The 288358-nt window shown below is 47.0% G+C and overlaps 1 protein-coding gene and 2 long non-coding RNA genes across 9 annotated transcripts; 2 read left to right on the top strand and 1 right to left on the bottom strand.

Moving 5' to 3' along the window:
- The first annotated feature begins 52276 nt into the window (after window positions 1-52276).
- LOC112544769 (transcriptional activator MN1) lies at window positions 52277-271750 on the top strand. Of its 7 annotated transcripts, XM_075898905.1 has the most exons (4): window positions 52277-56301; window positions 69769-69924; window positions 72798-72876; window positions 99116-99251. In XM_075898905.1, the coding sequence occupies exons 1-2, from the start codon at window positions 52998-53000 to the stop codon at window positions 69810-69812; spliced, it is 3348 nt and encodes a 1115-aa protein (XP_075755020.1). In that variant the 5' UTR covers window positions 52277-52997; the 3' UTR covers window positions 69813-69924; window positions 72798-72876; window positions 99116-99251. The 7 variants fall into 7 exon arrangements, with proteins under 7 accessions (XP_075755020.1, XP_075755018.1, XP_075755016.1 ...); XM_075898903.1 differs by lacking the exons at window positions 69769-69924; window positions 72798-72876; window positions 99116-99251 and adding exons at window positions 186268-186382; window positions 187017-187358; XM_075898901.1 differs by lacking the exons at window positions 69769-69924; window positions 72798-72876 and adding an exon at window positions 187017-187358 and having other exon boundaries at window positions 99116-118000.
- Window positions 227342-233273, bottom strand: LOC112544770 (uncharacterized). Its single transcript, XR_003088097.2, has 3 exons — window positions 233197-233273; window positions 232543-232663; window positions 227342-227445 (listed from the first exon to the last, which is right to left on the bottom strand). It is a non-coding gene; the product is annotated as an uncharacterized LOC112544770 (long non-coding RNA).
- Window positions 231847-236676, top strand: LOC142818530 (uncharacterized). Its single transcript, XR_012896038.1, has 2 exons — window positions 231847-233543; window positions 236548-236676. It is a non-coding gene; the product is annotated as an uncharacterized LOC142818530 (long non-coding RNA).
- Window positions 271751-288358: the final 16608 nt, after the last annotated feature.

Below are 288358 nucleotides of genomic sequence, written 5' to 3'. Positions count from 1 at the left end.
GCAGAGAGGGGCAGGCCCAGCCCTCACAGTGTCATGGTCAGGTGCAGCCTCACTGCCGAGTTCCTGTACTGGGGTAAGCTGGGGGCTCAGGGGATCTCCCCACCTCAATGCAGCCAGTGGCCTGTGCTCCCCTCTGCTAGAAATGTGAAGATGAGGGGTTTTCTCAATGGCCTTCCTGTCACAGACATCCAGTGTGACATTGGATCCATCATTTAAAGCTTGGTCTTGCACGATCTCAAAATAAAAAAGGAGTCATATAAAAAATGGAAACTAGGACAAATAACAAAGGATGAATATAGGCAAGCAACACGGGAATGCAGGGGCAAGATTAGAAAGGCAAAGGCACAAAATGAGATCAAACTAGCTACAGGCATAAAGGGAAACAAGAAGACGTTTTATAAATACATTAAAAACAAGAGGAAGACCAAGGACAGGGTAGGCCCACTGCTTAGTGAGGAGGGAGAAGCAGTAACAGGGAACTTGGAAATGGCAGAGATGCTCAATGACTTCTTTGTTTCGGTCTTTACCGAGAAGTCTGGAGGTGTGCCTAACATAGTGAATACAAGCAGAGAGAGGGTAAGTTTAGAAGATAGGATACACAAAGAACAAGTTAAAAATCACTTAGGAAAGTTAGATGTCAGCAAGTCACCAGGTCTTGATGAAATGCATCCCAGGATACTCAAGGAGCTGATAGAGGAGGTATCTGAGCCTTTAGCTATGATCTTTGAAAAATCATGGCAGACAGGGGAGATTCCAGAAGACTGAAAAAGGGCAAATATTGTGCCCATCTATAAAAAGGGGAATAAGAACAACCCAGGAAACTACAGACCGGTCAGTTTAACGTCTGTCCCAGGGAAGATAATGGAGCAGGTAATTAAGGAAATCATATGCAAACACTTGGAAGGTAATAAAGTGATAGGGAATAGCCAGCATGGGTTTGTGAAGAACAAGTCATGCCAAACTAATCTGATAGCTTTCTTTGATAAGATAACGAGCCTTGTGGATAAGGGAGAAGCGGTGGATGTCATATACCTAGACTTTAGTAAGGCATTTGATACGGTCTCGCATGATATTCTTATTGATAAACTAGGCAAATATAACTTAGATAGGGCCACGATAAGGTGGGTGCATAATTGGCTGGATAACCGTAGTCAGAGAGTTGTTGTTAACGGTTCTAAATCCTGCTGGAAAGGGATAACAAGTGGAGTTTCTCAAGGGTCTGTTTTGGGACCCGTACTGTTCAATCTCTTCATCAATGATGTAGATATTGGGATAGAGAGTACGCTTATTAAGTTTGCAGATGATACCAAACTGGGTGGGGTTGCAACTTCTTTGGAGGATAGGGACATAATTCAAAATGACCTTAGCAAGTTAGAGAAATGGTCAGAGGTAAACAGGATGAGGTTTAATAAAGAGAAATGCAAAGTGCTCCACTTAGGAAGGAACAATCAGTTCCATACATACAAGATGGGAAGCGACTGTCTAGGAAGGAGCATGGCGGAAAGGGATCTAGGGGTTATAGTGGACCACAAGTTGAATATGAGTCAACAGTGTGATGCTGTTGCAAAAAAAGCAAATATGATTCTAGGTTGTATCAACAGGTGTGTTGTAAGCAAAACTCATGAAGTCATTCTGCCGCTCTACTGTGCACTAGTTAGGCCTCAGCTGGAGTACTGTGTCCAGTTCTGGGCGCCACATTTCAAGAAAGATGTGGAGAAATTGGAAAGGGTACAGAGAAGAGCGACAAGAATGATTAAAGGTTTAGAGAACATGACCTATGAAGCCAGGCTTCATGAACTGGGCTTGTTTAGTTTGGAAAAAAGAAGATTAAGGGGGGACATGATAGCGGTTTTCAAATATCTAAAAGGGTGTCACAAGGAGGAAGGCGAAAATTTGTTCCTCTTGGTTTCTGAGGACAGGACAAGGAGTAATGGGCTTAAAGTGCAGCAGGGGAGGTTTAGATTGGACATTAGGAAAAAATTCCTAACTGTCAGGGTGGTCAAATATTGGAATAAATTGCCAAGGGAGGTGGTGGAATCTCCCTCTCTGGAGATATTTAAGAACAGGTTAGATAGACATCTGTCAGGGATGGTGTAGACGGAGCTTGGTCCTGCCTTGAGGGTGGGGGGCTGGACTCGATGACCTCTCGAGGTCCCTTCCAGTCCTATTATTCTGATTCTATGATTCAAGGGGAATTTTCTGACTGGTTTAAAAGAAATAATAGGTAAGGAACTGAATTCTTCTGTGCCTCAGTTTCTCTGCCCAAAAAGGGGATAATAATCAGATAGAAAGTGCTGAGAAGTGCAAATTTGTGAAGTGTTTTTTACAGTTTTGAAATCTTTCCACATTATTCATGCAGTAACCACTGCTCCTGGATTGCAGGAGAACTTCAATTTGGGATTTTATGGGATGACTCTTCCTCCCATTGTGATGCTGGAGCAATTTGCCCAAATGTAGTGTTGTTAATTAGGTATCTTCTGCGTGTCTGGCACATGGCACAAAACATGCTCCATTTTGTTGAGAGAGAAATTGCAGAAAAATGGTGTTTTTTTTCCAAAAATAATTTGCTTGGGTTCAGAGATCTGGCTGGACAGGGACAAGCACAGTGAGCAGGGACACAGGATGGGAAGGGAAGAGAAGAGGGAGGCAGTGGGAAGGGGTGGGGCCAGGCCTTGGAAGCTACTGCCTCCCCAAGTGAAAGTAAGTTACACCCATGGAGTAAGTTGTAAGATGCAGAGCAGCTTAGAATCAGTGGCTACTGACCAGGCACGGTGTCTTGAGTTGCAGTCCCTCAACTACCCAATAACTGACTCATTGGAGAGGGTCTGTGGACGCATTGGAGAGGGTCCAGCGGAGGGCAACCAAAATGATTCGGGGGCTGGAGCACATGACCAATGAGGAGAGGCTGAGGGATTTGGGTCTATTTAGTCTGCAGAAGCAAAGAGTGAGGGGGGATTTGATAGCAGCCTTCGACTTCCTGAAGGGAGGTTCCAAAGAGGATGGAGAGAGGCTGTTCTCAGTAGTGATAGAGGGCAGAACAAGAAGCAGTGGTCTCAGGTTGTGGTGGGGGAGGTCCAGGTTGGATATTAGGAAAAACTATTTCCCTAGGAGGATGGTGAAGCACTGGAATGGGTTACCTAGGGAAGTAGTGGAGTCTCCATCCCTAGAGGTGTTTAAGTCTCAGCTTGACAAAGCCCTGGCTAGGTTGATTTAGTTGGGATTGGTCCTGCCTTGACCTTCTGAGGTCTCTTCCAGCTGTATGGTTCTATGATTCTATGACTCTTTTTCCAATTTCTGATTGCTTGCCCTCTGTTTACTTTCCTCTCTGTTCCATTTTCAGTGCTGCTTTATGGTATCATTGTGCACCCTGCATTTGTACCATACCTTGCCATAGTCTGCTGCTGAATTGATATTTTATGTAGTCCCATTGTTTCTAATAATGGGAGGGGCACTGTCAGTAAAATCACCAGCTTTGGCACCAGATCCTCTCAACCTTATCTGAGACAGACTGAACTGCATCACAAATAAGTTGTGCCCTTTCTTGAGAGGTGCCACTCGAGAGCTGCAGATGGGCCACAGTCTGAAGGAGAGACAGACTAATGCTTGTATAGCCAGAAGAGCAGTTGTCTGTGCCTCAGTTTACCTGCATATTGGGCAGGGGCTGTTTGTGGCAAAGCTGAGGGTAGATGTCTTATAAGAAATTCGGCATGTTTTCAAAACAAAGCATTGTTCCAGCGAGGTGGAGAGAAAGAAACAGTGTTTGCTTGTAAAACGGGAGGTGACTTTCAACTTGAGAGCCAACAGTGTCCTGACAATGAAATCAAAGGGGGACTGACGCGACGTCAGAGGCTGCCCTCATCTCCCAGCCCCACCAAACTAACTGTTTTCATAGCCCAGCTGAAGCAAGAAAAGTTTAGATGCTGGCTGACTTTATTCCACTTGCAGCAGTTTGACTGGCAGCAGCAATGAAGTTTATGTAGCATGAACTTGCAAAATACAGTGCAAGCTGGGTGTAAATGAGACCATCCTTTCTCCATCCAATGGGGCTTGTGCTTGCAGCTAAGGCACTATTCCAAAGGCTGAAGAAGGCAGGCCCCGGAGGGCTACTTAACTTTTCCCTATTGCTGTGGGTGCTGGGTCTGGAAATCGTGGCCAGTGTTCTCTGCCAAGTTCTGTGCCTTGAGATAAGAAATGTGATGGCCGAGAGGCACCTCACTCACCTGCGGTTAGTGGGAGAGATTTTGTCTGTGCCTGCACAGGGTCACCTCATGCTACAATCGCAGGCAGGGCAAGCAATCAGATTCCAGCCAACTGCAGATTAGCAATCGGTGCACTCTGACCTTGCAGCCCTCTGAATATGCCCCCATAGTGTCCTGCGGTGAAGCCACGGGGAATCTGCACCATTGTTCCCACACCTTACCAGTTACCCTGGGGACCAAAGCTCTGCTTAGCACACAGCACTTAGATTTGTTTATAAAGAAACAAGTGCATTTGTATAACATAGAACAGATTCAAATAATAGCAATGGAAATACTGGAAAAGAAGAGCCTGAAAAGTTAGTTTAGGCATCAGGCCTCTAATACAAGAGCTTATATTTCAGGTTCTTTTCCTACTAAAGTGGGTTCCTCTTAATGCACTGGTGTGAATCTTATTCCTTGTGAAGAGATTTATGCAGAATATCTGTTGCAAACTGTAACTTGAAAAGTTCATTTTGGTAAATGCAGAATTGGTTTCTTTTTTTACTACACTCCCTGTTTAGTTTCCAGATGGCAACTCTACATGAAGTAACGGGAGTGCAACATAGTTCTGTTTTAATGAAAATGTAAACTTAATATTTATTCACTCTGGTAGACTGCTGTGAATGATATTTTAGCAGCAACCTTTTCAGTGTATCACTTGGCTGTACAAATTTGTTTCTAAAAAGAACAGAGTAGAATTTTTTAGTTGCATGTTCTCCTATTTCTTCTGTTTTGACATAAACACTTAAAAAAACTTTTCAGAAAAGTTTGTGGATTTTTTACCTTGACATCTTTAATTAAAAAAAAAAAAAAATCTAGGTCCCCTTTCTGGTTTGTCGGGGGTAGCCCCTGACAGGTGTTTGCTCTGTAAATCTTGCATTACACTGGGGAACCTGGATACAAATTTCCCAGGATTGTTAACTTTGGTTTAGCTTCCTCTGGAGGAGCAACACAGAGACCTATAGTACAGACACTCAAGTTAGCAGCAGCCGTAGCAGATTTTGCAGCACGAGGGATAGGGCTCTTGATTCTAGTGATGTCGCCATTTCTCCAGTCACCACGGTCAGAACATTTCTCTCATAATGATCCTGTGGGAGCAGCAGCTTGCCTGGTTTACAAGATAGCTTTTCCCTTTGTGTCCTCGGACGCATGTCCAAAGTGGCCACAAGCAGTGTGCATGCTGTTCTGAAGGGACTAGAGGGAAGCCCAGGTTCCTGAGGGAAAGATCCCCGGCCATGCCTCAGGGACCTGCACAGCACGTGTTGGGGAGCTGCAGAGCACTATCAGGTCACTGGGGTTGGCTTCTTCCATGACCCCTCTTCTTTCCAGAGGCTAAACTGCACTGAAACTGTGTCAATAATTTCCCACTATCACTATTCCCGTGTGGGAACTACTATAGGTGCCATGGGGCCAGGATCAGTGGCCAGCAGAAGTGAGAGTCCCAGTTAGGGGGCAGGCGGGTACCTGCTGCTGAGGCATTCATTGAAGCTGGGGTGGAGAGGCAGTGTCAGTCCCTGTTGCGGTGGTGGGGCAGCAGGCACAAGCCCTGGACACAGCACAGCCATCAGTCTGCCCCTCCCTATGAGACCCCCAGCCCAGGGTGGCGAATTGGGCAGGTTGGGATCCGGGGGCTGCTGCTGCAGGAGATGAACCAATTAGCTGTGGATTTTGGGGAGAGACCAATCAGAAAGTGGACCAATCCGGGCTCTTTCTGAACTACAGCTTCTACTCTGCTAAAACCCCAGACATTGCCTGTCGTTTGCAAAATCCCCTGGGATGGAGGCAGCGACTCAGGCTCTATCCAGGAAAATCTGGGCCTACAGAAACCCTGTCCAAGGAACAATGCTGGTAGCTGTTCAGGAATCTCTGAGAGAGCTGTTAATACCCACCAGAGTCACACAGTGCAGTATTGTACTGAGTTCTTTATAAAAAATAAAATAAAAAAGATGATGGTTTGAATATGAAATACCTAAAGGCTGTTCCAGTATGCAAATAGTTACAATTCTTGATCAAAGGACTGAATGTTCTGTCTCCTTGAGCAGGAGTCAGACCAGCCCTCGCCAGCCCTCAGTGTAAACAGGTGCACAGAAGGAAACTGGCCGAGATCTTATTTTTAACATGAGCTTGCAAAGCAGCCAGATGTAAGCTACTTTTTTTCTTTTCTGTTCTCAACCCTGTCACTGGACATGTGACCCCAGAGGCTGGGACCCTGTGTGGGAGGGACTGGGGTGTGAAGTGCAGGTTGCTAAAATCAAAACAAGTAAGGGAACCACTTAACACATCATAAACCACTGGGGAAAACAACTCTCAACAAGATAATGTTCACAAGCTGTGTGAGCACACAGTTATTAGGTCCAGCAGTGATGCTGTCCAAATGCTGCTGTCAGTAATGCTCCAGAATGAATCAGCTACCGCTCCGCATGGGAGAGCCAAAGGCTAATGAGATCTTCTCTGGCAATTGCAGGCGTTATTACTGGTCTACTGTTTCTTTCACCATCAAAGTTCCACAACCTTTGCAATAAGACCACAGGAAATATTAGCCAACCTCCTGTCTGTGATTTAATACGTCCATTTACTGATGCCTTTAATTAAAACTCTAATTTTATTTAGCATCATCAGTGAGGAGATTTATGTTACAACTCATTTCATGAAGTGAGCTGGAGTTTATAGTAACTGCCTTAATATTAGGAAGTGCTTGTCTTAACAGCCGCTGCCCCAAGACAATTGCTCTTGCTCTTTGTATTGGAACATAGCTCCAATGCTGTCTCTGGCTCACAGAGGAGAGGCCAGTGTTGGGAGGTCTCAAGCAGGGGAGAAAACGTGAGTTGCTAGTAGCATGATAGATGGCAAGCTCCCAGTAATGCAGTATTCTTCTCTCCACTCCACGCTGGGTGAGCTGCTGCCTTCTGTCATACAGTTGTGATGACCTTTGTTTTTAAAATCACAGGTGAACTAGGAACATTACAGCAGCTAACATGCTAAGCACAATGAGAGCATGTGTGTGTGGTGGGAGGGGAGGGGGGGAGACTCAAACCTACTACCACTGGGCTCCCTGGTGCATGCCCTATCTCATGGGCCACTCTAGAACCCACCCCAACTACCTGCCTACCTACCTACCTACCTATCAACCTTCCTTCCAGACATCCCTTATCCTGTCCTGAAGCATTTTGGATTAGTCCCGTGATGCAGCCAAACATAGGACCATGTGCCACTGCTTGCCCAAGGCAGAGGATTTTCAGGCACTGCAAGGCTCGTCTACACCAACCCTGGTGCAGCTCCATCAACTGTAGCCGCAAGGGGGGCATCTGACATTTTGCAGCCAGGCCCCACACAGGCACCCTGGAGCACTGAGCGGGTCCCTGCTGTCCCAGGAGTTACTCCCACGGGTGTGTGCTGTGGAGTCTCTGGGCAAAATAAGTGAATGACAAAGAATGTGTTCAGACGAGGGAATGGCTTACAACGGGGGTGGGGAAAGATTTTTGGGTCGGGAGCCTCACACAAGTGAGAAGCATAAAACAAAAAAACCCCTCACTGGCATGGCCCGTGACTGAAAAGGAGAAAGACGCTCCCCACGTTCCCTCGCACACCAGAGCCTGAGGGGCGCAGCGTAGTAGATTTTGTGTGCTACAGCCCCGCGATAAGAGTAGTGGGGGATTGGCGCACCAGTGCAGTGGGCTCCCCAATGCTGGGAGGGGGGGCATTAGCCTCAGGAGCCACATTCGGCCTGAGGTCCCCCACCCTTGGCTTACAATATTGAAGACCTAGCTAGCCATAAAGTAGGTAGCATGTGCCACTGATGTTACCTGACCTCTGCATAATCCTGCTGCCCTGGAGTGCTGATGATACCCTAGGCCCAGTATGTGCTCCCACACACAATGGTGGCAAGGAGCAACAGAGAGCACCTGACAGGCCAATGGCCTGTGTGAGCTGAGCATGCACAGCAGAAATGAACATTTGTCAGCATGAGACGGCAGCTTGTTGCAGGCCAAAGAACTGCTGCTCTCCTGCTATGTAGAAGGCCTGGCTGCAGGAGACATGGCCTGGGAAGGTTCGCTTGTGCAGCTGTGGGAATGCGGGTGAGCAGGCTGGTGCACAGCATGGAGGGAAGTGACAAAGGGGGAGGGGTTCTGTTCTGCCTGACTTAGTGCTTCCTATTTTGAAAAGATTTTCCTGTTTCACAAGCTGGTGCACCTGCCCACATGCTGGAGAGGAGCAGCCGAGACCGGCCAAGCCACAGCAAAGGAAGCAGGGGGGTTACAGTGCCCCAGACATCCACCAGGGCAGCACGTCCACAGAAGATTCCTCCGTAAAGCAGAGGCTGCTGACTTTGCAGGCAACTTCACAATTTCCGCAGCACAACCGGCCATGTCAGTCCCAAAAGCACTGCCAGCCTGTGTTGGTGTCAGAGACTTGCTATCCCCATTACACCACACTCCCTCATGCTGGAGGAGAACCCTCGTGGAGCTGGTTCATCAGTGAAGGCAATCAGCACTGGTGTGCACAACTCACTCACTGGTACCCCCTATCCTGGTACCTGTCCCTGCCTGGTCTGGGCTGGTACTAGCGCATCGAAGCTGCATTTGGTAGCAGCTAGGAAACCTGCTACCCTACTCTGGCACCAGGACTGTTCCACAGATCCAGATCACAGTCTTGCTTCTGCCCCACTGATGCCCCCTCAGGGTTGTGGGTTGCCCAGTACCGGGGGGAGGGATAGCTCAGTGGTTTGAGCATTGGCTTGCTAAACCCAGGGTTGTGAGTCCAATGCTTGAGGGGACCATGTAGGGATCTGGGGCAAATCTGTCAGGGATGGAACTTGGCTCTGCCATGAGGGCAAGGGACTAGACAACCTCTCAAGGTCTCTTCCAGCTCTCTGAGATGGTATATCTCCATATATTAGGATTCTAGCTCTTCCTCACAGCCCTGTACCCCATGCTTGGCCTAGTTCCAAAAGCGCAGCTGCTGGGGCCAGACATGTCTGGGGTTTGCTGCCCCTGACACCCACCTCCTGCAGTGGGCTGTTGGATGCCTTGCAGGATACCTCTGGATCTACCTCAGTTCTTCCTCTCACTCACACATGGGTCTTCTATGAGGGAGCCTTCTCCTGCTGGTGCCTATCAACCTTTGGAGCCTCACGTCTAGGATTTAGCCTGGAAGCCACAACCCATCCTTGTAACTCAAGAGCAGCTCAGGGATATTTCTCTCTCGCCAGCTCCTCCCCCATGCTGGAAAGCAGGCTTGGAACTCTACAGGAGAAGAACAGCTCTTGGCTATGCAAACACAGCTAGTAGAAGGGAATATTCCCATTAACAGTCTCCATCCATTGTATTGGGGTGCAGACATGGCCAGTCACTGAGACGATTACGCAGCCCAAACAATCTGGCAAAATCTTCCCTTCCTTCCTCTGGTTGCTGAGAGACTGGGACAGGAACTATCAGGGGCTGAGAAGTTTTATTTGGAAATGTGGCTAGTTCATGGGAGCTACCATGAGTGGGAAGAGCAGACAGGGAAGAGCTAAAGCCACCAAGAGGCTTTACCTTCTTGGTAGAAACCTTTATTCTGCAGCAGTTCTGCATGGCCAGTCCTGGATCCAGTCACTGACCCATTGGCTCCTACTCGACGTTACCCCTGGCAGTGAAGGCTGCCTTCTCCCACTACTGGACATGGCTCTCAACAAGCCTCAGGTGCAGCTGAGCTCACACCTCCAAGTTCCTTTTTGAAAGTGGTTTCCAATGTCTGCCTGAATCATTTGGCCTGCCAGCATTCTTCCTGAAATTGCATTTACATGGGCGTGAGTGAAAACTCTACCCCTCAACATAGGTTAGACATTACTTTGCTAGGCCTAAGGCCTTTCGATTTTTGTCCCAGCTCTTTACCTTGAACACAACATGCCATTTAGTCACTACTCAGCCTCTCAATTTATCATGATCTGCCTGACACTGCCCAAAGGGGCAGCACTGCTTGGCAGACTCATGACATGCTCCCCCAGCGTGCAGTTGACTTCAGCAGCATTTGTGACACATGTCACTGTCATGGACACCTGCAGATCAGTTATAAGAGCCTCCATCCATGCTTTCCCCAGACATTCCTCTCTGTGCAAGCTGGCAAGGATGCACAGGTAGGCAAGGCAATCCCAACAGTCCCTCTTCCCATGAGAAAATGCTAGCTTGCTGAAGGCAGAATTCTAACCCGGCCAACAAGGGCTGAGTGAAGTTGGTTTCTTAGCTTCTTCGACTTTCTCAGCATAGCCCAGAAGTTTTCAAGGGGATACTACAAGTTGTCTTTTTAAAGATGTCAATATTCCCATTAAATACATTCCAGGTTTTCTGGATTTTCTGGAACTAGTTGCTTATTTTAGGGTGGTGTATAGAATTCCAGTTTGCTGCTCGTTTCATGACACAATGAGGAAGTTTAGTAGAGGCATGAATGGAGTTATTTTCTGTAAACTGAGAGGCCATTTGTGCTCTCCAGCTTGGTGGAGATTCTGTTATGTTGAAAGAATCAGAATCTTGGTGGAGAATCTATGTTGAGAGAGATTCTGCCAATCACCCCATGAGTCAGTTTTGCCAGCAAGAACCAAATTTAGGCAGTTTACATCAGGTAGGGGCAAAATATTTTGTTTTAAGTTTCTTTAGAAGCTGTGGAAATAGATTTTAATGTTCTGTAACAGGGTGAAAATCTACAAAGCAAAATCTTTCCTTCCCAGCACCTGAAACATTCTACTGGAATTAGAATTCTAGCTCCTTTCCAGGAAGCCTGAATTTTTTAGAGTATTTAAGTGACATTTGCTGACAGGAAACAGGGAATTGCACTGTTCATGAGAAGCAAAAATGTGGTTTCACAATTGTGAGGCTTGCACAATTATGTACAACCTGATTCTGTACAACAAGGTCACATTGTCATAACCGCTTCCACCTGGATTGTTCAGTACTTGTAATGAACTGCGCGTGACCAAGAATTCTAAAAGAAATGACTTGGTGAACAACAGATTGAGAACAATGTTAAATTGGCAAACAGAAGTGAAAATCTACTGACGAGTTAGCTGTGGTTATTTGCAAACCCTGTTCCTGAAGTTGTAGCTAAAACTGGTGTAAAATGTTCCCTTGTTGTGTGCAGTTTCTGCTTTCTAGGTTGCTGGTAGATTGGCAGGCTTTAACAACTAGACTGCCCATTAAAGAGGAGAATTAATATTGTTCTCGTCACTTGAAACCTTTGTGGTTGTAGCAGCTGAACTTTTGACTCTCCCCTCCCCCCCCCCACAGGCTGGCATGACACCACATATGTGTCAGGAAGTATACAGTGCACTGGATAGTCAGATAACGGTTTGGGGGGCCCTGATGATGTACATGAGTTTCTTTCTTTTTGCATCACATCCCTTTAAATCCCCAAACTATTGAACAGTGCTGCCTTATGGCTTGATTCTTATTTTTAACCATGCTTGACAGACGCATTTTAACATCTTGACCTCTGCTAAAAGAGTTGGAGTAAATAAGGATTTCACTTTAAATATTGAAAAATTATGGTTATATTTGTGTCAAGAAAGGATAAAATAACATTGTAACCCTATGAGCTTCCTAGCTGTGATTTGCAGTGGGCAGTTTAGGCCCAGACGGTATCCATTCCAGATACCTAGGAAACCTGATTGGCGCTACTTGTGATAGCTGGGGAATGTGGAGAGAGTTGTTTGTAAAAGGAGTTGAGATGCTTGACTGACAGATGCTGGGCTGACTCCCTGTAAGCAGGCACTCTGCATTAAGTCAGTCACCCTGGCAATCACATGGTCTTGTGCGTCGTCCGCGAGTCTGTTTCATACCACACTGCCGGTTTTTCAGCCTGGCTCTGTCCCCATGCCATCAGTGCAGTGAGCACCATGACTCATGCAGATCATGGAAGATGCTGAGGAGAATGACTGACAGTGGAGAGTGCACAGCTGTCAGTCAAACACATGCCCAGTAAGAGTACACAGCCCTTCCACTGAGAGCAGTAAAAAAGGCAAAACAGCCAAGACCCTTAACTCCATGTTCTCCATCAACTCACTTACCCCTTTTGCCATCACTTTGCATCTACTACTGTCTGTTCCACAATGCCTGTCTGCCCTTTGACCCTGCTCTGTGGTGCTGTCTCTGAGCACAGTCCAGGTATCACACTAACTTCCTCCTCGACAAACAGATTTCTGTCCTCTTGTAACAAAGTGCTTTGCTTCCCTTCTCTCCGCTGCCCTGGTGCCGGTTTTCTGTCTGAAACCCTCCCTTGCATCCCTCCTCACTCTCTGCTCCCCTTCAGCCAAAGCAATAGGAGGAGACTCCCCAGGTGGGCGCATGTGGATCGGAAAGAACCGTTTTCTTGCTAGACGCAAGCCTGCAAGGACAGGCTGCAGCCATTGCCGCCGTGGGTGTCCTTTCGGCAGCATCTGGCACCGAACACAGTGAACACCGCCAGAGGTCTCTCTTGCCGTCTCGTCTGATAACATTCCTGCCCATGCGCTTACCGGCAAAGGGCATGGCCATGTCCCTTTGGTTTGTACCGTGCCAAGGGCCAGTTTGGTGTCAAAGGTGCCATGGCTGGTCCCACCGCACTGCTCAGCCAGGCCTTGCAGTTCATGTGAGGCAGGAGCTTTGTTTCCCTCCAAATCGTTGGCACCTTCCTGGCAGTCAGCACAGCCTGCCACTGGGATCCCCTTCACCACACGCTGAGGTAAATGGGAAGCAGAGAGGCTGGGCAGAGGCACGCGTCAAGGTGTTTCACCCTATTGTAACCTGCCTCTCTTTCCTGCCCAGGGCATTGCCCCAGCAGTCAAGGGTTACAACCATCGCAGGTGGCCACAGCTCCCAGCAGTGCTGCATCGCCTTTTCAGCCACGGCAGGGCTCTGGCAGCGCACAAGGGCGGGGGCCTTCAGCACAGGCACCCAAGGGCATCTCTCCTGAGCAGGGAGAACATCTCTGCAAAGGGCTGTAGCCCTACCCCAGTCACAGAGAATATTCTCACCCGCCTAAGCGATGTGGGCCCTGCCCTGGCCCTGCCGAGCCCTCCTCAACTCGCTCACCTCTCAGGTGACTGTGCCTGTCTACATCTGGGCAGAGGGGAACTACCCTGTCTCTAGGCTAGAAGCCAGGATGGGAGGGGGGAGCAAAGGGGCAAATGCCTCGGGACCCGACGATTCAAAGGGCCCTGGGCTTTGGCCGCTGCTTCCGTGGCAGCAGCGCTGGCAGGAGCTCCAGGCGTTGCTCTGCGGGTGGCTCTTAGAACCGGCTGTCCTGGCTCTGCCCCTTCCACCCGTGGACCTGCCCCTTCCGGGAACATGGAGCAGGCCCCCCCGCCTTGCCAGGAGCCCAGCGAGTCTGTCGGCCCGCTGGGTGGCATATGTTGCAGTGACAAACAGGCTGTGCCCACGCTGCTGTGTGGCACTAGATGCGTCAGCGAAAAGCGCTGGCGGCAGGGACACAATGGAGCAGCGTCAGCAGCTCCCCTCTGCCAGAGCCTTTCACTGCAGCTGGGAAAGGCTTTTTCCAGACACTTTCCCTGCAGTCCCCCACTGCTGGAGCCTTTAGTCCAGGAATGGGATCCTTTCTTGGGTTGGGGGGCTGCTGACTCCTGAAAAATCAGTCGCAGGCTGCACACAAGTGAGAACAAAAAACAAAAAAAAATCCACTGATGTGATCCCTAACTGAAGAGAAAGACACTCCCCACACTTCTCTTGCCTACCAAAGCTGGGGGGAGAGCAGGCTAGTAGATTTTGTGCTCTTCCAGCCTCTTGGTGGGGGAGCGGGCTCCCCAATGCTGGTGGGGAGCCCTGACTCTCAGGGTCTTCATCCAGGCAAGCCGGGGGACATATCTGGCCCTTGGGCCTGAGATTCCCCACCCCTGCTTTAGATGGAGCCTTTCCCCACTGCCAGAGACTTTCCCTGCATTGCCAGACATGGAAGCCCCAAGCCGGCAGGGGGCAGAGTGAAGGCAGCTGGCTTCAGCAGTGTGGCTGAGAATGCTCAGTGTATATACACACACACACACACACACACACACACACACACACACACACAGTCTCTCCATTTGGCATGTTGTTACTTGCCTAAGACATGGCTCACTGGCTGCATTGCTATTTATACTGCGCTAGGGGCTATGCGGGTAGGCACACTGCACGCCACAGAAACTCCTACATCCAACCTTACTCTGGTGCAGGTGCTGCCGAGTCATGGAGCTGTGGTCTGTGGGGCCTGCCTGGTGCATTCTGTGGGACCCACTTCAGTGGAAGCGGGACTAAGCCTTGTGTGTGCCACATGTAGAGCATAATGTTCTTGTTTTACAAGTGAGGTCTCCTATAGCCACAGTAACATCGGCTTGTCCTTTCTTCTGCTTCTAGTTCAGGAAATAAAAACAAGCCTGCTGGCAGAACAGCACCTCTGTGCCTCCTGCAGCATAGCTGGCTTTTTTTTATTTGTGGGATGCTTGACACACTCATCAATGGAGTGGAGGAACCTGTGGCTGATTTGTGGTTGCAGTAGTTGACATTTCTATGTATCACTAAATCATAATTGCTAGGCCAGGAGTAATTGAGCATTAAAAATAAAATAGCCACGTTGGTTACTTCCATAAACATCTTTATTTGCATGGCTGATGGCCTCTGTGGAGACGGATGGGATATGAATGCTGGGTCCCAGGGATACATTAAAAGGTCAGATAATGCGAACATTGTTTTCCAGGCAATTGCTTACTGGTGTTCAAGGATTTAATAGCTAGACTTTAATCGCCAGTCCCAGGTCTTTGGTATGCAAATATTAGTATCTTGCATGGAAATGCTGAGGTTAAACTATTTCCTTCCTACCGCGTCTGCAAAGCTCCCCAAAGCAGGGCAGATGACCTTTTCAAGGAATGGCATAGAAAAATTGCATCCATATTACTGGCTAGCAGTGACATTGAAGAACTGGAAACCCTGGATGCCTCCTATTTAAAACTATGTTCCTCAGTGTTTTGATGCATAACCTACTTGTTTTACTGTATAAGCTATTTACAAATAACCCCCCTAACAGAACTTTTGGTTTTAATTTACAATGTGTGAGATCTTGGGAAAAAGTCTCAGAGGTGTAGCTGTGTTAGTCTGTAACTTTGAAAAGGAGTAGTCCTTAGCACCTGAGGGTGTGTCTACACAGCAAAATTATTTCAGAATAACCACTGTTATTCTGAAATAACTATGCAAGCTTCTACACCACAATTCCATTATTCAAAATATTATATATATATATATATATGAAAAAAAATCTTGGATTCTATTGTTTCCATGCCAGCTCACCTGTTGGGATGGGTTTTACCCATGAAATCTCATGAGCCTACGTATATTTTGGTTAGTCTCTAAGGTGCCAGAAGACCACTTGCTGAACTCTTGGGAAATAACTTTCCTTTCCTTAAAAGACTGGTGGGCAGAGTAATATCTTTCATTGGCCCATCTCCTATTGGTGGAAAAGACAAGCTTTTGAATTTCACAGAATTCTAATTCAGGTCTGGCAAAGGGAGCCAGAGTGTCCCACTTAATAGGTGGCAGGAATTGGAATGAAGTGGGCAATTGCTATCTCTGTTGTGCAGGTTCCTTCCCGGAATGAAGTGAAGCAAGGCTGCAAACTTGCTCCAGTGCAGTTCAACTTGCTCTTTCAGTGTGTGCTCAGCCATGCCACCAGGGAATTGGATTGGGGGTAAACATCTGCTACTGACTCAGTGGCTCCCTCTTTGATCTTGAAAGACTCAAGTGCTAAGACTAAGCCGTTGGCGAGGCTTCTGAGAAAAGCACTTTTTGCAAGTAACTATGCCTCAATGGCCTACCATGCACATGATAACCTTCTGTCTTGGGAAGACAGAGATCTTGTTCCAACCAGCACCTTGTGCCAAATGCCCCAAGGCCAGCCATCTCCATCCAAGGCACACAGCTGAAAAATGTGGATCATTTCAAGCATTTGGGCAGCACCATCTCGGGTGACTGTTCTCTTGATAAGGAAATTTCCTCCAAAATCAGTAAGGCCAGCTGAGTCACTGGCCAACTCTGAACAAAATTCCTAAACCAACCCAACACTAGTCTCTCCCCCAAATTAAGAGGCACAGTGCAGTGGTTCTAGCATCTCTCCTGTGTGTTCTGAAGCATGGACTTTTGGTGGATGGCACATTAAATGGCTTGCACTGGCAGGACAAGGCGACCAGTATTAAGGTCCTTGAGAGAGCACTTTCAAATTTCAACTGAGGAAATGCTACAGAGAGCACAGTTTATGTGGACCAGACCTGCCGCTGGAATGGAAAATCACCGTGTCCTCAGATACTGCTTGAGGTGACAAGTTGGGGAAAGAGTCTTCCATATAGACACTTCAAAGTCAGTCTGAAAAGCAGATTCCAGTGTGCTGCCATCAATCTCAAGGCACTCATGCAAAGGGCTGGGAGCAGGACCCCCTGGCAGCCCGACAAGAACAGCATGTCACATGTTTTAGCAGGGTCAAGCACATGAAAGGTCCCACAGAGATGCATCATCCAACGACCTAGATGCAGACTTCCCCTGCCTCCCAGCTCTGTGCCCAGGTCTAGGCATAGGGGTTCATTCCACAGATGTCCATGTGTAGCCAAAGATGAGAATTGAAATAATGTTGTTGCCCTCATCAGGGACTGACAGCCAACAACACCTGGGTTTCCTTGGAGGAGGGGGAGGAGGATTGAGTTGGTGTGGTATGGTTGTGCAGCACTGGCTTCTGACACTGAGCTTGGAGAGGTTTGGGGTAGGTGTGACGGCCAGGAGGTTCAGGGAAGGTTTCTTTCAGGACTTGTTCTTTGTCAAGTAAGGCTTGCAACTGTTTGACAATATTCCATATGGTTCCAGTGCGGGGCAACAGCTGGGGGTGGGGAGTTGTTTTTCTATATTGAAGCAGGTTCTCTTGGGGGTATTTGGGTGTCCTGTGATGTGATCTTCTTTTCTATGGGAGTGTCCTCATTTGGTGAAGGCAGCTAAGGTGTGCACCCCACACTTTCTCCTTGGCGCTTGTTCTGCAGTATCCCTGTGTGAATAACAAATTTCTTGGTGTGTTTGAGGTGCTTACTGGATCTGTGACAGGCTGGCCATCTATGGGCTTCTTGCCCTTTGTTCTCTATAGGGTCCTGTTGCTGATAGGAAGTTGATGCTGATGCAGGAGCATTTTAAAGAGTTTAAGGGCTGGGGGTTGGGAAGGGTGATGGTGGTTGAATCTGTGGTGAAAAAGCTATAAGGTAGGATATGTCATCTGTCCAGGGAATAAAAATGCCAATTTATCTCAGGTTATTATTGGCTTCATGGTGAATTTCTCCAGAAATTCTTCCTCATGGTGGCCCGTGAAGAGGCTGGCATACTGGGGAGCCAATCAGGTACTCAGGGTGCTTCCCATGGTTTGGACAACGCAGTGTTGAATGTAAAATGTTTGTTGTGTTTGGTGATGTGTTTTGGGTCTGATACCTGAAGGATGTCCATTGACCTATGAGTATTTGAGCCAGGCAGCGATACTGTTGTTGTAAAGGATATTGGTGTATTGGGAGATAACATCCCTGGAGGCTGTTAATTTTGGGGAATTTTCTGGTGGGGGAATCAGTTGTGTGGTGGACAAAGCTGGTGGTCTTGTCTATCTGATATCCTGGGATCAACATGGCTACAACAACAGTTGGAAATATTAGTTTCCTTAACAGTTTCTGTGTTTTCTAGCTAGCAAATATTACTTGTGAAGCAAAAGCTCAATGGTTTAGCTTTTGTTTGCTTCCCGGGCATACACTCATATCTTTGATGATAGTATGAAAACCTGGAAATATGTTGTTAGTTAATTTGCTGTCCTGTCCCCCTTCCTGCTGGAATAATTTGCTATAGTCAAACAAAAGAACTGCAGGATTTGCATGACCAATGGCTGTTGGTTGGTTGTGTGTGCGTGTGAAGGAAGGTGTTTGTGCAAATATAAAAAATAGACAATTGAAACATTCTGTTTTAACTATTTTAAATCAAGCATCAGTCCTCAACTACAGTAGTCCCATAAAGATGGCAAGAAAATGATCAAATATTTATAGGATGCAATCTACCCATATTTCAATATGAGGACTGTAGCACATGTAAAATACACACACCAGATGCATTCCAAAATAACAGAAGATTAACACTCAACTAGTGCACAGAACAGGAAAAGCTAAATATATGGTTCTCATCACAACAATTACTTCATCACAACTTTTCGCATTAGATCATTGGTAAATTGCCAAATTGCCTTGAATAGCTATAGCCTACTCAAATTGGAATGAAACGTCTCTCAGCTCACTGCTTGTGTTTAAAATAAACCGAAATAGGACTAAGGAGGTAAAGGAGAACCTGCCTGGTGGATGTGAACAAAATATATTTTGTTAACCAAAGAGTTGGATGCATAGAACTGGCAGCGCATCTCATCCACTGCTTGGTCATTCGCTAAACAGATTTACATAAATGCACATGCTATTCACAGACCTCAGATATCCGTGTTTGTGGAGGACTGCACAACCCATCTACCTAGCGACAGTAAAACTGTGCTTTTGTACTGGAATGCTGATATGTATGAAGTGGGTTGGGGAGGTCTAAATCTCATGCTTAAAAACAGCTGTGTAAGTCTATGATTATGGAGTCTAAGATTAAACCAGACCTGACTTTATATGAACTCTTTATTTAACATCCTCAGGCCAGTGCATTTTTTGCTGCTGTTTTCCTTGCCTCTCTGCAGCACTGTAAGGCTACAAATCAGGTCACGGCTTTGTTGTATGTGCACTTATTCAGGGGTGGCCTCTGTTCCAGAGAGCTGATAATCTAGCTAGACAAGGCAGGGATGGGAGCATTAGACCTATTTTACACTTGAGAGACTGAATTCTAGGGATTAAGGCCCAGATCCTCACCTTGAAATGAATGGGAGTTTGGTCCCTGAATACTGTTAAGTCTCTGGGTGCAGGTGGCTTGTCCCAGGTTACATGGGAGTCTGTGGCAGACTCAGGTCTGGGTTCAAGCCTTAAGGTCATTGTTTCATTGGATGACCATTCATGCTCAATATAGAAATGGGAGTCATGAAAACACCAATGGAAGATTTACTGCCAGGGTCAGTACCTGCAAACTGCACTGGTGGGTGCATTTGAAATGCCATAAGAATGATCTGATCTTATGTTTTGTACAGTGCCCATTACCAAAGCAGTTGGAGAGCAGTGCAGAAACATTCAGGTGTAACTCATGCCTGCTGGGTGTGGCACCTAGACCCCAACTACAGACTGAATCTGCTGCAGCCTCAGCAAAGAGCCCCAGGGCTTTAGCTCATGCAGAGAGCCTTCTGCACTAAATTGCTGAGGTCCCAGCTTCAATCCTGCCTGCCAAGGACTGGGGTCTAGTGGCATAACCTGGGCAGAACCAGCATGAAAAAGACAAAGTCTAAGTGACACAGCCATTCAGATGGAATATTGGGCCCTTGCACCTATGAGCCTCCATGTAAAAGCATATTCCAAAACCATGAACCAAACAAAGTTCATAGAGGAGAGTGGAAGCCCTCAGCATGTACCTGAGAAACATGACTTGCCTGTTAAGTGTCCCATACCAGGTAGGCCCAAATATCACGATTAAATGTGACAGGGCGTGTGAAGCAGGAAGTTCCTGCAACTGACTGTGCGGCTGCCTAATGTATTTCAAGGAGGTGGGGGAAGGGGAATATTTGCATTGTGCCTGCTGTCAAAGTAACACAAGTTACAGAAAGATAATTGCTTCTGGGGATGCTAAAAATGTAGGTGAGAAAAAACCTGTCATGATTTATCTTTAATGTTTCTGATTGTGAGTAGTGATAACCAGGAGATGGGACTGAATTCAAAGTGTACAATATTCCACCTGAAAATGCTCTAGCTTGTTATTAAAATCAGCTACAGTGTTCTTAGGAACATCTTGCAGAGTTACCACACAAAGTAGAAGTGGATGTCCAAATGGGTCATATATGTGGGAGCAAAGTGGTTCCAACACACAAATGTAATAAGCAACAATTACTACATTTCATGGCTAGTAATATCTTACATTTTAATTAGTGAAAGTGACTCTTCTGCCTTAGGTATTTCTTTTATATTATTTTTTCCCCACTGCTACTTGTATATTCTTTCTGCAGATGAACTTTGGCTGCTACTATTCTGGTGACCAGCAGGGGTCACTCAATACTGAACATTGGTGGAATATCTGAATTTGTTTGGGAATGAAGGTATAGTACTTATCTCACAGTGTGGTGGGATTTTTTTTAGTTGAGCACAGAAAGGAAAACCGGTCTTTTTCCTTGCTTAAGTAACCGTAGCTTATGTGGGCTCCAAACATTTAATAAAAGGATTTCTGAATGGGAGGAGGAAAGGATTTGAATGCATTAACCATCTCTGAAATAATATGTACCAGTTTACTAGAAAGATTATTTGGCACAGAAACACAGCACTGTCAGAATGTTCTGTTCCTATTAATATTAAGCTGAATTACGTTGAAAGTGAAAATAAAAATGCTATAGATTCGCTGACACTTTGGTTTGCGACTTGACTTCCACAGTTCTGATTCTGGGTGTTTTTTCATTCTAGCTATTTTAAAATCTGCACTGGTCATTTTGAGCCTTTGGCCTATGTCACTGTTTAATCTGCTATATAGCTGAGAGGGTTTATGTGACTCTGTCCGTCTGCGAGTCTGTTCAAGAACTCTTCTTAAAAGATAAGAGCTAGGACCACTAATTTGGAATGCAGCTTCCTCTTGTCCTAACTGAAAGCAAGGTCGGGGTTTGCTTGTGCCAGGACAATGGGATGTGCCTGGATTGTGATTTTCTCTTCAAACAGAAAGGGAGAGCTGTGACAGCAGGGACAGCTATACTCCAGAAGGAATGCTTGCTTGCTTGCTTCCCCAACACCCTGACAGCTGCAAAGAGCCAGGGAGCAGCTGCTGGCTGGGCAGCAAAGCCTCCCATACCCTGGCCAGCCCAGGAGAGAGGCCCGACAGTCCTAGACAGCCACGGAGCAACCTCCAGACAGGCAGCACAGCCCTTGCTGTGGTGGCCTGGCCCAAGACAGCAGTCACTGGCTGGACAGCCCTGGCTGCAGGGAGCAGCCACCACAACTGCTGCCCAAACTCCTTCATCCTCACCTTCTTCCTGAGCCCCTCCTTACCAGCCAACCCTGATTCCTCCAGCTCTTGCCCCCAGCCCCTTGCCCTGAAGGACCTGAGCAATGCCAGGTAAATCTTCTAGTATTTTTATAAATCCCCAAATACAAGAATGCAAAAATTCGGTAGATGGAATTCAGGTGGATTTGAACTTGAATGTTTGAAAACAAGTAGTCCTGTGGCACCTTAGAGACTAATGATAGCTAGCTAGCTAGACTGATTTATTTCATGGGCAAAACCCACTTCTTCAGATGAGCTGGAAGCTGGAGAGTGGGTTGTGCCCATGAAAGCTCATGATATGATCTATATATTTTTGTTAATCTCTAAAGTGCAACAGGATTACATGTTTTTAAAGATACAGACTAACACGGCTACCCCTCTGAGACTGAATGTTCGAGTTAGACATACCTTTCTCCTAGCTAAGTGATTTAACAACTTTTCAGAAATATAAAAAATATTGTGTAACTGCAAAGCAATATCCCATTGGGACTTTATTCCAGCAGGTATAGAGTCATACCTGGGCTTTGAAAAAAACTCTGGGTTCAACCCATCTATGCCCAGCACCACGAATAGCTCTGACCCCCCTGTAGTATGAGTTCTCTGTTTCAATTGATTCTAGAGTTGAAAGTGGACTTCTAGCTCAAGCCATGGGCACATTTGACAATCTCTGTAAAATTAGGCAAAGAATAAAAATTCTGTACAGTGCTCATCGCCATGTTATCCAAGTGCTGTTCTGGGATGCAGTGCTTATTTAACTTAAACCATTACACATTAGGCCTAAGCCATTTTTATCCTTAGGAAAGGCAAAATCATTAGCTCCCTTCTTGCTTACTGCTCCTTCACAAACATTTACACTGAGCACAAGCATTGCTCATCCCATCCCCTTTCTCCTTAAATCTGTACATCCTAGCCAGCATGATGAGCATGTTTAGAGCCAAGAGCAGGAATCTGGTACCTCTCTGGAAACCTGCTTCACCAAGTGTGCCCCAAACCAGAGAAGGAAGCAAGTGTGCAAGTCTCCATTTCCTCTCATGTAGGCCAGGGATGCTGTCCAGATACTGATGGGTGAGTGAGGAGGAGTGAGCGAGCAAGTTATAACACCAGCAAATGCTTTGTGCCTGCAGAGCAGTGCAGATGACTTTCTAGATCAGTTGAAAAAAACAAATTCCAGGTCCCAGCAAACTCTTCTATAGTGCATCAGAAAGCCATTTGTCAAATCTTTCCATCTGCTGGGGGTGGGTGGGTGGGAATGTGCTTCATAAAATCTTAGAACTGGCAAGGACCTCAAGAGATCATCAAGTTCAGTCCCCTGCCCTCACGGCAGGACCAAGCACCATATATAGACCAGGGCTACTCAACTTTGGCAGCCCCAGGGGCCACAATGATACTCACAACACATGCCAAGGGCCACAACTTAAGTGTGGTTGCATATACATGCAAATATATGCAAATAGCTTCTTTCACATGGAGGGATGTGAATACAAAGATTAAGGCAAGACTACACAACATGCAGGCCCCATGTAAGTCAGTTCTGCTGATAGTAATAAGATGCAATATTTACTCGATTTCCACCTGTAAGACAGCACTTTTCACGAGCAACGACAGTCCAGGAATTTAACTAATAAAATGCATATCAACAGAAGACCATTCTATTGACTACTTTTTTGTTTTGGCTTGACAACAGTCCATGAATTTAACCACTAAAACACGTATCAACCCAAACTGCATTGCAAACTCAAACTGTACTGTAGCCGCAAACAAACCATCTACAGGCTGCATGTGGCCCGTGGGCCATATGTTGAGTAGCTGTGATCTAGACAATCCTCGACAGGCATCTGTCTAACCTGTTCTTAAATATCTCCAGTGTTGCCTGTTCCTGGTGGTTTGTCTGAGTGGATCTGGTTTGAGGGACACACACACTAACACACAATGCAGAGCACACCAAGGAGCCTCAGGCTTACCCTCCCACAGTTGTGTAAAAAGTCACAAGGCTTCCCCTATGCAAAAAAAACTCACACTGGGCAAAGAACAGTGTGAACAGGAGGGCTACATCTACACTGGCACCCTTTTCCGGAAATGCTTAAAACAGAACAGTTTTCCGTTATAAGTATTTCCGGAAAAAGTGTGTCTACATTGGCAGGATGCTTTTCCAGAAAAGCACTTTTTCCGGAAAAGTTCCATGGCCAATATAGACACGCTTTTCCAGAAAAAAGCCCCGATCGTCATTTTCACAATTGGGGCTTTTTTTTCCCCCCCCCAGAAAAGACTACTGTGCTGTCTACACTGGCCCTTTTCTGGAACAGTTTTTCCGGAAAAGGATTTTTGCCCGAACGGGAGCAGCATAGTTTTTCTGGAAAAACACTGACAATTTTACAGTAGCTCGCCATTGCTTTTCCGGAAAAGCAAGCGGCCAGTGTAGACAGCTTGCAGCTTATTCCGGAAAAGCGGCTGCTTTTCCGGAATAAGTGGCCCAGTGTAGACACAGCCGAGGGGGTTACACTTTTTTTGTAAGAGCATCACATTGTTGACTCATATTTAATTTGTAGACCACTCTGACCCCTAGATTTCTTTCTGCAGTACTCCTTTCTAGACATTCTGTGTGTGTGAAATAGATTGTTCCTTGCTAGGTGGAATACTTTGCATTTGACTTAATTAATTTCATCTTGCTTACCTCAGACCATTTCTCCAGTTTGTTTAGATCATTTTGAATTATGACCCTATCCTCCAAAGCACTTGCAACCCCTCCCAGCTTGGTATAATCTGCAAACTTTATACTATACTCTCTTTACCCTCATCTAAATCACTGATGAAGATATTGAACAGAACTGGTCCCAAAACAGACCCCTGTGGAACCCCCCTTGTTATGCCATTCCAGCATGATTGTGAACCATTCATTAATAACTGCTCTAATACTCCTGTCATCTGAAGAAGTGGGTTGTGTTCACAAAAGCTCACGATACAATCTACATGTTTTGTTAGTCTTTAAGGTGCTACTAGATTATTTGTTGCTTTTTAAGTTTTCTCTGAGAACAGTTATCCAGCCAGTTATGCACCCACCTTACAGTAGCCCCATCTAAGTAGTATTTCCCAGTTTATTGTAAGACCATATAAAATGCTTTACTAAAGTCTAAGTATACCACATCCATCGCTTCTCCTTTATCCACAAGACTTGTTATCCTATCCAAGAAAGCTATCATATTGGTTTGACATGATTTGTTCTTTACAAATCCAAGCTGGCTGTTACCTATCACCTTATTATCTTCCAGGTGTTTGCAGAGATGGATTCCTTAATTTCTTACCCCATTATCTGCCCTGGCTCAGAAGTTAAACTGACTGGTCTGTAGTTTCCTGGGTTGCTCTTATTTCCCTTCTTATAGATGGGCATTAGATTTGCCCTTTTCCAGTCTTCTGGAATCTCTTCCAGTTTCTATGACTTTTGAAAGATGATGCTAAAGGCTCAGATACCTCCTCTATCAGCTCCTTGAGTATTCTAGGAGGCATTCCATCAGGTCCTGGTGACTTGAAGACATCTAACTTTTCCAAGAAATTTTCAACTTGTTCTTTTTTTATTTTAACTTCTAAACCTACCCCATTTCCACTAGCATTCACTGTTAGGTGTTCCTTCATCATCCATCTTCTTAATGAAAACTGAAACAAAGAAGTAATTAAGCACCCCTGCCACTTCCAAGTTTCCTGTTGTTTCTCCCTTTTCATTGAGCAATGGACCTACTCTGTCCTTGGTCTTCCTCTTGCTTCTAATATACAGGCAGTCCCCGGGTTACGTACAAGATAGGGACTGTAGGTTTGTTCTTAAGTTGAATTCGTATGTAAGTCGGAACTGGTACATATTGTAGGGGAAACTCTAGCCAAACATTTCTCCAGAGCTCAGTTTTATTTTCCCTCACCTCACTTCCCTCAGTCCTTTATTCTCAAGCTGAGGTGTCTGCTGAGAAAAGCCGCTCCGCGTCTCCCTGGTCTGCTGGGGGGAAGCAGCTAGTGCGGGGTTGCCTCACCCCGTTTGTAAGTAGGGATCCGATGTAAGTCGGATCCATGTAACCCGGGGACTGCCTGTATTTGTGGAATGTTTTCTTGTTACCTTTTATGTCTCTAACTGGATTGAGCTTGTTTTGTGCTTTTGCCTTTCTAATCTTGCGCCTGCATACTTGTGTTGTTTGCTTATATTAATCCTTATTTTCCACTTTGTATATGACTCCTTTTTGATTTTTAGATCATGTAAGATCTCCTGGCTAAGCCAAGGTGGTCTCTTACCATACTTCCTATCTTTTTTATGCACTGGAATAGTTTGCTTTTGGGCCATTAATAATGTCCCTTTGAAAACTGCCAACTCTTATCACATTTTTCTTCTTAGTTTTGCTTCCCACTTGACTTTACCTACCGGCTCTCTGAGGGTACGGCTAGACTACATGCCTCTGCTGACACAGGCCTGTAAAATAGGCTACCTGACATAGTCAATGAAGTGGGGATTTAAATATCCCTGGCTTCATTAAAATAAAAATGTCCATTGCACTGTGCCAGCTCAGCTGATCATTGGCACAGCGCGAGTCAAGATATGGATCAGTCGACAGGGGAAGCCTTTGTCGACCGCTTCCTTATGCCTCGTGAAATGAGGTTTACAGGAGCGGTCGACAAAGGCATTCCATGTCGACTGAGCCGTGTCTTGACTCGCGCACTGTGCTGACGATCAGCTGAGCTGGCACAGTGCGGTGGCCATTTTTATTTTAATGAAGCCAAGGATATTTAAATCCCTGCTTCATTGACTATGTCAGGTAGCCCATTTTACATGCCTCTGTCGGCAGAGGCATGTAGTCTAGACGTACCCTGAGTTTACTAAAATCTGCCTTCCTGAAATCCATTGTCTCTATTTTGCTGTTCTCCCTTCTACCCTTCCTTAGTACAGCCGCTCCCTGAGTTACAACCACCTCCACCTACAACCATCCGCACTTACGACCAAAGTGGTCGTAAATGCAGATCCAAGTTACAAACGGTGATCCGCGCTTACGAACAGCACGGTCGCCATATAACTCTATGGGATCCGAGTTACGAACACTTTGAGTTACGGGCCAAGTGTTGGTCCGTAACTTGTTTGTAATTCGGGGAGCGGCTGTATCATAAACTCATGATCACTTCCAGCCAAGCTGCGTTCTGCTTTCAGATTCTCAACCAGTTCCTCCTTATTTGTTAATATCAAATCTAGAACAGCTTCCCCCCCAGGAGCTTTCTCAACCTTCTGAAATAAAAAATTATCTCTAATGCAGCCTAAGAACTTATTGGATAGTCTGTGCCCTGCTGTGATAGTTTCCCAACACATGTCTGGATAGTTGAAGTCCCCCATCACCACCAAATCTTGGGCTTTGGATGATTTTGTTAGTTGTTTTAAAAAAGCCTCATCCACCTCTTCTGTCTGGGTAGGTGGCCTGTAGTAGCCTCCTACCACGACATCACTCTTGTTTTTTACCCTTTTAACTCAGAGACCCTCAACATGTCCGTCTCCTATGTCCATCTCCAACTCAGTCCAAGTGTGTACATTTTAATGTAAATCAACATCTCCTCCTTTTTTCCCCTGCCTACCCTGAGCAAGGTGTCCCCTTCTATACCAATATTCCAATCGTGTGTATTATCCCTCCAAGTCTCTGTGATGCCAACAATGTCATAGTTCTGTTTATTTATTAGCACTTCCAGTTCTTCCTGCTTATTCCCCAGACTCCTTGCATTTATACACTGGCACCTAAGATACTCATTTGATTTTGGCCCCAGTTCTGCCTTGTCCCTCCTTTATCTCTGCTATTATAGCCCATGCTCCCTCCTATTTCTGACCCATCTCCCAGGTCTCGATGTTCTTCACTTACCTGTGGGCTTTGGTCACCTACCCCCATCAAACCCAGTTTAAAGCTTCCTTACTAGGTTAGTCAGTTTGTGTCCAAATACTCTCTTCCCGACTCCGTTTCTGATGACTCAAGGCCTTGATCATTCCTTTCTTTATTCCCTTCTTGCTTAAGACATACTCTGCATCTGGGAAATCCTCAGTGCATTGCTCTAAAATCAAAGTTTGACATTTGCAATGTTTGTACTGGCCAGTTTGTCAGGGGGTGCTTGGAGTCCTGCCTCCCATGACTCCCATTTGAGGCCTGGCTACCTTAATTCACCACCAGTTGTAGCAAGTGCAGAAGCCTCCTGTAGACAGGCTGCTGAGTTATAGACCTCAGATCTTCCAAAGAAGATGCTTCAAAGCTGAAATTTGAAAGACTAGGCTAGAGTTGTGGCTTGTGTGCATTTAAATATTAATTTGTATAAGCTCTGTATCTTCTGCTTCGTAATGCATTTTTTTGCATACAGAATCCAATGTTTGCTTCTGCATTTGTCCTGTTACTTTATTTTCTGGTTCTTGTATTCTGTTCTTCTGTCTGGTTGTTCAATTGGTTTCCAGATATTTTGTCTTGATCTTTTTCTAAAGACAAAGCAGAACACACACCAGCAGGGCTGTGGAGTAACACCATCACCTCTCACATTGTTTATAGGAAAGTTTCTTACCTCGTACAGTAACTGAAACTCTTCCAGATGTGAGGGTCCCATGTCTGTTCCACTTGAGGGAGTACACGTGTGCCACAAACATGAGACCAGAACACTTTTTGCTAGCAGCATAGTTTGGTCCATGCTTATGCCTTTCCTGGTGTGCTCCAAACTAAGAGCATGAAGGGCAGCGCAGATTGAATGAGGTTCCATCTCTACCACAAGTAATCTCAAGGGAAGGAGGACAGGGAGTGGAGTACATACACCAGGGCCACACATTGGCTACCCTAAGTAGCCTTTTTTCGAAAAAACTTTACCTGCGTCTAGACTACAGCCGCGTTCTTTTGCAATTAAATTTCATGAGGAAGAACGCCTTTTTCGATGGCGATCCGGAAAATAAGTGTGTGTGGACGTGGGGAGCCCCTTTTTTCGAAAATAAGGGGAAGCACTCTTGTCCAGTCTGGCTTGGGGGACCCTGTGGCAGAAGTGCCAGAGCAGGACCTACAGCAGTCCAGGGAGTCTGGAGACGGGGAGAGGGTGCCGGAGGAGGAGGACAGCACAAGGGAAACCTGTAATGTTCACCATGGCCATCATGCAGCTGGCTGTGCATGTGCCAACATGTTCAGCGGTAGAGTATGACACATGGGGGTGCGCCACATGGTGGCATAAACCAAATCATGTCTGGAACACACCCAGGTGGGTTGTCAGTGTGAGGTCCCATTGGCACTTCGGGATCCCTGTGATGCTCAAGCTGATGCCCAGGTCACACATGGTGTTACCTTCAGAATGTCTGAGTCCCCTGTCTGAAGGAGAAGGCATGCCCTTTTGGACAGCTGTTGCACACATGACTGATTGTGTCTTCCTCTTTTCCTCCACAGCCGGACCAGCCGTGCAAGAGGGTCGCAGCACCCCAGCCCCACCTCCATCCCAGGGACATGGAAGCTGCAGACACAGGCGTATCTATGCAGACATCCTGAGACAGCATGTGGTGGCCGTGCAGGAGCTCAACGCCATCCTGACAGAGGGCGGAGGCAGAGGCTTGGTGGCATGACCGGCTGATGGAGGAGCTTGTCCAGCAGCGCACATCCCTGTGTGCCACTCTCAGGGAGGTCTGTGGATTGACTGCTCCCGTGCCTGGTCCTGCTCCTCCAGCACCCCATGACCCTGCCCCACCAAACCCCCCTTCCACAGCACCATCCACTTCCCCCCTTGAACCTCACTCTCCCCCAGCCCCCCTCAGTCCCCCAGCCCCTCTCTCCCCCTGGCCCTCCTCTCCCCCAGGCCTCCCAGATCCAAGTGCACCTACCCTCTGTCGTCCAGCCAACAGACAGTCTCCCCACCCGATCCTGAGGCCATCGTGGACCCCAAACATGACGCACCAGCAGGAGACTGTGAGCAGGCAAGCACTATCCAACCTGATCCCCTTCCCTCCTCCAGGTTTCAAGCACCCCCATCACCCCAGTTAAATACCAAACATTGTGTTTAAGAAAATGTTTATTGTACATAGTTTGTCATTAAAGTATAATTTCTCCAGCAAAAATAAACAAAAGCTTTTTTTTATGTTTGCAAGTTATACCTTCTTTCAGTTATTGATATTTATAACAATAAAACAGAAGTTATTCTTTTGAGACAAACCCTGGTGTTTATTATTTCTACAAACAGGGTCAGGATATGGGTTGAGGAGGGAAGCTTGTATTGGGCCAGGGCCAAGCTCCCAGACAGGAGCCCCTCAGGAGAGTCAGTGGCCTACAATAGAGAATTGCTCCCGGATGCGAACAGCAGACCGGTGAGCCTGGCGGATGGCAGCTGTCCGGGGCTGGGCAAAGAGCCTCTCCTGACCATCAGCACCTGTACCCCACCCTGGTAGGAAGGCCTCCCCTTTCCTCTCCACCAGGTAATGGACAACGCAACACACGGCCACCACCTCAGGGATGTTGCGTTCCCCCATGTCTAGCCATGTGAGCAAGCACCGGAATCTCCCTTTTAAACGTCCGAATGCACATTCCACCTGGTTGCGAGCCCGGTTAAGGTGAGCATTAAACTGCTCCTTGCTTGCAACCAGGTGGCCGGTGTAGGGCTTCATCAGCCACGGCATCAGGGGGTAGGCGGCATCAGCCACTATGCACACCGGCATGTGCACATCCCCAACTGCAAAGTCACAATGTGAGAAAAATATTCCTGCCTGAAGCCTCCAGTAGAGGTACAAGTTCCTGAAGATGCGGGCATCATAGGCCTGCCCTGACCACCCAACACAAATGTCAATAAACTGGCCACAATGGTCGACCAGGGCCTGGAGGACCATTGAAAAGTAGCTCTTTCTGTTAATGAATTGGGCTGCTCGATGGGGCGGTGCACGGATTGGAATGTGTGTCCCATCGAGCGCTCCTCCACAATTTGGAACCCAAGGGCAGCAAAGCCGGCCACGACACTGTCCAGGTCTGCTAGATGGACAAGCCTGTTCAGCCGCTCAGAATTGATGGCCCTCACCATCTGCAGAAAGATACAGACAACACAATTTTAGAAGGGGTGCCTTATCTCTTAGGAGGAGAACCTACCACCCACCTTCCCCCTCAAACAACCCGGGAATCCCCTTCTCAGAACTCCCCCCCCACCCCGGCAGCTCAGGGTGAGTGGAGGAGCTTCCTCCCACTCCCACTCCATCTTGCCCTTTTCTGACAGTCTCCCTCCCCCCCCCAACTGTGATTGTTCCCCGACAATGATTTGCCTCCATCAGGATGGACCCAACAGTAGACCTGCCCACTCCAAACTGGTGTCCCACGGAGTGGTAGCTGTTGGAGGTGGCCAGCTTCCAGAGGGCAATGGCGACCCTCTTTTCCACGGGGATAGCGGGCCGCAGGTGGGTGTCCTGCTGTTGCAGAGCCGGAGCGAGTCAGGTACACAGCTCCTGGAAAGTGGCCTTCCGCATCCAGAAGTTATGGAGCCACTCCTGGTCATCCCAGAGCTCCATAATGAGCCAGTCCCACCAGTCAGAGCTGGTGTCAAGCCTTCAAAAACGCCTGTCCACAAAGAAGTTTGGAGGCAAGGGCAGTGGGGCTACATGACGGGTGAACCCTTCGTACGTCTGGTCTGGGTCCAGATGGGGAAGTATCCTCATGACTGTGTCATGCAGATGCAGCAACACTTGCAGTACAATGGCGTGGGGCCATCGCCTGCCCAGGTGCAGCTCTGGCTCCATGCCAAAAAAAGGGGTCTAAATCAGAAAAACCTCCAAACAAAAAACCTGCTGGGGTGTCCCAGAAAGCTGGGCACTCCAAACAAGCACTGAAATACCTTGCTTACCTCCTAGAGGGACAGCAAAGGCAGCTGCAGGAGCAGAGCAACAGGTGTTCAGGGGCGTCCCTTTAACCACGCGTCTCTGCAAGGGCAGGCAGCAGCACCCGGAAGGAAATGCTGCCCCCATGCCCTGGCAGAAGCGGTTCCGGGTGGCTTTTTCTTTCGAAAGAGCGTCCAGCAGTCAGGACTCTCTTTTTCGAGAAAGCGGATCAATTTTCTGATCTGCATATTGTAGTCTAGAAGCTTTTTTTTGAAAGACACTTTTTTGAAAGTTTTTTTTCGAAAAAGCGTCTTTCGAAAGAGCCACGCAGTCTAGACATACCCATTGTGAAGAATGCCAGTTACTGTGCAAGGCAAGTAAACGTCCTTTCTTGTTGCGTGATGTGTGTTCCATTGGGGGTGACTCAATTGAGGAGGACCCAGGCTGGACCTCAGATTGGGGAATTGCTCTGCTGAAGGATGGATCCGCTGTAGACATTTGTACCAGTGCTCAATGGCTGCTCCACAAATGTGCCGAGAGGGACCCCTGGAAGTGATGTACCACTGTGGTTCTGACTGAGCAAGCTGTCCTGCCTGGGATGGGGGGGGAGGAGTCACAGGGTGCAGCCAGAAATCCCAGAGGCCTGCTGTAATGGTGAGGCCTCCTCCCCCAGGAGCCTCCAGTGTGCAAGATGGAAAGAAAGATCCCTGCTGCTGCAAACCAGTCCCTGTGGTTTAACAAGAGGGCTACAGGGGCCAGGGTGATCATTCTGAAACTGACTTCCAGCTGCCTGTGGTCTAGTCTGGGTGTCCCAGATGGCTCCTAATGCGTCTCTAAAATTAACAGTACCCTAGAGTACAGTTCCCTGGGGACAGGTGCAGCTGTGGGCAACTGCAGCCAAAGCTGCAGAGAGGCTCCCTCTCAGACCACAGGCACTGGAGCAGACATCTGTTTGTGCTTCCCTTTACAGCACTGGTTTGAAGCACAAGGAGGGGAAGGGTGCAGGCTTGGACCAATGGACACTGCTTTCCAGTGCCAGGCATGCCATCGAGTGGAACAGACATAGTGGCCATCGCACAGAGAGCTAACCCCTTTCTGTGTAGCTGAGAGCAGCAGTGGTATTTTCAATCCCAGTAAGCAGCATGGAAATAAATGAGTAGTCGAGTATACGATTAACCAATAAGCCTAAGATTATCAATTAATCTTCTCAACTACTTGTATTTCCACCACTCCTTGCTGCCTCTGTATCAGAAGCAGCAAAGGGAGGGTGGTGGAAGAAGAAGCTGGTACTGGGGGGAGCCAGATTAAAAACTGGTTCCCCCAGCACAAGCTTCATGGTGCTGCACCCCACTGCTGCTGCCTCAATCAGAAGAGTCAGGGGAGCCCACTAATATTTCTTCTTCTAGCAATGGGCTGTCTATCTCACACACGTCTTACAACATACTACATTCAGGCTTTGTCTACACTGCAGGGATTTTGTGCAAGAAGCTTTTTGCAGAAGAAATCTTTCGCAAACATTTCGTGTGCAAAAACACATCCACACCTTAAAAGAGCATTGCAAAAGCGCTGTGCTTTTGCGCAAGAGAGTGTCCGAACTGCATGGATGCTCTTGTACAAGAAAGCTCTGATGGCCATCCACAGACTGGCCATCAGAGCACCTGTTCTTTTTCTGATAGGCTCTTTTTTGCGCAAAAACCCCTCCAGAGCATCCACACCTGCCTTTCAGTGCAAGAGCTGTAGCGCAAAAAGGAGTTATGCCTCATGTGGAGAGGAATAACTCTACCAGCAAAAGCCCTCTGTCCTGTCAATTTACTGTATTTTGTGTCAAGTATTCTGACGAAGTGGGTCTTTGCCCACGAAAGCTTATGCTCCTACACTTCAGTTAGTCTATAAGGTGCCACAGGACTCCTCGTCGCTTTTGTATTTTGTGTGTGTGTGTGCAAAAACATGCTTGAGGTATGGATGCTCCGCCATTTTTGCGCAAAAACCTTGTAGTGTAGACATAGCCACAATGTAGTCCAATAAAAGTGATGTGAATGTGATTAAAAGATTTCTGGAAAACCCAGCAGTCACAGACTAAATTCTTTTTAAAAAAAATCTTGAGCTGTTACAGAGCCGGGGAGAGCCCCCTCAAAAGCCTGAAAAGAAAATGGCTATAATTAAAATCTGAAAGCCACAAAAAGTAAATGAAGAGGCAGATTCTCTGTAAATGATGATCTTGAAGTGATCTGGGCTGCAAGATTTCATTTCAAATGAATTCATTAACTAATATTTGAATCATGTAACAGTTTGAACTCTAGTGCACTGGTAATATCTTTAGGGATTTTTTTTCTGTAACAAAGTTGTCTTTGTTCCTAGCCTCTGCTTGGGCTGTGCTTTGGATATGAGCTAGAAACCTGATAGCCTGATATTGCTAGAAGTCCATGAGTACAATGTGAGTCCTCTACAACTGGGATTAAAGCAGGCCTTTTGTACCAAGCTGGGATAGGCTCATGTGACTTTGGAAAAGGAATGGTAAGGGATTTTAACCCTTGGTAGGTGTGGCAAGGAGCCAAACAGGTTTGCTTCTGAAAATCAGAAACACTTAGTGTCCTTCTCCGAGCGGTGGCAAATGTTGTAATAGTTTCTCTAGTACATACAGCCCCCATGGCATCATTTTGTAAAACAGAAGCATGAATGGATAACTCCTGTAAAATGAAAGAGTAGGGTCTAGCCCATGCTTGGAATGAAAGAGAGGGCCTGGCGAAAGAGCAGGCTTCATGGGGTTCACTGGGCAAGGGGTAGGCCAAGGCTGCTCTGCAGCGGCTCACACTGAAGATGGAATTTACATGTTCAAAAATTAAATCAGCAAAGATTTACAGACTATCCTCCATTTGCCTTTTCTGCCCCTCTCCCATGTCTCCATCTGCCCCATACAAACGACTTAACACAGGTATTTCAATTTACTTTCCTTGTTTTTAAAACGGCTTGGATTAGGGAAAATCATTTGCATTCCATAGTGTGACTCCTCAAGAGTCTCCCAATGCCGACTGGCAAAGGGGGTGTTATAGGCACCTCTGTCCAAGCTGAGCGTTCTGGTGCATTAAAGAATATGAGATCTAACTTACAAACAGCTACACTGGGTCTGACCAAAGGTCCATCCAGCCCAGTGTCCTGTTTCTCAACACTGGCCAATGCCAGGTTCCCCATAGGCAGTGAACAGAACAGGGAATCATCATGTGATCCCTCCCTTATCACCTATCCCCAGCATCTAACAAACAGAAGCTAGGGACACCATCCCTACCCATTCTGGCTAATAGCCATCGATGGACCTAACCTCCTTGAATTTATCTAGTTCTTTTTTGAACCCTGTTGAAGTCCTGGTTTTCACTACATCCTCTGGCAAGGAGTTCCACAGGCTGACTGTGCATTGCATGAAGAAATACTTCCCTTTTGTTTGTTTTAAACCTGCTACCTATTAATTTCATTTGGTGACTCCTAATTCTTGTGTTATGGCAGAGGTGGGCAATACTTTTTGATAGGGGGCCACTCCAAGAATTTGGTAAGTAGTTGAGAGCCTCACTTTTTCCCTATTTTAATGAAGGAGGTGAAGGGGTCTAGGATAGAGACTAGGTGCAGAAGGGAAGTTGGAGCGAGGGATTGGGGTGTGGGATCTGGGAGGGAGTTTGGGTGAAGGAGAGGATTGTAACTCAGGACAGAAAACTAGGGTACAGGAGTGGGTGCAGGGTCTGGGAGGGGAGTGTGACCTGGGGTAAGAGTGCAGGGGTTTAAGTTGTGACCTGAAACAGGTGATTGGGGTGCAGGGTCTGGGAGGGATATGAGTGGAGAAGAGGACTCTGGCCTGGGGGAGGAGTGTACAAGGAGCGAGTGCAGTGTCTGGGAAGGTGTTGTAACCTTGGGCAGGCGTGCAGGAGGGGGTGCAGGGATTCGGGCTGTGACCAGGGATAGTGGATTGGGGCACAAGCTCTGGGAGGGGGCTGTGGCCTGTGGAGAGGCATACGTGGGGATGCAGTGTCTGGAAAGAGGTATGGGGGATGGAGCAGGGGTGCAGAAGGTTTGGGTTACATGGGGTAGGAGTACAGGAAGGGCGCAGAGGGTTGGGGGAGGGAGGGTTTGTAGTGCCAGAGGCAGGCTCTGGCTGGGAGACCTTACTGGGTGGCTCCCAGCCAGCAGCCCAGCAGGTTCCTTAACCATAGTTGTGCTCACAGCAGTTACAGGGGCCATGTTTACTTCTGCAAACACTGTGAGCCCGGGGGATGAGGGGCATGTCACATGCTGCCTGTTCTGCTATTGGCTGGAAACTGGCCAGTGGGTGCTGCTGAGGGTGGGACCAGTGTGAGAAGCCTCTGCCCCCTCCCCCAGGTTCTCAGCATTTGCAGAAGCCCGTGGCCCTGCAGTAGCAGCTGGCCTCACTGGGTGCTGAGTGGGGGTGGGGCAGACAGGGACTTGGCTGAGATTCTCACAAGCTGGATTGTGTATCTTGGTGGGATGGATCCAGCTAGCAGATTATATTTTGCCCTGCCCTGTGTTATGGGAACAAGTAAATAACTTTTCCTTATTCACTTTCTCCACACCAGTAATTTTCTATAGACGTCTATCATTTCTCCCCTTAGTCTCCTCTTTTCTAAGCTGAAAAGTCCCAGGTTTTTTTTTAAATTTCTCTTCATTTAGTGCAGCTGTTCCAAACCCCTAATCATTTGTGTTGCCCTTTTCTGGACTTTTGCTTTGTAGATTTCCATGGGAAACTTATAATTGTTCTTGTGAAAACTGTTCTAATAGCAACTTTCCTTGTGTATGTCAGGACCCTCAACTGGCCAAATGTACATTATAGTATCACAAAAGGTACAGATTTGTATTAAGGTTTGTGTAAAGTCTTTGCAAGTCCCTTCTGGGAATGGTCAGTACTTTTCAGTTATGTAACTTTATTGTGCAGCCATTTATTTGTGTGTGTGATGAGGAATATTTCCAAGCCAAGTTTGAAAGTTCGGCTGTCTGTGTGTTCATGTGGGAATATAGCAACTTACTTTGTTTTAAATGAGAACATTTTTAACCTTGCAGAACTCAAATGAATGACTAACAGGAGTTTGCACCATCTCTGAAAAAATCATATTTGACTAACCACAGAATAATTCAGTCTCTATGGCTAAGTTTTCAGAAAATTAGTACAAAATAAGGGTTTAAAACCAAAACCTGTTTCAGTATGAGCTATAAAGCAGTTACTCCTCCCCACCACTGGAGCACAGAATGACAACAATTCAAAAGGGTTCTTGAGACTGGGTGAAACTTGAGGGGAAAGAGGAACGCTATTGAGGGAGATCCAAAGCCAAGGCTTTGAACATCTTTGCAGAGTCAAAAGTCCCAGTGCACTTTTGTAAGAGTCATGGGCCAAGGTGTCCTGAGCAAATTTCAATGTGCCTAACTTATGACTTGTAGCTGTTGAGAAGAAATCCCTCTACAGTTTTAACCAGTGAACTTGTTAGTGTTTGTCATGCCCTGTCCTACAGGAGGCTCCAGTTCCTTAGGCTACGTCTAGACTGCTTTCTCCTTCCGGAAGAAGATATGCAAATTTGGAGCTAATTTGCGTATCTTCTTTTGATCACATTATCAGAAGAGGTTTTGTCGAAAAAGAAAGCAGTTTAGATGTGGTTCTTCCAGAAACACCCCTCCCCCCATACACACCTTTTTCAAAAGAACCATTCTTCCTAAAATATGAGGTGTGCAGTAGACAGATAACCCTCTCCAGAAAAGAAGGGGGAGGTTGTGTTTCTTTTGCAATGCAGCTCTAACTAAAAGTACAGAGTATTGCTGGGAAAAATCAGAGTTTCAGTGGTTACCATTTATGGAACCGTGCTCTGACTATAAAGCTCATCACTTGGGCCAGGAAACACTAATTAAAGGGTGTGTCTAGACTACGGGGCTGTGTCCACACTGGCATGAATTTCCGGAAATGCTTAAAACGGAATACTATTCCGTTTTCAGTTTTTCCGGAAAAGGAGCGTCTACATTGGCAGGCTGCTTTTCCGGAAAAGCCCTTTTTCCGGAAAAGCGTCTGTGGCCAATGTAGACGCGCTTTTCCAGAAAAGAGCCCTGATCGCCATTTTCGCGATCGGAACTTTTTTCAGGAAAAGACTAGTGGGCTGTCTACACTGGCCCTTTTCCAGAACAGTGTTCCGGAATAAGGAGTTATGCCCGAGCGGGAGCAGAATAGTTTTTCCGGAATAGCGGCTGATTTTGTACAGTAGAGCATCATTGCTTTTCCGGAAATTCAAGGGCCAGTGTAGACAGCTCGCAGCTTATTCCGGAAAAGTGGCTGATTTTCCGGAATAAGTGGCCCAGTGTAGACACAGCCCAGGGTTTTGTCGACAAAAGTGGATTTTTGTCGTCAAAATTATGCCTGCGTCTACACTGCTGCTGACATAACTGTCAACAGAACTCGGCAGTTTTGTCGATGGTGGTAAACCTCATTCTACGAGCCCAATGTAAAAGGCTTTTTGCTTTTGATTAGGTATGACTTAAGAAAAGCCTTATCTTTAGTGGGCTGGACAGTCAGTATGACCCTCTGGTTTTCTTCTGCCTGGAAGGACAGCCATATCATGAGGTTTTGACACCATGTTGAGATGTACTCATTACAGACATCAATGCTGCAGGTGTGGTTTGGCCAATCACTGGAACAGAGGCTGGTGGTGGTGTTTTGTAAATACTAATAGATGGATTGGGACTGGTCAGTGGTAAACAACTATTTGATCTTAAGTTACCTTGCAAGACCAGTCAATTAAACACTCTTCACTGTCATGCCATTTAGACTAGTAAGTTTGCTCCTTGCCATATTTTATGTAGTCAATTCTGTAGTACAGTGATTCTCAAACTGTGTCTGAACCCCAGGAGCCCTTCCTGGGACTTAGTTCTACAGATCTAAACACTTGAGATTGGTGGCAGGAGATATGGATGCTGGGGGAAAAGGTGGATCCATTTGTGGACTAACAAATGAAGAAATTGGATAACCCTGGCTATGGGGTGTGCACACTGGCTCTCTCACATGGTGCTTGTCTACCAACCTTTCCAGACACCTGGATGGACTCTGAGTAACCCTTACTAGTATTGGAAAACTGTCCTGTTCCTTGGTTAGCAGTCCATCCAACTTGTCAAAAGGAAGCCTCCTGCTGGTTACCCTGCGAGGCACTTTTCATCAGGAAGTAAGGTTCCATAAATCATGTGGTCCAGGATTCTACTTACCAACTTATCTGCGGCTGACAATTCCTTCCCCTCTGGAAAAGAGCGATTATGTTAAAACGAAGTGAGAAGCTGATAGAGGCTGTTGTATTCTTGCTATGTAAGTGTAGCTGACTACTAATGTGAACGTGAGTGGGGTGTGTGCATGGAGTGGAAAAAGACAAATATTGATTCTGCTGTAATGCATTTGAGACTATTTTCCTAATAATTAAAGGAATGTCCAGTTGCTGGATTCTATTCTTCCAATATAATTCTCCCCGTCATGAAATATGGCTTTCATGGCCACTTGGTGAATGAGTGTGAGTTGCGATTCCTTCCAGAAATATGAGACTCTTTCTTCTGAGCAGATGTGTTTCTCTCTGAAACAACTGGTTCCTAATTACCCTTCCTTGGACACAAGCTTGCATATTTTATTTCAAGAGAACCCTAGAAACATAAGCTGACTGTGATTTCACAGGGCAGGAAGTCAGCTACTGCGGGAGGCTGTTCTAGATTTGATTTTAACAAATAGGGATGAACTGGTTGAGAATCTGAAAGTGGAAGGCAGCTTGGGTGAAAATGATCATGAAATGATAGAGTTTATGATTCTAAGGAATGGAAGAAGGGATAACAGCAAAATAAAGACAATGAATTTCCAGAAGACAGACTTTAGTAGATTCAAGGATGTGGTAAAGAAGGCCCCATGAGAAGCAAGACTAAGAGGAAAAACAACTGAAGACAGCTGGCAGTTTTTCAAAGGGACATTATTAAGGGTGCAAAGCACACTATTCCACTGCCTAGGAAAAATCAGAAGAATTGCAAGAGACCACCTTGGCTTACTTGGGAGATCTTTTTTATTTTTAGATTATTCAAAAAGTCATAGAAAAAGAAGATACTAAAGTGTGAAGGATGATTACAAACAAATAACACAAGTATGTAGGGGCAAAATTAGAAAGCAAAATGCACAGAATGAGCTCAAACTAGCTAGAAAACAACAGGTAACAAGAAAACATTCAACAAATATTAGAAGCAAGAGGAAGATCATAAACCAGACAATTTCAAAGAATCATAGAATTATAGATCTATACCTATGGACCGGTTTTGTTCAACATCTTTATTAATGACCTGGACGAGGGGATGGATTGCACCCTCCGCAAGTTCGTAGATGACACTAAACTAGAGGGAGAGGTAGATAGGCTGGATTTGTGTATGTTTAGCTTTTCTAAATAGTTCCTAACTTGTTCTTTCCCCACCAAGGGCTGTCCACCTCCTTCCCATACTGTGTTGCCTAGTGCATTTGTCTGGGAACTGACCTTGTCCATGAAGTCTGCTGTCCAGACCTGCTGTGACGTAATTGAGAGGCTGTTTACTCTAGTGGCCCTCGGCCCATTCTGGTTGGGCATTCACTGGTTGCTGTGTGGACTGTGGATGACCCCTACTGGCCTGCGTCTGTAAGCACTGCCCAGCGGGGGGTGGCACTGAGGAACCTCAGGTCACATAGACAATGACCCAACCGGTTCTCACCTGAGGAAGGAAGGAGTCTGACCAAAGGAAGGGTGTGGTTTGGAGAAGAGTCAGTCTTGGCTGGGAAAACATGAAGAGAAGAGACTAAGCTGAGTACTGAGGGTTTGGGACCTGTGGACCCCACCCCAAGGGTTCTGAGGCAGCCTGGCCCCTCACTTAGATGCCTGCATGCAACCCGGGCTGTGCTGTACCTTGCAGAAACAATAAATGCTCTCTATGCTACTGGCTGACAGAGTCTCATCTTGCTGCAGGCAGGGTGCAGGGTTGGGGGTTACTTGATGCGCCGCCACACCTGCAATCTTGAGAAGTGTGCTGCTTACCGGGAGCTCGCATTGAGGATGTGACCAAGAGTCTTCCGAAAGGGATTAAACTTCGGATCACTACTCCTTCCTGCTTCTCCATGTAGGAACTAACGATACGGTCAAGAATGACCTTGAGCGGGTCACAGTAGATTACGTAGCGCTGGGAAGAAGGATCAAGGAATTTGAAGCACAAGGGTGTTCTCGTCCATCCTTCCAGTTGAAGGAAAAGGTCCGGGTAGGGATCGTTGAACTGAGGAAGTAAATGTGTGGTTGCGCAGGTGGTGTCGGAGAGAGGGCTCTTCTTCGACCATGGGACTCTGTTCCAGGCACAAGGATTATTAGGAAGAGATGGGATCCACCTGAACAAGAGGGGAAAGAGCATCTTTGCGGGCAGGCTTGCAAACCTGGTGAGGAGGGCTTTAAACTAGATTTGTTGGGGGATGGTGACAAAGCCCTGAGGTAAGTGAAGAAGTCCAGCACTGGGAAGAATCACAAGGAGGAACGAGCAACAAAGGAGGACCCTAGATTCGGATGGAGAAGGTAGGGCGATCAACTGGTTATCTATGGTGTTTGTACACAAATGCGAGAAGCCTGGGAAACAAACAGGAATAATTAGAAGCCCAGGCCCAGTCGAAGAACTATGATTTGATTGGAATAACGGAGACTTGATGGGATGACTCGCATGACTGGAACACTGTCATGGAAGGGAATAAACTGTTCAGGAAGAACAGGCGGGGGAGAAAGGGAGGAGAAGTTGCATTGTATGTAAGAGAGCAATATGATTGCTCAGAGCTCCAGTATTTAGAGGGAGAAAAGCCTGTTGAGAGAGTCTATGGGTTAAGTTTAGAGGTGGAAGCAACAGGGGTGATGTTGTGGTTGGGGTCTGCTATAGACCGTCGGATCAGGTATATGAGGTAGACGAGACTTTCTTTGGACAACTGAGAGAACCTTCTAGATTACAGGCCCTGGTTCTCATGGACAACTTTAATCACCCTGACATCGGTTGGGAGACCAATACGGCAGTACACAGACAATCCAGGAAGTTGTTGGAGAATGTTGGGGATAACTTCTTGGTACAAGTGCTGAAGGATCCGACCAGGGGCCGTGCGCAGCTTAACCTTCTGCTCACAAACAGGGAGGAACTAATAGGGGAAGTAGAGGTGGGTGACAACCAGGGAAGCAGTGATAATGAGATGGTAGATTTCAGGATCCTGACCAAAGGAAGAAAGGAGAGTAGCAAAATACACACCCCGGACTTCAGAAGAACAGACTTTGACTCCCTCAGAGACCTGATGGGTAGGATCCCCTGGGATGCTTACATGAAGGGGAAAGGAGTCCAGGACAGCTGGCAGTATTTTTAAGAAGCCTTATTGACGGCACAGGAAGAAACCATCCCGATGCGTAGCAAGACAAGCAAATATGGTAGACGACCAGATTGGCTTACTGGGGGCATTCTTGGTGAGCTTAAACACAAAAAGGAAGCTTACAAGAAGTGGAAACTTGGACAGATGACGAGGCAGGAGTATAAATAAATATATTGCTCGAAAATGCAGGGGAGTTATCAGGAAGATGAAAGTGCAATTGGAATTGCAGCTAGCAAGGGATATGAAGGATAACAAAAAAGGTTTCTACAGGCATGTTAGCAATAAGAGGGTGATCAGAGAGGATATGGGACCCTTACTGGATGAGGGAGATAACTAGGGTGTGTCTAAACTACATGGCTCCATCAGTGGAGCCATGTAGATTAGGCTGATCGGCAAAGGGAAATGAAGCCGCGATTTAAATAATCGCGGCTTCATTTAAATTTAAATGGCTGCAGCGCTGAGCTGACAAACAGCTGATCAACTGTTTGTTGGCTCAGTGTGCTAGTCTGGACGCTCCCGCGCCGACCTGAAAGCCCTTTATCGACCTCCCCGTTATGCCTCGTAGGATGAGGTTTACCGGGAAGGTCAATAAAGGGCTTTCATGTCGGCACGGGAGCGTTCAGACTAGCGCGCTGAGCTGACAAACAGCTGATCAGCTGTTTGTCGGCTCAGCGCGGCAGCCATTTAAATTTAAATGAAGCTGCGATTATTTAAATTGCGGCTTCATTTCCTTTCCCGAACAAACAAATCTACATGGCTCCATTGATGGAGCCATGTAGTTTAGACATACCCCTAGTGACAGATGATGTGGGAAAAGCTGAAGTACTCAATGCTTTCTTTTCTTTTCTTTTCTTTTCTTTTCTTTCTTTCTTTCTTTCTTTCTTTCTTTCTTTCTTTCTTTCTTTCTTTCTTTCTTTCTTTCTTTCTTTCTTTCTTTCTTTCTTTCTTTCTTTCTTTCTTTCTTTCTTTCTTTCTTTCTCAAAAAAGTACAGGCAGTCCCCGGGTTACGTACAAGATAGGGACTGTAGGTTTGTTCTTAAGTTGAATTCGTATGTAAGTCGGAACTGGTACATATTGTAGGGGAAACTCTAGCCAAACATTTCTCCAGGGCTCAGTTTTATTCTCCCACACCTCACTTCCCTCAGTCCTTTATTCTCAAGCTGAGGTGTCTGCTGAGAAAAGCCGCTCCGCGTCTCCCTGGTCTGCTGGGGGGGGGGGGGCGCTAGCTTCGCGTCTCCCTAGTCTGCTGGGGGGGGGGGGGGCGCTAGCTTCACGTCTCCCTGGTCTGCTGGGGGGAAGCAGCTAGTGCAGGGTTGCCTCACCCCGTTTGTAAGTAGGGATCCGATGTAAGTTGGATCCATGTAACCCGGGGACTGCCTGTATATTAGAATTGGAAAAGGTGCAGAAGAAGGTTAATAAAAATGACTGTGGGTACAGAACTACTTCCAGGGAAGGAGAGGTTAAAAAGACTGGGATGGTTTAGCTTATAAGAGAGATGAATAAAGGAGGAGGAGTAGGAGAGTGGTCTATAAGATCATGATTGGTGTGGAGAAAGTGAATAGGAAAGTGTTACTTGCCCCTTCATATGCCACAAGAATTAAGGACCACCTAATGAAATGAATAGGGAACAGATTTAAAACAAAGGGAAGTACTTCACACAGCCTGTGGAACTTGTCAGCAGGGGATGATGTGAAAGTTGAACTTATAGTTGAGTTAAAAAACAGACGTATCCAGTGCTTTTTTTGTATTAAAAAAAAAAGGGTGCCAGTACTCCAGGAGAAAACTTGTTGAGCTCTGATTGGAGGTGCTGGTACTGCGTCTGGAAATGCCGGTACTGAGTACTGGGCAGTACCATCACAAAAAAAGCACTGGAAGTATCCTAGATCAACTTATCTAACAATGACTATTAGCCAAGACTACGAGGGTGCAATCCCACATTCAGGTGTCTCTAGACCTCTGCCTGCCAGAAGCTGGGACTGGAGGACAAGAGACAGATCACTCAAATGTGCCTTACTCTTTTAATTCTTTCTGCAGCATCTGGCACTGGCCACTGTTGGAGAAAGTGGACTAGACCAACCTCTGGTTTGAGCCAGTTTGCCTGTTCTTATATTCTTAAGGGAGTCTTTCCTGAATATTTTTGTTCAACATTTTTGCTTCAGCTTATGTTTCAGAAATGCCTAAATCCTGCTGAAACTTCAGGCACAAGTGCAAAAACAGATTCCTGCAGATCTGAAACAAAACTTTGATGTTTGCCAAGTCCATACCATGTACTAGGTAACAGCTTTTATAAAAGTCATTCATCAGTTAGAAGAAGCCACTGTTCTTAGCTATAAAGGCATATTGTACAAATCATTAAAGATAATAAAAAGCATAATTTAAGTGGTGATTGACCAACCTCTGTGTAATTTCTGAATGAACCAGATTTTCCATACCTGGATCCCCAAAAAGAACCCTTAACCTCCCTCTCATCTAGCGTGTAACAGCTTCCCTATCCATTAGAGAGACCACTGGGGGTAAGGGAATATCTTTGATGCCCCTACTCCCCGTGTCTATGAGAGCGACAAGCTTTGAAAACTAGGCAGAATTCTTCACACATACAGAATGGGAAGCGACTGTCTAGGAACGAGGAGTGCAGAAAGAGATCGAGGGGTTACAGTGGACCAGAAGCTAAATATGAGTCAACAGTGTGACACTGTTGCAAAAAAAGCCACCATGATTCTGAGCTGCATTAACAGGAGTGTAGTTAGCAAGACACAATAAGTCATTCTGCTCTGCTTTGCACTGATTAGCCTCAGTTGGAGTATTATGTCCTGTTCTGGGTACAAGAAAGATGTAGAGAAACTGGAGAGAGTCCAGAGAAGAGCAACAAAAATGATGAAAGGCCTAGAAAACATGACCTGTGAGGGAAGACTGAAAGAACTGGGCTTGTTTAGTTTGGAAAGGAGAAGACTGAGAGGGACACGATTGCAGTTTTCAGGTATCTAAAAGGGTGTTACAAGGAGGAGGGAGGATAATTGTTCTCCTTGGCCTCTGAGGACAGGACTAGAAGCAATGGGCTTAAACTGCAGCAAGGGAGGCTTACGTTGGACATTAGGAAAATGTTCCTAACTGTCAGGGTAGTCAAACACTAGAATAAACTGCCCAGGGAGGTTGTGGAAACTCCTCTTCTGGAAATATTTAAGAGCAGGCTGGATAGACATTTATCAGGGATGATCTAGATCAGGGCTATTCATCTTTGGAAGCCCCGGAGGCCACAATGACCCTCACAGCACATGCGGAGAACCGCAACTTAAGTGTGGTTGCATATACATGCAAATCTACATGCAAATAGCTTCTTTCACACTTATCTCCATGTCCATTTATCTCTGCAAAAGCAAATTCCATCTCCCAAACGGGGTTGAAAACCCTGTGTTTATCCAACAAGCAACTCTTCTTTGTTGCCATTTCTAGTGCTTCTTATTTAAAAGAAAATTGTAAAACAGTGTTTTGGGTGTTTAGCTTGAAGCTTCAGGTTGTGCGTTTCTTGGCGTGATTTTACTGTAAAAAGAAAAGTTTCCAAGCTAGAGAGTTCTAACCTGTGGCAGGTGGGGAGCTGGGTGAATCAGGCCAGACATGAGAGGCAAAAAAGGACACCTTTCAGGCACTTCCCACAATGCCCTGCTGTTCTCAGCACCTCCTCCCTGAGGGATAGAAATGCCAACACCCTATACCCATCTGTTCCAGCCAGCCCATCCATTTGCATCTTTCAATGCTCACCCCGTCTGGGAGACGCCTCGCTGTTGTGGAGCATGTGCTTAGTGGAGGCCATGTTCAAAGGATCCACCTGCAGGTTGCATGCTGAGTCCCTTGTAAACCCAGACCGTACTGCGGGCTGCAAACAAACGGGCCGCAAGCGGCGTGTTGAGTAGCCATGGTCTAGATGGTGCTGGTTCCTGCCCTGAAGGCAGGAGACTGGACATGATGACCTCTTGAGGTGCCTTCCAGTTCTAGGTTTCAGGCTAGTGTTTATTAGTGTTAATTCTGCTGCCAAACTGCAGAAGAAAGGTGTACACTTGCTACGTGCAAGCACCCCTGCGATCCAGCCTCACGGCGGAGGGAAAGCTCTTGTGCCATTTCAGCAGTCTGGTTGTCCTCCTGGGAGCTCCTGCTTTGAGCATTACTGGAGCACTGGTGGTGGGTTATTTGCTGGCTGCTTTGCTTACCCCGGAAGCTCTCTTCTTCAAGGGACGAGAGGTCCCTTGCTGCTGAGCCTGGTGGCCTGCACGCATAACCCTCTAGCTGTCCCTGTCAGGTTCCCAGGGCTGGTTCTCAGCAGGGGTGTCTCTGGCTGGGCCCCCTGGCTTCTTGTTACCTGTGCTCTTAGGAGCAGTTAGTTCTGCTGCCCCTTCTGGACTCTCATTGACCTGCAGGCTGGGAGCAGGGGAGTGGGAGCCTTTCTGTGGAGAGACCTTACTGTGCTCTCCTGGGCACAGTAGCCCCTCACACTCTCCATGGGCCTTTAACACGTGGTCACTTCCCTTCCGCGGTGCAATGTTTCAGACCCAGCTTGGCGGGCAGCCAGCCCAGGTTCTGCTCCCCTCCTGCTGGGTGACTGCTGACAAGCAGGTTTTACCCAGGAAAGCTTCTGCCCTAATAAATTGGTTAATCTCTAAGACTATGTCTACACAGCCAGTTTTTGTGGCAGAAAATATGCTAATGAGGGACTCATTTGCATGAGTTGTGATCTCATTTGCATACTTTCTGCTGATCCGTTTTTGCACTAGGGGTTTTTGTACAAAAACAAGCAGTGTGAACGTTTCCTTTTTGTGCAAAAACCCCTTTTTGCCCAAGATCGGTATACCTGCTTTTTTGAGGCATAAGGATCTTGAGCAAAAGGGGTTTTTGTGCAAAAAAAGAAACGTTCACATGGCTTGTTTTTGTGCAAAAAACCCTAGTGCAAAAACTGATTGGCAGAAAATATGCAAATGAGATCATGACTCGTGCAAATGAGTCCCTCATTAGCATATTTTCTGCCTCAAAAACTGGCAGTGTAGTAGGGCAGCTACAGACGAGCAGGTCACCCTTCTGCAAATGTTCACACACTTTTGGCCTGCAGCTGCATGCCCCTTCGCATTCACACCAGACCTGGCTCAGCTTTGCACCCTGCTGCAGTGATGGGAGCAGCTCCCCTGGCAGAAAGGCACTGAAGCCACTGAGCCATATGCCGCTATCACACCCGCCCAGGCACACGGGCTGCCCCTGGAGTATGGGCTGTTGGTGAAGCTTCCACTTGGGGAGGCAGTAGCTTCCCAGCCTAGGCCCCACCCTTCCCAGTATAGGCACCACCCTTTTCCCAGCCTAGGCCCCGCTCTTCCCCATCCTACACCCTCCCCTCATCCTAGCCTAGGCCCCGCCTCCTTCCAAGCAAATTATTTTTCAAAAAAGAAAACAGTTTTCTGCAATTTCTTTCTCAACAAATTGGACCATGTTTTGTACCATGTGCCAGAGATGCACAAGGTACCTAATTAACAGCACTACATTTGGGCAAATTGCTTCAACTTCACACAATGGGAGGAGGAGTCATCCCATAAAATCCCAAACTTAAATTCTCCTGTAATCCAGGAGCAGTGAGTACTTCATGAATAAATCAGAAAGATTTTGAAATAGTAAAAAACACTTTGCCAAATTGCCCTTCTCAGCACTTTCCAACTGATGACCTCAAAACACCAAACTAAAACCAATGAATTTACACAAACTTTCCTGAGGCAGGCAAGTATTATTAGTGTCCCTTTTTTCTGATGGAGAAACTGAGGCACGGGATAATTAAGTTCCTTATCCACTGTTGTTTTTTTAAATCAGTAGAAAAATTGCCCTTGAAACCAAGCTTTAAATGATGGGTCCAATGTCACACTGGACATCTGTGACAGGAAGGCCATTGAGAAAACCCCTCATCTTCACATTTCTAGTGGAGGGGAGCACAGGCCACTGGCTGCATTGAGGTGGGGAGATCCCAGCTTACCCCAGTACAGGAACTCGGCAGTGAGGCTGCACCTGACTCTGACACTGTGAGGGCTGGGCCTGCCCCTCTCTGCCAGTTGTGGCTGGGCAGCCTCAGTCCAGCAGGAACCAAGTGTGGAGGGGTGAGTGTGGGGGATCCGGGGTGGGGGATCCGGGTGTGGGTGGCTCAGTGGGAGATCTGGATGCAGAAGGGCTCGGTGGGGGGTTCTGGTGCAGGGGCAGTAGGACTCTGGCTGAGCTCAGTGGAGGAACTGAGGGGAGGTGGGGGCTGGGGTGGGATCCAGGTGCTGGGGAAGTGGAACTTCATAGGATAGGGGGTCCAAGTGCAGCTTGCTGGGGGGTCAGTGGGTTGGGAGATTGTTGGAAGAGTCCAGGTTTAGGTGAGCCTGGCTTGTCAGGGTGAGGATTCCATAGGCCTGTGTTATTAACCAGGGAGCCCCAGCTAAGGGGACACTGCATGGCAGACTCCTGGCCCTCCCCGCCCCCGATTCTTCATCCCTGTTTCTTCTCCACCCCTCTCTTCATCCCCCTCACTCCCCATTTCTTCCCTACTGCTGCTTCCCCCTCCCTCCTCATGCCCCCATTCCCTGACTCCACATTCCTTCCCCATGCCCTCCTCCCCCCACCTCCTCTCCCTGCACCTGTGAAGCTGGGTTGCCCTTCAGCTTACAGGGAACAGTGCTTGTGACTGTAATTGGAGCCTTGTGTCTGTGCCATGCAGGGTGAGGAGGGGGGGGGGCGGCTCTGCTGAGGAGCGCCTGCTGCTCTGGCTTCTCTGCCACCCTGGAATCTGTCTGAGCCACACTAACCACCCCACAGCTACCCCACCTGGAATATGGAGGAGGCAACACAGCCCAGTTTTGGGTAGGCCGTGCCTTTCTTTGCGGGGGACAGGCTGTAACAGCTCCCCCTTTGCAGAGGCGGTTCCAGGTGCCACCAGGGGCTGGAGCAAGTTGTCAGCGCCAGCCAAGGCCTGAAAGCCTGGTCAGCACGTGCACTAGCTGGGAATAGCGCCTCCGCGGCCCCCTTGCCCTGCGCTAGCTCGGTCTTAGGGGAGTGAACTGCACCCACTCCTCCAGACTCTTCACCATCACCCCGGGCCCGCTTTCCCTGCACCGCGGCCAGGCTCCGCGCCCTGGGTGCACTGCGGTCCCGCTCGGCAAAGCTACAGCGTGTGGCCGGGGCTGCACGAAGCCGCCCCTCTGAAGGACCGGAGAGACCCGCCTGGGTCGGGCTTTGCCCGGAGGCGCTGCTCGGCCGGGCGATTCCGGCTCGCAGCTTGCGGCTGCCACAGGCCCGGCTCTGCTCCCGCGCCGTCTGGCCGGAGGGGCACAGCGGGCACGCTGCAAAGGCTGCAGCCGCTGAGACCAGGGGCACAAGCCCGCAGCTCGGCCCGGGCGCTAGCAGGCAGGAAGGCGACCAGGACTCCGTGCCCGTCGCTCTTCGCCCCTTCGGGCCTGGCAAAGCACGTGGGCGAGCGGGCACTGAAAACTCCCTTGGCCGCACTGACCCCACCGGAACACGGTGCCGCCGGGCGCGGCTCCCCCCGGGCTCTGCGTCGGGGCGCTGGTGTGCGCGGAGACCAGCCCCACGGGGGCAGAACGGCCACTTAACAGCGGCAACCACTCGGGATGCCAGAGTCGCTCCCTCGCACGGCCGGGAGGAGGCTGCGCGTGTATCTTGTGGAACTCTCTTGGAGGGGCCGCGTTGGACACCCCTGCAGCCGATTGGATTGCGCACCGCGGAGGCAGAAATAGCGCATTTCTGCAAGTTCGTTACCATCTAGGAAGAAAACGCCATCCGGCGAGGGTTGCAAATCATGAGCGATCCGAGTTTCATTCATAGCCTCGCTCCTGTAGGATGTGTTTCTTTGCTCCCACACTCGGGCTGGGATTTGTATGCCTCTGTACACTAGGGGGCAATGTGTCTGTTTGAAAGAAACCAGCCCAGCACAGGCGGATAACAGAAAACCCCGCCACTCGCTCCCCGAGACATGCAGAGTCGCATCCAGACAGCAACAGAGAGATCCACAGTCCCTCTTTCACACACAGGCCTGCAGCCACAGCTTAGCCTGAGCTGCCTTTGAATACAAGACTGGTACTTGGATGCGGGTGCCCTATAATTAGGGTTGGAAAGGAGAAGGAGGGGTTGCGGAAAGTTAAAAACCACGACCACGCGCCTTTCCATGAAAGAGCTGCGTTCGATTGGGCCTCAGCCCTGTCCCGGGAAAGGGGATGCTAAGAAAGGGCGTTTCTGAAAAACACCGAAAGGTGCGCGCTGGTGCGGGTTATGGGGCAGCTACTGGCTAAGGTCCTGCGCTCGGATATTCCTACGTACGCCACGAGGTTGTGCGGAATAAGACTAGAATCTTTGTATTAAAATAGAAAGACTTTCAGACTTTATTAAAATAGAACGGGTTTGTCTAAAATGCTGCTATTCTTCCTGTAGAGTTTTAAACTGGGCTAGATTGTATAGCCCGCTGGTCTGGGGAGCGGGCATTTTCTTTTATCACGATTTCCCCTAGAATCGGTAAGATTTCCTTTTATTCCTTTGTATCGCTGTCAGTCTGTACTTATTTTATTTTCTGCCCAGCGCCTGGTATAAACTGTGCACCCCGGGCCTTCCGCGTCTCTCCATCCCCCCTGTCACTTTGCTAAGTAATAATTTCCATGTCCAATTCCATTTCTTTTCTAGTTCTGAAATCTCTAAGCCATCAGCAAGGAGGATAGTTCACATGAAAACTAATTACACAAAATCAATATTTAATCACAGCCCAGCATCCTGATCCTGCAGAAAAATCCTTTTAAAACTCTACTGCCATATACAAATACTTCTTCATGGCCGCTTATTTATAGATCTCATTTTTTTGGTAGTAGTAATTTTCATTTTTATTTTTTAAAATCTATTGACATCTGCGAGATGCGAACACCTGAATTGCCTTGTAGTTGTCGTTTATTTTTAAATCCTCGATTTAAAAAAAAAAAGCATTTTCCTCTACAAAGGCCTGCCTGCGTGCCCCGGTTTGCCAACGGATTTCCACAAACACGGCAGAAGTTTCTCCCAACATTTTAGAGCCGTTGGATTCAGTCTAGTTTAGCTCTAAGGGACAGGTTGTGATGGGGGCGAACCGGATCACTTCTACCAGCCAGTTCATAGGCTTGGCTATTTGGGTCCAGTCTAAATGGAAAGAAACGTGGTTTGAGAACAATTTCTGTATAACATCTATTTATTGCGCTTTTTAGAAAACATTGCAATACACGGAACTACGCCCATCGAAAATATGTGTGAGCACAGTTTATAAATATTTTATTTATATTTGAATAAGTTAGCGGCATTGCACACGCGTTTTTTAACGTTACCCTCTTGCCAAAATCTCCTTTGAGTGCTTGGTTTCAAAGCTGTCCACCTTTTTACAAACTTCTAAACGCTGGCTGGGTTTTAGCCCCAGTGGAGAGCGGAGAGAGCTAAACATTTTAACTAAGATTATTGGGATAAATATTTCATAAAGAGCAGAGCAGATATTAAATTACACTTATTGATTTTGGTATCCGAACCCGAGTCCGCTCCTTAGGCCCTCTAGACTAATTGATCTCTTAAGGAGGCTTGGCTGTCTGGCCATCCCTTTGAATGATAATAATAATAAAAACACTATCAACCTTACAACAGAAATCTTGCTTAGATACACGAGCACGTCGCGCAACGCTGGAAGCCACTGTGGGAATCAAGACGCGACTAGAACACCGAGCTGGGCTTTGCCGTGTGGTTCTAATGCTCAGGACGGATTTCTGTGGCCCCCCAGCCCGGGTCCCCGAGAACAGCAGCGATCAATAATCCTCCCCTCATCCCACACACGCACTCGCTTGTCCTAGTTCATTGCAAAGTGTGAAAAATAAAAGTGGCGAGAAGGGCAGCAGACGCCTTTAGTCCGACTCAGGGCAGGTACCCGGCGCCCCGCAGCAGCCGGGTGGAGGGATGAGACGGGAAATGGGAACAATTATTGAGGCGCGTAGCGGGAGTTCAGCCTCGCCCGGAAAACTTATCATTCACTGAAACACCGAGCACGGCCCCCTGCCAGATATGCTCGTCCCCTCCCCGCGCCAAAGTCGGGCGAGGTCTGTGCCAGCAGAGCACTGACTCCCGCGCACCGTCGCGCTGGGCAGCATCGTTACATGCCACAGCGCTGCGCAAACCGTGCGCTCCGCGTGCACAGTGCCTAACACAGCCCGCTCCTCACAGCGGCAGCCGGGACCTGGTCTCACTACAGGCAGTGGGAGACTCCAGCCCGGCCCGTAGTGCTTTTCCTACGGCGGTACTGTAGAGAGCAGAGCAGCCCAGACTGGCCGCGTTTACAAGGGAATCGCCAATCCCCTGTGCGCTGCCCGTTGCGCCAAGCGGAGAGCCCTGCGCCCCCCCCCCCCCCCCCCCGCCCGGTGGCCAGTCCGTCCCGGTCCTACTCCGCGCAGCCAGCGCGAATGGCCGAGTGCTAACAAAAGAGCCTCTTTCGGGCCGACATTAGTTGCGTTGGCGGGAGGTGAAACAGATGGGCAGAGCCAGGGCCGGGCAGGACGGTGCTGGGCACCCTAGCGCAGAGAGCCCGGATCCAGGGGTTGCAGAGCCAGAGAGGGAAAGGAGCCACCTTAAGTGGGAGCCCCGCCCCGAGCCCGGAGCATGCGTCCCGCTCATTGGTGCAGCCCTAATGGCTGAAATTGATTGCTGAAATGCAAAACTTGTTGCTGTTTCTCCAGCCCTGGGTGAGAGAAGGAGCGGGAGAGCGGGCAGCGGAGACCCTGCAGCGCCCCGAGCCGGGCACCCTGCACCGGCCACACAGGGAAGCGGGGACCCAGCACCGCTCCGAGCCCGGGCCTCCCGTGCGCCTGGCACGCAGAGCCAGCCGGGACTCGCGCCGGGCTGGCCGCTGCCCAAGGCGAGCGGAGAAGCAGAGGCTGAGCCGCGCTCCCGGCGCCCCTGCAGCCCAGCGATGAGGAGCAGGGCTCCCGGAGACAGGCGCCGATGAGCTGCGGAGTCGAGCCCAGCCGGAGGTCGGCCAGAGCCGGCCGCCGCGCCAGGTGTGAGAGAGCGGGACGCGCCCAGGTGTAAGTGCCGTGGCCGCTCGCAGGGCCCGAAGGCTCGGACTCGGGGAGGTTTCATTGTTGTGAACTTTGCTTGCCGCCCGGGGCTGCCGCTGCCCATGCGACCGCCCCGCCCCACGCCAGGCCACCTGCCCCGCAAGATGTGAGCGCGGGGACAGCTCCCTAGGGATCCCGGCTCGCCTCGCCGCTGCCTGCTGAAGGGACGCTGCCCACCGGCTTTGACTGTGGGGCTGTCGCTGGCTGCGCTTCCGAGAGCGCTCCTGGGAGAGCCGGCCCGAGTCGCGCACCGGGGCGCGGGGGTGCCATGTCCCACTGACCCCCGGAAGTATGTTTGGGCTGGAGCAGTTTGAGCCGCAGATCAGCAGCAGAAACGCCGGGCAAGGAGAGAGAAACTTTGGCCAGGCCGGTCTGAGCATGAGTTCCCACTTCAAAGCGCCAGCCTTCCACTCCGGCGGCCCCGCGGACCCGGCCATCAGCGCCCTGGGCGAGCCTCCCCTCCTGGGCATGAACATGAACCTGGCTGGGGAAGCATACGGCTTCCATGCCCGGGGACACTCGGATCTGCACGCCGGGGGGATGCAGGCTCAGCCGGTTCACAGCTTTTTCAGCAACCAGCAGCCTCACCACAGTCACCCCAACACCCATCACCCGCACCAGCATCACCCCCACTTCAGCGGCAACTTTGGGTCTGATCCCAGCGCCTCCTGCTTGCATGGAGGCCGGCTGATGAGCTACAACAATAATCTAGGCAGCCAGCAAGCGTTTGGCGACGGATACGAACATATGGCCGAGAACCAAGGAGGTGAAGGTTTTGGACAGCAGAGATCAGGTAACATGCCCGATTTCCAGCACCATAACTCCGGCGGCTCCAACCACGCCGTGCCAGCGCCCTGCCTCCCCCTGGACCAGTCTCCCAACCGGGCTGCCTCCTTCCATGGGCTTCCAGCCTCTAGCTCCTCGGATTCCCATAGCCTGGAGCAGAGGAGGCTTCCCACCCAGGGAGGCGTCGATTCTTTGGAATACAATTACCCCAGCGATGGCCCTTCAGGACACTTTGATCTGCCAGTGTTTTCTCCTTCCGAGTCAGACGGGCAGCTTCCTCACTATGGGGCTGGCAGACAGGCTCCTGGGGGCGGCACTTTCCCTGGCACATCTGTTTTGCCCAGAGCACCAGGCATGGTGGGGATGTCCAAAGTTCACCCGCAGCAGCAACATGGTGTGTTCTTTGAAAGGTTTGGAGGTGCTCGTAAGATGTCTGTGGGCATGGAGCCTGGTGTTAATGCCAGACATCCTTTAATGCAACAGCAGCAACAGACAGGTTTATTGGCCAGACAAAACTCTTGTCCGCCAGCAATTCCTAGGCAACAGCAAACAGACGCCAATACTCCCAACCCCAACTTGCAGGACAATGGGCCAATAATGCAGAACCAGCATGCACAGTTTGAATACCCTATTCACAGACTGGAGAATAGGAATATGCATCCATACACCGACCCCGTGTTTAATATGCAGCCCCCTCCGCCACAACAGCCACCAAATCAAAGACTGCAACACTTCGATGCCCCTTACATGAGCGTGGCCAAGCGGCCTCGGTTCGACTTCCCCAGTAACCCGGCCGTGGAGAGGTGCACGTCTTGGAATAGCAGTCTGCACCCCGCGGGCATGGACAGCCACCTCTCACCTTCCGCTTACCCCGGCCTGTCCAGCGAGTTCACGCCCCCGGGGCCCGAGAGCTTCGCGGCGGGCCCCCCGCTCCAGCACGCGGGGCCCGACCCGCAGGCCCTGCAGCAGCAGCAGCGGCAGAACGCGGCCCTGATGATCAAGCACATGGCCTCGCGCACCCAGCAGCAGCAGCAGCAGAGACTGAGGCCCGGCCTGCAGCCGCTGCACCACGGGGACGGGCTGGTGCACGCGGGCCCCGTCGGGACCCTGCCGCAGGCCGCCTTCGAGCGCGAGAGCGGGGCCCGCGGGCCCGGCTTCGAGCCGCAGCCCCCGCCCTTGGCCCAGGACAGCGGCTGGTTCCCCGGCCCACCCGCGCCGGGGGAGCTGCTGCCGCGCCGCCTGGCCGGGCCGGGCCTGCCCGCCGAGCCCGGCCCGCACGACATGGGCCTGCCGCAGCCCGGCTCGGGCCTGCTCTTCCGGCCGGGCGTGGGCGCGCTGGGGCTGGCGGCGGACGCCCACGGGCCGGCCCTGCACTCCCCGGGCGTGCACGGCCCCTTCGGCGCCGGCTTGGCCCCGCTGCAGTCCCCCGGCGCGCCCGCCGAGCGCCGCCCGCCGGCCGACTTCGCCGCGCCCCAGGCGGGCTTCGCCTTCGGCGCCTCCGGCCGGCCGGGCCCGGCGCCCGGCGCCAGCGGCTCGCCCGGCGCCTTCCCGCCCGCGCCCGAGTTCCCGCCCGCGCCGCGCGCCGCGGCCAGCAAGCTGGGCGCCCTGTCGCTGGGCTCCTTCGCCAAGCCCGCCAAGGAGAGCGGGTTCGGGCAGAGCTGCCTGGCCGCGCTCTCCACCGCCTGCCAGAACATGATCGCCAGCCTGGGCGCGCCCAACCTGCACGTCACCTTCGCCAAGAAGAGCCCGCCCGAGGGCAAGCGCAAGCTGGGCCCGCCCGAGCCCGACGGCCCCGCGCCCGGCCCGGACTTCTTCCCCGCCAAGGCGCCGCCCGGCCCGGGCCCGACCGAGACCAGCCTGTCGCCCGGCTTCGCGCCCGAGGCCGCGCCGGGCGGCGAGAGCAAGGCGGCGGCGGGCGGCGGCCGGGGGCGGGGCCGGCGGAAGCGGGACAGCGGGCACGTCAGCCCGGGCGGCTTCTTCGACAAGTTCCCGCCGGCCGAGAGCGGCGGCGCGGCCAGCCCGGGCCCGCCCGGCGCCGGCGGGAGCGCCCCGCACGACAAGCCGCTGACCTCGCCCTCCTGGGCCAAGGGCGGCGAGCTGCTGCTGGCCGAGCAGCCCGACCTCCTGGCCTCGCTGGACAGCGGCATCCAGAGCGCCGGCAAGTCGGACGGCGGCTCCCCGCGCGGGGACTTCCCCGACGAGCCCAGCCCCGCCTACGGCCACGAGGACGAGGTGTCCTCCAGCTCCGACAGCGGCCTGGCCAAGCCCACGCGCAGCCCGCTGCTCGGCGGCTCCCCCAAGCTGCCGCCGCGGGCCGAGCACTCGCTGTTGGGCGGGCCGAAGCCGCTGGGCCTGGGCCTGCTGGGCGCCTCGGCCCCGGCCCCGGACAGCTACGGGCCCCTGGGGGGCGGCGGGGGTGGGGGCGGCGGCGCCCACCCGGGCACGCCGGGCCTGGAGCAGGGGCGCACCCCCACCAGCACCTCCGCCCAGGACGAGATCCACCCGCTGGAGATCTTGCAGGCGCAGATCCAGCTCCAGCGGCAGCAGTTCAGCATCTCCGAGGACCAGCCCCTGGGCCTGAAGAGCAAAAAGGCCGAGTGCCCCAGCCAGAACGGGGACGCCGACTTGAACAGCTGTTGCTCGGAAACCGGCAAGGGGGCCATGAGCACGATAGACTTGGACTCGCTGATGGCAGAGCATAACTCCACCTGGTACATGCCCAGCGAGAAGGCCTTGATGGAGGGGCAGGAGGAGGACAAACCTCTGGCACCGTGGGAGAAGTCAAAGCCCCAGAATCCCAGCAAAGAAGGTATTTCTTTCTGACCCCTTTCTTAGCATGAATTTTGGGCTGGAGGCCCGGGTTGTTCTCTTAAATCCTGGAGGAGACCTTCCTCTCAGTCCTGGCATAGGCCATTCTGGTTAGTGTCATGGAAGGGGAACAAGGGGTGCTTGGGGATTCCTCTCTTCTCCGCAGAATTCCTTAGGGGGGAGTGTTTAAGGTTGAGTCAGATGAGCCATCTGCCCTGTTCTGCAGTTTTTCAACCATCCAGAGCCCGGGGACACTCTAATTAAAACAAACAGGCTTTATGCACCCATCCTTTCTGGAAGCACGATTGAATATGTAAATGTAATTACCTAATCGGGGTTGGTAAAGAGGTGTTAGGATTGTCACCTCTCTGTGTCTACAACCCCCTATGTAAACGCATCTCTCTTTTGCATAGGGACCGAGTTATTACTCGGAAATGAAGTAGTTTGTTTGGATTGTTGCTTTCCAAGACAAGGTTGGGCATCTCTTCATGCACAAAGGAACAATTGTTCCTCTGTGAACTCTAGAGGAAAATATATTTGGTCTGTAGTTTAACAGGGGAGTTACTGGTAGGTTAGGTAGGCCATCAGTGATTTAGGGAACCTTTGCAGACTTGGGTGAAAGGAATGTACACTTCACATTGGGAACAAAACACGGCCCTTCCCCTATAAACCTACACACTTAGCACTTCATTGGCTAGATGATGAACAGTGGCTATTGGCTTCTTAAAATAAATAGAACTTTTACTGTAGATGAAGCAGATAATGGGTTTCTTTACAGCTTTTAGGATGATGGTTTTAAAGTTGTAGTTTGTGCACATAACATGTTAATTTTAATTCCAGTTAGGCAGTATTCTAAACTCTGTAATTTCTTTGTTAATGAATGAATTCGACTAACTTTTTCATACTGGAAAAACTTAAAACACAACAAACAGTCTTGTAGCACCTTAGAAACTAGCAAAACATGTAGATGGTGTCGTGAACTTTCGTGGGCATAACCCACTTCTTCAGATAAATGTATGAATAACTCCATTCATCTGAAAAAGTGGGTTGTGCCCACGAAAGCTCATGGCACCATCTACATGTTTTGTTAGTCCGTAACTGGAAAAACTTAACACACAATGAACAGCCTTGTAGCACCTTACAGACTAACTCGCTTAACCCTCTGAAGCTTTATTTTCATACGGTTAAGTAAGCAGGGAAAGTTTAAATTGGGCTCTCTGAGTTCAATTTACAGAAATATATTGACAGAAGAGAGCTTCCTCCTATGGCAATATTTACTTTAGTATATAATATCTACATCTTTTCTGTATTATACAGGTTTATCTTTTAAATATGTGATGCTGAACTAAGAAGTTTCTACCATGGTTAACTTAAAGAAAACATAAAATCAGACTCCGTGTCAATATAAAACATGTTTCATTGACAGATGTTTAATGTTAACCATTTAGCTTTCATTCTTGGTTTTCTATATTATTTAGAGGGCAATATTATTCTAAAATGAAAAAAACATGGGTGGAAAACAGTTATAAAAGGTCCTTAACAAAGATGACTTTAGATTTAATAATTTCCATTGTAGGAAAGCCATTTTTTTCTAAGGTCCTTGATTTAAGCCGTATGCATACACTGTTCCTCCACTATATGTAAAATTGTCCATATGCACATCTGGGTGTATTTTACATCATCCACACCTATCATGTTTTATGTTGATTCATTTTGCTAACCATAGGCTGGGTCAGACCTATTTTCACTCTTTCCTCATAAGAGCTGTTTTTGTAGTAACCCTTTATAATCTTTGGCGTTTAAGTAAAGATAGGTGTTACGAAAAGGGCTCTTGGATGCTTTGAAAACTCCATAACTTTCTACTTCCAGTTCTGGTGGGCTTTCTAGCTTTCGTTTTCTGATGCATGAATGCTAGCCCCCACTGTTTGTCTCTTTGTTCATGTTTAATGCCCAGCACTGGAGACTCTCATTTGAAGCTGGAGTGCTTAGCATGCACAGCAGACTCTAGGAAGCCCATCAGCATTCTCCATGCCTCTCCCAGGCAAGGACATAAATTGGTTTGTTTGGGGCCCTTCTTTCCATTTTTAAATGGAGTTGCACATAGCATCCTTCCTGGCCCCTTCTCTTTTATTGTTTCTTGTACACAACATCTAGGTCTGACTGGATCAATAGCTAGTTAGCACAAATCACAGTTCCTGTCAGTTCTACCTTGTCAGACATACACACGGGCATGCACACTCTAATTAAAAGCAGATTGGGAAAAATGAAACTAAATTTTTTAGATTTTAATTTATTGGACTAAAAAACATAAGCGAAACATTTTTTGGACGTGTTTGTTGCAGCTTGGCTTAATACTGTAAGCCTTTTTATGTATATGTGGTGGTAGGCTTTTTTGTTTGTTTTAAACAGCTCCCCTGCATACAGTCTCATGTTTTAAAAATGGTCTAATTTAATAGCCAGCAGTACTTCTAAGGAAATAATTCGTCCTTCTCATATAACAATAATCATAAATAATATTACGAGATCAGCTCATCACTCTTGTGCTTGCTTTCCTGGAAGGAAAACTAGGTAACTTGTATTGCTATATAAGGATAAATTTTAGTACTACTTAACATAAAATAAGATATTGATCTAACTCTAGGACACTGGATAGACACATTCATTTTGCTTTCTACTTTTACCCCTTGGAAGATTTAAATGGACCAGCTCTTCAAATGAGACAAGAGCTATAGATAAGTAGAGAATTCACTTTAATTGTTCTTTGAAATGGTAGGAGACAAAACAGATGAATTCTTTTCTCTGTCACAAAATAAGAAGTATTGCATTTTTAACTAAATCATATCCTGACGTTTTTGAAGTTGTGTTTTAAGAAAGGGGATTTATTTATCATGTGACTGAAGTTCAACCCATTTTTAGTCAGCTGGAATTTGCCTAAAACAATGTAGATTTCTAAGTGTTTCCAGTTGTGCATATACAGAGAATGTTTGTAGATTTCAAACATAGCTATTTTAGATTCAAGCTCTTAGTAGTGTTTAATAAAGAATGTTGTGAAAGTTTATAAGTTTATTAATGCCTTTAATTTTTCTGTAGTGTTAATATACTCTTATTTCTGAAGGATAGCTGAACCTCTTTAACAAATTTGATTTTTTTTAAATTATATTCAACTGGGGTCAGAAAGAAGCTCCTTCTGTTTTACACATAACTATTGTGATCTGCATTGATTGATCTTTTGAAGGTTATCAGTAGGATGAATGGTGAAGTTCTAACTCACCAAGAGCATTCCATGTTCTTGAGGCCATTACCCAAAGTGTGTGTGGTTTTGTGTTTTTAAGATTAGTTAGTTCTACTGTGATTGCAGGAGGTTTGTTAACTGAAGTATTTTCTGTCTGGGGCAACTTTTTATTCAGTTAATACCCACATTAATGGAGAAACAACTTGTCTGAATAATTGTTGTAATGATTGTACAGACTCTTTGCTGATGCGCTGAAGTTTTTTTGGTAGTATTAGAATGAGTGTTTATCACTTCTGTCAGTGTTTGTATGAGTAGTGAATTTAAGGATATATGGCAATAGAATAATACATGGGTGTAAACACATATATAGCCTGTTTGACATTTTGTGTTTATAGATTTGGAAGTTTCATCCTATTAAGTTATTATCTTTATTAAAAGTATCCTCTTTAGTTAGGAGTATTCCCAGTATTATGTTCTTTGTACTAAAGTAACCTTTAAGAGGTAATTTTTTTCAAAACAGCTTGATAGAAATTTATATCTTTTCTGTGCTAGCCACCAACAAGCTAGTACCGAGGAACATTAAAATTGTGTCTCTAGAAATACTGATGACTCTTAAAACCTTTGAGTACTGTAATTAGGAAGAGCTAGAGCAGGGTCACTTGTAAAATCCAGGATGAATTGAGTGCATTTTTTTAACCTAATTTGACTAATCTAAGAAAACTCTGATTAATGTTAATAGTTAGGTTCTTGGTTTTTGTTCCTCCCCACCCTCACCATTGAAATTTCTAGGGTCCATATTGACACCTTCACTTGACGTTTGCATCACAAGAATATGTAATCTAAAACCACACCGCTGTTAATCAGGGAAAATTAAAATAGATGTGGTTACCCTTTGTGGCTCTAACATTGGTGGTTGCCCGTTTTCATTTCCAAGTCCAATTTAGTACATTTAATTTCTGATCTTTGGTTCTTTAATATTTCATAGCAGTAAAAAACTTGGCTTTAGAACAAGCGAAGAGACACAAAATGCTAACAAAGTAAACTATTTAAAGCTGCACAATATTAACAAAAGACTTAGATTCTTTCTAGATATGGCTTTAGTCTTTGTCCGATTTTCTTTTAGCTCCCAATATGTTCTTTAGTGGTTTTTATTTTAATAAACTGCTGAATTATTTGAGAGGTTTTACCAAGGGAATTGAGGTTTACTAAGATGGAATTTGTCAAATTTCCTGTCAGGGGTTTCAAATGTTGAAATACCATTAAAAGCAATATATGATTTGAAATTGACTTATACTGTAATAAGGACTATAGGAAATGAATTAAGAGTGACTAAACTTAGACTTTACAGCAGTGAAACTGTGATTACTGCTGCTGTTTGTTTGCTTGATAAGGGTATTTAAACTTCCACAAGGAATTTTAAGTTACCAGAAATGCAATTACTCTTGCCAGGAAGTTATGTGATATACTCTGCAGATATGAAATACACTGCATCTTTAATAAATGATCTGGGTTAGCGGGCTGATTTATAGGGAGAGAATACTCCCAGTGCAGATTGCAACGAAGATTTCATTGTGCATTTAGATTTGGATTTAATATGATTTCTCAAACTCTCCTGATTTTGTAAAAATTTAGTAAAGTTGCTTCTGACTGATTTAGCTTCATTTGAATGACAATAGTATCATTTCATTCATTCTGACCAACCATTAGCTTTGCAGTATCCTTTTATAGGAAAAAAAAGTTTGTGTTCAGAAATATTTGCTTCTATTCTATATGTGGTTAGTGATTAAAATATTTGCAGCTTTATATGCCAAATATCAGAAAAAAGACTGAGAATAAAGGCAAAATTGTTAGTATCAGCAGCTATAACTTCTAAAATATGTCATTCAGGAAGTATGTTGATATATTAGCTTTTCAGTAAGAGGTGTTGTTGTTTATTTATTTAGTCTTGCATTTCTTTTTCTTTATACTGAAAAATCTAGAGTAAGAGATGATTGGTTTGAATTCAGATCTGGTTTGTAGTAGTTGTGGTTGGAGAATTCAAGTAACAGATTCTATTATTTTGTAATGACGTATTTGGTTGTGGGATTGACTGTAATAGGAATATTGTTCAAACAGTGGTGAGTGTGTGTGTGTGAGAGAGAGAGAGAGAGAGAGGGAGAGAGACTCGATCAATATATTTAGAATACTCTTAACCTCTTCAAATCGTCATATACCGTGTTAAAGGGACTGAATGAAACTAGATGTATAGGTCAAAGCAGAGATTTAGACTGATCTGTGATTCTATTTCATTATGTCCCTTTTTAATTTTGTATGTCTCTTTCTAACAAATGATGTATTAATATTTGAACAATTTATTATTAAATAGTAATTCCATTTTTTGTAAGACTAAGATATTTGTGTCACATTGTTACTTCTACACAACAAATTGTTTTTTATAAAGCATTGAACAAAGGAGTGATTAAAAATAAAGAGATTTCAGATTGGTGTAACAATTAAATCCTAGCTCTGCAGTCTTCTGAGCTAGTGGAAAGGTTTTGATATAGCAAAATGCTTTTTATATCTGCATATAAAATTGTAGTGCTAGACAAATGACTGTACATTTTTAAATATTTTATATAGATATATGTGTACATATATAATTTATAAGTGTGTGTGTGCGTGCGCGTGTGTGTGTGTGTGTGAGAAATATGTATGTATATAAAGTGTGTGTTAAATACCTTACTCAGAACCTGATTATATCTAAGTGTGATTTTCTGCATTTCCTGTAGGCTGGCTTTTTTGTCTTTTTAAAGAGAAGTTTTGTGGTGTTCAGTATTTCCTTTTTTTAATGAAAAATATATCTGAAACCTCTGGAGCAATTGTTACTTGATTGTAACATATTTAGAATATCTAGAGTTAGAGGTTAATTCTTGGGCAGTGGAATTGTCACCTGTCTTGTAACTACTGTAAAATATATTCTCTTTTCTATATTTTCAGGTTGGAATGCTTGTATGCATAATGACACGGATTATCTATGTCAATTTTGGAATACCAATCTCTTGTGCGCCACTAATGCAACCAGTAGCAATCATTCCATCAGTTTGTTCTGGCTTTTCCCCTTTTTAAAGGATGCCTTCTTATTTTAAAGAAATAAAATACATTGTCTGAGATTCTTATGTTTTTGAAGTAATACTAATTGAAATTCACTTACTTCAGGGACAGTTTAAAAGATACCTTTGATTAGGGAGGTACTTAGAACATGATGGCTTGGTAGCCCCCGTATTCTTAGTCCGTATTTTATATTACACTTTTAAATTTTGGTATCAGTGTTACTTCTGAGAAGATATCCTCTGCAGTGCTAATGAAGGTGCTATCACTTTATCTAAGAAATATGAATTCCAAGGTGATTCTTCTTGCCATTGTCCTGTAGTTCAATTATTAGTTTTGATTTTAAATGGACATTAAACAGATTTTTCCACAGTATCTTTTAGTTGGATCACACACATGGACCATAGTGATAATACTAATAACTTAGAGACAAACATTAATGTATTTTATAGTTGAGGCGGTTAAGCTATTTTTTCCTGTTTGAAATGTTTTCTTTCCTTTTGTGGAAGGACAACACAAAGAGAAGTTTCTTGCCATGTGAAGGATGTTTAAGGATTATATGTGAGAGTTGTGAAGTTAAATACCTTTTAAATGTAAGGCTGTGAATTTAACAGCTGGAGATCTAATCCATTAATTTTAACAAGGAGACTTTCTTAATACTTCAAAGAGAACATCTTAAATGATACTGGATTGCACCAAACAAGTGAATCCACAAAACATCCAGTCTTTGTTACACTCTTCTGCTTTCACACGATGAAAGGCCACATAGCCGAGAACGCATGAATGTTTTCCTAAATTTGGGTAATCAGTTGTGAGACGTTTTTAACTGCACTTCATCAGTGTTACACTCAATATATATTTAGAAAAGAAAGCAGTTTTAGTGTTTTCCTGACACTTAATTTCATTTATTTATAACAGGGGACCTAGAATTTGTGTTGTGTTCAATAGCTACAGATAATGAATTTGTACCTCTTCAGGAGACCCTGTTTAGGTGTACTGTGTTGCTCTTTTAGATCTGAGAGGTGCTAATCCAATAGTTATAATTTCCAATGAAAGTATTCAATTAACTATATTAGATGGTAACAGATTTAGTAGAAGTGGATCTTATTTAAAACTATTTCTTTCTCAGAAGTGCACACATGCATCAGCTATTAGTTACCAAAGAGAGATGTTTCTTGACTCTGTGTTTTTAACTTTTACTAAAAACATCATTAATGTATGCTAATAACATGTTTTCAAATTTGTCTTTTCTGTATAGTATTTTTACAAAAAATGCAGTGCATGAAGTTGCAGTCTTTAGATTTCTGTTAGGTTTTGAGGTTTGTCTGAAGAAGCCTTTTCTGGCTTCGTATGTAGAAATCTGGTCATATTTAAGTGCTCCAATGATAGATTTTGCATTAAAGTAAATATAGTTTATTTGAGATTAAATGTAAAAATAACAAATGTACAAGCCCTAAAGAATTCAACTCGTGCTTCACTGCAGAATGTTTTATTAGGCATTTCACTTACCATCTACTCCCTCTAAGCTAGTTTACTTGAACTTTTGTGCATTTGATTTATTTTATCTAGCTGCGTACGGTGTTTCGAGTACCTGAAAAGTTAGATAATGTGCCACTGAGATACAAGCTTATTTTTCCTCCTTATTTGGATACTGCTTGGTAGGCCTTTGATCATGCTCTCAGGAAAGAATTTCATCATTCACGTTATGAAATGGCATTTTATATGGTAAAATGTGTTTAAAAATCAAGGCCAGTAGTCACAAAATATTTAAGAGAATTTGTGTCGCTAATGAAAAGATTATCCGAATGGTGAGGAAGGCCTGATAACTGAAAAGGCGGCATGTTTCTTGACAAAAAATGAAACAACTTTTTGGTTTAGAAGCTAGACTCTTTAATTCATGGATGAGGCAAATGTCCCCTCCCCCCCCACCAATGTAATTGGGAAGATTTAATACCTTTTACAATTTTATATTTTCTCTTGCAGTCAGTTCATTGGTGAAAGTGCAACACATGAAAGTTGGTCCATTAACACATGTAAATGAGAAGCGAACTAAGCATTATGATTATTTGGTTAGAATCTTAGGGTTTTGCATTTTTCCTCCTGAAAAGCTTTCGCATTTTTACGTAATCTCCTATTCAGTGACCTTTTGGTGCCTTTTGCTCTAATGTGTTGAGAAATGACAGAAAGGGAAAAGGGTGAGAGTAATTAAAGGACATTTTAAAACGTAAAATGAAAATGCACTGTAATCACTTAACTGTTTCTGGAGAGATTGTGCTCTGCTGTGCACTGTTACAGATGCAGCTTTTGATTGTCTGGAAGGCTACACCAGCTAGAGTGAAATGAAAATATATATGTGAGTAGTCAGTCTCTTGGCTAGATGGCACAGCTGGTCAATTCATTGCCATTTGGCTGTTGGTGATTTGAGTTTACATTTGCTTTTGATCACAACTGAATCAATTTTTAAAATATTTCAATTGTAGTTGTGTTTAAAGTAATTCTATAGCACTTTATATTGACATGGGCGCTTGATAATGCTCTTTACAAATGTATAAGCTCTCCCTAACTCTGATCTGCAGCCCACCTAAGAGAAGATAGATCCAATGGTCAGTCCTCAGTGCAATGCAGCCATGTAACAAAATGACCACACAACTTGTTACAGTCGGCAGTCTTTATTTTGGATAAGCAGAGGGCTGGAAGAGCTGGGCATACTTGCAGGATAGGATTGAAGTGCGATGGCAAATCTGTGGATGGCATCCAGGATGGAATTAGGAGAAGATGGTGGTGTACATGCAAACTGAAGTGGTAGAGTTTCATCTTTGTGAACTTGCTGCAGTCTCACACTATTTCTGGTTCAGATCCATTAGGCAGAGTCTTGGACTTTCATGATTACAAAATATACTTTAAACGTCACTACAGTCAGAGAGAGGGGCTCTGAAAAGGTTGAAGATTGTCTCTTACCTGTAAATCTAACTTTTCTGCAAATTACATTTACTTTTATTTGTATTTGGTAGGGAAAATGGTATTCATAGTGCTCCCCCTCCCACCCTCCGGAAAGGACTCTCTCAACTTCCACTGAAAAAGGGATAGTTCCCAGTAGTTTGGGAATAGAGTACCATACATTCATTTGTCAAATCTCAGTAACAGATAAAGAAACTGAAATGATGTGAAAACATATTTGCATGAGGTTTCCCTCACACACCTCAGCTCTTAGGGCACTGAGTGTGGGAGCTGTGATTTTTTTTTTTTTGCGTGTTCACCTTGAGGTGACTTTTAAATAGCAACTACAGTATATGTTTAAACCTTTTGCATAGTTTTATTAATGTAGTATATTTGTATATAATGTAGTATATCTGCATAGTTTTATTAATGTAATATATTAGGCTGAAGTGTTGAGCACAGTATAAAGGTGTAAAGTAGCTGGGTAACTTAACATATTGTATAAATAAGTAACTTTGGTTTGAATTATGTCTACTTAATTTTTTTTTTTTTGGATCCAGTATGACTTTTTAAAAAACGATTTCTCAATGTATCTGAAAAATAGGAACTTTAACCCAATTACACTTTTAAAAGCCGGACTGATTCAAGTGATCCTTTTGTATTGTGGAATAGTATAAAACATCTGCAATGATCTTCAATTATCAGTATAAACTAGACAATCCTTAGAAGCTTGTAAAATAGTAAAACATTGAAAGAGTGTGGTGGCTGGTATCTTCACATAGCACCAATTTAATTGTTGCAGGCTACAGAGCTGCCAAACATTTTTAACTTGGACAAAACATGATGAGTCTCTTGTATTCCTATTTTAAAAGCAAAATCAAAGCAAATGTTCTGGAGAGCAAAATAGTTTCAATCAGTTTGACTTCAGTGCTGTAATGCCTCTACTCACCCCTAAATATAGACCTGTGATGCTCTTTTTAGAATCACTGGAGCAGCCAGTGCACCATCTTTCTCTGCTCTTCTAATATACTTCTTTAGCTTTAGCAGAAGAGGAAAAATAAGGACCACTTCAAATACAATTAAGACTGGGCTCACTGTTTTGAGATAGTAAAGCTTACAGAAGAACATGGAGAAGCAAATTTTTTTGATTACAGTCGAGAGAGTTTCATAGCATCTATTTTTAGTTAATTCTGGTGGTTTACAAAATGGCTACGAGTTTACCTGCATCTGTGACTTGACTGGGAGATGGAGGCAGTGAACATGTAAAAAAAATATAAAACTGAACTCTAAAGAAACCCCCATATCCTTGGTTTTAATAACAGTTTTAACTGTTGCGTGCACGTAACAGATAAAGAAAAGAGTCTAGTGGACATATTCTGATACACTTCATTGGTTTTGCTTGCTTAGACTGAGATACAGCCAAGAAAGGACACATGCATGTTTTCAGAAATGAAGAGTGTAGTTTTCTGCTCTGACTTCCACTGGATCTATTGGAGGAAAGATTTGCTGTAGTTCTAGTTCTGATTTCTTTGCTATTGGCAAATGAAAATATAGTTTACCCTCACCTGATTGCCCAAATAATGTTGTGAATCTTTGTGTCTAGCTGCTAACAGATCTGTTGCCTTTATCATTTGTTTGTGTTTTCTGGAGAAAGCAATTACTGTTCAAATAATTGCCCAAATCCTCTTACATTTGGGTAATTTAATTTAAACCTCTTTATACAAATGATTTTCAGTTTCACCTATTTTCCATCACAGAAAGGGCTGGTTAAAAATCTGTTCCTTGAATCAGATATGAACTTCAAGAGCTGGAGTATCTGCAGTGGGTGAGATGGTGATACAATGGCATTTTTTATGCCTACCTATTAAGCATAATGGAGGTTTGGTTGCTGACTCTTAATTCGGAATGGTTTTTATCTAAACTCTTAAAACAGACATAGTTTTCTATAATTACTATATTTTCAGATAGGTAAAAGGGATAAAACTGTTACCTGTCCAGTAGTCTCAACCATAATTACTGCATTTCTGAACTACTTCTTCTTGAGAGAGATTTTATTGCTAGCATGATTGTCAAAAATAAGTAGGTTAAAAGAACATGCAGAAAAAAGTCAGAGATGAGGAATATCAAATGAATGCTGCTTAAAAAATGGTTTGTCTTAGCCTCAAGTTTTGGTGATTATTACTTTACCTCAAAGATATATATATCAGATGTTTTGGGTTATTTTTGACACACTGGATTGTTTTTTTGTAGCTCAAATTTAGGATACTGAAATAATATTTAGAACTGAAGATATGTTGTCAGTTTCATGTTGATATCTAATCCCTTTGCTCAGGCAAAACTTAATTAAACAGTCCCCTTCAGTTCAGGTTTCTGTTTTTACTTTTTGATGGAGCATGTTTCTGCTGCTTGTTGTATGCAGATAAGGCCACAACATTAGAACAATGCATCATTTTTTTGAAATTGTTTAAATTACATTCATTTTCACATTGAAAAAAACTAGTTTTAATGGGAAAGGAGCAATAGTTTATTGTAATTAAAATAGTTTTTCATAGCCTACATTTACCACTATGTACAAAGAGAAAGCAAACTTTGGATTCCTAACCCACCATAGCAAGAAAAAAAGCTGTATAATTTTCAACGTGATAGTGCCATTTGATTGTGGTTTTGATCATATTGGGCTCATATAGTCAGTCTCGCAATAGCTGTTTCTATTTCAGGTCTCAAGACCCCCCCAGAAAAACATTGCTTAAAAATCTGTAAAGTTGGTGTTTGCTGTATTTTTCCTTTTCCTTTCCTACCACATTGCAAAATGCACTTTATTTCCCTCCCCCCTTTTGTGTGAAGCTTTTCTTGGAATAGATGTTAAGGGGTTATTTTTCTTACATGGTTTTCGATGACTGCTCTTGCTTTCAGTAGCGATCTGGCCCAAATACTAATGGTGAGGAGTGCCCATTACTGAGCTGTAAAAGAATGGGTTATGCAGAAAAACCATTTAGATAAAAATTCAATTTTCCCTTCCATGTACAGTGTTAAGAATTAATAGTACATTCTTCTTAAACGGGCACTTTTCATATTATATTTTTACCTTAATGAAATTCTTTCCCAAACAGGAGTGGTTCATCTAAAAGTTTAGAAGAAATTTATCTCTTTATCCCTTTAGAACCAGTGCTCCAGTGTTTTTCTCTCGAGTTACAGCTTGCTGAAAAGGCTGTTACAGTAACATATCGTGGAATTTTGTGGAAACTCTTTATATGTTGGCCCAAAGGTGTCGGATTGAAATATCAGCACAGTTTGATTTCCCCTTGCTTCTTCAGGAACTAGATTACTGTGCGTTTGTTATGCATGAAATTTCATATCTTCATTTGTGCCTTTTGATTCGTCTGAATGTCAGTTGTGTTCTTACTGGCTTTGTTAGAGGTACTCAGCCCATGGCCAGAAAGCAATGAAGACACCAGTATGTCACTTAGTCATTTTTGCAAGAAATATGACAAAAGAGGAACTACAGAAGTCAAAGGATAGATGGTTACTTTGTGGTCCCTACCTAGTTTATCCCATGTGCGTGAGATGAATAATAATCCGCCGCTTTAATAAATAACTTGAGTGCAGATAGTTTGCTTAAATGCATTATGATACTATGCATGCATTTTTTTTTGGTGAAAGTAATACCCAGAACAATTATTTTAAATATCTTAATCATCTTCAGAATGATTTTAAACAATTTTTCTCTTGAAATAAACACCTAATGGGGAAAAAAGGAAATCACTGGCTAGAGTAATGGGCGACACTGTGGTAGAAAGTCTCATGGAAAGAATTGCTCTGTAAAGGAGTGCTTCCAAGGAACTTGTCTGTCTTCCCTTCCGTAGTGTTTACTGTTTTGCTGGTCTGCTATTGCTCTTGTTTTCTCATTACAGTAGCACAAGGCCAGTGCTTCCCATGAAAGATTGTTGTGGTGGCTTTTGTGCCAAGTTGATCAGTGCAGTACATCCCACTAGTATTTTTGGTCACTAGCCTGTGAGGCATGGCTGAGAGTAGTAAATCTATGCTGGATTAGTCTCAGTTGGACACAATGACAGAAGATTTTATGCAGTTTGGAGGTATGTTCACACGTGCACGCGCGCGCACACACACACTCACACTCACACATGCATACCAATTTAGGATGACAATAATTCTTTTCCTCTGCTAGCATTATCTTGCTGTTTTTCTTTTTAGGGCATTTATGTCACAACCAGATCCTGATGTGCTGCTGTCATTGACTCTGGCTTCATGTGGTCATGGGTCATTAGCCAGTGTATGTGAAAGCCAAGGTATTTTTTCTTCCCTGTGACAGCTTTTCCTTGGATTAGAAGGAACAGTTCCCTGATATGAGTGAGTAATGGTCATTCTTCCATTGATGTAGGTATTCATAAGACAAGCAAGCACATTTGGGTTATAATAGCCTTTCCGGCAACCATGCAATAGTCATAAATAACCAGTCTTGGGCAATAGAAAATTAGACCTTATAGTAATACTTTTATTTAAAAAAGAAAATGTTAAATGTGGTTGAATATCACAGTGGAGAACAAAATTGTATTTTAGGAGAGGGGCTAATGGAAAAAGCTTCATAGTTCAAGCAGATTTTCATGACTCAGGCTTACAGAGAAAAAACATTTAATTAAAAACTTGTTTGGAAATGTTTCGATGAGTATTATTTACACACAGTATATTTAACATACATTCATGATGATTAAAAAATAACAGGAGTAAATATACTTCAAAGCTGCAGACTTCTCACAAAATAAAAATCTACATAAAGAATCCTTTAGGCTGCCTCTTGAAATATTTGCTGTGAAAAGCGCATCTTAAGGTGTCGTTTTCTTTACTGAAAATTGTTTTTTTATGATACATTAAATACAGGAAAAGAGATTTCCTTATTTTGTACAGCACCACCTTCTGATATATTTCAGTATATGGCTTTTAAGCCAACAGTGGTCTTACCACCTACAGTACTGCTTAGAAAATACATCTTTTTGTAAATATGATCAGAACTAGCAGGTCTGTTGCAGTGGTTCTGCAATTAAGGCCTTTATTCACTTCTCGGCCTTTGGCCAGCAGTGGACCTCAATTCAGCTTTTGCTCTTCCACCTATATTCAAAGGGTCTGATCCTGTAGAATCAAAGTCAATGAGAATTCTGTCATTGACTTAAATCAGAACAAGATCAGATGGAAAGAGAAGACTTGGGGGATGTGTTTGTTCACATTTATTAGACTCTTAAAATGTTAATTTTAATGTACAGTTATTCCTTGATTAAACATATTTAGAATAATTTTGAGCATTTATCTGATTTATTTTAGTTCCTTAATTGTAAAAGTGTGCATAGTCTCCAACTGGGCATAGCTCACAAACAAAAGCAAAATTGTTGCAGTTTGGGAGACAGCTTTAGAACCCTACGCAGAATTAAATTCCAACGCTTGACAAAATTTAATATTTCTTTTTTGAGGTGACAATAGTACTTTATTCAAAATCTTGTATCTGTCTTCAGACGCACTGGGAAGGAAATTCTACATTCACTAAAAAAAAAAAAAAAATGGAAAAGATCTTCCCTGTATATAACTGTATATTACAGGAGTCTCTTCCACATTAAGACTTTTGCTTCACTATCTGAAAAAAAAGTAGAAATCAGAATACCGTGGGTTAATCTATTTGACAGAGTACTATTCGGTATACCTAATTTTCAAAGAATAAACTATTTTAATAATTCCCTCTTTGCAAATTAATGGTAAAATAAACCCTTGATTTCAATATTTAAAATTTCTTCATGGATTTCAGTAAATAATTATTGGTTTTCAGATTGTGAATTTGCAAGAACTGTATTTATGATTTTTCAATTAGTGTTGTGTCTTGCTTAGCTACATAAATCATGTTAGCATTGTTTGTTCTCTGGAGGACTTATGTACCTAACTAACAACAGGCTAGTTGCAAATTATACTTTTATGTGAAATATTTACAATTTGTAAATCATGCTCTTGACTACTTATATTTTCCAGTCAATTAAAAGAAAAATATTACATAACTTAGGTAACTTGCCAATAGAACTTGAGGTACGGATTGTATATTTAATTATAAAATTTCCAATTTAATTTATTGTGAGTGATTCATGAAGCTAGTACAGTGCAGATTACAAAATTCATGATTTGCAATCAAATGTATGTAATTACAGCAAATTTTAAGAATTTAGCATTTTAGTTTAATATTTGTTTTTTACAAGTATTGTGGCAGTGAAGCACAAGCTCGTGACTGTTGTGAAAAATGAAATTAAAAAAAGGTGACAAAAATGATTGAATCAAAATAATAATTATTTAAAAGTTTGCTGTTTGCTCCACTCTAGTATTTGAAGGGGTATAGTGAAGTATAAAGCAGTGGTTCTCAAACTTTAGCAATCCTAAGACTTCCAGTTTGATTTAAATTTTGTTGTGGCTGCCCCAAACTTTCCACCCACTCTGCACCAGGCCCTTTCCCCATTCTGCTCCTTCTCTCAGGTTCCCTCCTTTTCCCATCTCTGTTCATCCTGTCCCTCCTCTTCCCTGCCTCTTTCCTGCCCCCTCTCTCCAGCTCTCTCCCAGTGCCTCTTCCGTGTTATGCTGAGCAGCTGTTCCTAAGTGTTCAGGAGGCACTGGGAAGGAGGGAGAGAGTTGATCAATGGGGACTGGTGGACCCCTGGAGTAACCTTGAAGATCCACATGCTTCAGTGGCCCCACTTTGAAGAAACACTGGCCTGGAGTTTGTGTGATACCTGAAGTCTCCCCAAACATGCTAATATTAGTGAGCATTTATATTACCTTAATAGCCTGAGGCATTGGAATCCTATTGTGCTAGCTAGCATAGACATGCACACAAATACACAATTCCTGCGTATGGAGATTCTCAGCATAAATTAAATATTATTGCACAGCTCTGTTTGTCCCCCACCTCCATTCTCCGTACCGGTGGTTCTAGGGCTTGTGCAGCCACCTTGTTAGGAAATCTAAAACATATTTTGCAAGAAAAGCCAAACAGAACACTTACATTCTAGATTTTGGTGGCTTTCCTCCCAGTTTTTGGCCAGCTCTAATACTTGGAGCTAATGTGCTTTGTAGTCTTGTGAGTCATCTGCTTGCCCTTTGAGAATGATGCACACAAGGGTGCACCTGCCAGGAACTGTAGTCTGAGTTCAAATTAGGTTTTTGTTTTTGTTTTTGTTTTTTGTTTTTTGTTTTTTTAGGGTAACTGCATGGCTCAAAGGATTGGGTATGGGATACAGGACCTTTCCCCTTTAGATCACCAGTTCAACTCCAGCCCAGGTCAGTAGTGACCAAAGTCATTTACATTTGAATCATGTTTGTTGACTTATGTGAAATTTGTTGTTGATCTGTCTCCTTCTTGATGGACAGGTGTGCACATCACGGAGCCACTACAATGATGGGCATTAATTGACACTCTTGTTGGCAATCTCTGCAGAGAGGCAGAAGACTGAATGGGCCAAGGAGTCTAAACTCCTTTGTAGCCCCTCACTTGTTATCCTTCCAGGTCAGGGGTGAGGCAAACTGGTGAGGAAGGGTTTTGAGAAGCTTGTCTGTTGTGTGATTTTCCTTGTTCCGTGGCTTGAAAGCTGGCCTCCTACACCAGCATGAAATGTATATTAAAAGTAAACAGAACAAAGTTTTAGTAATAGTCATGGCAGGGTCAGGTTTTTTTTACTGTAAACATTGATAGATATCGAATTAATTGCACACACATGTTGACAAAGTATTTCTATTGATGACCATCAAAATTTACATATAAGCAAAGTAAGAAAAATGCTGCTTGAGGATTATAGAGCTTGATTTTAGATTTTTTTTTTTTACATTATGTTGCCATTTTGTATGTTAATGGTTATTAAGCTAACTTTTTTGAATGACCAATGTCAAGTGTCCTTCATTATTTGGATCTTCCCATTTCCCGAGTCCCCATAATTTTCTACAAATGTAAAATTAAATTAAAAAAACCTTAAAACCCATAACTTTGAACAGTGAAAAAATCACATAGCTTAACAATAAAACAAATCTTAAAAATAAATGTTGATTTTATCTGTTAAAATTATTATATATAAATTGAATTCTGTCAAACCGATTTAAAATCAGGGTAGGAGCAACAAATGCTCTGAAGCCACAATAAAACTCTTTTTAAAAAGTATTTTCTGTTTAACATAAAAAAAAAAAAAGCCTTCAGACAGGAGTTGGTGTATGAAGTTTCAGCTCAGTGCAAATAAAAAGTTGGCAGGGTCCATGACTGTTCCAGGTTCATTGGCTCCATAAGGGCGGAACTAATAAGGTGGTGGTATGGGTAGCCAGACTATTGAAGACCATTAGGCACTGTGACTACGTTAGGGCTAGGCCATGGGTGAGCAATAATTTTTGCAGGAGAGTCACTTCATGAATGTTGGTATGTGGTTATGGGTTAGTTCTGGTGCCCCTTGGAAGGAGTGGGGCCTCAGATAGAAGAGGTGGGGCTGGAGGCTAGCCTGTCTGGGATGGTGTGAATTAAAAAAAGCAGCAAAGGACTTGTAGCTCCTAGCCCCTACTGCTACTACATTGCCTGGCAGCTTCCCGGGGTTGCTGCAACTATCTGTGTGCAGCTCCTGGATGCCAACACTGCCCCAGTAGGGGCCAAAGCCCCGAGCCTTTTAAATAGCCATACCCACCTTGGGTGACTGCCAGGCAATACGGGGCCAAGAGCCGTTTTAATTGCTACTATTTAAAGGGCTCGCCGCTCCTGGTTTTGCTGCTGTGGCATTGCCTGGCAGCTGCCTGGGGTTCCTACGGCTCTTTAAAAGGCTTGGGGCTCTGTCCGCTGCCGTGGTGGCACTGTGATTGGGATCCGCAAAGCCCTTTAACTATAGGGTTGCCAGGTGTCCGGTATTCTACCGGACCGTCTGGTATTCGCTCTTATGTGTAATGTCCGGTATTCTCTGATTTTTCCAGTTGTGCACTGGACAGAAGTCTGGCATGGGCAGGGGGAGCTTCTGGAAGCCGGGGCCACGATCGGCCCTGGGAGCCTGTGATTGTGCAGAAGCCAGGCGGGGGAAGTGGCTGGGACTCCCAGCCAGTCCTCCGGCTCCCGCCAGGCTTCTGCACAATCACAGGCTCCTAGTGCCGATTGTGGCCCCACCTCCCAGCCTGGGAGTCCCAGAGCTTATTATCCTGAGTTCCTTTTTTTTTTCCCCCTCAACCAAAAATTACCGCGTGTCCGGTATGTTTTGGGAGACCATCTGGCAACCCTATTTAAATATGGTACTGCTGCCTGAGCCACCTCCTGGAAATTCTTGGCACCAGCAGCAGGGCATAAATAGTATAATCAGCCATCAGATTCAGTCCGCGGGCCGAATCCAGCCCACAGGTGTATCTTGCCTAGCCATGGACCCACTAAAATCAGTGCTATAAATTCTTCAGAAACAGATTTTCTATTAAAAATGGCAAGGGACCTAGACCCTGTACGGGCCTGTAGCACCACAATGTGTCTGACACTTCCGCATTTGCATATTTGTATTAGGTAAGAGTAAAAATGCATCTTCTTAATATGAATTTTGCTGCATAGGTTTAAATGCAATTAAGTGGGAAAATAATCCTTTAATTAGGGGTTGCATATTAAATCTCATTTGCTAAATTCTTTATCTTTAAATCCTGGTAAGGTTTTGAGCAGGGATTTTTGTTCCCTGGGGTTCTTAAAGTGAAATACAAAAAAGTACTCAATGTGTCTTTAAAGTGTTATATTGCAAGAACCCCCCTTGTGAAGGAGAAGGGGGAAAGGGGCCCTTTCAGGATTAAACAAACGTCTAGCCAGGCATGTTGCAGGTTTTTACTGCTAAACTACCCTTCACCCAAGTTAGTTTCTGATTATTATTTAATTACAGGCATTAAAGAAAATTGGAGAGAGAGACCCCTGTTTTCCTCCTCCTGTTCTCCTCTATATGTCCAGCCTGATTGTTTGTGTATGGGTAAGTTTGTAAGTCGGTGAGATGCAGAGTGGAAATGTCAGGGGTCAGACTGCAGGCAGGCAGGCAGGGGAGCAGTCAGGGCGGTTTCAGCTGCAGTCTCTGAGTTTCTGAGAAATCCAAGATGTGTTCCAGAGAAAGTTAACTCTTTCCAGCACTGCTATCGTTCTGCTCAGGAGAACTGAAGAATGTGTATAATTAGCAGTAATCTGACTCAGGCTACTTCACCGTCAGATTTTGAGTTGCTTCTTTGAGTCTTTCTGATAATCCACAAAGGTATAAACAGTTTTTTTTAACAGACTTACCATCTAATTGATGTTGAGTTGATCAGCTTTTTGCAGGCTTCTTGCCTCGAAATACAATATACAGCATACCTAGGAATTTGCCTAGTTTGACAGCATTGTTTCTATAGGATATGCTTGTATGGACCATGGCATCTAAAGAAACTACAGAAAACTTTACTGTGCTGACCTTCTAAATAAACAAGAGCCAGTGGACATACAACTTACTGCACAAATCTTGCAGTAAACAGAGCAGTACAACTATCAGAAAGGACATGACTTCCTTCTTAAAAGTTTTTTGAGAAGAAAGTTTTTTCAGAGTTTTCCCCTCAACATCCCTGAAAGTTGTGATGCGCCAGCCTTCAGAAAGATCACTGTCAAATACCAGTTTAGTAACTTACCAATCTTCTTGCCCACCAAGTTGTGTATGTTGTGCTGCCTTCAGTATGTGTGTGTGTGTGTGTGTGTGTGTGTGTGTGTGTGTGTGTGTGTGTGTGAAGTTGTGTATGTTGTGCTGCCTTCAGTGTGTGTGTGTACACACAGTGATTAGCAAATAGCCGACTGATTTACTCACTGGAGTTCTAACATTCTGAATGGATGAACCACGGTGTCCCTCCTCTGCACCATTCCACTTTCAGGGAAAGTGAATATTTTCGCGCCACTGCGCTCTTGTCATGTTGAGTCAACACCTTGTTGTACACAACACTGTTTATAAATTCCCTTGCGTGAAATCCTGTTGAGGTCAGTGGAAGTTTTGGCATAGATCAGTGGGACCAGGTTTTTACCCCCATATTTAATAACCTTTATAAGGTCATGTAGTTTCTTGGCTGTAATAGTATTGGCAACCCTGTTGGGGTGACAAACTGGATTAAGGCCTGTTAGACCTTCTTATATTGCTCTGACAAAGTCTGGGGCCACAAACGATATGCTACAGGAGCAAGTCAAAATGGTGGCACTCTGGAATGTGCTGACACTTTTCTTAATGTGGACTTTAGGCAAAGACCTCATTATACATAGGCCTCTTTTGGGGATTTATTCAGCACCCAGCAGACAATTCAGCTGCATCTGACCCTTGACTGTTTTAAAAAACAGAACAACATACTCAGTGCTTTGAAGTAACTTTGAGTCTGTTGAGGGCTGAGTGTCAGAGGAGATGCATGTACAAATAGGATCCTTTGCAAAGGCTAGGAATTGCCGTCATATAACCGTGTCTTTACTGATTGTGGTGATGTTGCCCCCCCCCATGTTAAACTTTGTATACACATCATTTAAGTGTGCTGGTTTGCACACACATACTTTGTGGACAGGAAGGCTGTTAAGGTGTCAAATTTTAGCATAGATCTGCAAATTGTGTTGACAAGAGTAGGCTATTTCCTTTACTCTGAAATACACAATTGCAAAGTAATGAGTAGTCCTGTGGCACCTCGGAGACTAGCAAATACCATGCCTTCTGTAGGGTGTGTATGTTTGCCTCTGTGTTGGGCTGTAACTCTGAATGCTGGTTGCAAAAGAGTGATAGGATAGTTGATGCTAAGTACCCTGTTGCTGAAGTCTAGTTACTTGAGGCAAAAGAGAGAATTTGCTGGACCACGGAAGGTCCCCTGCCACTGGCCCCTAAGCCCATCATGCACTGTTGGCAGGCTGCCCCAGGAGGCACCCTTTGTCACCTCCCCCAACCTAGCTGGGCTTTTTGCCCAGCTATTTCTGGTTCCCTAGGTGGCATAGGCTCTGGCTCCAGCTGGGGGACTCCAGCCCCATGTAGTTGCAGGGCTGGGACTCTGGGCCTGCACAGCCAGGGTCAGCCACGGGGTTGGAGCTCTGGCCCCAGCTCTGGCGCATGCTGCCGTGCGGCTCCAATTCAGCCACGCACTCCCGGAGGCTGCTGCTTGAGCCCTGGTCCTGTTATTCCCCCAGCTGGACTGCTGACACTGATGCCTCCCCTGGCTGGCTGGCCCTTCTGCCCTTAGATTCCAGGGCTCTCTGGTCCAGGAGCATCCATGGAGGTTAGGTCCATCAATACTTATTAGCCAAGGTGGGCAGGGATGGTGTCCCTAGCCTGTGTTTGTCAGAGGCTGGGAATGGGTGATGGGAGGGGTCACCTGTTGTGTTCACTCCCTCTGGGGCACCTGGCATTGGCCGCTGTTGCTCAGACCCAGTATGACCTTTCTTTTATGTAAAAAATGAAAGTTGTGTTACTTGGGGAGCATGTACAGAAATGAGCAGGAAATTAGGTGGGATTTAACCTCTAGAAGCAGGATAATCACAGTAGAAAAAGCTCAAACCTTCAAACGCAGTATGTGTTCTATGTAGGGCTACCATAGTTCAGGTTCCAAAAAGAGGACACTGTGGGATCATGGGGGAGAATGGTACTTGCAGTGGGGACACTCATGGGTAGGGGAAGGGTGGAGGGGGACAGCGTCTGTCACAGTGACAGGGCAGCTAGTGCAAGCTGTGGACACAGCAACAGCCGTCAGTCAGTGCCTCCCTGTGGGACCCCTACTCCGGAGCTGGGAGTTGGGCTAGCTGGGCGGGATCTGGGTGCTGCTGCTGTAGGGGAATGAACCAGTCAGTTGAGGATGCAAGGCAGAGTCCATTTGGGAAGCAAACAGATTGGGCCGCTTTCCTGTCTGCAGCCTCTGTTCTATAAAACCCCAAGATGTTGCCTGTTGTTTGAAAAATCCCCCTGCACAGAGAACGGAGACTCAAAAAAGAGGCTTTTTCTGGAAAACCTGGATATATAGTAACCCTAAGTCTATGCCTCTCTTATAAATGCCATAAAGCAAATGTCTGCAGCCCTCCTGCTGCACGGACTGACTAGCTAGACAGATCAGCTTCCTAAGTATTGGCATTTAATGCCTGCATAAATTGTATAAGAATCTTGAAACCAGGTTGTATTTGTGTGGTTGAGTATTGATTGTTAATTTCAGTATTTAAATACTCAAATTATACTTAACTAAACAGTTTTACATCTATCTGCCTTGCTTATAATGCCATGCATATTATAGCGCACTTCAAATCTCAGCTTTGTGTAGAATGGTCCTAGTTAGACTAAGAAAGCACAGACTCTATCCACATAGAAGAACTGTTTTGATTCAAAGTAAAAAGAGACTCTCTTACCTGGTTAGAGCCAAAATAGCTCCTAGGTCATAAAGGAAATTTAATACCTTTAACTCTTTTCTGAATGGCCCCCACAAGGCTGCCAGAAATACCATGTGAGTAGATGTTTCAACGTGACTGCATTCCATTTATGCTTGATTCCACACCTTGGCTTCTACCTGGCAATTCTGGGAGTCCAGGTCACCTCATTGCTTTAAAGCAGAAATGTAGTGCTGCCTGGTAAATGACAAATTAATTGACTTTCTCTAGGAATAATCCCTCAAAATAACTGCAAGTAATATTTACGGGTTTTATCAATGACAAATAAAGGCAAAGGCCTCGTTATTAGAAGAAGAGCTGGATCAGTGTCTTTCTGGTGAGCAAGTAGGTAGGAGTGTGTTTCAGCTACAGTCTACTGGCAAATTTCCCTGATTTGCTGATGTTGGAAACCTTTTGATTTTTGGTTCAAGGGGTGAATGCTTGAGGAGGAAAAAACTCTGTGTTTCCGCAGAGCTTGTTCCCCGTAGCAGCTGCCTTTGCCTGACTTGCTGCTATTTTGAGAGTTAACTGTGTGGACTCCACAGTGATTCAGCTATTGGAGAAAAAAATAGGCTTATGTTCTTTACCTTACTTTGGAATGAACCCTTCAAACTTGGTTAACAAAGTCTTTTAAAGGTGAATTTCTGTCATCTGTGGTTCTCCTTCACATAGCTGCATACTTCTGTTTGATCATTTTTCATGTCATCTTGAGAGATTTTATATAAAATTTGATTTAAGGTTTGTTTGTACTTAACATCAGTTTGAGCTTCAGCTACCTTGTTCACTAGATATTCCTATCCATTTCACCTGGCTGTTTCTAGATGGGCCAATGTTGGTGTTGCAGTCATACTGTACATATTATATTTGGGATTTACCCACTTAAACAACTGAGAAATGATTAACAAAAACACACCTAAAAATGCATCTTAAAACAAAAGCCATTTCTGTGCACTGCCATCCCATTGCATGCTATCTGCTTGAATGGGGTCTGTCAGTAGAATACGTCCATGCACTCTGTCGTGGGAGATTCCTAGCCTTTCTATTTATGTTTTGGATCTAGCTATTTTTCCTTGCTTTTGAGTGGTGAAATTAATTGAACAGGGCAGACAGTTTGCTAGGGCCTCCCCGTATAATCTGCTGCTTCTAAGAAAACAAATTATAGCGGAGGTCTGCTAAAGAGGCTTGGGACTAAAATAGCTAATGGTACTGGATACTATCCTTTAGTTTATTGTAAGCCTGTTGCAAACTACAGTTATATTTTCATAAATATTCTCGTGCCTGTGCAGCTTAACCCAGAGTCTTTACATTTATTATTACCACTTCAGGGCATGCCAAGATCTGAGTTGTGCAAGGCATTCGGGAGACGTAGTCTTTGCCTATGGTAGCGTAATGGGGTGGCACTCGCCTCTCATGAGCACCTCCCTCTGGCTGAGTGCATGTGCCTGCATGCTCTCTGTTTGAAGCCTTCTTCAGCAACTCAGCCCTTTGGGCAGGTCACACACCCTGTGTGAATTAGACCTCTTGTGGGGTACACATGTAACATCTCAGTGCCCTCTGCTAGTATCCGTCTTACTCTGATTCCCCACTCTGAGAAAGAATGATACCCCCTCGGGCATGCCGTTCTGGAGACAATGTCCTCGCCCTTACCTCTGCCCTTTATACATCTAGCAGGGTCCATCATAGTCTATCTTCAATAGTTCCCCACACAGATCTTCCAGTGGTGCTGCCGCTCTCTGCCAGCCAGTCCCCAGTTTGCATTACCTTCAGGGCGCCAGAGACACTGACTGCTTTTCTGGTCTCCAGCTCCTTTTATTATAGGCCTTCCTGGTCATGGTTGGCTGGCTCCTTCTGCAGCCATTCTAGCTGCCTGCAGGTTCTCTCTATGGTTCTTTTCTGGGCAGAGTTTGGCCGGTCCATAGGGTCAGGGCCTGGTCCATTTTGTCACAGGCAGTTATGTATTTCAGTCTCTTGTGAGTGAGATTGGCACAGGCACTTACAGGAGTTGCAGGCAGAACTGGGGGAAACATTGAGAGGTGTGGGAGGGACTGAAAGGAAGCCCAGAAACTTGTGGAAAACTTTTCTTCACTTGCCAGTAGGGATGTTAATGGGTAACTGGTTGAATGGTTATCTGGTAAGCATAACCCATAATGAGTGATGCTTACCAGGTTACAGTTAATCAGTAGCTGGGAGCAGTCCTCCGCCCATAGCCCAGCCACAGGCAGAGAGCTGCTGCAGTGTGCTGGTAGCTGGCAGCCCCTGCCTGGGTGCTGACAGGGCAGCAGTGGCAGTCCCCATGGGGGGAGTGATGAGAGCCCTGGGGGAAGCCTCTACAGGAAATGGTAGGGAGGCATGGGAGAAGTTGGGCTGGACCAGCCCCTGCCTGTGGCAGGAGCCTCTCTAGCCCAACCCCAGTGGGCCAGCCCTGCTGGAGCACTCCTGCATCCACCCTGTTTTAATCAGTTAAATGTGTTAGCACTATGCTTAACCATTTAACCAATTAAATGGGATTTTACATCTCTAGTAGCCAGTGGACTATGGAGACACTTACTGTAGAGATAGAATAGACATTGTGCCCAACTCCTCCAGGCCTGAGAGATGTGCAATACCACAGAACTAGGGATTCTGTAGAATATAAGAACTAGGGGCTACCAAATAAAATTAATAGGCAGCAGGTTTAAAACAAATAAAAGGAAGTTTTTCTTCACTTAATGCACAGTCAACCTGTGGAACTCCTTGCCAAAGGATGTGCTGAAGGCTAGAACTTTAACAGGGTTCAAAAAAGAGCTAGATAGATGCATGGAGGTTAGGTCCATCAATGGCTATTAGCCAGGATGGGTAGGAATGGTAGCCCTGGCCTCTGTTTCTCTGAAAGTGTGATACAGGGGAGGGATCACGTGAGGACTACCTGTTGTGATCCTTTCTTCTGGGGCACCTGGTATTGGCCACTGTTGGCAGACAGGACACGGGGCTAGATGGACCTTTGGTCTAAGCCAGTATGGCCATTTTTATGTTCTAGAAAAGGAAGATTGGGGAATAATGTGATTAATATTTACTCTGGATTAACGTGAACTCATTTTATTTTTATCCTAAAAATAGGCAGCCACAAACAAACTCCCTTGAAAAGAGTTTCTTACCTTTGATTTGACTTCATTTAAGGAAAGTAGAAATCTCAATATATATGTCGGATTAAAAATCTCCTATTTAAGGGTTGTCGTAACTGTGCATTTCCAGCAATTATGTAGAAACTGTTTTATGCATCTGGAGAGAATAAGCTGAAATTTATGTTTCACTCTTGTGTATAGTGACAGTTTATTCGTTGCTGTCACAAACTCCATTAATACACTCCCTTCCCTTGCCAGTGTGAGTAGGCATTTTAATGCTATTTTCGGAATCTAGTTCTGTGCAGGGAAGCCCACATTAGACTTAAGGTAATGTTAGCACTTTTGACCTGTGTGTCCTCGAGATGAAATGAGCTGCAGCAAAGCGTACCAAAATGATACAACCGGTGATGGAATGAATTGACAGTTAAAGTAAATATTGCTCTTTCAGTTAACTGTTTTCAGGCTAATGCTAATACCTATAGACGATCTAGCCTCCTGACAGGTGTTCAAAGCCAGGCCTGGCCCATTGTTAATTTAACACGTTAAAATAATTTAATAATTAAAAAGCATGAGTTGATAAAATCTGTTTTGAGGCCTGTTCTTCATCCACAGGACATCCTTCATAGAGGTGTTTAAAGCTTTTCAGTGACTAATAACTTGCTTTCAGAAATGTTGTGCTATTGGTGGTTGGTTGGTAGGTGGCTCCTGAGGGAGGGCAGGGGGCTGTGAAGTAGAGTCAAGTGCATGGAAATTGCAGGCATGAGTCATCATTAATAGGCTTAGCTTCTTGTTAAATGTCAAGGTGGCAATTTAAAGCAGTGCAGTTAAGCGTAGTTTTTCTCGGTTTCAGTCCGTCCTGGTATAATACTAAACGGCATCTGGGAACTGGTTTCCGTTAAATGTACCAGTATTTAACAATTCTTTTGTGGCTTTGGTGGGATCCGAAAATTCCGTCTTGAATTTTATGGAAATCTGTAAAGTGTGGCTCTGAGTTCTGGGATATCCCGAGATGGAATTTACTGGATTTAGATTGGTGTGGAACGTTGCCATGTGACTTTTTGGAAGCCACCTAGGAATACAAAGCAGTTAAAAATATTGGGTGCAAAAGTCAGCATCCGAGCTCTTCTATTAAATTGCAAGTGAATGAAGTACGCTAACAGCATGGGAAACATCTGCTGCACTGCATACTGAAGTGGATAAATGACTGAGACTTCCCATAAATCTAGTTGTCTGATCCGTGTGTGTGCAGCCAACAACCCTAAGTCAGGATGTGAGCATGAGAGGGTTGGAGGAGTGCATGATGGACTTCCTGCCAAGATGATGTAAGACACTGGGCTTAATTTCCTTTTCTGTGTCCCTAAGGGTACGTCTAGACTACAGGCTTTTGTCGACTGAAGTTTTGTTGACAAGATACTGTTGACAAAGCTTCTGTCGACAAAGAGTGTCTAGACTACATCCTGTTCCGTCGACAAAGCAAGCCGCTTTGCGACATGAAGTTTATGAAGCTCTTTTGAAAATTTAGGTCTGTATTCAAGAGAAGTGTGGAAAGTCATCCAAGGGTGTCCCCCCATGTGGAAGCAGATAAATAATTGGCCTCTTGTTCAGGGACCCTGTGGTGATGTCTGATTTGATCAAGTGAAATAGTTTTTAATCTGGGTGCCTCAGTTTTTGGTGAACATTACAGAGTTAGCCACAGATTGTTCATTCACAAGAAGGCCAGGACTAGGAGCAGCAGTACGTTTAGCAGAATCATGTTATCGGAACTGTGGAGCAGGCTTGTCTGAAATATTCTCCCTGGCTTTTCAAGCATAGCTTTTGTTTTGTGAGCACTAAGATCCTCCAATTCACTCATAAAAAGAGGGTGGAAAGAACCTTTCTTTAGGAGTTGCATATGACGCAGTGAAACCCTGCCAGAGTGGTGGTGGTGGTAAATTGAAAAGAGGAACCTGAGGCAGCCAGAAAAGAGGAAGGATATCGGTTAAAAACTGTCCATTGTCCCCAAGCAAAAGTAGATGCTTGTCCTGTCCCAAGGAAGAAAACTGAATTTTTTCTAGAATTCCAGTCCTTCCCAGTCTATTTCTGCAAATGTGTTGATTCTCAGAAAGCCACATAGTGAAGAGAGAAATGATGTGATAACTCTCTTAAAAATAAATCGGGGGAGGTTTTCACTCTTGTCTGCTGGCATCCTTCCTTCCTGGGTGGCAGGGAATTCCTTATCCTTTCCCCCTGATCTTGATAAAAAGAACAAATGCAATTAAACTGCATCTCTCCCCCCCCCCCCACCTGGTTTGCCACCTGTACATACCCTTCTCTCTGCAAACTCAAGGTCATAATGCACTGTAAGCTTACTGTCATCTCCACTAACAGTATACATCATTTTTTCACTTCAGGCATTCACTGTTACCAGGCACTGCAAGTGCTGTATCTGGGAATAGTATGCATTTAGGAGACACACACAGGAGCTACGTCTAGACTGGCATGATTTTCCGCAAATGCTTTTAACGGAAAAGTTTTCCGCAAATGCTTTTAACGGAAAAGAGCGTCTAGATTGGCATGGACACTTTTCTGCAAAGTGCGCAAAAAAGCCCTGATCGCCATTTTCGCGATCGGGGCTTTTTTGCGCAAAACAAATCTGAGCTGTCTACACTGGCCCTTTTGCGCAAAAGCTTTGCGCAAAAGGACTTTTGCCTGAGCGGGAGCAGCATAGTATTTCTGCAAGAAGCACTGATTTCTTACATGAGATCGTCAGTGTTCTTGCGGAAATTCAAGCGGCCAGTGTAGACAGCTGGCAGGTTTTTCCGCCAAAGCAGTTGCTTTGGCGGAAAAACTTGCCAGTTTAGACACAGCCTATAACTTGCACACTGGGGCTGTAACATGGGAGATTGTGAAATGACTTCGGCCTGTGGTAAGGGAGATAATGACTTCCTGTTAATTCTGCCACACACCATCAAGGTGTCTCTCCGCCTACCCCCCACCCCCTGCACTGTCCTTCTCTTGCCATTCCTTGTGGAAATACAAGCAAAAAGAAGTTAAGAATAAAGTAAAAATTCGCATTTGCAGCAAGTGTTTCAGCATCTTCTATTAACTAACTTCTGGGCAAGCAGCAAGGATTAGCAGGTCCCTTTGCCAGCTCTGACTACTTAAAGCAAAATAAACATCTTTGCAACATGGTCTGTTACTTGCTCCCTTTAGAATTGCAGGCACCTCCAATTAATCATCCAGTCCACAGAGGAGGAGTCAGTGAAGATTAAAGGATGCTTGCCAGATTTGACGAGCTGACAAGAAATGGGGCACTGAATAGGCTATGTTCCCAGTCTGGGCAGCAGTGGTGACCCTTGCTTTTCTCTCCCTCTTTTAGGTGAGTGATGTCCTTTCAGAGTAAGGCAGAGTCTAACGCTTTAATGAGCAAAGCTTTTTAGTCTTGCGTTGCGGGATATATTAGTCATCTAGGACAATGCACACAACTTTGACTAAAGAACCTTGCTTCCTTTCTGAGAAAAAGCAACTACAGTGTCACTCAGGTGATTATAAAAATTCTTTGGTTAGATCACTGATAAATTCATGGGCTGGCCAAGCCAGATGAGTATGTGAAATATTAATGGTGAAGATGTGGCCCGTATGCTGCAGGTGAGGAGTTTTGTGCATGCTATTCTTGGTCAACAAAGAGGGAAATCTCCTAATCCATATTTAAACTGTGCATATAATTATGCGCCATACCTCTTATCCACTCATCTGAACAGTCACATAAACCATGTCTCTTTCTTTTTATATGTAGATTAAATAGTAAGTGAAAAGAATGTTTCACATGTACTTGTTTTATTGGCTTTAAATAAGAAGCATAGGTTGCACAAGTTACACAAAAGAAAGGAAGAAAAAAACCATCACAGAAAGAATAGGAGGATTACAACTAGAATCGTCTTTTGCTCTGTGCTCTGACCAACACCAAGCATTCTGCTTCCACCTAATAAGTGTAAAGTATTTGCAGTCAAAATAGACATCTACATGAACACAATGTGTTGGGAGAGAGGAAGATGGATTTATCATGCTGGTGTTTAAAATAAATATCTCAAGATTGTTTCTTGTATTATTTCATTGTATTTATAGATGAAAGTGGAAAAACTAGCATAGACTTCCATTCTTAAAGTTCAAGAAAATATGTTGTCCAATACTTTATCATCATTAGGGTTAGTGAGCAGTTAAGCAGCTCATTTGTTTACAAACATGAACAGACTGACTCTGTTTTACATTTCAGTTCTGAGAATAAATTGATCTAGAGAGACTAAATCCAATGTGTAGATAGATATGAAATGTTTTCAGATGTTTTTCTTGAAAACTGAAAAAGATTGTTTTGTAGTGTGTGCAGATGCAGAGCCATGTGCCTGAACCAATATGTCAAACTGTCGTGAGAGATTTGGTGAAAAAATATCTTGTCCTAAGGGAATAATTTTAAACATTATATGTAGGTTTGTCACCCATTAGAGAGTATTACTCATATCTAGTACCTCTTATGGTAGTTTGGCCCTTAACTTTGAGCCTGTTAAGTAACAAAAGCCTATTGATGCAGCCTTTGAGTTGCTGTGGTACAGTAGGGACAAACTGATCTTTGGTCAGGGAGTACAGGATTTTGAACCATAACATCTGATTTAGCTTTTAACAAGATCAGTAGCAATGTGAAAGCTTCATGCTTGGATACCCATTGAGGGCGTGCTGCAGTATACTGGGCCCATGCTGTGCTGGGTATATGGGACTCTGGGGCAGCCAAGGAGCAGTAGCAGCAGCTTTGTCAGAGCCTTTGAAGCAGTGTAAGGAACAAGCCCTGAGGCAAGGAGCCATTCTAGGGATCTTCACCTCATGTTTGTCGCTTTAATCTTACAGTCATGCTGCAACGTAGAGTGGAAGCCATTCCAAACCAGACCTTTACCAGACTGTGCTCGTACCATGCTCTCTTGCTCCTTGCCTGCATTGCTCTCCCCTCCTTTTGTTGTTAGCAAAATTAGAGAAACGACACAGGCAAGACTCCATACCCCAAGGTGCATAAACTCTCATTGCCTTTATGCAGCGTCTCCTATTGTTTTAGCTATGACTTCCCCTAATTAACCTCACCCGGTGTGGAGATATGTAATATGCATTCCTCCAAAGTAGGTCAAGATGTGGTTTTGATGGGATTAGAATTTCTAGAAATGAAGTCAAGGCACATGTTTGGTTGAGTGTTACCATCCAATTGAATAAGTTACTGTTTTTTAAATGTCTTATGTAGTGCCTTCATGTGGAGAAGCCTAGTTGTGGGTTAGAGAGAAAGAAGGCAGAAGCTTTAAAGGCAGGATATGGTTCATTGCTGCACAGAAAAGAGGTGTACTAGGTTACATCATCATTAGGGAAAAAAGATGTGTTTTCCTAGTGTGGACAAAGCAGTGTGTCATTTTTGCACCAGATGTATATAGCAAGTTCACTGTTTGAGAAGGCCCTAGGAACCTCCACTAGTATATATGTTACCTTACTCACACATGTAAAAGACGCTGCCTTGTCCTCACTAGGATTTTATCATGTTTTATCCAAAACCTGGTAAAAAAACAATCACCTCCTTATTCTGTGTAACATTGCATTATACTAAAAGAAGAGAAGCGAAAAAGTCGTTTCCTAAATATATAGGATCCTGGGGAATGGGTGTACTGGGGTGTGAGAAGGACTGTATGAAAAATGCTATTGTACACCGTGGTGGGGTTTTTTTTTTTTGAGGCTTTAGAATGTGGCCATAAAGAGCCAGTCTGGATTGAAGCTTAGTGTATAGTATTTTTGATAATTATTAGGGAGTGTTCTCTCCGTCTGTCTCTCTCCCCTTTGCCTGTTGAAGCTATGTACGTACATTCTTCCCTGCATTCATTTGTTTGTCAGTCCTGAAAAGGCCATTTTGTTAGCCGGAGAATGGAAACATGGGAAAGGATAGCAGGGTACTGGGTATTTCTATTCCCTCATTAATCAGAATGTTTGGGCTATGTCTACACTGTGCTGTAGTGTGGATTGTGGGGTGGAGCTCTACGTGGGACTTCTAAAAACCCACACTCATTCCGCAGTGCCCACTTTGCATTGGTTTTTTTTTCATCTTTATTCCACTCCCACCCACAAGAGAGACGGATTCTGCCTTGCTGCTAAAAAACCCCACAATAATTTAATGTATTATACATATATGAAATTGTCATTTTTACCAATAAAAGAATAAAACTAATTTTGCTTAAGCCATGCAACAAATACTGCCTGTTGTAATAGACATCAGGTCTCTTATCACTCACTTAAATTGAATTATTAAAAAGTTTTGAAGTGTTTTGAAGTATTTTCCCACATATTACCATTGTTTGGGTTTTATTTTTTTGCCTCCCAATCCCATCACTACAAACAACGTATGTTTTACCTGCTCCTAGTGTTATAGCAATGAATCCATGGAACCTGTGGTATCTTCGTCCGCTGCGGGCTCTGATTTGGTAGTAATGAGTGATTGGAACTCTCTGACTGTTCAGTGTGGATGCTGCTGGCACAAACAAGAAGGTACTTTTCCCCCTTACCATAGGGGACAGTGTGGACAAGACCTTGACTTCATTTTAAAACATCTATCAGAACATTTACTGAAGAGACTTGCTTAAAATTTGCTGTTTGGACAAATATCCCTGTCAATAAACTAGTTAAGTAAAATATTTGTTGAAAACTATCATCTGGGGATTTGACCAGTCAGGATTCATTCATTTAAATGATTGCAACTACTTTTTTGTGTGTTCACCTAGCTCTTCCAGATGATGTGACTGGTTTTTTGAAAGACCTCTATGCAAACTGAGAGTAGTAACTGTAATCATAGCTCTTGTTAGCTTCCAGGGCATTTAGTGTTTGGTGCAGGAATTTTCTCAGCTATGTACAATGGCCAGGATGCATATTTTTTCATCTGCCACTGGAGCACTGCTGGATGCTGCTATATGCAGGACAAGGGATATGATTAGATACTGTTCAGGAGATTGTAAGGAGGAACACACATTTAGAAACTGTTAAACTTGGAATTTGCAGTAACTAAGCACAGTTAGGATTGCCAGATTTCAACAAAAATACCGGACCTGCTTGACTTGACATTAAATCACAATCTACATTTCATCTTATTTAGAAAATACCAGACATTTATATTTTTCTCAATTTGTTTCCTCAAACAGAAAGCTCGAATACTGGACTGTCCAGTTCAAAACCGGACACTTGGCAACCGTAAGCACAATAGGTATAGAATGATCAGAGCTTCCCCCCCATTCCTCCCTCAGGAATGCATGGCTGTAATTCTTACTGTCTTTGGTAGAGAAAAGGATGCCAGCAGTGGCTTCAGCTGAGTCAGAGGACCTGGCAGCTGCCAGAGGCAAAGCCATCACTTTAGGCCTGCACTTGAGTGTCTCTCCCAGACCTAAAGGGCTAGAGACCTTGAGAATATGCTTGGAAGTGCTCCTTTGAAGTGGTAAATGCAAGCTGGGGACTCAGCAGGTAGCTGAAGCAGGTAGCAGTTAGAAGCAGGTAGCAGTTAGATCTGGGCTGAATGGCAGCTATGGATCTGGATGGAAGAGAGCTGGAAATTGTAGAAAGGGAGTTTGTATGCTATCGACTTGAGCTCCTTTTGCTTTTCTCTTGTTTTGCTGTGGTGGTATGCTGATGCAGCGTATATCCAGACTCTTCTGGATGCCAAATGCTTCATAATGCTTGAGGTATGCCATCTTGCTTTGTTCGCATTATTTTTCTTAAACATCTGTACATTTATCTTATCTGGAGTTGAACATCTACCAACAAGAGATGACCATTTTTAGGTGGCGTGTTCTACAGATCAAGTATTTTTCTTTTACCCCCATCCCAAATTGTAACACAACACATGTTACTGTTAAATAGGGTGGGGGTGGGGATTTCCATACACACATTGTTGCCACGGATCCAGCAGAAAACACAGCTCTGATGCTACGGTAACAATCCCATTGTTTTCTAGAAGAACTTTCACAGCTTTCTTGTAGTAGTTATTTTTAGGAGCAATTTTATATTTTAAATATAATTGCTGTCTGAAAAGCACAGTTAAAATTCTTTGTTTACAAAAAGTTAGGTGCACACTGTAATTAGCCATCACTTATCCTAAAATTGGCCACTTTGAGACAGTGAAAGGCTGATGGCAGCATATTGCTTTATCTGATTAATTTTAACCTGCTGAGTCCCATCAGTCTCTGCTAAGGATACCCCTCAGGATTGAGTGTGTGTTGCATAAAGCAGGTGTTGTGCCATGGTTAGTTTTTGAGTAAGGCAATGAAATGCTGAGGCAGGCCTAGTGAAAGAGATTTAAGCCAAGCCAGCATTATTGTTTTTGGACAAGTGTCATAGTAGAGTTTGCAATTTTACTAGAACATAAGAACGGCCATACTGGGTCAGACCAAAGGTCCATCTAGCCCAGTATCCTGTCTGCTGACAGTGGCCAATACCAGATGCCCCAGAGGGAGGGAACATAACAGGTAATCCTCATGTGATCCCTCCTCTGTCACCCACCTGCAGAGAAACAGAGGCAGGGTGAGTGACAGGGAAGGGATCATGTGAGGATTCCCTGTTGTGATTCCTCCTTCTGTGGCACCTGGTATTGGCCATTGTCGGCAGACAGGACACTGGGCTAGATGGACCTTTGATCTGACCCAGAATGACTGTTCTTATGTTCTAGTAAACCAATAAAACAGGATTTCACATGCACATTATCCTTGCTGCATAATGCTCCTGTAAGAGTGAGGCCAGATCTACACTGCATGGGGAAAGTTGGCTTACGGTACGCAACTCCAACTACTAAGTAATGTAGCTTGAATTGATGTACTTTAAGCTGAGTTTGGTGCCATCTCCACAGCAGGAGGTTAATGCAAGAAACACACCCATCGACTTCTCATACTTCTCATGACAGCGAGTAGTACTGGTGCAGACAAGGGCATCCTCAGCATTTGATTTAAGGGGGTCTTTACTGGCCCTGTAAAATTGAACTCTGGAAGATCAATTGTCAGTCCAGCAATCCTCCAGTAAGCCGGGGCCTGAAAATATTTCTAATACCCTGAAATAATCTGGCATTAAAAACATTTTCAGATTTAAATTGTTTTGGGATCTTTTTAAGATTAATGTTAAATTGATAGAATCGTGATTTTGTTGCAATTCATGTCCTCTTTGTATTTGATTTAGCAGTAGGTAAATGAGGGAAATACAACTTGTTCCATGAAATGTTACAAGCTAACTCTAATTAAGCTTCTGGAATGCTAGTGAGATACAGTGGGGGAAAAGCCTTAATAGTGTTCAGTATTCACACCAGTTTTCTGACAGTGTCATCACTACCCATGCAAAGGGGATAGCGTGGGATTACACATGGGAATTGGCTCTGGGTTATATGTTTATAGGTTTATGTAGAACCCTACTTCCTAAAGGAAGAGACTCTCCTGGATGCTGTTGTTGCTTATGCTTTGTTGTTTTGGGGAATGAGTTCAAAGTGAACATTTGATTCAAACTCTGTGTTGACCCTGATCACTGGCTGGCATTTGAGTAGTGAATGGATATATTGTGGGTCTGACTGATAACCCAAAAAGAGTTCTTGTTGTAACTAATGTAACAGATCATGGAAGTATTGAAATTCTGTTTTGGTGTGAAGGTCCAGCAGCCTCTGCTGGCACTCTGTTTATGAGTGTTAATGCACGTTGCTCCTTGTGAGTGTAAAAGTTGGGTGAAATTGTGAAGTGAGAGAGAAGATGAAGACTGCCTGCCTAGATTTGTTTTTTAGCCTGAATTTACAATGACAAAGTGAAGTGCAGAGCAGGGTTTTGAGCTTGATCTCTGCAAGGTCTCCTTACAGGGGCTGGAAAGGATTTTTGAGGCCAGGCTAATTCATTCATCCTTTTTTGGCTGGCAAGTAAATGTAAAGCTGGAATGATGCCAGGCCTCACCCCAGTTCAGGACTTGGGATGCTTTGATGGAAGGTAAAGTTGAAAGAAGGTGACCTGCCCACTTTACACTCCCCATTAGGGATATTAGATATCAGTTATTTTAGTAATCACGGTTACTAAAAGGCTCCCATCCCCACTCCTGGGGACCCCTCTGCAACTTTGCGTGCAGTTTAAAAATCAACTCCCTGTGCAGACTAGCCCCTGCCTGCCACCCGGCACAGCAGCCCCTGTCCTCGGGAGGTTCGAGTTCCCTGCAGACAGAGGCTGCTTCGGCATCCTGCCTATCCTTCCCTGAATTGCTGCCACTGATACAGAGGCTGCAGCTGTGTGTGTGTGGGAAGGGGTGGGGAGACAGGCAGCTCCCTCTAGTCCATGCTTGGGGGTGGGGAGGCAGCAGAGGGGTGCGTGAGCATGTAGTCATTTGGGTTAATGGATAAACCCAGGCTTATCAATTAATCGTTTAAACAGCTATATGCTAATATCCCTAGTCTCCGTGTCTGGCAATTGAATTTTGACTCAGGTGTGAATATGTATATCATTTTATTTTCAATGACTGTTAGTACAATTTTAGGAAGTTTGCTATTTAATAGGCGTGCTGGGATATCTCCAGATAGGATCAAATCAATAAGCCATTCCTTTCTGTTTCTGCACCTCTGAGGCCGCATTTGTTATAAACTCTGCCTGCTGGGTTAGCCTGGCTCTAGTTGTTAAAACTTCAGGGTGATGCTTTGATTCTCTGATGGAACGGCTCAGCAAATAAGTAGATCACCATTGATTTCACAGTCCTAGGATTTCACAGTATAGGATTTTAAAAATAATACATGTAATGATTCCTGCTGTTTAAATCTGAAATGTCATAGTGTTATAGTTTTGGAGATCCTGACCAAAAAAGGCTTGTGTTGGGGTAGGTGGGTGTGTTCTCAAGTTATTCTAGGAGAGGTTGCAGTACTTCTACCTTTATTTCTATGCTGCTGTTAGCAGTGGTACTGCTTTCAGAGCTGGGCAGCTGGAGAAAGGCAGCTGCTTGTTGAGAGTATGTTATGATATTGGCACCCTTACTTCTGCTTGGCTGCCTTCAATATTGGACCCTTGGTCAGCAGCCACTATTCTCCTGGGCACCCACCTCTGAAGGGAGTGCAGACATAAGCATTGGCCCCTTGTAAATATCCTTGCAACAACCGTGCAGCAGTTCCCTTTTAGGTCAGAACCCCACAATTTGTGCAAAAACTGGTTTCCCCCCATGACAGCTGTATAATATAGGATAAAAGCATAAAACAAGACAAGATTTCACAGTGAGAGTCTAGATTTCCCAGTGCATGAAGTATTTTTCATGGTTGTGAATTTGGTAGGGCCCTACAAATAAAGGGATAGGAAGAAATACAGTCTGAATGTTGGGCATCTTGTGTTAACTCTGAGCTAGCCATCCTCTGGGCCTTTTTTTGAGTTGTTTCAGGGGAGAATTTGAAGGGTGCTTGTATCTTGAGATGGGAATAAAAATGTAAAAAGTAAAGGATAACTGATTGCAGGATTAGCTATGATTTCTTCCAGAAACCAGAATATTTGGCTTTCATATTACAGAGCCCCCATAAGACCTGAGAGAGTTTTTGGAGGGATGGAAGTCTAACTGCAATGATGGTTCTAAATTAAAGTTCAACTGATACTATTTACTGTCCTGTGTTGTGTTCAGAACATTAGCCTGAAACTTCCTAGGAGGCAAATAATGTAAATACTTAGAGTTCTGAGATACCTAAATGAACATAATGGAGTGGTTGGAGGTAAACCAACATGGCGTTTTTAATCTGTTAGTATTCACTGAACAGTTCAACACCATAAAGTATTTTTGGTTATGTAATTAGTTGAGCAAAATGAGTCCTAACACAACTCTGGTATTGCCCTGATTGTCACCAGAAATGAATAAAAGATTCTTTCCACTGATGACAGGAACATTTCCTTAAGTTCTGGAACATGGCCTGCAAAAGTTATCATATTTCAGACAATCAAAAAAACCTAGAAAATACTGATTCATCAGAAAAATATCAGTCAATCATATTGGAAACTTGGTGCTAAGAAAAGGGATAAGAGAAGGAGCGGGGGCTACAGCATATGGGGATGTAAAGGTGTGATACAAGATTGGGCTAGAACTAGTTGGAAATTTTGTAATGGAGTGTTTTCTGTCAGAATGGAAAAGTTCTTTGGTTATATGCTGATTTCCACAACATTTTTTTTTTTTGCAAACTGTGTAGGTTGGCTGGTTCTGGCTGTCATCTAAACAGCCAGTCTACCAACTGGTGGTATGGACCATGAATTTGGCTCACAGAAGAAGTGAAGTATGTGAGTGTCTAGTTTATTTAGATTTTCAAAAAGTGTTTGACAGTGTCCTGGGCAAATGGATACTAATGAAGTAGTCACAGGATCAGAGATTGACTAAAAAGCAAAGACTAGAAATTACTGATCAGTTTTCAGGTTGGAAGTACATTAGGAAGCTACAAATATCCAGATTTAATATAGTTATCAATGACACACAGGAGCAGCGAAAGTGAGCAATGAATTGACCAAATTTGAAGAGGCCATACAATTATTTAGACTAGCCAACACTAGAAAAGGTCGAAGACCAAAGCTAGGTAAATTGGTAGCACAGTAGCAGATAACATTCACTCATGAGAAATGCAAGGTGTAACATGCATTGGAAGGAATAATTTATACTATCGTATTACTGGGTGCTAAGATAGCAGGAAGATCTTAGGGAAAAGATGTGGGCTGCATCGTGGACAGCTCTTTAAAATCCTCTTGTGCATTGATGGTTAAAAAGGGAACTGACTTACAATGAATAAAGCATGGAATAGAAATGTAACAATCCCATTCTATTCTGTGCAAACCCTTTTATTAACAAATCTGTAAGTTGCCCTCACCTACAATGCATATGTTCATCTTTGGTCACCTTATCTGAAAAGAAAACAGTAACAGGAGAAGAAAGAACCCAGAGACAAGTGGTGAACAAGATTCAAGGACTACAGTAGTGATCCCCAATGCGGTGCCCATGGGCGCCATGGCACCTGCCGAGGCACTTATGCGTGCCCATGGAGTGCCGGCTCTAGGCACCAGCAAACCAAGCATGTGCTTGGGGCGGCACGTTTCCAGGGGCGGCATTCGGGCTGCCCCTGAGAGACACTGGCCAGAGAACTCCTAGCCCTTACTGCCCGACGCGGGCCTCCCTGTGGCTGCCCAAGGCAATGGGAGAGGCAGCGGAGCACGTGATGGGCCAGCAGCGAGCCACCCTTGGCAGGCGGGGTACATGGGGCAAGTCACACTCGCAGCCCTGCCATGATTGGCTGAGGTGTCATGACATCACGGTTCCGGGGCTGCCTCGCTGCCTTCCCTCGGCACCAGGGAGAAAAGTGCGCCCTCTAGTGAGCGCGAGAGGGCGTCGCAGCAGGGCAGCCCCGGCAGGAGTGCTGGCCACGCGCCGCTCCAGTTGCGTTCTCGGCATAGCTGCCGCTGCCCAGCACCCAGCAGCCGCGAAGCGGGAAATGCCCGAGGGTGCCTCCCATTCATGAAGCAGACTCCGGCGCCTGGGGATAGTTCGCGTTCCTCTGCCTGGCACCAACCAATGTGGCCCGACGTGTAGGAGTTGTGCACCATGGGCTTTGAGAACAGCAGCGGCGCCTGGGCAGCCTTTAAGTTTCCTGACTGTGTCCGCGCGCATCCCAATGGGACCCGTGCCACTTTCACCCCTCCCCCAGGGTGCTCCGACGTTTCCGCGCGTGCTGTGGGGAGGGGACATGAGGGTTTGGCAGGGAAAGGAAAGGGAGACGGAGTTCGGTCAGTGGGGGGTGGTGGGAGAGGGGAGCGGACTGGGTCGGGTCGGGAGGGGGATCGGGTTTGGCTGGGAGGGAAGAGAAGGCGCATGGTGAATCAGGTAGGGGACAGATGGAGGGCAGACTGCATCCGGTCACTGAGGGGTTGAGTTTGCCTGGGCTAGGGAGAGGAGGTGGAAACTGGCTTCGGTGAGTGTGTGTGGGGGGGTCAGGATGTGTGTGGATGGGGATGTGTGTGGAGGGGAGACAGGACGTAGGTTGGGTTTGGCTGGAGGGCGTGGTGGGAGTCAAAGAGCTGCAAGGTGAAAGGGGTGCTTTCCTCCTCAGTGCCTGTCCTGCAGCAGGGGGTGAGTGGGGGAGGGGATTTTTTTGCTTGGGAAGGTAAAAAACCTAGAGCTAGCCCTGCACGTGGCGCATGCGTGGTCCCGTCCCGGGCGCACAATGGATACGCGGCCCCACCCCCGGATGCGCAGCACACACGCAGCCCCGCCCCCAGGCGCCCGGCGCACGCACGCCCCACCCCCAGGCGCCCAGCAGCCCCAAAAGATTGGGGACCTCTGGACTACAGTATAAAGAAAGATGCTGAAAAGATAAAGACTGTTTGAGTACTGAAGTAGAGGAATTTAAAATAATGCGCCGTGTAGATGAGATGCATCGAGTTCTCCTAATCACCATTTCTTATAGAAGAGGAGAAGTTATTCAACCAAATTGAAAATCAGCATATTTAAAACAAGTAAGAGTAAATATTTTCTTCATTTGATGTACAATTAACTTGTGGAACTCATTGCCACAGTATAGTAAATCCTGCAAATTTTTGGGATTCAAAGTCATTAAATACATAAACAATGAAATCATAGAAATATACAATCATAGAAATATAGATTTGGAGGGGAACTCAGGAAATCATCTTGTCCATTTTCCCACATGGAGGCATGACCAAGTATACTAAGCCCATCTCTGAAGATGTATAGCTAACCTGTTCTTAAAAATCTCCATTGTTGGAAATTGCAGAGTTTCCTTTGGTAGCCTCTTCCAGTTCTTAACTGTACTTAGTTTGAAAGTTTTTCTCTATAGCTAACTGAAATCTCCATTGCTGCAAACTGAGCCAATTACTTCTTGCCCTACCTTCTGTTCATATGGAGGACAGCTGGTCACCACCCTCATTATAACAGTCCTTAATGTCTTTGAAGACTGTTATCTCTGCCTTCAGTCTTCTTTGCTCGAATCTAAACATATCTAATTCAACCATTCCTCAAAGGTCAGATTTTCTGAATCTTTGATCATTTTTATAGTTCTCCTTGGGATTCCTTCCGGTTTCTTGACTTTTCTTACAATATGGTACCTAAAACTGGACAGAGTACTCCAGGTGAGGCTTCACTAGTGATGTGCACAGCGGAACAGGTACTTTCTATGTTTTACCTGTGCCTGAATACATTGTTACATTACATACAATTACATCAGGTGGGGGAAAAATACGAAGGATATGTAGTCCCCTTACTCAAGGTGCCTGACTTTTTTCTGGGAGGATCCTGTGTGCTGCAATCTAGCTCTAGGGACTACAATTCCCACAAGTCCTTAAGGAAACCAGGAAGGAAGTTTTTTCGGAGGCTTTCCATGTGGAGAGAGGGTCTCAGAGGTCTGGGGGCTTTCCATTTTGGAACAAAAGGAGCCAGGCTGCTGTGGAGGAGCCTTATCCAGTCCAGGAGCTGTTAAGTTGCAGCTACAGACTGGGACTGAGAGCCTTTGGGACTTGGATCTAGTAGGCTGCTTCTGGGGCAGCTGATTGCCTTAGAGGGGAGAGACTCTGGCTGTGCCTGTGGCTCAGAAGGACTACACTACAACCAGCACACAGAAGGAGGCTAAAAGTAACTGGGATCTTTGGGAAAGTGCTGCCTGGGACAGACCTCAGATATAGACTAACTCTGGGTCCAGAGAAAGGCAGAGTGGCCAGCCCAGGGAACCAGAGCTGCTGACATTTGGTGGAACCTGTTCCAGTGGCAGAGGGAGTTTGCAGCTGGCTGCATATCTTGGACTCAAACACACACACACACACACACACACACACACCCTACAGAGAACCTCCACTACAGCTGCAGATCTTCAAGTACGCCCATGCAAGCAAGTTTCTGGGACTCTGAGTCCAGAGGAGTGCACACTCTGGGGTGGGATAAATGGTGGCAGTGCAAATGCCAGCTAGATAAGTTCCTATTACTTCTGTGTACTTTGTTAATTGATGTTATTCACTGTTAATCTGTTAAACCCTATTTCTTTATTGTTAAGTAAAGGTGTGTTCATTTTAATGTAATCAATTAGATGTATATTATTTGTAATTGTTGTCCTGGAGTTAGATCCAGATTATTGCTGGAATAAATTGATTCCTGGAGGCTCCCAAGGCACACCATTAAGTGTGTACAAGTCCAGCCAGGTGGAGGCACCACCACTGTATATTCTTTATGAGCAAGGAACTGCAGCAAGGGAGTGGATAGGATTTCCCCAACTAAACAAAATCACCACTGGGTACTCAGGATTTCCTTTTATATTAAAATCGTCAGGTGTCCGGGCACACCTGTGAGTGTGGCCTGCTCCCGAGTAACCCGGGGAGGAAAAGGGACATTACAGATATAAACCCTTAGGATTGAAGGCCATAAGTTTAATGATGAAGTTAGGAAGAAACTTCCTTTATGGAACTAGGGTACCTATGTAACTATCCGTGATGGTGTTTCTAGTTCCTGTCCAGCTGGTTATAGTTGCTGATAGTACATGGGACTGGCAAGTACCTTGTGGTGTGCAGCACCCTACTGTAAATCAGGAGCGGTGGAAGGTCCCTAAAAGTGAGGAGGCCATTAGTGTCTAAACCATGAGTCTGCCTCCACACTGTCTCTTTCCCCTGAGACCCCATCACCCACTTGTTCCTCTCTGCCTGCTGTCCCTGTTACTTACCCTTTCAGCTGTTAAAAAGTGGGAGGGCATAATTTACCACCAACCCCTTTTCAGGTGCCCATGCTGTAAACCCCTTCAAACAGAGCACTATAGAGTAATGGAACTTCTGCTGAGTTACTGAAAAGCAGCAGTTTCATCTTCTCTGGGCCAGGCATATCCCCTCCCTTTGTGGTCAGTGCTGCAGCTGGTTTGTTTTGATTCCGGCTCTCTCTGCCTCCTGTACTTTGAATGATCACAAAAGTATTCATTGAACTATGTTGCTTTTTCCTTGCTGCTGTTTTAAATTTGTAAATGGTTGTGTTGCACAGACTTTATAATAATGTCTCTATTAACCCTTTCTAGCCCACGACCTTCCCCAGAACAAGACCTCAGCTGCGGCGCAGACTGGCAGCCATTTGCAATGCCTCTCAGTCCACTGCACGGATGATATGGGAGAGTCGAAGGGCCGGACTGCAGTGCCGACATGGAGATCCCTGCACTCAGACATCTCCAACAGATTTGGGACTTTTGTGGCTGCCCTGACTTGAACAAAAGGAAATTTTTTTTTCTCTTTTTAATTTTAAAGGGCCACTACCGCTAGGTGGACTATTTTTCTAGGTTGGTACCTGCTTAGTGTCAGATGGACTGGAAAGGGTTAATTTAAAGTAAACCTCAATTTTTTTTAATCTTCTGCCACAGTATGTTACCAGTGTTAGCCCTTCTGCAGTTGGCACACTTTTGCTTAAGATTTTTCTGTTAGATCGTTTCCCCCATTATTCTGTAATCTTGGCATACGTTTATAGATGAGGCCTTTTCCGTCTCAACTTATGTCCCAGTGGTGTATGTCATAATAAGACAAAGATACTGCTACTTCTTTTCACTTTTTCTTTCTTTTCTTTTTTTCTTTTGCTTCAGTGCTTATTAAAATGGAAATCCTGAAGAATAGCAGTTCAGGAATTAATGCCGGGTGAAGTGGAATTGTCATCGTAATATTATATATTGACCAAGCTTTCATCAGTCACATACAAACCAAACAATTAATGATCTATTAAGTATTCAGCCTGCAATTTTTGTCTTTCTTTGGGAGAATTACTTTTTGTTACCAAGAGTACATTCACCCTTCATCTCTGGCTGTTAAGTGGAAACAGCTATTCAGTTGATTGGCTGACTTGAAGCCCAGATATAGAGTTCTGTTCTGAACCATAGGGCCTGTAACTGTGAAGCTTGGTTGACCATACGTACTTAAATGTCAATTTCAATTTTTGTTAAAGCATTTTAATTCCTTCCCCACCAAGGACCTCGGTTTGAGTGGAATTCTTCATGTACTTGTCCCTCTCGCTGGGGAAACATGTAGAGTGCAGATCATCTCCAGCACACAATGTGTATTTAAAGTTCCCACACCTTTAATTTTTCTCACAGAAGAAAGGAAGTTTAAATAATCACATTATTTCTCTAATCATTGAAGCAGGGGCTTCTTTTAAGGAAAATCAAATACTAAATCCCCTTTGTACTGCGCTTATCCTATGAAACAACTTCCTGACTACATGAATGTATGAAAGCTGTGATTCTTTGATGTTGGGTACTCTCCCCTGTGTTAGGCTAAATAGAGATCCACCGTCTAGCTATTACTTAGGCCATCTCTGCATTGCCACATATATTGGCAAAATTCGCATCGCTCAGAGCTGTGAAAAAACACCCCCTTGAGCCACATATGTTTTGCCAGCAAAAGTGGCAGGGTGCACAGTGCCATGTTAGTGGGAGAGTTTCTTCCACTGACATAGTTACTGCTGCTTATTGGGAATAGTTTAGGTAAGCTGATGGGCAAGCTCCCTACCGGCAGCATAGAAAGGCTGCATGAGAGATCATACACTGGTGCAGCTTAGGACTGCCACCATTCTGCTTTCTGATATCTGGACCCTTGAGGCCCCAAACTTTTATTTATCTGTTTCTCCCAGTGTTCCTCTCCAGGTTGCTCACTGGGTCATCTCCCCTCCCTTACCCCCAGCCCTGGGGTTGGATGGGGACCACTGCAGCTGGACAACAAGCCTGCCTGCAGGTGTGAAGCAGCCCCAGGAGAGGCTGATATGGGTTAATGACCTGTCTCTCCCCCTCCCCCCACCTCCCTGCGGTAACTGACATTTGGTGTCCAGTTACTACCTCTGACCGGGCATTGCCAGTTGAGAGAGGGGTTGTGGCAACTCTAAATGGCACCTAGACACATAAGCCAATAACTGGATGGTCGGTAAAATCCAAGTGGGTGGCAGTCTTAATGCAGCTGCATCAGTAGAACTGTCCTTCTGTATACTCTTAAAATTACCAAGGTACTGAAGCAAAGGCCTCAATTTTGACTAAAGAAAAAGGTTTCTCAGATTTCAGGAAAAGTTTAGTATTGCTGCTTGTGCCCTTTCTCCACAGCAGGGCTTTGGTGCCATTACTTGAAGTGCTGTCCTTTAATGCAGGACAACTTTGGAAGCCCCAGAGGCCACAGTGATACTCACTGCACTTGCCAAGGGCTGCAACTTAAGTGTGGTTGCATAGACATGCAAATATATGCAAATAGCTTCTTTCACACTGACGGGCATGAATACAAAAATGAAGGCAAGACTACACAACATGCAGGCCCCATGTAAGTCAGTTCTGCTGATATTAATAACGTGCAATATTTACCCGATTTCCACCCATATGACAGCACTTTTAATGAGCAATGACAGCCCAGGAATTTAACTAATAAAACGTAAACCATTCTATTGACTTGCCGTTGTGGCGCGTGTTCCCAGTGGAGGCCATGTTCAAAGGATCCCACCCGCAGGACGCTGTTGAACCCCATGTAAACCTAAACCGCACCACAGGCCACAAACAAATGGCCCATGGGCTGCATGTTGAGTAGCCCTGCTTTAATGAATGGCCTTGTATGTCATGAGAATGTGGAATGTGTGAAATCAAGTATTTTCAGGAGTGGTAACAGAACATGAAGTTGGAAAACTTGGTACATATCAGTACATACCAGTGGGTATTATTGTGATTCTAACCAGTCCCCACATTATGCACCTGTACATCAGCGATTAGCATTCTCTAAACTGCCAGCCTGATGGTGGGGCCTAAGGTAGATGCCATAATTCCTGTGGTACAGATAGTTTCTATTTGACATATGTGTTTTGTGTTTGAAGGACAGTGGTGTTAGATACATACAATAAAAGGAAACCATTCTTTCCTGCCCTTCATAGATAATACTCATCAGGGCAAAAAGCTGAAAACAAATGAGCTAAAAACAAAAATGAAAAGATGATCTAACACTGGCGTGGTTTTACACAATGCTATCTATAACTTGCGTAGCCTCAGTTTACAACTAGAGTAAATGGTTCCACCCTTGTTCAGATTTGCCCAGTCTAGCGATGGTAGAAAAGTGGGGTGCTGTTGGCTGAAACTATGTATTCGGGTGGTTGTTACTATTTCAAGCTGGGGGCGTAGCATCTGTACTTCCTGCCCTTGTGGTTCAGTCCCTCAACACCTTTGCAGTTACTAAGAGCACTGGAGGATTAGATCATAGTTGTAAAATAAAGGACTGAAACACCATGGGAGTTGATGTTTAAAGGACTATCTTAGATGGCTGCACCAGGCCATTGGGTTTTAAGCAGAGTTCTCAATTGGCACCGTGGGGGGGAGGGAATTATGCTTAAAAACTCCTGGTACATTATGGTCCTAAAATTCTCATTGCCAGTTGTGCTGTTTGAAAACACAACATGTTAAATGAGGGTACAGATAGTATTTAACTTGTCACATTCTCCCTGCTCTCTTACTTGGAACAAGCTCTCATTGGCCTTACGTGGATTTATTTTCCTGTTGTTTCATTGACTTGTCTTGGATATTTTTTTTTAAAGTTAGGTAATTATAATAAGGGTCTTTGAGTTTTAGCTGGTCTTTGCCTCAGAATTTAAAAAATCACCCCTGATTTTGAGTCACCTTTAATCTTTTTTTTTTATGCGATTTTATTGAAGCTGGAATGGTTACTGGAATATGAGGTTTGCCCTTTTGTAACTGGTGAATATAGAATTAGGTTGTATTCCTGAGTCTAGAAAAAGCAGGCAGGACACTTGGCCAGATCCAGATGAAAGGATGAAAGATTTTGCCCTTCACCTACCCTAAATAATACTTTAAGGTCATAGATCTCCTGATGTAATCGTCATTATCCAGCCTCACCCCTGGAGAACATACCCACAATCCACATAAACATTTTAAGTCCCAGTTCAGCAGGGTGCTTATGCATGTGCTTAATTTTAAATGTAAGTAATTCCATCTCTGCTCATCAAAGCACTGAAGCATGTGCTGTCCTTGAGCGTCAATGGAATTTGATCCAAGTTTAAAAATATTTAGGAGGAGAGGGAGGAAATTTGGTTCTGTCTTAGAACTGCCCATGTATTTATCAGAACTTCTTGGACAATACTACGGTTCTGTTTAACTTTTTTGCCAGCTTTGTCCCTTCCACTAGGTATCCCTGACTTGTAAATGGATTATTCTCACCTTAACTGAGGGACAGAATGCCAGCTGCCAAATAGTATGTACAGAGGTGATACCAGCATATTGCATGGTATTTCAAGGTGTTTGTTTTACAAAATTTGGGGGGGGGGGATAATGCATATGTAATTCCTGACCAGGTCAGTGTAGCTCTGTGGCTGGTCTTGGTGTATTTTTAGTGCGGAGGGCATATGCAATGGCTGTATGTTTATTGCCAAGCTTTTGTTACCTGCAATACATTTATGCCCAGTTTCTCAATGGAGTTGATAAGTGTACTGTTTTTTTTTAAACATATATGAAATAACAGCAAAGCACTAGATTATAAACAGAGATTCAGCTTCTGGAATAATATTTGTCTTCATTTGCAGAATGCTTTGAGAGCTGTAGAGGAAAAATGCTGTGTGAGAGCAAGTGATAGCTATATCCCCATTTTATAGGTCAGGAAATGGAGCTATGGGGGGAAGTGACTTGATGAGTCCCAGAGCTGGGTTTTTAACGCTGTTCTTGTGACTCCTAGTGCAATTGCCTACCCACTGTTCCATCTGCTTCTTCAGTATAATTTGAAGACAGTCTAGTCCAATAAATAATGAAATTCAGTGCATTACAAATGCTGCAAAAGTGACTTCATAAAGCCAAAAAAGTTTAAAGCGCAGCTACATATCTTAAAAGACTTCATGAGGGTGAAAACATGACACCAGTTATGATAAATATGCATTTAACTTGTGTACACACTTCATTTTGTGTTGCAAACAGCAGCTTAAAATAATACAATTTCGTACATGTACTGCAGAGTTCACTTTGACCTGCCTGGCATTTTCAGTTGCTGTACCCAGGCATGTGGTCTAGGCATCATTTTAGAAATTAAATCTTTTAGTCCCTACTTCTTGAGGGTCAATTTCTCACTGCACAATGTTTGCTGGATTTTTTTTGGGACGTATTAAAAAATTTTCTTATATACACTTTAAGTTGAAGCCTAGTAGCATATTGAGCAAAACCGTATTTTCTATTTTGTTTAAGTTATGGGGAATGATGAGTCATCTTTGTTAAAAAAACAACAAATAGGGCTTATTTATTACATGCTCATTAGGAAGTTTTCCCCAGGTCATGTTCTCATAGGGTTATTATTACTCCATTGCTATAGTTCAGTTTTTAGCTCATCAGTGACACAAGTTTAGATTCATTTTAATTTAATTATGGTGAATTTCAGCAAACGTATGATGATTTCAGGATTAATGTGGTATGGTGGGTGGAAGGGAAATAAAGTGAAAATTTCATCATTCATTTAATTTAGCAAACTCCTGTATTTAGAAGTTATCGTTCTAAGTTAACCTTAGTTAACCGAGTTAACCTTTCCAACCAGGAAACCAGTTTGAAGGCTTTCTGGAACAACACTAAGGCTAATGTTAACTCCTTAATGAAGAGCTGTAATATGACCACAAGTCTTCAATGTGCTATAGAGCAAGTCATGTTTGCTCTGATACTAAGAAGAAATAGAGTTGGTAAATTTTGATTTTTTTTAAAGCTGCAATTTACCCTTTTCTTGAATTCTAGATTCACAGCTGTTCAGTGGATGAGGTATAAGAGCTTAATCCATTTTTATAGAATTGTTTCTCCTTTATTGCTTAAGGCTAATGGAGGAAATAGTCTAATTTTGTCTTAGAATTTCTCTATTAAAATTGTTGGTTTGAGTCCATCCGTTCATAGATTTTGACTGATGAAACTGCAGGCTATGGATTCCGGCAGTTATAACTTTATCACTACTCACTACCCAAGAATATTACAGCTTTAAAACAGCCTTAAGCAAAAGGATGTTATTTCTTTGTACTAAATTTGGTTCATGGAAAAAAAAGATCATAACACTGGTAATCCGTACTGCATAGCAAACTCTTCTGAAAAATGTTATTGCACATGTAAAATATGAAAACTTGACTCTGCTGTGTGTTAGGCAATCCTGTAATCTTTTTTTTCTCTCTTGTTAAATTCATTTCTTAAATGCTTGGTTGGAAGACTGTGACAATAGCTCATGAAATTGAGTGTTATTTTTCTTTCTTTTTTTAAATATGTAAAGTGCAGTCTTCTGTATTCATGCATATTGTATATACCTGTATATGTTTTACTAAGCAACTAAATAACAATAAATATGATGTTAATGGTGGCTATTGTATATTTCATGCCAAGTTTTAAAATTATTTGAATAGAGTCTTTCCTGAGATTCTTGGGATTATTGAGATGATGCAGTTAAGACACTGTACTGTGTGAGTGAAATTTTTGTCATGTTGAAGTCAGTAAGTAGTTTTGCAACTGACTTCAGTGGAGCTAGAATTTTCCTCCAGCTTGCTGGATACCTGTTTGCTCTTTTTAGGGTGTAACTTGCTCCCAAGTGGAAACAGGACCAGATAGGGCTGAAGCTGTGTGCTGTTCCCTGCACAGGGTGAATTTCAAATCTTGTTAAGTTTCGTTACACTTGACAAATGTGCAGCTAGTTTTCTTTTGTTCACATACTAAAGTTACCTTTTTATTCTTCAGCAAAATGTCATTGCAATCAATCCTTGTTGCAGTTCTTTAGCCAAATCGTGTGCTTCTATTGCAATTCTAAGGATCTTTGATTCTTTTATATCTGAGTCATATTGGACTCAGGTCAGATATAATTTTTATAATGTTATCTTTCCTGATGTGTCAGGGAGTAGCTCTTTGGCTAGAGCACATTGACAAGCATAGTCTAGACTAGTGTAAACCCATTGTAAAGGTGGCTTGGACAGAGAAAAAGAATATAAATTCCAGTAATATGAGGGTGATGAAATCTTATTTTTCTCTTTTCCAAAGGCTTCCTTGTGGGACCCAAGAACAGAAGTAGGAGCTTTCCAATGCTAAGAGAGGCAGGAGTGTTGAGTCTTTCAAATACAACTTTTTCTCCCAAATATTTATAAGGGTTTTGAGTGAAATTGGTGTAAACAAAATGCAAGACAGACCAGAATTCTAAACATGATGAATAAAAATCCCTTCTCCTCTCAGCTGTTTAGGTTTCAAACACTTTTCTGCTATTGCATTCTTATTAGTCTTCCAGAGAGTTCCTCAGCAATAACAGTAAATATCTGGTTTTTCTCTAATGTGGAAAATAAGCAGAAACCCAAATCATCCTCATAAAGGTTTATTTGGAGTGTGGAACAAATGTTTGCATCTTCTTTACACTCCTAGCAAGTGTTCCCCCCCCATCCTCCCCCCCCCAAAAGGACAGAACCAAATATTTTTCCTTTGGAAGTACCTGTAAGAGTGAACTTTGGATGATGCTGGAGACGACTGCTCAATTTTCTCTAATTAGCAGCTTAAAAACTCAGATTGCACTTTTCAATGAGCAAGTGTGCCAGGAGGAACCACAGCTCCTTACATTGTTAGTGAACTACTACAACTATGTCTTGCCAGCATCTCTTTGTTCCATTAGGTAACTAGCAACTCGTACGTACAATTATGCTAATGCATTGTAACTAAACTACCAATATAGTGTGTCCCATAAAAGGCCCTCCATATTTTTCACTAGCAGACTTACCTGGTGCTGCGAGGATCTGGTCCAGGGTGGGAGCGGACATGAAGTTTGGAATGGGGGTGCTGAGAGTTGGGAGCAGGCCAAGAGTTGTGTGCAGTCCTTCCTCATGTGTGCTCCCCAGCCTGGCAAGGGGGGGTCATGCAGGCCTACCCCAGTGCTCTCTGGTCTGGGCAGGAGGGGGCCCTGCAGACTGGGCCACAGTGGGCGTCCCAGAGGTGTAGGCATTGTGGGGAGAGGCTGCCAGTGCTTCCTGAGGGGATGGGAGGCTGGGGCTTGGCTGGCCAGCTCTGGTAGTGCTCCTGGGAAGGGGGTTATGCAGCAGGGAGAACACTTACCAGTGGCAGGCAAGATGGCAGAGCCTCGCTCCCAGATGGCCACTCCATCGGTGGTGCAGCTGTCTCCAGTGGTCACTCTATAGCAGTGTTTCTCAACCAGTGGTACGAGTACTCTTCGGGGTACTCGAGAGTAGTCTGGGAGTGCCCGTCAACACAACTGAAATTTGGAGAAAACTGAATTTTTGTTTTGTGTCTTACAGGGCTTTATTATTTTTGTACTTTTTACACCCAAAAATTTCATCGCCCGTCCGGCTACAATTAAGTTGTTAAAACAAATGTGTTGCAATGGTAGAAAAAAATTTGTGTGCCTGAAAACTGTAGGTACTGGGGAGACTCAACTTTTTTTGAAAAAGGGGGTACTTATTTTTTTAAGGAGTACTTTATAAAAAAAAGGTTGAGAAACACTACTCTACAGCATAGCTGTCCCCTGCACTCGCTGCCCCAGTGGTGAGTATGAGGATTGCATCCCTCTTCTCTTTCCTTCTCCCTTTCCATGTGAAGGAAAGCAATAAAATTCCAGCACATCCCATTGTCCTGGCACAACCTAGCCCTGATTTTGCTTTAAGTGATGGTAAGAGGAAGCTGCATTCCAAATGTGGTGGTCCTACTTCTTACTGTTTAGGAGTTTTTGAACAAACAGATGCTCAGAGATCTCTAATATATATATAGACAATCACGTCTGACTTTTTTTTAAAACCAAAGTACAATTGAAAGTGCAAACTCTCTGCTTAGCTAGAACTAAAAAATCAGCAATTGTTTTGAAACCCTATTCAAGCCGATGTAGTGAGAATGCTTTAAGTCCTTTTAAAATTTTGCATGAATCATTTATATGGCTAAAAAACAGGGTTTCATACATACATATCATTTACTTGCAAAGATATGTGATCAGTCCTCATTGAATTGGTTACGTCTGGTGAGGGGAATTTTTAGTCGTATCTGTGAAAACCCTACTATTTTTACAGTACTATATCTTGTTAAATATGGTCATTATGCTCTGATCTCAAAATCTTGCTACTTTTTAGTTTTTGAAACTAAAAAGTAGCAAGATTTTAAGATGTAAATTCTCTATGCACTCATACTTCTTGCCATGAAAAGTACAGTATGAGTACCGGACTGAAAGTCCAGGGAAAACATGCAAAGTGCTGAGACAAAAATACCTTTTACTTTGATTGTTTGATTAAGATTTCAGTTAATGTGGCTGCAAATGAACCAGAAATTTACAATCTTGAGAGGGCACTCTAGGAAAAAGGTCCTGGATTCCCTGAATTTCTTTCCTGAGGCCATGTCTTCACTTGCTGCACCAGAGACTGATCTCCAGCTGTTTGATTTTAGTGGGTCTAGTTAAGACCCACTAACTTGAATGTTGAGGGTGGCTCTGGTTGGTACCAGTACTCCTCTGTAAAGATAGCACTAAGCTCAGCTTAAGACTGTGGTCACCAACCCATTGATTATGATCGACTGGTTGATCACGAGGCCTCGACCAGTAGATTGCAAGGCGTTCTGGGCCCTCTATTTCCCCCCACCCCCAAGAAGCCCCACCACCTACCTCCAGCGACAATGGAGGTAGTGGAGGCTTCCCATTGGGTGGATGGAAGTCCTGAGCTGTGTGTCACTTCCGGGAGTTCTGGAAATGCACTGGCTGGTTCCTTTTCTCAGGTCTGTGGCGTGCCAGGAGTTACCAGGGGAGTCCCCAGAGGTGCGCACTGGGACTTCCCTTCTCTGCAGGAGAGGGGGAGTCGGCCCTGAAGTGGGCCTGTGCGCAAGCTTCCCTGCTCCGCGGGAGTGAGGAGTCAGCCCCAGAGGGGGCGTGTGCGTGGGCTTCCCTGCTTGGTAGGAGGCTCACGTCGGCCCCAGAGGAGGTGCGTGACGGGGCTTCCTTCCTTTGCGTGAGGGGGGAGTCGGGCCTGGAGGGGGCGTATGACGGGGGCTTCCCTCTTCTGGGGCGGGAGAGGAGTCCTGGGAGGAGGCGGGTGCAGGGGATTCTGTCCTCACTGGTACCTTGTCCCCTGCTGCAGAACCCTGTTTCCTCTCCCCTGCCCCCAGCTGCAGAACTCGGTTCCCTCTCCCCTGCCCCCAGCTGCAGAACCCGGTCCCCACTGGCACCCTGTCCCCTGCTCCAGCACCCACTAGCACCCTTCCCCGGTACCATGTCCCCTGCTCCCACCAGCACAGTTGGGGCCACATTAGTGAGGCTTTTTTGGAGGAGTTATTTTTTTGCATCTCACTTGTGTGGCCCCAACTGACTTTTGTGGGTCAGTGACCCCTGACTCAAAACAGGTTCCCCGCCCTTCTCATAAATAAAGACAATGCAGAAACTTTTTGTGTTTGACATAGTATTGTATTTAAAAACGAAGCCTGGCCAACAAACCCCCAATTGTGGCCAAGCTCCCATCTGGCCATAGCATCATAACACTCCTGCACCCCCTTTTCCCCAGGCCCTAGATCTGAGCCTATCATACACTGGAACCTCTTTCCCTGAGCCCCTCACATACCCCAACCCAAATTCCTGCACCCTCGCATCCACAAACCAGTGGCTTGCTTAGTACTCCAATCCTCTATCTGACCACAACTCTGCCCAGCCTAGATCCTCCTCCCTGAGCGTCCCCTTCTCCACCTCTTCCTGGTCCAGATTTCCTCCCAGAGCTTGCACACCTCACCTGTTCCCACACCCAAATCCCTCATTCCCACCCCAGAACCTGTACATGCTGTCTCAACACAGCGAGGGTAAGGCTAGACTGCAGGAGTTTTCCAGGATTCCAGTTATCTCAGAAAAACTCTTCTGCATCCAGGGATGTGTTTTGTTCTTCTGCTTTTTTTACTGGAAGAGCGAACATGCTCTTTCAGTAACCCCTATATTCCTCTTTCCACAAGGAATAAGGGGGCTTCCGAAGGGGTTTTTCTGACATTTGGTCCAGTCTAGACAGGCCAAATGTTGGAAAAAACCTCTTCCTACAGAAGAACTGAAGGAAAAAAATAGCGCAGCAGTATAAGGGTTGGAGATAGCAAGTGATGGAGAGGAGGATAATAGAGAGGGTGGGGTGGGGCAGTAGATCTTGGCTTGTTCTGTCATTTAAAAAGTGATCTTTGATGCAAAAACGTTGGAGACCACTGGCTTAAGGTAAGCCAACTCTAGCGATGTATTTCACATAGCTGGAGTTTCATACCTTAGCCTGACCTTCTAGGTCTAGTGCATATCTGGCCTGAGAGATGAAATGAACGCAGGAAGAAATATCATTTTGGCTGCTTACATTTTCTCTACAGAACCAGATTAAAAGGGTGGATCTGCTGAGCTGCTCCTACAGGCAGCCTGCTTTTTTCTCAGATGAGTCCTTGTTCTGTATCAGGGATAGGCAGCCGCAAAGCATGGATGGGTTGCATAGGTGGCCCTCCTTCGTCTCAATGGGCCACAGCAGCCTGTGGCCCATTGGGGCTCAACCTGCAAATTCCCTGCCTGTCCCCCTCCCTCATGTCTCATGGACTGGAGCCCTGCAGCCCCACACTTCAGGCGATTCATGGAGGAGGCATAGGAAGTGTGGGGCTCCGGTGCCCCAGTGCACAAGAGGTATGCAGGTAAGGAGGGCAGCCAGGGTATTCGTGCCCTGGAGGAGGAGCCCCAGGGGGCTGTATACAGGCCAGACATCGCCCACCACTGCTATATATAGTCATAGGTTCTCAGACTAGTGGGACTTGTCCACATGGAGGAAGGTTTAACCTGCAGTTTTGAATTAATCTACTTTGAACATGTTTGTGTGCACACACGTATTTCTGACTCTGCATCTATTACGAATTCCAAAGTCCTCTTTCAAGGTGAACTAACTTTGCTGTGAAGTGACTATGGTCAGTTGTGTGTATGCACTCAGTGCTGCTGCATACTGCTGTGGCAGTCTTCCGAAAGCTATTCCACATTGCTCTGCGGGCAACTGCTATGGACCTGACTGTTTACCTTGACCTGCCCTGCTCAGGGGCAAGTTGACAGATTGGTCTCTCCCCATTGGTAAGCTCTTGCTCTCTCAGGTTTTGTCCATTTGCCCCTGGCTTCCGCTTTCTTGCAATACCTGCAGAGATATTCCAGAGGCCCTACAGTAACATGCCTCCAGAAGCCAGGTGGTGCCTTGCTCTCACACTGGATCTCAGTGCGATGTGGGGAGAAATGTCAGTGCAGGATGCTCTTGTGATCAGCTACCCACATAAAAGGCTTTTTTTGTGCATAGTGCTAGGGAGATGCTTTGCACAGTGCCAGGTAAAGAGAAGACAACTAGGGAGCACCTACAGTAAAACAAGAAATAACAGGAAAAAACAGTTGGTAAGGGACATGTAATCTGTTTGTTTGCTTAGGGTCTGACAAGATTTTGTAAAGTGCATCGATGCCCCCACCTCTTACTGCTTCTCCCCCTCTCCCTGAGAAGGGGCAGCAAGAGTATTCAGGGGAGGAGTCCCAGGAGGCCAGGGACCATACATGGAGGGTCCTGTTCTGCAGAATGCTCTGCTCTAACGATGTTAAGAAGCGGGTAATTGGCTGATCGTGTAGTCAATACAATTTGTACCCACTACACAATTAGTTGGTAAGGGGAGGAACTCTTTTCCAGCTTGCGCCAAATCCAGGACCTACCCCCACTGTAGCTCTGTAGTTTAAATGTAGTAGGAGCTGGGAGAGGAGGCAGCCTGGCTCTTACTATATTTAAATTGCAGAGCTGCAGTGGAGGTAGCTCCCGGGGCCTGCATGAGCTGGGACTGAGCATACGCCGGCTGTGGAATCACTGCCGCTCTTTCTCCCCTGCCGCCGCGTGCTGTGGAGATGGTGCTGGGGGGAACTGGCAGCAAGGGGGAGGGGAGCAAGTTGTTAAGCAGTCACCTGATAACCCTTGGCAGAGTGCTTAATAATAAAAGCCTTTTTCAGATCTCATTCAAAGGAGTCAGCTGCACATTTTACACACAAACAATTCTGTGCCGATTCATGAGATGCAGTAGGCATGGCTATCCCATTACACTTTCCTTGCCAATGACACCTGCACGATACAAAAATCTTCCAACACCCGTTCTGAGCTAACAGCTAGATGTACAGCGGCACTTTTTTTGGCCTGAGCCCCAAAATAAGACCAATAGGCATGGTACTATGATGGTTTGGGCCACAGAGATCCCCTTGAGACTGTCACTTGAAGGGCGGATCCTACCACTCATCCCACCTATCCACATGCTGGCGTGCCACACCACTGTGTCCTGCTGAGCCAGACTCTCTGGTTTCCCCCAGTAAAGGCCCAGACAGAACCATTCTATTCATAGCTTGGTTTAGGGCTGCTGCCCCAGAACCCATGCTTTGGAAGGCCCCATGGCAGTTGTTTCAACCGTCCTGTCAACAGGACTGTCCCCTGTGTTAGCTGTGGAGGATTAGCATGGGTCCTGCTGTGAGGTGGCAGCCATGAGAAGCAGAGTGACCCAGCAGCCTGTTTTGCTGTGGCATCATCTCCTAGCCAGATTGCTCCATTTCACCATGACGGCCCCATGGTAATTCCCCAGGTCACATCTCTCAAGGAAAGGGGCTTCGGACAAGAAGTGGGAGCAGGCAATGGAGTAGGGTGGAGCTTGGGGAAAAAGGTGAAGTGGCAGGGGTGTGAAGATGTTGGGGCTTGGGTTGTGTGTGTATGTGGGGGGGGGTTGTCCTAGACCCTGTGTCCCCTTAAGAATGCTGCAGGGTCTAGAGTTGGGGTACAGACACCGCTCATAGCAGAGCAACACACACACTGAGAACAGCTCAGCTCTGGGAAGGCTCAGTCAGAGCACCCTAGTACACAGTCTGATGGGATTAAAACCCAGATAAAGCCATCTTACTCTGCTTAGAAGTTTTACACAGAACAAGCTTGTAATATTTGCCCTCTTTATTCTTGAGAGATAGGCGCAGCTATTGTGTCCCCACCATAAAAATTATTTACAATGAGTTTAAGAAATGAAAGTGATTTTATTAAGTATAAAAATAGGATTTAAGTGGTGTTAGACAGATCAAAGTAAGTTACTAAACTAAAACAAAACATACCAGGTAAGCCTAATAAAATAAGAGAAGTTGTTACATATTGTAATTTCTCACCCTGGTTCTTATTTCAGGTGAAGTCCTTCTCCAGACAGAACTGATCTTTTACTGATGTGGGTCCAGCAGCTCCTTTTCATTTTGGTTCTTAGAGTTCTTTTGTTTCTAGCTGTTTTTATGTATTCTCTGGGGGAAGGGCTGTTTGTGTTTGCTTCGCATTGCTTGAACAGGTTGAACTTCTCTAGTCAAGTACTCTCTGGTCTGGTAATATCCATGGTCCAGAATGATTTTAGTAAGCTGGATGTCTATTGATCCTGGGCATGGCCAAGTTTCTCATGGTCCCATAAAGTTTGCTTACAGCAACCAGTCCTGGTTCCCAGTGTTATTTGCTGTTATTTAGCTTTAATTTACCTCTCAATGTCTTCTAACAGCCCAGCAAGCAGGGGAGTGTTGGTAATACTGCCAGACACTATTGACTTCCTGTGGTCCAGCAAATGTTCTGGTTCAGCACTGGTCAGGTCTTGAGAGTGCCAGACTAGAGAGGTGCAACCTGTATATAGAATTCCCTAGGCCGGAGGTAGGCAAAAGGACCTCCGCAGCCGGATCTGGCCTACCAAGTGGATTGATCCGGGCCACGGAGGCCCTGCTGCTCCCCCACCCCCAGGCCAATCAAAGTGCCATATGCTCACACAGGGCAGGAGCAGGGTGAAGGAAGCTTCACACAGCTCCCCTGCCCCCAGGCCAATCAGGACTTGGGGGCGGGGGAGCATGTGATGTCTCTTTCCGCCCTGCAAGCAGCGCTTGGCACTTTGAAATGCCGCAAGCTTCTCGCAGGGCAGGGGTAGAGCAGGAAGAGGCTTTGTGCACTCCCCCTATCCCCAGGCCAATCAGGGCCTCGGGGTGAGGGAGTGTGTGAAGCCTCTTCCTGCCCTGCCAGGGGCATGGGTGCCTAGTGGGGAGGGGGCAAAGGGGCTCCCTCACCCCGAGACCAATTGTGGTCTGGGAGTGGAGAAGCCCAGAAGCATTCTGGCCCCGCCCCTTCTGGGGCCTGCCCCTTCTGAACCAACCAAAAAATTTTTGAAGTGGCCCCCAGCCAAAAATTATTGCCCACCCCTGTCCTAGGATGTGAAATCTTTGTTAAATTTTTCATCCCATGTGGAAAAGTACAAGATAGATTCCACCACTAGGTAGCATAGTCACATGTCTTTGTAGGACCAGCTATAGACCACACTTACTGGAAAAACAAGATTATTAACCTGCCATTATCTTCAGTACTGGGCCATTAAGTTCTCCGCGTACTGCTAATGATCTTCACTAGTACATACAGAATAAACAGGTTTGCACTACATATTTATAATTTCAAATACAGGAATGGTAAATGCACACAAATAGAATATAAACATTCAATGAATCACAACTTTTTAGTGACAGGCTACATGCATATATTCAAAATATACTTCCATAAAAATATGGGGGTGTAGCATCACAGGCATCCTGACCAGTATTGCCGGACTTTGCATTTGGCTTGGTTGCCTTGCTGGCTACTCAAACTGCAGAGCTAGTCTCTGCATCACACCTTCCTACCCATAGTAAGACTTCCTCTCTTGCTCTCTCCTCCACCCCCGGATACTTCCAAGATAGATCGCCTGTAAACAGCACTATCTCCCTTTCAAATGGACAAAGGCATGCTCTGCAAATACTGAGGCGGTAGTTACAGTTCTTTTCTTCCATCCCAGTGTTCCCAACCTGTAGTCTGTGGACCCCTGATAGTCTGCGATGGCGCTGTAGGGAGTCCGCAGAAAGTTTAGGAAAAGAAAAGTCAGGATCAGGCCCAGCGCCAGGCTGGGACTTTCTGCCCGGCGATTCTCATCCGGGGCTCGCCATTAGCGACTGGATACACACACACTGCCTCCTGTCCTCGGGATGGGATCTTGATACTCCAGGAGGCATGATCTGTCCTCCCGCCACCAGCTGTGCTGCCAGTTACGCTCCAGCCCTCTCCCCCCTCCCAGTGCCGCAGTGGGCTCGAACCTTCCTTTTCTTTTCCATTTCTGTTTTTTCTCCCCCAGGGCTCTGTGCCTGGACAAGGGCAGAGTGTTGGGGCAGGAGCTGCCTTTTGCCACGAGAGCCCCCTCACCATGGATGGGCAGGGGACAGAGGGGCCGAGAGCTGAAGAAACAGCATGGGTCAAGGGATGTGCTGGCTACTGCTTCCTGCCGCTCCACTTAAGGGCTCCTTTAAATTTTTAACAGATTGAAAAGGCTGGGAACCACTGTTCTATCCAAACTGCTTGTGAATGGCTTCATTTGCTAGGTGGTCAGCCCTGGTCTCCCAGGAAAACTGGAGTGGTGTCCATGCCGTTAATGGCCATGGTATTTCTGGGACAGTCTTCATTAATTTAAATGCCATTGCATGCCCAAAGGTCCTAGTATCAGCGGCTGTTCCAGGCCAGCGTGTATTTCTCTAAACCTGTCACGTTGGGCAACCTTCTTAGAGCACCTTATTCTGAACCCTGATTACAGGAGGAAGGCAAATAATAGGCATATGGGTTCCCACCCATTTGCCCCATACTGTTTGTGACTCCTGTGGGTACGAGATCATCAATAACTTGAATGTTACCAGGCTTTGTAATGTGGTGCAGCAGTACCTTTTCCAATGGCCTTAAATCCATGCATGCCAATGGCTCTAGAGGTCAGTCTCCTCACTCTGAATTTGTTCTCTTTGGCCCTGTAGCATTTAGGCCTGGCCAGCTTCTGGGTGGCACTTGCAGCCTGATTGTCCAGGGGGATAGGACATCACATGCTGGTATGCAGCACCTCATGGGTAATCTGGCACTTCCACCAGAGGTTGGACAGATCAGATCTATTAGAGTGGCGGCATTTTTGCATCTTTATGATTTGGAAAGACCCTATTTTTGAGACTGCAGCTAAAAATCCATAACTCCAAGTAATGACCACTGATTTATTAAGGGTTCAGCACAATGCTCAAGTTCTGGATGGAGGGAGAGAAGACAGTCAACACTAGTCTAGGTCACTTGCTCTGTGTTTGTCAGGTCAGCTGAGAAAAAGCAGAATCTCACTAAAATGAGGTGCTGTAGCTGAAACATAGCTTTCCTGAGTAAAACTAATTACAGCAAAGTTGCTGCCCACAATGCCCTCCAGAACAATCCAAGATGGATACCCCATATTAGAGCACTGTAAGATTTAATATTTTCTTTTTCAGTCACTGAATTAGGGTTGCATATTTTTTGGACTATAACATGGGCTAGTTTAATTGCTCTCATTTTTATTTGCACCTGTATTGGAATCAGACTCTTTCTCTTGTTGCTATTTTCTAGGTTGTTTATGCTTGGTGGGTGAGCATGAGCCTGAGGCAATGGCCTATTGAAAATAAACTGTTTGTTTTGTAGCTAGAAAATTTCAGCTTTCCTCCTACCATATTGGTAGCTTTGAGCTCCTTTCCGGACCTCATTTCTGGGAAAGATGTCTGCATGATGGCACCTTATTGCTACCTGGCTCGCTCCTGTTTTGCCTATCATACAGATATTTGAGAGAGACTGGTCTTGGGTTGCCAGATGGTTTCAACAAAAATACCGGACACCCTTGACATTACCTCACAATCTACATTACATCTTAGCTAGAAAATACCCGACATTTCTATTTTCTCAATTTGTTTCTTGAACAGAAAGCTCAAATACTGGACTGTCCGGTTCAAAACTGGACACCTGGCAACCCTAGATTGATCTGGTTTTAAACAACATGGGTTACCTCAATCTGTGCCCTGCCACCTCAGTCTTTGGGATTTGCAATGGCTTTCATCCCAAAAGAAGCATTTCTTGATTTTTACTGGGTTTTCTACTAATTTTATTACTGGGGGTCATGGAGCTCATGTGAAGAATGGTGACGTCTTTACAGCTCCATCAAGGGCTTTCTCTCTATGACCCTCAGTGAGTTTGTCTGATGAAGCAAAGAATACAAAGAGGTCTTTGCCAGTAGGAAAAGTTTAGGTGCCATAGGCTCTGTTGCAGCCTGCTTCATTTACCTTTTTCCTCTTTTTTTGGTAGATGCTTTTTATGAGCTTTGTTTGTTTCATGGTAAGTAACCCAGATGTATGTAACTCTTCTAGCAGGCCAATGCTATGGCTGCCACATGACAGCTAGAACTTCTTGTACTGTATCTAAAGGCTTCTCTTTATTGGTACCAACTATAAACTCTTAACAGCTGCTGCTCCTCTGCCTTGAGATGTTAATGGTGATCATCTCCTTTCTGTTTCTGGGTCTGAGAAGCTGGGAGTTGCTTTTCATCCCAGGGCAAGGTTAATGGTTGAACATTACAGATAGCTTTTGATAGATTCAAGATTTCCCCAGTCACTGTTGTGCTTAGCTACCACCCTGGACATTTATGCTCTTCTGCCAACCTGGGCTGTGGCCTGGGGTCCCTGGGCATGAGTTTCTGGTTTGCACAGGAGTTTAATGAAGAAATCATTTGGCTGTTTAGGAAAAACCAACAGCTGGTTCTAGAGCTTTTATCAGTCTTACCTCCTGCTTATTGCTCCCCCTATTTTGATTCTGTGGTAAGGTTTGAAACCTGACAGTAATCTTACCTGTTTTCCCAAGCCATTTAACTGATTTAATGATGCCCTTTGAGCTACTTTCTGCACAAGGCTTTGGATTGTGTTGTAATAGAAGACGTGTACTAGAACAGATTGTGTTGTACTAGAACACTCAGAGACCTATCGGTGTGACAGTCACCTGGTAATACACTCGCAACCAGTAAAACATGTAGCTGTGCGTGTGCATGTGGGCGCACACTCAACATGCCTGTTTCTTCAAGGAGCCTATTGTGAGTGTGGCAAAAAAGGCCTTAGTATTGTGAATGTTATTTTGGGGCAGTAGTGTTTAGGTCTGACATCTCAGGGGAGGGGACCCTTATGTCTGAAAGTCTTTGGATTTTGAAACATGCACATCATACCCAGCATGGCATAAGAAAGAACAGATGATCTTAATACTGTGGTTTTTACCTTAGCACAGGGGTGGGCAAAAGGGCCTCTGCAGGCCAGATCTGGCCCACCAAGCGGGTTGATCCGGCCAGTGGAGGCTCTGCCACTCCCCTGCCATCTGGCCAATTAGGGCTGGGGAGTGGGGGAAGCGTACGAAGTTTCCTCTGCTCTGCCCCCGCCCCATGAGGTGTGTGCAGTACTAAGAAGCATAAGGTTACCAGGTGGCTTCAAAAAAAATTCCGGGCACACTTGATCTTAGGTTGGGTGGGGGGACTGGTTGGGAAGGGGAGCGGGGCTGACTGGGGGGACAGAAGTGGGGGGGAGATTGAATCAGCCAGCAGGGAGCAGGACTGACTGGGGCACACTCAGATCCCGGGACACTGCCCATCCTGTGCACTGTCCCGGCGAAGCACAAGCGAGTCTGGTCCCAGGGATTCCTTCCTGCACCAGCCCCGCACGCCTCTCGCATAGTTGCACACTGCCTGGCTGGTAGGTGTGCTCACACAGCGTGAGCGTGTCCACCAGCCAGGCAGTGTGCACTTACGTCCTGACACTCCTAATAATAATAAACTTACCTAATTAGAAAATACCGGACACTTTAAATGTCCGGTATTTTCTCCATTTGTTTCCCGGACAGAATCCTCAAATTCTGGATGGTCTGGTTCAAAACCGGACACCTGGCAGCCCTATAGAAGCACTATGCACTCCTGGCAGGGTGGGAGGAAACTTCGCGAGCTCCCCTGCTCCCAAGCCCTGATTGGCCTGAGGGCAGAAGAGGGAGCGTGCAAAGTTTCCTCCCACGCCAAGGGCATGGGTGCCTAGGAAGAACCTCTGGGGGGAGGGACCAAAGGTACTCCTCCAACCCCAGACCAATCATGGTCTGTGAGTGGGGAAGCAGGGAAGTATCCTGGCCCCATCCCTTCTGCTTGAGGTCCTGCTACTCCCGGTGCGGCCTGGGGCCACTTAAAAAATTTCTGAAGTGGCCCCCAGCAAAAAATTATTGTCCACCCCTGCCCTAGCATGTGTGACTTCTTTTCAGACTGTTGTGTTCCTAGGCTCCTATGCATGGTGGTGGATTTTTGAGACTAGCACTGATTCTGTGTTAGCATGGATGGGGTTTAGGACACAACTTTCTCTAGCAAACTACGGAAAATAAATGCAGCAATGGAAAGTTGAGCTAAAGGCATTGTTTTGGCAGCAGAACTTGTGCATTTGTTAAAGATGGAATCATGGCTATATTCTGTTAATTTACGTGCGTCTGTGTGTGTGATAGTATAATAAAACGTCATCAGGTGTTTCAAATTCTTCAGGTGTGTGGCTTGGAGGCAGTCAGCTCCCTGCTGGGAGAACACAGTTCATGATCTCCAACAGTCATTGCTTTATGGCCAGTGCACATTGCGTATATTTTCTTTATGAAATATGTGAAAACTATTTGTGCAGACATTATGATGTGTCTCTCCAGGCCTCTAGATGCACAGCACCTCTGACGTGGCTGGTTTATCTAGTCCTCACCTTACTTGTGTTGCTGAGAGGGTGCCAGAGTTAACTAATTAGGCTGTAGAAATTAGAGATGGAAAACACCTGAAACACATCATTTAGTTCATCCCCTGACTAGTGCAGGACTCTTTCCTGAAGCCTAGTTTTCCATCACTCCATCTAGCATAGTTAAAACTGATCCGAGAAAATGGGGTCCACACCCTCCCTGGAGGCTTTGTCACAAAAGTGCAGTGGGGCACAATTTGTAAATGTAATAAATGTGAAAAGGCTTTATATTTTCATTGGCTTTCCTGAGGCATTCTGTATAGATTATCCTCTTGAGTTGGGCAGCATTTTTCCTAACACCTACTGAGACATACATATTTCAGACAGCAGTCATTTGTCTATCCAAATAGGTCTTGTTCAGCAATTCCAAAGCACACCTCCTTTTCCGGAGGGCAGGAGAACAATTTTAGGATTGAAAATGTGCCCTGACCATAGCCTTGCCTTGGGAGCCTGTGTGTTTTAGTGAACTGAAGGAAAGGTTGGAGACAGAAATTCCTGAATTATAAACTCACCTTTGACGCTTACTTGCTACATGGCTTGTAGCCCATCATTTAATCTGTGTGCGTCTTAGAACAGTGCAACTGTGAAAGTGGGGTAGCAGGGAGGTTGTGAGGCTCAGTTAATGTTTGCAAAGGACTTCCAACGGGGCAAGAGTTGTTATTAACCCCTACACACACATTCTATTTAAACATGATGTAAAGTTTTCAAACAATAATAAAAAAAACCTCACCCTGCATTTTTCTTTCTGATCAAGGGTAGACTCAGTTCTGAAGTGTAGCTCTGCTGACAGAAGGACCCCATCTTCTGTTGAAAAAATCCTTGGAGATGTATAATGCATTGGCATTAACTGGCAGGGAGGTGGGAACTTTTCTCAATTTCCTTTTATCCTCTATAAAATGCCCCCCCCTTCCACTCCCCTTTTCTCAGTATAAAGCTGGAATTCTTCCAGACCCTGCACTGGGCTTGCAAGAAAACTTTACTGTGTAAATTTGCTCTTTGTGTTGGGAGTCCTTTGTTTAAACAGCATTGTGAGTTTGCTGGGGAGGGATGGAAAGAGGGGGAGCTGGCAGAGAAGAATTTGAAAAGCCCTGACCCCTGATGAATAAAATCCAGCACATTAACACATTCTTCAATAAATTCATGATTGCAGATAAGGTGGGAGTCCCCGGGGTTGGGCTTTTCATTAACCCCCTGCTGGCTAACCCAAACACATTGCAGTGTTTTGTTAGTTCACTAGGACAAGCAGAGAGCCCTTTTGTGGCTAAGAGGTTTGAGTGTGCATGGAGAGATCTCATATAGGGAGCCAGGTTACAAAATGGGACTCTCTATTTCAGAACAAACTCCTTTTGGTTAGTTTGATGAGATTACAAAAGGGAAAAGGCTTTAACAAGGGGCTTATTGAAGCTAAGTAACTGTTTCTGAATACAGTAAGAGCCAGGGCAAAAAACATATGACTGTCAAGTAAATAGAAGTCTATGAAGGGTGGCTAAAACACCAAGACTAGACATGTTCAGATTGGTTGCTATGATGCTCCCCGGGAAAATCTGTGATGAAGTGAATATGGTTTGGAGCTTCTGCCCATAACTGGAGGATGGTGTTAGGACGGGAACCCAGATGTGTGGTCCTTTGTCCCAAAGATGGGTACATGTATTTTTTGATGTAACCTTTATCCCAAGTAACAGATATCAGAATTCCGCCATCTGTCTGAGAAACAGGTGAAAATATTTACACTTTCCATTGAATATAATTGAATGTACGAAACACATAATGCCACTGTGATGAGATGTCGTTTTATTGGTTTCAACTCTTGCTATTTCTCATTTGATTAACTGGTATTCCACACCACCTCTCAGAGGAAAGGCCACTGTGGAACTATTGTGCTGCTATAGAACTTTCATCTAAAGGAGTCAGCCTCATACTATGGACTTGTGACTGGACTTTGTATTCTAGAACCCTTTACTTGCAAAATGTGCTGGATGCCCCCTTGCCCACCTAGGTACTATGGTAACACAAATAATAATAATAATAATAATAATGGCCAAGCACACAGCATCTTTGGGCACAACTGGATGTATGGTGGATTGGGAAGCATGAGCTCAAGTTTCACTTTTTCTATTGCTTGCTGTTAATAATTTTGTGCCATTCATGTCCCTTATTGGTCTGAGATCTTGTACCTCCCTGAGAGTTTACATATTTGGAAATAGACTCCAGATCCGCAGCAGGACAGAGCCTAGCCTTGGTTACAATATTCCCCAGAGAATCTGCCAAATCCTACTATTTAGCTGTGCTACATGTAAACAGGGCTAGTCATGCAAATACAACCCCATTTCAATATACAATGAAGCATTCGCTAGTGGTGATTCACTGAGGATAATAGCCCTCTCCTGTTACCAGCTGTTGTAATTAATTCGTTAGCTCACATGGCAGAGGTCTGTGCTGTAGTGTGGAAGGCCTCAGATTGCCTGGGCATCCTGAGTGATGGCATCTTCTAACTTTACAGCACTTGAATTTCCAACCTTAGTATTCTGTTAGCATAACTGTTTGGTAAGTAATTTAATTTACATATAAAATATTAAATTCCTAATAATCCCTCAAAATTCCATTATTAAATATGTGGTAGATGGCGAAAAACCATCTCCCATTCAAAAGAGGGTCTCTGAACACTCAGGGTACAGAGCCTCTGTCATGGATCCTACTTGTATTTGATCAGACCACTCTGGTGGCAAGAAAATACTGCATATTTTGTTGAGCCTTCTGTGGGGCGGGGCCATACAGTGAACTCCCAGCAGCCTCTGGTGCTTTGGTTTTATTAATCCCCTCCCTTCCCCATCCCTCCGTGTCCGGACAGCTCTGTGAGAACCAAGGCTGTTTCTTTCACAGGAGCTAACCCAATCCTAGACAGGAGAGACGCAGGATTGTGGGGCTAGTAGGAAGGACTGGATTGCTTGGGGACATCCTCTGGTTGAGTATTGAGGGTCTGATAGTTGCAGGGCTTCTCTATAATCATCCTTTTGGTGAGAGGGTTACTTCGGGCTTTGCATATTTTTTTGTTTGCTCTGCTTTCCTGGCTGGTTTGCCCTCCTCTCTGGAGAAGGCACAGTGGAAGACTTCAGCCACTGACATTTTCAAGGTTTTTCCCATCTGACAATGTCCTCTGTGGCCTTCGTTGCAGAACTGCCTTTGGGCACTAGCCTTCTCCTTCTCTGTCAGTTTTGTAACTGTCCATGGTTAATAGAGATGCAAAGTGACCATGTGTTATATTTATAATTAAATCAAATCGTTTTAATTGATGAACCCACAAGGTTTCTGTTGTGGATGTACTGAGATTAGGAGTTATAATGCCAGGTTCCCTAATTAACTACTGCAGTACCATCTTCTCAGGGCTCTGTTCTTTCCATGCATGGTGCATTGCCACCCTAAATAACACCAGAGGCTTGCCCAGCTTTGTGTGAATAACCTCCTAGATGTATTTGCCCTGTAAACTTGATACACTCTTATCAACTTCCTTTCTTACCATCAAGGGTAAAAGGCAATCCATTGTGGTGAGAGATTGCTGCTCTCTAAGTGCAATTTATTATTTTACCTTTGCTGCATCTTGCAGACATGGAACCAAGTGAAGGGAACAAACTGAGTGGTTCCTTGGGATAATGAGAAACAATAAAAGGCACATTCTGCTTGTCAGTTGCTGCATGTCTATATTGTCCTTTTGGGCTGCTTTTTTTCTCTCTCCAAAATATGCAGAATCGCTGCCCCACTGAAGCCTCACTGTCCAAGCCAATGCAATGGATTTAATATTTCACAAGCACGGCTCTGAGGTGCTGACACATTTGACTGAAGGGAACAGTCACAGCTCTTGCCCATGGAAAATCCATCTGTTCCCGTTGTATTCAGTGGCATTTTTTTTCCCATGGGGGAGGGGAAGAGTCACTGTAGCTCAGTTTTTAGTCACCATGCCCCTCCCGCTGTGGGTAATTCTGCAATGCTGTGGACTCAATTAAGGGGGGAGGGGTCAGTCAGGCATATGCCTCTCCCTCTTTACTCGACTTTTTGCTGTGCTGGAAAGGCCTGTTTTCTCCATGCGGAGGTTTCTGTTATTTATTCCCCGTGGCTGTGTTCATGCTCAGCAGAGTGCTGCTGAGCAAGCCCCTTGCAGAGGCCCTGAAGCCTTGCCTTGTGCTGGAGGCATGGGGCCCAGGTGCGGAGACCAGTCACAGTGGGGGGCAAGGGGCTAGAGAAAGGCCCTTTCAGAGGAGGTTCTGGGATTAAATTGAAGGGGGGGGGGTTGGTTTTTTTTAAACTCGCTGTCTGGCAGGATTGTAAAATGCCTGGTCAGACCTGGGAGGAAATGCAGCCATGCCTCCAGCTGCCCGGCTGGAGGGGAGGGGGAAATCTAAAGGTGAGAGGAGCTGGTTGGCCCCAGCCACCCTGCACTTTGTCAGTACTTGGCTGGTGTTTGCTTGTTTAGGCCAAGATATCAGTTTCGGATTGGCCTCCCGAATGAAAACGGGCCGAATGCAGCTCGCTGCTGGCTGCTGTACAGCATGGCCAAGGTCTGTTTTGTTTTCTGTCTTGAATGGGCTGGTATTGGAAAGTCATTAACTAATGATAATTGGCCTAGTCCCTGGCTCTGTCGCAGTGGGCCAGGGCACCGGGGCAGGAAATCGCTCCAGTCTGGTGACCTTAGCAGGCCAGCAGTTAACATTTACTGTTCATCCCCAGCCAGACTGACAGGCCCATGTGAAAGTCACCTTCCTCCCTCCCGGGTCAGGATTTAGAAAGAGTAGCTTTTCTCTGTGCCCACTGTCTCAGAGCAACAGAGCATGGTATGGCTGAGACCTGATCCCTTTAGAAATAATATATGGCCCAGGGACAACACAGGTAGCTGTAGGCCTGGCAATTAAGGCATTTTGTCTTAATTTGAGCTGTTAAGAAGTATCCCTTTCCCTGTGATTTATGGCCTCAAAACCAGGCCAAAAGACTTATCCAGGGTCTAATACAGCTTACATGGAATGTTCCCAGTTAGACCCCAGTAGGCCTATTACACAGCATATAACGGGGCTGGCTCAGTCTTTCAGCACTTTAAAAGCTGTTTGTCTTTGATTGGCTGATGCGTATCAAATGCAACCCAGCTTCCCACTGTCTGCTCTGTCAGCCCCCTGGTGCTGCCCTTTGACAGAGAAAGCACCCCCTCCCTGAATTTCTGATTTCACACTGATGCACAAACATTCTTTGGCAATTTGAGCCTATTGTATTAAAGCTAGTTAAATTCCCTATGCATGTGCCTCTCCCAGAATGCAGAGGCAATATTTATTCCAGAAATATCAGTGGCAACAATGCCTGATAGTCCATCATCTCAGGAGACTCCATAACATTAATAGTTCCACTGGACTTAGAGATAGCAGATATGTTCCTTTAATCTGCAAATACATCAAGGTCACTGATACTGTAATACACTAGATCAAAGGCAATCACTGTAACTTTAGAAATACTCCAGTGTGCACTAAGGAGTGACAGCATGAATGTCTGTGTGGTCTAGGCAAGTATTTATACTGTGCTCATGATCTGTGTATTTGAGCACCTCAGCACTAATATTAGGATCATAAGCACGATAAGATAGTTATTTTTGGACTACTGCTTTTTTAATGGTATAGTGCTCCCTCCTTGGCATAATAGACCTTACTGCAATGTTTTGCTACCCCTGGGAGTTCTGTACACTGGGTAAAAGCAGAGCTTCAGAACCCAGATCTGCTGCATTGACCTGGGGAATAGAGCAATGACCTATTTACTAGTGTAGCTGCTGTTTCTGTCTCCTGTGACAAAGCACAGGTCAGAGCAGGACTCCTGGGGAAATCCCTTGAGTTGAGGAACATGGCAGGTGAGAGAGTGTCACAAGCATCCCAGCAATGCACACGGTCCAAGGAGTTTGGGATTTACTTTACTATACATATTCCAAACTGATGGACAGGTGGCACAGAGATCTGTGCATGAGGAGGGGTTAAAAGGCAAGGTTTACATGCAAAAATATCTCTATCCACTTTGAACCTGGGCCCCGGGACACTTTGGCTGGGCTACCAGCAGACAGTGCATAAGACCCATCTCACAATTCTGCCCTTGGTGTTTCTCTCTGAACCAGATCAACTGGGAGGAAAAATATATTCAGAAAAATGGGAGTTAGTTAAAACCAGCTTACTAAATGCCCCCAAAAATCCTCAGTTCCAGAATTGAGAAAAAGGCTATGCTGGTTAAAAAGAAACCTGGTTTAGAGGGTCAGTGAAGGCGGCTATAAAATAGATTACAAATGAGAAAAGGGGGAAATTGAGAGTAAGGGATATAAAGCAGAAGTTAGGAAGTAGAGACAATTGATCAGGGAAGCAAATGGACATAAGGAGATCTCTGTAGTCAATGGAGTTAAGGACAAAGAAGAAGGAATTTAAAAAAAATAGTTGACAATAGTCCTTGTCCATTACTAGGTGGAAATCTAGAATTAGTGCAGAAAAGACAGAAGTGTTGAATAAATATTTCTGTTCTGTGCTTGGGGAAAAATAGATGATATAATCTGGTCATAGGATGATGATAATATTAGTCTTTCCATTCCAGTAGAACTTCTGGAAGATATAAAACAGAAGAAACTAAAGTTAGGCATTTTAAAATCTGGAGGGCAAGATAATTTGTATCCAAGAGTTTTAAAGAGCTGGCTGAGGGGGGGAAACCCCAGTGAACCACTGACATTGATTTTTAATAAATCTTGGAGTGCTAAGAAAGTTCCAGAAGATTGGAAAAAAGCTAATGTGCCATTTTTTATAAAGAATAAATGGGGTGACCTAGGTATTTTTAGGCCTCTGAGCCTGATATCGATCTCAAGCAAAATAAAGGTGTGACTGATGCAAGATTTGGTTTAGAAGAGTCATGTAATTAATGCCAATCAGCATGGGTTATGCAAAATAGATTCTGTCAAATTAACATAATTTTAGGAGATTACATGTTTAGTTGATAAAGGTAATAGTGTTGATGTAATATACTTCTGCAAGGTGTTTGGCTTGTACCTCACAATGTTTTAATTAAAAAAAATCTGGGATGATTTAAAATTAAATTGAGGTAATATCTTTTATTGGACCAACTTTTATTGGTGAGCGAGACAAACTGTAGAGCCACAAGGTACTCTTTGGCCATGTCTACCCTAATCGTAAGATCACTGTTGTCATGACTGATCTTTCAGAGATCGATTTAGCAAAGCTAATTAAGACATGCTAAAGCAAACTTAGAGGAGGGCTCCCCAGCAACTGCCAGTACTCCTGCTTGTGCAAGGAGTGACGGAAGGCAATGGGAGTGTTTGTCCCATCAGCCTCCCGTGGTGAGGACAGCGGGGAAACACCAAACAAGGTAGGTCGACCCAAGCTATGTAATTAACATAGCTGGAATTGTGTATTTTGCTTTGAGGTTCACTATGAGTCTCTCTTACAAACAGAAGTTGGTCCAATAAAAGTTATAACCACATCCACCTAATCTTTTTAATGTCCCTGGCTTGTTCAGCTCCAATTACACTGCATACATATAATTATATGGCACATATCAAATGGATTAAAAACTGGTCTCACAATTGTTAAAAAGGAATTGTCTTGAGTGTTTCCAGTGGGGTCTGCAGTGATTGGTTCTTATCCCTACTCTCTTTAACATATGTATCAATTATCTGGAATAAAAGATAATATCATTACTGATAAAGCTTGCAGATGAAACAAAAATTGGGAGAGTGGTAAGCGATGAAGAGGACAGTGTGTTGATACACCATGCTCTCTTTGGTAAAGTGGGTGCAAGCAAACAATATATGCTTTAATACAGCTAAGTATAAAGCTATACACAGAGAAACAAAAAACAAGTTCTCCTGTAGTACCTGATGGTATGTCTATATTACAGCGTTATTTTGAAATAAGCTATTTCAAAATAGTTAATTTGAAATAGCTTATTTTGAAATAATGCGTCTACACACAAAATGCATTTAAGGCCAGCCGGAACCAGGTCTGGCAGGGCATCAGGTCAGGAGTTACTTTGTGTGGCTGCTGCCTGAGGCTAGCTGAGGCCTGTGCTTAAAGGGACTCCCCCTGGACAGCCGGTTCTCAGCTTACCCTGCTTGCTTGCCTACTTCGATGAGGGACAGCAAAGCATTATGTCTCTGCGTGCTCTGGTTGCCCTCCCTCGGGACACCACAGCACTCTGCAACATGGAGCCAGAGCTGCCCCTGGGCACTCTGGTGCTTCTCGTGGACACATTGCTGTGAGCCTGGTTGCACTTTCTGCAGGCTGCCATCCAAGAGGTCCATCGGGGGGATGTCAGTATCCAGGAGGCCCTGCGGGAGAGCTTCCACCCTGAGGAGCACTAACAGTCTCCCTGGTCTGCCCCACTAGGGGCCTGTGCCTCATTCCTCTCTCACGTCCTTCCACTTACCCCTGACCCCCACTTCCCTTGCTGATGTCAAATAAACCTTAACAGGTCCACTTTGGACAACTTTAAGATGAAAAGTGGAGTGAAGCAGAATCCACCATGACCCTTGGCCTTTGAGGGATAAGTGGGGTGGTGTCAGTGATGAGGTGTGGGGTATTTGACCTGGGCCATGGCATCTGGATCTGTTATGATTCCATATCTACTGAGCTGGCTAGTCCTCATTCCAGAAACAGCCACCATGGTATGTGGCCACTTATGAGCTAAGATTCATTTTCAAATGGCTTAAATCATTATTGATGCTTGAAAAGGTTACATCTGCAACTCATTTTCTATGTCATTGACATTCTTTTCTGACAAATAATTTCAAAAATATGCAGCAAAAGGTTTTGGCCTATGAATGCTGCAGCCCAAGATGAGAGCTGCACAGAGCGAGCATGCAGATCAACATCTTTACTTCATCTCTTGAGGAAAAGCTTAACTCCTTGCTGTCTCTGGCTGGGCATGTCACAGCCATAGGTGGAGGTGTGGGTTGCACATGCTGCTGCTTGGACTGTGCCTGTAGAAAACAGTGTGCCTAACTCTAGGGGGTGCCCCGCTGTGTGAAAGAGCAGTAGGCACCAGGCCCTGCCCCTGGGATGCGCATTATTTGTACTGACACTCCCTGTGCCGGGTCTGTTCTGTGAGTGTTCTGTTCTGAGAGATATGTGGCCGCTTAAAAACTATGTTGACAGAGCAGGTAAATGACCTATTCTAATGACAGTTGGCCCATTTCCCTGTAGGGAAACCTGGCTCGGATGAAGGAATGTCCCAGTCTGAGTCGAGAAGGCTGGCGCATTGGCCCTCCAAGTTGCCATAGTTCTAACTTGTGAATGCTCCAGCTTCAAACTGCAGTCATTAGAAACACGAACACTTGCGAGAGGTTGGCAATTTTGAAAACTGAGGCAGCAACCAAAAGAGAGAATCTGGTCGTTGTTCTGGAATGGCTTGCCCTGCATTAGCCAGTGTAGTGAATGGCTGGACAATTGTTTGCACTGATGATTTTCCTGTGGCAAATGTGCTTGCAACGGGGCTGCTGTCTGTTATACTCAGTGATAACTTACACAGCTTGCTGGTTCCGACGAGCCCTTGGAAGAGGAGCAAGAGAAGCTGGAAGAGGGGTAGAGGTGGAGTCTCCTGGACATTTGCACTGCTGAGAGTGCAGGGAGTGGCCCCTTCAGTTTGGTCTCCTCACACTACTGAAGTAATCCCTCCTGACGGTCAGTGCTACACAGTGTCCAGCTCTCCATGTGTAAGGTGAAATGCAGAGAAGAGGAGACTGCCCTCTTCAGTAACTGTATTTCCTTCATGTTTTGCCCTTTAGCCTTATGCTAGAGGTACATGAACAACACAAGCTGTTGTGTTGGAAAGTGCAGTTACTTGTGAAGGCCTCAGAGAGGGTACTAGTGTGAGTGGACACTATTCCATGGCCTATAAGAAGAGCTGTCCCATCCATAGGACAGTTCAGGGCAACTTGCTTTGGGAGCCCCCTGCTTTAGGGGATGTGGAGGCACAGGGCCAAGGGTGGCTTGGAGGTTTAGTGGGGAGGGCCTGGCACTAGCAGCAGGGGTCACCGACTCTCCCTCTCCCCTCCCCCTCTCCTGCACTCACTGGCAGCAGTGGGAGGTAGAGGAACCCAGTCAACCCATGTAAGATGCCTATAAAACATATGTCCCTGTTCTGGAGGACCTATTAGGAAAGCCTGGGTGTTAGGGAACCTCGCTGAGCTGCAAGGGACTCATTCACGCTTTGTGTCTGGGATTTGCCATTTAAAATGTTGCCTTGAGCCCCTGGCTCTCCATTGCTGTGGTGCCCTGCATGGCTTCACTGCCCGGGGGCCATCCAAGCATGGTGGGTTTGGAAAGATTTCTATTCTTCCTCTGATTGCAGAACTGAGAAGAGTCGGTTCTGATGTGATGATAAGAGAAGCTGCCTGCTATTGTCCCGCTTCACTTCTTCTCCCAGCTCTGGGTGGGCTGGGCAGTTTCTAATTCTCTTCACTAACAAAGACAGAGAGAGAGAACAGTCTTTGAATTGTTTTTTTGTTTTTGTTTTTCAAAGGTTTCTCCATTGTGGGAATACTGGGCAGTGCTGATAATATAAGCTGATTCTATGCTTTCATTTTGTAGTGCATGTTAGACTCAGTTCAATTAAACCAAAGGTTATTGATCAATTAATATTGCTGACAATTCCCCATTTGCAACATAATTCTGTGCTGGCTACACCCTCATGTTTGTGCTAAATGTATCCTGTTTTATTTTCTAAAGAGTTGTGTGAGGTTGCAACCTCAATATGAGTCAACAATTCAATGTTCTTGCAAAAAAAGGAGATGCAATTTTCAGATGCATTGATAGAGGCATAGCATGCAGATTATGGCAGGAGTGGGTGATAGAACTGCTCTACTTAGTGCTGGTTACACCTCAGCTGGAGTACTGTGTCCAGTTTTGGTCACCAATATATAGAAAGGTGGTAGAGAAATTGGAAAAGATCCAAAAGCGAGTAACAAAGATGGTCAATGGAAGGCAAGCCATATGAGAAAAGGCTGAAGGAAAAGTTGGGAAAAGAGGAGATTATGAGGCATGTGACAGCGGTCTGCAAATAAAAAAGATGGAAAAAAATTCTTCTCCTATGCTACAGGGGACAAGACGAGAGGCAATGGGTTCAAACTACAGCACAGCAGATTTAGATTAAATCTCAGGAAAAGCTTCCTAACTGTAAGAACAGCAGGACAGTGGAACAGATGCCTTAGGAGACTATGGAAGTTCCTTCACTGGAGGTTTTCAAAAGAAGGCTGGATAGTCATCTATTGTGGGTGGTTTAGACACAAATCCTACGTTTTGACAGGGGATTAGACTAGATGACCTTTGTGGTCCCTTCTAACCTTATGGTTCTATGATTCTGTAATTCAAAGAACTTTATCCATGCAACCTACGGCAGAGATGCTGGGACTCACTACAAAATCCATTGCAGATCTTTGGCAAGGGACAGAGAAAAACATCAGTTTCCTTTTCTAAAATGAAAGTGTTTTCCCCAGACAGAGGCCATAGGGATCTCTTGCGGGTTTGGCAATTGGACCCCTTCCTTTCCTTGAGCAAGGAATTTGGTCTCGTTAGATGTTGGGCCCCTCTTTGCACTTGTCATTTCTTGTAGATAGGCCCTTAACTCACAAACTAGTGAAAGCTAATCACAGTATGAGTCTATCTTGATGACTGTGGTATAAGCGCACTCCCAGAGCACTTGCTGGGTTAGTGAGCAGTTCTGAGCCTACTGCGCTGGGCTGTGGCCGGCCCTGTGTTTTCCACTCTGATCACATGAACATATCTGGCAGCTGTATAACTGCAGAGTGAAGTGCTTTCACGGGGCTTCCCAGCTGCTGTCACAATGTGGTAATGATTTCAGGGAGACATAATCCAGATTGTTTTGAATGAGAGAGCAATAAATGACCTTGGCTCCCTTGTTAATGCCCAGGTGCGCAGAGGGGAAATAATAGAGCTTCACAGGAATCCTCATCAAAGCCAAACATAATGTGTGTAATTTGCTTTGGAAGGTGGGACTTGTCTCTTTATTTACCAAAGGCTGCTGATGTCCATGATAATGTTTACATGGGGTGGAAGCTGTTAAAATACTGCTCAGACAGGACCGCTGATCTTCCTCTAGGCATTATGCATTTGACAGTCTCTTCCTTGCTCTGAGTTACCAGCATTGTTGGGAAAGGTGTGCCCTTGCAGGCAGATCTCTGCAGGAAGTTTGCCTCTGTGGGGGAAAGCAGTAGTTTAACCTGCTGGGGGGCTTGAAGAGATTCCTTTGTGGTGTTGTCTGCAGGAAATGACCCATTGCCAAGCTGGCCTCCCTGCCTGATAGCCTTGTGATCTTCTAACTGCTCAAAGAGGTGGCTGCTGTCCTATTGAAAGAAGTACTTAGGGACCTGCGCTGAGCCAGTTCCTTTCAGCCCCCCACATGGTGCTGTCCCCTCTCTTCCAGCCCTGGAAATCCAACAGAAGCAGCAAAGTGCTCAGTTCATCAGCACACATGCCCGTGTTCAGCACAGACTACTCCTCTGCCCAGCACTCGGGACAGCCCAGGCAGAGCTCGGGCATCTCCTGGAACACAAAGAGGAATCTCGCTAAAGTCTCTGCGAATAAAGCTTGGGGAGTCCGGTGGCTGATAGGGAAGCCAGGAAGATGTAGGTGGAATCATGCCTGGGACAAAGCATGGGAAGCACAGAACAAACCCTAAATCAGATTGACTGGAGATGTGTGCCGGTGTGGAGAATGCCACAATAAATCGCCTAGCAGCTTCCTCCCTGAGGTTCACAGTCAGCATGCCCTGAGCCGCGCTCGTTGTCTGCATTCTCTTGTCCAGCTGTCCCCCATTGCTGTTTTAATGCCTGGCTCTTTCTGTGTAAAGGGGGCTGCTGCTTGCATGCTACCTTGAGATTACAGAGCCCTGCATGTTCATTCATTCTGGGAATGGCGAAGCAGGAGACCAGGTTTAATGATCATGTCTTTTCTTGGAGACCATAGTAAACTGCGAGCAAGCCTGAAGCTGCATGTTCCTCTGCATTTCCTTAGCTGCTTTTTGCAGAAAGCCTTGGCAAGTTTCAGGGAGGAGTCAATCATATCATCCGCTTCCCTAGTCACTGTCTGTGCATAAGGCATACTTGGGGCTACAGGGTGCCATGCAGCGCAGGCGTGGATAATGTGCTTTTGGGGGTGTCATAGGAGGCAGGCAATGGAATCTTAGCATGACGTATCTCCAGGACTCTGTGATGATATGTGTGACGGGCTGTATCCACCCCGTATTGAAGCTGATGGAGTTGCCTTGGCCCAGCTGGCTGAGATGGCCCCGCCCCCACAGCCCTGCTGGGCATGCTCCAACTGGAGACTGACTATAAAAGCCTCTGGAACAGCTCAGTCAGGGCTGAAGGGGAAGGAGGCGCGAGGAGAGCTCTGGAGACTGAGGAGGAAACACCACCAGACCACACAGCAGCTGCTGGGCAGAGAGAGGTTACCTGCAGAGCCACAGCCCCGGAGTGAGACGGTGGGGAAGACATCTGCCGGGTGAGGGTAGGAAATATCCCAGGACAAGGAATTGTCTTCCCGGTGCTCAGCATGTTGCGGCAGGATTCCCCGCTGAGCGGGCAGTGGACTGTGCCACTGCCAACAGGGCCCTGGGCTGGAGTGGGTGGGCCCAGGTCCCCCTATCCTCTGCAAACTTACCCCGTGTGGAGGAGTTTTCCTACTAGCATATGGACTAGGCTTCTAGGCCAATTTACCCTGAATAGAAGGGACTTGTGCATGGACTCAGGCCACGGGGCCGTATTACCCCGAATAAGGGGAACATATATACGGGCTAAGGCCATTGGACCGCATTACCCTGAATCTAAGAGAATTGTGTGTTGACTCAGACCACTGGGCCACACTACCCTGAGTATGGGAGTTGTGGATATAGACTGAGGCCATTGAGTTGTCTTGTAAATGGTCTTGGGGAGATGGTCAAGTTGCTCCATTGAAGGGGTTAGTCCCGAGGGGGCCTCCAAGGCTAGGTCGCTCCTGGTCAACATAAAAGAGGCTTGGACTGCTTGACAGTTTCTCCTCAGGAGCTGAAGAGCTGAGTGGTGGGGAAGCCAAGAGCCATGCTTTAGAAGTGTAAGTTTAGTCATGAACATGGGGGAGGGCGGGGCACGTATGCTGAAATGAAATTAGGGAGCACTGGACTGTTCTTGGGAGCCATGTATTTGTTCATTAGTAACTTCACAATGGGAAGAGGTTCTGTGACATTTAAGTGGCTTCTCCTGAAAAACTGGGAAAGGGAAATTTCCCACTGCCATGGGGGCTTTCTTCTGCCTCCCATAAAGCATGTGAGAGGCTTAATCCAAAGAACAAGGGAGTCAAAGGGAAGGCCTTCATTGCCTTCACTGGGCTTTGTCTCAGGCCTTGTGGGCTACAACCAGATCCTACACAAACCACTCACGGTAATGAGACTGGTGTGCCTGGACTTGGCATCATCAAGCAGCGAATAGCAGTGAGGCCCCTTTGTTTCTTCTCTGCATCTTTTGGCAGTGACTCATGCAATGGCTCTTGCTTGCAGGCCTCAAGGAGCACATCTCAAGGAGGAGCCCCTAAAGTTGTTTATAAAAGCTAGGTAAACAAGGTCAGCCAGCAGCAAGGTGCAAAATCTTCTCATCCATTATTTTGATCTCCTATCCCACGGCATGGTTGGAGTCACCCACTAAATCAGTCTTGGGGTCTCCAATGCTACTGTGGAGTGGAACTCATCCAGAGCTTCTATGGTGCTACCAAGTGATCCGTTCCCAAGTTACCATCTTAATTCCATCCTGGGACACATGCATTATGCAAACTGTATTAGGTCTACGCTGGAGATGTGTAACCTCATGCATATGGGGGCTGCCGTATCAACTCGGGCACACCACCTCATCACCCCTTCCCCAGCAAGAGGCATCCGGGCTAGGAAGAGTCAACCTGCCAGGTCTCAATTATATGTGCTAAAGCAAGGGCCTGAGCCATGGCCAGATCATCCATGGGGAGAGCCTCATTAGCAGCTGATTTCTGATTCCAGAGCATAAATGACCTATGGCACTGCAGACACATCCCCAGAGCTACAGAGGGCCACTTTGGCTGAAATGTTCGTGCACATAGTCGCTGGCTTGTGCCTGACACTTTGGCTCATATCTTCCTCTAGTAGATGTGGGTCCCTGTGCTGGGGGATGCATTATGGCAGCTATTAAACTGCTGTTATTAATAGTGTGAATGACTTTTTTTTTCTCTGCGTTTGGTTCATGACAGTTGAGTAATTGTATTGTTTATTGTGCTTAATGGGACATAAATCAACAAGCCTGGAGGAGCCAATGCACTCCCAATGGGCTATGTTCTCTGTTGATTATCTTTATAGCAGGTGTGGGGAAAGTTATAGAATAAGCTGTAGAGGCAACTCAGTCTATTTAATAACCCTCTTCACAAGCTGTGGCATCACAGGGAGAAGCTGGAATGTAGTGTCCCATCTTCTCTGTCCCCATAGTTTTGTTTACCTTATTTTGTGCCTACTCCCTGAGGCAGAGCTGTGGACTGAGCGGAGGAGCCAAGAGCTGCAGTGCTTCCCTCTAAGTGGAAACATGGAACAAGAAATAGTGTTGCTGTCATTTGTGGAACAGTGATGGGAAAGGAAAACAGTCTGATTGCAGCCCCTCAACAAGAGGAGATCATTGAACATTACACTTGGTGTCCACAGTGGACTTTGATCTCAGGGCCTCAAAGTTCTGGCCAAACACCAATTATCCCTCCCAACATCCCTGTAAGGTGAGTAAATAACCTTAATGCCATGGTGCAGATAGGGAAAGGCAGGTAGACAGAGATTAGTTTATTTACAGGCGCACAGGGCCTTAGTGGCAGAGATGGGAATAGAAGATAGGAGCCTTATTCTTCAACCACAAGGTTCTAGTCTCTTCCAGTGAAACCAAACTAGCCTACAAATATACTAGAGGTTAGTGCAAGAGGGTGAGGGCAGATCTTGTGGTTGCCTGTACTCTCTCCACAGCGTACCAGTAGTGCCTGCTGACGTCTGCCTTATTCCCCAGTCCTTTCGTCTAACTCTGGTCTGTGTCTCCCACATTCTAAGAAAAAGTAGGCATGAGGTTAGAGGGCAACTATTAACATTTAACTGTCTCATTAGCAGTGCAGTTTAGGTTGGGAATTCCTTATCCAGGGCTCATGTAAAGTGGCATTGGGATACTTTGCAAAGAAGCATACAACGGAATGGAACAAAAGTTGTTTCTGTCTCTGATCTATCAGTACTTTAAGTTCTCTTCTAAGGGGAGATGTGGCATTGGTGACTCAGCCTAAAGCCTGTGACATCATACCATATTCTTCTAGCTATCTTCCATTCATGTAGAATCAAGGCAATGTAGAAAATTTTACCCTGGCTCTTTAAGTCCATGCCGTGAAACCTCTTTTGGGAGAGGAAAGCAGATTCTGAGTAGCTTTGCCCAAGATCCCTGCCCTGGCAGGACTCGGGAGTGTTTGAATTTGTTTCAGTATTTAGGGGTCTGTTTCTTGTGCTGTGGAACAGTCCGAGAATGTTACCTATTCCCCTCCCCACCCAATGTGCTGAGGACATTGTAAGATGGTTTTCTGTTGGCCAAGTTTCTTCAGGAAGCATGGTGCAGGGCCCATGCTGGCATAGGAGAATCTGGTCATAATGCTGAAGCCCTTGTCTGAGAACTGCATGAGATGCCGAGTGAAGTATTAATGAAAAGGATGCAGGATATGCGTAGGATGGTAACACAAGTGGTTGTGTTACTTATTTTGCATTCCAAATATGCCAGCTGCTGTGATTGTGAGGCTCTTTTAATGTTTCTTGATACTAAGGAAAAACATCTTTTGTTGCTAAAAAATGTATTTTCCATAAAACCAAGATCTCTCATGCAGGTATTTAATCAATCGAGTAGTCTATAGAATTTTTATCGACTACTTCATTAGTGGATGTGCAGCCCAGCTCAGTCCTGGCTCACATCGGGTGTGGGACTGAACCCCACTGTGGTTCTGCAATTTAAAAGGCAGTAGGAGCTAGGCTGCCTGCCTGTCCAGCTCCTACTACATTTTGAATTGCACAACTCCAGGGGGCTTGGTCCCAACTTACCATTGGGAGCTCCCATGGACAGGGAGGCAGCAGCAATGGGTGGGGGGCCGGGAACAAGCAGCACTGTAGAGATGGTGCTGGGGGGAACTGACTTTATGCCAGCTTCCCCCAGCACCTGCCCCTGCTCCCCCCCCCCCCCTTGCTGCCTCTGATACTGAGGAAGCAAGGGGCAGGAGGATGTGAGTAGTTGACTCAACTACCCAATAAGCATGGGCTTAAGCATAGATAGATGTACCGACTCACTGCCCTCTTCTTTGTGAAAGCATAGGCATATCCGTGTGTCTGTCCAAGCAGTCTGATAGTACGATGTATGGTGGTTTGGCAGGAAGATGCATTTACCTGAAAGCTGGAATATTTCTTCTAAAAGTGATTGTAGTGAGGCTGAATTACTCTTCCAGGCCATTCCATTGCCAGTCAAAGGTCAATATTTGCTCAGTCAGTCATCCTTGCCAGCCAGAGACTGCTGCAGTCTCCATAAAACCCTAGAACTCATGGGCAGCAAGGGCCCCCTAGAAGTTTTGAAGTACAGCCCCTTCCATTGAGGCAGGACCAAATAAGGCGGACTGCCCAGTCAGGTGCTTGCCCAGTCAGTTTTCTCTTGCATGTGGTGTGTCAAGATGCCTGTGTAGCCCCATAAGCCATTTCAAGGCTCCCCTGTGTTACTGTGTTATTCCCTGTTTCACCTTTGAATCCATATCTGGCACTGCATTGTTAGATGTTCAGTGGTTCAGATGTTCTCGCTGCGGTTGCACCAAGGGGAGACTTTGATTTTCCACCTGTGTATGAAGTACCTGCTTCTTCCATGGCTCATTCAGATGTGTTCAATGTGGTCCAACGCCTGCATGGCAGGATGAAACTGGAGAGGTGGCCTGTGGAGTTAGTGCTAATGTGTTTGTTTACTGAGGCTACTAGTGAGGAGGGAGGGACCTACAGGGGGCACCAGCTGCGGGGGGTGGGGGGAGGGGAAGGGCGGGGGGGGCAGAGGAGAGACATAATCTCCCACGTTGACTCCCATACCAGAGCTACCCCCTAGCTCTCCCCATCCCATCCCCATAGCTTGTTATCTGGTGGGGGACACTCTGACCTCTCCCAGGTAGCTTCTGGCTATGCTACCCGGCTGGGATGCTGTCCAGTGTAGGATAGCAGCTCCCTGGAGAGGGCAACCACTGCATTGGGCAGTCTCTAAGGCCAGCAGAGTGGCTGGAACCAGAAAAGAAAAGGCTCTGGCCCTGCCCCTTCCCTTCCAGCTCTGTTGCTGGCCCCTTGCCCCTCCTCAGCGTTTTCGGGAGAGACATGTGAACAATCAGGCCTCTCCCACACAGCACCTCTGCTTGTTTGGAACGGTGGATGAGGGCCAGACACTTTGCCAGGGTCTGGCAGGATCCAGATACATTAGCTGGACATATGGATCCATGGGGAGGAGGAGTTTGCAATCTCAGATATTGTTGGGTATGTTGCTTATAACCTGCTAGATGGTTATAACTGTTGTTTGTAACCTATCCTTTAAATCAGCTTCTGTACCTAATGACTGGACGATAGCTAATGTGATGCCAATATTTTAAAAGGGCTGTAAAGGTGATCCTGGCAATTACAGACTGGTAAGTCTAATGTCAGTACCGGGCAAATTAGTTGAAACTATAGTAAAGAATAAAAGTGTCAGACAAATGGATGAATGTAATTTGTTGGGAAAAGTAAACGTGGTTTCTGTAAAGGGAAATCATGCCTTACTAATCTGCTAGAGTTATTTGAGGGCGTCAACAAACATGTGGACAAGGGGGATCCAGTGTATACAGGCAGTCCCTGGGTTACGTACAAGATAGGGACTGTAGGTTTGTTCTTAAGTTGAATCTGTATGTAAGTCGGAACTGGCATCCAGATTCAGCCGCTGCTGAAACTGATCAGTTTCAACCGCGGCTGAATCTGGACACCAGTTCTGACTTACATACAGATTCAACGTAAGAAACCCAGGCATCCCCAAGTCAGCTGCTGCTGAAACTGATCAGCGGCTGATTCCAGGAAACTGACCAGCAGCGGCTGAAACTGACCAGCAGCGGCTGAATCAGGACGCCTGGGGCAGAGCAGCTGGGGTGCTGCCGGGTTGGTCCGGAGCTGCACTGCGGTACCAACCCGGCAGCCCCCAGCTGCTCTACCCCAGGAGTAGGCAAGAAAAGCCTGGTCTGCTGGGGGGGGGGGCACTAGCTGCTGACCTGGGAGACGCGGAGCAAAGCCGCAGAGCACGCGGGCAGCGAGACAGCCCAGGCGCGCTTGGGCTGTCCCCCTGCGGGTGTGCTCCGCGGCTTTGCTCCCCGTCTCCCTGCAGACCAGGGAGACGGGGAGCAGCTTTTCTCTCCCAGGAGGACAGGGGCGGCGGACTGCGGCGCATCTGGGCGTCTCACCGCTCCCGTCCTCCGGGGCGAGAAAAGCCCCATTCGTAACTGTGGATCCGACGTAAGTCGGATCCGCGTAACTCAGGGACTGCCTGTATAGTGAACTTAGATTTTCAGAAAGCCTTTGACAGGGTCCCTCACCAAAGGCTCTTAAGTAAAGTAAGTTGTCATGGGATAAGAGGGAAGGTCCTCTTATGGACTGAGAACTAGTTAAAAGACAGGAAACAAAGGGTCAGTTTTTAGAGTGTAGAGCAGTAATTAGTGGTGTCCCCTAAGGGTTCATGCTAGGACCCATCCTATTCAGCCTATTTATAAATGATCTGGAGAAAGGGGTAAACATTGAGGTGGCAAAACTGAACTGCTCGGGATAGTTAAGACCAAAGCAGACTGTGAAGAGCAATAAAATGGCAAATGAAATTGAGTGTTGATAAATGTAAAGTAATGTACGTTGGAAAAAATAATTCCAACTATGCATGCAAAATGATGGGGACTTATTTAGCTATAACCACTGAAGAGAGAGAACTTGGGGTCATTGTAGATAGGTCTCTGAAAACATCCACTTAATGTGCAGCGGCAGTCAAAAAAGCAAACAGAATGTTAGGAATCATTAAACAAGGGATAGAGAATAAGACAGAGAATATTGTATTACTTCTGTATAAATCCATGGTACACCCACATCTTGAATACTGCATACAGATGTGGTTGCCTCATCTCAGAAAATATATTTTGGCACTGGAAAAGGTTCAGAAAAGGGCAACAAATATGATTAGAGGTTTGGAAGGGGTCCCATATGAAGAGAGATTAAAAAGACTGGGACTTTTCACCCTAGAAAAGACGAGACTAAGGAGGGATATGTTAGAGACCTATAAAATCATGACTTGTGTGGAAAAAGTGAATAAGGAAAAATTATTTACTTGTTCCCATAATATAAGAACTAGGAGTCACCAAATGAAATTAATAGGTAACAGGTTTAAAACAAACAAAAGGAAGTTTTTCTTCACGCAGCACATAGTCATCCTGTGGAACTCCTTGCTAGAGGATGTTGTGAAGACCAGGATTTTAACAGGGTTCCAGAAAGAGCTAGATAAAGTCATGGATGATAGGTCCATCAATAACTATTAGCTAGGATGGGTAGGAATGCTGTCCCTAGCTTCAGTTTGTCAGAGGCTGGAAATAGATGACAGGGGAGGGATCAAGTGATGATTACCTGTTGTGCTCCCTCCCTCTGGGGCACCTGGCATTGGCATTGTTGGCAGAAGGGATACTGGGCTAGAGGGACCTTTGGTCTGACCCAGTATGCCATTCTTATGTTCTCATGGGAAATTCCAGCTAGTCTTTGGTGCATCTAAGTTCTTCTGGTGTGGCTCTGTCTTGATGAGTAACTGTAAGTCTGATGTTTGCTAAGACAACACCATGGCAGAGGCATCATTTTAAGTGTCCATGATGATCTGCATGGCCTGATTCAAGCTGTTTGCTTGCGAGGTGGATATGCATTTCCTTATTCACACTATGTCAGATGCATGACATGCATCTGATGAAGTGGGTCTTTGCCCACGAAAGCTTATGCTCCAATACGTCTGTTAGTCTATAAGGATATGTCTACACTAGCCCCCTAGTTCGAACTAGGGAGGCTAATGCAGGCATTCAAACTTGCAAATGAAGCCTGGGATTTAAATATCCCAGGCTTTATTTGCATGTTTCCGTCCGGTCGCCATTTTTAAATGCCACTAGTCTGGACTAACTGTCTGCGGCTACACGCGGCAGTTAAATGGTAATTCGAACTAAATCCTTAGTTCGAATTACCTGTTATTCCTCCTGGAATGAGGTGCAACAGGTTATTCAAACGAAGGACTTAGTTCGAATTACCATTTAACTGCCGCGTGTAGCTGTGGGCAGTTAGTCCGGACTAGTGGCATTTAAAAATGGCGTCTGGACGGGAACATGCAAATAAAGCCCAGGATATTTAAATCCTGGGCTTCATTTGCAAGTTCAAATGCCTACATTAGCCTCCCCAGTTTGAACTGGGGAGCTAGTGTAGACATACCCTAAGGTGCTACAGGACTCCTTGTCGCTTTTGCAGATCCAAACTAATACGGCTACCCCTCTGATACTTATTCACACTGGTACCCTGTACTGTTCAGCAGAGTACACTAGGGCCCAGTGTGGATATTGTAGCTTCAGTGGAGACTCAAGCAAGCCACCCATGCTTCATCCCAAGAGTCCGTGTGGGCTTTAGATCCCAAATTAGAATTACTGCCTGATCTGCAAAGTCTGCACGGTTACCTTTGGGCACTGGTTTGAGTTCTGTTAGCATGAGTCTGTCTATCCAGGCTGGGAGACTCATTCTCTACTGCAGTGTAGACAGACCTATCAAAGCCTCTTCACATAATCAGCTGACTTGTTTTGTTTGTTTGTTTATTTGAAGGGTAATTTCCTATCCCTCATTAAGCTCAACTTAGAAATGCTAGATACTGTCTCTTTTGAGTTTTACCATATGCCTGTTCGAAAATCCTTGGCTGTCACCTTCTCAGGATTGTTTATCTGTGAGCCAAGGAGCCCAGTGCGCTGGCCCAGGTCCAACCGTGTTCCAGTGGGAATTAATAGAGACCACTGTGTATATAAGTGTTTCAAGTGGAACTTCTTTCAGCTGTGGAGTGCAAAGAGTGTCAAAGTGAAGGCACATGCCCAAGGGCGGCCCTAGACTAGCTGCTAGCAACTAGGACCCTAGGCGAACCATGCAATCAGCGTCCCCACCTCCAAACCCCTCAACGATATTGTGCCACTATTTGGCACCCCATTTAACTTGGTACCCTAGATGACTGCCTAGTTCGCCTATATGGACAGGACACCCCTGCACATGCCATGCTACCTTCTGGGCTCTTTCCACTTGCTCCTTGAGTAAGTGTTTAGTGGGTAGATTTAAAGAGAAATTTATAGATGCAAAGTTACTTATAATATAGTTCTCACCATGACCAAACCGGATCGTATTCAAGTTAAAAGTTGATATATAAATAAGTCCTCAGAGCTTTCTGCTTCTAATTAGGAACACATTGTAGAAATTGGCACTGCAGAGTTTTTTTATTCCATGCGTTTTTCTTTAAAAGGAACTCTTGACTGGAAAAATCTGAATGGTTCCACTCTCGCTGTCTGACTAAAACGTGATGGTTTCTCTAGCCTACTTTCAGTCCAGTGGGTCCTGCTAGCTCTTTAATTGGGGAAAGGTTTAGGTGTGCCGCAGAAAAATGACTGCATCTTAGATGAGCTGCTCTGCTGGCTGCACATGAGAAGAGGAATCCAGTGACAAATGGCTTTCTTATTTATTTACTTTAGCGGAACCTTTCACCCAAGTGTGAGGCGATGGACAGGTGGCTTAACCAGATAAAATCGGCAAGTAGCAGAGTGGTTCAGAGGGCGGTGCCTCTGTGAGCCACTGTCCTGCCAACTCTCCTTGTGCAGCAAGCTTTTCTGACCCTTTCCTGCCTACCAGACTTCTGGACCTTACTCTTCTGGGAAACACACCCTGTGATAAAAGAACAGAACTTGCTTTTGAAAATGTCAAGTTTCTGCTGCACCCATTGGTCTGCAAATACCCTGCTGTGGGCAGGTTCCTGCCTGCAGGGTGCTGGAGACCACCTGAGTCTCAGCATTGGGGTTGGTTGGAGGGCACTTTCCATCAGAGCATCCTGAAGTATCTGTGTGCAGCGTAAAAACATCAGACTTGAATGTGAGGGCGACCCAAAAGGTCTCTGACATCTCCCAGAAATGTTACAGTAGCATTGCCGCTCACCAGTGTTATCTATGGAAGAGTCACAGTGTAAGAATGATCCCTCTGCTAGGTACCAGGTGGCCCTCCCCCTAGCTGAATTCACATAGGCCAAGTTGCCATCAGTCACTATTAAAGTGGATTACACTGGACCAGTGAAAAGCTCAGTCTTCTGACAAGTGATGAAGCACTTTCCAGTCTCCCAGTTCAGGGAGCCCAGGAAGACACCTTGCCCTGCTCTCCTACTCAGTGCTCCGAGCCAGGGATACTCCCGTCTTACGTGAGAAACCTAGAGCAAGTCCCCATCCCCAAAAGCCACTTCTCCACCTGGACGTGCAAGAACAGCCGTACTGGAAGGAAGACCGACATGGCTGACCCCTTCCTTTTGCGATCACAGCTGCGGCTGTGGTTCCATACCGCCCCTCCTGTGTGGGAGGAGAAGTCAATCCTTGTGCAAAGGTAGTTCTAGGGATATGCTGTTGTAGAATGCTCAGAGGGAAAATATTCTTACTGCAGCATTAAAGCTGAGAATCAGACACCCAAAGAGCAGGATCCCAGCTGCCTCAGTGAAGGCAGCTCCATCTTGGGGCATTGACTCTGCTTTCTATGGGCATCTCAGAAACACAAAGAATGATATGCTGAAATTCATATTCAACAGGACAAAACAGGAACATCAAGCACTACAGTGGTCCTGGGCCCCATTGGGCCAGTTGGGCTGGTTGAGTTTGGGAGGTGGAGGCTCAGAAGCTGGCGAGGAGGGGACTCAGGGAGAGAAGGGGAAGAGAAGATTTAAGACAATTTAATATTTCTGGACACCTTTTCTGCTTTATAAGCTTTGTATCTGAAGTCAGAATATTAGGAATATTTTTAGAAAAGGAACAGAGGCACAAATAAAAATGTGGGAATGTGAGAGGCGATACCCTACCACACCGAGAAGGGAGGTAATCCACTCTAGTGCCCCAGAACAGCCCTGCATCTGTCAGAACAGGAGTCTTTGATCCACTTTGTGCTCTTTGTGTTCTTGGGACAGAAATGCTCGTTCTTGCTGCCTGTTGCTCTCTATCAGGTGCAGCCTTTGACTCAGTAAGGAGAGTGTGATGGGGTGATGGCCCCAATTCCAGCAGACCAGGAAAGAGTTTTTGTGAGTTTGAACTTCCTCAAATGGCCACATCCAGGGGAAGCCCCATACTGAGAAACTGAGCATGAGTGAGCTCACTGGAAGGGGTTACCTAGCACTGAATCCCCAGGCACTGCTGTCTAAAGTAGATGCAGTTTTGAGGCCTAGAAATATCTAAACTAGACAAAAAAGGATGAGCTCTTTCAATGGGGATTACAGCCTGCTTTGTCTAATTGTTCTTGGCACCCTGCCCACGCCAGAGCTTCTTTAGGGGAGAGAAGTAACAGCTCTACTAGAAAACACTCTAAAAGACAAACTGTCATTAACACATTTTTGTTCACTCCCTACTGAGGCTGGAAATAGAAGTTTTAAACATTTGTAGTAGAAGGAAATAAGTCTGGTAAGAACTCGCTGCATCATTTGCAAGTACACAGAAAGCAAAGTGGCCGGGTATCTTTGGATCACCTGTTTGTAGGCTGGAGTTGTGGAACGAGGCGTACAAATAGTTCAGACTAGGCTTCCTATTCCGAACTATCTAGTCTGTGCCGCGTGTAGCCGCGGGCACGGAGTCCGCACTAGTGGACATTTAAAAATGGCGGTGCCCAGCAAGATGCAAAGGAAGCCCGGGAAATTCAAATCCCGGGCTTCATTTGCAAGTTCGTATGACTACATTAACCACCCTAGTTCGAACTAGGGGGGTACTGTAGACATACAATGAGAGAGTTTCTGCACCTGTCTGTCCGTCTGTCTATGAGTATGATTGTTCAAGAATTCCTCCTAAATACTAAGAGCTAGGATCCTCAAACGTGGTAGGCAGCTTCCTCTGGTCCTAAGTTAAAGCAAGGTCAAGTTTGGGTTGTGCCAGGCATATACACGGAATGTGATTGTTTTACATTAAGCAGAAAGGGAGGGGTGTGATAGTAGGTACAGTTATGTTCATGAATGACCACAGAAGGGCAGCAAGTGCTGCAGACGGTTATACTGATGAATGATCACAGGAGGGGCAGGAAGTGCCCCAGCCCAATGGAGCATCCGGTGGCTGGCAGCATGGCCCCTGCTGCCCCAGTCTTCCCCGGGGAGTAGCTGTCCACAGTGGTGCATGACTTGGCTCCGGGCCAGCCCTGGGAAGAAGCTAGTGGGCAGGCAACATAGCCCCCACTGCCCTGAGCAATGCTGGGTAAGTCTTGCGGTAAATAAATAAATAACTTGGATAATATGTAATTAGGAGGAGAGTCTTTATTGGCTGAGTGACCTACTTCTTGTGAATTCTGCGCTTAGTGCTACTTTCCAGCAAGGAATGGCAAAGTGATTGATGTTGCTCTCAAATGCACTTCAGTGTTTGTTTTTCCTGAGGAGCATTTTTGGTCTTCTGAACTTTGACCTGACCCGACCAAGTGAAGTGAGCAGACAGTCCTTGGAATAGGCAGGTGAAGAAGGGGATGTGCTTTGGTCAGGACTAAAAGGGAACTTAGACTTCTTTTGACTGACACATTCTCAGATGTGATGATTTTCAAAGAATCCTTAGCTAACAAGCATGGGGACATAGCCGTCACTTCCTTTTAGAAGGGTCTGACCATTCCAGTTGGCATAGCAGAATTCTGGAGCAGGGGAATTAATTAAAATTAATTGATAGATTTAAATTAAATCCAAGTGAGAAACTATATCTTCAGAGTGAAAGAAATCTTGATCCATTAGGGAACTCTGCTCAGAATTGGCATTCATTTCCCCTTGTTGCACAAGGTCTAAATGAGCATTCATGGTTCTCATGAGATCGGTGTTGCGTGAGGGTCTCATGGAGCTAATCACGAAGTGTCCCTTTCCCAACAGAGCACATCAACTAAATAATAATTGTTGAATCCAAGGGCTGTTCTCAAACTCCTCCCAGCAGCTTATAAAGGGCACACTAGGCCTTTTGGAACACTTGTATGAGTTAGAGCCCTGCAAATCCGCAGATACCTGCTTAATGTCTGTGAGTGTCCACAGCTCATTTTTGCAGATACAGACGCAGATGCGGATATAAATTTTGTATCTAGAAACCTGCAAATTTGCAGATATCCATTTAATATCCATGGATATCTGCAACACCTGTGGCTCATTTTTGAAGATATTGAAGTATCCGTGCAGGGCTCTCTGTGTAAGTGCCCTCTTTGGAGAAACAACTACTGAAATCAAGCAGAATGTAACTTTCCTGTTATGTGAAATCCACATTCTGAAATGAAGTAGGATAAGGGTCACCCTGGCACCCCTTCCTTCCTCTCCAGGAGCGAGCACAAGCAAGACCTGACTTCTTTGAGGCAAGCCTTGACATGGATATTCTGCACTCCCTATGTCTGTAGAACTTCCCATTGACACAGCTGGGAGACCACCCTGGTAGGGATAAGGGATTTCTGGAGTTGGGTCTCCCCTTGGGGAGGGTAGAGAAGATTTTTGCCCACTGATTTTTAAATGGAATTTTTAAACTTTCTTGGTCAGCTATTTAGAGAGAATTTCCTTGCTCTTCTCCAGCTGCATGTCTGTGTGGTGGATTTCAAGCTGACCTGTTTTTCCTCAGTATTTCTCTCAATAAGATAATGGAAAATGCCTCTCTTCAGTGAGGTTAGCTCAGGGCTTGTGGGAAGATCATTAATTCAAAGCTATAACCACTACTAAAAATATATTGCTCCTCTGACCTCCGCTTCATTGCCCAAATAAAAAATGGCAACAAGCCGGCGTTCTTACGGAGAGACTTATGGCAGGGGTTTACTGTGCTAAAGTGAGACAAGAGACCTGCATGCTTAGCTGGGTTTCAGGAACTGGGGAGAGTCTGTGCCAATGTAATTTGTGGTTTATGAGAGCCAAATACAGTGACTGAGGTAGGCAGTGGTATTGTAGCCAAATGGGTCCTCGGCTATTAGATAAGGTGGAGGTGGTCATATCCTTCATTGGACCAACTTCTGATGACAAGAAACACAAGCTTTCCAATCACAAAGCATTCTTCTTCTGTTCTAAGGAAGCATGAAAGATTGCCCCTTTCACCAGAAGATGCTGATCCAATAAAAGATATTTCTCAACTTACCCATCTTGTCTCTCTAATCTACTTGCAGTGTACATTCAAATTAGTCCCTTTACATGAAATGATTGCCCAGTTTCCTGATTCACTCTCTTCCTGCTTTTAGCCTGGTAATTCTTCCACATGGGCAGGGAGATGTGCATGGTTTGTGATCTTGCCTACAAATGGCATTGCCACTGTGTGCTCTGAGTGCAGGGACCTAGCCAGACTCCTTATTACCAACAAGAAAACATTGTTTTTCTTTTTTATTCTGATTCTTGCTTTGTAATTGGCAGCATGGGAGCAGGATCAATAGGGTCTCTTTCTAGATTGGTGATAGGAGACATAATTTAAAGTGTTTGTGATTTAGTTAATGACATTGGTGAAGAATTCTAAGTAACTTAATTTGTGACTGCTTTTGAATGCTTTTTTGTCCTAACAGCTCATATGAAGATAGTAAACAGGACAGCTGTCATTTATGTGTAGAAGGTAATATGGAATAATTTGAAGCAACAAAAAATTTGACACACGTGTGTGGTTCTAATAGTGTGAGTGCATCTAAAGATGTGTCACTTTAGGAACCTTTTGGTAATATATTTAAATACTGTGTGGAAACTGAAATATGTTATTATGCAGGCAGTGAACAGTTTTTTTGAGTTTCAGACTGTCCTTGTTAAGCAATTGGATATCTCCAGAAGGCCTTCCTTCTATATCAGGTTTCAGACTGTTAATAATCTATGAGGTTATCAGGCAGACAAATGAAGAATGTCCGGAGCCAACAACAGCCTAAATACAGACATGTGTGGGTATGTTGTGAACACAGGGGAGGTCATTTCACTCGTCCTTAGAGGTGCTTGGCCAAGCTGAGCTATCATTTATATGCAAAATATAAAGGTTTTCATGTATGCACAAGTCTCCCAGAGTTGTACTTATATAACTCAAAACTGTCTTCTGCAAGCTATGGGCTATTTCCTTGCTGGTTGAAGAGTTTCACATAATACAGGTTTTTTATGAATCAGACTTGCATTTCACATATAGTGAAAATTAACTTTCTAGCATATTTCTATTTATAGAAAATGGCGGTTTTGTTTAATGATTATATAATAAAAGGCACTTAAGGTGATTTTAACATCTAAAACGAGAGAGATGGAAAGACTCTGGAAGGCATTTCTGAGCTTCTGAGATGTCTCCAAACTCCAGAACAGATATTGCTTCTGAGCTCTCACAGTGTGACCTCAAAGCCCAGCAGACATGGCGCTTCTGAGTTTTTAAAGTGTTGTCTTTCCAGTTCTGCTGCCACAGTCCCACTTGATGCCTGTTTCCTGGAAGACTCATATAGATTTTGGGCCTGACTTTGAACTTACTTAGGCTGGTGTAAATCAGAAGTTAGTCAAGTGCAGTCAGTGGAGTTACATTAGTGTGAAACCAGAGTTGGGATCAGAAGAACCTAGTGTAATTTTCAGATGGGATATTTACAAAAGACTTTTGTAGCATCCCTGTCCAGATAGAGAAAACAAAACTGATTCTCTGTGAAGAGACAGTCAGGATTCTTGTTGGCACCTCCATTTATATTATTGCACAGCAAGTGCTAGTCTAATGCCAACTGGTGGAACCAAACCTGGGACCTCTGGAGCTTAGCATGTGGGTTACACTAGGGTACCGTTAGCATGGGAAGGATGCAGCTTGCTGTGTCCCACTGCTGAATGTGGCCTACCTTAGCCTCCTGCTTTTCTTTTTTTTTGTGTTACTCTGACCTTTGCAGACAAACTGACATGGGACTGGAAATACAGTCAGATGAAATGGTGTGAAAGGTCTGTTTGCATGTGAGGATATTCTGCTGGCCCCCTAACCAGAGCTTTCCTCCCAGTGCCAGGTAGTCGGTTGACATGAGTTGGATTTAGCATGCAGTGGGTTAAAACCTAGTCACTAGGTTTTAGTGTGGAAGTTTTCTTGAGAGTTGTATCCCGTGCTGGGAGCAGGCCATGTCTCCTCTATGGAAATTGGGCTTTGGGTATTTTTTCCATGCTGGCCAAAGGGGGCTTATCTCTGGGTGCTGGTGTTCTGGCTCCTTTGGAAGCGCAGCTTCCTGTTCTGTACAGGGTCAGGTGTCATGTATTTTCCCCATGTGCCCGAGGCACTGGGCACAGTGCTACCTCAGATTATTCTCCTCTAGCTCCATTGAGGGCAGGAGTGCTGGAACTAGAAGTGCTGAATCGTTGCAGTGGTTTCCATATACAGGCTTTACAGGTTTCTCCAGTGGCTTTTAGGATCTCCACTATAAAAGCTGCTCCGGTGCCACTGGTTGTAGGTCACCTCCTGGCCCAAGGCGCTTTACTAACCCCATATGTTCCCTTGAGGTGGGGGAGCACCCATGGGGACAAGCCTCCCGAAGAACTCCAATTACTGCACCAGGTGAGTAACCTTCCCTTCATGTAGGGTATGTGGCCAGCGAGGCTTCGGCTTTACCACTGATTGCACTCAGAGCACATAGCTCATCAGTAATTGTCCCCCACCTTGTGCTACTTCCTGTGCGGTCTTGAGCAGGATCCTGGTTCCTGTCTGTGCTGTTCTTCCTCAGGAAGAATATTGCTCGGATAAGTATGTTCCCTTTACATTACACCTTCTCTCAGTCTGGGCCAGCCAAAGCTCCAGCGTCAGTCTGATGTATCTGTGCGTCTTTCCTCACGCTGGTGGGTCCATCGGCACAGCCACCGGAATGTGAATATTGTGAGATGTAAAGTGACGTTTTATGATACATTATTGCAGCCACTGAAAATCATGCACCAGCTAACTGAGACAGCATGGAATGATCTGTGGGAAAGTCCTTCCCGGACAGGAGTTTAACAGCACCCCACGGCAGCGCTCCCACTTGGCATATCTGGGTGCATGGGAGGTTCTGTGGAGAAGATACTGCATGAGGTTGGAAGCATGGTAGTTGGGTAGTGTGGCCTCAGGCCCTTCCGCACCATTGGTGTGGAGGTACGTTATAGTATTTCCATGCCAAGCGCAGCAAGGAGGGCCTGGTGGATGGGAGCACTGGCCACAGGGTGTCCCCAAGCGTAGTACAGCCTGCAGCCCTTCACTGCTCTGTCATGTCTGCAGAGCTCATGGGTGGGATTTGCTGGGGGCGAATGTTTCCCCCCTCATTCAGTAGGTGCTGTGGGTTCCTGGCACTTTGAGCAGGAAGGCGTTCACCTCAGGGCCACCTCTGAGGGAGGCATTGGCATGTGATGGAGCCAGCAGCAGTGTGGGTTACATGCCATCTGTTGGGGTATCTGCAGCTTTTGGCAAAACGCATAGGTCATTTTCCTGACGGTGCCCCCACCTCACTCTATGCTGCTGCTGCAGGTTATTGGCTTCCATGGGGCAGAGCTCTCCCTAATTCTGACCCTTCCTTGGGCACATGAGAAGGGGGAATGGCCCCGTTGACTCTTCTAATGGTGCCCGGGGGGCCTGAATGTAAAGTGCTACTAAGGCTGCTAGAGTAACAGAATTCTAGAGTCCACTGGGTGACTTTCTTTCTTGGGCCCTCAAATCCTCTTTCAGAAAAACCAGGGTAAGCTATTTATCAGTGGCTTAAAAGGAGACAGACACCGTGCGGGGTCCTCAGGGACATGGCTTGCTCAGCATGAAAGGAGAAGCTGCGTATCACAGCGACTCACACTGAAAGACCATTGTCCTCCCCCTCCACAGCCAGGAATGCCAATGCCACCACTCCAAGCATTATCTCTCTGCTCATTTCCAACGGATCACATTTCACACCCAAAGGTTCAGCTGCCTGTAGTCCATGATGTTGTAGCAGACAGGAGATCAGGCCCTCCAGCCCGAGAATTGTTTACACAGCGCAGGGGGATGGAAGGGAAGACACATACTCAGACTTTTGCTGAGGTGGGATACAGACTTGGGGGAATAAATAATGTGATGACACCAGGACGTAAGTGCTTGTACAGCTGCATTGATTTCATCCAAAGGGCCTTGCAGTTCCATTGATCTGTCTTTCCCTGCTCCTTGCAGCACCTGGGGTATTACTAGGCCAGTCCCTAACACATGCAAGTAATTGTGATATTTCACTAGGGCTTTCTCTGCTCTGCAAGCTGCTGCTCAGGTACTACCTGTGCAGGAGAAGATTATGGAGTTAACTGTTGCCATCTTTTGTTAAGGACATGGAAGCAAGACTCTCCTTCTTTACATATTTTAATCACCCCACTATAAACAAGGCAAGAACAGGTTTAAAAAATAATGAAAGGAGTAATGGTCTTTGAATAACCCCTTCCTGGCCTGGAGCATTTGGGTGGGAGAAACTGCCCATTCACTCGGTTAGGTCTTGTGTCTTCTTTCTTCCTACACCCTTCCTTGCTAACCTCTTATTCTTAACAGGGGGCTCTGCTCTTTTCTTTTCAGGGCTAAACTTGTTAAAATGAATTACATTTGGCATATCTCCCTGTGGTGCCTCTCCAAATAAAAGTGGGTCCCAGCTCACATGCTCGATTTTTGTTTTGTTTCTGTATGTGGCAATTTTCTCTATACAAAACCCTCTTTTGTCAGTTTGCAGAAGAGATTATGAGGAAACAAGAGCCCGCCTTTTTTATACCCATCTCGCATTTTCTCAGAGCTCCACAAATGGCATTGTTCATGGTCAAGAGACAATGACATTTTTCTGTTCCCATATCTGATGTGATTAAAGGAGCTGCAGAGCAGAAGTTGCACAGAAGAGTATAATTAACAGCAAAGATGCTGCTACTGGATGGGCCGTGCCAAAGCCCCAAGACTTAGTTCCCGTGACAGAGAAACCCTTTTCTCTGGTCTGTAAAATGGAGTAAAATTGTGCACCTGACAGAGTCTGCAAAAAGCACCAAGCTCATCTCAGTTTTGTCAGATTTGGCAACTGACATTCTGGGTCTGATTCTAAGCTCTCGTACGCTGTTGGAATTCCACTGACTGAAGTGGCGTCACTCCTGATTTGCACTGGTTTAAGTGCGTGGTCAGATGCTGCGTTACCAGGTCCTGCCTACCTGAAGCTGGAAGTAACCATGTGTGTTTGGAGGAGGGTCAGCCATGCGCTGCTGAAGCAGCCACTGGGCATATGCCCCGTTTTGGCTGTGAAATTCAGGGGGTGCGGGAACAACCGAGAGAGTCCAGAAGAGGATTAGAGGTAGGATCAAGCAAAGGGGTAAAGATACAGCATTGACTATGCAGGGCTGTCAACAGCTCTATGTCCAGCACAAACACAACTCCAGCAAAGGTCCATCAAGGAGTCACTCTGGCAGGTTGTGAAGTACAGTGTCTGTCTTGCTGTTATTTTAGATGTTGGGATTGCCATGCAGAAGGGCCTCGTTTTGCCACTGCCATCAGTGTGCAGTGCTTCACGGCGCTCACAGCAGAGCTGGGAACATCAGAGAAAGCAGGCGCAGGGCAAGTGGGCCTCTCCTCAGCAGAGCTCATGGTCCCGGCCATGCACTTGGCAGAGAAGCACGGCTCTGATGGATGCCAGGAAGGGAGGGGCAAGCAAAGCGTCTGTCACGGAGCTATGCTGAGGTGGTTACTTAATCAAGGCAGCATGTGTGTGTGAGGGAAAATCCCTTGTGCTTAGGGAGGCAGTGTTGCAGGAGGGATTGGCCAGGGAAACCAGCATCAAGTGGGCGGGAGACTGCTGGGGAATAGGTGTGGGAGGGTGGAGCAGATGAGGAGCGATTGGGGCTCTCGGCAGAGGAGTGGATGAGGAGGAATCCTTCTCCTTAGATGCTCCGGTGAGACTCCTCCTTTGTCTCCCTCTCAGGTCTGACTGTTCAGGATACGAGATGCTCTGCTAGAGGGTCCCTGAGAGGCTAGCTGGTGGAGACTGCCACACCAGGCAGTGTCCCTTTCTCAGCTGTTTCTGCCTATTATTCCTCCAGAGTTGCAGCTACCCTGAGTGCCAGAGCCCGGGGGCTTTGCTGAGAGGCCCTGGATTCAGGTGGTCCAGTTCCAAGCGAATCTGAATTCCAGGCTACAGGAAGGCTACAGGAGGCTGAGAATAATCAGGACCAACTGTGCCTGGTAATGGGAATCCCTGATGTTCTGTTTGTGTGAGCTCTGTCCCGCAGGGCTCCACAGGCAGCACAATTAGAGCAGCAGTGACAGTGTGTATCCAGGAAAAGCTTTTTAGGGCTTCCCGAGAGTGTGAACAATGAACACTTGGATGTGCACGTGCAGGGGTGCTGCCCACGGAGGCCAGGAGACTGAGCACTGCCTTTTCACCCGAGTCAGGCCTGGGTCATGGCAGTGGCTGGTGTCAGAGGGGCCAAGAGGAGAGGTGGTCAGAGGGTTCTCCCCAATGACTTTCCACGTTCGGCTCATTTGTCTCTGCTGTTTGTTCCAGCCTTTTGGCTGTGCTCTGGCCCCTGAGTGCTGGGTCCAATGGGTCCCCTGGCTACTCCCAGGGATACTGGGTCTGTGGGCTCCAGATCATGCTCTGGTACCCTGGGACAACATGCAGCAAGGTGCCCATTCGGTCTTGGCTTCTGAGTTGACATCCGTCAGAGAGCCGCTGTTTACCCACCACACAAAGCTGTCATTACACTTGGGAGAGGAGCGAGATCGTTCTGTGCTGGGTGCTGAACAGCCGTCTGACTCTGGGTCACCCTTCCCTTGGGGCTGAATTGGGGATGCTGACCCTGAGGTGAAAGGCCCCTTCTCTCATTCCCGTTCTTCCTGACCCCACTGTGTTGGAACGGTTGACCTGGGGTGAAAGGCTCTGCATCTCCTCACCAGTTCCCTGAAGAGTCCTGGCAGCTAGGTGCCTTTTAACCCGCTCCCTGGAGTGCATGCAGCATTGAAAGCGCCAGTCTTTCAGGCACTAAGTCGATTACACTGAAGTCCTTTTGCCTGGAAGCTGTGCGCACAGGCTCTGGGGGAAGCTGCCTTTGTTCCACAAGTGGCACAATACTGCCTGGGGACAAATGAGCGTGCCGGAGGAGAAGGACGTATTCAGCAGACTTCCCCAGGCTTTTGCCACAGCCTGCCCTGTCCCCCCAGAATGCAGCTCTGTCCTTGTGCTTTTCTGCAGTTAACATGTCAATAAATACATACATAACAGTGCAGAATGGCCCCTCTGTCAGGGCTCAGACTCTGTAGGAATGTCAAAAGGAAAATGGTTTCAAGATGTAGCTGTGTAAGGGCCAGCACTGGCTAGAGCAAACATACCCCATCTCTCCACATGGCCGTGCCTGTGGAAACAAAGGTGCTTTGCAGTGAGATCTGAAGACCTGCAGACTTGATCTGTGTCAGGTCAATGGGGTACGTGAATCCCACAGTCAGACCAGTGACTGACTAGAAGCCTTAGAGAGACTCCCCCCCCCCCCAACAAAAGGGCCCCCTAGCTAATTGAGTAGTTGCCCAGCAACACCCCTCAGGGATCTCCATTAGAGGCAGGGACTGAATCCCTCAAATGCAGCCTCTGCTCCTGACACAGGGCCCACAGTGTGAGCAACCAGACATGCAGGTCACAGAAACAATGACTGCAGAGAGCTCTGAAACAATCCACATCGGCAGCAAAGGGTGCACGGGCACACACACAGCCATGCTTAAACCAACCTGGTGGGGCTAAGGAAATGCGAGGAGTCCAGATCATCCCTTGCTGCCCCCTCTATATTAACCTTGCCCTGGAGGGTGGACAAGGAGTCTCACAGTCATTAGCAAGATCACCCTGTAAAAAGATGATTTCTTGAGCAAGGAATGAGTGAGGTCTGACTTCAGGGAGCTGGCGCCCTGCCCTCCCTTAGCAAGGCATTAGCAAGGTGCATTTAGCAGGGCCCCACAGTCCCTCTGTTAGGTTCTATTTTCCATAAGGTGCATAGGTCCGACTAGCAGGTAGCTGCCTATAGCTTTCCAGGACTGACAATAACTCAGTGTGCAACACAGGTAAAACTCAACTCTTGTTTTTCTCTTCTGGATACCCATGTGCATCCCAGCTATTTTCCCTTTGAAAACAGAACCTCGCCATGGCAAGTCTCCTCAGCTCTGCCTCTGGCAGCGCCAGCCTGGATTCACTAGTAAGTCCTCTGCCCGGAGAGTTCCCTGGCCAGGATTTCACAGGCGCTGTCACCGTGCAGAAGATAAGACTCCTTTGCATCCCTATTTTAAATGCCTTCTGTGCCACCATTGGTTTAGAATATTCCATTCGCTTCCAAATCAGGGGTGTAATCATTTGCCAATCATCTGATTGATGACCCATGAGTATTGATATGTGGGTGGAAGATGTTTAGGAGCCATTGTGTCAGTGGTTGTGATCCCCTAGTGATCCCCCCCAGACCACTGACCAAGGGGCTGGCATGTAAGGAGCTGCCTTGTGTCCATCAGTCCCAGTAGGCAGAGGTACGCCTTCAGACAGAAGGTGTAGATAGTGATTACTTGACAAAGAGGTAATTCTCACATTCCCAGTCAGTAGTCCCAGTGTACAAACTAAGGTCCAAATATGCTCTGAGTCAGAAGCCCACAAGAGCTAGAACCCTGTAGATCTGGGCAACTCCAGCCCCAGGCCCAATGAAATCTCTCTCTGTTCTTCTAGGGGAGGGGTTGTGAAACTTCCCTTTGTGCAGTGTTTCTTAAACTGTGTTCCGCAACATACCGGTGTGCCGTGGAGAACAACAGAGTTCAAAATGGCTGCCCATAAAGGGACAGGCAACCTTCTTATTTTTGCTCAATAACTTTCACCCCGACTCTCCCTTTTTTGTTGGTCAATAACTTTTCCCTGCCTTCCCCCCCCCCCCCTTTTTTTTGCTCAACAAAATATCCTTGGTGTTTTGTTCCTCAGTCTTAAAAAGTTTAAGAAACACTGCCTTAGCGTGTACACGTCTTAACGGAGAGACTGTGTCATGGATTGCTCTCCTCCCATTCAGAGTTGCACAGCCTGTTTCATGTCTCATCAATGAGTAAACAATATTCCTGTGGCAGTTGCAGTGATTACTTTAATGGAAAAGCAACGTAGGCAAAATGTTCAATGTTTTGTTAGCTTCTTCTGATGTCAGTGGCATATTCACCCTCCTTCTCTGGACCGCTGACCAAAGCTAGGTGGGAAATGGTTTTCTGTTCCTATGCTGGGACAGGAAGTCAGGTTTGTGAAATGTTCACTCATAAACTGAAAATTAGGTAAATCGAACCATGTTGTTTTGATAATTTTAAAACATTTTGCTTGAATTTTGCACTATTAAAAAATTAAACCTGTGTATTATACGTTGCTTCAAATTTGAAATGAAAAGTAATTTTGAACCAGAACACTGAACATTTTTCATTAATAATGTTGAAATGAAACAGTTTGAAAATTTTGAAACTTTTCATACTGTTTCAAGTTGATGAATTTGTTGAAACTGGCTGTAGTGAGATAGGGCGGTCTCCCTCTGCTCTCCCACACTGACCAACTCGTTCCCTTGAAAGGATTCAGGTTTGACTTGAAAACATTTACTCAAACAATTCCTGACCAGTCTAGTGCTGGCCCTGCAGAGGTCACATTATTGCAAACCATTGAGGTAGGCAGCAGAGCACCCTGTAAATCACTATTCCTAACTGAAACCTATACCCGAGTTTGCTAACAAAGGCCCTGTTATATCATGCAGCTAGGGGTGGATTTAACCAGCTTTCACTAACTGTATAGTATTACACTATGTACTTGAGTCCATGGCTTAAGACTTACAACTTCCTCTTCTGTAGGGGTTTTTCAGGTCTGTTGAAGCCATACACTCAATATGTCTTTGGGGAAATTTGGTTCAGCTACATGCTATCTGCCTTCTCTTAGTGCTCCTAACCACTTGTAGCACGCAGAGAAGGGACTGGTAACCCACCCAGTGTGCATATGTTCTGATGGCGATGTTCGGCCCTGGAGCCAGCCTCCTTGTGGCACTCAGTGAGTAATGGAATGAGTCATTCAGGTAGAAGGGAATGTCTCTTGGATGCCTATGTGTCTGGGCTGAGCTGAGCATTAAAATGGCTCCATCGGAAGCATGGCGTCGATCTTGTTTTTAATTTGCTTTTTAAATTTTCCTTAAGACACAAAGTGCTGAATTTGTGCTGCTTTTTGTGAACTGAGAAAAGCCCTGGAAGGCTTTAATAAACTGGAAAGAGATAGGATTATCATTGCTGGATACCCGTCAGTGGACCTAAGGTGTGCTGATGATACACTGCTCTTTGTGGCAACCATCTATTCAATGCAACACATACAGGAGTCTGTAAAACCAGTAAGGAAGATAGACCCTTCTTCAGTGTGCAAAAATGAAATGCATGGACATTGCTAAGATCAATAACAGTGTGGAAGTGCACATCAAAATTAACAATCAAGCAGCAGATGAATTTGTTTACCTGGGATCATACAGAGCCAACCAAGGAACTTGCAAGAGCACTAGGAAAGGCTCACTCAGGCCCCCCTTATGTAAGGGTGGAAAAACACTGGTCTCTTGGAGCGTGTGAAGGTTTGAATGTGAAGAGCTCAATTTTTTCCACAATGAATGACGAAACCAATGGTGTGGTGCTGGTGAAGATTGTTGCATTATCTCTTGTATGGAAATGAAGCTGAATACTTGTATTAGAAATATAATGGGAGAGAAGGGGACTCTGCTCTGAGAAGTCAACAGACAGAAACTTAGGTGCTCTGGTCACATCAAATGTAGCTGTAGGGGTGGTAATAGCCTTGAGAAAGTTACCGTGGAGGAAAGATGGCGCGTTACTGTAGCTCAGGACACCAGCCAGGAGATGGATCAGTAGTGTGTGGCAGATCACTGAGAAGTCAGCTGCCAAGTGTGTGAAGTTAGCAATGAATGGAGAAGGCCTCTGCAAATTCTGCTGTGATGTCATCAATATTCAGACTTGAATAACTGGACTGTGCTTACATGCATGAAGCAGAAGTGATGGGGAGAAGTGAGTGTATAATAGGACAGAGGCGGAATGAATTAGTCACGAAGGCTTCTGCTCCAATACATGTGTCAGTCTTTAAGGTGCCAAGACTCCTTGTTGTTTTTTGTGAAGCAGACTTACACAGCTGCCCCTCTGTCACTCTCTTGCAGTGCTTTCTAGTTTGCATCTATGTTAGGGAGCCTGGATAAATTCTGTGGCCATGCAACTTGAACTTGTTCTAGGGCAGAGTGTGGTATTGGAGGCATCAAAAGGCAATCCATGCCATCGGCTCTTGGACACTCTTGCTATTTGGCATCTGCCAACTCTGTTTTGGACTAAATTGCTCTTCTGTCTTCAGCATCTCCCCCAATAGTATATGTGATGATGAGTTAGGCCTTCCAGGATTTTAATATCATGTGAATTCTTCCTCTCAAAACCCCATTAAACCTCTTTCTGTCCTTGAGTCCTCTATCCATTGGCTGAGGTCTGTACAGGACTCTACCATCAGAGCCTGACCTGAGCAGGTTGTTGATAGACATTTCCTCCCCATGGGTTTCAGCTGAGCAAGTGTCTCTGCAGTTTCTGTTTGCAGCCTGGCAGTGCTGGACCCTAACAGGCCCTGCTTGCACAAGATTCCCATCTGTCCATCACCAATGCAGCTCCACCCACTTGCAGCAAGAGCGACAAGATGCCCTTGGTGCCCAAGGCTGGAATGGGAGGTGGGGGGTGAGGCAGGCAAGAGGAGGATGCACTGGTAGAGCTGTGCAAGCATTCAGGTCCAAGAGAACAGAGTGAGGCAAGTAAGAACCGAAGTGCATTGTCAGGGCTGTGTGCCCTGGAAGAGTGATCCCAGGACCTCTGTAGTAAGAGTGTTTCAGGATATTTAGCCCCTCCCTTTCATTTCCATTTTCAAACTGATTTTTTCTCCATAGAGAAGTGGTATTTAAGGCCTCCGTTAGTGATTGTCATTTCGAGTCAGTCAGTCACCGTGCAGGATGAAAGGCTTACTGAAGGAAATACTTGGTAAAGTAATTGCATTTTTCAGTAAGTGTTTGTCACTATGTTCAATGTTTGTCCTCTTTGCCAATGTCTCTGCTGAATCTCACACCAATGTATGACATTTGTAAATGCATGTTTGATACCCTTAGTGGCATGGAAATGCAGCACTGAAATATTAAGGCCTTCCATAACTAGGTACAGCTGATATAGCAGCACTAGCCATTGGACCTTTGATCAGCCCAGCTGTTCGAAGTCTCTGAGTAGTTTATCCTTCCCTGGTAGCTGGGGTGGAACAAAGCTGTGCAGGGACGACTTGGTATAAAAAAGCCTCTTGCTAGGCAAACAGAGGCAGCTCACGGGCATGTTGAAAGGCGTTTGGAAATGGAGTGTGAGAGACTTTGCTTGCAGGTTCAGCCTTACATGTGGTATCAAGATGGCCAGAGATGGAACAGTGGTGGTGATCTGCACTGGATATGACATGTTCTCTTTTCTCCCTCGAGACAGAAGGAATTTCCTGTGTGTGAAGGGAAAGTTGGTGGCTGTCTTAAAGGAAAAGAACCTTAGATTGGAGAGGCGAGTTGAGAGTCTACTAAGAATGAAAGAAGGTGAGGAGTTCCTAGAAAGCTAGCTTTGAGAAAACTCCGGTATCTCAGGCTCAAAGAAGTGTGGAATGGCCATAAAGGAATCTATGAGAGGGAGTCAGAGAGGAGGCCTTGCAGTTTGTTACCACCAAAGACAGAGTCACAGAGGCGTTCTACCCAGCTGGGGATAGACATTTGAGGTTAGACTGTAGCCACAGAGAAGAGAAGCAGGAAGAATTCCACACACCTATTAGTTTCATATTAATATCAGGGTCTCCATGTGGACACAGGGTAAAAAACCTCTAGTGGGTCCAAAGAAATGGAGAGATGTATGGGACACAAACTGGACTGCTCAGCCCAACCTTTAAGAAAAATCACAATTATCTGCCAAGGGTTCTCCGGTTTTCCAAAGTAGACAGAGAATTCTTGTTGGAAAGTCATAAGAACATAGGAATGACCATATTGGGCCCAGTGTCCTGTCTTCCAGCAGTGGCCAGTGTAAGGTGCCTCAGAGGCAGTGAACAAAACAGGCAATCCTCAGTTGATCCCTCCCCTGTTTGTCTGGTCCAGGGGCAGATGACCGTTTTGCGGGGCCCCAGGCAGCATAATTCCGCGGGGCCCCCCCTTTGCCACGGCGCATGCGCGGGGCTTTCTGAAGCACGGGGCCCGGGGTGGCCGCCCCGTTCGCCCTGCCCTATATCCGCCCCTGGTCTGGTCCCAGCTTCTGGCAATTAGATGTTTAGGTTTAATGCGCCCAGGACTGCATGTACCTCTGACTCTCTTGGCTAATAGCCATTGATGGACCTGTCTTCCACGAACTTAGCTAATTCTTTTTTTTTTTTTTTTTTTTTTTAAGCCCAGTTTACTTTAGGCCTTCAGGTTGCCTTGTATGAAGTACTTTCTTATGTTTGTTTAAAACATGCTGCTGATTAACTTCATTGGGTGACCCCTCTTCCTTGCGTTATGTGAGGAGTTAATTAGCACTTCTTTATTCACTTTCTCCACACTTTTCATGCTTTCCATGTTCCCCTTCAGTCATCTCTTTTCCAAGCTGAGCAGTTCTAGTCCTTTTAATCTCTCCTCAGATGGCAGCTGTTCCAGACCCCCCATCGTTTTTGTTACCTCCTCTTGACTTTTTCCAATACTAATGTATCTTTTTTGAGATGGGACAACCAGAATGGCAGGCAGTATTCAGGGTGTGGATGTACTATGGATAGGGTTGCCAGAGGGTTTAACCAAAAATACCGAACCCCTCTTCCTCCCCTCTCCCCCAAAAAAACCCACTGGGAAAAAATTCTGTTGAGGAGAAACAAACGGGGGAGGGGGGAACCAAAGTTGTTGCGCAAAAAAAAAAAAAAAAAGGACCCCGAGAGTTATTAAGCGTAACCGTGGCTCAGTTGCTGAGTGTGTATAGGGTTGCCAGGTGTCCGGTATTTTCGCCTCCTGGCAGGGAAAAAAATCAGAGAATACCGGACATTTTAGGTGTTTTTCTGAATATTTTTACTGGACAGGAGGTGAAAATACCAGACTGTCCAGGTCCATACCGGACACCTGGCATCCTAACCATGGAGCTACATAGTGGTATCATGATATTATCAGTCCCCTTCCTAATGATTCCTCACATTCTTTTTTGCTTTTTTGGGCTGCTGCTACACATTGAGCAGGTGTTTGCAGGGATATAGCCACATTGACTCCAAGATCTCTTTCCTGAGTGGTAACAGCTAATTAAGTCCCTATTGTTTTTTGTGTATAGTTGGGATTATCTTTTCCAGTGATCAATACTTTGCATTTATCAGCATTGAATTTAATATTCAGAATAGAAAGAACATTGTGAATGGGATGGATGGACCCCATGAGGGTATGTTGCATTCCTGGAACCAGGAATGCAGCAACTCTTTAAGGGTATGTCTACACTGCAAGCTTATTTTGGGAAAAGTATTCCAAAAGATATCTTCTGGAATAGCTTATTTTGAAGTAGGACATCCACACTACAGGGAATCCTCAAAATCAGTCTGATGCAGGCTCCCCTAATGTGGATGTGCAATCTTGATTTAGAGCCCCAGAAGGCTCCGGGGAGAAATAACTTTAGAATGGTCTGGTGAAATGCCGTTTTGACATAGCAGCAGTGGAGTGTCCACAAATGCCCTCTTCCGAAAGAGCTTTCTCGGAAGAGGCATTATTCCTCGTGGAATTAGGTTTACCAACATCAGAAAAAGCCTCCATTATTTCAATTTTCTTTCAAAATAATGCAGTTGTTGTGTGGATGCTATAGTATTGTTTTTCCAGAATAACGGTCATTATTCCGGAAAAACAGTGCAGTTTAGGCGCACCCCTAAGATTGGCTAGATTCCTGAAGTGTCTCAGCAAGGATCCGTTCATCATGGTTGGCAATCTGCCACACAGTATCATCAGTGCTGGTGTCTCACAAACAGTAAATGATGTCAGGGAACTTGTAAGGGTGCTGCAGAAAAAGAATAGTCGTGTCTGAGATCCTTCCTGTCCCATGAGCAAAGGAAAGCAGTGGTGTGTGGAAGTGAACCACTGGCAAGGTAAGTTGTGTAGATGGGGTATATTCGTCCACCTTCTGTGATTACATGGCTTCTGTTGCAATAGAAGGGGGCCAAGTCTCCTTAGGGACACACTAGCTAGAGTAGTCAGGAGATTGTTTAATAGTCAAAGGGGAGGATCAAAAGAGCAAAGATGTAAGCATTCAGTTAGCACAAAATTACGGTGTTGAGAACAAAATTAATCAAGGAACCAAGGACATGAAGGAAAGAAATTATTTAATTGCTTCTACAGTAATTCAAGGAGCCAGGATAACAAATTAGAGGAATTGGAAATGCTTATTTATGAGCATAAATTTCATCTAGTTGGTATTACCGAAAGTTGATGGGATGATTTGCAGGACTGGAATGTTAAAATCAATGTTCCTATTCCCTATTTAGGAACAACTGAGTTGGCAAAAGGGAAGGAGGAATAGTATTCTATGTAAAAAATAGCCTTTCTTGTTTCCAAATTAGAGATAACTCACAAGCAAATGTTCTTGAATGCCTATTGATCAATGTCCTAATATGCAGCACAAGGTGGGGTACTGGTTGGTGCCTGCTACATGCCCCACATCACACTGGGGGAACCGCATGATTACCTTCTCATACAGATCTCTACAGTGTGTAGGGAAAAATCTGTGTGATCATGGGGGGACTTCAGTCTGAGGGATGTGCTGGAGGTCTGATGCTGCCAGACCCTTGGAATTTCTAAACATTATAAGTAACAATTTCCTAACTAAAGAAGTGTAGCAGCCAACATGGAGGAATTCTCTTATTAGATCTTCTGCTAACAGATAAAGAGAAACTAATCACAAAGCTAAAAGTTAATGTTAGCTTAGGCACAAGTGATCATGACTTGATCATGTTGATGTGCAATCAGAAAAAAGTTCAGACTAGTAATATCTATATTTGATGCTTTATAGGCTCAGTTTCACAATGCTGGATAAAATTATGAGCCAAATCAGCTGGGATGAAAACTTTAATCATTAAAATATGAATGATATTTGGAAATAATTTAAGAACACCTTACTAGAAGCCCAGAATATCTCCACAACTGAGGAGAAAGGCTATTCTGGTTAAAAAAAACCAATCTGGTGTAAAGGGGAATATCCTTCCCCATGTTCCCACACACATGGAAGAAAGAGGAAGTTGATAGTAATAAAGATAAATCAGAAGTTAGGAATTATAGAAAATTGATAAAGGAAGCAAAAGGACACACGGATAAATTTATGGCCTGCAGAGTTAAGAATTATAAAAAAAAGTTTTAAAAATATATTATGAACAAAAGAATCCTGACAATGGTGTTGGTTCTTTGCTAGATGAAAATGTTAGAATTATTAATTATAATGCAGAAAAGCCAGAGATGTAGTCAATAATATTTTTGTTCTGTATTTGGGGACACAGATGATGCATTCATATTATATGGTGATGATAACACTCTTTCTAAGTCACTGGTATTTCTGGTGGATGTTAAACAGATGCTACTAAAGTTAAAGATTTTTACATAAATCTTGGGGTATAGGAAAATTCCAGAAGACTGAAAAAAAGCTAATGTACCAATTTTTAAAAAAGATATTTGAGATGACCTGGTTATTATAGGCCTATGAGCCTGACATTGATCTTAGGCAAGATAATGGCGTGGTTAATATGAACTAAAGGAGGATATTGTAATAATTGCCAATCAATATGGATTTATGAAAATAGATTCTGTCACATTAGCTGGATATCTTTTTTCCCTGTGATTACAAATTTTGATTGATTAAAAGTAAGAGTGTTGACATACTGTACCTAGGATCTGTAAGGCATTTGACTTGGTGCTACAAAATATTTTGATTAAAAAACTAGAAATGATACAAAATTAATATAGTGCACATTAAATGGATTTTAAATTGGCTAACTGATAGGTCTCAAAATGTAACCATAAATAGGGAATCACCATGAAGCAGGGAAACTACTGTTTCCAGTAGTCTCCTGCAGGGACTGGTTCTTGGCCTGCTGGTATTTAACATCTTTATCAACAGTGCGGAAGAAAACATAAAACCTGCACTGATGAAGTTTCTAGCTGATGCAAAAATTGTGGAAGTGGTAAATAATGAAGAGCAATCTAGATAATTTGGTAGCTGGGTGCAAGCAAACAACATATGTCTTAATTCAGCTAAATGATAAAAGTTTACATCTGGGAACAAGAAATATTGGCTTACTTACAGGAAGAGATATTTAACATGAGAAATGGGGACTTTGAAAAAGATTTGTGGGTTGTGGTTAGGGGTGACCATATTTCCTTCTGCTGAATATGGTACACACGGTAAAATTATTCATATTCAAGCAAGGCCAACAGCAGTCAATCAGAATATGTAGTACAAACGTTCAAATTAATATCGAAGTGATTCCCTGTTAAAAAGAAATATTCCGTAGTTGGATTCTTTTTATTTACCCTCTTTTCTTTAAGGCTTTAGGGTTCACTCAGGGAGAAGTGACACACTCCCATACACACCTCATGGTGGACCAACTCCACCGTCCCTACCAGCATCTCTGGGTACCTGGTGACATGTCTTCCTGAGGCAATACCTAGGTGGGGTCATGCAGGTTCACCTGCCCCTCCACAGATTTGTGGAAGTAGCTTTTCCCTTACTGCCCGTACAGTGTGGAAAGACAATTGACACCACCGGGCTGCTACTGGCCACTGACATCACCAGCCACCCTCTGTTCCCTGGCTACAGCTCAGGCAGGAAGGGATTAAGCCCTGAGGATGCCTTGTGCAGTAGGGCCCAGGGAACAGGGCTTCAGCGAACCCCGCCAAGGAGAAGAGTAGCTAAGGGTCAGAGCAGCCGCATATTCCCTGGTGGGGAGAGGCAGGTGAAGGGAGTGGGAATCCCCTGCCTGGTGGGCCTTGCAGGATTGGGGTGCAAAGAGGCTGGACATTGTTTCCCATCCCCACCACTCCAGAGCTTAGCTGAGGGGCAGAGAAGCTCCAGAGCTTAGCTGAGGGGCAGAGAAGAGCCTTCCAAGGGGTGCAGTGGGGCAAGAAACTGAACAGGCTTCAGGACTGATCTTGATAAGATTATGGAGGGGATGGTAAAATGGGATGGCCTACAACAGCCTGTGACCCATCTGTGACTGCTAGTAGCAAATATCTCCAGTGGCCAGTAATGGGACACTTGATGGAGAGGGCTCTGAGTTACTCCAGAGAATTCTGTCCTGGGTCTTGCCCATGTTCTCGGGACTGGTTACCATGTCTGTGCTCTAGGAGGAACTTCCCACAGGTCAGATCGGTAGAAACCGGTGGGGGGAGGAGGGAAGGTTCACCTTCCCCTGCAGTGTGGGGCACAGGTCACTTGCAGGTTTGAATTAATGTAAATGGTGAATTCTTCTAACTTGAAGTCTTTAAATCAAAATGTGAGGATGTTAGTGACTCAGCCAGAGGTGAGGGGTTTATTTCAGGGAAGGGTGGATGATGTTCTGTGGCTTGCGATGTGCAGGAGGTCTGACGAGATGGTCACAATGGTGCCTTCTGATTTCAAGGTCTAAGAGCCATGAGAATGATGAAAAGGTTAGAAAATATGGCTTATAGAAACCGCAGACTCAAGGCCCTATCTTTTTATCTTAATAAAGAGACACTTGAGGAGTGACTTGAGTGCACTCTGTAAATATCCTCCTGCAGAACAATCCTGGGCTCCTCAGTCTAGCAGAGAAAAATGTAACATGACCTAATGACTGGAAATTGAAGCTAGACTAATTCAGATTGTAAATAGGGCATCAGTGTTTAAGAGTTAGGGTATGTGTACACTGCATTCCTCTTTCGAGAGAGGGATGCAAATGCAGCTGAGCGAAATTGCAAATGAAGCGCGGATTTGAATTTCCCATGCTTCATTTGCATAATCGTGTCCGGGTGCTATTTCGAAAAAAGAAAGGCTGTCTGGATGCAGTTATTTCGAAAGAAAACCCTTCTTTCGAAATTACCCTTAAACCTCATTTTATAAGGAGTAAGGGTAATTTCAAAAGAAGGGGTTTCATTTGCATTCCTCTCTCGAAAGAGGAATGCAGTGTAGACATACCCTTAGAGTAATTAACCACTGGAACAATTTACAAAGGTGGTGGTGGATTCTCCATCACTGAGAACTTTAACTCACGCTTGGATGGTTTTCTAAAAGCTTTGCTGTGGGAATGACGCTGGGGAATGATATTATGTGACACAGCAAGTCGGATTTGTTCAGAGCAATGCTCCCTTCTCAACTTGGAACCCAGGACTCAGTTCCACACTTGGCCATGCCCAGAGCGTCCTGTGCATAGGATGGGTTGGGGCAGCTGCCCAGGCCCCTTGCTTTGAGGACTCCATGGTAGACACTTCAACCATCCCATAGATGGGACCCACAGAGCCCAGGGCAGCCTGGGGGATTCCTGGAGGCGGGCTGGTGAGGGGTGGCAGCAGGAGTCGTCCCCCCAGCTCACAGCAGTGACAGGAGCTGGAGCGACTCGGCAGCCTGCCCCACTCTGCTCTGCACCTGTCTCCCAGGCTGCTGCGCTTTGCCTCTCTGTGGCAGTAGGAAGCAGAGAGCCTGGCCTTGGCACCAAGGCCCTCTGGTTGCCACGGTTGCAGTGAAGTGGAGCACAGTATGCGAGGAGAAGGCAGATGGGCAAAGTGAAGCAGGCTGGCGGGTCGCTCTAGCTCCCACTGCCAGGGTGAGTGCAGGAGGGGGGCCAACCCTGCTGCCACCCCTTGCCAAGCCCCTCCAGTAATCCTGGCTTGCATGGCTTGGGGAAGGGGGCTTTGGGCAAGGGGGCAGACTGGGGTAGGGGTGGGCTGGGGACTGGATGGAGCAGGGTGGGGCAGGGTGGAGCACAGACTGGCAGGGGTAGGGCCTATGGCTCGGGGTTGCCCTGGGCCCCATGCCTGGGACACTGGAGAGGGGATTGCCCCAGGCCCTATGCCCTCCCCCTCCCTACAGATGGCCCTGGCCATGGCTGCGGAGTTCTGTGGGTCCTGCTTCAGGAGGGTCAGTTCATGGCAGAGCTTTATGCTTTCTCCCCAAAAAGGTGAGAGCAGTGGATAGAAAAATCTACAGCATTAAAATATCGTTAAAGGGCCTGTGAGCCATTGGCTTTGGAGAGGCAGTGGTAGCAAGAGAGAGGGGCTTCCAGTTCCAGCAGAACCATCTCCCTTGCTTTGCAAAATGACTGCTGGCTGAATCTATCAAGCGCGTCTCTTTAGCAGGGACATGGTAATTGCAAAGACACAGTCCGTGTTCTCTGACAGCATCCTGCTTTTCAGTGCCTTGGAAGTTTGGAGCCGTTTCCATGGTTTCCAGGTTGCAGTTTTCAGCATTACATTTTTCCAGATGAATTTCTAAAAGTTGCTCCTTGCAACATGCATCTTTGTGTTTTCCTGGAGGCAGCTGGGCTCCCTACATATGCATGGGACCAACAAAGGGGAGTTCCTAATATTATTAATAACTAAGGGACTGTGCCCCCTGCTTTCTGCACTTGCCAGCCCCCCTCTTGTGGGGGATAGGCAACCTCGGCTCGCCTCCCCTCCCCAGCCACCAGGGAGGGCCAGGCTATCGACGCACCAGCCCAGGCTCCTTCTCCCTCCTCCTTGAACCCGGATCCCTTTTCCCCTCCCTTGCCAGCCTGGGCCCTTTTTCTCCCTCCCCCATGGTAAATCTACTCCCTCCCAGCCATGGCATGTGCCAGGTCTGGCTCTAATGCTGGCGGTCAGGGAGACACAGGGCTGCCTGCCCACCCCATGTGGGGCACAGAAAGGCGCAGGTGGTGCTATGTGCACGCAGAGCTCCAGGGCACTGCAGCGTGCTGAGGTGGGGAAAGCAGCTGCACTGGGGCTGCTGTCCCAATCTCTCCCCATGCAGTCCTGCCTGCACTGCTCACCGCCCCACCCTGCCCACAGAGCTCAGGGCCGTCCGCCAGGAGTGGAAGGGAAGGAGCAGACAGGCTGGTGCAGCAACTCCCCCGGGCAGCTCAGGGGTGCTCTGGCAGCCGCGGTAAGTGGAGCCACTGAAAGGGGGGTGAGCCTCTGTGGGGGCAGCCAGACTCCGGGTGGTTGGGCACTGCGCTCCGTCTCCTCAAGAGCCTGGTGGCAGGGGAGCCACCTAGAGCCCACTGGCACATAGCCCTGGCTGGGAGCCCCGCTCCTAGCGCCTGCCCCTGGGCTGCTGTTCCAACCACTGCACATTCTCCCCGCCCTGGGGCTGTCACGGCTGTGGTGTGGGGTCTGCCAGCTACTGTGCCATGTGTCTTGGAGTTGAAAGCCCTGTGGGGTACAGGGCATGGAGGAAGGGAAGTAGGTATATGTATGGTGTGTGTGTATATCAAAATATGTGGTATAGGTATATATTATATATTTTGGTATATTTAAACCAAAATATTTTAAATTGGTTTTAAAATAGCAATTTCAAGTGGCAAGGGGAAGCTGTGAGGTCAGGCTCAAGCTGGGAGTGGGGAGGAGGGAGAGAAGGAAGGGACAGGTGGGACAGATTGTGACATGATGATGTCATTCTATAGTCCTGCAGGAAAAGGGTTTTTTTTTTAATATAGAGAGAGATTATTACAGAAGTGGACAGCTGAGAACAGGGTCTCATCGTGCTGTTCTAGAATCCGAAGCAGACCCTATAGACTGGACAGATAGAAGGTGCGGAAAGGGAGGTGACATACAAGCAGAGTGAACAACAATGTGATGGTGGCAAACCTCATGTTACTTTAATATCTATTTTGGCTTTGCTTGATTATTTAAATCATTTCAGTGGTGCTATGTCTGCAGGGGTAATGCCCCAGTTTGCAAAGCGACTTAGACTGAGTTTGGCAAACATCATGGTGCTATGTATGTTAATAAAGTTAAATGTCTTATGGGAGGGGAGAAAAGCTTTTCTGCCCACGAGGTGAGGAGGCTGAAATGAAATGAATCAAAGACAAGTATTTCCTAAAGCGTGTGGCAGGAGGCACCCTTGGGTTACTTGAAATAATGTGATAGATTAGCTCTTGATTTGGCAGAGTCTGCTTTATACTAAAGAGGAGGAGACGGTAAATTGAGATGATTTGTGTTGACTTTCTGACGTTATCTTGGCAAAAAAGGTCATCTATACAGAAAAATGCTTTTGTGTGTATGAATTTTTGTGCATGCTGATTTTCCATGATTACACAATCTGGGGATGGGTACTGGCAGATTTGTATAAGGTGGTACTTTATAAAAACATCATCTGCAACCTTCAGAGAGAAACTCCAGTATGTTTTTACCCCTGCTCCAGAATCTCAACGGATTCTTTCATTTGCCTTCTAAGGAGGTGATTTTATACAAGCTAGTATCCTCATATCTTTCACCACTAGAAGAATTCTGGTTGAGGGGCTGTGGGTGTGGTGGGAGGAGATCTTATGGGCAAAAACAGAAAAGGAGAAATTAATGGGAGGGGGGGGGAGAGAGAGTGAAAAACAGTTTTTCACCTGAATATAAAAAGAGGATTTACAAAGAACGCATTTCCTCCTTGCAGAAGCTGAAAGGCAAGGGACAGGAGTGGAGCATTGTGAGTATTTGAAAGGTTCCCAGCACAGAGCAGCTCACAGACATAGTCTGCTTGGGAAAGAATTTCTATAATTCTCCTGGTAGGGGATTTTGCAGGGAGAATAAGAGAACCTTGCTTCCAAACTGAGGTGGAAGTGAAGCATCCTTTTAGCAGCCCGTGTTCATGAGACCTCCCACTAATGAATCAGAAAATATCCTAAGAAGAACAAGACAGCAATTAAATGCCAAAATGTTTGCCAGCATTAGGTTTGATGGTGCATTTTGCAGTTGTAATTGGGTTATTTGCTTTTCCCCACAAAGCTTACCAGTATAGACTGTAGTTTAAAGGAGGTTTCTGGTATTCTTTCTTCCCTCATTTTAATTCAGGGTAGTCATGCTTCAAACACCACCAAATCAATGGCTGTGAAAATAGCAAGAGCCTTTTGTGTGCCCAACTTCTTCCCACTGCTGGTTCTGAGCACTCCCTTTGTCTCTTCACCATATTTGTCTCCTTTTTAACCACAGATTGGAAGCCCAGCAAACAGCCGAGCACTAAGACCATCATTACCAACTCTGGGTGTTTTAGCTGTAGTATCTTTGTAGTGAAGATAGTCTTGAGTTCAAACAGGAATTAATTCAGGAAGGCCCCTGGCCTGTGTTATGGGGAGGTGTGAGAGTAGTCCCTTCTGCTTTTATAATCTATGATTATATATGTAGGTACATAAACCTTTTGATTTAGGTACCGAACACCAAGGCCCCCTCAAGTTTGGAGTAAATTTGTGATAGTTCAGGCTCAGATCCTCCCCATTTTTTGTAAATAATTCAAACTACATTTTCATAGCTTGAGGCGGTATTAGAAATTCAGGATGGAGTTATAATGTGTTATTATTCCTCAGCATTTCGACATGGCAGGTTGTTTGGGGTTGTGACATCTGAGCAGTAGATGCATGGTTTTGCTAATGTACCCATCAGTGAAAAAGTGAGTGATATTTCAGTTGCCACTATTGGGATTCAGAGTTAACGCATCATGTACACAAATGGGGATAGGTTGACAGAGCAGATCCATTGTTGCAGAGTAGCCAAGGTGAGTACGGAATCTTGTATGTTAAAACCCTTAGAACTATACACGCATTATGGAGCATAAGTATTGGCACCTTCTGTATTAACTGTTTGCTTGTATGCAATATATAGTACCCCTGTAAGAGTGGGTACGCAGTTGCACTTGCAAGACTTTTCTTTGCAAACTGAAAGCCTAAGAATATAATTTCTTAAAAAGAAAATACTCATTCTGGAGTTAAATTCTGCAGCAAGATGGTGGATTCTGCTTCCAATGGAATAGCAGACAGTGTGAAGCCCAGCCTATAGCATGTGATAACTGCTACAAGGAAGTACAGCAGAAAAGAAGGCAAGGAAGAATATTTACTAATTGTATTTACCAGCACAAGTGCTCTCTGCTGGGTTCAGCATGGTATGTTTATTAGACCAAAGTGTGCCATTTTGGGGCAGATGTGGCAGTAAAAGGAGACTTTGGTCCTACACAGCCAGCTCACAGTGGGCTGTACAGGACATTTTAAACAGCTAATGTGGCTTTTGTGCCTATAATTCTTTCTTATCCATTATTTCATTGGCTCTTAGTGTTCCTGCTTCACAGAACCCAGCAAAATCAACAGTTGGATTTAATATGACTGAGTAATTCATATGGAACAGGTAGTGACAGTGGTAATTCAGCCTCTAAATTATGATAATAAATGTCCTCTGCATGGTGCTCTGGGGGTGTGTGAGATTTTACTGGACAAAGCACAGTCACTTGACTAACTAAAATGCAAGAATGCTGCAGCTGACATTGAGAGCAGCCAGCCTGCTTAGTGTGCATGCAGTTGGCACCCAGCATGGGTGCATATGAGGGTGTGTTTGCCTGGCACAGGTCACCGACCAGCTTGGCTATGTGTAAATGCGCTGTCAGAGATTGCTGTGCTTGACACTGAGACCTTAACTCCAAAAGAGTTGCTGGTCAGATGATGAGCTCTGAGCGCCCTTATTTCGTGTCCTGATCTGGAACAGCACTTGCTCAGCTGGGGCAAGAGTCACAGGAAATAATATGCAAGCAAAGCAAGATATGCTGGCAGATGAATCAGTCTCAGGAGATGCAAGTGACAGAGTGAGTGGAAGGGAGGAACTGTGGGGGCACAGGGTTGACCGGAAATGGCACACATGGAACTGTTGTCATTTCTGACTCCCTGCACAATGACTCTGGGAAGTTCAGTGCTGTTAGGATTTATCGGTCCAACTTGGTGTGGAGTAAGAGAAAGCAATGAACTTTTGTGCTGGGGCCTGTGGCTCTGTGCCTGCAGTGCCACACCTGTGGATGTAGGAAAGAACATGTTTGATCAAGCAGGATATAATTTGGAATTAAAACAAACAAGAATGAAAGCTCATTTAATCCTTTACCTTGATATGCTAGAAAACAGCAGCTTTGGCACTTGAACTGTGCATGGGGCTTGCCTGTGGCATTATACATAGGAATAAATATGGCAAATAGAGCAACAAGAAAGCATGAGAACCAGAAATAAAAGTGACACATCTCACACACGTCCTTGTCCAAGTGGAGTGTGCGGCAATAGCAAGCACTTTTGATCATTAACAATATTTCCGTGTGGATCTGTCAGTGGTATTGTTAGTTACACGGGAAGCGGTCTCTGGCTTCTCTCTAGGACAGATCAATGTAAAATGCAGCCAGTAGGGTTGCCAGGTGTCCGGTTTTGAACAGGACAATCCAGTATTTGAGCTTTCTATATGGGAAACAAATTAAGAAAATAGAAATGTCGGGTATTTTCTAGCTAAGTTGCAATGTAGATTGTGAGGTAATGTCAAGGGTGTCTGGTATTTTTCTTGAAACCATCTGGCAACCCTAGCACCCAGAACTCTGAGAGGCTTAGAGGTCTGCAGGAAGCTGTATCACTAACATGCTGGGAGAAAATGGCCTGTTGCACCAAGATTTTCTTTTTCCTTTTGCCACTGCTATACTGATGCTCTTACAGGCAGTCCCCGACTTACGTGGATCCGACTTATGTCGGATCCGCACTTACGAACGGGGCTTTCTCGCCCCGGAGGTCGAGGTAGCGGATTGCTACCTGCGAGCTCCGGGGCGAGAAAGCCCCGTTCGTAAGCTGCTCCGGTGCCCCTGGTCTGCTGGAGACCGTCTCCAGCAGACCAGGGGCACCGGGCGGGTTCCCGCTCTTCTGAGGCTTTGCCAGAGCAAAGCCTCAGAGGCGCGGCACCCCGCTGCTGCTGCTGCTCTGCTCCCCGTGTCCCTGGTCTGCTGGGGGGGGGGGGGGGGCGCGGATAGTGTGCCCCCCCCAGCAGACCAGGCTTTTGTTTTGGACCCTGGAGCAGAGCAGCTGGGGCGCTGCGGATTGGTCCTGCAGCACCCGCTCTGGGCACTACTGGACCAACCCGGCAGCACCCAAGCTGCTCTGCCCCAGGTCCTGATTCAGCCGCTGCTGGTCAGTTTCAGCAGTGGCTGAATCAGGACGCCTGGGGCAGAGCAGCTGGGGTGCTGCTGGGTTGGTCCAGTAGCGCCGAGGGGTGCTACTGGAGCAACCCAGCAGCACCCCAGCTGCTCTGCCCCAGGCGTCCCCAAGTCAGCCGCTGCTGAAACTGACCAGCGCTGACTACAGGAAGCCCGAGGCAGAGTTGTTCTGCCCCAGGCTTCCTGGAATCAGCGCTCATCAGTTTCAGCAGCAGCTGACTTGGGGAAGCTTGGGGTTCTTAAGTTGAATCTGTATGTAAGTCAGAACTGGCGGTCAGTTTCAGCAGCGGCTGAATCTGGACGCCAGTTCCGACTTACATACAGATTCAACTTAAGAACAAACCCACAGTCCCTATCTTGTACGTAACCCGGGGACTGCCTGTACTTAGCTACCTCATTCCTCTCAGCCTGACGGGCATTTGCTCTTCTCAGAATCTCAACTAATCATTTCCCTCCAGTGCGATGCGCTCCCAGACTGCAGGCTCAGTGGATGGGACCTCTGCCAGGGGGCTGCTGAGTGGGAAATTGTTTCAAGACCTAGAGAAACTGCAGCATCAGGCCCGTACGCAGGAATTTCTGTGGGGGAGAGGGATGCGAGCCATGGGAGGAGCTAGTGGCTGTCCACAACAGCCTCATACTTACTTGAAGGACCAAGGGGGAGGGGTGTGTTTGCACCCTTCTAACCCCCCCCACCCCCCAGCTTGCAGCCCTGAGCATAGAAGAGAAGGAAATGCTCTACCAATGTTCAGTGCTGCTCTCAAGCTTCAGCGTTACTAGGGCGGGGTCAGTTCCTTACTGTGTCTCCAGAGAGAGGCCAACCTCACAGGTCACTGTTTTTGTATAGTTGTCCTGTTTTGAGTTCATGGCACTTCTGGGTTCCTTCCTTGACTGATAAATATAGATAGACAATAAGTTACTGAACCATGGCAGAGTTTATGAGCCAGACATGCAAGAACGGTTGAAAGTTAGGGAAAATGTATTTATTACAACACTTTTCATGGGCAAGTTATCATTTTGTCAAACTTTATTAGAGAAAGTAATTAATGGGCTGTAAAAGGTGCTAGTGCGTAGCCAGTAAAAGAGCTAGTCCTGTGCAAATTGGCAGTTTATAGATTTATGGTTCCTTCTTTCCTCATTTATTAATAGGGAGAAGGTGCAGGAAGCATGCTGTATTTGGGCTTGTGAGCCACTACACATCTGCACAGGGGCCCCAACTCTTGCAGCCCAACAACAAGAGGGAGAGGGGGAGCATCCAAGGTTGGTGGGTGGGTACAATGGGATTCCCATGTTTCTCCTTTGTTCACCACCAGGTGTTGTCTATAGGGGGCCTATAGGGCTAAAGGTACATGGGAATTAGGGAACACCTCTTCATGTCGGGGTGAAGTCCTGGCCCCACTGATGCCCGGAGGACTTCTGCTAGTGAGCACTTGCAGCCCCTGACTGGTGCAGTCACAGCCCACGAGCACCTGGGTGCTCACTTCACACAGCTTTTCCAAGACTCGGGGTTTTCCCTGTGCAACTCCCCCCCAGCCAGTGGCACCAAGCCTCTCTCACTGTGTGTCACTGGGGCCAGCTTGTGGCCCCTTGGTGTTTCTGGCTGGAGTCTCCCTCTTGGGTTTTGGGGAGTTGGCTGGAGTATTAGAGCTCAAAGGCTCTCCAGATTGGGGCTGGTCACAATGTGTTAAAGACCCTACCCCAAAGGTGCTCCCCAGCTGCCCTCCAGATGGTGGCCTTTAATCTGCCATCCCTGTGGGGCCGGAGAGGCTTTTCCCACCAAGACTCTCCAGTCAGGTCAGAGCAGCCTTCAGCAGCGGGGGTTGAGAGGCCCCTGAGGGCCATAGATGTACCCAATGTGATAGTCCTGCATGGCGAGAGGAGGCGTTTGGTCCATTGGCTCGGCAGACCAGAAAGGGGAAGAATGCTGAAATCCCTGCGGGGGAGAGGGGGAGCATGTCCCTGGAGGAAAGGAGGAGAACAAACTGCATATTAAAGCATCTGAGTTTGAAGTTTGGGCCTCTGCTCCAGGAGGCATCTCCTGCTTCCTCTGGCTCTGGCGAGGTCCCTGCAGGTTGCTTCTAGAAGACACTGGCGATTCGTTGCTCATCATAGCAAAGCTCCTTTTAAACGGGCTATTTATAAACACCACTTGTCACAGGATTGCTTGTGAGAGCAGAGTTATGAACAGCTTGCCCCCTGGTTACTCATGAATATGGGGCTGGACACACTGGTTAGTTGTTACAGGGATGTATGTGTGTGTGCATGCATGTAGGGTAGCCTGGACAGTCCTGTCTTGACCAGAATAGTAATGTCTGCATCTTCTGAACTAACGATGCTGCCTTGCCCAAAGTGCAGATTCCAGCAAAGCAAACCCAGGTCTTATTCAAGTCTAGTGCACATAGACATGTAGGCTAGGCCAAGTTGGGGGAGGAGGGTGGGCTTTGAGAGTCAGGAGTGCCTTAAACATTGGTGCGTAGGGAATATTGGTCTGGTGAAACCATGCCAAGAATATTGGGAGAAACCTGGTACTGGTACATAACATTTCTAATAAGCAAAAATCACAGATGTAGCCATAGAACTATCAAGTATAGTGAAGTTTGAATAGCAGGATGTATCCCAAATATAGGCATATACAATACATAATCAATTGGTAGATTTTACTAGAAATGACCAAGTCAAGTATAAATATAGGTACAGAAAAGATAATCAGTGGGAGGAATTGGACAAGCTGTCTGTCTATCTATCTCCTAGAACTGGAAGGGACCTTGAGAGGTCATTGAGCCCAGTCCCTTGCCCTCAGCAGGACCAAGCACCATCCCTGACAGATTTGCTCCAGACCCCTAAATGGCCCCCTCAGGGACTGGGCTCACAACCCTGGCTTTAGCAGGCCAGTGCTCAAACAACTGAGCTATCCCACCCCACAACCCCTGTCCCCAGTACCTTACTTGCTGCAACTAGAAGCTGTGCCTGTTCCTACCAACCGATGCATTGTGGACACCTCTGCACGTGGGGGAGAAACGAGGCCTCGACCTCCCATCTGACAATTGTAAGGGCTTAGCCAGGGCTGGGCAATAATTTTTGCCAGGGGGCACTTCAAAAATTTTTGAAGTAGCTCTGGGCCACCCCGGAAGGGGCAGGGCCTAACCAGGAAGGGGCGAGGCTACCGCCCCAGACCATGATTGGGAGCCCCTTTGCCCCACTAGGCACCCATGTCCTGGAAGAGGCTGGCATGCTCCCCCATCCCCAGGCCAATCAGGGTCTGGTGGTGGGGGAGCACATGAAGCCTCCTCCCACCCTGTGAGGAGCATGTGGCGCTTTGAAGTGCCGCGGGCTACTCGCAGGGCTGGGGGAGGATGAAGAAAGCTTCATGCAGCTCCCCCGCCCCCAGGCCCTGATTGGCAAAGCCTCCTCCGCTCTCCCCCACCTCCCCCTGCCCCGCAAGCAGTGCGCGGCACTTCAAAGCACATATGCTCCTCGCAGGGTAGGAGGAGGCTTCGTGTGCTCCCCCACCACCAGCCAATGAAGGCCTGGGGTCGGGGGAGCACCCAAAGCCTTCTCCGCTCTGCCCCCTCCCTGCAAGCAGCGTGCGGCACTTGCAAGTGCTGCATGCTGCTCGCAGGGCGGGGGAAGAGTGGAGGAGAAGGCTTCGGGTGCTCCCCCGCCCCCAGATTCTAATTAGCTTAGGGGTGGGTGGGGAGCAGGGCCGCCGCAGGTCCAATCCACACACTTGGCGGGCTGGATCTGGCCTGCGGAGACCCTTTTGCCTACCCCTGGTCTTAGTGGTGGAGCTGTGTGTGATTTATAGAGATAAGGACATGTATATCCCTAACCTTAAAATTCGGTATTTTGTGTCTTGTCCTAGGTGTAGGTGTTACATTATTGTCTGTGCTACATATCCCCTTTCATTGAAATAGATCTGTGTCACTTTGCACTGCTTTCCTGTACTATGTTGTGCATAAGAAAGTTAACAAGAGTTCACCTAAGGTGTTTTTACAGGCTCCTCTCGTATCTGAAAACCGAACCACACGACAGTGCACTGCTTTGTTAGCTTAGGGTTGCACAGCAGCTTCTCTAGGTTTGCTGTTTTGAAAATAAAAAGCATTGGATTGATTGTTCAGAGTAAGGCTCCACTTACTAGCTGCAGGGACTTCGCAGCCCGATGTGAGTAGTAAAAACACCGCAACAAGGCGCTGTTACCCAGAGACCTGCCCTCTTGGCCCCACGGATCCCCTTTGTAATTAGGGCTGCACCTGGGCAGTGTCCCACCTTTGCTCTCCGGGCACAGCTCTAGCAGCTCTGCCTGCTCTGACCACCATTTCTCTTGGGCTGGCCTGGCTGTCATGTTGTTTGGCTCGATGCTGTTGGTCAGTGCTGCGGGATGTTCTCCCATGTTCATTGGACTAGGGGATATTCAAAGCAGCTACAGCATCAAACCTAAACCCTTTGCTTCAGATTGCATTGTAAAGGCGTCCATTGTAGATGAGACTCTAAACCAATTCAGAGAACAGCCCAACCTCTTCCAGTAGGATAAGATGCTTAGGCTTTTTCAAGAGCAAAGAAAAGGGTGCTGCAAACCATCATAATTTCACCAAGCATTTCCCCTTTCGAGCTGTAGCTCGGAACCCCTGGAATATCAGTTTCCAGATACCTTCTCTTCAGTGCTTTCCAGTTCAGTTCCCTCCCTGTCACCAGGCAGCCTAACCTGCAGCTGTCCTCTCTCCATTGCCTCAGCATGGCTTTGAGTCCCTGGGTGGGACATGCTGTCTCTACATAGAGCCGAGTGTTAAGGTAATGAAGTAGGAAGCAGTCATGCGTGCTGGTCTTATCTATGGATTTCTCATTCTCTCTTTCTCTCTGATATTTAAGGATTCCCCGGTGTCACTTATCTGTGATCAAATGGGGTAAAAGAACTGGACCAGTTGCTGAAAAGGAGGGCAGGTCCCTCGCTATTATTCATCTTTACTTGCAGAGTGAATACAGGGAAAATACAATGCCCAGTAGCAAGGAACCGGGAAGGGATGCTTGTGCCGGTCAAAGTAATGATAAATTCTCCCAGCCTCTGTCGTGTAATGTCTTCTGAAAAAGACATTGTTAATGCCTTGATCTTGTCTTCCGCAGAACTGTGGGTTTGGTTCTGTCTCTGCTGCATACTTTCAATGGGCCCTTCAAGTTACATGCTCTTTCTGTGCCCTAATTCTCCGCTGTACATGGGGTACTGATGCTGCCCACCTTGAGGGGCACTTGTAAGGGGGTGAGTTACTCAGGCATGGTGGAGATGAGCATGATGGAAAAGAAAGGGGCCCAGATGAGGCTTTGCCATGGTCTATGTCTACACCACAGAGAAAAGTCAGAAAAAGATACATAATTTTCAGGTTTTTTTTTTTCCAAAAGAGGCTTTTCTGAAATTTGGCCTGTCAATTAGGGCCAAATTTAGGAAAAAACTCCTCTTTTGGAACATCCCTTATTCCTTTCTTCAAGAGGAATACAGGGATGCTGAAAGAATGCATCTGCTTTTTTGGAAATTGTTCCAAAAAAGCAGATGCGTTCCTTGGACACAGCAGAGCTTTTCCGGGATACCTCCAGTATTCTGGAAACACTCTGCAGCCTGGACATAGTCATGGTCAGATTCTGTGCATCTCTCGTGCTCAGAGTTTACGTGGCCACCCAGCATGGCCTTGTCACACGTTTTACATGGCAACCTGAGCACCTGCCTTTAAAATCAATAGGAATGCCCTAGCCTGTCATGGACCCCAAGGAGTCTCCAGCAAAATGTGGTGTGTGCAGTTTCCCACTGCCTCCCCACGCATCTGGAACCTATTTCCAAAGGGTTCTCGAGCTCATCAATGTTTTGGGCAGCAGGATGTTCCGACAGCCCAGAAGACACAAACAGCTATTGTTTATGGGTGTGGGAGCTACTGCGTCTCATTGCTGACAGGGAGGATGCTGCTCTCCTTTCTTGAAATATTTCACATCAGTTTTGGATTGAAGCTAAACCTCTGCCCTGTGGTGTTATACTGTGTTTCCCACAGCACCAAGTCTGCAATGGAGAGGTTCATCCTGTTTAAATATATCTGCCATGCCATCTTTTAATGTGACCTTGGATACAAATGCTGCTGGTTTTCTGTAGCAGGAGAGTTACTGCTCTGTTTTCCTCCTCTGATACCCCGGGTGTCGACTTCATTTAAACAAAGTCATTCATTTTTTCCTTCAGCTGTCAGACTCCAGATCTGAAAGCCCCTCAAGACGCCACATAGTTCATTTCTATTTTGATAACATTGGCATCTGATGAGCTCCCTGGATGCAAAGGGTGCCTTTGCAAGGGCTGGGTAACTAGCACGGTATTTGTCAGGCATGCAATAAGCAGAGCCACCAACTTTAACAACTCTTTCAGCCAGGGGATAGGAAGTGGTTCCAGCCTAAAACAGCTTACCTCTTTACTGCCAAGCTAGCCATCGCTGCCCGGCGCCTTGTGCTTCCCTCGCCAAGACAGAGGATGGGACATAATCTTAGTGCCCAGGACAGTTGAGCAAGCGCCCTCTCACAAAGCTTATGGTTGAATTGCTATGGTTCAAAGAACAGCAAAAGCTTTCAGGAAGCTGAGCGACTCCCAGCTGCCCGGGCTCTCTTAACTCTGTTTTAGGCTCTGACTTGGGGGCTCCCACAGCTACTAGAATGATTCGTAGGTTTGGGGTCCTGCCTCCCCAGGGAGAGAGACAGTTCAGATGAGCTAGATCAGTGTTTCTCAGCCAGTGGTACAAGTACCCTTAGGGGTACTCAAGAGAAGTCTGGGGGTACATCCACACAACTGAAATTTGGAGAAAACTGAATTTTTGTTTTCAGTTTTACAGCGCTTTATTATTTTTGTACTTTTTACATCCAAAAATTTCATTGCCCGCCCGGCTACAATGAAGTTGTTTAAACAAATGTGTTGCAATGGTAGAAAAAAAAATGTGTCTCTGAAAACGGTAGGTACTGGGGGGACTTTTTTTTTTTAAAAAAGGGGCACTTTATTAAAAAAAGGTTGAGAAACACTGAGCTAGAGGAGTTGCCAGATAGGATTAGGCTGTAGTCTCTGCAGTCAGGGTCCTGCTCCTGGCTAAGCCGTGCCAGTGGTGGTGCGTTGGCTGGGGAGCTGGAAGCGTGGGGGTAATTCATGCTCTGCACCAGCTGACGCCCCACAGCAGGAGGACTAATCCTTGTAAGAAGGGACCCTTTCCATTCGTCTCTGTTGCCTGGGCCCAGTGCACTCTATCAGCTAAAACTCCCTCTCTCCTGGGCCTGGCTCTGTTCCTGCCCCAGGACCAGCTCTGTGTGCTGTGTCTTGCTTTCTTCTGTGGATTACGTTCATGCAATTGATTGGTTTGTTTGAAATAGCTCTGGCTTCTGTGTCATTGTTATTAGATGCTGCTGCATAATGTATTGATAGAAATATTGGCTGACTGGAAGAGGGGGGCATTGACTTTCACCTGTTAACCCTTTTCCTGCCCACACAGCCTCTTCCTGTTTGTACAGCACCACAGTTGTTCTTGCTTCTTTCTCCCGTACTGGAATCAGGCAGGTGGACTCTGGGGGCTGCTTGGAGGCCCAGTGGAGTGGGTGGGCAGGCAGAGCAGAGTGTGTCTCTGCCATGGTCTGTTGCAAACTGGGAGCTGTCAGCGACCCAGGGCCTGGTCTGCCCTCAGAGATGTGCTGCTCTCATAGGATGGAGCAGCTCTCTCCACTAGGGGCTTCTGTCCAGGATGGGGAAGAGAGAAAATGCTGTTTCCTCTAGGGAACCAGGCTTCCCTCTCTACCTGCCAAATGACACTGATAATTGTCAGGCTGTGGGGGTTGCTCCCCAGTTCCTTGCTTGGAACTGCTAATGTAAGGAAATCAGGCATTCGTCTGGGGACCCCAGGGTTGTAGTTTCAATCCCTGCCCACCTGTGAACAGCACCTTAACCCACCAGCTGCCCCATTAGGAAGGCAAGATAAGGGGCGCCCTGAAGGTAGGGTGGTGGGGTGGGGTGGGTTCTTGCTTTGGGTTCTAGTCTCCCCCTCGCCCTGGGGAAGGAGGGATAAGGGATGCCCTAAGGTAAGGTGGTGGGGTGGGTTCTGGCGTAGCCTCGGGGATAGGGCTTAGCTGCCTGGCAGTAGAGTAACAAAAGTCACTTCAGGGAGCTGCTGACCAGATTCTGCTGAACTCTGCTGTTTAAAAGATCAGAAACATGAAACCAGAACTTGCCAGTGAAAACAGGGTCTTTTACTCAGGATTTTATGCTGCCAAGGAGCCAGTTAGAGAGTCTACAATTGCTGCCTGCTGCTCCTGGTTCTACTATTACTGCTCCTCTTGCTAAATGGAGAGCTTGGCCAAGGCGCCAGGGCTCTGTCAGCCCTCCTTCCCCTGAGGGTGAGAGCTGCTGAGGCTGCAGCCAGCACATTTGCAACTGCTACAGACACCTGTTTGCTAGAACATAGGTGGGACCACTTGTTGGTTTCAGGTAGGTCACCTAGTCGGTATCAGATGGCATCCTACCATCTTGGTCCAGTTCTGAGCCAGCATCCCAGAGATATTCTCTGTTTGACTGAATTCTGCTTTTGTTGCTGGATGCCCAGATACAGCAAAAGATTACTGGTTCTGCATTACACTACAAGAACTGGGTAATAGCTAGTTACAGACCATCCTGAAATGTCTTCCCTCTCTCATGAGCTTTGCTGGCATTCTTGTGGATGTTAATTTCTGTTTGTGATGTCAGCATGGAGACAGGCCCCCAGGTCTTAGGTTCCCCATCCCTAGACCATTCTGGGTGTTTATCCATTAGAAGTTTTGCTGCTGTCAGCAACAGAGATCCACCCAGTTGTTAGAAGCTAGAAAGCTATAGCAACTGGACCATATAGACTCACAGACTAGAAAAGACTTTAAGGGATCTTATAGTCCAGTCCCCTGCTCTCAAGGCAGGACTAAATATTATCCCTGACAGGTGTCTGTCTAACCTGCTCTTATTAAACCTCCAGTGATGGAGATTCCACAACCCCCCTAGGCAATTTATTCCAGTGTTTAACCAAGTTTTTTCCTAATGTCCAGCCTAACCCTCCCTTGCTGCAGTTTAAGCCATTTGCTTCTTGTCCTGTCCTCAGAGGTTGAGGACAATTTTTCTCTCTTCCTCCTTATAACAGCCATTCTTCTCATTCGTCTCTTGGGCTCGGGTCAGGGAAATGAAAAAAAAAAGTTTGGCCAGCACTCAGGCTAGGCCTACACTAGACCAGGCAGGTCCGCTTAAGAACACCATCCAACTAAGCACAATGCATAGCTGGATTCAGCTTTCTTTACGCCTAGCTGCCATAGTTTCTACACTGTGGGAGGCTTACGAGAGCAGGCGCTTTGGTTGGCTTCCCTTATTCCTCACAGACTGAGGAGTACAGGACACAGGCGGGGGCTGCCCTCAGTGTTCACTTTGCGGGTCTACAGTAGACCCGCTAAATCGAATGCTGGAAGATTGACCTCCAGAGGGTCAATCTTTTCTGAAGTGTGGACACGCCCTCAGTGTAGTTCTCATTTATTGCCACTGTACTTCACTGAGCGAATGGATAACTTCTGGTAACACAGCAGAGCCCTTGGAATCAGCACCCTGCTGTGATACCACATGGATACAGTAAGGTGGGGGTGTCCACATTCTGGTTTCAGCAGAAGATCAGTGCGTGCATCCAAAGAGCAGAGTGTAGTTTTAGTTGGGACAGTGTGTGAAGGCAGCAGTGGGTGAACTTGAGGGTTTGGCTTTGGTGCATTTTGTACCTTGCCTGAATCCCCCAAATCTCTTGAGTACTGATTTGGGATGGACTTTCCTGTGAAATGATCAGAGCTGCCTTTAGGTCAGAAGTACCTGGGCTATTTGCCTTTCACCTAAGTGCTTCCAGGCTCCCCCTGAACCCAGGAAGACAGAAGGATTTGAGTACAGGTTGTCATCATCATTACAAAGCGGTGTGGATTTGCTCGAGCCATCACAAGGCCTTGTGTTGGTCTTCATTGCGCTGTCCACACTGGTTCCTCCTTCCAACTCACATCTCCCAAAACCTCAGAGAAAGTGTTGTGGGATGGATCTTTTCAGATGGGCAACTTCCTTCCTACAGGCATGTGAACTAGGTTTAGTTGAAATCATGCAGAGGCAGCTAACGTAAAGGTAGGGCCCAGTGCCTGCCTGTCGTGACAGTGTGTTGACAAACCTGTCGTGACAGTGTGGTGAGAAACGCGGTGAACCTCACAACAGGCCCCAGAAAGAGGAAGTTTAGCTCATTCTCTGGGGCTGAATGGGACACATTCAGTTTGGAGACACTCTGGCACTCGCGCCCGGCCTGTGATACAAGTGTTTCCATTGAGTTTAGTTTTCACTATTCCCCTTACTCTGGGAAGTGCATTGTAAGCCCCCCTGGGTTTGATTTTCCAGTAACCTGTGTTGCTTGCTTTGGTGTTAACAGTGGTTGTGGTCGCAGTTTGCTTTTCAGGTTGGCTTCTCTGCCATTGCAGAGAATGAGCAGTGCAGCCACTTGCCCGTTGCTATCTATAGGCCTGTCCTGTCATGAAGAAGTCGTTTCAGCCTGGAGCAGTCTGACATTGATGGCACTCCCTGATGCCCAGTCATGTGGTGTTTTGCTCTTCAGACTTGCTGCTGTTAAAGGGTAAATTCATCATTGAGGGGAACTTATGTGGGGGCCCTTATTTGAAGGAGGCTCTTATTGTATTTCCTCAGAGGTCATAGCTATATAGAGCATTTCTGGTGAGTTATGGCATGTGATAGGTTCATGCACCTTGGAAGATCCTTATCCAATGATGGCAGCAGCTATTTGACTTTCCATCTCAGCCCCATTACCATGAAAGGGTCAGAATTATAGCTGGGATGTGTCTCCAACTGCTGCTGCCAGGCTCTGCAAATCAGCGACTGTTTTCTTTAGAGACAGTAAAGGAGGAAATCAGCTTTGGCCAGCTCTGGTCTTTCATCTCTCCCTGCTAATCCTGCCTCAGGGTTAGTGCTCTGTGTCAGAGCAGGGATTCCTTACTTCACAACATCCTTTCCAGCAGCTCTGTTTTTCTTGGACATCTTTCTAGCTCTAGGAGAGATCCATTTAGTAAAGGGGTCAAGAGCCAGTTTTGCTCATGTGCTGACACTCAAGCAAGAGGTAATAGGTATGGATGCTTTGTGGTTTGAGTAAGATACCTTATGAGTCAAATTCTGCTGTCAGGTTCACCCATGCAACTCCACTGATTCCACTTCAGTGACCTCTCCAAATATATACTCCCACACACATCCCGACTCCCACACCTCTCTATCCACCTCTTCACAGAATTCTGCAGTCTGGCAGCTCGTGATTAATTTGCCAAAGAGGATGATGGTCTGTTCTCTGGCTGAATTGGCACTGATTGCCTGGACACTACAAACCCCTCTGCCATTTTCAGCAGAAGGTTTTACCTACATAATTTATAAACATTTTGTCCCCACTACTTTGTTTATTGCTGTATTATTCTGCCATTGTGTATCTCTTGAGGTCCCTTCCAGTCCTAATATTCTATGATCTGTTATCGCCAGCTATAAAATCCCTCTATAGACAAGGAATTTGAAAAATATCAGACTGATTATATGTATGGATAATATTGTTTTCCTTCTTCTAATCAAGTTCCTTGTTCAGTGTTTGATGAAAGTGACCCTGTTACTCTTTATCCTCATCACGTGATAGTTTCCATTACTTCTCCTGGGCGACAATTCCACAGCCTTATGGTTTTTATTGCCTGTGTGGTACTTATTGTATATAGCGCAATAGGTGTGTGTGGTTCTTAGAAACAGGAAGGTAAAACTTCTTGCCCCAAGAACTTTAAAACCTTAATTTGAACAGAAGCAGAACAAACAGTGTAAAGGGATGCAGGCAATTTGGACCCTAGCCATTAAAATAAATTGTAAGAGTTGCCGGTAGTTTTATGTGCTTCGTTTGCTGCTCAGTTCTTCTGCCAGTTCTTGTGGTTTTAAAAATCAGATTCTCCTACTTCCAAAATGTTTCCCCTGCACATTTGCTGTGTGAAAGATCCTGATAAACAGCAGGGGGAATTGACTAACTGGGCAGGGAAACAACATGACTGTCTGTATACAGGAGCAGAGAAAAATGTTTTTCTCTTTTTTTCATTTTAGCGATGTTGATTTTAATTTAAAGTAGTGGAAGATTTTAAAATGTAGAAGGATGTCTGATTCATAAGCTGATCTTGTCCCTTTAAAGGAGAATGTGTGAAACTCAATTACACCTGTGTATCTTCCTTGTGTAAAACTGGAAAGGAGCTTGGAGTTTAGGTGACCAATTATTGAACAAAATGTGAATCGGGACCTATTAATGATGATAATTATTATTAGACTTCACCTTTATAGACTGGCTTCATCTAGAAGGACCTTAAAGATCTTTATAAACTGTGTACTGGGTGCAACCTATTGAGATGCCGAGAGACATTAGGAGATGCCCAGCGATTATGTGGATGAGGAATAACCTCCTTTCAGCAGGATATTGCAGATGGGAGTATGTTGCCTTCAGTGATTGTAACAACATCTGGAATTTTTTAATTTAAAAAAATAGACCATAATTAGGAAAACCAGAGTTCTGAAAACCTCAGAAAGGCAGCTTGGGCTATTTACCCTGAGTATCTTGGCTTAGCAGGAAATTTGGAAGCAATTAGAAAATACAAAGTCATCTATTGATGGGATACCTGAGATCACAGCTTTATTCATCACCACAGATGACTTGTTTTGGCTAAACTAGTGCATCGTATACAAAACCCAATGGTTTTTCCAGGAGCACATTGGGGGGGAGGACAGGAGGGAGGGAGGATGTCACTTAGTATAGATGTTGAATTTTATTCACGCTTTCATTTTCAAACCAATGCCCATGGATCCAAACCACAGACTTTGCGCTGCAAGGAAGAAAAGCACTGGACATCTCCAACCCACTTCAAAGCTGCTTGATGCAGAAACAGACCGAAGGTGTTTGGTAGGAGGTGTCATGAAGGGGTCACCACCTCACTTTCTCCTGAGCTACAAAGTCATTTCTGCCTGAATTATCTGAACGATGTGATCTATGATTGCCAATTAAATCAATTCAAACCAATCCCTTGTATCATAGGGAAGAAGAGGGCAAATCCAGCTGTGAAACATGAGAGAATGGAGACTCTGCCACTTAGATTCACACAAAAGAAAACATAAAACACATCAGAAGCTGGAGAATTCTGGGCAAGAAGGTACTTTACATTCTGTGGAAATTTTTTTTCTAAATTCCAGGAAAACACTTGGAGCTCTGGCCTCTGGAAACAAATGCAAATGGTAAGGTAGTTTTAAAACTGTGCACAGGAGATGCTCAGACAGAAAATTCAGGTCCAGGAGTTGGTAACAGGATTTATGCAGTAATGCCAACACACTGCTGGAAATGTACCCACTCAAATAGCCCTGGAGTGTACATCTCAGCCTAACGGGTCTGGAGCTCAGCTTTTCTGCTTGGGATTCCTGGGTGCTTAATGACAGAAATGATACTCTTTGGTAGCAGTAGAGATGTGTATAGCCAACCCAAATACAGACTATCCTTCCAAAGTGTTGTAAGTGAGGGAAAAGTAATCCTTAAACCAAAATATCACCAGGCTATTTAGTGATTCTTCAACTGTTATACACACAACAACAAATAAATGAAGGATTAGATAGTGTCTCCATGTGCCGGCAAATTCTTCTCATCCTTTCCTTACCCAAAGAAAGGGCAGACCTAAGGCTGTTTGGATTAGCACAGTGTGCTGCGACGGTGGGTCCTTTCCAAAGCACTGCCCTTTGTGTAATCTGATTGCAGCAGAAAACACATGTAAATGTTTTGCTCCTTCTTTTTCCTAGTGGAGAAGATATCTTGATTAAGAAGCAATGCCGAGGATTGTGGACAAGAGGAGGCACAAGCAGTTTCCCGCACAGGTGTTAATAGGTGCCAAGACTGTCAAATGAAGTATTTGATTTAGTATAGTGGCAGGAGACAGTTATTGCCACGCACACCTACAATCACATCTCTAGTACAAGTGAACTTGACTCCTGCCATTCCCATGCAATGGCAGTATGCGCTAAAGTGGAGCATCTCTGTCTCAGCACAAGTCAGCATTGCCGCTTCCTCCTTGGACAGTACAGCTTCCTTGAGTCTGTCTTCTTGCTAGAGATGATACCCTGCTACTAAATTCATTTCTGGTTCTCCTCTTTGCCAAGTGCATCGAATCTGTGCAGGGAACTGGAGATCTACCTGGAGTGCTAACCATCCTGCCAGTAGTCTGACTCCCCCAACTCCTGCCTCTCATGCCTGGCGCCTCCCTATAGCTAGCGTGTCATATGTGTGAGCATATTCTGATACAAAGCCAGGGTTGGAATTTGGATTCCTACTTGCTATACCAATCTGCTTCATTGGCTATCCCATCTCCTGCTGTGCCACGTTAGACCACTGGCCCCTTTAGCCCCATACCTTGTTTATGTATCACTGGAAAGGTGCTTAATGCTTTGCAGATGGTGAGAATACAAGGTCTCTGTCTGGACATCTGACACCTACATTCGATAATGTACAGAAAAAGGGGGACGGGAGGGCTGTGCCATAAAAGCCCAGGGATGGAGCTATGGGTATGTTTGGTAGTTGTGATTGAGGGGTACCCAGCAGCTTGATAACTTGTGTTCCAGGGCGGCACAGGGGAGGGGACAGCAGGAATCTGACAGGAAGAGCATTCCTTCCCCTAGGAGAAGAGGAAAGGTGTCCATTTGGAGAAGGGCACCAGGATGTACTCTGCTTCCCAAGGGCAGCCTAAAGGGACACCTTGATCCCGGGCCAGGATTGGCAGCACTCACTTTCCGTCCACAGGGCAGGAGGGCCCCTATGGAAAGGAAGAGGCCAGACATAGTCCTCAGGATAGCTCAGCAGGATGGAAAATGGCAGAGAAGATGGATGAATGTGTTATTGTTGCCCCCTGTGGCCCCTCTAGCAGCTACTCACAGTTTGGGGCTTGTGCATGTTTCAGCTGGGAATTGAAATCTCTGGTCATTCAGTATTTGGGTGCTGCAATTTTGTTTATTGATAAATAACGTACAAAGCTGGCTGGCTGTGGCCAAATAGCAAGAAACCGCTTCTTTTGCTCGCAGCACCACAAATGCTCTTTCTAGCCTGCACCTTTGCCCAAAACCTCTACCAGGATTTTTCCAGGGTCCTTCGAGCTGTGTCGCTCCCTCAGTCTGTTATTGTCTGACGTCAGTTTCTGAGATCTCTCTCTGCACATATTCTACGGTTCACATATACCTTGGCTATGTCGATACTTATGCAGAAGTTTGAATTAAGATGGACAACTCCAGCTGGTATGTATGGTCATGCCAATTTTCTTCCACAATTTGATCTGAGGAATTGGGTCTGGCCCACGAAAGCTTGTCACCTAATAAACCATCTTGTTAGTCTTTAAAGTGCTGCATAGTCCTGTCTTTTGTTTCAGCAAGACCAGACTAACATGGCTACATCTCTATTACAACTCCAGCTACGTTATTTTCAAGAGGCCAATGGGAGCAGTGTTGATCTTCTGGGAAGTGAAGACCTTAGCTTCAATGGCACACAGCTTGCGGCAGTGTTAGCTGAAGGGTGAGTTCACAGGTATTAATCTCAATGGGTTTTTAATCAACCCAGCTCATAACATTAATTTCTAGCATCTATTGCCATTGCCATTCAGGGTTCCCAATATAAAAAAAAAACTTTAAACCCTACATCAGATCACCCAACCTCACCAGTGGCCCTAGATGTGACATGCTGTAGCTAGGGTTCAGTACCTCACCCCAGCTACCTGGCTGCATGTAGAGCCTTTATGGACAATGCTAGTGGAACACAAGGCTGATGACTCCATGTTCTGTGGAATCAATGTGTGTGAATCTGCCCCTACCATGTTAATGAGTCCACACCCCTGACAGCCCCATGAGGAAGACCCAGCAGGCAGAAGAGCCTCTCATTGCACGGGTGTCTCTGGGCTCTGTTCTTGGGAGGAAAGGGGGGTTGTTTGAGTTCCTTCGTGTTGTTTTCTTGAGGAGCGGAGAGCCTGCTACCTGCACATCCCGAGGGTGCAATGACACCTTGCTGCTCTCGCATACATCTCAAAGCCCAGGCCAGGCTTCTCTACACCCCACAGCCCTACAGGTGGACGGCCCTGCCCTATGTGGTATCTATGGTAAATCAACAAAGGTCAACAAAATGGGCCCAATGTCAGCAATGTGCTAATGGTATGTCCTTATGCATCCTCTTCATCAATCCCTGCTGGACTCACAACCCGGTGGGAGAGCCTGGCCCTTCAGTGAGCTGCATATCCCAGGTGTGAGCTGGTTGTCTTCCAGGGGCTGTTACTGGGGGGCTGGGCCTGGCTGTGCACTGCTAGTGTTAATGGGGTGGGAGTGAGAAGGGGGTAAAGCAGCTCATCTTGGATGGCTGTTTGGTTTTTTCCCCCCAAAGATGCTGTTTGTATTGATAGATTTTTGGATGATGCGCTAACAAAAAAAAAAAAAAATCAATGTCCCACTGATTGTACCAGGAAGGGCAGTCGATTGGTGAAAAAGCTGCAGCAGGCATATTGGGAAATAGATTTTTCTGCCCTCCAGACATTAGCTTTAAATTCTTTGAAATGAGGGGAAAACAATCTGTGTCAGAAATGAAAAAGTAAGGAAGTTAATGTGTGCCTCTTTTTCCACTTTTTATTGTTGGTTTCCAGGATGCTTTTGGAGCTGCATGGGGACCTTGACCAGTGAGTTCCATTTGCAGGTCCTGTTTTATCTGCCTCCCTCTGGCTATGTCCACACTACAGAGTTTTTTTGGAGCTTCCACACCTCCAGCAGGTTTTTGCACAAAAAACTCAAAAGAACAAAAGGGTTTTTCTGGCATAGGTATTCCTCATTCTATGAGGAAGAACGCCTTTTCCGAAAGAGCTCTTTTGCACAAAGGTGTGTGTGGATGGGGAAGAGGGCTTTTTTGCGCAAAAACAGGAAAGAGGAAAAAGCACAGGTGCCCTGGTGGCCATTCTGTGGATAGATATCAGAACTTACTTTTGAGAGAGTGTCCATACAGTGTGGACGCTCTCTTTCGCAAAAGCGCATCGCTTTTTTGATGTGCTTTTGCAGTGTGGACGCTGTCTTGCGCATGAAGTTTTTGCAGAAGATCTCTTCCAATAAAAGCTTCTTGCTCAAGGAGCCTGCAGTCTAGACATAGCATCAGTCAGGGTCATTCAAATGTATTCAAGGCTAATGTAGTCATTCAAACTTGCAAATGAAGCCCGGGATTTAAATATCCCGGGCTTTATTTGCATGTTCCTGGGCGCCACCATTTTTAAATGCCAGGTAGTTCGGACTCCCTGCCTGTGGCTACACACGGCACAGGCTAGGTAGTTCGAACTAAAGCCCCTACTTCAGACTACCATTACTCCTCATTGCCTAGCCCATGCTGCGTGTAGCCGCAGGCAGGGAGTCCGAACTACGGGGCATTTAAAAATGGCGGCACCCGGGAACACGTAAATAAAGCCCGGGATATTTAAATCCCAGGCTTCATTTGCAAGTTTGAATGACTTCATTAGCCACCCTCGTTCGAACTAGGGTGGCTAGTGTAGACATATCCTCAGGGAGGGCAGAATTTCAGTATATTAATCTATAGATGTGTCAACCCGGGGAAATACACATTCCTCAGTGTCCCCCAGCCTAAGTGCAGGGGCCTCAGCGGTTCTAAGTAACCCATCACTACATGCAGTAGATACAGCTGCTTGAGAACACTGTTGACATTTTTGTTGCTAAGGGCAGATGTGGGGCAAAGGGTTCTGTAAGTTTGTTGTTGAAAGCTGCAACAACCTAGTATTTTCAAAGGGGCTGCTCTTTGAGGTCATTTGCTCTAGGGCAGTAATGAGCAATTATTTAGGGGGAAAACAACATGAAGCATTTGTGAGCTCCTCAGTCCTTAAAAAGGTTGATAGGCAATAGACACACGTGCACACACGTTCACAACCCCCCACTTAGCCACCCAGGGCAGTCTGCTCAACCTGGAAACAGTGAGTGCCCAGCATCTGGTGAGCTCCCTTGGTTATCAGCTCTCCCAGGGAAAAGCAGAGCAGGAAATTTAATGCTGTTTTTTTTTTCTGCTTTGGATAATTGTGCCTCAGCCTTTCCAAACAAAATGCCTCTCTCTACCTTTCTTTCCTGTGGGACCACTTGTACCCAGTCCTTTGGGTGGTCTTTTATTGCAGGTTTTTATCCATGCTGTGGTTTGACTATAGGCATGTCTCCAGAGAACTGAAAAACTTCTGCTTGCTCTGTCCTGCTGTAGAGAGAAAATGGAACTCCCAGAGCCTTACTGAGATAAAATAAAAAAGAGGGAAGAAAATGAAGAAACCTTAAATAACAGGAGGGCTTTTCATCCCCAACGAGCTGGAGGTTTGATTTCTACTTGCTTTTGGCAGCTGCCTGCATGAGATCCTTGTAAACATGTGCACACTACAGAGCCATGCATACATTGGCTTGCAAGCACGCCTGTGTAGAATTACCACTCTAGACTGCCTGATCCTGCTGATGGGGTCACATACCTGGGCAGGGCTCTTTGAACACAATTTTCACTTTCTAATCCTGACTGCGCCATTAAGAGAGTCAAAGGTGGAAAAGGCTTGTTGGATCCCACCAAGAGAAGAGACTGCTATCCATGCTAAATAATCTAGTTCCTGAGACTTCGTGGGAGCCTAGTTCGGTCCAGGGGCTGTTCGCAAACTTTGGCCACACATATTTTACAAGGTTTTGCCAGCATAGAAACGTTTGGAAGTATGGAAAAAATCACCTCCTTGAGTCATTGCTATACCAGCAAAACCCCAGCTTCAGACGCAGCTGATACCAGCATAAGACTCTTGTTCCCAGTGTGGCTCATGTTGTCTGGGGAGATGGTTTGACTGTACCATCAGAAGAATGCCTTTTGCTGGTATAAGCTGTGTCTCCACTGGTGGGCTTTGCTAGTGTAGTTGTAGCCCTTAGTCTTGTAGGCTGAATGGCTTGATGAAAGCAACTGGACAACAGAGAAATCTGCCTGAACATTGCCGCTGCTTGACACCCTCATCTGCAAACCCCTTTTGCAGGGGAAAGAGGCTTAGGGAAGCATGCCTGTGCTGAGGGATCCCGAGGGTAGCTGTAGGGTCATGGGGTTGGAAATCCCGAGAGTGTCTATAGGGCAATCCACATGGACACCCATACCACACCAGGGGCCTTTGCCATATCTCCTCTCTCAGTGACTTGACAGAAGTCTGTGAGGACAGGCTTTGCCCGTTTCTTACAGGGGAGAAACGTGTGGTCTCTGGCATTTTGCCTTCCAAGGACATTGTCTTCAGTCACTTTTGTTATTTTCAGCCACTCCTCCCCTAGAAATAGGCCAATTCCACCTCCAGGAGCTCATAACATAAGAACAGCAGACTGGGTCAGACCAAAGGTCCATCTAGCCAAGTGTTCTCTCTGTCGACAGGGGCTAACTCCAGATACCCCAGAGGGAGTGAGCAGAACAGGGAATCTTCAAGTGATCCCTCTCCCATCACCCATTCCTAGTCTCTGACAGAGGCTAGGGACACCATCCCTGCCCATCCTGGCTAATAGTCATTGAAGGACCCAACCTCCATGAATCTAACTAGCTCTTTTTGAACCCTGTTAAAGTCCAGGCCGTCACAACACTTTCCACTGACTTCCTGTGCTTCTGAAAGTCTCACTGGTTCCCAGGGTAATCTCAGCCCATGGTGGAGCTCTCAGCCAGCCCTCTAAGAACTGGGCAGTACTTTACAGTCTGCACACTGCCACTCAAGAGTTTTTACAGTGAGAGAAGCAGCCCACTGCTCACTGAAGAGCCAGGCAGGACTCTGGGTCTTGCTGCTGCCTGGTGGTCAGATGGCCTTTGTCCATGAAGGGCTGGATTGTCCAAGAGCTCAGCATGGCGAGTGCTGGCCATCTGAATCTATCGATCACTCGCTTGTCTTGTGTGTGCCCATCTGATGAACAGAGACAGAAGAAGAGAGGAGAGGGCTGGTCACTCTATATGTTTCAGAACAAGATGCAAAACAAATGTGTCACCCAGTTATTGGTGTTCTGCATCAAAGGGACATGAAATGCTTTTTACCTGCCAATGCCTGAGGCTCTGTGTTTCATCTGCAACAGTTAAAAGCATCACTAACACCTAGGAGAGACAGAGGGCACGCTGCTGGCCTTGCTCTGGAGTGGCGTGAAATCATCACCCTTAGCTGTAGGGGGCAGCATGAAAACCCATCCTCAGCCTTAATAGTGACAGGATAGTCTAAGGGGGGTATTCGTGTATGTGTGTGTGTATGTGTGTTGGGTAGGATGGTGAGCAAGCAAGATTAGATTATGCAGCTGGCAAGCCATTGAAAGTATTTTAAAAAGTATAAATATGTAAAAGAATAGGAACATGCTTTCCCCAAGAGTCCCTCAGGGGTGGCTGCTGACTGCTTCTGTCATGGCAGAGGTGGGTTGCAGGGAAGGAGCTGAAAGAGGATAGGGTAGGGACTTTGCAGATTAGAGGGTGCTTTGTGTATGTGGGGCAGTGTGCGTCAAAAAATGCAGACAACCTGGGGGGAAGTGACCAAATGGGTGACCAAGGTCACATATACCATGTGTGCAGAGATGGTATCCATGTGACAGATAAAGGTGCCACATAACTGGGAAATGTGTCACAGGTCTGTGGTCCCTGTCACCTGCTCACTAATCCATCTCCCTGGGACATGCTGTAAAACAAACAAGGACTGGTCCCATAAACAGAGAGGTTCTCTGCTTGCAGGCAAGATAGTCCCTATCTGTCTATAGTAACAGAGCACTTGCAGCTCATTAGCATTAATGCAGAGTGGGGTGTAAGCATGGGAGACCGGAATCAGGCATGTTGTTTGGAGTGGTGTGAAAGGGAGAGAAGAAGCAGCATTTTTGCTAGCCGTGCCAAGCATGTTGCCTTTAATCCTCCGTCCCCTCAAAAAGCATTGACTCTGGCCCTCCTCAAAGGCCACAGACGCAAAGGTGTTAGACTGACCACATAGGATGGGGGCAAAGCACTTCTCCCTTCTGGGCCTTCACACAAGCTCTGATCTGACCTGCTCTTGCCTGTTATCCAAACTAGTCTGGGGCCAAGCTGCCCAGAGATCAGGCTCTTCAGCACGAAAGCCTGAGCAAACAAGGCCCTGGTTAAAAGAAGGGATCTGCAGGCAAAGTGTTCTCCAACCCCTAGCAGGAACACAGCATTACTTCCCTGTCACAGACCTCGTCTCCTTTACAGGCGGAGAGAGGTGCTCACATGCAGGTCTTTGGCTGGGAAACCTGCGGCTCACCCTGCCTGCCTTGGGAAGGGGCAGGAATGTCTCGTCCACTCTTTGTGCCTTTGCAGATCTCCTGTCTAGCTGTCTTCTCCTCTTGCTGACTTGTAAGACCCCAGCCTGCTGGCCTCCACAGGGCACTAAGCGAGTTAGTATGGAGGATGCTCACAGACTCTCTTCCATGAAACACAGCATAGTTCAGAGCTCTGAGGCAGAGAGCTGACACAAAGCAGCTCTCACTCTGGGAAAGCTTCCAACGCGGGACCCAGCTGGTCACCAGAATCCTTTGGGTTCCAATTGCAGCCTTCCATGCTGAAACCTACCAAGTAAGTTTCCAGCTTTCAGGTGGGCTGCATGGCTGGAGGTGGGGAAACATGGGGCCATTCAGCTCTGAATGTGGACACTTGAGTTATGTTGGTAAGTGCGGTCAGTCGCTCTCTGCTTGCACCCTAGTGCAGCCATCGCCTGTGCATGCTTCTCCACACACCACTGCCATTGCTCCTCAAGACTGATCTGCACCATCCAGGCAGTTCCCCTCCCCCAGTCAAGCATGCACCTCGATCTTGAGCACATCTCCCCTCCCCCCCAGTATGGGACCAGTATGTGTTGCAGGAGCAGCCAGAAACCCCACAGGAAGGACCCTGTTCTGCTGAGCGCTGCATAGGCACATGGAAAGATGTGGTCCCTGCCCCAAAGATCTGCCAATGCACTGAACAGCAACCAAGCCAGCAAGAGTTGAGTGCTGTGTGTGATCAGCTTGGAACATGGTGATCCGGAGCGCAGCTCCCAGCACCTCTGCCCAAGGGGGCTTTGGACTCTGTTTTAACAAACACTTTTTTAGCATTCAACTCACAGAGCCCAGCCAGCACCAACTGCAGCCTCTCGGACTGCGCAGCAGCCTGCCCCTCCATCTCCAAACAGGACAAAGCAGAGACACAGCAAGCCTGGCTTGCAGCCTGAACTCATGTACATCTTCATCAGCATTACAGCCTGAGCCGAGATTTATTGGCCGGGCCCCTCAGGAGCGAGATGGCGGTGGTGGGGCTGGCCTGGTTTTATTATAGTATTTAATATTGCCTGTTGCATTTATTTGGAAGTGTGCTGATTAATGACATAATAGAACTGAACCCATTATTCTTACATGTAATGAAGAGTTGTGACTAAAAGTTAACGGACCATTTACCACCTTCTGGAGACTCTGCAGCTGCATTTCCACAGCTGCATCCATTTCAGTAAATACACCGAGCAAAGTCACACTGAATACTGACTTATTGCTGCAGCATCCCGCTGTACTCAGAGCACAGGGCGGTGGGATCCCAGAGATGGTCAAAGCGCCTGTCCTGTCACTCCCCAACCCCTACCTGTTGAGAGGATAGGGAGCAAGTCTGGGTCTCCTTTGGGGCTGCCTGGGTAGAGTGTGTCCCTGGGTACTTGTTTGTCACAGGCCCCTTTCCTGGTGGTGCCTCTGGCAGATGTGCCATACACGGCCCTCCTTGGTGTGTTAGAGACCAGCTGATTTGAGCAGTGGGCCAGGCAGCAGCTACATCAATAAACCCTAGACTCAAGGGAGGCTGACAACAGAACATGTGATTGGGACCAGCATCTGGGGCTCCGGGTCCAGTAGATTCAACATGCAATTGGCTCCAGCATCTGAGAGTAGGTCCAGTGCAACATGTAATCCCTGGGAATGCAGCTCAACCCCAAGAGCTAGTGGCTGGCACTGAACAGGGATAGGGTGACCCATGTGGCTGATTGAGGAGTAAGCCTTCTGGGTCCCAAAGAGGTCACTAGGCAGGTGACATTGTAAACAGTGGGAGTCCCCTGTTCCCCACCTTTTCCATGGGCTGGAGTCAGACAGTTTCTCTGCTTGCTACTTCTCTTGAAACAAGAGCTGCAGATGCGTTGTTTGGAAGGCCAGGCACTTTCCCTGCTGCTGCTGTAACCACCTCCATATCCGCTACTTAAATGCTGCTCTGCCACTTCCCACAGCAAACTCTCCTTTCTGAATCCCCAGGTATCCCTGTGAAGTGGATCCCTGTGCCAGACTGTTTTCTCTTTCTCTGGAGGGGCAAGCACACCCCAGTCCCACAGCTGTACTGACAAAGTGTGATGAGATCATCCTGCTAGGGATGTATATGACTAGTCGACTAATCACCTCCCTCCCTCCCCCAGCTGCCTCTATCAGAGAGAGGCAGCAAGGGGCGGAGGGAGCCAGCTTAAAAGCAGTTCCTCCCAGCCTTGTCTCCATGGGGGCAGAGGGTGGGGGTGCAGTGGGGAACTGGTGGCGCTTCCACCGTTGAAATGTAGCAAGACAAAAGCAGAAGCATTTCAAGGCTATGTCTACACTTGCGGGTTGTTGCGCCAGAAATATGCAAATGAGGCTAAGCGTGGAATATCGCTGAGCCTCATTTGCATACCTAATGAGCCACCATTTTTGTAAAAGAGGCTCTTGTGCCAGAAGGAGTGTCTACACTGCCCCTTCTCGCTCAAGAAAAACCCTCTTGTGTAATGCCCTTATTCCTGAAAATAATCAGTGTAGCAGCATTGCGCAAAAGTGTTTTTCTTGCGCAAGAAGGGGCAGTGTAGACACTCCTGGCGCAAGAGCCTTTTCCGTAAAATGGAGGCTCATTAGGTATGCAAATGAGGTTAAGCAATATTCCACACTTAGCCTCATTTGCATATTTCTGGCGCAACAACCTGCCAGTGTAGACATAGCCCAGGAGCAGGGGGCAAGCAGGGGACTGCCTGAATCCTCCACTGGCCCTGCGCTCCCGGCATGCACTTTGCTTTGGAAATGTACAAGAGCCTGGGGATGAGGCTCTTGCACATTTCAAAAGCAGGGAGCATGGGACCAGCAGAGGACTGCTTGAGTGCCCCACTGGCCCCATGCTCCCCGCAGCATTTCTACCTTTGAAATGTAAATGGCTGTTCCTGCTCCTTCAGGGACAGTCTTCATCTCTTCCAGGCCCAAGCACTTGCACTCACCATCTCCCTCATTTGGACCACTTTTTACCAGTCATCCAAGAGTTTCAGGCACACCCGAAAGCTGCAGGGAGCTGGGGATGCGGCAAAGTGGAATGAGACAGGCTCTGCCCTTATGCCCGGGCATGGGCCCAAGACCTGTGCTGTCCAGGGTTCATGACACTTTCTCATGTGATTTCCTTGCGTAATTTAGTGGGTGCCAGTGATTTGCTCAAGGGCACATGGGCTTGCAGTACCAGTGTACAGACCTATGACAGGGACGTTAAAGCAGAATGTCAGGAAGGCCCTTCCTTCCACTCTGTTCACTTTTTATCCTTAAAGTAAGAGACCCATTTATTTGGGCTGCTTTGCATCGACAGTTTCATGTGCCCTTACTGTCATTATACATGCAGAGATGGTATTGGCGTGTGCACTCATACCTGCAAGCACAAACGTGGAGTGTTAACTAGCAATAAGAAACGCCTAAGCTTCTCTTCCAGCCTCTAAAACCAGGACCCAAATGCATGAGAGCAATGTGTGCTGCCGGATTAGGACCATTGTGCTCAAGAGCCTGCCCCACTCCTCTGAAGGTCCAGGAATTGACATGAATAACCCAGAAGGGGAGACATTTTTCTGTCCTGTCCCCCTGAGTCAGCTGGATTGCACAGCTGTAAGTGAAAGTGGGATTTGGCCCATTCACTAATTCAGAGCTGTGCGTACCCTGGATTTCATCTGGGCTGTTTACTGTATTAAGTAGGAGGCACAGGCAGTTGACACTTCACTTGTTCCTATCTGCATGAAACTTTATCATTCATTTCATTCTCTTTTATGTTAGCTTCCTAGAAGTAAAGAAGAAAATCATGAGAGGTAACTGTGAGGGAGTAGGGGACAGCAAAGGACATATGGGTATATAAGGGAAGCAGATGGCCTATCTGACTAAACCACATCATATAAGTTTATGAGTCAGGCAGGTGCTCTTTCCTGCTGTTTTATAGTGATGTCTTAAGGATTTCCCTTTTGATATATGAGGAAGAATCATCAGCCGAGCCCTTCTCTATCAGAGGCTAATCCAAAAGTAAATCACGCCAAAGCAGCAGGAGAGAGGGCTTGCACAGCGCCCACAGCACAGATATTCTTTTGCTATAAATCATCAGTCATGTTCTTAAGAGATTATGCTGGAAAAAGCAAACAATATCGAAAGGTCAAATACAAATAGTAAAAATGAAGCTACTTGTTACCTCTCTCTTTCTGCTCACAGAGGAGAGACTGCTCAGCCCTGGTGCAGGAGAGCAGGTTTGGGTCAGTGAGGGCAGATTTTCAGTCAGGACCAAACTACATGCAAACAGCACCAGCCAAAAGCATGGCTGCTTTTACTGCATGTAGAGACGTGTGTGTTGGGAGAGGCCTCGTCTGACATCACAGCTGATATGAACGTAAGAGCAGCCATGCTGGGTCAGACCAAAAGGCCATATAGCCCAGTAGCCTGTCTTGACACAGAGCCAGTGCCAGGTGGTTCTGGCATTTGGAGTTTTAGGAACACTTGGAGCACGGGGCTGTGTTTCTAACCATCTTGTTTAATACCCTTTCAGGGAGCTATGCCCTAGGCACTCCGCAGGAACTTAAAGTTCTTTGTTGAGCCCAGTTATATTTTTGGCTTTCACAATATCCCCCTGTGACGGGGCAGACGGCCCAGCCGTGCTGCCCCGCACTGAGATAAATGCGGGATGGGCGACGGGGCAGACAGGTGGGATGACAGGCGGCAGCAGGTCGGCTGTGGAGAACGCTGGGGCCGTGCCGCTCGCGGTTATGGCAACTGCGGCCGGAGATCGGCGGCCCGGGCAGACGCACCACGATGATGTCTCTCGTGATGTCATCCGGGAGCGCCCGGGAAGTAGGATGGCGCGCGAGGGGGCGTGGCCAGCCGGAGACGCCAATCTGCAGCCCTTTCAAAAGGGCCGGGGGCAGGAAGACAAGGGGGGGAGCGGCCGGGAATGAGAGCGTCCCTCCACTCCTCCAAAGAGGCAGATCAGTGGGGAGCAGCTGCAGCTGTCCATCCCCCTGAGAAGGCTGCCAGCGGTGAGTCTATCCCCATGCTGGAGAACCAAACTTTGAACGGGGAGAAGTGACCCAGGGCAGCACCGTGGTCCCCGTGAGTGGAGGGTTTAGGGTCTCAGCCCCCTCCACTGGCAAGGGACTAGCATCCCTGTCTTAGGGCCCTGGGTCGGGGCTCAGAGAGAGGGAGGGCCAGAGCCCCCTCCCCGATCCCCAGCAAGTATGCGAGTCAGATTAGGATTGCGCCTAGTTATACATAGTAATTGGAGCGGCCTCGTGGGGAGAACCCCAGACGTGGGACAGCTTCCCACCTGAACTTGGGGTGGGTCACGGTAAAAGGGTAACACGTGGTGGAGAATGTGGATATCATCCTAGCCCCGTTTATGGGGCCGACAAGAAAAGGGGGGGCCATAGTAGAGCCCGCCCCGAATAATAAATTGCTGATTCCCTAAGCAGAAATGGAGATGAACAAAGTACTTGAATGACTGGTGGAGAACCAGAAACAATTACAGCAGCAACAGACACAGGCGCTGCAACAAATCCTGGCTAAGTTCCAGGAGCAACAAGGCCAGATGGTCAAGGAGCTGCGAGAAGCCCTGACGGGGACAGGTGTCACGGGTAGTGGGTCCTCCTTACTGGGAAGTGAGGAAGGTACAGTGGGCATACAACTACCGATACGACTGACCAGTCTTGGACCCGAGGACGACCCCGAGGCCTTCCTCGTCACCTTTGAACGGGTGGCCACCGCCGCAAAATGGCCGCAGGACCATTGGGCGACACTCTTGGCCCCTTACCTGTCGGGTCTGGCTCAGCTGGCGTACCGGGGGATGTCGGCGTGAGATGCGCTATGTTATTACAAAGTAAAAGAAGCGATCCTGGATCAGCTCGGAGTCTCCCCCGAGACACACCGCCAGAGGTTGTTGGAATCCAGATACAACCCGGGAGAACGTCCCAGGGCGGTGGCCCAACAAGTCAAAGAGGCCGGGATGCGGTGGCTCGAGCTGGAGAACAAGTCCGGAGTGCAGGTGGCAGAGACCATAATCCTGGAGCAGTATGTAAAGATCCTTCCCTCGGAGGGACAGCAGTGGGTACGGAGGCATCTACCTGAGACCCTTGAAGAAGCGGTGACCCTGAGGGAGCACTTCCTTGTGGCCAAAGGGGTGGAAGCACCCAGACCTAGAAACACGCCGAAGGACAACCCTGCTGGGGGGCTCCTTCCACCCAGGACCGGGCCAAAGCCACAGATGGGGTTTGGACATAGGACCTCACTAAGGCAGACGCCTGAAAGGAGGCTAGCGCCCCGATGGAGCCGTCCAGAGAGTCCGACACCCGGTACAGAGGGACAAAATCAAGGATCCGAGCGGAACCCGAAGCCCGAGACAGGAGCCAAAGGAGCCTGTTATCAGTGCGGCCAGGAAGGGCACTTCAAGAAAGACTGTCCCCTCATGGACTGCACCTTCGGCCAAGGGCCAACTTGGAAGGTAAAGGGGGGCAAATGGGACCGTGCACAACTGATACATATGATAAGAGTGGATGGCCACTGGGTGGAGGTGGTGCTAGATTCAGGGTGCGGACAAACAAAGGTAAGGGCAGGCATCCTTAGTCCCAAGAAGCCCCGGGGCCCGAGGGTATATATGCGATGTGTACATGGCGACATCCACCCTTACCCTACAACTAAAGTAGAGATTTACGATGGGTGTGAACAAGGGACATGTGAAGTGGCGGTAGCACCCCAGCTGGCATACCCCGCGCTATTAGGGCGGGATTGGCTGGGGCTGGGCCACCTATTAAGTAGCTGGGGACAGGAGCAAATGGGCCTAGAGAGCGGAGAGCAAGAGGACCGGACCCTCGTGGCCCATGGCGAGGAGGTGAGGGACCCACCATCCGGAGCTGAACCCCAGGAAGAAGCCCGACCAACCTCACCCCACCTGGAACTCGACAAGGGTGATTTCGTCATGCTACAAAGGGAGGACCCTATGCTACAAAACGCCTGGACACAGGTAGGGGATGCAGAAGAAGGGGGGAGGCAAAGGGCCCAAGGCCCCCGGTTTGAAGTACGGCGAGACCGCCTATTCCGTGTCACGCCCGGGGAGGGAGGAGCGGAAGAGAGGCACCAGTTGCTCGTGCCCAGACCCTATTGCTGGAAAGTATTGGAATTAGCCCATGACCACGCCTGGGCTGGCCACTTAGGGACTGAGAAGACACAACAATGTGTCTTACAACGATTTTATTGGCCCGGGGTGTATAAGGACGTGAAAGATTTTTGCACTTCCTGCCCGCAATGCCAACAGACGTCCACAACAAGGGTACCCCCCGTGCCTCTCATCCCCCTCCCGATCGTGGGGACTCCATTCAAACGTATCACGTTGGACTTAGTGGGACCCCTGGAGAAATCAAGTAGGGGGCATTTATACATCTTGGTCATCATAGACTATGCAACACGGTATCCCGAGGCCATACCTCTGAGGAAGGCTAACGTGGCGGTAATAGCAGAGGAACTAGTGAAATTATTCTCCCGGGTGGGGTTACCCAAGGAATTATTGACAGATCAAGGGACGAATTTAACATCTAAAGTAATGACTGAGTTATGCAGGATCCTGCAGGTGCGGAGGCTCCGGACGTCCGTCTACCATCCCCAAACGGATGGACTCGTGGAGCGTTTTAATCGAACTTTGAAGGGGATGCTACGCAAGTTCGTCATGGACGACCCCCAGGATTGGGATAAGTTATTGCCCGCCTTGATGTTCGCGATTCGGGAGGTGCCCCAGGCGTCGCTCGGCTTTTCAACTTTCAAACTGCTGTACGGGCGACGTCTCAGGGGGATCCTAGACCTGGTAAAGGAGGGCTGGGAGGAACAGGTGATTCCGGTCCTCGGAGTGACCCAGTATGTAGAGAAGCTATGGAAAAACCTCTGTTGTCTAGCGGAGTGGGCCAACGAGAACCTCTAGAAAGCCCAAGAGGGGCAACGGACTCACTACAACCAAAAGGCCAAGGTAAGGACCTTCGCACCAGGGGACCCAGTCCTACTGTTGCTCCCGTCGGGGGACTCGAAACTATTAGCCCGGTGGCAGGGACCCTTTAGGGTGGTGAGACAAGTGGGACCAGTGGATTATGAAATATTAGTCAATAGTAACCGAAGGGAGACCCAGATTTATCATATAAACCTGTTGAAAAAGTGGAACCCCCAGGAGGCCCTCCTAATTGACCCACGAACAACCGATATCAAATTCGGACCCTGGGGAGAACCTGAGGTAGCGTAGAGCAAGCCCAGGTCGGGGAAGAACTCTCGACGATTCAACAAGAACAGGTGAGGCAGGTTCTACAGCAGTTCAGAGAGATCTTGACAAGCTGGCCTGGGCAGACTCAGGAGATCCGTCACGAGATATTAACCGAACCGGGTAAGATAGTACGGGACCACCTACGGCCGGTGCCTCGTAAGCTGTGGGACACAGTGAGAAAAGAACTACAGGCGATGTTGGAGTGGGGAGTGATCCAGGAATCCCGCAGTGAGTGGCAAAGCCCGATAGTATTGGTGCCAAAACCTGATGGGTCCACCAGATTCTGTATAGACCACCAGATTCTGTATAGAAGGTAAACGCCATCTCCCGATTTGACGCGTATCTGATGCCTCATGTTGATGAACTGCTGAACCGGGTGGGGAGAGCCCAATATCTGTCGACCATAGACCTCACAAAGGGGTATTGGCAAATCCCCCTGTCCCCTGAGGCTCAGAGCAAGACAGCCTTTGCCACCCCATTTGGGCTATATCATTTTGTGAACATGCCCTTTGGCCTGCATGGGGCGGCTGCCACCTTCCAGAGACTGATGGATCACATCCTACGGGACCATCAGGAGTATGCGGCAGCATATATAGATTATATTGTGATTTTTAGCAGGTCCTGGGAACAACAATCTGGAAGACATCGCAGCCATACTGGGGGCGCTTCAACGGGCGAATTTGACAGCCAACCTGAAGAAATGCCTCTTCAGGAAGGAGGAGGTTTCCTACCTAGGATACACAGTGGGACAGGGACAGCTTAAACCCTTGTTCAGTAAGATTCAGGCAGTACGCGACTACCCAACCCCGGCCATGAAGAAGCAAGTCTGCCAGTTTTTAGGACTCGCCGGCTATTACTGGAGGTTTGTAGCCAACTTCTCATCAATAGCAGCACCCTGACAGATCTCATGGGTAAAGGGCAACCCCAGCAGGTAAAATGGACGGGGCAATGCAGCGCTGCCTTTAGAAGGCTGAAATATGAGCTCACCCACGCCCCGGTACTCATACAACCCGACTTTAACAAACCTTTCATCCTACAGACAGACGCATCTGATTTAGGGCTAGGGACGGTATTAGCCCAGGAGGAGGAGGGGGCAGAGTATCCAGTCCTGTATTTAAGCCGTAAGCTGTTTCCCCGAGAGAAGTGATACGCTACCATTGAAAAGGAAGCCCTAGCCCTCAAGTGGGCCATTGACTCTTTGAGATAATTCCTCCTAGGTGACAAATTCATCCTGGTGACAGACCACGCACCCCTCCAGTGGATCCAGAGCATGAAGGACACAAACCCACGTATATTAAGTTTACAACCATTCAAATTTGAAGTAAAACTGCAAATGCAAACGCGGATTGTCTGTCGCGGATACCAGAACGCGAAACCAGAAAGGACGCAGAAAGGGGTGAGGATTTAAGAGGGGAGGTGTGTGACGGGGCAGACGGCCCAGCCGTGCTGCCCCGCACTGAGATAAATGCGGGATGGGCGACGGAGCAGATGGGGGGCGACAGGCGGCAGCAGGTCGGCTGTGGAGAACGCTGGGGCCGTGCCGCTCGCGGTTATGGCAACTGCGGCCGGAGATCGGCGGCCCGGGCAGACGCACCACGATGACGTCTCTCGTGACGTCATCCGGGAGCGCCCGGGAAATGGGACGGCGCGCGAGGGGGCGTGGCCAGCCGGAGACACCAAGCTGCGGCCCTTTCAAAAGGGCCGGGGGCAGGAAGACAAGGGGGGGAGCGACCGGGAATGAGAGCGTCCCTCCACTCCTCCAAAGAGGCAGATCAGTGGGGAGCAGCTGCAGCTGTCCATCCCCCTGAGAAGGCTGCCAGCGGTGAGTCTATCCCCACGCTGGGGAACCAAACTTTGAACGGGGAGAAGTGACCCAGGGCAGCACCGTGGTCCCCGTGAGTGGAGGGTTTAGGGTCTCAGCCCCCTCCACTGGCAAGGGACTAGCGTCCCTGTCTTAGGGCCCTGGGTCAGGGCTCGGAGAGAGGGAGGGCCAGAGCCCCCTCCCCGATCCCCAGCAAGTAGGCGAGTCAGATTAGGATTGCGCCTAGATATACATAGTAATTGGAGCGGCCTCGTGGGGAGAACCCCTGACGTGGGACAGCTTCCCACCTGAACTTGGGGTGGGTCACGGTAAAAGGGTAACACCCCCACAACAAGTTACACAGATTGTGTGACTGTGCTTTGCATTTCCTTTTGTGTTTATTTTCAACCTGCAACCACCCCCCTGCCCTCCCTGCTTTTTGTATTATGTGAAGGGGCAAACAACACTTCCTTCTCCACTTTCCCTACCCTAGACACAATATAACGTGGTATCCCCCTTAGTCATTTCGGGTATGTCTACACAGCAAAGTTATTTCAAAATAACAGCCTTTATTTCGAAATAACTTTCCTAGCGTCTACACAGCCAAACCACTATTTTGAAATAAATTCGAAATAGCAGAGTGCTTATTTTGAATTTGGTAAACCTCATTCTTCGAGGAATAACACCAAATTTGAAATAGCTATTTCGAAATAAGTGCTGTGTGGACACTTATATCGAAATAGGGGGCCTCCAGCCTTCCCAGGGTGCCCTGCTGGCCACTCCAGCCTCAACCAAGAACACTCTTGTCTTCCTCCTCCTCTCCCTAGAGCCCTTAAAGGGGCAGACTCTGGCCACAGTGCCTGTGCCAGCTCCAAGCCTACCAGCCCAGAGCCAGCAGTCACTGTCCCTGACCCAAAGGCCCCAAAACATGAGCCAGCAAGCCACTGGCAGCCAGCCCTCCACGGCTCTGCAGGAGCAGTCTGCCAGCTCCCAGGAGCCTGCCAGGGCCCAGAGAAGGTGGGCGCCTTCCTGGTCTAGGGTGGAGATCATGGACCTTATTCAGGTTTTGGGGGGGATGCCCCCAACATCCATAATCTCCGCACTAGATGGAGGAACACGGTCGTCTATGGCAGGATAGCTGCCAGCCAGGCCACCAAAGGCCACGTGAACCCAGGAGCAGGTCTGCGTGACAATCAAGTTGGTCCAGCGAGACCCCCTAACACAGCCCTGAGCTTCCCCTCCCCTTCTTCACCTTGCTACCCCCTTCCAGCCACCTCTTCCCAGGTTTCCCCTTCCCTCTCCCACCCTCTCTTCTCCTCTTTCATGCCTCCTTTCCCCAGTCTCACCAGAGTTTCATTCCCTCCCTCCCCCCCCAGCTTTGTTAAATAAAGACAGTTTGTGTTCATGAAAATACGTATATTTTATTTTACATGAGGAAGGGGGGTTAGGGAGGGGTAAGGGGAAGGACGTGAGGGAGGAATGAGGCACAAGCCCCCAGTGGGGCAGACCAGGGAGACTGTTAGTGCTCCTCAGGATGAAGTTGTCCTGCAGGGCCTCCTGGATACTGACAGCCCCCCCAATGGACCTCCCGGATGGCAGCCTGCAGAAAGTGCAGCCAGGCTCGCAGCAACGTGTCCACGAGAAGCACCAGAGTGCCCAGGGGCAGCTCTGGCTCCATGTTGCAGAGTGCTGTGGTGTCCCGAGTGAGGGCAACCAGAGCACGCAGAGACAAAATGCTTTGCTGTCCCTCATTGAGGTAGGCAAGCAAGCAGGGAAAGCTGAGAACTGGCTGTCCAGGGGAAGCGGGATCCCTTTATGCACAGGCCTCAGCCCCATGCAGTAAGTCCTGACCTGGAGCCCTGCTGGACCTGGTTCCGTCCGGCCTTAAATGTGATTCAGAGTCCACTCAGTGTGGATGCACTATTTCGAAAAAACAAAATGCTATTTTGAAATGCATTTTGTGTGTAGACACGTTATTTCGAAATAAGCTATTTCAAATGAACTATTTCTAAATAAGATATTTCGAAATAATGTTGTAGTGTAGACATACCCTTCGGCTGCGTCTAGGCTGGCATGATTTTGCAGAAATACTTTTAACAGAAAAGTTTTTCCATCAAAAATAGTTCCGCAAAAGAGTATCTAGATTGGCATGGATGCTTTTGCGCAAAAAGTGCTTTGGCGCAAAAGCATCCGTGCCCAGTATAGACGCACTTTTGCGCAAGAAAGCTCTGATGGCCATTTTAGCCATCGGGCTTTCTGGCACAAAAAATTAAGGTGCCTGTCTACACTGCCCCTCTTGCGCAAGTATTCTTGCGCAAGAGGGCTTATCCCTGAGCAGGAGCGTCAGAGTATTTGCACAAGAAGCACTGAATTCTTACATTAGAACGTCAGTGCTCTTGCGCAAATTCAAGCGGCCTATCTAGACGCACCCTTTTTGTTTAAGCTGACCAGTCCCAGGCTTTGTCATCTCCCCTCCTATGGAAACTGATCCATCTCCTAACCATTTTTGTTGCCCTTCTCTGAACTGCTTCACCTTTCTGACATGGTTTGCCAAGAAGTGGCTGCAGTGTTCAAGGTGTGGGTATGCCATGGATTTGTGTAGCAGCAATATGATATTTTCTATTTTGTTATCATTCCTTTTCCAAATGATTCCCAGCTTCCTGTTTGCTTTTTTAAGTGCTGCTGTACATTGAGTGTATGTGTTATCCACACTTACTCTTGAGTGGTAACAGGTAATTTAGACCCCCATCATTTTGTGTATGTGGTTGGGATGATGTTTTCCTATGTGTATTACCTTGCATTTATCAACATGGACTTTCATCTGCCATTTTATCCACAGGTCACCCAGTTCAGTGAGATCCCTTTGTCGCTAGTTACACTGAGCTGTGGATTTAACGATCTGGAGTTATTTTGTATTGTCTGCAACGTTTTCCACTTCACAGTTCACCCTGGTTATGACTGTGTTGAACAGCACTGGTCCCAGCACATATCCTTGGATCACCTTGCTCTCCTTTTTTAAACTGACCATATATTCCTCCCTTTGTTTCCTGTCTTTTAACCAGTTACCAATCCATGAGAAGCCCTTCCTGCTTATCCTGTGCCTCTCTAATTTGCTAACGTGCCTTTTTCAAAGGCTTGCTGGAAGTCCAAATATATCATATCGCTCTTGTCCACATGCTGTTAACTCTCACAGGATTCTGAGAGATTGGGCAGGCCTGATTTCCTTTAGAAAAGCTGCATTGACTCTTCCCCCAAATGTTACGTTCATCTATGTTCCTGACAGTTCTGTTCTTTGCCATAGTTTCAGCCATTTGGCCTGGGACTGAAGCTAGGCTTCTTGGCCTGTAACTGCCAGGCTCCCCTCTGGGGCCTTTTTAAAAACCTGTGAGCTATCCTTCAGTTACCTGGTTCAGAGGCTGGTTTAAGCTGCCATTTACATAGCACCACTGGCAGTTTCACATCTAAGTTCCCTTAGGTGAATAATATTTGTTCCTGGTGATTTATTACTAATTACCAGTTTCTTTTAAAACCTCCTCAATCTGAGACAGCGTCTCTGATTTCTCACCTTGGCTAAGGTGTGGGAATCATCCCTCACATCCTCTGCAGCACAGATATATGTGAAGAGTTCATGTAGCATCTTCACAGCAGCTTTGTCATCCTTGAGTGCTCCTTTCACACCCAGATCGTCCAGCGGGCCCTCTGACTGTTTGGCAGGCTTCCTGCTTCTGATGCACATAAGACTTTTGAGCTTTGGTTTCCTTCCCTAGTTATGCCTCAAATTCGCCCAGATGTCACACTTGCCAAAATCCCAAAATGGGCAGAAACCCTCCTGTGCAGCATCCCCCTGCTGAGGATGTGAACGGAGCAGGTGTGCGTCAGCCATAGTAATGGGGGTAGGGTTGCTTCTTTAGTGGGCAGCTTTGGCATCTGTGTCAAGGACAAGGGGGTGCACGCTTGTGTTCTCATGTGCTTTCCAAGGATTTAAATCACCACTGCAGTCCCAAGATAGATTCATGGAGGTTTGGTCCATCAGTGGCTATTAGCCAGGATGGGTAGGGATGGTGTCCCTGGCCACTGTTTATCTGCAGGTGGGTGACGGGAGGGATCACTTGAGGATTACCTGTTGTGTTCCCTCCCTCTGAGGGACCTGGCACTGGCCGCTGTTGGCAGACAGGACAATAGGAACAACCTTTGTAAGAATAAGTGAAATGTTTGTTGTTGCTCACCCAGTGGATGTGCCGTCTGTGACACAGGTGGTGCTATATTAGCCCATGGCGTGGCCTGCTGTGCTGAGCACCAGGCTTCCTTCTGTAGGAGAGACTTATTCCTTATGTGTCGGAGCACATGCGCCTAGTCTGTGCTAGGCAGGGGAAGCAATCCAGGCCCCACGTCCTCCTGTGAAGAAACAGCAGTTTCCTTCTGGGAAGTGTCTGTCTCCCAGCACCTCTCACCTCCCGGCAGCTGAGCTCCCACTGCTCTGGTATCCAGCTGTTCTGTCCCACAGCCATGGGCCATAGTTGTTTGTTCCCTTCCAGGATCTGCTGCTGCCTCCTGCTCTGATGTGCGCTCAGACCCTGCTGACAGAGACAGAGAGTGCCAGAACCGAGGCCATGACGCTTCAGCAGGACGTCAACCAGGCCCAGCCTCTGCCACAATAGTGAAGTGAAGCAGGATTTGAGGGAGACAGGACAATAGGAACTAGACCAGGCCCGGCTGATGCAACTCCTTTTACCCATTTACCCAGCGAGGGCTCATTGTGCACCCATGACAATGCATTAGCGATGTTAACGGGTAACTGGTTACGAGGTAAGCAGCAGCTACCAGTTAACCAGTACCCAGTGAGCAGCCCCCAGCCAAGCCCCCATGGGGCCGGAAGCAGCAGTCCTGTGCTTCTGGCCTGGGTGTCTGGCCCCACATAGCAGCCCCAACTTCTGGCCCCACCCAGGCTGGGAGCTGACAGCCTCATGTGGGGCTGGAAGCAGCCAGGCACCCACCCCCATTTAATCAGTTAACTGGTTAAACTTAATGTTTAACTGGATAACTAATTACATGGGATTTTACATCTCTACAATGCATCTTGCGTTCCTGCTGCAGAGGTCTCTGGGGGTACGTCTACACAGCAGCATTATTTCGGAGCAACTGACGTTATCCAAAATAACCAAGAGTGCATCTACACAGCAAGCCATTATTTCGAAAGCATGTCAAACTGGAAGACTTCTTTCTCCAGCTCATGGTAAACCTCATTTCACGAGGAGGAAGGGAGGTCGGAGGAAGACAGTTCTTCAAATTTCTGCTGCATAGACTGTACCAAAAGCCGAATTAAGCTATTTCAACTTCAGCTGCACAATTGATGTAGTTGAAGTTGCATAGCTTAATTCAACTTTTGCCCTGCTGTGTTGATATGCCCAGAGTTCTTCCCTGTTGCTCTCTAGCAGGAGACCTGCCCTCTTGCTTTGGAAATCTCCACTGCTAGACTGGAGTTGAGGGGGGTGGGAAGGAGTGAAGGTGCTTTAGAGCATCTTGCTTTCTCCTTCAGAAACACCTGCTTTCTCTCCCCCTTATCCCACACCAGCTGCTGGGCAGAGAGGAGCTAATGTGGTGACGGGCATTTCAACTGTGCTGGGCTTCAGGACACTGTTCTGGCAAAGCCTCAGGGAGCTATGTCTGCTCAGCCCACCTGTGCTGTGCCCTGTTCTCCCTCTGTTCCCACCTGACTGGCAGGCTCTGATTGCTCAGTGGAGAGCTTGGTGCTTGGCTTTTTGGATAAAATGTTAAACTGCTTTGGGTCCTTCATGGTCACTGTATATTCTAGTGCCCTTGGGCATCAGTCAGAGGCTGTTTTGGTGTCACTGAATTCTGCATGCTAACCCCGCCCAACCCCCAACACAGTTGGATGTAGTATTTACGTTCACTTCCTGGCCTAATGAATCGGGGAGGCAAGTAGGTGAGGTCATATCTTTTACTGGACCAACTTCTGTTTGTGAAAGAGACTAGCTCTCAAACCACACCTCTTTGTAAGATGGGAAGCTTGTCTCTTCTAGCAACCGAAGTCCTGGGAGCACATGTATAATATCACTAAAGACTCCTCTGGAGAAGTCTGCTGTGTGCTGTCAAACAGTTGCTACACGATACCTCGGAGAGAGCTGAATTTCATTGAAATGATTCCTGTATTGTGTATCTCAGACGCTTTGTGACTCTTCCCTGTACAAAGTAGGGATGTCAACATGTAGTCCACTACTCGATTAACCAATAAGCCTGGACTTATCTATTTATCTTGTCTACTATGTGCACTCCCCTTCTCCCCCTCCCCCCGACTTGCTGCCTCTGTATGTATGGCAGCTGGTGTGTGTGGGGAGCTGGTTTTTAAAATGGCTCCCCTGGCAAGCCAGCTCCCGCATCTGGGGACTATCAAATAGTGGTGGAGCCGATAAGATTTCATGCGGTTACAAGACTATTCAATTACACTGTTTCTAACATCCCTAGTACAAAGCCTTGTCGCTTTCACCAGAGGGCCTCCGGGAATTATCATTATTTATCTGGCTGCAGGAAGGCTTGGGAACGTACCTTTGCTCTGGACAGAACATGTCCACATGTCAGACTACAAGTTTGCCGCATGAGAACAGATATTACACACACCATGATGTAAAAGCGGCGAGGAGTCCTGTGGCACCTTACAGACTAACTGAAGTGTAGGAGCATAAGCTTTTGTGGGCAAAGACCCACTTTGTCAGATGCATGTGTGAAGTGGGTCTTTGCCCACGAAAGCTTATGCTCCAACACTTCGGTTAGTCTATAAGGTGCCACAGGACTGCTTGCTGCTTTTGCAGATTCAGACTAACATGGCTACCCCTCTGATACTTGACACCATGATGTGTGTAATATAAATATTCCTCACTCGACCACAGGAAGGGGCAATCCTTTTTCTGTGGCTCATGGCTTTCCTTTCTGTCTGAAAGTTGGTATTACATTTATTAAAACCTCTTGATTTTTCCCTGGGTGACCCAGACCTTCCACTGGCACCTTCTCTAATAACACCCTGCAGCACACAAGCATGGAGCAGAGGGAAGGAACGAGGCATCTCTGTTTGCTGTGCAATTCCTGCCCTTTCCTCCCCCGGCTAGTGGTGGGGTGCCAGAGGCGGCGCCACAGCCACTGGTTAGATACTACGGTGTGTTCCCAGCTCCTGCGGTGCTGCCTCAGATCAGTAGCAGTATCTGTATTGCCAGAACACGGGCATGCGCCTCCCTGCAATTATAGTTCGGCCGTTGGCCATCCCCAACACAGATGCAGATTAGGAGCCCCAGTGCTGACATGCTGACAGGTCGGCCTTGCTCGGTATCTAGTTAAGTGTGCAATTCATCAGAGCACAAGTGCAGCCAACTGCTGCTACTGCGGCTGGGCTGCGTCAGTGTACATAGTTGCTAAGCAACGCCACTAGGTCTGCTTCCAAAATCTTTGGTTGGAAGGCATTTCTGTGCCGCGTGTCAATTGCAAAGCTAGCTGGGGAAGGGTCATGCTGGGGTTTGTGTCACCTGGGGCCCAACCCCCCCCCTCCTTTCTCGCTGTGGGGATCCTGGGCAGCCTGGCTTGCGTGAGAGGGCCTGAAGTGCCGGGTGCACAGTCACAATTCCAGGGGCTTTGTTCCTTAGCGGCGGAACAATATGAGAGCCACTGCCCCTGTCTTTAAGGAGTGTCTGGCCTTTCATGCCAGCCTCCTAGATGCTGGCAGCTATGGTCCAGACTGTGGCAGGGTGCCTCTAACAGCCCCTGGTCTGAGCCTTCAGAGCCCAATATGGTGAAAAACTCCATTAGGCAATTGCACTGGTTTGGGCCAAGCATCAGCAATCAATGCACCTTGAACTGGGGCCTGGGGACGCATATTGCAACCCAACCATGCAAGTACTGTCACTTGCTGAATCGCATAATCCTGCTTCCCCTTCCTCTCTCAACTCTGCATGCAGCATCCCTCTTTGCCCACAGCCCGCCAGTATCTCCACATGCACAGGACAGTTTGCAATGTCTCCTGAAGCAAGCAGAGGCCCACAGATGTTACTGTGTGATGTAACAACTTAGACACACCGCTGGGATTTTAAGAACATAAGGATAGCCACACTGAGTCAGACCAAAGGTCCATCTAGCTCAGTATCATGTTTGCTGATGGGAGGGATCACAATAGGTAATCCTCACGTGATCCCTCCCCTGTCACCCACCTCCAGAGAAACAGAGGCTAGGGACACCATCCCTGCCCATCCTGGTTAACAGCCATTAATGGACCTAACCTCCATGCATCTATATATCTCTTTTTTGAACCCTGTTAAAATTCTAGCCTTCACCACAACCTCTGGCAAGGAGTTCCACAGGTTGACTATGTGTTGAGTGAAGAAAAACTTCCTTTTGTTTGTTTTAAACCTGATGCCTATTAATTTCATTTGGTAACCTCTAGTTCTTATATTGTGGGAATAAGTAAATAACTTTTCCTTATTCACTTTTTCCACATCAGTCATGATTATATAGACCTCTATCATATTCCCCCTTAGTCTCCTCTTTTCTAAGTTAAAAAGTCTACGTCTTTTTAATCTCTCTTCATATAGGACCTGTTCCAAACCCCTCATCATTTTTATTCCCCTTTTCTGAACCTTTTCCAATGTCAAAATATCTTTTGGGAGATGAGGTGACCACATCTGTACGCAGTATTCAAGGTGTGGGCATATCATGATTTTATATAGAGGCAATAAGATATTTTCTCTCTTATTCTGGGTCCCTTGTTTAATGATTCCTAACATTCTATTTGCTTTTTTGACTGCCGCTGCACACTGAGTGGATATTTTCAGAGAACTATCCACAATGACTCCAAGATCTCTCTCTTGAGAAGTGGTAGCCAAATTAGCCCCCATCATATTGTAGGTATAGTTGGGATTATTTTTTCCAATGTGCATTACTTTACATTTATCAACATTAAATTTCATTTGCCATTTTGTTGCCCAATTACTTAGTTTAGTGAGATCTTTTTGAAGCTCTTTACAGTCTGCTTTGATCTTAACTATCTTGAGCAGTTTAGTATAATCTGCAAATTTTGCTAACTCACTGTTTTCCCATGTCTCCAGATCATTTATAACTAAATTGAATAGGATTGGTCCCAGGACAGACCCTTGCAGGATCCCACTAGTTACCTCTTTCTGCTTGTAAAACTTACCATTTATTCCTCCCCTTTGTTTCCTGTCTTGTAACCAGTGACCAATCCACGAAAGGACCTTCCCTCTTATCCCATGACAACTTACTTTACAAACAGCTCAGCACTTGAATCGCCAAACAAACAGACAGACAAACACCAGCTCAGCACCCAGTTTCTTTCAGGCAACTAGCAAGTAACCCCCAAACAAACACACACTACACATAGCCACTTATCTCAAGGCTTCTGTAATTGCTCCTCCTTCACCAGGAGAACTCCCTCTAGAAACTCCCTGTTAGCTGCCCCTGTACACAAAGCTTATTTTATTCCTGTTCCTGTCTGCTTACTACATTGCTTCTGGAGAACAGCAATGAAACTGTCCATTAATGGTGAGCCAGCTAGTATATCCAAAGTATGCGTCTATCCGAGGGAATTTGCTATGAGTAAATTTCAGAACATTCACCATTCTGATCTCCTGTACTCACATGCTGAGAGTTTTAATGGGAACGGCCACACTGGGTCAGACCAATGGCCCACCTAGCCCAGTGTCCTGACTTTTGACAATGAGTGGTGCCAGGTGCTTCAGAATAAAGGAACGGAACAGGGCAATGTAGTGAATGATCCATCCTTTCAGGAACCAGACCTTGAGGGCTGCTCAGGCCCCTGAACATCCTGCCTAACAACCATGGATGGAACTGTCCTCTGGGAACTTATTCTTTTTTGAAACCAATGGTAATTTTGGCCTTCACAGCATCCTGTGGCTACCGGTTTTCTAGGTTGACTGTGTGCTGTGTGAAGAAATACTTTCACGAGGCGTAAGAAATACTTCCCTTGTCGACCAATCCGCGTCTTGACTTGCGCACTGTGCTGACGATCAGCTGAGCCGGCACATCGCGGCAGCCATTTTTATTTTAATGAAGCCAAGGATATTTAAATCCCCGCTTCATTGACTATGTTGGGTAGCCTACTTTACATGCCTCTGCTGGCAGAGGCATTTAATCTAGACGTACTCTAAGTGCTGCAAGACCATTCATTGATTTTTAAATCTTTCCTTGTGGGTTGCAGAACTAGTTATTCCAGGAAGTGTCATGCATGGTGCCTCAAAATGTCATTTGTGCAATATTCACAATTAATAAGGGGCTAGTTGACACCCTCTATTATTATTGGATTTTCTCTTTTTGTAGCCTCTCTGATCTCCCTGTGTATTTCACAGTCACCTTCTCTATTCTGGTCAGGTGGTCAGTAGTACAGGCAGTCCCCGAGTTACGTAAAAGATAGGGACTGTAGGTTTGTTCTTAAGTTGAATTTGTATGTAAGTCGGAACTGGTACATATTGTAGGGGAAACTCTAGCCAAACATTTCTCCAGAGCTCAGTTTTATTCTCCCTCACCTCACTTCCCTCAGTCCTTTATTCTCAAGCTGAGGTGTCTGCTGAGAAAAGCCGCTCCGTGTCTCCCTGGTCTGCTGGGAGGGGGGGGGGGGGCCTAGCTTCGCGTGTCCCTGGTATGCTGGGGGGAAGCAGCTAGTGCGGGGTTGCCTCACCCCGTTTGTAAGTAGGGATCTGATGTAAGTCGGATCCATGTAACCCGGGGACTGCCTGTATATTCCTACTGTTGTATTCATAATATTCAATCATGGAACTTCTAGCCCCAGAGATGATAGGTACTCTTTCATTCGTTTCAGGTATTTACTATATCTGACTCTATGCCTCTTGTCATACCTGTGTATTTTGTACCCTGATATTTCCATGCCTATTGATTGTCCTCATTCCAATAACAAGTTTCTGTGATGCCTGTTATATCAATGTATTCATTTAATACCATGGAATCAAGTTGCTCTCCCTTAGTATTTAGATGTCTTGCATTTGTATACCAGCACTTACAACATTTGTCAATATTTAATTGTCTGCCTTCATACGATGTAGTTGAATTGGACTCTTTTCTGTTTGACTGTTTCTCTTCAGTCCCTAGCTGTATTTTACCAAAGTCTATCTTCTCTTTTGTAGTATATAGATCATCCCCTTTATAAATCTCTATGGAGATGTGTCTGTTTGAACTGTGTGTTTCTTCTGTCTGTTTGAATTTCTGCACCTGCCAGGCTTTCCCCCAGTCCTTCATTTAGAAACCCTTCTACAAACATCTGAATTTTACATGTCTGGTTTTGTTTTGGTTTAGGTGGAGCCCATCCTTCTGGTGTAGGTTTCTCCTTTCTCCATACATTTCTCAGTTCCTAATAAATCTAAATCCCTCATCCTTTCAACCATCGTCTCACTCACGCATTGAGATCCCGTCTTCGTCCTGTCAACCTGGCCCTGCATGTGGAACTGGAAGCATTTCAGAGAACGCTACCATGAAGGTTCTGGTCTATAATCTCTTACCTAGCAGCCTATATTTGACCTCCTGGACCTCTCCCCTACCTTTGCCTGTGTCACTGCTACCTGCCTCCTCACTTCTCTACGTAAGTCTACTGAGCTGTCTGGAGAAACCTGCAACGTGTCACACCAGGCAGGCAGTTCATCATGCAGGGTCTCCTGGTCATCACTGGCCCAGCTCTCTGTGCTTCCAATAATCAAATCCTGCGTAACTATTACCTGTCTCTTGATGATGACTGGGGTTCTCTCCCCCACAGAGCCATCTCAGGGCTGGAGAATACCATGACACTGTCTGGAAGGAGGATCCCACCAAGGGGTCATTTCCCTTCTCTCAGAGCTGGTGCTCTCCTTTGCACAGAGGCTGAGAGATGGGGCACGGGAGGATGTCTCTGCTGTGTCCTAGAAGGTCTCCTCTGTGTACCTCCCTGTCACCCTCAGCTCCTCCAGTTCAGCCTCTCTGGTCTCAAGAGCCCATTCTCAGTCTCTACGGGCCATGAGTTGCTTCCACTGAGTGCACACATAAATCGCCTGGCTTCAAGGCTGGTGATCATCCAGGCTGTGTTCGTGCCAAGCAATAAACTGGGCAGCTGGATTTCTGCTTACATCCTTTTGCAGGAGTTTTTGTTTGGTGGGATAGTTCGGGGTATTACTGTTATTGATCTTTCGCAGGAGAGAGTGCTTATTGGCCCAAGTTTCTTGTTAGGCATATGGATGCTTTCTCCCTAAACTCTCTTGCAAAACTCCTGTGTGTTGGCCCTGTTCATTAGTTCTCCTGGTCATTCAGGAGCTAGCTTTTAAAACCCCTGTTTTCCTTGGGTCAGACCCACCATCTTCACATAGGATCCTAAAGGGATCAGTCCCCCTTGAGACTGAAATAGTCTGTGCTGGACTCTACCTAATAGTAACACGGTGGGTGAGGTGGGACAGGAGAATGGGTGTTTGAGAAAAATCTTTTCAGCTGTTTGTGACTTCTGACAATGTACTACCAACTTTAAACCATATTGTTTGAGGCAGGCCTGCATTAAAGATGACTGCTGAGGAAATGGGACATGCAGTCTTGGCCTTTGCTTAGTTTAAAAAATGTGGTTTGATATACCAAAGACTAGCTCTTTGACAACTGTGCACTGAGCATGTGCAGCAGATCGTGTGGTTCAGTTTAGAGCTGCATTCTTAAAGAGACCTGTTTTCTGCATGCAGATGTAGATAGTTACAAGTTTGCACACTTCAAAACTGGCCAGCTGTACAGGCTCATAGCTTTCAGGTCTCAATAAAATCTACAGAGCTAGCCAAGCTTGAGGAAAACATATTCAGTAGTTTTCCAGCTAAGCCAAAGTTGAGGAATAGCAGTTCATCAGTTTAATGCTGTGAATGTTTAAGCTGAGCAAGGGGGCTATTTGAACTCCTATGGACTTTTAAAATTTACTGCACACAAAAACAACATCAAAAGAGCATTAGTAAGGTTATAAAGTCAAATAACCAAACCTCATGAAAGGCCAGAGAAAAGGTATCCTTAATTTGGCCTCTTGGTGCCCATGGCTTAACTACAGTTTTTAGAGATATTATCACATTATTTCTGCTTAGCCCCTACCTCATTGAATGCACAGGATGGGCAGTGCTCACTTAGGAGCAACTGTCAGTATTCTGTTTTAGCCTCGCTATTCTGTTTGTGGCCTCCAGCATTATTCGCTGTGCCCCGTTCAAACCTGCTCTGAGGTCAGGTAGATTAATTTCTCATGGGTTTTTCTATGGGGCTCATCTCTTTAGTAGCTGAGCGCCTTTCAAATGTGTATCTGCACAACGCCCCGGGGAGACCAAGGAGTGGGGTTATCCCTATAGGACAGGCAGGGAACTGAGGCACAGAGACATTAAGGTGGAAAGTGTGCACTAATTTTGGATGCCCAATTTAAGATGTTTAGGACCTGGTTTTGAGGTGGGTGTAGCATTCTTTAGTATTTTCTATATTCAGAGTGCCTGTTCCTATTGAGTCAGTGAGTTCTCAGCACTTCTGCAAATCAGAGCCTTTGATCTCAAGTCAGGCACCCAGAAAATATGGGACACACAGACCACCTGTGAAAAGGCTGGTTGTTAGTGACTTGCCCAGCATCACAGACAAGCACTTTGGCAGAGGCAGGGACAAAACTGAGTTCGTTCTGGCAACATCCAGCAGCTTTAATCATGAGTCCACTGTTTCTCTATATGCAGTCCTTGCCCTCGTTCACTGTGCACCTTCTAACTTCTACGGCAAACAAACTTGATTCTTCCCCAGAGTGGGTCCAGCCTGTGTGCTGAAGGAGTCTGAGGTCCCGTAAAAAACCAGTATGTGTTCACACAGTTCATAATGCATATGCACAAAGGGTCTGAACTCAGGCAAAAAAAAAAAACAAACAAACCAGACAAAGAATTTCCTGCATGTGGCATTATATTGACACTCAGATGGGTCACTGGCAGGGTTGGAAGGTTTAGATCCACCACACAGATCTCAGTCTCTCAGCCACATGTGTTACTGGAGTAACTAATAGCAGTAGTAAGTGGACCGGCAGTAGAGGGACGCTGTGCTGGTGATTTTCACAGACACTAGCCGGAAGCAGAGGCACAGAGAGAGTCAGGAATCCTGCATTCCACTGTAACCTCTGGAAGGGAGCTGGGCCAGATTAAGGCATGGGCTAGCTGGGCAGCTGCCCGGGACGCCAGCATATGGGGGGCACCTGATGGCAGCTGTAAGGGGCGCGCAGCACCCCTTATATCTGCCATCAGGCACCGCATGCCTGGCTCCTGGATCGCGGGCTGCAGCAGCTCCCAGTGGCCACCGTGCAGCGGCCACCTGGGGCGGGAACTGCGTTAACCCCCGTAGTGCCGGCCAGCGGCCGCCTGGGGTGGGGGCCACGTTAACCCCTGCAGCGCCGGCCAGCAGCACCTTTCCTCCTGCGGCCGCAGGGCCCTGCTTGGCCAGGCTCAGCCCGCCCTGGGTGGGCCCAGGCTGCGTGCCAGCAGCGGTAGCCAGGCTGGGCCGGGCCAGGCACGTGCGTCCAGTTCTGCACGCCCTCCCCCACGTGCTGGGCGGGGCCGCGCATGGGCCATCCTGCAACCCGGAGCGCAATTCAACTGCCTGCCCGGGGCGCTGGAATGGCTTGGTCCTGGAAGGGAGTACATGCTGATGGTCACAGGTGCTCCTGTTTGTTCCTTGTAAGTTTGTCCCCTCCAGCTGGTCCCTGTCCCAGTCCTAGTCTTCCCCACCTGGCTCCTGTCCTAATCCCATTCTCTTCTCCTAGCTAGTCTCAATTTTCGTGCCTCCTCCCAGTCCCAGCCTCTGTGCTCTGCCTGTTTCAGGCTCACTCACTAATCCCAACACCCCGTTGCTCTCTCCTTTTCTCCCTGCCATCTCTAGGCCTATGCATGCTCAGTGCAGATGGACTCTTGGGGCACGTAGTGGCTAAATCTAAGAAGTCTCTTCTGAGCTTGTGCAAACTTAATTTTTTCAAAGTCCTGTATCTTGGCCACATTTGGGCAGATTTTCATAGGCACATGGTCCCTCATCCAATCACCAGTTCCAAGTTCCTGCTCCAAAATTACTAGAGCATTTTAGAGAAAAGACCACTAGAATGTTTTATCATTATAATGTGTTTTTTCCCCCTTTCTCTCTGACGTGTTCTTAGAAATGTCAGAATTGTTTTGGCTGAAATAGTCCATAGAAATTCAGCTGGAGGTAGACAATAGGCATGGAAAAGTTCTGCTTGGATAGTTACCTTTTGGAGAAGTGATAAACAATGCAAAACAGAGTCTTACTCTGGGAAATGTTGGACAGCCTTAGTAATTGGAAGAGTTACCAGCCACACCATTCACAAGAGTACGTGCAGGGAGGGAAAAGTGAGATAGCATACATTATTGTTAGGGACGTGTTCTATCTCCCTCTAATTTTTTTCCATCCATGCATGGAATAAATTTTGTTATGTGCACCAAGGCATGTGTGAATGTGCACCACCAGTTGAAAAACATTCTGCCGGCTGTGGGTGCTCTGCTAATCAGCTGGGCAGCATTTGAACCTTTCTTACATGTAACACTGAATCTGTCACACTTTAGCCAACTCTTGTCTGATAAGTATACAAGTGTGTAAGATCCCAGGTTTGGGCAGTTGCAGCTCTAGTTGGCCTTTCCTTTCTGGTGCCTTTTAAAACAAGACAAATCTCAATTTCTATTACTTCTTCCCTTTAAAAAAACACCTAGGAAATTAAATGCAAAAATGAATAGTAATGCAACTCAGGCTGGCCTCTTTAGCATTCAAAAGTTGAGAAATACAAAAAATTAAGCTTCGCTGCAGAGCTCTAACTCTGCCCCCTTGTGCATATTCATTAAAATACAGAGTTTAATTATGTGCCATCAAATTATCTGAGACACCCATGTATATTTAATGTTACAGGGGGAAAATTGCATTAGATTGATTTCTATTATAAATTATATTTTATCAATAAAGAACTCATAAAGGCAAAGAGTTTAAGACTGCACGTTCGACTTTGACTTTTATTGTGCAGCCTTACATTTCATTGCATTGGATATAGATATATGGGTATCTAGCAGTCACAGTAATCAAGCGATGCACATTTGTGGGGATTAGAGTTGGCAGATGATAGATTGTTGTGTTCATTGGCAATTTCAAAAGCTAAAAATATTAGAGTCAGACAACTCAAAAAGTTAAAGAAGATGCATTTTGAATTCAGCAAAACATTTAGTTTTATGAAAATTGAAATGTTTCATGTAAATTTTCCATTTTAATTATAAGATATTTTTGTGTCTTTAAAATAAAGTTAAAATATTGAAACAATTATTTGCTTTAATCAGAGAAATTAAAAAAACTCCATTTAGAAAATGTTGAAACAAAATATTTATCTTCTTCACACACCCTCTCCATCCATAAAAAGCTGAACAAACAATTTGGCAAACTAGACACAAATTCATAAATTTTTTTGGCTTCTCTGAGTCTGCATTTTCCATGGTCAACAAACAAACAAACAAACAAACAATGTTGGTGTATGTAACTCTCTGACTGCTACAAGCATGTATTAGTCAGAAAGACCTCTGTTTCTGGCTGTGCTTGCACCTATGCAAATGAGGCCTTAAATATTCCTCTGTGTGCTCTTTTACAGGCGAAGGAAATACTGTAATGTACACCCCGGGCTGGCCAGAGATGCAAGTGCTCTGTAATTAATTATGAACACACAAACGTATTTGTGCATCAGGGCAGAGTCTACATAGTTGAGTCATCATGGATTGCCTGGGTGCCTAAGTGAGCTCAGCCACCCAAGAAGAGCAATGATGACACAGCAGTGTATTCCCTAGTAGGATTTCTGAAGATTGTGTGGTCATTGTTCAGCACAGCCATTGGACAAAAAAGAAAGGAAATAGCATCAGGGGTTTTAGAGCTCAGCTGCTGTCCTGGAAGCGTTAGGACAGTATTTGCTTATCTGTTCCCAGTTTGCTGTCTGTTAATCAGTCTGAAGTGTGCTCTCCATCCCAGTGTCTCTGGACTGTGGGTGTTACCCCCATGCTGCGGCCGCACTCAAGTGCTGTGCAGTATTTGGGTATGTTTTCACAGCAAGATGGCACCTGCAGCAGTGTGTTTTGGAACCTGGATCACCACACTTGGGCTTGTGCTATGGTCCTGTGTAGACAAAATGGAGGGAGGAGGGTGGACTTTGGACCGCCAGCTCCCAGCCTGAGCATTTACAGAGCTGTTTTTATCTCTGTAGCGTGAGCCTGATGTGTGCTTCAGTTAGATGCCGCCTGTGCTGGTGGGGGCGGCTTGCCTGTTGTCTAGGTGCTCACCTCACTGCGAGATGTCTCCCATCACCCTGGCTCTGAATGCAGTGGGATGCAGAGCGGGGTAATTGCATCACTCAGGGCATGGATTTCCATGACCATTGAGCAATATAGTTATATCAAACTAATTTCCTAGTGTAGTCCAGACCTAATACTCCTTGCTACTGGCTACTGCCTACGGCAGTCTTAGGCTATATCTATAGTGCCAATTGAACAACCAAAATTTTATCATTCAGAATTGCTAACCTCCTTCCCCCCCAAAATTTTGCCATGGCAAGTGCCACTGAACTGTGTGTGTGGGCCAGAGCACTCTCCTGTTGACAATGCAAATGCCTTCAGTTGGACAGAACCGACAAACAGCTGTTACACTGCCCCACTTTTAGTGACAGCTGTGTCAACATGGCAGACAGGAGGTGGTATAGGGCATTGTTTTGATATCTGGCCCAAATTAGGCCTAAGAAAAACACCGTGGCTTGTGTAACCTCCCCATCTATCGGATGTCCTTACTTTGTCAACTTTTAATAGTTCAAACATAAAATGCATTTTTATTGGGGAAGTAAAAAGTGTACTTGGCCATCTTAATCTGTAGAGAACAAGTACAACGTAGAGGTCACAGCAGTCTGACGCCCTACTCCAAGAGGGGAACTTTTGCCCGTCCACTACATCTTGACAACCGCCCCTGGGGCAGGCACCTCACCTTTTCCTGACAACTGTCCCTGAAAGGGGAAACCCCACTGCTGCCTGAAGCTATGTCTACATGACAGAAATTTTTTGGAAAAACAGACGTTTTTCCGAAAAATCTTCACTTACATCCATACTGCAATTGCATTCTTTTGAAAATTTTTTTGAAAGAACTGAGGGGTTTTTCCGGCACTAATAAACCTCTTTCTACAAGGAAGAAGCCTTTTTCCGAAAGACCTCTTTTGGAAAAGATGTGTGTGGACGGGGAAGAGGGAGATCTTTCGGAAGAAGAGGAAAGAAGAAAAAGCACAGGTGCCCTGGTGGCCATTCTGTCCATAGCAATCACAGCTGAAATGCGAGACAGCGTTCATTCGATGAAGTTTGGCAGTGTAGATGCTCTCTTTCAGAAGAAGTTTTTTCGGAAGATTTTTCCAGAAAAGCTTTTTCTGAAAGAAGCCTGCTGTCTAGACATAGCCTGAGACTCTTCCCCTAGAGATGAACTCGGTGTGTTCCATTTGATGTGAAGAGGAAGCTTTTTTGTATTGAAATCAGGTAACCTCTCTGAAATGCTGCTGCTGCTGCAGGTGTTCACTTTCCTCTGTATCCACTCAGCCAACAGACAGTGACATTCCTTGAACAATGCAGAGTGAATCACCGTTATGTGCTGGTACATGCTCTGCATAGCCAAAGAGAGAGAGAGAGGTTTGGACAAAAGTCTTAGGATAGCCACCTGATGTTTCACTTAATGCTTGCCAAGGAACCAAAGTTAAATAATAGATGCATGTCACTTCTCTGTCTGGTTACCCATTTATTAAAACACCTAAGAACACATGTGCAGTACTCCAACCCTTGCCCTATCACTCCTTGAACAACAATGGTAACAACACAACTACATAATGTGGCCTATCCACATAATGGCAACAGTCAGCTGAGAAATTTTCTTACCCAGTCTCATCTGAAACCAAACAAGATCCATTAACACTGGAGGATGCATTACTGAAATTGACCCCGTGTTCCTGCTGTACTGAGAAGAGAATTTAGCCTCCTGACTCACTCTGAGGAAGGCATCTTTCTACTACATGGAATAATATTTCTAAGAACTGCAAATTTCTTACTGCAAAATAGAAAACACAAACTTTTGCCGTTATGCAGAAACTTATTTTCACAGCCTCTAAACTGTCTCTCTGTACTCTGGCTCTTATTCCTCGGCACGTGTCAGAGAGTTGCTATTTGACACATTGGGGAGTACTGAATTGGCTTTCATGAAATAGAGACTAGAATTTCCAACCTGCTATAAAGCAGTGCCTCTCTGTGCTTTCTTTTCCTTTCATTTTTTGTAATACAGAATAGAAATTACTAGTTGCTGTTGCATACACTGCCACCTTCTGTAACGGAGATTGAAATTTATGAATTGCTCCAAAACATTGTCTCCCATCCTAGCTACTCTATGAACAAGTGATTTATTTCCCAAGGTTCATAGTAATTTTTACTCAGCAAGTAATGAGATCACTTGGGGTATGTCTAGACTACATGGCTCTGTCGCCAGTGCCATGTAGATTAGTTTACTAGACATACCCAAATGAAGCGGTGATTTAAATAATCGCCGCTTCATTTAAATTAAAATGGCTGCCGCGCTGAGCCGATCAGCTGTTTGTTGGCTCAGCGCGCTAGTCTGGATGCTCCGCAGTCGACATCAAAGGCATTTGTTGACCGCCTCAGTAAACCTCATCCCATGAGGCATAACGGGGCGGTCAACAAATGCCTTTGATGTCGACTGCAGAGCGTCCAGACTAGCGCGCTGAGTCGACAAACAGCTGATCGGCTCAGCGCGGCAGCCATTTTAATTTAAATGAAGCGGCGATTATTTAAATCCTCGCTTCATTTGGGTATGTCTAGTAAACTAATCTACATGGCTCTGGCGACAGAGCCATGTAGTCTAGACATACGCTTGGATTCCTTACTTTGACATCTCAATGTGTTAATACATAGAGATGGTTTATTTGTTGGGTACCAGTGCACAAGGACCTGCTGAGAAATGGGAATCAAGTGCAGCAAGTTCAGGAAATTATTAATTAAAAAGGAACCATTTAAGGACCATGAAGATTTGGAATGCATTTCTCCTCTGATAAAATTTTAAAGAACTTGAATTTGAGATGGAGATGTCCTACTTTATATAATTAAAAAACACTGATGGAAAAATCTTGTGTGGCTATGACCCCTGCTGTGTGTATCCTAGCTTTGAATCCTGTGTTGTTTTATACAAACAATAGAGCTTCCACTGCTTGCTTTTTTTATTTCCCTCTGTTGGAAATGTAAATTCTCACCTTTATCCCACTCCATCCGCCTGGAATAACGCCTCTGCTACATGCAGAAGAACATGAGGCTTTGTCTGCGTGAGAAAGTGGTGGCAGTGTAACTTAATAGGTGATTTTACACTAACTTGGTTAAACAAGTGCAAAAAGCTGTGTGGACACTCTTATTTCGTAGGGAACCATGCTTTTGGCTTGGCTCACATCACTGCAAGTGAAACTGAAAAGAGACATTCCCAAATGGAAATAAGTACGCACACGGGGATCTGCAGCTGTTTAAAAATAGTTAAGTTAAACAAGTGCAACATCTGTGTGAAGCCAAGAACTGGATGGGTGCATTCTCTGTTCCTCTGCTGTCCTCTGGTCTCAGTCCTAGTCTCCTATCCTGTTGGGTCTGCAGAGCCTTTCCATGTGCTCCCCCGGGTCTCCAGCTGACCCAGTGTTCCGTACATGGAACAGAGCCCGCCCTGTCTGACTGCTGAGATTCCCCAATGGAGCAATAACTCGGATGGATCCTTTTAAGATTTCTGCAGAGCTCTGCGGTAAGCTCCTTTTCCCAGATGTCTGAGCTGAGCTGAGTGAGATGTTGGGAGGAGGTTCCCTCTTCTTGCCTGTATGTAGATGTGTGTCCCCAGGCTGCTATGCAGGGTAAAAACTTTTAGAATTAATGTTTACTAAGGACAAACCTGTAAAAGAGCAGAACAAATCCATATTTACCTTTCTGGGTCAACAGTGAGAAACAATGCCATGAGTTTGCAGCCTGCTGGTCTCCACAGCTGAGCCCATTTTCAGATACACTGTTCTGATGGGTAAGAGCCCCTGCTTGTGCTGGGACATGGCCAGTGCACTCCCTGTTCACTTGCTGTGCTCACAGGCTACGTCTAGACTGCAAGCCTCTTTCGAAAAAGAGCGTCTAGACTACAGCCAGTACTTTTGAAAAAGCAAGCCGCTTTTTCGAAAGAGAGCACCCAGGCAGTCTGGATGCTCTCTTTCGAAAAAGCACAGTTTGCATTACATAGCGCCTTTTTTCAAAAGAGCACTTTCGAAAAAAAGCGCTCTTCCTCATAAAACGAGGTTGTCCATGATTGAAAAAAACGCTGGGTTCTTTTGATTTACTTTCGAAAGAACGTGGCAGCAGTCTAGAAGCAGGGGAAGTTTTTTTTTGCAAAAAGGCCACTTTTTTCGAAAAAAACCTGTAGTTTAGACACACCCAGTCTGTTACAGAGCACAAGGCACAGTGTCTGTAATTTTAAAATCCTATCCCATATGGGCAAAAAATGAGGCAAGAGCATTATCTGTAGAAATGGGCTGCAAAGAGAAAACAAGGGCACTAGGGTGAGGTCCACAATCTTGGCTCTATTCATAGAATCATAGAAGTGTAAGATGGGGAAGGAACTCAGTAGTCATCTACTCCAACCCTCTGAATTCAGTATATAGCAATCATCATGACAAGACATGATGTTTGGAACTGGATTTCCCCAAAGCTCGGTGGTACCAGACCCATTGCTAGTTACAAGCACAGCTAAACCAGAGAGCTAAATGTAAAGGTTTTAGGAGCTATGCAGCCTGTGTGTGAGCTTAGTCGGGCTACAGGATGGCCTCTTTGAGGCAGGCTGCACCACTTGTTGAAGATGCAGTTTCTCTCACTAGCTTTCTAGCACATAGGTGTTCATGGGCCTTTTGTTGCTTTCCCCATAGAATGGACAGAAAGGTTTGGTAAGGAGACAGCTGAAATGAGAGCAGGTCAGTATGATGGGCAAGCCACTGTTTTGTTCCAACATACAAAGTGCCCATCCTCCAGTATTTCTACATGTGCCCATCCCATTGTTATACAATGCTATTCGTAAACAACACTGCATCCGATTGTAACAGGAGTATATGCAGATTGCAGCATCAGTGGGGTTTGCCCATGGCAGCTCATGAGCCTTTCTACATTTTTTGTTAGTCTCTAAGCTGCTGCAGGGCCATTCGCTGTTTTTTAAGTTTCCCCATCAGATGTTTCCTGTGTTCTCTTACCTGTGTGTGAGCACAGCCTGAAGAGAGACAGTCCATGCTAGAGAGTCCTCCGGGTGTTTTTCCATTTGGAGCAGGACGTTGGGACATATGGTGGATTGTTTTCACTCTGCTTTTCTAATGGTAGCTGCAGTCTGACCTGGGGATGCATTATGCTGGGAGTAGAGGGGCAGAATTCCAGGGGCTTTTGTGTGGCAAGACAAGGAGTGGACTCTGAAAAGCGGTTGTTGTGCTATACACAACTACTAACTTACCCCTGGCCCATCACCAGTCCCTGTTCCTTGGTGCCAGCTTAGAAATATGATGAGTCCCTCTTGCCCCTTAGTTCCATGTTCTTCTTTTGCTACCTTCCAAAACTCACAGTTTGCAGCACACCAGAGACAAGAGGGTCAGGCAGGAAAGGGGGGATCCTTTGTCTTTGTGATGCATCCACTTAGATGCCCTTTGGGCTGAGCTCATTCCTCTGTGCTATACGGCAGCCTTGCTCCAGGGAGGGGAGTCCCAGGAGCTGTAGGAGAGAGAGAGAGAGAGTGTGTGTGTGTGTGTTGCTTTTCAATAACCTGCTACTGCAAGCCGGAGCCACCCAGCCCCATCCTCTGCTCCCATCTGGGACAGAAGTCTCTTCATTGTCTGTACCCCCCGAAGAGATGTTAAAGCAGCTCTAAGAGAGGTATGGGAACAATAAAAACTTGGCAGGAAAACAAGAGGACCAGGCACATTGGACTGGGCAGGCAGGGACTGACCTGCTAGAAAACCAAGAGTAAAAAGGATTCAGCCACAAAGTCTTGTTTTTGAAGAAGCTCTTAGCCACCTCACTTAATAAAACCAGGAGTGGTAGCAGATGACCTAGCATTCTGTAGCGACAGGCTTATTTGCTAACCAGTACCAAACATTTCCTAGAGTCCATAATTTTCACCTTCCTGTTTGTCCGTGGATCCATCTTCTTTCACCCACTGCCTCTCTCGTGCTAGTTCTGACGTACCCCTGACTTGCTGGGTGCAGGACTGCAGATAACCATGAGTTTCAGGAGAGCTAAATAAATTTGAGTTTTTGGAGGCGTCATGCTTTACTGCTCACTCTCGCCTGCTGGGCTGACTGCTTTTATACGCCTGGCCGTTATTCCAGCAAGTCTCTGTAAGGTAAGTGCACAAAGTGGCCACACTGAGACTTGCACACTCCTAGCCCTGCCCAGCAGCGTGACCTTTCATCGCTTGCACTGACACACTCATTGTGAGGCAGCGAGGGTTGCTCCCTACGACATATGCCACACTGACCCACAGAAGCCGGGGAATGAGAAGTGAAGTCACCTGACAGGACATACCTGCTACTCCTCCACCCTCAAGCACATGCCTTGCCATTACTGCAGCTAGTGTTCAGCCATGCACTGCCATCTCAGCTCTGCCCCACGTCTCTGTTCCATGTACCCCCCACTGACAGGGTATACTGCTGCCAACTGTGCAGGGTGCCTGGTGCCACTGGCTGTGCTGGGAGGGAGTCATCTGGGAAAGGGAGTGATGACTGGCTGGAATCCTGAGCATGGAGGAAATGGACCATTATCTTCACAGCGATGGAACCATCCGTCAAGACACTAGTGGGTCTGGCTGTCCCCACAGCACTCTTGGTGTTTTCTTGCCCTCCGGAGCAACACACAGGAATTGCCCACTGATATCCGGTGTGTGTTCTCTATGCCCCTGAGAAAGCAGGGGGCCTGGGGCACCAGAACCTTTCCCATCCCTTTCCTTGTTACATTACTGACATCTGTCTATGGCAGTGTGTTTCCCTGCAGCTGCAGGGCCTTCCCTGGGGCTGGAAAGCCCGTGTGCATTTACGTAGCTCAACAGCAAGCCTTGGTGTGCTCTGCAGCTCAGGCAGCTTTCCCCCTTAGCTGAGAGAGTGATTGGAGCAAGCCTGAACTCTTCACAAAACCCCAAGCAACCCACACCTTGTTACAAGCCAGTAGGAAATGAGTAATGATGACTTTTCGGTGAGGAAAGGAATGCACAGGGTGCTGGGACCTGAGGCTTTGATGAAGTGTTAACTACTCAGGCTGTTTTTCCTGAGCGTTATCAGCTTGGAAGGGTTTTTTAGGCAGGGGATGATGTAGCACAAACTGTTGGTTCCTGTTACAAGACGCCTTTCCAAGAATTGCAGGGTGACTCTGGGGAGAAGGGCCTTGGGTTTCCTTGCAAGATGAAAGCAGCTAATGTTCCCATGTGGTAATCAGACAGGCTTTTCTTGCCAGCTTCCTTGTGTAGTCCACATCTACTGCACCCTTTGGCCTCCTCTTTCCACTTCCACATGAAGGGCCTGGCCGAGGCCATGGGAGGCTTCAGTGTCACCAGCTTCTCAGGTGGCTATTTGCAATGATTTGGGGGGAATGTAACCCGCAATAGTGGCCAGTCTCCAGGACAGCAAGCACTGCTTGGAACATGGCAAAAGGCTTTTCACGTCTGTACATTGTGGATAGAGGGACATTGGTTGCGATGCAATAGCACATGCAGATGGCTACCGATGGGAATATATTCTACCTCCAAAAGTCAGGGGCTTGAGCATAGCCCCCATAGTGGGAATGCAGGGGGACCCGTGCATGCTGTGTGCTCTGAAAATCATCAGGGCAGGGGACTGATCCCTTCCAGTTCTAGGATTCTAGAACATCAGAACGGCCATACTGGGTCAGACCAAAGGTCCTTCTAGCCCAGTATCCTGTCTACCGACAGTGCCAGTGCCATGTACCCCAGAGAGGATGGACTGAAGACAATGGTCAAGCGATTTGTCTCCTGCCATCCTTCTCCAGCCTCTGACAGACACAGGCCAAGGACACCATTTTATCCCCTGGCTAATAGCCTTTTATGGACCTAACCTCCATGAAATTATCTAGCTTCTCTTTAAACTCTATTATAGTCCTAGCCTTCACTGCCTCCTCTGGCAAGGAGTTACACAGGTTGACTACAAGCTGTGTGAAGAAGAACTTTCTTTTATTAGTTTTAAACCTGCTACCCATTAATTTCATTTGGTGTCCTCTAGTTCTTCTATTATGGGAACTAATAAATAACTTTTCTTTATCAGCCCTCTCTACACCACTCATGATTTTATAGACCTCTATCATATCCCCCCTCAGTCTCCTCTTTTCTAAACTGAAAAGTCCCAGTCGCTTTAACCTCTCCTCATATGGGACCCGTTCCAAACCCCTAATCATTTTAGTTGCCCTTTTCTGAACCCTTTCTAAGGCCAAAATATCTTTTTTGAGGTGAGGAGACCACATCTGTACACAGTATTCCAGATGTGGGCGTACCATAGTTTTATACAGGGGCAGTAAGATATTCTGGGTCTTATTTTCTATCCCTTTCCTAATAATTCCTAGCATCCTATTTGCCTTTTTGACCGCCGCCGCACGCTGCGTGGAAGTTCTCAGAGAACTGTCCACGATAACTCCAAGATCTCTTTCCTGATTTGTCGTAGCCAAATTAGCCCCCATCATACTGTACGTATAGTTGGGGTTATTTTTCCCGATGTGCATTACTTTACACTATGGTCTCGTGAAGGGACTCTCAGCTTGTGAAGGTCGCTGAGTGTTTAGCAGATGAAGCACAGTGTACATCTGCTGATGCTCTGTGCCTGGAGGATGAGAACAGAGCAGGGTTGTTCCCAGCATGCCTGGACTGAAAGCAGCAGCTGATAATGCTGGGGGGGGGGGTGACGGATGGGAGGAGTGCAAGTGGGGATCAGCCCTGACATGCAGGAAGGAGGCTCCTGTCTGCAAGCGATAGAGAAGAGAAAATGAAAGTACCACAGGGCAGTTCCCGAGCCATGAATGTGGGTCAGCGAGGGCATGGCCTCAGCACTGAACAGTGGCTGGCTGCAAGGGGTGACATCGTTGCAGGTGAAGTGACACCACAAAGGCAGTGAGAGGGAGTTGGCAGTAGTGCATGCAGCCTGCAGCATGGAGCAGCCTCTTGCTCAGGACCTTGCAGGTTTGAAATAGGTTCTCGAAGTGCCCTGAACAATACTATGCTCCAGAAGGGAGAGACTTGAATCTCAGCTTGAGGGTGCCCCCTTCCTCAGGAGGGGGATGTGGCAGGTTGGGGTTGTTTGGGCCAGAGATGATGTGGCTTATCTGCATCTGCCCCTTCAGTGCAAACTCCTGCACACGGTGAGCCAGGTCGCCCTTTGGAATCTCTGATGCATGGTGCAGCAGCTCGTGTTTTCCTTCACACCTCTCTTCTTCCTGTCTCTGCTCTGCTCGTGGCCTAGAACATGTTAGTGTTCCAGAGCTCCACGCCATCAGTGACTAGGAGACATTCATGGCAAGTCATCCCAAACTGTCCTGGTGACTCCTTGGGTCTGCAGACTGAGACCAAACCAATGGCTGCAGATAGGCTGTCGGCACTAGATGGTTCTGGCCTTTCTAGGCGCTATCCCTGATCTCATTTTTTTATAGTATAGTAATGCGCTAGACAGCTCTGCTGTCTGTCAGGTGTGCACAGCCTCCCCTGCCAACAGTTTGCTTTGCTCACAGTCTCCCTCTGGAAGTTATGGCCTCTGAGTGTCTTGTTGGGAGCCTTTGTGAAGAGCAACCTTGCTGTTCATTCCAAATGCCACCTGGTCTCATTATTCTTGCATCAGCTTTTTGGGCATCTCTCTCTTTATTTTTCCTCCAATGCTGTAAAGGTGAGAAGGCCAAGCACTAATGCAGTACTTCTTCCTTTCACAGAATATACCTAGCAGATGAGGAGTGTCAACACAGATTTGTTTTTCAAATGTTTCCGCACGATTATTTTCTTGTTAAAAGTGACAAAGAGGTGCAGACTGCCGGCCTTTAGCCAGAGATGTCATCTCATCTTTGCATAGGTGAATGGGCACAGGATGACAAAGAGCTTTCTGTGGGAAAGCTGAAAAGTGAGTCGTGGTTTTGTTGTTTGTTTCAAAAATAGTTCCCTATCCAATCCATCCCCAGCATTGGGTAATGCCGGGTCAGAAATGGCCACAGCCATTGCAAGATTGCTCCTTGAAGTGCATTTTCCAGGACACTGTCAATCTTGGAATGTCTCTAGAAGAGTTTAGTTGTCTGTAATCTCGGATTTCACTGCATCTTCCAGCAGCAAAGTCTGACAGTGAATTCAGCAAAAGCACTGTGTTTTGACAACATTTGGAAAGGCTGTTCTAGATTCCTGGCTTATTTCTGCCTTTGTGGGTCTGGCTTCCCTATGTGCTTGTACAAACTCTCTCATCAAGACAAGGAACAGCTGGTGCAGATACAGAGAGGGAAAGAGACACTGTAGAATCTCTCCCACATGGAAATGAAGTGTCCCTTCTTACCCAGCCTTCTTTGACCTGTAACTGTCTAGGAGGGTGCTGCCAAGGGGCACAATATCACCTAAAGTGACCATTGAACCAACAATGACTGACCCTCAAATGAAGGTGGAATTTAATTGCAGATGCTTTGGCTCACCCAGGAAAATTCAACACAACTGCTGATCAGAGCACTGTGAGCCTTGTGCAGGCGGCCATGCAACCTTTCCTGCAGCTTTGCTCAGATCTCCCAGGGGCCAGCTTAGCATACTGGAGTATCCGATATGGTGCATTGCAAGTGCAGCCTTGTGCTCACCTTGCAATGACTGTGTCACACGCAGCTGGACACCACACAGAGTCTGCGCCTGGGGAAGCTCTTGGCATATCTGTTTGGACTGAGTAGCAGGAAGGGACCGTCCTCTGTCTTGAAAGCTCCCCTGTTCACAAGAGAGCAGTATAAGAAAAGAAGAGGGGAGTGTTGGCAGAGAAGAGGGATATCTGAGGAGAGGGGGTGCTGCTTTCTAGCGCAGCCCTAGGGTGTATAGCACAGCTTGGATGAGGCCCCAGCCTTTACCAGCATTGTCAGCGAAGGCAGACACATCTGTGGCCATCACCCAAGGGAGGAGAGGACTACTCGGGCTGCAGTTCAGTAGGGAAGAAGGAAAAGCTGGGAAGAAGCCTTGCAAATGTTGGTCGGTCGCTGTGGGAAAGTGCAAATCCAGCTGTTGCTGCCTTGCACCTCCAGAGCTGACACGTCCCTGTGCAGGGAGTCAGTTCAGTTTCTCCAGAGGAGGGGAAGGCGCTGTCCAAGCCTAGGCTGCCTGTCCCTGAGAGCCCCCTCTGTGAGCTGCCCTGCGTGGTTCTGCTCATGCCCTGGCCCCCGGTGAGTCAGGAGACACTGAACACGGCACTTTCTGCTCCTCCAGACCTGACGTTTTCTGGCAGCTCAGGAGACTAATAAACGACTTACCACTTGACATAATCCTTAAAGGCTCTGCCATGCTGTTCAAATCTTCTCCTCTCCTGCCTCTGCACAGGCCTTGAGTGACCCTCAGAGAATGGGAATGTTGTTGATTAATGATGTCATCACCTGCATTGTTTATGGGATGGAGATGAGTGAGTCTGTCTCGTGTTCCATAGAATCTCTTCTCTTCACAGCAGCTCCTCTGGGTAACACAGAAATCTAAACTTTGGTACCTAAAGGAAACCATTCTAGGGCCCTGCTACCGACCACTGTGCTTTGATAACAGGGCTCCTTTCGGAAACTGATCGCCATTCGGTGTAGAAATGAGCCTGTTAATCTTTATCTGTGAAAAGGTAAATCAAAGGAACCCAGAAAAATGCTGGAGAAATTGTTTGATGGCAAACAGTGTTGCATGAAAGGTTCTCGTATGTGACATGGAACCCATGGATTTTTTTCTAGTCCAGGACTCTTTCATGGTATCTGCTCAGATGATATTGTCCCTGCTTCCTTGTAGTATGGTGTCTCCCATAGCATCAGAATCTGTATGTTCACCCATCTACTTCAGAGCTGACTGTCTCCCTCATGATGAATGCATGAGGAAGAAGCCAGATGGTTTCCATTCTGGTTATGATAGGCAACCTGCCTGGGTAGTATTTACGGTGCAATTTTATCTCACTGCCATGAGCGAATGATTTCAGCATACACGGAACATCAAAAGTAAGGCCTTTGCTCACCGGATGAGTCTTTCAGAGCTTTCCCTCACTATTTCAAAACATTTTCCATAACAATCAGACATGGCCATTAAAACCACACAGCTAAGGTTTTGCAACCCAATTACATGATCAAAACACATACAAATTGTCAATCAGGTAATTACATTAACTTGAACGGTGGTGCTAGCAATTTGAACACATTCCTCTCCATAAATGCTCTTTCTACAGAGACTTGGCAAGTCGCTTTTTCTTGGTTTTCGTGAGAACATAAGAATGGCCATACTGGGTCAGACCATCTAGCCCATATTGTGACTTTAGACATTGGCCAATGCCAGGTGCCCCGTAGGGAGTGAACAGAACAGGGAATCATCCAGTGATCCCTCCCCTGTCGCCCATTCCCAGCCTGGCAAACAGAGGCCAGGAACACCATCCCTACCCATCCTAACTAATAGCTATTGATGGACCTAACCTCTTTGAACAGGTGGGTTTTGCTCATGAAAACCCTATATATATTTGTTAGTCTCTAAGGTGCCACAGGACTACTCATTTGTTTGTTTTTTTAAAGTTATAGACTAACTGAGACTGTCCTCCATGAATTTTTCTAGCTCTTTTTTAACTCTTTTATAGTCTTGGCCTTCACAACATCCTCTGGCAGGGAACTCCACAGTTGTGAAGAAATATTTCCTTTAAATAATAGAGTTCATGATCTTAAGGAAAGGTAGAAGGGAGACCAGCACAATTGAGGTAATGGATTTCAGGAAGGCAGATTTTGATAAGCTCAGAGAACTTGTAGGTAAGGTCCCATGGGAAGCAAGACTGAAGGGAAAAACAACTGAGGAGAGGATAACAAGTGGAGTTCCTCAAGGGTCTGTTTTGGGACCCGTACTGTTCAATCTCTTCATCAATGATGTAGATATTGGGATAGAGAGTACGCTTATTAAGTTTGCAGATGATACCAAACTGGGTGGGGTTGCGACTTCTTTGGAGGATAGGGACATAATTCAAAATGACCTTAGCAAGTTAGAGAAATGGTCAGAGGTAAACAGGATGAGGTTTAATAAAGAGAAATGCAAAGTGCTCCACTTAGGAAGGAACAATCAGTTCCATACATACAAGATGGGAAACGACTGTCTAGGAAGGAGCATGGCAGAAAGGGATCTAGGGGTCATAGTGGACCACAAGTTGAATATGAGTCAACAGTGTGATGCTGTTGCAAAAAAAGCAAATATGATTCTAGGTTGTATCAACAGGTGTGTTGTAAGCAAAACTCGTGAAGTCATTCTGCCTCTCTACTCTGCACTAGTTAGGCCTCAGCTGGAGTACTGTGTCCAGTTCTGGGCGCCACAATTCAAGAAAGATGTGGAGCAATTGGAAAGGGTACAGAGAAGAGCGACAAGAATGATTAAAGGTCTAGAGAACATGACCTATGAAGCCAGGCTTCATGAACTGGGCTTGTTTAGTTTGGAAAAAAGAAGATTAAGGGGGGACATGATAGCGGTTTTCAAATATCTAAAAGGGTGTTACAAGGAGGAAGGCGAAAATTTGTTCCTCTTGGTTTCTGAGGACAGGACAAGGAGTAATGGGCTTAAAGTGCAGCAGGGGAGGTTTAGATTGGACATTAGGAAAAAATTCCTAACTGTCAGGGTGGTCAAATATTGGAATAAATTGCCAAGAGAGGTGGTGGAATCTCCCTCTCTGGAGATATTTAAGAACAGGTTAGATAGACATCTGTCAGGGATGGTGTAGATGGAGCTTGGTCCTGCCTTGAGGGCGGGGGGCTGGACTCGATGACCTCTTGAGGTCCCTTCCAGTCCTATGATTCTATGATTCTATGATTCTTTGTTTTAAACCTGCTGCCTATTAATTTAATGGGATGACCCCTAGTTCTTGTGTTCTGAGAAGGAAATATCACTTCCTTAGCAGTCTCTTTTCCAAGCTGACAATTTCCAGTTTTATTAATCTCTCTTTATAGAAAGTAGTTCCATACTCCTTATCATATTTGTTGCGCTTCTCTGAACCTTGTCCATTTCCAACATATCTTTTTTTGGAACGGGTGACTACATCTGCACGTGGTTTTCAGGCTGTGGATGTACCATGAATTTATTTTCTATCTTATTATTGATTCTATTGATCTTAATGAATCCCAACATTTTATTAGCTTTTTTGACTGCTGCTTCCCATGGAGTGGATGTGTTCAGAGAAATATCCACACTGACTCCAAGATATTTCTCGTGGGTGGTAACAGCTAATTTAGACGCCATCATTTTCTATGCATCACTGGGATTATGTTTTCTAAAGTACATTACTTTGCATTTATCAACATTGAATTTCATCTGCCATTTTCTTGTTCAGTCACCCAGTGTTGTGAGAGCCCTTTATAGCTCTTAGCAGTCTGCTTTGGACTGACCTATTTTGAGTAGCTTTGTATCATATACAAATTTTGCCACCCCACCATTTCCCTCCTTTTCCATATCATTTATGAATAGGAGATTGGTCCCAGTACAGACTCCACTGGGACACCATTATTGAGTTCTCTCTATTCTGTAGGCTGACCTGTAAGTAGGGAAAATAAGGGGAAAAGACATACAGAGCTTCAAAAATTTGCATGATGTACTTCTCAGCTCAGGCTGCTTTTTTTTTTCAGTTGAAAAACCAGTGGTAATGACAGCAACTGCACCATATTTCATAGGAGATGAAAGAATAACCTCGTTCAGCAAAGGCTGATGCTCCAGAGATCTGTCGGTGGTTTTAAAATTAAAAATATCACATGGGATGTACTGAGTAAAATATTATTTTTGTTTTCTGGTTGCTTTTTTTCTCTTCAGAAGCCTAGTGCTGTAGTTTCACAGCAGGAATACCATAGTCATTAGGGGAAATGCTTTTTATGAGCTCTAGAGCTAGCTTTGAAAAAAAGGGACCCATTGGGCTGAAAGTTTCCCTGCTTGTACTCAGTCCTCCTGTGGTTTGTGTGCATAGAGAGCTAGTTAGCATGATTTCTCCTCATCAGTTAGTCATTGTTACTGTCTCATCACAAGGACTAGGGAGTGAGGGCAGCCGTTCTGAAGGCTTTTAGCAGTGTGCCTGTTTGTTCAACCTCTGAATAAACAGGTTCTCAGCATTGTAATAGGAAGAGTCAGTGGTCGTATTTAGGAAGGAACCAATGTGACCCTGGAACCAGATGTTTCTCTTGAAGACTTGCAAAACTTTCCCTTGAATTGAAAATCTGGTAGGAACCAAATAACTTTGCCTTCACCTTGTTAGAGCAGCGACAAGTGTATGAACTGATCTCTGTGGGAAGATGTCAAACAGATAAACTGAACTGTGGAAATGGGAGAATGTCACTGGATTCTTCTGTCATGAATTTAATTCCAAAATTCGCCAATGCAGAATAACTTGTAGGTAAAAAATGATGAAAAAGGAATGATGTCACCTGGAAACAACATCAATGAAATAAATACACACGAAGTCAGAGGCGCAGGGTTCAGCATGCTACCGGAAACTTTAACCATTGGTGGGAGAAATTAGTATAAGCACATATAAGCTGGGAGAAAAGCAGTCTCAGAAAGCCCTGTATGCAGGCATAGCCAGGTACAGAAATAAATTAACAGAGGTCTCATTAGCAGTGACAACTGGTCTGGGTTTTGAACAGCATTTTTATAATCTTGGGGCACAATGTCAAAAATCAAGAGTGCTCCTCTGTTTAAAACCCCCACAAGCCCTGAAGTGACCTTTTTTTTTTTTTTTTTTTTCCTAAGTGAAGGAACAGGCAGGCTGATGACTTTTTCAGATATGAACGCTCATGGCAAAGAAACCCAAATGCTAGCCAGAGCTCTGACCGGGGAGCAGAGCAGACAGCACATGCTTGGCCCTAGTGTGTCTGAGCTTATGTGTACTGGTCTGTGGGAAATGAGGTATTTCCTTTTTGCTGCTTGCGTGTGTTAAAGGGTAGGAGCCAGATCCTAATCTTACCCCACCATGAATCCAACAAAACTCCATTGGCTTCCGTGGGGTTTCCTGGGCTTATACTCGTGCAGGTGGAATCAGACTCTGTCCACAGGTGTCTGGGAATCTAGAAACTTCTTGGTCTTTGGGGGCATAATAAGCTGAACATTTTCTTACTTGGCTTATGGTGAATCCAGGTTTTAATACACTCCATATGTGAGAGCCATTCCAATAAGCCAAAGTATATGAACATGCAATCTTATTGTGATGTCTATGCCGATTAGAAGTGCCTGTTCCCAGTATTACAGCTATTAGCGTCATCATACAGACACTAGCTAGTGTGGGGTTAGCTTAGGGATGTAGTGGCATAACCATTTAAACGGTTAATCAGTAAGCCAGGGTTAATGATTACTGTTAATAGTTACATGCAGGCTCCTGGTCCCGCTCCTGAGGATCTGACTGCCTCCCTGTGCTGTGGGCTCTGTAGTATTAGCTTTCTACTGCAGAGCTTGCAGCATGTAACCGTGTAATCATTAAAAAATTTAGCGATTACACGTTTACATAATTAACCGCTTTTTAACATCCCGGCTACGTCTAGACTGGCATGATTTTCCGGAAATGCTTTTAACAGAAAACTTTTCCGTTAAAAGCATTTTCTGAAAAGAGTGTCTAGATTGGCACGGACGCTTTTCCGCAAAAGCACTTTTTGTGGAAAAGCGTCCGTGCCAATCTGGACGCGCTTTTCCGCAAAAAGCCCCGATCACCATTTTTGCGATCGGGGCTTTTTTGCGGAAAACAAATCTCAGCTGTTTACACTGGCCCTTTTGCGCAAAAGTTTTGTGCAAAAAGACTTGCCCGAACGGGAGCAGCATAGTATTTCCGCAAAAGCAGTGACAATCTTACATGAGATTGTCAGTGCTTTTGCGGAAATTCAAGCGGCCAGTGTAGACAGCTGGCAAGTTTTTCCAGAAAAGTGGCTGATTTTCCGGAAAAACTGGCCAGTCTAGACACAGCCCCCTAGTTTAGTTCTTGATAATGACCATTTTTTCAAATGTGAAGCTAAGTGGCTGTATTGCAGTATTAGAAGTAGTGCTGGTTTCTCCTTCCCTCCCTCCCTCCCTCTCTCTCACACACACAAGATTTATTAGAACAATGGCACATCTGCATATCAGTATATTTAAAGGCACACTGGGATGTCTGACTGGTTGCACTCTTGGCCGCTGGGAACCTATGTGTGTGTGTGTGTTTGCTGCAGGCCAGCCACTGAGAAAGCCCAGTGCCCAGTCACCTCAGTGCTGTTAACTCAACCGTCCCTGAGCCCTCTTGCTGGCATGAAACAAGACAGGATCAGGCCCTTGTGATGGGTGCTGGGATGGGCAGGGAGCGGGGAGGTGCACAGTGTGCTGGGGTGGCAGTCCCTGTGTTCTCAGAGGAAAGGCTAGCAGTTCTCAGGTCTGGGTCTGAGAGCTGACTGGGGACAGGAACGGTGCTTGTGTGGCCAGCCAAAGAAGTTCCTGGCTTCTAAGCCCATCCAAGAGTCCAGGAGCTGCAGAGACTATGAGCGCCCTGGCCATGTGAAGGCACACCCCTTCCATCAGGTCATTTCCTACTTCTCCCCGGCATCACTGCTGCGTGGGTAGGGCATAAGTCAGCCAGCTCCTTCCATCCCCAGGCAGCTGAGTGAAGTGCTGCCTGGGCTGATGTAGAACAGAGGAAGGGCTACATGTCACGTGTCTGCTGCCGCCACAGGGGCCTGCAGCATCGCAAGACCTCCCCAAAAGGTTTCATGTCTCCGGTGAGTGAGAGGAGGGGGGCCTTTGCGCATGGCTCCACAGCTGAATTTAAGAGGGAAAAGCAGCTGCCTTTTCGAGTCTTGGGGCTCTTCCTGAGAGGGAGGGCCAGTCATCTCGCTGAGACTCCAGCAGGCAGGTCCTCAGCATCTGACTGTTCTACCAGCACATGTGGGGATATTTGCCCCAACCCGTGGCTAGAGGCAGTCACCCATCAGTGTGCCCCAGTGCCATACCTAGAGCAGAAGCCCAACCACGAGGCACAGCAATGTTTGCAAAGGGGAGGTGCAGTTGCAGATAAGACTTCATCAAAGTCACAATCCTAGAATGGGAAGGGACCACAAGAGGTTATCAAGTCCAGTCCCCTGCCCCCATGGCAGGACCAAGCACCGTCTAGACCCGTGGTCCCCAACACGGTGCCCGCGGGCGCCATGGCGCCCGTGGGGGCATTTCAATGCGCCCGCCAGGTGCTTGGGGCTGGCCTGGCCCCGGGCACATGGCGCACGGGCTCTTGCGGGGGGAGTGCCTCGGCACTCGGCGGGAGGGGGGCGAGCGCCGGCTCCGGGCACTCGGCGGGAGGGGGGGGAGCGCCGGCTCCGGGCACTCGGCGGGAGGGAGGGGGGGCGGGGAGCGCCAGCCCCGGGCGCGCGGCCCTTGGAGGGGGCCCTGCCCCGGGCGGGCAGCTATGGGGGGGCCCCGCCCCCGGGCGCGCGGCTAGGTGGGGCCCTGCCCCCGGGCGCATGGATGGGGGGGGCCGCCCCCGGTCCCCGCCCCCTGGCGCCCGGCGGGCAAACGGCCACGCCCCCTGGCGCCCAACAACCTAAAAAGGTTGGGGACCACTGGTCTAGACCATCCCTGACAGGTATCTGTCCAACCTGCTCTTCAATATCTCCAGGGATGGAGATTCCACAACCATCCTATTCAGTTTATTCCAGTGTTTAATCATCATGATAGGTAGGACGTTTTCCCTAATGTCCAACCTAAACCTCCCTTGCCGCAGTTCAAGCCCATTGCTTCTTGTTCTATCCTCAGAGGCCAAAGAGAACAATTTTTCTCCCTCCTCTTTGTGACACCCTTTTAGGTATGAGGAAACTGCTATCCTATTCCCCCTCACTCTTCTCTTTTAGGGTGTGTCTAGACTACAGGGTTTTGTTGACAAAAGTGGACTTTTGGGGTTCATCTAGACTACAGGCTTTTGTCAACAGAAGTTTTGTCGACAGATACTGAAAGAGCATCTAGACTACATCCAGTTCTGTCGACAACGCAAGCCGCTTTGTCAACATGACAGTGTAGACGCAACAGAACTCTGTCGACAAAAGGGGTTATTTCTCGTAGAATGAGGTTTACAGCCGTCGACAAAACTGCTGAGTTCTGTCGACGTTATGTTCACAGAACTCAGCAGCAGTGTAGACGCAGATATAGTTTTGTTGACAAAAGTCCACTTTTGTCAACAAAACCCTGTAGTCTAGACACACCCTTGTTGACAAAACTATACCTGTGTCTACACTACCGCTGCGTTCTGTCAACAGTAAGTCGACAAAATGCGGCAGTTTTGTCGATGGCGGTAAATCTCATTCTACAAGGAATAATGCCTTTTGTCGACAGAGTTCTGTCGATAAAAGGCTCAGTTGCATCCACACTGTGCTTTTTCAAAAGAGAGCATCTAGACTGTCTGTCAAAAAAGCGGCTTGCTTTGTTGATAGAACTGGCTGTAATCTAGATGCTCTTTTCCGACAGAGGCTTTATCAACAGTATCTGTTGATAAAGCCTCTGTCGACAAAAGCCTGTAGTCTAGACATACCCTTACAGACTAAATCAACCCAGTTCTTTCAGTCTTCTCTCATAGGTCATGTTTTCTAGCCCTTTAATCATTTTTGTTACTCTTCTCTGGTCCTTCACCAATTTGTCCACATCTTCTCTAAAATGTGGTACCCAGAACTAAACACAATATTCCAGCTGAGGTCCAATCAATGCAGAGTAGAACACAAGAATTACTTCTTGGATCTTGTTTACACCACTTCTCTTACTACATCCCAGAATCACATACAACTGGCACACATGCACGGTGTTTTTGCAATGCTGACACACTATTGATTCATATTTATCTTGTGGTTTACTATGACCCCTGGATTGCTTTCTGCAGTACTCCTTCCTAGACAGTCGCTTCTAATTCTGTATATGTGAAACGGATTGTTCTTTCCTAAGTGAAGCACTTTGCATTTGTTGTTGAATTTTATCCTGTTTCAGTTAGACCATTTCTCCAGTTTGTCTAGATCATTTTGAATGATAATCCTATCTTTCAAAGCACTTGCAACCCATCCCAGCTTGGTATCATCTGCAAACTTAATAATCATACTCTCTATGCCAACATCTAAATCATTGATGAAGATATTGAATAGAACCAGTTCCAAAATTGATCCCTGCAAAACCTCACTTATTATGGTCTTCCAGCATGACTGTGAGCCATTGATAACTACTCTCTGAGAATGGTTATCTCACCATTTACGCACCCACCTTATGGTAGCCCCATCTAGGTTGTATTTCCGTAGTTTATTGATAAGAAGGTCACATGAAACTATAGCAAATTTTTTACTAAAGTCTAGGTATACCACATCTACCACTTCTCCCTTATCCACAAGGCTTGTTGGCCTGTCAAAGAAAGCTATTAGATTGGTTTGACATGATTTGTTCTTTACGAATCCATGCTGGCTGTTCCCTTTCATCTTATTATCTTCCAGGTGTTTTCAGGTGAATTCCTTAATTAGTTGCTTCATTATCTTCCCTGGCACAGAAGTGAAACTGATTAGTCTGTAGTTTCCTGGGTTGTTTTGATTTCCTTTTGTATAGATGGGCACTAGATTTGCCCTTTTTCAGTCTTCTGGAATCTCTCCTGTCTTCTGTGACTTTCCAAAGTCAGTAGAGTTAGCACGATGCCAGAAGAACCAGGCCCAGCATGCCCTTTAGAGGGACATCTTCTCTTTTAAAACAGCATGCAGGGTTCATGTTCCAGACAAGAAAGCATTGCACACCACTGCCTCGGACTGTGTGCAGAGATTCACAGAGCACATGTTCACACGTACGGAGGCAGCCTGGCTTGGGAAGGCACAGGATGGCTCTAGGCCTCGTGGCTGTGACCTGCAGGGGCTCTGGGTTCTCTAGCCAGCTGACGGTGCTGTATGAACAGTCACCTTCAGATGAGGCTTCTCTGCTCTGATCCCAAAAGCCCTTCTGTACATTCAGGTCTGGGGGACCTGGAGGCACTGGGTTCCATTTGCAGCTCTTGTTGTGACCCCATTTCATTTCCTAGGTGGTTTGCAGAAGGCTGCTAAGGCCCCTGGAGATGTGTGTCCTACCCTCACTCAGGGCTTTACTCACCAGGGCACAAAGCAGGGCTCAGAGGATCACTTTCCCTCTCCATCCCCTGGTTTTGATTGGCGTGTCGCCCTGTTCACACCTGACCTCTTGTCACAAGTCAGCGTCCACTCCAAGCAAGTGTGTGTGGCTCTTTTTCAGCCTGTACTGAGAGTTCCAGGTCTAATTCTGTCTCCCACGGAGTAACTCTGATTGCCAGTGGTACAAAGGAGACCAAAATTAACCCCCCTGGAATAGGACAAGTCGCTGGCATGAGGGTACTAACTACAGCTTCAGTGTACGGAATAAATAAAATACAATACACGTGAAGAAGGTATCAGAGATTTGTCCTCTGAAGGCTACTAGACTCTGGAAATTGCTGTAGGTAAAGGGAAGTTCAGACCGTGTTCTGCTCCTTACAATTCAACTTGTAGATTGAGTTATTTCCTGTCTCCTACAGATTACAAAAAACAATGGTAGACTAACTGGGGAGACTGTTATGTCCATGTTCCAGCCATTATTTCTATTTCTACCAAGAAAATTATGCTTGTCCTGTCAGTGCAGCAAAATATTAATTCTCTGTGGCTGGCATTAAGAGGGCCGGTATTGGGAAGGAAATGGCAACATTTTTCTTTTCTTTTTAAAAGCAGACTAGTGTTTCCAAGACCGAGACTGAGCACAGAGTGATTCAACTTAGCCCCCGCATAGCGCGCCTGCCCCTGGAGGCACTCAAATCCAGACGAATCAAGGGCAGAAAGTGCTACTGTCCCCACTTCACAGGGTGGAAACAACCACCAAGGAGGGAAGCATCAGAGACACCTCTCCTGACTCCCAGTCTTCTGTTCTAACTAATCTACCCTGCTTTCACCTAGAGGTCGACTCTTTCCCCCACGCACTCAAGACATTTTTTGAAAAGACACATGAAAATGAAAAGGAGGGAGCCCAAATGATCCACTTCTCTTAGGGTCTGAAGAGCATCTGGATTGGGGTTATAAAGCAGTTGGCTTGTTATGGAAGCCAGAGTCAGGTTGCAGGATCTGAAGGAGTGTTGGAAAGCATTCCCAGGTGGGAGTTGCACTCTGCCATCCGTCATTTGTTCAGACTGAGAAGAGGGAGTCAGTGTGAGACATGGCAACTTCTTCCTCCCTGTCTCAAGCATTAATCTAAATGCCAAAAAGCAGACCTTGTGGAATGCACCGGCATTAGTGAAAGCACTAGCTTCTAATTCCATATGGCATGAAAATATCCCCCAGGTAGTATTTAACAGACACCCAGCACTGTCTCACAGCTTGTAGGTTAATGCAGCCAGCTTGGCTGTTTATTCATTCCCGTATTAGGCCATACTGAAGAGCCGTTATATTAGGCTGCCTAAGGTGACAAGAGAGCACAGGAAGGGATGAATGCAGAAGAGACAATCAAACCACAGTGCTGGAAATTGTTTATTAAAAGGAAAGGATCATATTACACTCAATTTTTGCTGAGTGTATCTTAATTTTTATCAGATTACACACAGGATAACTCATCACTATGGTGGTCCTGCTGACATGTAGGTGAACTGCATAATTCATGGCTGCTGCAGAGCTCCAGAGGTGGGAGGCCCATATTTAATTAGACTTTGCAGTTTCACTCATTTGGAGAAACTCCTGGCCTGCACCTGTTAAAGGGAACGCCATTGTTCCTGCACTAGTGCTTTCTTACTGTGCTCTGGCCCTTTGTGGGAGAATGTGCACGTTACAGTGATTTCCTGGCAGGCTTTTTGCTAGATTCTAGAACACAGAACAGAACAGGGCCTTAGTGGATCAGACCATCTAGTCCTTGTCTTCCCACAGTGGCCAGTGCCAGATGCTTCAGAGGGAGTGAGCAAAAGAGGACAATTATTGAGTGATTCATCTCATATAATTTGTCTACTTCTATCTTCTGATGGAGGTTCAGGGACACTCAGAACATGGGGCTGCATCCCTAACCATCTTGGCTAATAACTGTTGCGAGAAGTATCTTTCAGAAATTAATCTCTCTTTTTCTGTTTTTAAAAATAAATCCAGTTATAGTTTTGGCTTTCACTGCATCCCCTGGCAGGGCCACAGGGTGTGTGTGTGAAGTACTTCTTCACGTTTGTTAAAAACCAGCTGCCTATTAACTTCATTAAGTCTTGTGCTGCATGATGGGGAAATACAGGCAGTTCCCGAGTTACGCGGATCCGACTTATGAACGGGGCTTTCTCGCCCCGGAGCTCGCAGGCAGCGGGACCGCCCAGAGCACAGCGGTCCCGCCACCTTGACCTCCGGGGCGAGAAAAGCTGCTCCGGGTGCCCCTGGTCTGCTGGGGACCGTCTCCAGCAGACCAGGGACACCTGGAGCAAAGCCACAGCGGCGGCGGGGTGCCGCGCCTCTGAGGTTTTGCCAGAGCAAAGCCTCAGAGGCCCGGCACCCTGCCGCCGCTGCGGCTTTGCTCCCCGTGTCCCTGGTCTGCTGGGGGGGGGGGGGGCGGGGGCGCAGCTAGTGCGCCCCCCCCAGCAGACCAGGCTTTTGTTGTGGACCCTGGGGTAGAGCAGCTGGAGTACTGCCGGGTTGGTCCTGCAGGGACCTACCTGGCAGCCCAGCTGTTCTGTCCCAGGCTCAAGATTCAGCCGCTGTTGAAACTGATCAGTGGCTGATTCCAGGAAGCTGGGTTTTGTCGACAGAAGTTTTGTCAACAGATACTGTCGACAAAGCTTCTGTTGACAAAGAGCGTCTAGACTGCAGCCAGGTCTGTTGACAAAGCAAGCCGCTTTGTCGACATAACAGTGTGGACGCAAAGAACAGTGTAGATGCAATAATGCCTTCTATCGACAGACCTCTGTCAACAAAAGGCGTTATTCCTCGTAGAATGAGGTTTACATACGTCGACAAAAGTGCTGAGTTTTGTCGACGTTATGTCGACATAACTCAGTGGCAGTGTGGACGCAGGTATAGTTTTGTCGACAAAAGTCCACTTTTGTCGACAAAACCCTGTAGTCTAGACACACCCTAAGGAATAATGGCTTTTGTCGACAGTTTTCTGTCAACAGAAGGCGTTATTGCATCTGCACTGTCCTTTGCATCTACACTGTCATGTTGACAAAGCGGCTTGCTTTGTTGACAGAATTGGCTGTAGTCTAGATGCTCTTTGTCGACAGAAGCTTTGTCGACTGTATCTGTCAACAAAACTTCTGTCGACAAAAGCCTGTAGTCTAGATGTACCCCAAATGAGGGGACCAGGATTGCGCCCTTAGGTTTGCATCAGTAAATTATTGCCAGAAAAACATCAGAAAAGCCTGAGACACCAAGTTAATTTGTGTACTGCCTTTAGCTAGAGAGACACATACAAAATATAACTAGTCCTTCTCTTCCTGTGATGAATCATTCCATAAATTAGATTCGAAAAAAAAAATCACTAACTGGAATAGAGTTACAGCCCTTTAATTCTGTCACTTCAGATCTTGCCCTTGGGAGAGAGATGCTGCTAAGGTTATGCCCTAATGCCGAAAGAGAGGAATCAAAGTCACACTGGTTTGCACATCTCGCACAATGCTGCCCAGCTCAAGCCATCGTTAGATTGTGTACCAAGAGCCTGAAATGCAGACTGTGCTCCAGAAAACAGACTATGTTTGTTTCACTGGAGAGTGTCTTATTTAAAATATAGTTTTATCTAGCTATCTGTTACTGCTGCTGCCATCTCCGTGGTGTCTGAGCACTTACCCACTGATATTACCAAGTGCAGCATTTAGAAGGGTTTTGTATTGCTTCTATCGACCCTGAAATACCCCTGTGAAGTGAGCTCCTGTGAGGAGGAACAGGTGTGCTACCTCTTGTGTGATGAACAGTAATTTGACAGGTATAGCTTGTCCTGTGGGTGGAAATATGCTTAAAGTGGGTCAATACATGAGAAGTGATAATATAGACAGTATTTGGTGAACGTATATTTCATTGGTGACATCTCTTACAGAGCTCAGTTTTCAAGCATTAGTGAATTAATAGGATGCTCATATGAGTATGCTGACACCTAAAATGGGTATTTTTGTGGTTAAATACTGCTCCAAATGTCCAGATACAGATTCTAGCTGTCCTATTAAGGCACCCACATTTCTGAATGGTTCCCTCAGTAATACAGTAAAAGATACACAAGCTGTCTGCAAACAGATCCAGAAGAGCCTGCGTTAGAGCCCACTGATGTTATTCACACTGCATTGTCTGATCTCCTGTGCTGGCACTTTACCCAGAGGAACCTCATGGCAGTTCAGCTTTTGATTGCCCACCGGAGGTGAGAGACCTGCATAACCATGGCTATGGCTTCTCGGGGTGGACACCAGCTCCAGTTCCTCCAACATGGGGGCCCTCACCTCTCACCTGTTAGAACAATGTTCCATAGTGTTGGAGGGAGTTTGCATTGGTGATGCTCTGAGATTCACATTGATACAGCATCAATCACACTGCACTGATCGCTGTGATGGGCTCTTTGCAGCGGCTTTTCATTTTACATTCCCTGTTGCCGGAGTGGTGTAAAAGCCCAGAGAGGGAAGGAAATGTGCTTCCTTCTCACCTGCACATTGCCCCTGGTGAGCGAGACAAGTAATTCCTGCAGATCATAATCTGTTCTGCCTGGCTCCTGACCATGTCCCTCCTCCTCACACCATGCAAACGCCTACAGAGTCTTGTGGAACATAGGGTTTGCCAGACTGGCTCAGCCAGTCCTCGGGGCTTCAGAGGAGAGTGCAAGAAATCTGACATTTGACAGATCTGAGGTAATCTGGCTCCCCACCCACTCCAGGTCTCCTCCTATTTCCTTTAGCAAGAGAGTGATTTAAACCCTGTAGCGTAAAGGGCTTAATGTTTCTTCCAAAATGTATGTTCATATTATTATAACTCTGGATAGTTTTGTTACCTATGTAATAGTCTATATCAGTCCTTGTTTGACTCTTGCTAAATGCTTGGTCTCCGTGCTTTCCTGTGGCAACAAGTCCCACAGATTAACTGTGTATTTTATAAAAAAGTAGTTCCTTTTATCTGCTTTGAATTTCTCACGTTTCAGATTATTAAGTGGCCTCTTCTGCTTGTTTTGTGAGACAAGGAGAACAGAAACTCCTGATAAATCATCTCTAGACCGTTCCTTCTTTTACATACTTTTGTCATGTTCCCTTCTTCTTCTCCCTTTCCTAAAGTAAACAATCAAAATGGGGTGCCTTTCCAACTGGGCTGCAGCTGTAGATTCCTGCCATGCTCCAGAGACCTAGCCCCAGTTGTGTTCAAATGTCTCTGCCTTTGCTGCAGACTGTTTGAAAATGTTTCTGCAATAGTGAGAGTTTTATGCATTTTTTCTGGTGCTTCCCTTCATTAATTTCCTGGTTGTAGTACATTACTCATGGATAATTAAGAGTGAGCTATTAATACAACATTTAATATTCAGGTGCAGCCAAGAGGACAGAACAATAAGTCAAGGAATTTTATATTAAAAGATATTTTGGTCTCAGGTTGAAGGGGGGTTTGGGGGTGTTTTTTGTTTGCTTGTTTGTCTGGTGTTTTGGATGGCTCTGTATATCAGAGTATACTGGTGATTCCATTTAAGTGCTTGTTTCATTTGTTGATAAAATAAGAAAAGGACATTAAATTAGGGGATCTGAACTTGGATTGCTTTGGCCACAGAAATAGCGAATACTGCTGTCTATCTAGTACATCTCAAATTAGGAGAATTATCTCAGAGGGGTAGCAGTGTTAATCTGTAACTTTAAAAATGAGTTGTCCTGTAACACCTTAGGGTATGTCTACACTACCCCGCTATTTCGAACTAGCGGGGTAATGTAGGCATACCGCAATTGCAAATGAAGCCCGGGATTTGAATTTCCCGGGCTTCATTTGCATAAGCCGGGCGCCGCCATTTTTAAATCCCGGCTGGTTCGAACCCCGTGCCGCGCGGCTACACGCGGCACGAACTAGGTAGTTCGAACTAGGCTTCCTAGTTCGAACTACCATTACTCCTCATTCCACGAGGAGTAACGGTAGTTCGAACTAGGAAGCCTAGTTCGAACTACTTAGTTCGTGCCACGTGTAGCCGCGCGGCACGGGGTTCGAACCAACCGGGATTTAAAAATGGCGGCGCCCGGCTTATGCAAATGAAGCCCGGGAAATTCAAATCCCGGGCTTCATTTGCAATTGCGGTATGCCTACATTACCCTCCTATTTTGAAATAGGAGGGTAGTGTAGACATACCCTTAGAGAATAACAAATATATAGATATAGTTATAGATCTAGATATATATATAGATATAGATATATAATCATGAGCTTTCATGAGCAAAACCTACTGCTCCTTTCTGCTCATCTGAGAAGTGGGTTTTGCCCACGAAAACTCATGATATTATCTATATATTTTTGTTAGTCTCTAAGGGTACGTCTACACTGCATCCCTAGTCTGCAAATGGAGACAACCGAAGTAGTTAATGAAGCAGGGATTTAAATATCCCGCGCTTCATTAACATGATCTCGCCGGCGTGCTAGTTTGAATCACAGCTGATTCGAACCAGGAAGTGCACGCCGGGACGCGTTAGTTCGGACTAAAGCCCTTAGTATGAACTAACGTTACTTCTCAAAAAATGAGTAAAAAATATAAGTAAAAAAAAAGTAAGCACTGCTTGGTTTAGTCCTGAGTGGCGCGCCGCAGTTGGTCTAAGAGGCAGGTGACTGAAGCTGAAGCTGTTGGTAATATTGACCACAATGTAAGGAAATGTAACACCCTTGCAGGGCAGAAAATTCCAAATGTTTCTGTGGTAATTTTCTTTAGTTTCAAAAAAGGGGACCTACACAAAAAATGAGGAGGCTGGTGAAACATCAATCCACAAATAGCCTTTTACTTGGGAGACAGCAAATAAACCCTCTGCTGCCGTTACACATGGAATGAGCGAACCCGGCGAGCACGAGGCGGGGGAGGCTGTCCCATTAGTCACTGCCCAAGCTCCAGGAAGCAGCATTTCTGAGTCCGCTTGCTGCGGAAGCCAGCACCATCAGGTCTCACTCTGAAGTCTGTTGCTGCCAAGTCTGCTCCTCCTGGCCTAATCCTACCAGCTCCTGGTTCCATGAAGACAGCCCCATCCAGGATCTGTGAGCCTCTTGTGGCATTGGGCTTGCTCCTCCATCTGAGTCCAGCTCAGGCTGAGCTTCTGCCTTGGCGCTGTCCCTTTCACAGTTCCCGCTCCTTTCATAAACGCCCCTCTGAGCACCGCCCTGTAAGCCGGCCCAAACACACCCCAGATGGTACAGCCTCAAGCTGTGACTAAAACTACACTGGGCAATGTGCCAGTGTGTAAGTAAAGCCTGCCAGAGCTAGCTCCTGCCTTCTGGGGGTGAATGAAGAGCTCCTTTCCCTGGATGTCTTCCAGCTTTGGGGCTTCCCTCGAGAAAATTTAGATCAGTAACCTTTGGCACATGGCCCGTCAGGGTAATCTGCTGGCAGGCCATGAGTCAGCCCCCCTGCACCTCCCACTGGCTGTGGTTTGCCATTCCCAGCCATTGGGAAATGCGGGAAGTGGGGCAGGCCACTGGGACATATTGGCTGCTGCTTCCTGCAGTTCCCACTGGCTGGGAATGGCAATTGGCATGCACTGGGAGCTACAGGGGACCATGCCTGCAGACAGTCTACACAAACAAAATTGTCTTGCAGCCTGTCAGCGGATTACCCTGATGGGCCACATGGCAAAAGTTGCCCACCCCTGACGTAGACACTACTACATGGAAGGCCCTTAGGGAAGAAGGTCCAATATGTGAATGATCTTCACTACCCAAATATTTCCACTCATCATTCTCTGTCCTAGTCTGCACTGAATAGAATTTCCTGGCTCTTGGGCTTGAATTTTTCCATGTATGACTCTAAGCTGTGGACTATTCTGCCTGCTACTAACAGAAATTCCCAGTAAGTACTAGTGCTTAAAAGCAGACTGAAGACACATGTGCAACTAATTGTTCTTACTCACTGAGTTTATATAATTACAGGGCTCACTCAGATCTCTCTTGGAAAAGGGATGTTGTTGTAAATTCCAGTTTTCTGGATTCAGAAAATAAAATTAACTCCAACACTAACTCTCTGTGTGTGTATGTTTTAGTGTCCATGTGTGTTTGAGTGTGTGTGTGTTCAGACGATGGCTCTGGTGTTGCTTTTGCTTTAAAGCCATTGGACTGTGTGTGTTTTGCTGTGAAGGGTGAGCACGGTCTGTCTGCAGTTTTTACATTTCTGTAGAGGGGAAAAGAATAGTTGAGTTTTGGCCTGTGTGGAAGGAAGTGTGGAGAGGAGAGGAGAGGTGCTGAGGAAGGAGAGGGGTTCCTGGGGATAGGGATGTGTCTTTCCCAAGATACACCTGATGCTTCAGGGACAGATCTGTCTGACACAACAGGCAGAGATCCAGCCTGACCTGTGTCAGAGTAAAACAGAGGTGGGACAGTGCATTAGCTGTGGTGTTTACCCCCAGTTCCTAGCCTGTGTTTCAGATGTCATGGTGGGAAGAGAGGATGTGTGTGGCTAAGTGCTATAGCTGGATATGGACGAAAGTCCTGGCAGTCTCTGGCTTTCCCGAGGGTAGTTGTGCCTAGCACAGATCGGCTGCTGCAGGGCAGTAATGTTCACCCACGGGGACTAATGTGCTCAGCCACAAACTGTCTATGTGCGTCTGTGCTGTGCAGCCTCAGAAAAGAGAGCCATTGTTCCCTATGTGGCCCAGGCTCACTTCACAAGGCTCGTCCAGTGGCAAAGAAAGCAGCACCAGTGTGCCGGCCACCCTTCGGCCTACGGGGTAGTTGCAACCGCAGCTCATAAAGCTGATTCAGCCAGCCAGTTACCAGTTTGCACTGGAAAACTGAGCAGCCGACAGGACCCTCCCTGCCATTTCCAGGTTGGGGAGAGATGAGCACCATGGCTTTTGGAGGCAATCACCAGGGTAGCAGCAAAGGGATGAGCAGAAAGTCACTGCCCAAACTCCCACCATTATAGGAGGCCTCCTGGTCCTTGGGCACTGGGGATTCATCCCCTAGATATGTATGTTGATGTCCTGGGAACATCAAGACAAAAAGATCAAGTCAGTCAACTCATGCTAAGTGAAGAATTGCTGCATGATTTGGGGAAGTCGCCTCCTAGTCCTCTTCTGGTTGTAGGCTGTGGCCCACTCACAGTCACTAAGTTAAAAGGAGAGTATTTTAAATGGGTAATGGTTTAGCAGAAAGAGAAGCAGAGTGTTTGAATAGTGTGTGTGTGTGGGGGGGGTGCCTTCGTTTTGATCATAAATAGGGCTCTGCCAAATTCATGGGCCATTTTGGTCAATTTCATGGTAATAAGATTTTAAAAATCGTAAATTTCATGATTTCATCTATTTAAATCTGAAATTTCACAGTGTTATAATTGTCGGGACTCTGGCACAAAAAGGAGTTGTGGGGGGATCACAAAGTTATTGTGGGGGTGTTGCGGTACTGCCACCCTTGCTTCTGTGCTGCTTCTGACAGCAGCCCTGCCTTCGGAGCTGGGCAATTATAAAGTGGTGGCTGCAGGCCAAATGCCCAGCTCTGAAGGCAGAGTCACTGCCAGCAGCAGCACAGTGGTAAGGCTGGCATGGTACGGCGTTGCCACCCTTCCTTCTGCACTGCTGCCTGCAGGGCTGGGCCCTCAGACATGAGCTGCCACTCTCTGGCTGCCAGCTCCGGAGGCAGCAGTACAGAAGTAAGGGTGGCACTATTGCAGCCCCCCTAAAGTAATCTTTTGACACCCCTGCAGCTCCCTTTTGGGACAGAACCCTCAATTTGAGGAATGTTGGCCATCCCCCTGTGAAGTCTGTTTAGTAAAAGGGAAAAACACACAAAAGCCCAGATTTGACAGTCCGTGACGCATTTTTCATGACCATGAGTTTGATAGGGTCCTAGTCATAAACAAGAGAGTTTTTCTGTGCCAGGGCTTCAAAGACAGTTAATTGAAAGCAAGCAGGGAGTTTATTTGTCTGGACCTACAGTGCACTAAATAGAATCATCATGCTCCAAGGGCATTTGGGGGATCATTGTAAAGATGGATCTTCTCTGCATGGCTTTCTAGCAAACTAGCTGTTAGTTAAAGGAGATACTGTTGTTTCTGGTTCCTGCAGTGAATAAAATTAGACAACTCTTTATTTCTGAATGACAGCCCAGGGACTGTACTTGTGCCGGAGCTCTGTATGAAGTGGCTTCATCCCAGTACAGGTCCTCTGGGGCCTTAAGCCTTCAATTCATTAGTTGTCAGGCTTGTAGGAGGATTCTGCATTAGGCCTTTAATTTAGTGGATTGCCATGGGCTACTGACCACATGACACTGCTCAAATGTGAGCAAATCTAACAAGGATCCAGGGCTACTCTTTCATTTGGTGAGAATAACAGAGTGACTAGGGGCCCCAAGAGTGTTAATCATAAAGGAAAACTAGTTGAAGCCAGGTCACTTGGTGCAGAGTTCCAATAATCTGGAAAGAGAAGGTGATACTGTTTTATTTCAGTAGTGTGTAATGTAACGATGAAGTTTGAGCAGGCTCCAGCAAGACTGGCTGCATGCATCGAATGAAGTTGTGCTTTCTGGCTTGGTGGGTGGGGGAGAGTCTGTGTTTTTTTCATGATAATGAAACAGCATGTAGTTGGCCCTTATGGATACAGGATGGTGTAGGGCGTTGGGTGGCACAAGCCATAGCATCCCCTCTCCCAAGCAATAAAGCCACCACGAGCATGAACACACGATTTTTACACCGCACACCATCAACTGCTGACTCCTTGCGGTAATGCCACACATCGGCCTGCACTGTATCATCCTGCCCAGTGTCCAACAGGTGTCCTTGTGACTCTTGGCCATTGGAGGACACCATTACCGCCATGCAGAGCTGTGGGTTTGCTGCTTTCCGCATGTCAGACCAGGAAGGTGAGTGCCAAACGCAGCCATGCTCTTACTCACAGGGACATGAGTGGTACAGGAAATACTCCTGCAGGAGCCTGCCTGCTGCCTATCCCCACTCAACACCATCCAGGCCTCCAGCCGCATTGTTTCTTGCACTAAAGCATTTTCACACAACACACGTGTTTGTTCTTGATTTACAAATTCATACACTTGTTGTGCTGCCATTTTCTCGGGGTGCGGCTCCCTTCTATAAGCATGGCACAGATTTATTGCATTCTAATGGAGTTTTGCGGGAGCTTGGCTCATTTCTTTAAGTCTTTTTGGGGGTAGGGACTACAAAATCTTCTATAGTAATTCCTAGTGGCTGCAGTGACTGGTAAAGCAGAACTGATCAACTGCAGACTTCCCTGCTGCGGAACTCTGCCAACAAAGTGCTTACATCTGCTTTTATACTAACAGGAACTTTATGGACTGGTGCCCCGGCCCAGGAGTGAATTCCAGCAAGGTCAGACCCCAGAATGTTGCCACCTGACACCAGCAGTGAAGTATTAACCCAGCTTGCAGCGACGAGGTTGCCTCAAAGGTCTTCTGGCGCAGGAGAGCCCATAACCCAGAGCCTTCCCCAAATGCTCTCATTGTAATTCCGCTTGTTTACTGCAGTGCTCTTGATTTATTCCTGGGTGACTTCTGCAGCAAGAAAAGGGCTTTTTCCCGTTGGGAGGGAACAGGCTGTACAGTAACTTGCCACTCTTTGGCCGGTCAGTGATGCTCTTGAGGTGCATCCTTCTCAGTGCTGACAGACAGGCCAGGGAGAAGCCAGTCTGCTAGTGTCTCCGTGCCAGCAGAGCCCCAGGGATTGGGGTGGACAGGGTTGATGAAGCCTTGTTTTCTCTCATGCCCTGGAAAAGGAAGAAGCCCCTCTGAGCCAGTTGCATGAGAAGCAGCCTACAAAGGGCCATAGACAGTGAATCATCCACGAGTTAGACCTGTATGCTTTTTGCAGCTTGACCTGTGGCAGAGCTTAACAAAAATAGGCAGGGGGAGGGGGAGAAGCAAGACTTGCATGACAAATTTTGTCTTTCCAGAGAGGTTGGGCCAAGCTGACTTAGGTGTTGTGTCTCTGGCGTCACTGGGAGGCTGAGTGGCTCAGCCTCAGAGGCTTGGTTGTTGAGGGGTCACCGCAGGCACCCAAGCACACACATTTTCCTAGATGGCTTGCCCAGAGCCATGCAGTGAGTCATGGCTGAGTGAGGATTAGAGCCTGGCTCGCAGGTATGATCCGTTGTGAAGCCAGAATTCTCTCGTTGGGTCTAACTGTGAATTTCGGAAAGCCCCTCCCCCTCGGCAGATCTCTATTGAACACTCTTCACTCATTCTGCAGAGTCACATCACTGGAAACGCTGCTTGGGGGCCAGGGCTGAGGATGCAGCCGTGTTTGCACGTGCTGTGCAGCAAAGACGACAGAGAGGAAATCTGCCCTTGGTGAGATGGAAAACCCACAGTCAGCCGGGAGCCTCCTCAGAGGATTCCATGGCAAAGCTGTTCCAAGCGCTGAACCGTTGAGAGGCGCTTTGCACAGGAAGCTGCTGGCGAAGGGCTGTCCTGAACACACAAAAAGCTAGAGACTCTTTCCAGGCCTCCCAGCTCAACCCTCTCTCCTGCACAGGGGCAGGCCTTCCCCCAAAGAGGCACCCCAAGATGTGCTCCCACAGTCTGAGCTGCACCTGGTAACTTGAAAGAGCCTCTCCAGGTGCAGTCACCAGTTGAATGGGAAACTGTCGGCTTCGTACAAAAAGGAAATGAGGTTTAATGCAATTTCTGTGGATGTTGGTACTCTTTTCCTGCCTCCTTAACTTACCACGCTTGCAGTTCTTTCAGGGGAGGGGCAGAACAGTCACACAAGCACAGTGCACATGCGGTAAAACCAGCAACAATGCCTTAGCTGCCTGTGTGGTGAATGGGGTATGCGGTGCTGACACCCTCCTGAGTATATTTGCATCCTTTGTTGGCTAGTGAAAGCAGAACAAAAGCTCTGTGTCCTCTAGGTTTGGGGTGTGTGTGTGTGTGTGTGTGTGTGTGTGTGTGTGTGTGTTGGGGGGCCCAGACTAGGAAATGACTGCTCTCAGAGTGTATATTTTCTTGAACTTAATAAATGACCATTTCATAGTCATATTTGTTGCAGTGATTAATACTTTAATTTGTGTGGAAGAGCCTTTACAGAGACATAACTTGCTTCTCCACAAGACGTACTGTTCATTTTTCAGGAAATCTAATCAGTCCAGACAAGGCCTTCTGAGTTGTGGCCGGGCCTGGCAGCCTGGGAGTGAAAGGTTATGGAGTATCTCGGAGCAAGCTGCCTCTTTTTAAATCTACCTTTGCCGGGCTCTAATTGCTTGGACTTTTAACTAAACAGATGCTGGTTTCCATAATGGCGCCATATGAAACTGTGCCTTGTGCTGCCCCAGAATGCTGCTGGCTTGGGTGCTGTCACTCCAACTGCACAGGGGGCTGGAAGGGGAACAAAGGGGGACCACCAAGGTGGCTTAGCACTGTACTAATGAGCAAGGAGTTGTCCTTCCTTCCCCAAGGACTTTACAGCCCTGGGCAGAAGCAGACACAGCAACACAGATTGTGTTCGAGCTGTGGGAAATTTTCACCCAAGGAAAAAAAAATCCCACTGAAAATTGGGGTTTTGTTTAAAATTATTTCCCTGCCACCTGGGGTTTTTTCAATGACAATTTTTGTTTTGTTTCAAATTGAACTTTTCAGTTTGTTCTGGTTTTGGAAAACTGAGCATTTTGGGAAATGTTGAAGTTTTGCATCGCCCCCTCTTTACACTGGAATGAATGGTGGCTGGATTTTTGGTTTGTGCTTTTTGTTTTTCATTTCTGCTTTTGTCATTCTATAGATTGCAAAACAGGGAAAACCAAACAACATCCTACAACCTTGCAGTATTATCACCCAGAATAGTAATAGAGATGTAGCCGTGTTAGTCTGGTCTTGCTGAAACAAAAGACAGGACTATGCAGCACTTTAAAGACTAACAAGATGGGTTATCTGGCCCACGAAAGCTCATCACCTAATAAACCATCTTGTTAGTCTTTAAAGTGCTGCATAGTCCTGTCTTTTGTATTATCACTCAGGCGGTGACTGTCAGCACCAGAAAAGGGATGGGAGGGAGAGCAGGATGAAATCTGAACTCATGAATGGTTTCACGTCTTTCAAATCTGAATCAGAGCGAAATTGGGAATGGCAAATTTATGTTTTCGGGAGAGAGGGGGGTTGGCAAAGAAAAAGGCCCAATCCACTCTCCATATTATGGCCAACTCGATGCCATGGAGGCCTGGCCTATCTGAGGAACAAACAGTGGGTCTGTCCTAAGACGCAGCCTCTGCCCAGGCACATGGGTGTTCAGGGATGTGCACTGGCTGCAATGTGCTTGAGGATGGGGCAGCTTGTCATGAATCACAGATAGTCACTGCCAGCACTGAACAAGCAGATTTTATTAGCCCCCAGAAGAGGTGCCATCCCTAACACTAGTTGGTCTCTCTGCTTCATGGCAGGGCTTCTGCCCTGAACCCCGCTCTTCTTGACACGCAAGAAATGGTCCGATCACACAGCCTGCACTCCCATATGAGGCTGTGGCCTGTGTCCTAGCACACTGTGGGTGACCTGCCCCCAGAGCTATGCAGAGGGAGATCGCCAAGTCCCCCTCTGGCCTGGCCAGCACTGCCTGGTGTGGGTATTCACGTGCCAAAGTGGTGGAAGAATCCACAGTGTTCTGACAGTGGGGGAGGAGGGGCTTTTTCTAGCCCCGGGGCAAGGGACAGGATGGAGAAGGGGCAGTTATGCAGCTGGGTACCCATTCTGGAAGGGGATAGGGCATGGTGCTACCCTGGGCATAGCCATAGCATTACAACATTCTGGTTTCTCTATCTGGGTCATGTCTGGCCATTAGCCTCACGCCCTTCTCTGGTGGGGGTGTGCTTACAGCCTGAATGTACTGCTGCCATGTTTATCCCCAGCCACTTGTGTTTCTGACCCACCCTGATGAGCCGCTAGGCCCATGGCTCTGTCCTGCAGCGGCTGCCCTCACCATGCCTGGGAGATGGCCAGCTGGACAGGCTGCTGACAGTGGGGGAGCACAACTGGCAGCCCCCGCTAGGACTTGGCACTGCAGTATTGTGTACACATCAGTGCCAACATGCAGGCACACCTTGCGAACCTGCCTGCCTTTCATCGGCATCTGGAGGCTGCAGGCTGGGGGCCCGGTCAGGCTCTTCACTCACACCTGCTGTCTCACAGACTCTTTCACAGCTGGCTTGGATCTCTCTCTTGTTGAAGGGCAAGCAATAGACAAGGCCTCTAGACTCTCCCGGCCGATGGAGAGCGTAGAGCATCAAACTGTGCTGGCTTCTCAGGAACTGTGCAAAATCCTCATAGCTTGCAAAGCACTTGTCAGGCTCAGGGCTCACTGTGCTCACTGCTGTGTGTACACAAAGGAAGGCACAGTCCCTTCCCTACAAAGCATCCAGCCACCAGCTCCCCAGTGCCTCTGGAAGGACATGCCTCCATGCCGTGCTAGTAAAATCCTTGCATGAAACCTCAGTTGTTAGGGCCCTCTTCTGCCGTCACATCCCTGCAAGTTAGCTTGCTTTCCCCGTCTCTGTCTCCTGGTTTCTTTCTGCATCTGTAGCTGCAGTCTCCGGCCAGGCCCTGGCCAGCTTGTTAACACACTGCCTTGATTTGCTGCTTCACATCTTACACACCACCAGGGGTTTGTGTGTCCGTGGCACGTGGCGGGGCTGCTGCACCTGCTATGCACCACTCCTGCAGGGACTGCACAGCACAGCTAGCCTTGTCTCACCATCAGTGGGCAAAGGGCCTTCTGCCTCTGTAGTCTAAGGCTGCTTCCGGGCATCCGAGGGGCTGGCTGGTCTTTGTTACGTGCCGTGTGGCTGGGCTGAGAAGGGGGAAGGGAGGGTTTGGTTCTGAGTGTGGCCCTTGGCCCTGGGACATCAGCTGGCACCAGGGATGAACTGCAGGGCAGCCCTGTACAAAATGCATTCGGAAGGTGAGCTGCTGGCATGGCCTTCTGAACACTGCGCCTGCATGAGTGTGACTGAGCATATGCGCAGAAATATGTGTGAACCTGGGGGTTGCATGTGCAGGGTTTGCATATGCTCACCTGCCTCTGTGTGTGTGTGTGTGTGTGTGTGTGTGTGTGTGTGTGTGTGTGTGTGTGTGTGTGTGAATGTATGTATGATGACTGTGTGGCTATGCAATATCATGTGTGTGGGCATACTTCTGTGTAAATGTGAACATACTCCAGGGCTACATCTAGACTGGCATGATTTTCCGCAAATGCTTTAACGGAAAAGTTTTCCTTTAAAAGCATTTGCGGAAAAGAGCGTCTAGATTGGCACGGATGCTTTTCCATAAAAGCACTTTTTGCGGAAAAGCGTCTGTGCCAATCTAGACGCGCTTTTCCGCAAAAAAGCCCCGATCGCCATTTTCACGATCGGGGCTTTTTTGCGCAAAACAAATCTGAGCTGTCTACACTGGCCCTTTTGCTTAAAAGTTTTGCGCAAAAGGACTTTTGCCTGAACAGGAGCAGCATAGTATTTCTGCAAGAAGCACTGATTTCTTACAGTAGGAAGTCAGTGCTTTTGCGGAAATTCAAGCGGCCAGTGTAGACAGCTGGCAAGTTTTTCCGGAAAAGCGGCTGATTTTCCGGAAAAACTGGCCAGTCTAGACACAGCCCAGGCGTGTCTGTATAATCCCATGTTGGGTGTGCACATTTGCTCATGGTTTTTGTACTTCATTGTGTACATATGTAAGCTAGGTAGATATATAACACACAATTATTGGTGTGTGCATGCACACTAGTTATCTATGGGCTGTAAGTGTATGCTAGGCATGTGTATGTGTGTGTGTGCAGGCACAAACTTGCACATGCACACTAGTGTTCTCTGTATCAGAATTTCTAGCAGGCAGGATGAATTCTTTGTGGGCCAGCTGTTGGTTTTGTGTTGGTTTAGCGGTGGAAGGTTTGGACGTGTGTTCCAGGATGGGCCTTCACAGAGGAAGTCCGGTGCGTAGGCCTGTATGGAAGATGCTTGCAGAGGGACAGCACTGGGCCACGGCAACAGGCAGCAGCGGCTGCGGGAGGCAGGGGGCAGCAGAAGTGAGTGACTTTATTGTGGCAGACAACAAGCCCAACACATCCTGACACCACGAGTGACTTTGCACTGGCGCCCCGAGGGGCTGCTGGTTCTGAACCTGCCGTGGCCATGCCAGCACCATGGCTCTGTGTGCCAGCTGGTTGTGACCCTGCCTTACCTCCCCGGACATCTCTGTTTTGCTCCCCTGGCAGTCTGGTGGATGGACTGGTGAACTGCTGCTCTGGGTGGGAGATGAGGACACTGCAGGGACAGGGAATGAGCAAGTTAAGCACAGGGGCTTGCGACCCTGGGGTGTCTTTTCCAAGGGACGAGGTGTCGAGGGGCGAGAATGGTGCCTGCTCTTTCCTGCGTGCTCTTGTGAGCTCTGACATCAGCCTGCAGGCCGGCATGGCTCCAGCTTGCCAGCAGCCTGTGGCTGGCTTCACAAAAGCAAAGCCACCCCCTTTGTCCACCCTCCCAGCCCTCTGGCACCTGGGCTGCCTGGCAGCTGATTCCAGAGCTTAGCCCCAGGTAGTCTCTGCCCCGGCCTCAAGCTGAGGTGGGTCCTGTGGGAATAAAACTAGGCTCCGTTCCTGCTCTGGGCCTCCACCAGCAGGGTCCAGAAGCCATGTGCCCGCATCAGGTGCCAGTCCCTCGCAGTGTCCACCCCACTGTAGCTCACCGGTCATGGAGCACCTGCTTTCCCAGGGCCTGCTCTCCCCCGAGTCTCACTCATGATGGTGACTCTGCTGAATTGTGACTCAGTCCTAGCTCAGAGCTTTCAGAAAAGGAACCCTGGGAGAACTCCTGGCATATGGCCTGATCCTGTCAACAAGTGGCACTTTCTCCTGCCCCAGAGGACAGTCCGGGCTTGTTGAGCCATAACATCACTCCTAACACCACAGCCTGCATTCGACACTGGCAGGAGCTCTTGGGGAAACTTTAGACAAGAGCCCCTACAAAAACTCCTGCACGAGGGAATTTTTGCAGCTGTACTGCATGTCTCACGGCCCTGGGGCATCAGGGTTCATTGGCAATCCAGCTGATTCCTTTTGGTGACTTCTCCTGAATAGGCTGTACGATTCTGGCTTTGTTCGGAGGGTGAGTGGCGTTGTGGGGCTGAGTGAGTGTTCTACACACAATACTCGCACTGTCCACTGAAAATGGCACTGGAGGTCAGAGCTAGGCACCAATGCACTGTCCTACTCACCGAAGTGGCAGAGATGGGGCCTGGGATCACCCACATGCCCTGGCCAGGGGTAGGGATGCCAGATGGTTTAACCAAAAATACCACCCCCCCCCAAAAAACAAACAAACACTATTGAGAAAAAAAAGGTGGGAGACCAAAGTTGTTCAGTGGGAAAAAAAAAAAAAAGAACCCAGACAGTTAAGTGTAACCGTTCTGCCAGGCTGAGTTAATAGTAGCAAGGTTCTGGCCAGGTTCAGTATCTAGGGGTCTCCTCCCAACACCGGCTCGAGCCCCCACCCAGTGACCTGGAAAATCTTACATACACCTCTGGGTGCCTCAAAGAGGCAATTCTTCCCCTCTCGCAAGCACAGAGCCTCCGTATAGCAGCAAACCTTTAATAACATGACGTAACCGACATCAGCATTAACTTGGGAAAACACCACAACTCGGATTCATAGACCAAACATGAGCAAAGACCCACCCCCCAGCCACGAATCACCCAGGCTACGTCTAGACTGGCATGATTTTCCGCAAATGCTTTTCACAGAAAAGTTTTCCGTGAAAAGCATTTTCGGAAAAGAGCTTTTCTGCAAAAGCACTTTTTGTGGAAAAGCATCCGTGCCAATTTGGACAAGCTTTTCCACAAAAAAGCTCCAATTGCCATTTTAGCCATCGGGGCTTTTTTGCGGAAAACAGTGCTGTGCTGTCTACACTGGCCCTCTTGCGCAAATGATTTGCACAAGAGGGCTTTTGCCCGAATGGGAGCAGCATAGCATTTCCGCAAGAAGCACTGATTTCTTACATGAGATCGTCAGTGTTCTTGCGGAAATTCAAGCGGCCAGTGTAGACAGCTGGCAAGTTTTTCTGCAAAAACAGTGGATTTTGCAGAAAAACTTGCCAGTCTAGACACAGCCCTGACTGTCCGGGTCAATACCAGACACCTGGCTGCCATGTCCCCCTCATTTCATCTTGCCTCAAAACCCCCATTTCATTAATGCCTCAGGTCGGTGAGTCAGTAAAGTTCCCTTTATCTCTCGGCCAGGCCAAGGCTGGCCAGCTGCAATTCCCCACATACAGCTCTCTGCAGGACTGGGCCAGAGAGTGCGCGCGTGGTGCTCGGCAGGGCCCAGCTGTGTCCCTGAGCCCTGCATATGGGGCCATACATCGCAAGGCTGCCAACTCTTTCCCAATTGGAAACAAGCTGCTTTAATCGCTCCTCCCCCCCATCCTTGGACTGGGCCCCAGTCTCTGCTTTTGGGCTGGGGCCTGGCTACTGTTAGTGCGAGCACGTGGAGAGGCCCTATACTTGGTGTGCAGCTGCTCTCCTCCAGCCCCCTGCGCTGCCAGTTGGGTTTGCAGTGACAGCTGCCTCCCAACGAAGTAGGAGGCAGCATCAGAGCAAGCAGCTCTCAATGAATTTTGTGTTTCTCAGACATTTAGTGTTGCTTTCAGGGCACTTTGATGATGCCTTCTCCCAACCCCTGTAAGCAGACTGCACAGCAGGGAGCACGCACATGTGTACAAGAAGCCTCACATGAAAGACAGAGGCATCTCGAAAGCCATAATAATGCGGAGTGCCAGTTAGGGGATTTGTCACTGAGAGCACTTTACAGATAGAAAGAACTTATTAACGAGTGTGACTAACAGCTTGCAAGGTTTAATTGATGCGTGTTTGTTGTCCTTTTATATCTGTCTCCCTCTCCTTCCTGTTGGCTCAGGCTCAGGCAGTTATTGGTGTGTGCAGCAGCCACTAGGGTAATTATATGAGTACAATAATGAAAGGTTACTCTATGGTAAAGCCCCCGGCAGCCCCAGGATCTCTGTCCAGAGCCTCAAGATAGGTCCTGACCTAGCTTCCTAGTCCCCCTGCTCACTGTGGGGACACTCAGGTTGGATGTATTTTTCTGTTCCGGGTTGGTTGTTCCTGCCGAGGTGACTGAGTTTCTGAAGATCAAGCTTTCAGTGGATCAGGAGTATGGATAATTAACGTCTCTGTCAGACAGACTGCTCGTTGCAAGATGGATTGACTGGCAAGCTCATAATGCAGAAGCCACCCACATGAAACAAGCAGGCTAATGTTAGACTTCAGCTTAAGCTGGGCGTTGGTCAGCTGTCCATGGTCACAGTGGGGGCTTCCAGTCATCTGTCAGCAAGTGATTGATTGATGTGGACACCTTCCAATCTTATTCTGATTATTCTCAGTAGCTTGCCTGGTGGCCATTTTTCAGGAGTTGGCAGCAGTCAGGCCTCCCAGCTTCAGTGCAACGTCTGCACTGGGATTAACCCTTTCCTTTGGTCTAAAATGTCTTTGTCAGGGGGCGGCGGCAGCACCTAGGGGCTGATTGAGCTTATGAACCCTGGTTAGAGAAGAGATGCGAATGCACTGAGTCCCAGAGAGTGTCCTAGAGACACCTCCCCCTTCCTACCGCAGTAGTTTGTCTTCCAGGTCTTGGGTGAAGTACAGCAGCAAACGGGCTCTGTAGAGTCTGTTCAGAGCAGAACAGACACCCCAGTTTGTAATTTCTTCTGTCTGTTGTGGCAGTTTACTTGAATGTTACAGTGTAAGTCATGTGCCTGAAAGTCACCTCGGCAGGGGACAAACACCCTATAAATAAATGCAATTCTTGGAGCGAGTTTGGAATTCACAGGAAAGACCAGGATTCAGATTCAGTCATCCAGGGAACGATTCCGAGGAGGAGAAAAGGCAAAGAGCCTTTTCCACTGTGTTTCCATTTCACTAGGACAAAGAAGCCGCTTGGGCGCACTCTGTAGATGTCTAATGCGTAGGTCTGTGTAACAACGTGTGTGCCTTTGTCATGTCTGTCATTACCAACAAGCATGTTATTGTCCAGAGCACTTGCAGGTATCTCCAGCTATGTGAGGGCTGTTGTCTCCCTTTCTCTTCAATGGCTGGACAAGCTGCTCTTTTTCTGTAACTGGTCTTGACGAGGGCCCTGCTTGCTTGCTTGCTTTGCTGCGCACGTTCTGTTCCCATCAGAATGGACGCAAATGAGCCCGCCATAGGGAAACCTTTGGCGGTGTCCCTTCTCAGCAGAGATCTGGATTTGTATGGCCCGGGCTAATTGCAGTCACTTGCGGAGCTGACTCTGGGCGGTTGGTCGTACTCCCGCTGAAGATACAGGTAGCGCTACTCTGAGTGCACATGCGAGTTAAGCTACGGATGCAGTGTTATAAGTAACTGTATGCAACACTTGTGTATGGATGCTGCTGCACCAGAGGCCGGACCAAGCACCCCTTGAAGTCAGGGAGTCTTCCCATTGACTAGCATAGCCTTGGGTCTGGCCCTAGCTGCTAGGCCTTGCTTCTCTGACTCTTACTGATCCAGTCTGTTCTCTCATCCCTTTCAGGTGGCGACTCTTCTCCAAACCAAGCGGCTGCACTCCCAGACAGCGCTCCCCGACAGCACCACCCCAGCCTCGTCGACTTCAGGGAGCACAGCTCTGTCCACAGCTGCAGGGCAGCCCACTCAGACATGCTGTATTGGGCAGGGTCTTTGGCAGCTGCCCTGACCTGCACCTAAGGCACAGCAGGATGCCCAAGCACGAGGTGGCTATGGCAGGCACCCAGCATGAGGAGCAGAGGCAGAGCTCAGCCAACCCGCCCTGCGCTGCAGAGGCACTGTGGGCATGGTGGAGGGGAGGGTGGGCTGTGTGTACAGACGCGTACAGTCTGACGGGGCTCGGTGGCACTGACATACAGAAGTGCCGGTTAGGTTCATTTGGAAAGAGTCCGATTCTCGAGCGAGTTATCATCTGGCAGGGTGTCATCTGATGTGGGGGAAAGGGGCAGAGCTTGGTTTGCTCTCCCCAGACTGTTCTGAGGACTGGATGCCACATTGTGGCTTCCCCTCCCCGCCTGTGTAGGATGCCCTGTCTAGAAGGAATATTTAAAGTAGTCTGGTGTGAATCAGTGCTGGCAGGAGGGGCTAGGCAGCAGCCCCAGGCACTGAGGTTCTCTGCTTATCCACTGGCCAGGTTAGTCTGGGTGGCAGCAGCAGCAGCAGCAGCAGCAGCAGCAGCAGCAGCAGCAAAAGCTGTCCGTGTGCTCTGCTGTGAGCCTCACTCAGTCTCCCAAAAAACAGGACTATGCAGCACTTTAAAGACTAACAAGATGGTTTATTAGATGATGAGCTTTCGTGGGCCAGACCCACTTCCTCAGATCAAATAGTGGAAGAAAATTGTCACAACCATATATACCAAAGGATACAATTAAAAAAATGAACACATATGAAAAGGACAAATCACATTGCAGAACAGAAGGGGGAGAGGGGAGTGGGGGGGAAGGTAAATGTCTGTGAGCTAATGATATTAGAGGTGATAATTGGGGAATCTATCTTTGTAATGGGTAAGATAGTTAATGTCTTTGTTTAAGCTTAGGTGTAAAGTGTTGAATTTAAGCATGAATGACAGTTCAGAGGATTCTCTTTCAAGTGTGGCGTGAAAAGGTCTTTGAAGCAGGATGCAGGTAATCAAGTTGTTGAGACAATGCCCTTTCTGGTTGAAATGGCAAGAAACTGTTTTTTCTATCACTATTCAGTCTCCCAAGCAACCCTCCTGCTGCTGCTGGTATTATGAGGATCAGACAGCTCTGATGCGAGCCCCTGTCCATTTGGAACTGGACTGAAGCCCCAGGGACAGTCTGGTAGTTATGTCCCATGAGCACACACTGTTGGGCACTGTTGTTGCAAGTGGAGCCCCGAGTTAGGGCTCTCAGCATGTCACCTCCTCTGAACCAGCTTCACTCTTGTACCAGGCATGGGCGTGAGGAGGGAGGCAGCTGCAGAGGGCACGGCCCTTTTGTATCAAACTTGGCACTTTACATCTTCAAAGCACTTTACAAGCTCACCCATTCCAGCCCCCCTCTGGGTGAAAGGATGGAGCAAGTGGGAGCCTCGTTCAGTGACCGGCCTAGAGCCAAAGAGGAAGTGAGGATCAGGAGTGCCTGGCTGCCTGTCCTGAGGTCAGACCACTAGCCTCCCACTGGCTGGGTGGGGCACAGTCGTCCCTGCAAGAGGCTGAGCCACAGCCCAGGTCTCTTTGGGGACTGCCAGTTCCCCCAGCTCCTCCTGCTGCTGCCCTACCCTCTGAAGGCCTCGTGGGGGGCAGCTGTTCCGAGCCGGGGAGCCCTGCACCCTAATCCTTGGGCGGCAGCACTGGTGAGTCGTGACAAAGCCATCGCTGCCCTCCCATGCCCTGGCGCTTGGCCCAGGCAGTCCGTGCGTGCCTGGGGACTGAGCACATGGAGCACAGAGCTCCTGCGTTTGACAGGTCAGCGCTCTCTTCTGCTCATGCTATTAAAGGCCTAGCCACATGAAACAGGCAACGGCTGAAACTCACCTCGCCATGTCCAGGCATGTCAGTGACTCCCCCACTCCCCTCCCCTCCACTCTTGGGCATGACCCTGAGCAATGTTGAAAAGCACCGGCATTGTGGGTGCCAGTCACCTGTCTAAACTGCTTGTCAAGCAAGGGAAGCCTGCTGATCTTTGCAAAGCAGCCTGTGTTGTGTTTTATACCATGGGCTCACACTCCCTACAGTACTGGAGGGGCCAGGAGATGCCTCCTAATGAATCCTCCCTCCCTCCCCCGGCCCGGTGGCAGCGTGTGCAACAGTGATGCTGTAACATGGTTTTGCATATTAAAAAACTCCCTTTGACCAATTGTGCTGTGGGCTGTGCTGATTGGAGGCCTTGGTTTTCCATTTATTCATGTCTACAGGTGGCCTACACTTTGGGAAACAAAATGGCCACCTGCCAAAACCCACAGTTGTTCCTTAGTTGGTTGGTGGTAGCACTTCAATACACTCATGTCTCACTGTCCCCAGTGGGCAAAGAAGATCTAAGCCCCACAGAGAAAAAGGGGAAGAAGAACTTGAAAACAGCAGCCCGAGACACTGCAGTCACCCTGATGAAAGGGCGGAGCAGGATTTAGTTCCATTTCCCCATATGTTCTCTACCCTCTTTGGTCACTCTTCTCTGGGGAGGTAGGTGCCCCACACTCAGGACCTTTTTCCTGTGGTGTTTGCTCCTCCTTCCGCCCTCGGATCTCCTCCGACCTCCTAGTCTTCTGCCTCCGTTTCCTCCCTCCTGGGACCGGGGTCTGGCGTATCTAGCTGCAAAGTCCTCTCATATCCAGGCCAGTCGTATTTAGACTCAACTGCTTCAGGCTTTTTTCCAGCCCCCCCTCCCTCCCCAGTCATGGGAGGAGCATATAGAATATATAGGAACCTACATACGGCACATACAGAGCTGGGTTCTCTGCCTGGAGGAATTTACAGTCTATGTCCCTGACCCCCGCACTTCAACCCATGCTGGCAGAGCCGTGCACCTGCACACAGCACTAGTGGGGATCCCCGTGCCTGGATTTAAACTCTTATCGGGCCCAGGCGTAGAGAGAGGGTGGACTGGGGAGCGGGAGGACATAGACATGCAATATGGCTGTGACACTGTGTGGGTGGGTAATGCTCTCTTCACAGGGAATAGCAGAGCGTCTGATTTTCCTTTTTGGCCTATAAGCACCTGAGAGGAATGTGTGGGATGGAGGCTGGGGGCAGGGCCAATGGGGGCAAGGCGGCAGGTTGAGGAGCCTGGAGCCATGTGAAAGGAGGCACAGACCTGGGCATGGAGAAAGGAGGGGAGGAGCCTGAGCCAGACCAGGCGCTCTAGGGCCAAAGGAGAAGTGGTGCCTTCCCAGGGAGGGATCTAGTCATGCAGGCACCGTCCCAGCGAGGTTCAGAGCTCCTGACACTGAGATTTAATCCGTGACAGGCCCTAAGGGCAGGCTCCTCTGTGCAGCGGCAGGACGGGCACAGCAGCATGTGGCCTCACATGGGCTGGCAGGGCCAAAGGTGAGTGAGCTAGCGACAGACGTTTCGCTTGTCCCGAACCCAGGGCAGCTCGGGTACTTTTCCTTTCTTTCTGACGGTCAGGACTGCCTTCCCGGCACTTCCTTCAACTTTGCACATTTCTCCAGTGACACACCACCACCCTGGGGCCGGATGGCCCTGTAGTCACTGCTGTTCAGGAGTCCTGCTGGCTGGAGGAGGCGATGCCTGCTTGCAGATTGGGCAGACGGTTGGTGATGCTGAGCAATTCTGGGTGTTGCCTGGTCTGAGTGTGCTGTCACTTCTGCCAGACTCCTGGCTCCGAAAGCACCAGATGTCCCTCCTCATACAGTACATGGCATCTGGTGACATCCCTGTGCTAATAAATAGGAACCCCTCCTCCGAGATGTGCTAATAAATAGGAAAAAACCCAGCAGCAGCTAAAAGGAAGCCATGGTGTTCATGGCCACTGCTGGGAATCAAAAGGGTGCGGGGTGGGAAGAACACCCCAGGGGGTGCCGAGTTGTATGTGACAGGACCAGAAAGCTGCCTGGTGCTGTGTGAAACTCTTCCCATGACAGATGTTGGCACCACAGGACAAACTCAGCCACTAAGGGCATGTGAGAGGCACTTGTCCCAAGGCCTGGGCTTCTGATCTGGCCCCGAAAGGTGCACTGAGCTCCCTCCCAGCAAGCAGAGCAGCCAGGGATTCTGTGAATGCAGAGATGGTGGATGAGTTTGTTGAGCAGGCTCATGAACAGCCAGCTAGACACAGAAGGGCTGGAGGACCCAGGCAACACCACAGAAGAGGGGATACTTGCCTGCCAGCCAACAGGTGAACGTGGGGTAACCCCCCTCTGGCATTGTTTGTTCTGCTGTTTGTTCTGTTCTTGCATTTTAGTGCCAGATCTTGCCACCTCTCTCCACCCTGAATGGCTCCCTACTCAACGGATCTCCATGAAACCATGACCCTTCAGTCACTACAGAGCGGCTGGACTCATAGCAAAAGCAGCTGCCCGTTCGACTATTGATTACCAGTGACTAGGTTACAGTGTATCAGCTAGCAATTAAATAAGACTCGGGACTAAGGGTGGCCAGGGGGCATGTAGAACTAGCTTCCACTTGGGGTCTTAGACGCCAGAACGAATTGCCTCGCAGTTCTGTCCCAGACAGGGAGGCCTGGCATGGATACGAGGGGGCTTTGCAACAAGAGCTGCATGAGTAGCTGTACCAATGCTCCTTTCCTCGTGTGTTGCTGGCCAGCTCTGCTCGGACAGACTCTGTTGTGTTTGGGCAGGGCTCACCCATCTCCCAGCCTTGGGCAGAGCCACCAGCCCCTCCCCTTGGGTGGGAAACAGTCCCTCAGAAGTTCAGCTGATTTTCTTCAAAGCAAAGGAAGCTATTAGAAATGCTCAGGGAAGCACTGCGATAGGAGGAGGAACCTGGGCACCAAGGAGGGGGAAAATCTGTAGCACTCACACCAAAATGCACAGTGCAGATGCCTAGAAAGTGTGTGGGGAGTGTTGGCCTATTGTTCCCGGCTAGTGCCCAGGTTTTCACCTTCCTTAGGGCTCCCCCACCCCACCCCCACACCCACGCTGCTCTGGTCTTGGGTGAAGTAGCCACAGGCTGTTGGTACAGAGATGCTGCAGGCTCATCATGTAAATCCAGGACAGGGTTAGTGACGTCGTTCCTGCCATTTGAACAGAATCATGGATCTCACAGCCAGACCGGCCACCTGTGTAATGTGGGCCCAGCGACCCTGCCCTGAGCCCACTGACTCAGCTCAGGTCTCTTTATGCCCTGTGCTGTGAGCAGGAGGCCAGGCCAGCCTTGCTGCTTTGATGAGCTGGAGCTGAGTGCCACAGGCCTGAGGATCCTTCCCAGGTTGGCAGAGATATGGTAACGCTGCTGAACGGCTGACAAGTGCCAGTCAGAGAGGATCCCCTAGTTCTGGAGAGAGGAGCCCTGATTTGCCCTCCTGCATGTGTCAGAGGCGCAATGAGCTGTTCCAACGTAGCATCCTGTCTCACGCAGTGGTGCAACCAGCAGAGTGGTATGTGCTGGCAGCCCCTGAGGGGTGCACTTGTGCCTGCTGCCATTTTGGAACCACAGGCCAGTCAACAAAATGGTGGACTATTTGGACTGAATTCTGCTTGGCCGTGCGCACCTTGCTGGGGTTGCCTGCAACTGGAAACAGGACTTGGCCCAAACTAAGGGTTCCATGTGACAGTGAATGGCGTCAGGCAGGGATGCACCTTTGTGTGTCAGTGCCAAAGAGAGGGTCAATAAGTGGTTAGGGGGCTGGAGCCAGAGTGGAGTCAGGCAGCACAACCCAGGCTATGTTCCAGGAATTGAGTTGAAGCTCCAACCCAGAGAAACAACCTGTTGCTCTCTGTCCCTGCACTGCTGTTCAAGATCCTACGGCTTTTAGATGGGCTGCTGTTAAAGGGGACCAATCCGGGGCTGTTCATTCAAACTGGGTGTATTCAGCTACTACTAGTATTTAGTCCAAGAGCAGCACATTATTTCACAGCAAAGCTATTGCTCTTCAAGCCTAGACAGTCGTATTACAGAATATCTGCCAGCCTATGTCTGCAATTCCCTAGACAGAGCCTGTATCAGGCTCAAAATATGCCATGTGGCCTACGGATGGAATCCTGTCCATAAATATCTGAACTAAAACTGATTCCAGAGTGGAAGAAGGAAACCTTGTACAAAGGGCCTGTGCTGAAAAGCAGGGGTGGTGCTTGCACCTCTGGGATGCTGCAAACATAGTAGTAGGGCCTCTCCTGAGACAGTAATAACACTAGCTCCAGGGTGTTTCTTAACAAATTAAGCAAAAGAAGAAGCTGTAGCTTGACTGAGAAAAAGATAGAGGCAATACAAATGGAAATGCAAAGGCTAAGCAAGAGGAACTGCCAGCTGCTGTAAATTACAGGGACTCAATCTGGATTAGGCAGGTGCTGTGGATAGAAGCACTAAAGCACTAACTATAGGAGCCTACGGGAAAGAATTAACGGACACAAATCAGATATCTGAAAAGGCAACACACAGAAACCTGTTGGGGAACATTTTAACCTGCCTGGGCACTCATTAATGGATCTCAAAGTCACTGTATTGTTTCAAACCAATATCAAAAGCCAGCTCCGCAGGGAAGCTACAGAACTTCATTTCATTTACAAGTTTGGTACTTACAACAGAAGTCTAAACAAAGACTTTGGCTGGATGGCCCACTTCGGTCCACATCCTAATGACATAAAAAAAACAACAACAAAGGGTACTTAGAGTGGGCACTAAGTTCTCTTATCAGCTTCATTTAGCATAGACACTCTTATTGACAATTTCCTCCCCCCTTTTTTCCTTCTTTTTTCTTCTCTCCCCTCACCCCCTCTCTGTGCTGTTTATTGGAAAACTGGACCCCTTAAACTCCATTCATCTGAAGAAGTGGGTTTTGCCCACAAACGCTCATGATACAATCTACATGTTTTGTTAGTCTTTAAAGTGTTACCAGACTATTTGTAGTTTCTTCAGTTTTCCCTGTTACAGACTAACTTGGGGTACGTCTAGACTACATGCCTCTGTCGCCAGAGACATGTAGATTAGGTTACCCGACATAGAAAAATGAAGCGGCGATTTAAATAATCGCCGCTTCATTTAAATTTACATGGCTGCCGCGCTGAGCCGACAAACAGCTGATCAGCTGTTTGTCGGCTCAGCGCAATAGTCTGGCCGTGCGGGTGTCGACATCAAAGGCATTTGTCGACCACTCAGGTAAACCTCATCCCAGGAAATATAGGATGTAATGGAGATGGAAATGATGACTCTGGCTAATGATCAGTTCTTGAAAAGTTTGAGTTAGGAGCTAGCAATGTGCTCCTCACAGGGTCACCATCTTCTTCTTCTCATGAGGTCATGGCCCTGGGAGCCACAGAACCTGTTGGCAGAGTGGCCCAGCTGACTGGTGTAGCTTTCAAAGCACTGCTGAAGAGGGCTGTGATTTTCAAGCAATTCACAACACATTATTTAAAAAAAATTAGGACTTCTGAAATTTTGAAAAGTCAAATAATTGCAACTTTTCAACACTTCCTCCTCTTTGGAAATGAGAAAAAAAGAAAAAAAAATGGACTTGATTTGCAATTTGCACTGAGTGGCAAAGAGGGAAGGGAGAAAAATTAAAATTCAAAGTTAGAGCAGAAAAAATAAAAGTAGTTTCCTCCATTTCCCTTCACCCTGCCCAAACAAGCCACTCAGCTGGTTGCAATCAGTGGCAGGGTTAAAAATGGAACAAAACGGGGGGAGGAAAGAATAAGAGCCCCCAAAATAAAAATTTTGGTTTGTTTCTTTTTTTAAAGTATTTTAAAATTTCAGTCAAAATGTATATTTTATTTAGAAATTTCCAATGGAAAAAAACATTAACACTTTTTCTCATGGAACTTTTTTTTTCTCTGTAACCTGAATTATTATGGGCAAAGTTTTTCCGTGGAGCAGTTCGGGCCGTCTCTGCTGTACATCCAGGCCAGAGCGCCTGCCTCTGCTAAGCTCATATTCCTTAGCTGTCTCGCTGGCCATTTCATCACTCTTCCCCTTTGTGTCCCCCTACCCCGGCATCAAGTCACATGTGTTTACTCACCTGCCAAGCCCCCACAGGTCTGCTCCTTCTTGTGTGTTCAGCCACATCCCTCACTGCGCCTCACCTTCGCTGCCTTTGCTCTACCAGTGAGTATAGGCTGGATCACCCATTGGTCACCCAGCCTTCTTCACACTGCTCCAGCGCTGAGCCCCAAGACCATGCTCTCGCCTCAGACCCACCTCCACATGTAGGCCTGTTAGACACCAGCCAGTTAACGGTGGCTTGAGGGCCAAAGGGACTAACTGGTACTATAGTGATGAGAAACAAGGAGACAGTTTCTGCATGTGTCTGTACCAATTTTACCCCTCCTCCCCCGCCACTCCACATACCTCACTTGTCTACTTGGAGCCCAATCTCATCTGTGTGGAGGAGTGCTCGAGGCAGCACAGATGTAGGCCTGGACAGAAAAATGGAATGTCCAATCCTGGGAGCGTGCTGGCGTTTCAACCCAGGTTTAGTTCTGAATCAAAATCCTAAAATTTCCCACTGAACAGAACTTCGAGGGTATTTCTGTTTGGAACCATTGAAATATTTCATTTCAATTATATCTATTTTCTGTTGCTCTAAACAAGTGCATACAATACTATATATTAGATTGACAATTAGTATTTTAAAATACTATAGACATCAGCAGGAAGGAATGATAAAGTTGAAATGAACCATTTAAAAAGATCATAATGATCCATTTTTACTTTTTACCATCAAAAAATTAGTCAAAAACCGATTTTGATGAAATTGTGTTTTCTGATAGAAAACTGTTCTGGGAATAAAATTGGTCAGCTCTGTGTCTGTGTGTGTGCATGTGCATGTACACGTGCGTGCATATGTCTGTGTGTATGCATGTGCATACGTACACAGGTGTGCATGTTCGTGAGTGCATGTGGGTGCATGTGTGTGTATGCGCATGCCTGTGTTTGTGTGTGCACATGCATACAAATGAGCTGTGTCAAGACTGGCAAGTTTTTCCGCAAAATCATCTGCTTTTGCAGAAAAACTTGCCAGCTGGCTACACTAGCCGTTTGAATTTCTGCAAAAGCACTGACGATCTCATGTAAGATTGTCAGTGCTTTTGCGGAAATACTGTGCTGCTCCTATTCGGGCAAAAGTCTTTTTCAGAAAAACTTTTGTGCAAAAGGGCCAGTGTAGACAGCAGAGATTTGTTTTCCGAGAAAAAGCCCCAATCGCAAAAATGGTGATCGGGGGTTTTTTTGCAGAAGAGCGCGTCTAGATTGGCCACGGACGCTTTTCCACAAAAAGTGCTTTTGCAGAAAAGCGTCCTGCCAATCTAGACGCGCTTTTCCGAAAATGCTTTTAACGGAAAAGTTTTCTGTTAAAAGCATTTCCGGAAAATCATGCCAGTGTAGACGTAGCCATGCAGTGTTTGTGTGTGTTTGTGCACGTGCATGAGCGCATGTTTGTGCATGCATGTGGGTGTGTGTGTGCATGCCTACATGTGTGTGCGCACCTATATACAAATGCAGTGTTTGTGTGTGTGTGTGTATGTGCATGTTTGTGTATGTGCGTGCCTGCATATGTGTGTGCACATATATAAAAGCGCAGTGTTTCCATGTGTGTGCGTGTGTGTATGCATGTCTGCTTTTTTCTATTTGTTTATTTGCCGCTCTTCACCATGGACTCCAAGTGTCTTGCCCTCATTAATGGACTTTATTCTCCTAACACCCCTAGGATTCAGGGAGGAGCTCACAAAAGCTCTGACAACTCGGTATTTCCCTAGTGGAGCCCCTTCTCTGCTTGTTTCCTGCCTGCTCTGGAAGCAGAGCTATTTCAGGAGCCCAGGGAAAGCATCCTAGAGAGACCTCCAATGCTCCTAGGTCAGGAACAGCGGGTGCTGCATGAACATCTGTCTTTATGAGATTCAAACTCTAAAGGGGCTTGCTGCTCAGCTAAACTTCTGGATCTGAAAACAAACCAATGGCCCTAGTTATCCCTGTGGCTTGCCTGCAGCACTCTCACCTCTGGGCCAGAAGGCCAAAGGGGAACAATAATGCTGCAAACAAGGATTTGGAGTCGTGCCAGCGCAGAGCCAAAGGAGGCCTGTGCTACCTTGTTAATGGCATGGTTTAGCTCTCGTTAGCAGATGCTGTGCAACACTCAGGTCATGTCAGTGCTGTCTCTGTGGCAGGCCTTACAGGAGCTAACGATGCCCAGATACTTCCCCAAAAGAGTTCAGGATATGCTGTGCCCTGTAGCCAACAGTTCCCCCACTAAGACCCATGCCTGGGTGTGAGGTGCAATGTCTGAGCACATAGGGCTACACTTGGCTGGGCAGCTGGTCTCTAGCACATGGTTCTGCAAAGCACTTTGGCTACTAGCTGGGGTGACGATTTATTATTGGCCATGCACTGAGGTTTTGCTCAGTACCTGTGAAAGGCCCTGAATTGCTGATGAAAGCGTACAAGCAGCGTATGGGTACTGTGGGCCAGGCTCAGCCTTGCGGTGTACAGTCCGGATCCTTATGATTGTCTGCGCAAAGGCACAACGGTTAGTTTTCTTTTATTGTTTCAGCTGAACTGGCATTAGGAGCAGCCTTCTGGGTTTTTTGTACATTCTGCAGCCAACACAATGAAAACCAAGGGGCACTTTCCTCATTGCAGAGCTAATTCTTGCTTGTTATGGACAGGGGCTTTTTCACTGAATTGGAGACATGTGCTGCAGGAAGGGCCCTCAAGAGCCCCTGTACTGAGGCAGACCAAGCAAACCTCCCCCCGCAAATGACAGCAGAGCGGACAGACTCCATGAACCCCTGCACAACATGTGGGGGGGGAGGGGCGCCATGCTCCCAGAAAGGGTGGAGCTGAGGATGGAAGAGGAGGGTCCGAGGGCAGCTGGCCCTTCAGCATTGCCTCCCCCACAGCTCTCAGTGCTGCTTAGAGCACGTGGCCCTGTGTTCTGGTGATTAGGGGCAGCAGCTGGAGCCCTGGGCCCCTGTGAATTGCTGGGTCCCAGGGCAATTGTCCCCTTTGCCCCTCTCTTGTCGGCAGCGCGCTGCCAGGGGTTTGTCCAGCGTGTTCTTAGAAGCTGTCAGTGATGGGAATTCACAGCTTCCCTGGGACGCCTGTTCCAGCATGTAACTACCATGAAAATTACCACGTTTTCCCTCACATCCAATCTCCCTGGCTGCAGATGCAGCCCATCACATCTTGCCCTGCTTTCGGTGGACATGATGAACAATGGATCCCTTCCTCTTTGTAACAGCCCTTAGCGTGTTTGAAGAGTGTTACCATGTCTCTCTCAGTCTTCTCTTCTCAAGACTAAACAGGCCCAGTTGTTTTTAACCCTTCCTCACAGGTCAGGTTTTCTAGCTCTTTCATCATGTTTGGACTAGCTCCAATTTTTAAATTGTGGAATACAAAACCAGACACAGAACTCCAGCATAGGCGGTGCCAGTACCGAGTAGAGAGGAACAATGACCTCCCATGTCTTACAACCAACACTCATGGCCTTACCTCCAAGAACCGTAGTAACACCTGCATCATGTTGATTCATATTCAATTTTTGCTCCAGTCTATCCGTCCAATCCTGTTTAACACTACTGCCCTCTTCAGTTATTCCCTACTTTGTAGCTGTGCATTTGTTTTTTTCTTCCTAAGGGCAGTACTTTGTACTTGTCTTTGCTAGAATTTCATCTTGTTGATTTCAGACCAATTCTCCAATTTGTCCAGACCTTTGTTGCTGATAAGCCTCTTCTCCAGAGTGCTTGCAACCCCTCCCAGTGTGGTGTCCTATATAAATGTTACATGCTTCCTCTCCACTCCATTATCCAAGTAATTCACAAAACATTGACTATTCCCAGACACAGCCCTGACTCCATTGGGATCCCTATATACAACCTCCCAATTTGACAGTGAACCATTGATAACTATACTTTCAACCAGTTGTACACCCACCAAATAGCAATTTCATCTAGACCACACTTCCCTAGTTTGCTTTTGAGAATGTCATGCAGGAGCGTGTCCAAAACCTTACGGAAATAAAAAAATATCATGTCTAATGGGTCCCTTAATCCAGTATGCCAGGAACCCTCTCAAAGAAGGAAAACAACTTGGATTTGCCAAAAATGAATCCTGGCAAACCAATCTGATTGTCAGCCCCATTAACAGAACAACAACATACCCGTGGCGCTAAAGGGCAGAGCCCTTGGAGGGCTACATGGGCAGCAGGTGATAGTGTTTGTGATGGAAGCAGAGGCTGGTGGATGCAGCAGCACCCTATCATGACGTGTGCCTTCTGATTTGATGGCTTAGGTCAATGCCTCATCTCTGTGCAGTGGCTGAGGAGACAGGGCAGCCGAGGAAAAAGAAGGACGACATATTAAAATGACTCTGCTGCTCTACAGCTAAATATAAGCCCCGGTAGGAAGACTGCCACCCACTAGTGTTATGTTTCTTTGATTCTGCCTCTCTGCTTCCTAAACCTGGCAGTGGGCCCAGCTGTCTCCAAGTCTAAGATGAAAATACTCTTGCAAATCCCACTCATAAAAATACCTGCTGGATTCCCAACACATGCCTGAGATAGCTTCCAGAGGGGCAAGGAGCTAAAAGAAGAGGCATGAGTTCAGAGCCCCATACTAGGGAACGGGCATTTTCCACCAGGCTCACTATTCCTAGCAGCGGTCCTGCAGCACCTTAGAGACTGACAAAAATGGTAGCTGGTCTCTAAGGTGCTGCAGGACCATTTGCTATTTTTAACGTTTTTTCAGTTACAGCCTAACACGGCTCCCTCTCTGAAGCTTTTATTCCTAGCAGTGTAATGGGCTGGAAGAGGGAACCAGTTTTGCAGCAAGGTGACAGTGAGTCAAAGCACTCAACTATGGGCCAGGAGCGGTGTCTGGGCTAGCAGGAGAAGGCAGCTCACCTTGGCAAACTTTAAATGCATCTGGAGGAACCAGACAACCTTTGTTTTATTTCGGCAGTGTTCTGCTGAGTGCAGTTTGCTGGTTAGCTGGGGCCCAGACACCTGTTCTTACCACAAAGCCCCCTTTGTACAGGTAACCGGATCTCCTGGGAGCCGTCAAGTTATGGGGCAAAGGTTTGGGCCCCAAACCTAAAGCAGTCATGTAAAGGGTGGGACAAAGTGCATAAAAGGCTCCAGTGGAGGAACAAAGGCTGGGAGCTGCCAGGGGCCTGCATGGCCTTTTAACTTAGCTACATTGAAATGCAGGCAGCCCCCTTTGTCTGGTGACACCCAGCATGCTGTTATTGTTGGCTGCCTGAGGCTCCGGGGGAGGGTGTGTTGTTCTGAGCACACCCACAACCTCCCTTCTGTTTTGCTTCTTGGGAAACTTTCAGCCGCAGGAAATAAAGAAGAAGTGGGGAACAAATCTGGCTGGTGCATGATCCTGAGAGATAGCCATGGCAACCGTGGGGCAGAGGGAGGAGAGTGGTGGTAAAGCCTCTTCTACCGAACAGCCTGCTGATGCCTCAGGGCCCGTTAGAACACCACGGAGCAAAATGCGGTGACCTGAATAGAGCCACGCAAGCTCCCCTCAGGCTGCTCAGAGCCAGGCTCGGGCACCTCGGAGATGGTGGCACAAGGGCCCCTCTGTCCAGTCAGGCCTAATTGGGTGACAGAGGGCCCAGTGGCCCTTTCAGAGGAACTTAGCCAATTGGCCCTAAGGCAGGGGTCTCCAACCTTTGTAAGCACGAGATCACTTTTTGAATTTAAGTTCTGTCCAAGATCTACCTCAAATATAAATACCCTGCCCTGCCTCCCTCCTGCCCTTCTCTGAGTACCAGCCCCTGCTCGTTCCATCCTCCCTCTCTCCCCCATCCTCCCTCACTTTCACCAGGCTGGGGCAGAGGGTTGGGGTGCAGGCTCTGGTCTTGGATTGCAGTGGTCCCCAACGCAGTGCCCGTGGGCGCCATTGCGCCCGCCGGGGCATTTGTGCGCACCCGCCAACAACGTGGGCCAGCCCCGCCCTCGGTGCATGGCGCACTGGAGGCGCCGGCCCCAGGTGTGCGGCTCGGGCGGCGGCGCTGGCCCCAGGCCCACGGCACAAGGTGCTCGGGTGGCCCCAGCCCCGGCCCTGGGGCACATGCCGGCGCCGGGTGCAAGGGCATCCCCGCCCCTGGTGTGCCCCAGGATGCATGGCCCCGCCCGCGGGCGCCCGGCACATGAGTGGCCCCACCCCCCGGACACCTGGCGTGTGAGTGGCCCTGCCCCCGGGTGCCCGGGAGCCTCTAAAGGTTGGGGACCACTGAATTAAAGGATTGGGAGTACAAGACGGGCTCTGAGCTGCTCTTGGGTCAGGCAGCTGAGGTGCCGGAGGGGTTCTAGGTGCAGGCTCTGGGAGGGTGTTCAGATACAGGGGTGATCAGGGCTCAGGTAGGAGCTTGGAGATCTGGAGGGGGTTCATGACTATGGCAGGGTTTCAGGACGTGGGCTCCAGCTGGGCCCTGTTACCTCAGGTGGCTCCTGGGTGGGGGTGCAGTGGGGCTAAGGCAGAGTCACCCCTGCCTGGCCCTGCACCGCTCCCAAAAGCAGCCAGCAAACTCCATCCCAAGCCCTGTTCTGCCCCCCTCTCTCCTCTCCCTCCCCTGCACTATATGGCAAGCAGGAGTCTCCCAGGGGGAGGGGCAGCTCCAAGGCAAAGGGCAGGAGAGATGCAGCAGAGGGGAAGGGGCAGCTGAAGGGCTGGCACTTGGTAGCCTCTTGGCCAAACCAGTCAGGATCCCCTGTCAGAGGCTCCAAGATCTACCAGTAGATCCCGATCAACTGCTTGGTGACCACTGCCCCAAGCATTGGTTAGTGATCAACACTGTTGCTTGCCACCCCAGAGGTGGCTGCAATGCATGACTGATGGGGACAACTCCCTTATATGTAGGTCAGCACGAAAGGTGCATTAGCAAAGTGGGCTGGTACTAAACAGCCCTCCATATAGGTGAGGATGGGCCCAGCCTACAGCCTGCTTGGGTTTTAGTGATGGGTGCCCGTCAGCATCTCCCAACAATTCAGAACAGCAAAGACGTCCCATGTTCCACAATGTCCCTTTTTCTCATTTCCTGTGGGTGCCGCTGAACAAGACCTCGGCTGTTCTTTTTAGTGCCATCTGCCGCTTTATTTCCAAGTCAGAAACATTTCCTGGCTTGCTCACAAGTGTCCTCCTAGTCATGTCCTGCCACTGTCTCCATGGCTCAGGCCTGGGGATTTCCCTCCCTCATTCTGAGTGGGTAAGGCTGCAATGTGCTCTGTTTGGTGCATGGTCCTTCTGTATCAAACCACTTAGAGGAAATCCATGGAGCTGGACTAAATGCCTTGGGGGCTAGAATGACTGTTTCCCAGTGAGCAAAGAGGAGGCGACAGGAGGAAAGCTCATGAAGCAGATTCTTATTACAGCTTGGGCCTGAGTTCTGCCACAAGGGTCCCTGGTACACCCCATCCACTGGGCTGGAGTGTTGCTTGGGGCTACAGAGCCAGGATTTTCCATATGATGACATTAGTTCTTGAGGTTTTCATGGCTGCTCTATACTAAGCTTTATTTGGCAGAAGAAACGCCACCCCAGGTCTTTGTACAATTCCTGTCTGAATCCCCTTGAACACTGGGCTGGGTGGCCATGCTCAAAGTTCACCACTGCACTTGTGCTGCCTTATATGTCAGCCAGTGCCGCCTAATGATCTGTGAGTGGAGGGAATGCTGGCGACGGGCCGGGCTGTGCGTGAAATAGCTATCTGGAGTCTATAAATAATGCAGCCTTTTTATGCTGTGCACAGTCCTGCACTCCCTGTGAGAAGCAGCTCCCTGCAAGGACTGGAAGAGTCGGCCAGCGAGTTGGGAATGAAACAAAGAAGATGAAATACAGCAGGGGAACCATTCACTTCCTGAGTGACTCGAGAGCATGCTCCAGATGTTTGTGGACAGGTCCTCAGCACATTAATTCAGCGCCGGAGCTCAAGGGGCCCGCCAGGCTTGCAGCAGAGTCTGGCCCTTAATACACACCCTATATTTAATGGACAGAAAGGCTCCTGCACTCGCAACGCCCTGTGCTCCCCCACTATTGCTTTATTTCTCATGTATTTACAAACACACAGAAGCTGGCTGGGTCTGGCCCATTGAACACAAGGTTCAATTACCCAGTCAGCAGAGGTGTTCCCTGGCCTGTATCATTTCCCTCTTGCTGTCGCTGCTGCCCGTGCACACGAGAGGGGCGCTCTGTAAACATCCAGCTGTAGTTTGGTTTTCTCTCTTTCCCTGTACAGAGAAAGTGGGAAAACCAGCAAAAAGTTTTTTATTAAAAGGCTTTGCAATCCAATAGGCTCTTTGGGCTGCCGCTGGGTCTCCCAGGGTGCTTGGAAGTAACTGACACATGGTGGGGGCAGCAACAAGCTCGGTCGGTGGGGAACTTCCTGCCCATGTTTTCACACTTCTGCCCCCGAGGCTGGCTAATGGCTGCATGAATCCGAGTGCAAACGCATGGTGGAAACTCCTTTTCCTGGAGCACCTGCTGCCTGCGTTCAGCCTCCCCTGCGAGCGCTGCCTTCCATGTGGGGCTCCCAAACGGACTGCATGACCGCCGGCTGCGCTTGGCTTCCAGCATGCAGAGGGAAGATTGCAGCAGGCTCGACATATCCAGTGACTAAAGAGTTAATGCATTCGATTAATTATGGGATGCATTCCCATCATAAACAAACATGCTGTCATTGCTGTGCATCTCCTGTGAGCAGTGTCTGCGATGACATCTGGATAATTAATAACAGCAAAGCAGGAATAAGCCCGTGTTGCATCAACAGTGCCATGATTAGGAAAAACTAAAAACCTCTCTCCAGTGCAGCCCAAACGTTATCTGCCCCAGAGCAGGTGGAGCGGCCCAGTGCAGGGGCTGACTGCCTGGTTGTGCCTGGCTTTTATTTCTAACACCCTGCTCCCAGGCGGTGACAAGCCCTTGCTAAGTGAGGTAATAGCCAATTGATTTTGTTCCGTTTTGCAGTGGGCAGTAATAAATCACCCGGCTTGTCAGGGGGTGTTTCATGTTTTCAGTGAGAGTGTGCCAGCAATTAACCAGGAGAAAGCGCTGGAAGACGTGGCTGCAGCCTGAAATGGAGGGACGACGGCCTGTCTCCACCAAAACGGAGCCGTGGTGACAAGAGATTTAAAGGGACTTTTTTTTGTTTTGTTTTTGTAGGCACCGAAATGGACAGACAAGTAATTGATTGATGAGCTGAAGGACCCAGCCACACCATTCAATGAAACAGCTGCCTGCAAAGGAATTTCAAGGGAGAGGAGCAAATGGAGAGAAAATTCCCTTCCTTATTGCGCGGCTCTCGGATGCAGCCTCCTTCCCGGGGGGCTGGAGGGATCCTGACCTAGGCTGGGCACCTGTAAGAGAGAAGTCGTTGCGCTTCCGGTTGCAGGCACCATTGGCAGTGCTGCCTTCCCAGACTGCCTCACCTGGCCCTGTCCATGCTCCACCGGAGTCCTCCAGACCCACTGCCCCAGCTGGCTGTTGTGATGCCAGATGCTGGGGCAGGCAAGTTGGGAACTGCACTGCCTGACCTCTGCACCACTTTTTCCTAATGTCCAACCTAAACCTGGGTAAACTACGGCTCATGTGCCACAAGCTGATTTTCTGTACTGTTCCCCATCCAGGTCAGGTCTGCACCACTGGGACCACTCTGGCCATCCAGTGCTGGGGCTGGTGGCTTAGCTGCAGGAAGGGCCTTGTTGGGCAAGGGTGTGGGTGGCGCAGGGTTGTGAGTTCAATCCTTGTGGAGGCCATTTAGGGATTTGGGGCAAATATTTGTCAGGGATGGTACTTGGCCCTGCTGTGTAGGCAGGGGACTGGACTCAATGACCTTTCAAGGTCCCTTCCAGTTCTAGGAGATAGGCAATCTCCATTACTTTTAATTTAATTTAAAGCTGCAGCCACGCTGTCCGCTGGCTCTCCAGAGCTCTGGGGCCAGGGGTGGCTGGGGGAACGACCCTGGGGCAGGGAGAGGGCAAGGGCCAGCAGCCACATTGTGGGTGTGGGGGGAAGGAGATGGGGCAGGGGCCAGCTGGCCACAATGTGGAGGGGAACATGGGCTCTGGTAGGCCGGGCTGGAAGTGGGGGAGGGGAGCTTGCTTCCCCAAGCTATGGGCTCACCCACCGCCCACGGCAGGTGCCCAGCATTATTCTCCATGGCACCGTGCAGAGTGGCTGGCAGGGTGCTCCGATCTGTAAAAAGCCCCAACTGCTCTCGGGGTTGTGATCCCCCCCCCCATGGGTCTCACTAAGGGTCCCACCAAAGAGGAAAACTCCAGCAGTCTCCAGTCAAAAGAGCTGCTTCACCTGACCCTAGTGGGCAAAGCCTGGGCCTTGCAGGGGGCAAGGTCGTGTTAGCAAGCTGGCAGGACTCAGCAGCAAGCAGCTGGGGTTATTGATATCACTGCACTGTCTGGCAGGGCGGCCTGGCCAACGCTGACTCCAGAGTGGTGTTGGCAGGTTTTATCTGGGCTGAGATTTAACTGCTGGGCAGTTTCTTGCTCCTGGGCCTAGAGAGCAGCTTTATGTGTCTGGCCAGAGTCTGTGCAGCCAGCAGGGGCTACCCTAGCCCCCAATGGGAGGGAAGAACTCGGTGTCATCTGGACTTCCGGGCAGAGGAAAGGGGAAGTCCTGAAGCATTAATCAATGGGTGCAGAGAAGAGGGGAGGATCCAGGCAGCTTCACGTGTCTCTGCAGGAGAGTGCATCGGGCTCTCCTGGGGACAAGAGGGTGCTTGCACCTTGCAGCCTGCTAGCAGAATCGCTAAGGGAGCCCGTAAGGACAAGCTGCAGAATTGTTTCTCTGTGAGACATTTCACCAGTGGGGCAGTGGGGAAGACAGAGCAAACACACGTGCTTCCTGCAACTAGTGTTCTCTCCACTTTGGCCGCTGACTGCTGCGAGTTTCCCTTGCTCACAGCTTCCCCTCAGACCCAGGCTTTGGCTGGTAATCTGACCACATGCTTCCCCCAATCCACACTGGGCAGCCTTGTCCACACTGCTCCAGGTCAAGGGCTTGCACCTGCATGCCAGCGCGTTAAGAAATACCAGCCACCCTGGCCTTTGCGGCTGCTCTGTCCCCCTGGTTCCTGCCCACTCAAGCAGGGCTACCTTCACCACTTTCCCTTCCACTTGGCAGACGTCACTCCCTAGTCTGTCTCCCCACCCAGTGCAGTGACCCTGTGGGGTGGAATGTTGGAGACTCCTGCCCTAACTTATCCCCAGTCCATTGCTGCGTCTGCAGCGGCGCATGAGTCCTGCATGCTCTGGGCTTCACTTTTACTCCTCTCATCCGACAGCCCCAGTGGCAGCTGCAGAATTAGAGAAAAGAAATTGAATGCAGAAAACGCTGACTTCCAGGATTCCGGGTGCAGGAGAAGCTGCCGGAAGAAGCTCTGCAGGCTGGTTGCAGGACTGTGGCTGTACGGCTCTGTGGCACGCAGTAGCCTCGTTGACTGACGGGGATTCCATGCCCCATACAACTCGCCAGGGTGTGGCTGGACAACCTCATGCGGAAGCTAACAGAAGCTGGGAGGCTGAAGGGTGGGTCTGTGGGTGTGCCTGGAAGTTTGGCTCGTCGGGTCCGTATTCACCACCAGGCCCAGGGGGCTTGGGTAGCAGGTGCAGCAGGTTTGGGGGTGCCATCCCGGCAAGGCTGTGAGGCTGGCAGATGTGCGGAGGGAGAGGGAGGAAAGCCCGGGGAGGTGGTGTGCGGGTCAGGGGGCACCTGAAGAGCCAGGCCTGAGTGGAGGGGTGGGGGACAGCGGGGGCTGCAGGGCTGGCTGAGGGAAAAAAGGCAGTCCGAGAAAGGCAGTCCACATGCTGTAACCCTGTGTAGCTCAGAGGCCAGCCCAGCCTGTTGGCACTAAAGGCTGAAGTGGGGAGTGTGAGGGTCCCGACCGCTGAGGGGTGGGTGCACAGGGCAGAGACATGTCTGCTGGCATGTCCCAGGGGGCCAAGCACTGGGTGTCACCCCCTCAGTTTGAATAATGAATAACAAGGCAATTTGTTGCTGTTAATATTTGTTACACTGTTACAAGGCAATTTAAAAAACCAGCTGGTGAGAGAAGCTGCAGAACTGGGTTTCATTTACAAGTCTGACACCTGGAATCAAGATTTGAACAAAGACCTGACCTGGATGGGGAGCAGCACAGAAAATCGGCTTGTGGCACATGAGCCGTAGCTTACTGAGGTTTAGGTTGGACATTAGGAAAAAGTTCCTAACTGTCAGGGTGGCTAAACACTGGAATAAATTGCCCAGGGAGGTTGTGGAATCCCCATCTGTAGAGATATTGAAGAGCAGGTTAGATAAATGTCTGTCAGGGATGGTCTAGACAGTATTTGGTCCTGCCTTGAGGGCGGGGGGCTGGACTCGATGACCTCTCGAGGTCCCTTCCAGTCCTAGTATTCTATGATTCTATGACCCCTGGAACTGTGCCGAATACTGGTGGCTCCTCCCTGACCCCTGCTGCAGGGGAAATACTGGACAAAGTGCCTGTTCAAAAAAAAGAAGTTGAGACGCTGGGAACAGCCCTTAAATATGGGACTGTCGTGGGAAAAACGGGATGGATGGTCACTCTACTGTGACCGTTGGTACCTGGGGATGTCTGCGAGCGGCCACTAAGTGAGAGGGTTGCGCCCCTGGGGAATAATACCGCTTCCAAAGCGAGACCTTGCACAGAATTCATTTCCATTGGGAAGCCACACATGGTGGGGTTTTGCATGCAGAGCGGAAGGAAGCCAGTGCCATGAGAGAACAAATGGGAGCAAGTGGTCACTTGATCCAAAGTCAATAAGGAAACCACTCTGGGCTTCTGCCAGGTTTTAGCCCACCACCTTTTTTCCTTGTCGCTGTTACAAGGCTAATGCACTCAGACAAACCCTGGTTAAAGCAGGAGCCCCCCACACACACACTACACTCCCCCCCCCCCCCGCACACACACACACAGAGCTTGTGTGTTGCGATGAGTTAAATCCAAGCAGTGCTGTTTCTGGCCCAGGGACACGCTCTCTGCCAGCTTCTGGGGACACTGCTGAAGATGACGTGTTGACGCTCAAGGGTCTGTCTCGGGAAATACGGACTGGGTAAAAAAGCTCTGCTGCTCGCAAATGGGTCAGATGAGAGCAGCTTGATCGGTTGAGTATTTGCTTGTTGCTTTTGCTTAATTGGTCACATTACAAGGCACTTTCAGCATCATCCTATTACAGACCTGGGTGAGAGCATTGGGTCCAGAGGGGCTTCCCGGAATCTCATTCCGTCCCCCACCCCTCCTTCTCCCCCGCCCTAGGGAGGGTCAGACTACATTGTTTTCTTAATTTGGTAGAAAAATGCATCCCTAGAGTGACTGTACAGACCAGATCCATTGTAGCAAATGGGAGAGTTGTCATTGACTTCCAGGGCCATGGGTATAGAGCGGCCTTTACATCAAAGTGAATTAGAATAGCTCATGAAGCAGGGCCAATCACATACCACAAGAGTTTTGGGGGGCAAATTTGTAGCTTGAATTCTTTGCCTCCTACATGGGAGCCCTGTTCCTTTTTCTCTGTGCAATTATTAGAGCTAGAGGTTATTAAATAATTAAACACAGTTTTAGCTCATGAGTAATTCTTAAGGGGGTTGGTGCGTTTTGAGGTGGAAAACAAGAAGTAGGAACAGAGTATACCACGTTCAAGTCTTTATAAACTAGAATTTTTGGAAGCCTATTACTTAATTCACCTTGATCTCATCTTGTATCCTACATGGCACTACATCTCGCTGTGCATTCTCCAGCTGTTAGCTAAGTATAATTAAACTTATTTGAAAGCCAGTTAGCAACAAGTAAACTTAGGTGAATAATTACGCCTTCCTTTTTATAACTCAATTAGGAGACTGGCTTTAAATGAAGAAAATTATCAGTTGATATGAGAGACTTTGTGCCCTACTTTACACTATACTCTGTCATTATGCTGCAAGCTACTTTCAAAATCCGTGTTTCTGAATGGTGAACTTCTTGCAAAAATCCCTACTCAATTTCAGCATGTATCCTCTGCGCACTATGGGCATGTCTACACTGGGGAGTTATTTTGAAATAACAAGGCAAGCGTCCACACTATGGGTGTGTCTAGACTACAGTGTTTTTTTAGAAAAAAGTGGCCTTTTTTAAAAAAAAACTTCCCATGTCTAAACTGCCGCTGCATTCTTTTGAAAATAAATCAAAAGAATGCAGCAGTTTTTTTGACCACAGAAAACTTTGTTTTATGAGAAATAACGCCTTTTTTCAAAAGTGCTCTTTCAAAAAAAGGCGCTATGTAATGCAAACTGCATTTTCACAAGAGAGCATCAAGACTGCCTGGGTGCTCTCTTTCGAAAAAGCGGCTTGCTTTTTCCAAAGTACTGGTTGTAGTCTAGATGCTCTTTTTTGAAGGAGGCTTGCAGTCTAGACGTAACCTACCAACCCCATTATATCAAAATAATGGGCTTGTTATTTAAAAAATAACTCCTGCTCGGTGTTCCCTCTAAGATTTTTCGTCCATGAGCAGAATGAGTTTTGTCTTATGCACCAATATTGAGGACATGTGCACTTGTTTGGATGTGTGCCCCCGTGGCACCCATCAGTTACTAACAAAATTACACACATATGCACACACATTTTATATATATAAAATGTATGTGCACATGTGTGTAATTGTGTTAGTAACTGGTGGGTGCCACGGGGCATTATATATATAATTTAACATTGTGATGTACAAAAATCCGCCCTAAAAAAATGGATAATTAACAAGGCAGAGGACCACACACCCACCCAGCCTGAAAACCACCCAGCTTGCTGGCCCCTGCCTCCCCCACACACTGTGCCCCCATCAGGAGCACACACAGCCAGCTGGTATCTGTATAGGCCTGGCCCCACACACTGTGTAGCTGTGCCCAGACTTGCAATCTGCCTCCCCCATATGCTACCAGTATATATGCCAGGGCCATGCTATCTGCACTCTAAACACAAACAGCCAGGACCTGGGCCTAGGGGTCAGAGCCCAAGCACCACTGCCCAGAGCCCTGTGCCCAGCCCTGCACCTGGCCCTCCCTGCCCCCTGAATTTACCTGTGCCCAGTACCTCCCACCACCACAGACGGCTGGTGCTTTTGCCCCCACCTGGCCAGCTCTTGTGCCGGTTCCCACTGTCCTTGGCCCCCTCTGGTATGACCCCAGTACCTGCTTTGCTGTTCTCCCACCCAGGCTCCCATGTGGCTCACTGCTCCTCTGGCACCGGCCACCACAGCAGCCTCCCGCTTCTTGGCTCATGGCTGCTCAGGCCCAGGCCACTGCCACAGGGATCACAGCTCCTCCAACAGTGGCTGCTGCCACAGCCTCCCACCACGTAGCTCATGGCTCCTCTGGCCCCGGCTGTTGTTGCAGCCTCCTGCTTCATGGCTTGTGGCTCTTTCATCCTTGGCCGCCACCACAGCATCCTGCCACATGGCTCGTGGCTCCTCCAGCCTCAGCCACCATCACAGCAGCCTCCTGCCACGCAGCTGTATGGCTCTGCATGGGAGGTGCATGGGGTGGAAATTTTTTCTGTGCACGCACAAGTGTTCAGCTTAGAGGGAACCCTGCTCCTGCTTGCGAAGAGGAATAAGCTTATTTCAAAATAGTTATTTTGGGAGCTATTATTTTGAAATAACTTATTTCAAAATAAC

The sequence above is a fragment of the Pelodiscus sinensis genome, chromosome 15 (assembly GCF_049634645.1).
Source record: "Pelodiscus sinensis isolate JC-2024 chromosome 15, ASM4963464v1, whole genome shotgun sequence".
NCBI lineage: Eukaryota > Metazoa > Chordata > Testudines > Trionychidae > Pelodiscus > Pelodiscus sinensis.
The sequence above is the reverse complement of the archived record's forward strand: the minus strand, read 5'-3'. Positions and strand labels throughout refer to the sequence as shown.

Excerpts from the sequence above, each read along its gene's own strand:
- LOC112544769 (XM_075898901.1), top strand. The coding sequence starts at position 52,998 with ATGTTTGGGCTGGAGCAGTTTGAGCCGCAGATCAGCAGCAGAAACGCC. Across the intron at positions 56,302-99,115 it reads CCAGAATCCCAGCAAAGAAG|CCCACGACCTTCCCCAGAAC; the intron begins GTATTTCTTTCT and ends AACCCTTTCTAG.